Raw genomic sequence first — 241,244 nt, forward strand, 5'->3', positions numbered from 1 at the left:
AAATGGTGGTCTGTTGACATTTGCTAGCAACAAAAAAATTTAATCTTTAAATAATCATAAAGAAACTGAACTGTACAGAAACATATGATGTCAGTGTAAGTCTCGGTTCGTATACAGCAGGTCCTTTGTTCAAATGACCTTCATTAAAGTAATGTAGTGCAAGATGGTTAAGCATGAGGGACGTCAGACTGATGCTATAAAACGGTTCTATATCCATGTGTCAGACGTCTTAGCTTCTGGACGATTGCATTAGCCTTCTGGTGGTCTGCCAACTATTTCATTTGTCTTTCTAGGCCGTCGGCGAGGGAAACCTTTTGGTCCTTTTATATCCTACCGTTCTGAACTCACTGCCATTCGATACCATATTCTCTTGCCAAGCACTTCATTTTGTCAGTACGGAAGTTCTATTCAAGTGGACCAAATCCCGACACTGTTAGGATCTGACCACGCTCAAACATGCTTAGTCCGACCAACCGAAGCCCTTATTTAGCATCCTGGCTTCTGAAGAGCCAGACAACGACTTTCCACCTTAAAAAGAAGTGAGGTGGCAATAATGTTGTCGCATTACAAGCACCAGTCAGCTCCCGGTGGACTGTGCACTGAAACGATCGCCAAAGTGGAAATTAGCTGTTGTAGCTCAATGCCTTTGCTCTTGCCTCAAGGCTGTACTGCAAACCAAGTCCCCCGCACTATTCTTTGTTTGTTTTTCATTGCGCTTATCTTATCGTACCTCCTAGGGCTGGAGTGCTTTTCAAGTGGAGTTAAGGACTCTTCAGTAATGTCGGCCCTAAATGTCATAGCAACTAGGATGATACAAATGCTTGTCATTGATGTGGATGTCACACCAGTGTTAATAACGACATGCCGGAGATGTTGATGTCGATAATGAGGTATTGGCTAATGAAATCTCCGCTGTGCTGTTGACCATGGAATGCCAATTCAGATTTTGAACACATGGACGTAAACATACCATGCAGTGGATTTTGTAGATGTTTGTGTAGGGTTGTTTGCTGTGTGTTTTTTCTGTGGTGTTGTGTCCGTGATGATTCAGTTAAGTTCTGGGACATGTCTGTTTATACGTGTTTACTTTTTCCCCCTAACTTGGATCCAGGGGAACTAACGTTACATGGACATATATGAGAAGTGTTTTGAGAGTAATGAAGCGTCCCGTTATCTGTGAATAATAATGTCACATCCAGGGCTAATTACATGCAACACTGCCTCATTGACCACACCAACTCAGCACTGCCAAGGGGTGAACGTCACCTTGTCATCCGTTCCCCTCCCTTCTTCAATCTGCCATCGTCACTGCATAAATTATTAGATGGCCTGGCCTTGAATTACTTTTCCTCTGCCTCCCCTTCCTGTTTTTGGTTGATCTGCTCCTGAATGATAAACCATTTGAAAGGTTGAACCGTTTCTCAATCTCTGTAGCTTATTATCCATCTCTCGCTTCATCTATTTTGGTCTCCGCATAAATCTGTCTTGCTCGCCGGTTGGTCCGTCGTTCCGTTTAAAATCTCCCTCTCTATACACTGTTCGTCGGTCACCTTTCACGCTCCGCTCTGGAGAAGTCGGCTTCCCTCCGTTCGTCCCGCACTCCTCTTCATCCCTCCATCCTGCACATGTCCCCTGCCCCTGGGCCATGCTTTCCGCCTGTGCTCCACTCGTTTATTTATGGGAATATGCTGATGGGGCTCACCCAGGTATAAAAAGAACCCCTGAGAACGAGGTTGAGAGACAGGGAGAGGATGAAAGAGGGAGCATGTGGAAGTAAAACTATGAGAGGTGGGAGCACTGAAGGGTTCACCCTATTAATCATTGATCTGTCCTAAAAAGAAAGCAACCATTTATCATGGACTGTGAAAAAAAGAAAAACAACGGGTGAGGTAGAGAGAGAATGTGGGAGAGTAGGGAGAGAGAATGAGAGAGTGAGGAAAAGTGTGAAAGTGTATCACAAAGTTGGCAGAACATAACTGGGTCAGTTGAAAATAAAAGTGGTTGAGTTAGTACTGAGTTTGACTTCAAGGTCGAAAAACGCATGCAGCTTGAGATCATCCACAACTTGAGACTAATTTAATCTATGGATAAATGAAAAGAGATCAAGGGATTCAGGGGTAAAACTCAATCCCCAAGCTGCCACGCTCAGCACTTCAAATGGATCCCTCGCTGTGTAGGCCTCACTCAAAATGTAAAGCTAATCTTCTCCGTTAATTAACACAACACGGGACTGTAATGATAATGGCACGGTGTGCCACAGGGATCTTTATCAACGCTAAAGTTTCTGCGAAAGAGAACCGTCATGAAAAGAGAAAAAAAAATACACAATGAAATTCTCCTTAAGGGAATGCGTCTGTCAATCTGTCATGTGGCATTTTATTCCACCGTTTCTTTTCTACACCGCTGGCTTTGCTGTCAGAGAATGTAACTGAATGGAGGACTCGCACGATGACAGAAAAACAGAGAGGAAAAAGTAATATGTCTGGTTGTCTCTTTGCTTGTTCCTCCTCTAGTCAGAGTTAAGGATAAGTCACTAGAAGGGTTAATGGAATCTGTCTCCTGTCAATGGAGGAGCAGCAGGGGAGAGATGGTGAAGGGGAAAGCGACAGAGGGTAAGGAAGGAGAAAAAACAACGAAAAAAGGCTTGAGGGACTCAGGAAGGGGACACCAAGACCGGTGCGCAAAGTAGACGATCCATCGACAGAACAACACCACTCGCGAGGCAGCAAGCGATCCGTCCCCCAGGCAAAGCAGCAAAGTGGAACACAACACAGCAACAGAGAATCACTCAGATGCTAAGGCCAACATACCAGAAGAACTGCCAAGAGACTGTCGAAAACACGAACACCAAAGCGATATATAAAACGTCTGGAAAATAACATGCTGGCTTTATAATCAGACATCATTGCAGTTGGCCTGACCTATTTTTGTCCCTCTGTAATTTCCAAAATTGCTTTAGTGTTGCATACTTTAGCCAAAATCATGTTTTACTGTTCCTTCACAATCTAAATAACAGAAGGAAGTGCAGAGGCTGTTCAACCAAAAACAGTTCTACAAAGCTCTATTAACCTCGATCAGCCTGCAGAGTTACATGGGTACGAGATAAAACACAGCCTACAGTTGAACTCGGAATTCAAACAAACATCACTTCGATGGTTCCAGAAAACCCATGGAACACAAAACCACGTTGACAGTGCTCGAAATAATTAAACCAAAGAAATTGACGAAATCTGCGACTGAAAATCTGACACCTGTCTTCCCTTTTATTTCTCACAGGAGCGGGAAATGGTTTGCATTCTGACAAGACAAGTCAAACTACACTCGCAAAGGACAAGCCGAAGGACATGCAGTGTAACGTCCTCTACCCCAGTGGAGCCAAACTTGAAAATACTCGCTTTCGATGCCATAAAAAATGTAAATAGAGGTGAACTTTATCTATTGTCGCTATGGTAATGTAGTGCTGAGAGGCTGAGAAACGTATGTGCTGTATTTTCTAATCGAAGGGCCACTGCCTCTTTGTACTGAGGTAATGGGAGTAGATTATCTCACCATGCAGTGGGAGAATTTGCTTCTTCGGATTGCTCTCTCTCTCTCCCTCTCACGTTCCAACTTTCAGTGTTGGAACTCGGTTTTTCCTTCTTTCACTACTCTCTTCTTTCTGTTAGTCACAAGGTAACCGAGACAAACCCCCACTACAATGGCTAGTCGTACAATAAGGGAGTTAATAATATGTATGCTTATGTAGGTATTTGTTCATACTTTTCTGCAACACTAACAAGTAATTGTTCAATTAAATCTTACATGCAAAAAAAAAGAAATTAGTGCTTGGTAAACGGAGTCACAGACAATTAACATCTATTGTTTGGAGGTATATGAAAAATGACAACTAGCTATTCTTTAATGATGATCTGTTAATGTATTATAGCATCTGATAAACTACTTCATGGTTTACTACGAATTATTTGATGCATCATGACATATTTCAGTACAATAAGGTCTAGATCAGGATTCCAACATTTTCTAATTCAACAGTGTTTCATTAAAACCTTGCTTTTCTTAATTGCGTGATTAGAACCCTGCGTTTTCCAAGAGGTGTAAATAAACCCCAACCTTTTTGTTTGCAGTCGTTACGGTATCTTGAATAGTGTGTTTTTTCCAAATAAATCATGCACGGATGCCCTTAGCAGAGCAGAACACTGCTGACCTGTTCCTCCTCCCAAGCTATTCCTGCTCTTCCCCAAATGGAGGGGGATGTGGGATAAAAAGACACCTTCAGTCGCCAATCAGTATTAAAAAAATATTGTTTCAAGGAATGAATGAAAATCCATGGTAAAGCACCATGAGGACAGCGTGAAGTCTAATCGCCACAGTCATAATCAGTGGCAAGTACGGTGACTGACCAGCCAATCATGACCAAATAGCACTAATTTAACTCACTGGAAAGGGGCGCCAACCATATGGGCAACCCAGAAAACCCCATCATCAGCCTGTAATTAGGCTGAGTCAGAAAACAGTTGGTATAAACAGGACATTAGTCAGGAATAAATGATAGGCTACATATTGTGGGTCTGAATGCAGGTGTAAAGCACTTGACCGACTTGAATTGCTCGGTCGTGAAAAGAAAATGTGTATTCCACCATGATTCCCATTGGGGTTATACAGAAGGCTGTTTTGTTAGCAGTGGCTAACTGCTCCAGCAACGAAGCAGCAAGCCCTTTCTTGTATATCTCTCCCTTGCTGAGGGACGAGAAAAACCTCTGCTGGCCATCGGACACTATAAACAGTCTGGTGGAAAAGATGGGGTCCGACGCCATACAATCTGTTCATAACCTGACACAAAACTCTAAATTCTCTCCGGCTATCTGAGGAGAAAGATCAGCTGAACCCAATCTCACAGATCATCCTGGAAAAAGAGTCCCCCAGTTCCCCTGTGTTTCTGGTAGAGTAATTTAAATGTCATGTGTGTTTGTCTTCTAGTGTTTCCCAACCCTAGTTCTTGTTTATTTTGTTTCACTCTCGTCCAGTTCTTGTAGTCTTTGCTTTTAATCCTAGTAAAGTCTGCTATGGGCCTGCATCTCCCTCCCTACACCATGATGATAGGGCAATGTATATTAGCTTTCTTGGGCCCCTGGGAATTTACCTTGTCTCTCTCTAGATCAACACACATTTTCTCCAATGCATTAACTCAAGTGGTAACGTATTCAGTTATCCTTTCAATTTGGGTTGGGTATTGGAATTGATCCACCGATTCAATTCGGTTTCGATTCACAAGGTCCCGATTTTATTCCATTCCAATTAGATTTTGATTTAATTTGGATAAAGTGATAATTACAATACAATATAAAAAGGCAATGAACTGCACAGGGTAGATTACTAAAGTTGAATGTTAAACATTGATGATCAAGCCCAAAAAATGACATTGAACTCAATTAATATAATTAATAAAAAAGCACAGAGTACCTAATTCATAAACTACCATGAAATAACTACTATGAATTGTCTTTCAAAATAGCGCAACTCGTTCCAGAAAAGTGCATTAATAGCAATAAATAAAAATAATTCTTATTGCATATGAACACAGTCAGTGATTTTGTAGAACTTTGTTGCCAGCCGTTCAATATAACCTAACATTCTCTAAAATGAACAATAAAAGTGAACTGAGTCAGTTGCTCAAGTCAAGGCTTTTTAACAAAACACAGAGTTTTTCATATGTATATATATATATATATGTGGAAAAAAATAACAGACCACTGCAAAATTATCAGTTTCTCAGATTTTACTATTCATATGTATGTGTTGGAGTAAAATGAACAGTTTTGTTTTATTCTATAAACTACTGACAACATTACTCCCAAATTCCAAATAGAAATACTGTCATTTAGAGAATTTATTTGTAGAAAATACTGGTCAAAATAACCAAAATATTTTTCAGACCTCAAATAATGCAAAGAAAACAAATTCATATTCATTTTTCAACAACAAAATACTAATGTTTTATCTTAGGAAGAGTTCAGAAATCAATATTTGTTGGATAACCCTGATTTCTAATCACAGCTATCATGCGTGTTGGCATACTCTCCACCAGTCTGTCACATTGCTGTTGGGTGACTTTATGCCACCAGAGGTTTTCAAAGGGGTTCAAGTCTGGAGATTGGGCTGGCCATGACTGGGTCTTGATCTGGGTGTTCCTCCATCCACACCTTGATTGACCTGGCTGTGTGGCATGGAGCATTGTCAATGAGTTGAACACACTTGAACTAAACAATGAGTTCGAGGGTGCGTCATTACAATCAATAATCAATTAACTGCATGCATTATTGACCTGCAATTATCAGTTATTAACATGTATTAATAATTTTCTCAGCGAACTAAAACACCCGTTGGTCAGAACACTAAGCTGAAGGACCGCATATTCAACCAAGAGTGTTGTAAAACCTCTGCTGCAAACCGTTTAACTGGGCAATGCAGTTGAACGAGTCATTAAAAAGCACTGTGAGTTAGTAAAAAGTTAAAAACAACGAACCGTTCAGGAACAGCGCATCATTTGCGTCATCACTGGTGCCCGGGGAGCTGCCGAGATTGCCGGCTGTTGGAACCTTTCAAGGATCTCCAGCGCACTATTCCACCGGTTGACCACATCAATCAGGTCCAGCGACATCTACTCTGTAAGCGCGTGGCTGGTCGTGGTGCAACAGTGACACGAGGTTGCAGTGGTCCTCCTGTTGAAGCAGCAGTCTGCGTGAGGCAGCTCGGTCAGTGCCACAACACGTCATGGTGGAACAGGATTTGGACCCGTTTTAGATTCATTCCAAATAGTCATAGAATGAATGTAACAAATGAATTCAATATGTAAAGAGAGTATTACAATTACAGTACGAGTATCAAGGATAAAGTTATATCTGGTTATATCGTAAAACTCAAGTCGTGGGATGGTTAACTGAGCTAATGAAAACAAAACCAGTCCTGTAGAATAGCCCAAATGTCCCATTGTCTTATCAATCCCTGGGCTCTTCCTATGACACTGGGGTGTTATCTCAAGGATCACGCAAGCTAGAAACTACGTACATAGGTATACATGTCTATAATTAATAATGAAGAATCAATGAATATGTAAATAAACAAAGACTTTACATTTTTCGGTTCTTTCAGTCACAATGGCTGGTTCTTTCTCTTTAACTTCCCCGCTCATTTAACACCCCCAAAGATAAAATGAATAGCTTTATAAAATAGATTTCTGGATTTTAAGAATCTATTTCGGATTATCCAAACAAGAATCCCGATTAATTACATGTTTTGTTTTTTTATCCAGCACTACTTTCAACTCCAACGACTCGGTGTCTGTACATAACAAATGTGTTAGTGATGGCTTCCGTTTTAGCGTTTACCCAGCCAGAGCTGTATTGAAATTCTCAGCAAGTGCAGCTTTCTTGGCCCTGTTTGTCTTATCACTGGAAATCTTAACAGAAAAGATGCCTTATGAATTCTGAATAAATATTTTCTGCAAAATATGTGGAGTGCCTGGATATAGACCTTAATGGCCATATACAGCATCACAAACCCTAGAAGTGCCTTAGTGCTTTTATAGACTTGTTACATATTACAATGAAAAGTACTTTTTATGTCAAACCAGTGATATACAGGGTTATATCCCATGGCTGTTAGTCCATCAGCATTCAGGGTTCTGTCAGTATAATGTATCATTTACTGTATTCTGCGGTACGGAAGACTACTGTACAGTACTGAACGCTCCATTATTGTTGCAGACTACATTGTTCTTCAAGTCCCCAATTGTCCCGAAACAATTGCAAGAAATGGTCAGGCTTTTTGGGTAATTTCCAGGCTTCACCCCTGAGAGTACAGCAAAAATAGTAAATAAAAAAAAATAGTAAGGTATGAGATTATTAACCACAATGCAGTTTATTGTAGCTTACAGTCTACCTCTGACTGACTGATGCGGCCTGGTCCATTTCTATTTGTATATATATATTATTTTTTTAACTTTATGACCCTGTTGTTTTCAGTTTCTCAGCAGGCACCGTATGTGTCGTATTTGACTCAGGTATAGCAGACATTTAGCATCACAGATAGCGCTGCGGTCGATTATTAACCCCCCCCCCCCCCCCCCGCCATCCGAGTAACTCTGAGAAAGCCTGTGCCATCCGCGCATCAAAACATCCATTGTCACATCCTTCGTCCCCATCTGGTCTGGCTCTGCAGGGCTAACTGTGATGCAATATACAGCACGCACAAAAAGAGTCACTGGCTGCCACCTGCCCTCCGTCGAGGTCCTGCATGACCACGGGACAAGGATGCGTGCCAGCAAGACTGTCGTTGACCTCTCCCACTGCAGTCACCCGCTGTTTCAAAAAAAGTGCGCCCGGCGGTCGTTATGTGTCCGTTATGACCCCAAAACAAATCTAGCCACCTGAACAGTTTCTTCCATCTGACCCGTGGAGACTAATAAGAATATTTTCACCTCATCAAGCCTCCAATCTGCAGACTAAATGGCTGCCCTGTACACACACGGCTATGTTCTGCTGACTGCATCTAGAAATACTTTGCTGAAACAGTAACACTACGTACTTCATATTGATGTCCCATTGTCTTAAATGCTCGCCAGCTGTTGTACAGTAGATTATTATTCTCAATTTTATGTCTTTTGTATATTATGTCTGTATTGCTGCTTCATTGTTGCAGGAAATGCAGACAAAGTAATGTTTATGTTGAAACAGTATGAACAGGAGGAATGGTTTTTCATTAGCCACCACCAAGGTCTGATGTTAGTAAGTTGTTGTGGTGCACGCGGGCAAGCTAATAAACCGAACACAGAGAGAACTCACGCGTGGCCGTCTTCTTAGTATTACCATATGTCCCTAAAGAATACGTATAGACCTTACCATGTCCCTATACATTGTCTACCGCTAGCAGCAAAATGACAAGAGGTGGAATTCTGAAGTCTTTCAATGTACTTCATGATTATCTGTGATTCTGATTTTGATCTTCCATTAATGTTCATTAGCCTAGATAAAATAATTAAGGGTCATGTTGTCCTTGAGGGGAAGTTGCACATTCCTCACCTATTACTGTAAGAATTTCGTAGCGCATGCGATGTCTTGACATACTGCTGAACCTTTAACCTGCCTCACTACATTAAAGACTAAAACCTGAATGACCAATCAGTCCGCTAGTTCAACTTTCTGCTCATTTCATTTTTGCGGTCAGCCTCTTTGGCCTTGAGTTGTGTGAAGCTTTGCCATACAGAAATGGGATACAGTCAGACCAAGTCCATCGGTATGCAGAGCATATGGTCATCAACTGAAATTCTCTTACTCTAGTTGAGGCTGTTGAAGAGCTCCAGACTGCCCTTTAGTCACTTCAGCCCTCCCTGCATGGCCATAAACGATTAATGACTGAATGCACACACACAAAAATAAATCATTACCTACAGTTGTGCTCATACGTTTGCATACCCTGGCAGAAATTGTGACATTTTGGCATTGATTTTTAAAACAAACCTTTTATTTAAGGATAGTGATCATATGAAACCATTTATTGTCACATAGTTGTTTGGCTCCTTTTTAAATCATAATGATAACAGAAATCACCCAAATGGCCCTGATAAAAAGTTTACATACCCTTGAATGTTTGGCCATGTTACAGACACACAAGGTGACACACACAGGTTAAAATGGCAATTAAAGGTGAATTTCCCACACCTGTGGCTTTTTAAATTGCAATTAGTGTCTGTGTATGAATAGTAAATGGGTTTGTTAGCTCTCATGTGGATGCACTGAGCAGGCTAGATACTGAGCCATGGGGAGCAGAAAAGAACTGTCAAAAGACCTGTGTAACAAGGTAATGGAACTTTACAAAGAGGGAAAAGGATGTACAGTGGGGAGAACAAGTATTTGATACACTGCCGATTTTGCAGGTTTTCCCACTTACAAAGCATGTAGAAGTCTGTAATTTTTATCATAGGTTCTCTTCAACTGTGAGTGACGGAATCTAAAACAAAAATCCAGAAAATCACATTGTATGATTTTTAAGTAATTAATTTGCATTTTATTGCATGCCATAAGTATTTGATACATCAGAAAAACAGAACTTAATATTTGGTACAGAAATCTTTGTTTGCAATTACAGAGATCATACGTTTCCTGTATTTCTTGACATGGTTTGCACACATTGCAGCAGGGATTTTGGCCCACTCCTCCATACAGACTCTCTCCAGATCCAGATCCTTCAGCTGTCGCTGGGCAATACAGACATTCAGCTCCCTCCAAAGATTTTCTATTGGGTTCAGGTCTGGAGACTGGCTAGGCCTCTCCAGGACCTTGGGAGGCTTCTTACGGAGCAACTCCTTAGTTGCCCTGGCTGTGTGTTTTGGGTCGTTGTCATGCTGGAAGACCCAGCCATGACCCCTCTTCAATACTCTTACTGATGGAAGGAGGTTGTTGGCCAAGATCTCGCGATACATGGCCCCATCCATCCTCCCCTCAATACGGTGCAGTTGTCCTGTCCCCTTTGCAGAAAAGCATCCCCAAAGAATGATGTTTCCACCTCCATGCTTCACGGTTGGGATGGTGTTCTTGGGGTTGTACACATTCTTCTTCTTCCTCCAAACACGGCGAGTGGAGTTGAGACCAAAAGCTCTATTTTTGTCTCATCAGACCACATGACCTTCTCCCATTCCTCCTCTGGATCATCCAGATGGTCACTGGCAAACTTCAGACGGGCCTGGACATGCGCTGGCTTGACCAGGGGGACCTTGCATGCACTGCATGATTTTAATCCATGACAGCGTATTGTGTTACTAATGGTTTTCTTTGAGACTGTGGTCCCAGATCTCTTCAGGACATTGACCAACCAGGTCTTGCCGTGTAGTTCTGGGCTGATCCCTCACTTTCCTCATAATCATTGATGCCCCACGAGGTGAGATCTTGCATGGAGCCCCAGACCGAGGGAGATTGACCGTCATCTTGAACTTCTTCTATTTTCTAATAATTGCGCCAACAGTTGTTGCCTTCCTACCAAGCTGCTTGCCTATTGTCCTCTCTGGTCTTGGCCATTGTGGAGAGGTTGGAGTCTGTTTGATTGAATGTGTGGACAGGTGTCATTTATACAGATAACGAGTTCAAACAGGTGCAGTTAATACAGGTAATGAGTGGAGAACAGGAGGGTTTCTTAAAGAAAAACTAACAGGTCTGTGAGAGACAGAATTCTTACTGGTTGGTAGGTGATCAAATACTTATGTCATGTAATAAAATGCTAACTAATTATTTAAAAATCATACAATTTGTTTTTCTGGATTTTTGTTTTAGATTCTGTCTCTCACAGTTGAAGTGTACCTATGATAAAAAATGACAGACCTCTACATGCTTTGTAAGTAGGAAAACCTGCAAAATCGGGAGTGTATCTAATACTTGTTCTCCCCACTAGATATCCAAAGCCAGGCAAATGCCAGTGAGTACTGTTCAATCACTTATTAAGAAGTGGAAAATTCTGGGATCTCTTGAAACCAAACTAAGGTCAGGTAGACCAAGAAAGATTTCAGCCAAAACTGCCAGAAGAATTGTTCGGGACACAAAGAAAAACCCACAGGTAACCTCAGGAGAAATACAGGCTCCTCTGGAAAGACTGTGTGGTTGTTTGAAGGAGCACAATATGACGATACTAGAAAAAAGATGATCTGCATGGTCGAGTTGCCAGAAAGAAGCCTGGTCAGTACTGTTCAAGAAGTGGAAAATTCTGGGTTCTCTTGATACAAAGTCAAGGTCAGGTAGACCAAGAAAGATTTCAGTCAAAACTGCCAGAAGAATTGTTCAGGATACAAAGAAAAACCCACAGGTAACATCAGGAGAAATACAGGCTGCTGTGGAAAAAGCTGGTGTGGTTGTTTCAATTCTTGAACAAAAATGAGCTGTGGGCTCGAGTTGCCAGAAAGAAGCCTTTACTGCACCGATGCCACAAAAAAGCTTGGTTACAATATGCCCAGCAACACCTTGACATGCCTCACAGCTTCTGGTACCAAAATAGAGCTTTATGTTCACAACCATAAGCGCTATGTTTGGAGAGGAGTCAACAAGGACTATAGTGAACAGAATACCATCCCCACTATGAAGCATGGTGGTGGATCACTGATGTTTTGGTTCATGTAAGCTCTAAAGGCACAGGGGATCTTGTGAAAATTGATGGCAAAATGAATGCAGCATGTTATGAGAAAATACTGGCAGACAATTTGCATTCTTCTGCACAAAAGCTAAGCATGGGACTCTCTTGGAGGGTATGCAAACTTTTGAGCACAGCTGGAAGATGGACAAAGTATTGCTCATCACATAAACAATATCATTGCTATGGGTGGATCATGGTGGTTGGAGCATCATGCTATGGGGATGCTTCTCAGCATTAGGGTCTGGGAGGCTAGTCAGGATTGAGTGGAGGATGAATGGAACAAAATACAGGCAGCCACTGGAGTGGCTTTGGCACAAATCTGTGTATGTCTTTGAGTGACACTGCCAAAGGCCGGATTTTTGTGGGGAGACCTGAAGAACAAAGTTCTAAACTAAGTTTACTGACAGAGCTTGAAAGGATCTGAAAGGAAAAATGGAAGCTCCCCAAAGCTGGTGAGCAAAGCTGGTATAGACATTTTCAAGAAGCCTCAAAGCTGCGATTGCTGCCAAAGGCACTTCTACAAATTAGTGAATAAAGGTTCTGAATACTTATTAACTCAACTTCTAGAGACATCTGAAGGATGATCAAAAGGGCATGGGATGCATCTGAGCTCAATTGCAGTGTCATGGCAATGGTTCTGAATGTATATGTGCATCACAATATTTCAGTTTATTTTTAATAAGTTGGCACACATTTCTATCATATTTGTGATTATGGTGCATTGTATGTGGATTGATGGCAAAAGTCAATAATTAAGTCGATAACACAACACAGTTGGACAATATATAACACTTATTTATGGAATTACAGCCATGTGAATCGTCTTTTATTTGACTGATTAAGTTGACATCTGCAATGGCAAGCTCAGAAGCGCCTCTATCTATACAAAGACAATGCAAATGTTGGTAGTGTAAATAACATTTTTTCACTCGTCATGTCAGTCACTTCCCGTCATTTGATTAGGCCACGTCAGTTTACATAGTCTAGCCATTTAAACTTTGTAGTGATTATTACCGAATTACCAGAGCATCTGTTGAGGCACTTTGACTCTTTATATTTTTAGTCACACACGATGGCTAATGGCTAGGTCATGGTAAAACCGGGCAGCACTGAGCCAAATATGCACTGCCCTTTGCAGGACCCCCAAGGCACTGTTGCAACCAGGATGTTAAAAAAAAAACACACCTCTGCGTTTTTGTACACAAAGCTTCAACTGTACTAGCTGTTTAATCTACAGTATTGTCCCATATTGACTAATGTCCGGTAATATGATCATTTGTACTAATGAAAGACATTGCGAAGATGCAACTTGTTCAAACAGAGCAGCACATATTTTCCTCATGTGTGGAGAACTAAAATCAACACCATGCCTTGACAGTCTCTCCTGGTTGTGGAGAGATTAGCTGCGTCTCTTGTAGTCTTCTTGAGAAACATTTGTTGAATATTCTCGACCACTTGTATAATAAATTTGCATGCACTTTTAACCATACATGCCATTCGAGACATGCCACAATGAGTTTCTATACTGTACTAAAAAGAGTTTGAATGTATTGTTCAGTTATGTATAGAGCTGTGTCATTGTCGAATGCTCGAAGAAGATATGCTTTCAAAGGATAGATTATTTTCCTGTGAAGCTCTGCCTTTACTGAGCTGTAAATATAACTATGAATGTATGTGTGAATGAAAAAAAAAAAATTCTTACCAATGTATTATTCTTATTTTCTATGCATTTTAATTGAATGTAATTGTATTGGTAGTATGTTGTTTTCTCTGTAACTGTTCTGTGCTCTGTTTTGGATGTTTTGCGTGGACCCCAGGAAGAACTGAACTCTCTTTTTGCTTCTGGATTGTTCTCCATTCTGTCATGTTTCAGGTAACGTCCTTCCATAGAAATCGGTTGATTACCTGCTCTAGTCACCTCATGAACCTTTCCAGACTAACAGTCTTAAATATCAATCTGATACCTTGTGTTTAGCCCGCGGGAGCAATCAATACCCAGCGCCAGCCATTGTCCAGACTTCATTCTTCAAGCTCAATTGATTAAATTTCATCCACTGCACTGAACATGGGAAGGGAGACAAATGAATGTGCATGTCTATTATACTATACCCAGCGAACAAAATCATTTGAAAGATGTCTCATCAACGTCCTTTAAACCAGAAAGACGTATTTTCAATGTAGGCCATCTTCAATGGCTTGCATCAATCCATAATGAATCATATATTCTATACTATTCTCTTACCAACTGTCACTAGGGACTGGGGAATAAATTGATACAGATAAGTATCCTGATATTATCTTTGGCAAATTATGTATTGTTTTGACAACATTGCATAATTTTTGTCTGTCGTTTTCTCAAAAACGTTCCTTTATAGGTTGTCTTTTGTTTAGTAAATAAGGTGCATGTTTTTTGCAGGACTTCTATGACAGAATTAATTTCTTAAGGCATCTTCTTGTACCTCTGCAGGAAACCTATACTGAAAAATATGTTTGAAACAACAAATCCCAATAAAACCCAGTGTCAAATCTAAATACATTGAATCATGAGAATTGTGAGAATCCAAATAACAAAGTCCCATTTGACAAAATCCTGACCATATCATATTGTGAGGTCCCTGGAAGTTCACAGCATGATCCACAGGTCGTATTGCAGATCTTTGGAGACAAAATGGCCGTCGCCACTGATGAATGAACTTGAAAATGTCATAAGCTTTGCTATTGAATGTAATGAATCTACTGAATGGCATGCAATTGTGCCTAGTTGCCATTATTTGGAGTGCCATGCCCCCAGAGGAGATTTATGGAACTGAATCAAGCATTAAAGCAGGAATCAGAAGTTGAAACAATAACAAAGGGGTTCCCCTGCCACTGTTTCTGTAAAATGCTGAGAGATGGGACTAGAACAATTTAACCACACATTGGCAGACCTATGGATGTGAGGCCTTTCCATCCATGATATCAGAATTATAGTTGAACCATATTTTGAGGCCCTACAGTGTATTTACATGTGTTTTGTTTACAAAATCGGGAGGATTTCTTTTGTAGTTTTGGGTTCAAAAGGTCAACTAAGCTCATGAGTCATTCAGGAGTGCTGTTGTTCTAGAGTCAGCGGATGAATGTTGTTAATGTATCGGTCAAATAATGCATGATTACCACTTAAATACCGGCATTTTATTATAACGAGTATCCTAGCAGTGTCTGAGAAAAACATTATTTTAGAGAATGGAAATGGAATGGAAATGTAAGACTGATGTCATAAACTGGCTATCTGGGGAATCTGGGGTAGCAGTACTGAACATCACACTGGCGGCATTTTCTCTAGATTAATGTCGTGGGTAACTGGTGGGGGTGTTAAGGCATGCTGGTCAGCGGGTTAGATTTCTACCTGATATCACTTAAAAGATTTTTATAGGAAAGAAGAAGCAATGTGGACCAATAATTATAGAAAATTCTCAACGCATGATTCCACTTGGGTTATACCTGCAACACTGTTTGAACCTCGCCAACCTTTGCCGGAATCCCAAGGAACCACTTGGCCAGCTATTCTGGGAGGATTTCATTATGCCCGGAATGAAGTTCATAACTGAAAGGTAAATATTGATTTCTGTCCATCTAGTTCTGGCTTTGTCCATGCCATCCTAAAAGGTAAAATATGAACACATTAAAGATTACCTTAAAACCCCAGCATCTCTACTCCCTTCATCCTCCCATACCCTCCCTCACTCTCTTTTTCCCTTTAACAATAAAAAGTCCTCCCATATCATAAAACATTTAGAAAAGTGAGCTCAATGACTCCTTTGCCATTCACCTATGAACAGGACGCTCGGGAGCGTGTAAAGCCTCGGAGCATAACGTCTCACAACCGCCGGTCACGTGAAGAGGGTCGAGACTTGGGGCGGTGTGAGAGAACACTCTGGTGACGCCCCACGTCGACAGAAGGTGCCCGAGGCGGCCGTCTGAACACAGGCTGTCACATATACAGTGACACTGGCTCCAGTAGTGAAATCATATCACACTCAGCAACATGAACTACTCATCTTGTTTTACTGCTAGAGCGCGTTCAGAGCTCAGGTCCAGGGAACAGGATTCACACACCTTTTGACTGGATGAAAATGTCACAGTCTTTATTTCAGAGTTGCCTGGTCGATATTAAAAACAGCGTGTTCGAAGAAATCGGTACTGTACTTGTTCTGGCTGACTCTGGCTGTTTAGTCACGTGGGTTGTGTCTTCAGGCTGTACACTACTTTAGGAAAAATAAATTGGATATTGCCATTACAAACCCGTTACCAACGGTTACTACTAGAACATGTATTATATCTGAATATATAACAGATATTCACCCGAAAGAATTGAACGTTATGGTTGCATGCAATCAAGACGATATGAGCTGCTACATAAAATAGGTGCTTGTGAATGAATTTGAAAAAAGCAATTAGTAGATGTGCCTAGTAATCATTACTATGTAATGACAGGTTTATCAAGTAATTTTGACTTAAACGGTGTACCGCAAAATGAAGCGTGACCAAACAATATCTTTTAATACCTAGCCCTGAGGCACAGTAGCACATGAAGCATCAATCTTCCCCTCTCTAAAATTGACAATGCGTTCCATTGATTGGCCAGCCGGGTTTTCTCATCAGATGAAACATAAAAAGAGGACTATTATCTATCTGTAGATAACGTGTCCTCTGGCGATTATATAATCCAGGCAATACTTCATTAATTTCCTTACATTTCTCTTTAGCCTGTCATGCGATCAAAGAACCTTTCCGTATAAAATATGTGTTTTCCTGGTTACGGCTGTAACTCTTTTCATCTTTCGTCCTTTCTATGTACTGTTGAGTCAAATCGTTTAAAGTGTGTCCTCTTTAAGTATTTTTACACCTCTCTCCATAATGTTTTTAAAAATGTGTCTCGCTTTCTTTCTCTCTTGTTCTCAATTTCCCTCTCCCTTTATTTTTGTCCCTTTCTACATTGTCTTTCTCTCTCTCTCTCTCTCTCTCTCTCTGTCTTTCTGGGGGAAAGTATTAACTTTTGAAGCATCCCCGACACTGATTAATCCCAATTCAAAGCCAGCGTGGTGGCTGCGGGTTGAAATGTGTCTATCGGAATGTGCCGGCAAAGGGCAGTGGAATTTCACCCTCCCCATCTCTCTCCCCTTGCCCCCCCTCTCTCTTTTTGTCCCCCCATCCCTCCTACCTCTCGCTGTTCAGTTTAATCCCATCACCATGGAAGGACTGAGTGACTTGTGCGCGGTGTTGGTGCACAACTGACTGCATGAGAATTTAACTACATTCGTCACGACCGAGCCAGGGGTACGGAAAGGGGTGGAGAGAAAGAGCGCGGGAGGGTGAGAGTGGGAAAGCATATATAGAGTCGGAGCTGCTCTGCCTGCTCCTCAGTGCGTGTGAGAGAAGAGACGGAGGACGTGCGATAAGACAAGATGGAGCTCTGGAACAGATGAAGACTGTCACTGGGTATTGTCTGTCTGCCTGTGTGTGTTTAAGAATGACGGTCTGCCTCTGGGAGAACGTCTGTCTGTCTGCGCGTGTGGGCTTGTGAATGAATGTATCTGCGTGTGCATGTGTGAATGAACGAGAGTGTGCGCGCGAATACTTAGGAATCTGTTGGGCAGTTTAGTCCATGGCTGTGTGGATCTTATTGTCTCTGACTGTCTCTCTGTGCTATTGTGAAAACGGTGAGTGTCTCTGTGTTTGTCCTTAGTCAGTCTGTTTGTTTGCCAAGAAGCTGTAAGTCAGACAGTTTTCATCTGCGTGTAGTTCTGAGTGAGAGGGCGTGTGTGTGCATAATTTATGTGAGAGTGTGTAAACGCAAGACGGTACAGGTATGCGTAAAGCCTGTGTATGCGAAGGCCAGAGAGAGTTTTTTCTGTGGTGAAATGTAGGATTGTTATTGAATCATTTCTATCACTCACGGTCAATTCTGGATTGCACTGCTAGCTAAATTTAAGGCGAAACTGACAAAAATGTATATGGCGGTTTGTTTGCTCATGTTTTTATATATTTTTATATCAATATTTTTCAAGGATTCTATACATGATTTATTAGACAGGAAAGTGAGCACTGATTTAGGACAGGCTTTGCTGTCATAGTACTGGGTCAGATTCAAACCCATGCGGCATCAGTACATATACCCCGAATGTGTTTTTATGGATTTTGTGGAATTAATTTTGAGTGGACATCAATAATTGGTCCCCACAGAGATGGATAGCTTAACACAACTATGTGCATGTGTGCATAGATCTGTGTACATATAGGCTACGAACACATACAACCATATATATATATATATATATATATATATATATATATATATATATATATATATATATATATATATATATATATATATATATTACTGTTCAAAAGTTTAGGGTCACTTAGAAATGTCCTTGTTTTTGAAAGAAAAGCTAATTTGTGGTTCATTAAAATAACATCAGATTGATCAAGAATACAGTGTAACCATTGTTCATTTTGTAAAAGACTATTGCACCTGGAAACGGCTGATATTTAATGGAATATCTACACAGTACAGAGGCCCATTATCAGCCACTATCAGTCCTGTGTTCCAATGGCACGTTGGGTTTGCTAATCCAAGTTTATAATTTTAACAGGCTCTGTGAATATTAGAAAACCAGTTTTGCTATTCCATGTGCCAAATTGACAAGAAACTGAAGATCTTGTACAACATTGTGTACGACTCCCTTCACAGATCAGCGAAAAATAGCCCTAACCAGAACAGAGAGAGGAGTGGGAGGCCCCGGTGCACAACTGAGCAAGAGGACAAATACATTTGTGTCCAGTTTGAGAACAAATGCCTCACAGGTCCTTATATGTCTGCTTTATTAAATAGTACCAGCAAAACACCAGTATAGCAAGGATGCACTGTTCTGAAGATCTTATACAACGTTTCTTGTCGATTTGTCACTTCGAATAGATTTAATTTCTCAGAACAATTATAGTTTTAGAAGAAAGTTCTTCGTTTCTGACTATTTTGATTGTAATCAAAACCCACAATTGCTGATGCTCTAGATACTTAACTATTCTAAAAAGGCCAGTTGTATTGCTTCTTTAATCAGAACAACAGTTTTCAGCTGTGCTAACATAATTGCAAAAGGGTTATCTAGATATCACATAGACTTTTCAAATGAAATATTTGGATTAGCAAACACAGGACTGATGGTACTGTGTAGATATTCCATTGAAAGTCAGATGTTTCCAGCTACAATAGTAATTTACAACATTAACACATTAACAATATCTACACTATATTTCGGATCAATTTGATGTTATTTTAATGGACAACAAATGTGCTTTTCTTGGAAATGTCTAGGTATATATATATATATATATATATATATATATATATATAGAGAGAGAGAGAGAGAGAGAGAGAGAGAGAGAGAGAGAGAGAGAGAGAGAGAGAGAGAGAGAGAGAGAGAGAGAGAGAGAGAGAGAGAGAAATGGAAAGAGAGGGAGAGAGAGAGAGAGAGAGTAGGAGAGAGAGAGAATTGTGAGATCAGCAGTAATAATTCAGCAATAACAATTCAGACTGTGACAGGTTTTAAAGTGTAGCGAAAGAGGCGCTCCCATAATTATAAACCCTCAATAAGTAATCACATGTTTATCATTTCTACTCCAAATATTATCATGGATATTTCTCAGAAGTATATTGCTAAATATATAGGGTACAACCACCGTCTGGTCAGGAGAATAAGAGATTAATCACTGTTATGTAAATATTGCTCGGGCTAGTGAGAGGAGGAGGAGAGAGAGAGAGAGAGAGGCAGAGAGAGAGAGAAGTGGCCAGGTGCTGGAGAGGTAAAGAGAAATAGTGAGAAGTGGCCAGAGTAGTAGATAAAGAGCGAGTGCAACAGTGATAATGCTACAAACAGAGAGATAGAAAGAAGTCGAGAGACAGATGTGGTAGATCAATAGATGTTGAGAGAGAGAGGTGAAGGGATTATCTAGCACAGTAAATGTATGAATAACAGTAAATGTGAGAAAAGTGAGATTTCAAAGATTTCAATCTCACTTCACAACGCAATAATTTGACATTGAAGGGATACTCCTGGAATTTGAAGATGAAAACCTTAAAAATCTGACTCGGGAACAGGAAGTAAAAGACCTAATTCCCAAAACATCCCTTTATAAACATGTTTCATTAGAATTCAAGTCACAAACCAGAGTAATGAAGTGTCTTTCTTGAGGGCACAACTTATTATCGACTTAAGGGCTTGAACCAGCAACCTTTAGGCTATTGGCCCAAATGTCTTACGACTTGATCATGGGCTCAAATGCTTGAAGAGCATTCTGTACAGGAACAAAGTGAAGGACAGAGTTAGAGCAAGAGAACATGCAGAGTAAAAAAGCAAAGAAATAAGACAGTCCTCTAGATTATTCAGCAATTAAACACTTGAGTTTATGTGTTATGACACTTTTGTCGTGGCTTTGATGTTTGACAGACGTAGCCATGATAGAAATGTCATAATACATGGACTCAGGTCTACTATTGCTTTTTACGTGTGGTTTTTAACAGCTTTTAAAAGCTGGAATCATTCCCAAACCATCCATTTTTAAAGCAACACTGGCGGGCATGTGCACATTTAAGAGTTTGTCTGGTCGTTTGTTGTAATTCGTATTGACTGCCATGAAAAGCAGAAAAACACAGTTTTGGTTTCTAGGGACTGTTCATGGATCTGAAAACAGTGTCTAAAACATACCTACGGTCTATGCATAAGCACATTGAATGTGAGAGCAATTACTAGTTTCTCAAAACGAGCAGCTGGACCATTTGTAGATTAATTGGGAATTATTGTAACAATAACATTTGACAGTTTTAATTATTTCTATCCCCCACTAGACAATGCTATGTAAAAACGTCCCCTTTGCAAGTATTTTTAGCTGTTTTAGTTTCACACTTCAAATTTCAAACCGAAGAAACAGACAGCAACACTCTTTGCAATGAGTATTTTGCATGTTCTGCATTGTGTTTTAGCTCTCATTTACATATATTTCAAATATCCGTAACCAAAAGGCTTGTACATAATTTCACAGATTTCAGAAAAGCTGTCTCATTCTGACATGTTTGTATGGGCCAGGAGGTTGTTATTTATAACATGAGCATTGATTTGAGCGTTGACAAGGCACACAGCTACAATTTTGCCAAAGGCAATGCTAAAAGGATGGGGAAACATTAGTAGATATTACATTCATAAATTGCCTTGCTAGTTTATACAAATGGCAATTCTAATGGCAAATGGCAAATTAAAGGTAGCATGAGTAAGGTAGCATGTGCATCTGAAATGTAGGGATAGCAGCAATGAAGTCCACAAGGTAGACACATACCTGTAAGAACTGAGAACTTCCATTATCAGACTTTGCAAGGCAGTGTCAGAGTCCAGTAGTACAAAGAGAGTAGTGCGACAAGGTCCCTGAGAAGTGGGGGGGGTATGGTCAGTGCTGGGTCACAGGGTTCAACAGTGGTACAGTGGATGGAAAGAAACTGTTCCTGAGCCTGCTGGTGCGAGAACAAAGAGACCTGTACTACTTGACTTGGAAGACAGATGGGCCTTCTTCAGCCTCCTCAAAAAGTACAGGCACTGCTGCACGTTTTTGACCAGAGCTCAGGAGTTGAGGGTCCAGGAGAGGTCCTCGGAGATGTGGACACCCAGGAATTTGAAGCTGGACACCCACCTCAGCGCCATCCCTCTTCACCCACCTCAGGGCCATGCATGAGAACTGAGAGGTGACTGCAGCCTTCAGACTTCCTGTAATCCAAAAGCTCCTTGGTTTTCTTTGCCTTGAGGACCAGGTTGCTGTCAGCGCACCATGCCGCCAGGCACTTGACCTCCTCCCTGTAGGCTGCCTCGTCATTGTCACTGATCAGGCCTACCACTGTAATGTAATCTGGAAACTTGACAACGGTGTTGGAACTGTGTACAGGAGCGCGGTCGTGGGGGTGAAGAGGGAATACAGGAGGGGGCTCAGCACACAGCCTTGTGGAACACCAGTGTTCAGGATCAGGGTGGAGGAGGTGAAGTTGTCTGACCTGACAGACTGGGGTCTGTTGGTTAGGAAGTCCAAAGTTCAGTTGCAGAGACGGGGGATCCTAGGTCATGGAGTTTGTTGACCAGCCTAGAGGAGATGATCAAGTTGAATGCTGATCTATGAATAGCATTCTATGCTATGAATAGCATTCTCACATAGGGTTTGGTTTTGTCCATGTAGGTCAGGGCAGGTGTAAAGCTATGGAGATGGCATCCTCTGTAGACTTGTTCTCAGACTGGTAGGGATCCAGTGTTGGGGGGAGGCAGGACTTAAGGTGGGCCAGAACTAGGCTTTCGAAGCACTTCATGATCGTGGGGGTGAGTGTGACAGGTCGGAAGTCATCCAGGCTAGATGCAGTCGACTGCTTCGGCACTGGCACAATGGTTGCGGTCTTGAAGCACTTTGGGACAACCCCCTGGGCCAGACACTGGTTGAAAATGTCAATAAAGACTATGGCCAGCTCCCAGCATACAGCTCCGGACAGAATTAAGAGACTACTGCACATTTTTCTTTCCTTTCCAAAAAATTAGAAAAGGATGGTTTTTGAGCGAGGAACAGAAGGGTTCAATTTGCAGTAGTCTCTTCCTTTTAACCCTTCTGTTCCTCACTCAAAACCTTCCTTTTCATCTTTTTTGGAAAGGAAAGAAAAAGGTGCAGTGGTCTCTCAATTTCTTCCGGAGCTGTACACTCTGAGCACACACCGAGGGATGCCATCAGGACCAGCAGCCTTGCGTTCATTCACCCTGCTCAGTGTGGAAGACACATCTACAGTTGATAGGCTATGGGGGAGGTCGTCTGGTGGGAGCCCAGCTCTAATGGCTGTCTCTTTGTTGTCCCTGTCAAAGCGGGCGTAGAACCGGTTTAACTCGTCGGTGAAGGACGCAAAGACGCCCCGGGAGACACAATTCACATTGCCGTCTGGTAGTGCGGCATCGAGAACGTACACAAAGGTGGGGCCGGCGAGGAGGCCTCAGGGCTAGGCTAAAGCTAACCCCCACATAGGCCTTCTCTACCTTTTCCTCACTAACGTCCGGTCAGTGGTGAACAAAATGGACGATTGGTCATGATTTTCACAGAAACGTGGCTACACAACAGCATTCCCAGACAACGCAATTGAGCTTGATGGACGTGCATGATGTCTTCAGAGCTGACCGAAGACATAATTTAAGATGGACTGAGGCGAAGTGGACTGACAAATCAAAATTTGAAATTCTATATGGGAATCATGGGCGCTGCGTCCACCGGGCAAAAGTGGAGCGGGACCATCCGGCTTGTTATCAGTGCACAGTAACATTTCACATTCTAAACTGCAGCAATTTGTCTCTTCCGTTCCCAAACACTTACAGAGTGTTGTTAAAAGAAGAGGCGATGCAACATAGTGGTAAACAAGCCCCTGTCCCAACTGTTTTGAAACGTGTTGCTGGCATCAAATTCAAAATGAGCTTGTATTTTTCCAAAAATATCAAAATGTATCTGTTTCAACAGAGATATTTTGATATGTTGTCTTTGTAATATTTTCAATAATTATAGTGATAACTTATTTGCACCCCACTGCATTCTGTTTTTATTAGCATTTTAAACAGCGTCCTGTGTAAAATGCGAGGTTGTATGAAAAATCCCTTTCAATGAAAGTATGTGGTAGGTTTATTTATGTTTAGTGTATTTTGTTTTTTATGGATAGAATATGATTTAATATTCCTAATTGCAAGCACCCGTTTTATGAACATAATGACACTCTGTCTTCACCTTCTTTGCGTCCTCTTCTCTTGGTCTTTCTCTCTTTTTTCATCCCATCTTCAACCCCAACCACCACAACCACCACACACACAGTCCCAGCCTGCGGTCCACATGAGCGTATCAAAGCCCCCTCCGCCCCACTCCCACTTTGCCCCCCCGCCCGACTCTTCCACCTCCCACCTCTCCATCCCTCCCTCCTCCTCCACCCCGACCTCCCCGGCTTTGTCTCGGGCCGCCTCATCGTCTCCGAGACCCGTCCCGCCGCCCTCCCCCGTCAAGATCTCCATGCAGGAGCACTTTGCCATCAACGTGTGTCCGGGGCCCATCATGCCCATCCCGCAGATCTCCGACTTCTTCCCACGGTTCCACGACTTCCCGATGACACCACCCCCGCCCCGGGAGAAGAAGATCCTGAAAGAGCCGGATTTTGGATTGAACAATGGAAGCGAGAACTATGGCGAGAACAAAGAGAAGGAGAGGAAACTGGTCGAGGTGGACAGGGAGGACAAGGACGAAGGGGTGGATTCGGATGACGATGATGAGAGTGAGTGGGGGTGTGGGGGGGTGGGGGGGGGTGGTTAGGGACGAGCTGCAGTAGTTAGGGTCACGAAAGGAATAGCTTTGGGGTCGAGTTTGGTTTGTACGTACATTTGGTTTGTTCCTATGAGTGCATTTGGAAACCTGATGTTCCCACAAATATAGTGAAACTTGACAAAATAGACTCCTACAATGTTTTTGATAATGAATTTCCCCCCGCTAGGAAAAACTGGTTACGGGAAAAACTTGGGCGTGATGTTAAGAATGTACTTTTTTGTTTTTTTTCGGCATTACTGTTTAGGTTTGGGCGTTAGGGTTAGTTTATGCATACACCTAAGATTTAGGGTTTGGTTTTGGTCTAAGCAATGGGGAAATCAGATTTCTGGGTCAAGGGTGTCAGATCTCCACAAGGGTGGAAAGGCATATATGTACTAAATGCACAGTTTTGTTAAGACATTCATCCTCCAACACAGCCATCCTCAATTCTTAATGAATTCCGATGTTTACCAGAATTAAAGAGGTACATTGGAATTTAGAGATCTGGGGTATTTTCCTACTTACCCAGCGTAAGATGAAGTGACGGGTAACACTTTATGTCTTTGCGTTCAGCTTAAAGAAACTTGAAGTGCCAGATATCGTTAGCTTAGCGCAGTTGCTGGTTGTCTTTGAGTAATAGCTTGCAGAAGGCTAAGTCGACCAAATGTTGCTTCTCACAAAGACAACATCCAAATATTATTGCATAATTTCCCATATTTTTTACAATATTTTAACAGAATAGGCAGTACACAAGCAAAACATTTACAGTGAACTGTTTATATACTGTTTGAGGACCCAGGATGTAAAGGTTTTGAAATGGAGCGACGTTAAGGCTGACTATGGGCAAAGATTAATGTCTTTAAACTGTGTAACGGATCAATGCACCATCAGCATATTTGAGTTTCACTTACTCAAATAGTCCAGGCAGATCTGCACTGAAGGCAGAAATATTTGTGATTGGTTCGCTCCATGGAGAGGGCACAACTTCCATTTGAAACAGACTGAGACTTCCTTCATATCTGCTTAGAAGCTGAATACTGTAATTGGACATTTGACCAAGGTTAGAGCTTGTGCTTACCCTAAACTCTTACCCTAAACCCTTACCCAAACCGTCTGAAGTTCCTTTTCTTATCAACAGCTTCTTTCCTAAAAATAATCCTGTGAAAATGATGTACGTTAATACTGAAGGTATGGGCAGTGAAGTCAGTCTGCCCCTTTTTTGGATACTACATCATTGTCAGAAGTTTGGTGGTCATTTATGGACAGAAAATGGCACACCCGTTGTTTGTTTTCACACTCAGAAAGAGGCAAAATATATATTTTTTCAGCCACAATTGCCTTTGGGGTTATGCTTGTTAAAGCATTGAAATGTGTTAAACCAGAAATCCCCACATCGCGTTTACAATGAATATACACTCACCTAAAGGATTATTAGGAACACCATACTATTACTGTGTTTGACCCCCTTTCGCCTTCAGAACTGCCTTAATTCTACTAAGGTGCTGAAAGCATTCTTCAGAAATGTTGGCCCATATTGATAGGATAGCATCTTGCAGTTGATGGAGATTTGTGGGATGCACATCCAGGGCACAAAGCTCCCGTTCCACCACATCCCAAAGATGCTCTATTGGGTTGAGATCTGGTGACTGTGGGGGCCATTTCAGTACAGTCAACTCCTTGTCATGTTCAAGAAATCAATTAGAAATGATTCAAGCTTTGTGACATGGTGCATTATCCTGCTGGAAGTAGCCATCAGAGGATGGGTACATGGTGGTCATAAAGGGATGGACATGGTCAGAAACAATGCTCGGGTAGGCCGTGGCATTTAAACGATGCCCAATTGGCACTAAGGGGCCTAAAGTGTGCCAAGAAAACATCCCCCACACCATTACACCACCACCACCTGCCTGCACAGTGGTAACAAGGCATGGTGGATCCATGTTCTCATTCTGTTTACGCCAAATTCTGACTCTACCATCTGAATGTCTCAACAAAAATCGAGACTCATCAGACCAGGCAAAATTCTTCCAGTTTGCAACTGTCCAATTTTGGTGAGCTTGTGCAAATTGTAGCCTCTTTTTCCTATTTGTAGTGGAGATGAGTGGTACCCGGTGGGGTCTTCTGCTGTTGTAGCCCATCCGCCTCAAGGTTGTGTGTGTTGTGGCTTCACAAATGCTTTGCTGCATACCTCGGTTGTAATGAGTGGTTATTTCAGTCAAAGTTGCTCTTCTATCAGCTTGAATCAGTCGGCCCATTCTCCTCTAGCATCAACAAGGCATTTTCGCCCACAGGACTGCCGCATACTGGATGTTTTTCCCTTTTCACACCATTCTTTGTAAACCCTAGAAATGGTTGTGTGTGAAAATCCCAGTAACTGAGCAGATTGTGAAATATTCAGACCGGCCCGTCTGGCACCAACAACCATGCCACGCTCAAAATTGCTTAAATCACTTTTCTTACCCATTCTGACATTCATTTTGGAGTTCAGGAGATTGTCTTGACCAGGACCACACCCCTAAATGCATTGAAGCAACTGCCATGTGATTGGTTGATTAGATAATTGCATTAATGAGAAATTGAACAGGTGTTCCTAATAATCCTTTAGGTGAGTGTATTTCACTACCTTCTGGATGTGTTGTATTCTAGTCTAACTACAAACATTTAAAAATGTACATCCATAGGACAAAGCATGAATTTACCTTGACTTGTATTTTTGTATTTTTGTAGTTTGTCATTGTCATTGTTGATTTAACTCTGGGGGTTCAGATATGGCTATTATGTTCCAGTTATGTATTTATCCATGTATTTCTGTATCACAGTCCTTTTGTGCAGGTTTTCAGCTGGCAAAGTATTTGCATCCAAGAACATGCACATGAACTTGACAGTGTCCACTTATTCATGTCAATAAATGTTCATCCTAGATAACCAGTGAAAGTAAGATCGGGTTTCTACAATCCCAAGGTTTCTTCCTGAATCTAAAAGTACAAGTTTGTTTGTGTCAAAACTAGTTTCTTTGTAGATTTCTCAGTGTCAGCGACTCTGCAAGTGTTTGGCGGGGGGGGGGGGAGGGCGGGGGGGGGGGGGGAGGGCGGGCGGTAAATGTCAAGCCTCTTCACACCCGTCAATGTCGCTTGACTTGCAGTTTCTTGGACAGCGGGTCTGCTCATGCACACGCAAACAAGCAAACAGACACACTCCGGGATGATTTATTTCGCTGCGTCAGAGTAATGTGATTCGGTCCTCAGGCATCTTTTCTTTTCATTTGCGCTGAGTAATAAAACAAGACAGAGCAATTCATAAAAAGCCAACACGCCCTGGGTTTCATAAAAGAGTGTCGGAAGAATAAGCATCGGCCTATCCAGATGACGTACGGAGCTGGAGGCTGAGGTTACAGGTGTTTCTGTTGACGGCGGGTGAGAAGGCCGGGGCTGTGTGTGTGTGTGGCCGATTTTGCGTGCGTATGTGTGTATTCAGGTGCAATAGTTGCAACGGACAAAGCGACAGCCCCTAATAGATTTTTCGTATCGGATGGTTTCTTCACAGCTTACCTGGGCACGCTGGAGTTTACCCTGCTCTTCGATCACGAAAACAATTGCCTACATTGCACCATCCACAAGGCCAAGGTAAGCATCTCAACCCTATACAAAAACCTACTCATTCTAATTTCTGCCAAAGGCTGAGCTTGAAATCGAGAGCACACTTACATTCCAGGCCTTAGATTTGGTGCCCGTACAAAGCGTATATGAAGTGCGAAGTTCTTAAAGGGTGTGATATACTGCCGCTAGCTAGGGAAGTGTGGCTCCCAGTCTTTTCCAATGGCGTCGACAAGCGATATGTGCAGTTAGATGCTGAGGCGGACGATTCAGGCTTGGGAAGCGTTGGACCGTTTCAACTACGTGGAAATCACCAGCTGCGAAAGCTTGAGAAACCAGTCCCCGGGGTTGCTGTCAGTGTTTTATTGGAATGTCTTCTTTGTTGTGAAACCAAAGTTCAATCCCAAATCACTCTCCACTATTTCCCAGGAAACTAATTGTTCAATCCCAACCTAGCTGCCCCTGGAGAGCAATAATAACAACAAATTATTACACAGGACACTCCAGGGCTTGCTTGGCATTCACAGGAATACACTTCAGTTCCATTAATCAAAGTTCTGTTTGCCACATTATATTTTAGCAAACATTTATTTGTGAGGGTTGTTGGATTGTTGAAGAATCAACACTGAATCAACAGATCCTGTGGTCTAGTGGGACTGTGCCCCAGTTCACTTCTGCCCTCTGACTTTCAAGTTTGTCTCTCAGTTTGTCGCCATCTTTATCCGTTGCGTGCTTTTATAGATGTTTTTGTAACAGTGTTCTTTTGTAACAGATTAATTTAACATAGTAAATAAACTATTTACAAATGGCAGCTGGCTTTTGAATTAGTTAGGTTCAAGGCATCAAACTCGACTGAACATGCTGCCAAACAAACCCGCTCCTTTACAATTTCTCTACAATTGCTGGTGAATACTTGAACGTAAAAATTGATAAAAAAGGGAAAATAAGAGCGTCAATTTGCAGCTTGTAGATTTATCCTTGGCTTATGCATCCTAATCCAGGCTTGCCTTGCCGTAGCCTTGTGGCGTCGAAAGCCACAAGCCGTACATTATTTGCGGAGACAGGCTTTACTGTAACTCGGGACGTCGAGCCAAACGTTGGAAACCATCCGCCAGCGTTAACACGGACTAGCTCTGGAATTCACAAACGGCCGAATTGGACGATGAAACCGGATGCCGGACAAGAGAGGAGATAATGCTCTTTGTCAGGCCCTGACCTCTTCGGGCTTACGGCCTCGGGTGTGGGACTGTGTGTCATGTGTGTGATAAAAGCTGAACCCTTGACCGTGTGTGCTCTCTCTCTCTCTGTCTCTCTGTCTCTCTGTCTCTCTGTCTCTCTGTCTCTCTGCGTGTGTGTTCGTGTGTCTTTCCCCAGGGTCTGAAGGCCATGGATTCCAATGGGCTGGCCGATCCATATGTGAAGCTTCACCTTTTGCCCGGGGCAAGCAAGGTCATTACAACCTTCCTGTTTCTCATCATCTTCCACGTTAGTGTAGCCCAGAAGGAATGTGTCATGCTTATGTCCGTGTCCATGTTTGTTTGTTTTCCGTGTGTTTGTGTGGGTGTGTTTCTTACAACTGAAACAGCTTGCCTCGCACTGAAGTGCTAAATATCTTACTGATGCCAGGGTAATATTTTGAATTGCTGGGAGAGTGGCCGCTGTAAATCCAAATCAAATCACGGAACGCTGCAACTCGCGATGGCACGCCACTTGAGATTGATTTAAGTGATCACCTAGTTTCACGTGTAGTTGCAATTTTTTTTATTTTGAATTGTAATTGCTTTTTTGCTGTTTATTAGACAGACAAACTATAATTAAAAACTGAAGAGTTAATTTAACTCTCCCTAAATAATATTTAGTTTACCGCAAAGTTTATTTCGGTAAACTAACTCTGCTGCCAGAGTTGAGATGAATGAGTGATAATTGGATGCAGTAATTATTCTAATGTGCTCTTTGTTGAATGATGCGTTAGACTCAGTTTTATAGAACCTACACACAGAGCTTCTGCTTAAGTTAAAATAGGATTTCTTCAATTTAGTTATCCGTTTGAATGTTGAGTAATTTATCATTCCCCTCTGCTCTGGGCATCTGACACGAATGAACAAAATGTGTTTATTTTTCTGAACCACTCCAAAAACACTAGTCGCCAGACCGTTTCAGTAACAAGAATCCAACTTCCCCTCACTATTGCGAATCCCATTGGAATCTGCTTCTTGGGACTTACTTTTGCACCTGCAACATGAATTAAGACTAACTGAAAGAGTTGGGAAGAAAATGTACAAAACAATCTAAGCCATTTTATCTGGGACAATGATTTCAGTAAGGTGCAAATCTGAGTGACATTGGATTTGTATCGAAAATCTATTTTACACTCTTGAGAAGCATAAGTTTAATTCATTTCTCAGTTTCTGTGCAAACATAAATGAAAACAATTGTAGGTTCAAAGTCATTTGATTTAGTTTCAGGCCCCTCCATATTTGATTTAGTTTCAGGCCCCTCCATATTTGATGTAGTTTCAGGCCCCTCCATATTTGATGTAGTTTCAGGCCCCTCCATATTTGATGTAGTTTCAGGCCCCTCCATATTTGATTTAGTTTCAGGCCCCTCCATATTTGATTTAGTTTCAGGCCCCTCCATATTTGATTTAGTTTCAGGCCCCTCCATATTTGATTTAGTTTCAGGCCCCTCCATATTTGATTTAGTTTCAGGCCCCTCCATATTTGATTTAGTTTCAGGCCCCTCCATATTTGATTTAGTTTCAGGCCCCTCCATATTTGATTCAGTGATGAGTTGTTTGGGAACGAACAGCTCTTTTTGGTTAACGCTGAGGAACAAATCGCACTGGAGTCGCACTTTAACTTCTCGATTTACCTACTTTTCTATCTCAAACAATCATTATTTGCAAATTCGTTACATAATTCATGTAGCGAATCAGCACTCCAGAAACAATATATTGCATGAAGAGTGCATATTTCTGTTCCAGTGTAATTTTCCAGTTGGGTAACATCAGGGAAAAATATCTAGCGGTAAGAGGTAACCCAGGTACAAGTGTATTTCCTTGCTCTGACATAATTTTGACTGCTTTTTGTCTTTACACTTGGGATTTGCCCTTGGAAAATAATTAAGAATGCAACAACCATATCTCTGACATTAAGAAATACAGTGATGGGTGACAACTCTACAATTCAACTAAAATATTAAATTAGCATTTTATTTCTTTGCAAGTTTAGCCAAAGCACTGAGGATGAGCCACTGCGCTAACCACACCTGGCTAACTAATGTGGCACATCATCACACCACATCAACTACTGACAGTGATTTGTTTGGGTATTTTGTTGTTTAATGTGGCATGCGCCCATGCACAGCAATGTTCGCTCTCGCTAACGACAAACGAACGACAGGTTTTTCATCATCATGTGACTGCTTGTCGTCGTCGTCGTCGGCGGGTGACATCTTGTATTGGTTTCAGCACAATAAGCTGCGGTAGCTATTCCCAGGTAGAGCCGGGCAGGTATTCGATGCGCTCTGTCTGCGCTCTCCTTCCGTCCCGCCCTCCGTCCCTATCTCTGTCACCATCTCCCACTATCTCCGGGTGACCTGCTACGACCTTGGAACTGCAACACAGCGTCGGGAGGCGAGGGGAGGTGGCGGGGTGGGGGGGTTGGGGGGGGTTAGGGGAGGACAGCAGCAGGTGGTTGTCATGGAAACAGCGCAGATTGTTACACAACTCACGTCAACAGGCCGGTGTAGATCGGGGTGGTTTGTGGCGGTGGGGGGGGGGGGTGGTGGGGGGGTTAGCGTCAACATGTGCGTAATTACCCACAAGCCCCGGTTTGGGTGAATATCGACCGTATGAGTCCACGGCGCTGGGAAGTGCAGAGCCTGTGAGTGTGAAACAGATGATGACAGGAGCGCAGGTGGGCAGCCAGGGAAGAACTCACCTATTCTTGCTTACTAAAAACACACACACACACACACACTTTGTGTCTCAGCCTCTCAATCTTACGCACACTCCCTCACACACACCCGCACGCCCGCACTTTAGCTCCCAGCCTCTCTTTGTCTTACACATTCTCACTCACATGGAGTGTGCACTCACACACAGTCCCATGTAGCTACGCGTCCTTCACACACCATCTACCCAACATAGAGGGGCCATAGCCGAATAACCAGAGCCAATAACGATTGTGGTACTAACATGAAGAGACGCACCTGGCTAAACACACCTCCACAAAAGCACGCACACACTTGCCCTCTAATGCACTAAACACATATCACACGCCATTACACATTCGCCCCATCCTACACAACACATCACACACCCCTGACAGGGAGGGGGCTGTGAAGGAGCAGAGACTGCTGAGTGAAAGAAAGCGAGAGAGAAAAGAGAGAGAGAGATAGGAGGAGGAGTCAGACAGAAAGGGAGAAACAGTCCGACCGTAATGAGAGGAGCAGGCAGACAGTGGTAAGAGAAAGGCAGAGACGGTGAGAGAGAGAAAGCCAGGGAGGGAAAGCGAGGGCGAGGGCGAGAGAGAGCGAGAGAGAGCGAGAGAGAAAGGGTGTCCTCGGTGCCTCTGCTGTCGGGTGGCTTTCTGGTCTCGGTGTTCTCAGATGCTCCCAGTCCGTTAGAGAGATTTCCGAGTCACAGTCACAGACGGATTTGCGGGTGTGCGTGCGTGAGAGAGAGCTGGGGGAACAGGAGAGAGAGGAACGGGGAAAGAGAGAATGAGAGAGAGAGAGTTTGTGTGTGTGAAGGTCCATATCGACGGACGGACAGACGGACGGTGGGGGGGGGGGGGGTGGATGGGGGGGTTGAAGCAGAGGGCTACGAATGAAATATTTAGGGAAACATGGAACTGCGTTGAGGGTGGGGGCCGTGGAGAAAATCAACGAGAGGGGAGCAAGGCAGGATGCTTTTTTTTAGGCAGACACCATGTGATGTTGAGGCCCAGGATGTACCCTGTGGATAGAGTAAAGGGTGAGAACTGGAGCGAGGTGGGCTGGCATGGAAGAGGGACAGACAGAGTGTCAAGGATGAGAGGGAGAAAGGGATAGGAGAAAAGAAGAGAGAGATTGGAATGGAAGAGAAGTTGAGAGAGGGTGAGGTGTAGGCTGGAAGAGAAGGGGAGAGGGTGAGGTGTAGACTGGAAGAGAGGGGGAGAGGGTGAGGTGTAGACTGGAAGAGAGGGGGAGAAGGTGAGGTGTAGACTGGAAGAGAGGGGGAGAGGGTGAGGTGTAGACTGGAAGAGAGGGAGAGAGGGTGAGGTGTAGACTGGAAGAGAGGGGGAGAGGGTGAGGTGTAGACTGGAAGAGAGGGGGAGAGGGTGAGGTGTAGACTGGAAGAGAGGGAGAAAGGGTGAGGTGTAGACTGGAAGAGAGGGGGAGAGGGTGAGGTGTAGACTGGAAGAGAGGGGGAGAGGGTGAGGTGTAGACTGTAAGAGAGGGGGAGAGGGTGAGGTGTAGACTGGAAGAGAGGGAGAAAGGGTGAGGTGTAGACTGGAAGAGAGGGATAGAGGGTGAGGTGTAGACTGGAAGAGAGGGGGAGAGGGTGAGGTGTAGACTGGAAGAGAGGGAGAAAGGGTGAGGTGTAGACTGGAAGAGAGGGATAGAGGGTGAGGTGTAGACTGGAAGAGAGGGATAGAGGGTGAGGTGTAGACTGGAAGAGAGGGGGAGAGGGTGAGGTGTAGACTGGAAGAGAGGGGGAAAGGGTGAGGTGTAGACTGGAAGAGAGGGGGAGAGGGTGAGGTGTAAACTGGAAGAGAGGGGGAGAGGGTGAGTTGTAGACTGGAAGAGAGGGGGAGGGGGTGAGTTGTAGACTGGAAGAGAGGGGGAGAGGGTGAGGTGTAGACTGGAAGAGAGGGGGGGGGGGGTGAGTTGTAGACTGGAAGCATAAAAGAGGACAGCGGAGAAGCATAGAGGAGAAGAGAGAAATTGGAGTGGCAGAGAAGAAGAGAGAGTGTGACGTGGAAAAACAGGAAAAGAGAAGGAGAAGCATGAGGGGACAGGAAACGAGGAAAGTGACGACAGAGAATATAAAGAAGGATGGGAGAGAGGAGGACAGATTTGGGACGGCAGGGGAGAGAGAGAGGAGGAATGCGGAGACAGGAAGATGGACTGAGAGTGATAGACAGACAGGAATGGCCGAAAAGAGAGGCTTTAGAGAGAGCAATAGGGAGATAGGAAAATGGAGAAGGAGGGGAGTGAGGAATAGAGGAATAGAGAGGAAAGTTACAAAGAATAACAGAGAGAAAGGTTTAGAGAGAGTGAGAGGGGTGGAGGGGGGTGGGGAGGGCTGGGGAGAGCGAGGTAATTAGCTCCGGAGCACAAGAATGCTCGGGGAGTCAGGATTTAGGATCGCGCTTCATCGCCTCAAGTCTTTGTCCACTCTCTTGGCGTGTTTGTGCAGTGTTTTGTGTGTGCGCACCCGCCTGTGTGTAAAACGTCTGTGTGTGTTTGGGTAGGATGCATCTGCGCGCTGGGGACAGTCAGGATGGAGAGAGTGAGAAAGCGTGCCCCGGTATCAATGCAAAAAATAGGCGTTGTGTAACCAAGAAAATAAATGAGAATATGTGAAAGTTAATCAACGTGTCCTGGAGGCGGTTTATAATGAGAAATGGGGGCTAGCGCCGGCTAGCACGCTAACCTCGCCATCTCAATCATTAATGAAGAGGAAATTAGACTGTGAAGCCGTAAAAAACGTTAGCGCTAGTACTTCCTTTAAATTAATGGGTTTTGATTTGCCATGTTAATTATGTTAGTGGGTACTAGCTGATTGGTGTGCTGTGTTAGCCTTAGCACACGCCCGCAGACACACCAGTTTTACTGTACTTGGATTATTGTTTGAGGGGGCGGGGGCAAAAAATCTCTTCCCTTTCCTAATCCTATTTTTTTTTCATCTGGAAATACACGTGTGTTTGTATCAATGTGTATATATGTGATGCCAAATCAACACTTCCCAGAGGCAGATTATTATGAAAGATGAGGCCTAGCGCCGGCTCCCCACCACCTCAATCACTCATGTAGGGGAAATGTGACTGTGAGGCGTTAGCAACCTTCCGTCTACGCCAGGCTTTGATTCTTCATGTTAGCTGCGTTAGCACGGGCTAATTGACTGAGGTTTTGTGTCAGAGGTGGCATATGTGACAGGTGACAGGTGGCAGAAGACAGACGGACAGGGGATGTGGGGAAGCCTCCTGACCTCCAGGTCTCCTCTATAAAGTAGGTGAGCAGATGTCTACCATTTCCTGAGGGGAATGAGATAAATGAAGTCCCCCCCCCTATCTATCTCTCTCTGTCGCACTCAGTCGCATTCACTCCCCTTTATCAGTCTCATTTCTCTCTCTTATCGGTCCGGCTTCATCCGTCTGCCTCTCACTGTGTCCTCCCCCTTGCTGTCTCGTTTCTTTCAGTCCATCGCTCCCTCGGCACTGGGCTTCTCTCTGTGTGTCGTTCTCCTCTTTATGTCCCTTCATCTCTCGATTTATCTCATCTCAATTGCCTCTCGCTCCATCCGGTGTGCCCCAAATACTTAATGCCTCTCTCTTTCCACCTGGTTTTCTCACTTCTCTTCTTACCCATCTCTCTTCTCTTCTTACCCATCTCTCTTCTCTTCTTACCCATCTCTCTTCTCTTCTTACCCATCTCTCTTCTCTTCCGTAATCATCTGTTATGCTCATCTCTTTCCATGTAGTTTCTGCCTAATACCTTACAACAGGTTTCTCTTATGCCCGCCTCTCTTCCTATCGGCGTCTTTCTTACTCTAGTCTTCCCACCTGTTTCTCAATTCAGTGTCAGTTTGAAAAGTTTTATTGGCATGGGAAACAAGTGAAACAAAAGCAAATCTACAAAGGAAACATTACGCACAAATTAAAAAAGGTCAATAGCATTTTGAATGTTGTACTGCAGGCATTGTACAGTGTGTGAGAATGAAATAGGGAATATGGTATGGTTTAGTTTCACAGTTACTCTGTGTGCTCCATTGGTTGCCTTTTCCTCATGGCAATGGGTCACAAATCATGCTGCTATGACTGTACGTGAAGGTATTTTGCCTGGCAGATATGTTAGCTTATTATTGTTTGTTTTGATTTCAAACTCTTAGTGGGTCTATATCATGTGAAGGATCTTTTTTATCATAGCCTACTTTGTGGTTAGGCTACCCAGAGTATTGCCGCTGGGGTTTATAACACTGCTGGATTTGCAAGTAGCGAATTCGGGCAGTTTTAGTTAGTCAGTTTTGTATGGCAAAAACCTAGCAGGTTCATTTGTTTTGCAGTTGTTTGCTCTTTCTCATTGCTATTTCACAGGCAATAGCATTTTGAAATGAATTTCCATTATTCATTCTATGCTTGATCATGACAGACTGAGAAAACACGTTATGCCACAAATGATGTTTTGCGTAGCTTTGTGCTCTCTGCTTTTTCTGTACTCTACTTATTTCTCTTGTATGAGGTTAATGGTGTATCTTCCACATGTTTTAAACATGTAGGCTATTGCAAATAGGGAACGGGCCATTTGGAATGTTACCTGAATAGTCGCTAATCGCTTTTTCACGGTTTTGTGAGTCCAGACTCCAACTGCTCCAGTCATGTTCAAATGAATAAAAACAAACGCTTTTGACATGAAGTACAGACGAGGGTCTCGTACCATCGCACGCTGTATTTATGAGTAATTCACCGCAGCGTTGTGCAGTAAAGGGCTATATATTGTATAACAACCTGTTTTCAGTAGGCATTGAATGTACTTCTTAATCACCACTTATCTTACATATTAATATAGTTTAGTGGAGCTATAAGCTAACCCAGTGTCCTTTGGTTTGGGAAAAGAAAAACAATGTTTGCTTTTGCATTTCACCAAACCCATAGAAATGTGCCGGGAGCTAACATTATGTCCTCCCGAGATGGATTTGAGGCTAATGCAAGGACATAAACATAAACATTTTCATCTGGCCAGCTGTCAATGCAGCAACCTTTTGCTGACTGGAAAGATGCCTTGACATCACTGCTTCAACATAAGAACGATCCTTTGGGGGCCTATGGCAGCACATTCTTCTGTCACAGGGGTCAGATATTCAAGTACTACGGTTATGGCAAGGTATCGTTCCAATTTGCTTGGATTTCTGGTAAATTCCTTCCAGCATATCAAATAAGTCACTATTTGTTTTCTCATTATTTGGTTGGGTCTGACCGTGTTGCTCTCCAGTGTCTCTGTGAAGTCTTTGTGAACAGAGCCCAGGTACCAGCTGGATTAAGGGACAGTTCTCTAGGTTAATCGCTCTAGTATTTTTACTAGACCTTCGTGCCTTGTCTCTCAGATAATTTACAGCCTTGTTAAAGGTACTCGTGGTGTTGATTTTTAGGCTGAGGTAAGTGTAGTTATTTGTTTGCTTTTGGGCAACAGTGTCTAGCTACAATTGACGCTTGTGGTCCTGGCATCTGAACATTTTGGGGAAAATTGTTATTTTCATTTGGTTTTACTGATTTTACTGACCAAACGTTGGGTTTCTTCCTTTGTGATGCTTTGCCAGGCCTTCACTGCAGTTGTCTTCAGTTGTTGTTTGTTTGTGGGTCTTTCTGCCTTTTGGTCTGGAGATTGGGCTTCATCAAGTGAAGTGCATGCTCAATCGGGTTGAGATCAGTTGATTGACCCGGCCATCACAGAATATTCCACCTATTTGCCTTAAAAATACTCCTGGGTTGCTTTCGCAGTATGACTTGCGTCATTGTCCATCTGAAAAGTGAAGCGCTGTCCAATCAATTTTGCTGAATTTGGCTGAATCTGAGCAGATAAATCCCTAAACACTTCAGAATTCATCTGTTTGCTTCTGTCTTCTGTCACATAATCAATAAACACTAGTGACCCAGTGCCATTGGAAGCCCATGCTTGCCCATGCCATCACACTGTCTCCACTGTGTTTTACAGATGATTTGGTATGCTTCGGATCTTGAGACGTTCCAAGCCTTCTTCATACATTTTTCTTCATATCATTCTGATACAGGTTGATCTTAGTTTCATCTGTCCAAAGAATGCTGTTCTAGAACTGGGCTGGCTTTTTTAGATGTTTTTTTGGCAAAGTCTAATCTGGCCTTTATTCTTATGGGCTTATGAATGGTTTGCACCTTGTGGTGAACCCTCTGAATTTGCTGTTGTGAAGTCTTCTCTTCATGGTAGACTTGGATAATTATATGCCTACCTCCTGGAGAGTGTTCTTCATTTGGCTGGATGTTGTGAAAGGATTTTTCTTTACCATGGGAAGGATCCTACGATCCTCCACCACGTTTTGTGTTGCTGAGCTCACTAGTTCGTTCTTTTTTACTCAGGTACCAAACTGTTGATTTGGCCACTCCTAATGTTCCTGCTATCTCTCTGATGGATTTGTTTTTTTTGCTGCTACTTTACACTTATGTATATTACTGCCATACTTGGGATATCTAAATGTTCATAATACTCCCCAGATTGCTGCTAGTTTACGGTATTCTTTTTTAAACTGCTGCTAGTGTACAGTGTTATGTATATTGTTGCTTTATTTTATTATTATTTTCTGTCTAGATATATTTTTGCTTATATACTCTTCTTCTTAACTCTCACTACGTAGTTGTCAGGCGCCATGTCATAAGAAGTTAATTGTGCAGGATGACGCTGTGTTGTTCGGTGCATTTGACAAATGAACTTTGAAAATGAACTTGAAACTGAACTGAAAGTAAACGTGGCCTGTTTCACTTGCACAGAGAGCTTGTTTGGACACATGTTGTGGTTTTACAACAACATCTTCCAAATGCGAATGCCACACCTAGAATAAACTCCAGACCTTTTACCTGCTTAATTGATGAAGAAATAACCCACACCTGTCCATGAAACAGCTTTTGAGTTAATTGTCCAATTACGTTTGGTCCCTCGAGAAATAGGGACCAAACGCTGCTGCTGTAGTTCCTACCTGGTTGCTGACAGAAGCACCAGATAATTTGTGATCAGTAGACATTTCTGAGTCCAGTAGGGTGAGGCTGGGAAATGCAGACTTTTCCAGTGATTTTGCCAATTCATTATGTTGAATAGAGTTGGGCTCATGCTGCATCCTTGTCTTTTGTGAATTAAGGTGACCAGACCTTGGTCTCACATTTTGGGAAAGATGCCAGAGCTAAGGATGATTTTGAAGAGATTAGGGATGGCTAATTTGAATTTGTGTCCTGTGAATATTCTCATCTCATTGACTACACCATCAACGCTGTGGGTGTCTCTCTCCCTCACTCTCTTCCTCCCAAGATGTATTACAAAAATTAGCGGAGTGAAGCAAAGTGCTTCTTTTCCTTCTCGCTCGTCTTGTTTAACATTTTAATGAAATCAGTGAATAAAAATTGTTTTCGGTGCTACGCACAGGTTTCAACGGGAATAAATGAGGACCTTTGAGGTGCAGAGTGGAGGAATTTCGTGGGCCCATCCGTATGGATGGAGGAGTTCTCACTCCCACCACTCAGCCACTTCATTATTTCCATGTCGAGGGCACCACTCCCACGGGGGGTGCAAACCCTCCGCCCACACTGACTCATCGCCGTCGGTGATCAGGCTGATGAGCGCCGCGTCATTCGGCAGACGGGGTTGAGGAACAGTCGCTCACCCTTGTCTCTTGGGACTGGCCCGTTCCAGGACCTGGTTCACCTGTCCCTGGGCCTCCTGCTTAATCATACCAAACAGCACTCTCACACGGGATTCCCTCTTGTCTAGGTAGGAAAGGGCAGTTTGCCTCTCACTGGTTATCTCGTAAGACAATTGTGTTGCCAAAGAGATATTTACTCATAATGGCTTATTAAATTTTTTGCAGACTCAGTAGCTGGAATAATGCTAGTAATTTGTTTACGATGTTCAATATTGATAATTTATTTACAATGTACAATATTGATGGTCTGCATTTCTAAATCCTTTTCCCTAAAATAAATATGCCCAGTGTGTGGATTATTGATAGGCACCTCTTGTTTCTCGGGATGGCTTTAGTGTGCTATACACATCATCCTCTGGACACTGCAGCTGCTTGAGTTGTGATTCGTCAATGAAAAACCAATAAAACGTGTTGTCTTCTGCGTTTCCAACGGTTACATGGGTTTCAGAGAACGAGCGCCGTGTTTGTCAGTGTGGGCTCACGCCGCGTCCGTGTTGTTTTTCATCATCCCTGTTTTGACTGTAACAGCAGGGTCATCATTTCCACATTCCCGAAGGATCCCCCAATCTTAATCAGCAAATTAGTTGAAATTCATTGAGGAACCTCTAATCCTCTCCTCTGCCCCTTTTCTAACCTTCATCACACACCCCTCTCTCATCCCTCTCTCATCCTTCTCTCTTCTCTGGTCCCCTGCAGGCAAACAAGCTCCGCACCAAAACACTGAAGAACACTCTGAACCCGGTGTGGAGCGAGACTCTGATGTACCACGGCATCACAGCCGCCGACATGACCACCAAAACCCTCAGGTATTGAACCGCCGAGACGCCCAAACTCCTGATTGTCCCGTCTGAATTCCAAAACATCTTGCCCACACTATCTGAGAGGACCCTCTGGCCTGTTCATTATCCGGGGGATGGAAAGAAAAAATGGCCATGCGCGCCGGCCAACTGTTCCATTAGCGGTCACCGTGGTAACCCACTCAGGTGTTGGCTCCAGTTTGGACTCTCCGCCCCCTCGTTCCCAGAGTGCCCTCGATAAAGAGCGGCGATGTGATTGAGGTTGAGCGCAGTAATGCTCAGGCCAAAATGCTGCGGCACTTATCTCGTTCTCACATGTTGTGTTTGTGTGTGTGTGCGTGCGTGCGTAAACACACACACATGCGCGGGCGCTAACTCCCCCCTGTAAAGCTAACAGTCAGGATTGTGTGTTCAACCTTTAGTATCCAGTCAAGGGCGAACGCTGTGCAGCGGAGCCATGCAGCTCAAAGTCACACAAATTGGGCAGAGAAGCACATCTCCTGCCTCAGACACACAAACACACACAGTGTCCAATAGATCAGCTCAGAATTCCTACAATTTACGTGTAGGAGTATAAATTGCGGACATTAAAAAAAAATCTATTGCATTTTTTGAATATCCAATCGGATTTAAACTAGGGTGAAAACATTTAACAAAACCATAAATACATTTTTCACCACATTTTCATCATTGATTAGAAGGATTTATATCCAGTAGTGTCAAACATTTTGAAGCTATTTATCTGGGCACCTAAAAAGCTGTTTATATAAGAAGTGTTAATACGCGAGTAAAAGCAGTGTATAACACCAGAATAACATTTTGAAGAAATTTGAAGTGACTGTGTAAGTTGAAGACCCAAAAAGCTGTCTGCAAGCTGTCTGCAACCAACAGTACTTAAAGGTCACTTTCTTGAGGGAAATCCAGTGAAGTGCTTGCTCAGCTTCTGGCAAAGTAATCTGGCATATACTTGCTTTGACTGTGAGAAGGCTAACGAGATTTGGCCTTGTAGGTGTGTTGAAGTTAAGAAACTATTCTTGCAGAAAGCAAAAAGCAGAGACTGCAGTACAGAAAAGGCCATAAAACATTGAGTGACAACCACTGGAGAGTCCTATGAGTCCAGATTTGAAATTGTAGGTTTTCAACGTTTAATTCTGCCATAAATCATAGCCAGTAGACTTTAGGGATCGATTATCAAACTTTTCTTTGATTATAACAGATGATGATGTACTTTATACACCGCTTGGATTGTATAAGAAAATATATCAATTGTTCAACCTCAATTTCTTTAGGGACAAATAAAGAACTGTGTTCCCCAAACCAATACAAACACGTTAAGCGATTTTGGGAACATCTAGACACAACACAGAGGATGCAATGAACCAAAACAGCTGAAAGGACTTTCACCATTTACCTATCAGCAGGGCCACAGACCAACCAGAGGCTTCTCAGAAACGGCACTATATCAAATTGTGTTCAGCACAACAACAAAAATACATAAAAAAGTGTGCCAATTTTGACGCCTCTTTGCCAAGTCTTTATTTATTTTTTGGAGCTTATCTACTCGACTACTCTCTCCATAGATAAGGATTCAGGAAAAAACCCTGAGAGCTTAGGGAACCGACCTGACCTGAAGCCAAGCAGACAGCCCCCCAAAAACAAGCCAGCACAGAGACAGGGGAGAGCCAGGAACCATCAGGGACTGAACAGGAGATAGACAGAGACAGAGGGACAGAGGGATGCCAAGAAAGAGGGGATGAAAGAGGGATGAGATGGAGGAGTGCCATGAAAAGGGCTGGGGGTGTGGAGTAGGGGAGACAGGCAGGGGTGGAAATATTAGGACAGAGGGGAAGGACAGAGAGACTGAATGATCCAGAGGAAATACAGTAAAATAAAGTAACTTTGGCCAAGACAGGGAGAGAAGAAGCCAAGAAAGAATGTAAAGTTAGGGGAGGTGTGAATAGAAAGGACAGAGGGTGAGGAAGAGCGAGAGAGTGAATGGAAGTGAAGAGAGCCATGGGAAAAAAAAAAAACGATGGACAGAAAGAATCAAGTGAGTGAAAGAAAGGAGAGAGACAAAAATGGAGTTAGAGGGAAAGAATTGCCTGGCTACCCGAACCCCGTGCACTGGCCAATCACAATGCCACTCCCGAGGATTCAAACCCACCATACGACTGCCTCCAGACATCCATAGGTTGGGTCAGAGCCAGAAGTGATGCACTTACTGTCGTTTAGCGGAGGCTGATATCCGGAGCTACAGATGCAGTTAGCGTGTTTGCCGTTCGTTTTGCCACTATGGTCGGTTCGAAATAGCCGGTCGAAGACGATTTGTGTTGCGCAACATTTTGACACCGCATTTTGACACCGCATTTTGACACCGCCTAAACGCTGGCATCCAAAGGAGTCTCTGACAGAAATGGGCAGAGAAGCGTAGAGCAGGGCAGGATCTCCGTTTGAGTCGCCAGGCAAGCAAAAGAGAGGGGTGAGCGTTTGGGGGGCCCCCCTGATCTTCTCTGGGAGGCTAACCGCTGTTAGTCCCAGCTGGGGGTGCTCGGGGGTGGGGGGGGGGGTGGCTATGTTAAACATTACCCCAGCCCTCTGCCTAGCAGAGCGGCCAGCCGCAGCCAGCACTCAGCCTCTCCCCATGGGGGCATCCGGAGGCGCCGGTTCTGTAGAACAGGATAACAACTGAACAGCAGGCCGTCCGCTTGGGGGACGACGAGGGGGAAATGGGAATTCGCCCCATCACAGGCAGCGGGTGTCGATTGGGAGTCGTAGCGTAGCCAATTACGCTGAAGAGGCTCGGGAATTGCGGAGTCGCGCAGGGGAACACAATTGCTAATGCGCGTTTAGTATCCATGAAGGACTTAAATTGTGTTTTATGACTTCGGCCACGAAGCATGAGCTGTAACTTTAATTCCGGTGATAAGTGCTGCCTTGGGTGTGCTTGTTAGTTAACGGCGGGGGGGTGTTAGTAAATGTCAGGGCCACCGAGGTGCACTAATTATGAGAAACAGTGTTGCTGGTATAAACAAACTGGATGACAAAGGGGGAGTCATTGAATGTGCCAGTGGGTAACATCGATGGGAACCCTGACTCGTTCCAAAGCTTCCCCACTTAAGGGTCCAAAGATCGGGGAGCCGCATGGCGATTTATCAAGCCTTTAGCCGAACCCGTAATCTTTCTACAAATGCCCGTCTAGATACTGATCTCGAGTCGGAGTTGCGTTTACCTCGCTAGCGGTTGTAGTTCCAGTTGCGCGCGTAACTCGGAAACGCCTAAGGGTGGGTTAGGATTAGGATTGAGGAAGGGGTAGCTGACCCCAGAGCATCCAACTGTCAGTCAAATGAGAGCTCCATAGCGTTGTAAAAAAAAAAAAAAAAAGTTGTGATGACTACTGTCGACTTCTTCTCAGAGCTGAGACGACGACTCTCCCTAACTCTCAGTAGACCCTCAAAGATAGCAACCTCAGCAATATGGACTGACCAGAGAAGCGAAAAAGAAAAGAGAAAAAAATATTAGAAAAGAAAGGGGACCTTTTGTAACTAACAGATATAAGGAAATGCCGCTTACATGTTTAGGGCCCTGTATCACAGTCCTGTATGTCTGTCCATACAAACCCCCAAAGAAATGTACATTTTCCTAATGCTGTTAGATGGTTATCCAAAATTACTGCATTTAAATATTTAACAGTTCGTCCTTAAAATAACATCATGCAATGTTTTTTGTGTGTGTCCTGTTATTCTAAATGTTTTCTGCCATGTACTATTTATTTGCATTGTTTTTGGAATTTAAAAATGGATTCATTATGTAAATTCCGTTTTACTCAAATCTCAACTGCAATGCAAATGATTCAGTAACAGCATCTCTGCCAGTGAAAGGCAGCAACAAAACAATCTATTAAAAAAAACGCTGTCATTAATTTACAACCATGATAACTGTATCATTTTTTTAATGTGGTTGACACTGCTTATTGGAAACTAGCTCATCTGCATTTCTCACCGAAAATAAATCATGTGAATGTGCCTGGCTAGCATTTAAAGCTTCACAACGTACCATTTCCCACCTCCAATCTAAGAATCATGAACAGACATAAATAGACTACGGAGGTGCAATGCAAGCATCCCAGCTAACGATGCCGGACGTAAAATGATTACGGATGTGTTAGAATACATCTGGTCGAATGCGTGAGAGCCTGCTGTATTCCTGCGGCCCAAATGCCACCCTACTCACTATGTAGGGCCCAGCTTCTGACGCCATGGTCGGGAGGAAAAATTATAAAGGTAACATTGTACCGTTTGGGATAATGGGTAATGTACATCTCTCACACTGATTAAGATGCAGAGCGTGGCTGAGGTGAAATTGTGCGAGTGAAGAGCCTTCTGGTCCCAACGCTCTCGCTCTCTCACACACACACACGCACGCACGCACGCACACACGCACTGTAGCCAACAGTAACAGTTGTTGGAAAGAGACAGACAGAGCATGTGGGTAAGAGAGTGAGGGAGAGAAACGTAGACAGATAAGGAGTGAGTTAGGGAGGGGAGGAGGGAGAAACATGCCACAGTATCAGCTTCGCCTTCAAACGATTCCACTGGTACAATCCATAGGGATTTACAAGATTGTGTTTGAGAGGGAATGAGGTGGACTATTTCATAGCGTTTACGGCGACCATTTACAATTATCAGCCCCCTGTAGCTGTCATGGTTTTACTTTGGTTATAACAATCCAAAAGGTAAAATAGAGGGTGCCTTTATTGGTCCTGTTTCGCGCATTTCAAAGTATGTATCCTGTACTGGGACAGGCTTTGTAATATTTTACCGCCTAGCAGTCTTTATTCACCGGTTTGTGTTTTTTCTTTACATTGTATATATGAAACATTTGGTTTGTTAAATGGGGTGTGTAATGGCAGCGTTTATGGTTTACTCCGCCTCGCTCCATCTCCTGCAAGCTGCTTCCCACACCCTGCTCTGCACCGTCACTCACCGCTACTTGCCTTTCACAATACGGTTCAGTCCGCATGGTTAGATAGAACTACGACAACGATGCTGGTTTCACGTTTGCTTGTCATAACGTGATTCTAAAAGCGCTCTATAATTGCACTGTTTGGTTTTGTAGGCCACCTTACTGCCCAAAACTCCTGGTTTGTAAATTCTGAGGATGTTGTGACTATTATGCATTGTTATCCCGCTAATGCTAATCGTGAGTTAGCTGTTTTGCGAGCGAAAATCACTGTCGTAGCAAACCCCTAGCTGGCACAGACTGATTCTAACACAATTACTGTGGTTTCACCTGTCACATCCTACTACAATGTAGTTTCCAACTGCTAAGAAGCCAACTTTGATTCTTAAAATCAAGCTTTTATATTTTGGCCATATCGCTCAGCCCTACCATACACAAGCATGTGGTGTGAAATGGTAATGTCATTTTTGCAGAACCAAACGAGTTCATTATAGAAGCACTGTTTCACTCTCCATTTAGTTTTTCTTTGTTTCTTCAACACTACCGCTCGAGTCAATTTCAAGTTTCTTCACAGCAGAGTGGTTCCAGAAAACAAGGACACGTCTGTCTGCTAACAGAGTGGAAAGGCAGACAGTGGCAGAACAACTTACAGACAGACAGACAGAAAGAAAGAACAGACGGCACAGTGTACAGCTAGATCAGCAGGGCTACCCTCTGTGTCTTACAGTATACAGATTTTTGCTGATAGACATGAAGCAAGCTAAGCTCACTCCCCACTGCTAGTCTTTGAGCAGATGTCTCTGTTTTCTCTCTGTGTGTACATGTCTGCACGCTTGTGCATGTGACTGTGCGTGAGTGTAGGCTGTGTGTGTGCGACATGGACAGACTCGGTCGCAACGAGTTCATCGGAGAGGTCCGAGTCGCCTTGAAGAAACTGAGCGAGGGCGAGAGCAAGAAATTCAAAATGGGTCTGGAGAGGATCGCACAGGTGCGTACGTAGCGGGTGTCTCTTAATGCGTGTGAATGCATGCCCATTGAATAGTGATGGTCTTAATGGTTTACAAAATGGATATTGAAGTTTTCTCCTGTCCCTCACTCAGAACAAAGACATCAACAAAGAAACCATGGAGCAGGGAGCCCCAGTGGCTGAAGAAGAGGTACCCAGACTCGCATTACTGTCATTTGTAGCAAAGATCATCATATCAGGTGACCCCACATGGGGTCGACACCCCTTGGTTGGGATCCTCTACACTAATAGTAGAAGTTACAGCTATTATATGATTACTACTAATCTTTACATTTAAAATAATTGTATTAACACCCTATTTGTCCCATATATTTGAAATTATCCTAATTGAAGCTGTTGTTTTTTTATGAAACTATTAAACAACAAAATATTCTCTCTTGCAACGCACAATGTGTTCAAGTGCATGAAGGGCACAGTCAATATGTTTGCGTTTCTGGCGGATGATTGTGTCCCCTCCTCCGTCCCCCCAGCGAGGTCGCATCCTGGTCTCGCTCTGCTACAGTCCGGAGAAGAGCTGTCTGCTTGTTGGCATCATCCGGTGCGCCCACCTCGCCGCCATGGACTCCAACGGATATTCGGATCCTTTCGTGAAAATGTAAGTGCAAACGCGCACGAACGCCGAATGATGCGCATGATGGAATGGCGGAGGGGAGGGAGGTAGGGACAGTTGTTGTTGTTGTTGTCCCTCACATTTTTCATTTCTCATTTTTATACCTCGCCACGATTACCTGCGGCGTTCTGTTGTTGGATGACAGTCAACGGTCGGCCCTGTGGTGCAGCCTGGCACGTATGGGACAGCAACAACACCTCTCCACGTCATTAGGCAAACCTAATAAAATGGAGGGGGAAATTGAGTTCCGACGAAAGCTTATTGGCTTTGGCGAACGTAGTTTACCGCCGCATGACAGCGTTTGTAATGATTTCAAACAGCATGTCTCCAGCACAAGTTTGTTCTAGTGCTTGATTAATGGTGCGCAGTGGCGCGTTGTAACCTTAGGCTACTTCTACTCCATCCAAAATGACAGGGGGGACTGAAGGCCATGAATACGTAAAATGTGTAATGAATAAATCATCAGCGGATATTACTTTCTGCAGACTGAACTGTCACTGGTCAATGTTTTCCAATCTGTTACTGCAATGCGTTCTGTTTTTGTAACAGTTGAGAAAATAGCACCTGATTCAACTAATCATCTACATGTACCCTGCAATCCTTTGATTGGTTGAATGAGGTGGGCTTGATGTGCCAGTTTGTTCAGTTATGAATCATCCCCTGTGAGCTCAATGGGTATCGTTTAGCTGAATATTCAGGCAAGAAGTGTGGGCGGCTCTGATGTTGCAGCTCTGATGTCATTTAAAAACCTTAAATACAAGCTATTTTGAGGTGCTGAAATCCATTGCTTTTGATAAAATAATGTGATGTCAGCGCTTCATCACTTATCAGGTAGTTCTTACGTTTTCCACCAGTTTGTTTGGGGGGGGGGGTAATTCTCATTCTCATTCATCTTATTTGTTTTACAACCTTCATAACAGAGCCCCCTCAGAAATCTAGCTTGGGAACTCCTGCACTCAAGCTCTTCTCAACTCCTGAGTTAGAAAGACATTCGAATAGACTGTTAGACTCTTCATGTATACGTGCTGAAACCAAAGAAAAATTATTTGGATGATTTTCTATACCTTTATGGTTTCATCACTTGTTTTCATTCTCGATAGCCTTTTCCTTTTAGCTTGTGTTGTTGTTGTCGATGATGATGATGATGACATTGTTTTTAAAGGCACGCTCTGTTTCATCCAATTGAAATAGGATTGCCGCTTCTGTTGTTTGTCAGCTCCGCTGGGGAAGGGTGAGACGGGAATGTTATTGGAGAGCGTTACAGTAGCAAATGGATACATCATAAGATATCTGTGACTGGCACTGAAGGCATTGCGCCAACAGCCGGGGAGCTGTTGTCAGTTGAAGGTCTATCAATGACTTGAGACAGCCTGATTCACGATGACTCATGAATAGACTAGACGCCTTCACATTCACGACTCTCGTAAATGATGCTTCTCCAACTTCCTCTTCTGGATGATTGAGGAAGTGCCAAAGTAAAGGAAACACTTGAGTGAATGAGCGTTCTGGTGGCACTGTCACAGCGCATGTTTTAGCACCAATCAGCCCCTCAGTAGTTTAACGGCGATGCATATAAGCCATTCTGAGTGGTCGCCTCTTGGAAAACAAATGGATTCTGATTGGAGGGGTCTCTTCAAGGATGACAGTGTCCCTATCCAGAGGGGGCATGAGTGATCGTTAAATTGCTTGCCGAGAATGGATGTTTTGTATACCACATATACCACAGCTTGCTCAGTCTCCAAGGGCCTCCTTTATCATGTGACCGTACGCACACACAAAACACGCAGCACTTTTCCCACAGATTTGCGCATTTCTCAGACCACCCGTGTGGAGAAAATGGCTGATGAGCTGTATCATAAACAAATGTTATTTTGGGGGGATTTTCCGTTCGGTCCGCCGAAATTACGGCCCCTACCCGAATGGTCCATCACGTGGCTGCCTTGCCTCGCCTCGTCACGCTGGAGCGACTCCTTTTTGGAGGTAGGAGATCCCCTGAAGCTCAGTCGTATTTGTTGCTGGTCGGCGAATCAGGCACATTCTCACATTAAAACTACTTGGTTGAGCGAGAAGCATGGTAAGAAGTGGAGCAGCTTGGCGAGAAGTGTGTCCAAGAAGACGTTCTGATCTTCAACTCTCCCACACCCATTGTGGACATGTTTTTGCAACAAAGTAAGTCTATAATTGTGAATTGCACCATTTTTTTATTTTTTTTTGGGGGACATTCTTTTAATAATAATGTATTGATAGAATAGAACGAATTGAATCACACCTCAATGTCTATTCATTGAAAGTTAATTAAGTTGGCCTAATGGTATTGAAGGAAATATCCTCTTTTTAACATAACTGGGGCCGTATTCACAAAACATCTTAAGGCTAAAAGTAGCTCCTAACTTGTTGATTTAGGAGGAAGTTGGTCTTTTAGTGCTGTTTATGAGTCCTCCTAGTGGTAAGATAAAATGTTTTGTGAATACGGACCCAGGTTTATTCCCACTACTTTTGTTATCAACATGAATCATTAATCGCTTATTCAGATGGTGGGCTATATGACAACTAACTCTAATGCACTGCCTTCCTTTATAGGATTCGGAGTTTATAACCTCATTCCATTTTAGAGTTTTTCCCAAGGCAGCTGTTCGAAACACATTGTCTGTAATAAACAAAATAGAAAGCTACATTTAGACTTTTTTACAGGAGTATGGGCTTTATTTACTGATTAAGTGCTTGAACTGACAGTCAATATACAACCAGTGTTTGCCGCTCAAAATTGGGGGCATGCATGTTCCATTTGAAAAGTCACAGCAAACGATTAAAATATTCCACCCACGTCACTAGAGAAAATCTATACTTTGATGCCACTGCTCTTTTACCTAGACAAAGGATAGGGCCACATTTCATCATTGGATCTCAACGTGTGCCAGAAATTACAGCTAAATGCACGCTTGGTTGATAAATATGGCCCGAGATCTCAATCTAATTAAATACTAAATGGGGATTCTGGAGCGCTGCCTTATCATTTCCGCCACCATCGAGAAACACCAGATGATACTATTTCTTGTGGAAAAACGGTGTTGCATCCATTCTGAGCCGACTCTAGCCTTTTGGGGGCCCTAAGCAAAAGTACATTTGGGGCCCCTTCCCCTAGCTGTCTCTAGCGGTCAGGGGCCCCCTACCAGTCTGGGCCCCTGACCAACCAAGTGACCGCTTTTGTCGCTTATGCCTAGAACCGGCCCTAAAGTTCCAGAAATGTGTAGAACATATGCCAAGGCTGTTTCTGACCTTTCTGGTTTGTGCACAATGTACATGTTTACCAATTAAATTTTAACTGTCACCTGTGTATAGGTAGTAAGAACTGTCTCTAACCCCCAAAAGATGAGAACAAAAGGGAATATTAATAAGAAAGTGTATCTATCAAACACTAGACATATTTGTATTCTCATTCATAACTTCTACTACTGTCCCAACTTTCCCATTGAAATTATTTAGCAGTGTGAAGTGAACTTCTTTCAGATAAGATAAAAAAGAGATGCAGGGAAGTGGCAAACAGATCGGATAGAGAAAGCTGTTTTTTTTGGTTGCCTATTCATTGCTTTGTTCCTGTACTTTAGAGCAAGAGCTGGGTTTCTTATCAGCCTCTCTTTTGATGTGTGGCGCGATAGAGTTCTGGTGCCAAAAGACTGCCCTTGTTTTTCTTTCTTTTCTGCTTTTCTCTCTTTTAATCGTTAATTAACTTTTTCTGTTTCTAACATGCGCTGTCTGTTGGGATGTGTTGCGTAGAACGTCAGAGCTGCATAAAAGGCAGTCTTTTTTTAGAGTAAAAAATCTTATTTTAGGCAGTGTCTTGCTTGTAGTTTCTCATCTCTTCTTGGCCTGACATACAGCGTCTGTTGTTTAGTATGCCAATGGCGTGCTCAAGGTGCTCTCCGGTTTTACACTCACATCTTATTTTAGGCCCTATTATTTCTCTCCTATTTTAGTTTCCGAGTTACATTCAAGGAACTTTTGTTTTTAAAGTGGAAGACGTCAATGTATTTTGCTCTGGCGTCCGTTGCGAGTTCTTATTACGCATGTCTCTGTCTGAGCTGCATTCGATTCTCTCTCCTCTTAGTTTCTCGAACCTTTTCTTTCAGTCTTTGGCATTCCATGACAGTTATTTGGGAACTTGGTGTACATGTCCGCTGTATAAATAAGTATACCGCTCTCTCTCACTGTACGTTAACAAATCCCTCTGAAATACACTGCCCATATTAAAGTTTTGCAGGGCTGTGTCTGAGCTGTGTTTTGCTGTCAGTTCTTTTCTTCTACAGCCACAAATCTCTCTCTTTGGTTGACTACCGCACCCCCTGTTGTTTTGTTAGTAGCAGAGTCGGAGCAGTGTGCTACACACCGTCACTCATCGTCCATAGGGGAGTTGTTCTTTTTGTTTGTTTGATTTGTGCTCAGTCGAGCTGGTCGGCAAAATCTGAAGCATCTGAGTGTTACGACAACGGCTGCTGTTTGTGTTGTCTCAGAGCAAGAGCTCCTGTCGAAAGATATATGGAAAATATATGTTCCGGAAAAAATATATGTTCAGTCAGTTTTAAAGCTTGGACGTTTTAGACTTATTGGCCTTCATCAGACATTCGATTCACTCTTTTCCATGACAATCTGTAACATTCACAATAAAAACTGCACTTGCTTGCAAACCGCGGCCTCAACCTGATGGCCATTTCTGAGGCTAATCTACAAATTACAGTCGGAGTAGTTATTTAGGAGGCAACGGTCAGGGGTTCGAAGGGATGAGGAGCAGGAAACGTGGAGTCGCGAAGGTAAACTGTCTTTTAATGACAAGAATGGCATAGCCCAACAATGCTCTTAATGGCGAGACAGTAACACACAAAGACCAGGGGAGCGGAGGGAACATATACAGTGGGGCAAAAAAGTATTTAGTCAGCCACCAATTGTGCAACTTCTCCCACTTAAAAAGATGAGAGAGGCCTGTAACTTTCATCATAGGCACACTTTGTAGGATTTTTATTGAATTTATTGGCAAGTTCCTCTGTAAAATAAGTATTTGGTCACCTACAAACAAGAAAGATTTCTGGCTCTCACAGACCTGTAACTTCTTCTTTAAGAGGCTCCTCTGTCCTCCACTCGTTACCTGTATTAATGGCACCTGTTTGAACTTGTTATCAGTATAAAAGACACCTGTCCACAACCTCAAACAGTCACACTGCAAACTCCACTATGGCCAAGACCAAAGAGCTGTCAAAGGACACCAGAAACAAAATTGTAGACCTGCACCAGGCTGTGAAGACTGAATCTGCAATAGGTAAGCAGCTTGGTGTGAAGAAATCAACTGTGGGAGCAATTATAAGAAAATGGAAGACATACAAGACCACTGATAATCTCCCTCGATCCAGGGCAGACATGTCCCCCTGCTTAAGCCAGTACATGTCCAGGCCTATCTGAGGTTTGCTAGAGAGCATTTGGATGGTCCAGAAGAGGATTGGGAGAATGTCATATGGTCAGATGAAACCAAAATATAACTTTATGGTAAAAACTCAACTCGTCGAGTTTGGAGGAGGAAGAATGCTGAGTTGCATCCAAAGAACACAATACCTACTGTGAAGCATGAGGGTGGAAACATCATGCTTTGGGGCTGTTTTTCTACAAAGGAACCAGGACGACTGATCCGTGTAAAGGAAAGAATGAATGGGGCCATGTATCGTGAGATTTTGAGTGAAAACCTACTTCCATCAGCAAGGGCATTTAAGATGAAACGTGGCTGGGTCTTTCAGCATGACAATGATCCCAAACACACCGCCCGGGCAACAAAGGAGTGGCTTCATAAGAAGCATTTCAAAGTCCTGGCATGGCCTAGCCAGTCACCAGATCTCAACCCCATAGAAAATCTTTGGAGGGAGTTGAAAGTCTGTGTTGCCCAGCGACAGCCCCAAAACATCACTGCTCTAGAGGAGATCTGCATGGAGGAATGGGCCAAAATACCAGCAGCTGTGTGTGAAAACCTTGTGAAGACTTACAGAAAATGTTTGACCTCTGTCATTGCCAACAAAGGGTATATAACAAAGTATTGAGATTAACTTTTGTCATTGACCAAATACTTATTTTCCACCATAATTTACCAATAAATTCATAAAAAATCCTACAATGTGATTTTCTGGATTTTTCCTCCTCATTTTGTCTCTCATAGTTGAAGTGTACGGTGACGAAGTGTATGATGACAATTACAGGCCTCTTGGTGGCTGACTAAATACTTTTTTGCCCCACTGTATATTGGAGGGAATGATTGTAAATGAGGCCCAGGTGCGCTAAACAAGACAACAGGTGAGATGTACAGATGAGATGGGCAGTGGTGTCAGAAGGCCGGTGACGTCGACCGCTGGAGCCTGCCCGCTGCAGTGGGAGGAGAGGCAGCAGAGGGCGCAGTCGTGACAGCAACGCAGATTTGAACGTCAGTCAGTCTTGCTCGGTTCAGTGATGAAACATGGTCAAAGTGCATTCCAAACCCCACCCTGTCTCCTAGTTCCCTTTATGAGCCCCCAATCAAAACCGGCACACAGTGCCCGAAAACTGGGCACGTTTGGGACGCGTGTGAGTTAAGAATCCGAAGGAGTCAGCATCGCAACACGGCGTCCATCTCTCTGACATTCACCCGAGTCCCAAATGACATCCCGTTCCATATGCCGTGCGCTACTTTGGACCAGGGCCCGGGTAGGGAAGTGGGGGCGCCGTTTGGGATGACGCAGGTGGAGTGTGATTCCCACCTGTCCGTCAGGCTTACACTCACCGTTGGCGGGAGCACCACCCCCGTCTCACCACCCCCCCCCCCACCATCTTGTCGTGTTTGTGGGTGAAAGGGTCTTTTCTGAGAAACCGAGATTACGGAAGCCAGGAAACTGACGTCTGCTACGCCCCCCTCACCCGCGACCCCCCCCCCCCCCCCACATCATCCCAGATCGCGTTTGGCCCGGTCAGTGGGATAGGGCGCCTCGACACACACCCGAAGAGCATGTGTGGGCTGGAGTACAGACATAGGTCAGCGTTGAAGTGTAAAGGCTTAGAGAGTGTGTGCGGCTGCGTTTGTACAGCTGTTTGTGTGTGTGTGTGTTTGTGGCTGTGCTTGCGTTCTGGTGTGATAAGAACACACACCTATGGGACAGTAGACACAGCCTCAAGCTGCTTCGTGAGCTGTCTGCAGTTACCGCGGACAAAAAGGCCCTGAGCTTCCTTCTGGAACAACGCCCTACACATTCTCTTCCTTCTGGAACAACGCCCTACACATTCTCTTCCTTCTGGAACAAAGCCCTACACATTCTCTTCCTTCTGGAACAACGCCCTACACATTCTCTTCCTTCTGGAACAACGCCCTACACATTCTCTTCCTTCGGGAACAACGCCCTACACATTCTCTTCCTTCTGGAACAACGCCCTACACATTCTCAGCCTAACTCATATGCTTCAGAGATTTAACGGAGCCAGTACTCGCAAACAAATGCTTAGAGCATCATTTTCCAGGTCCCATTATTTTCTAAATTAAATCCAAAATCCATTATTTTCCATATAAAACGATATCATAGCATGATACATTATATTGGCTTTATTTATTCAAACTACAGCTTGTTTTGTCTTGAAAAAGTAAAGTTGGGGAAAAGTTTGGCCTTTTATTCAAGTAATTGAACATTATTTTACATTACTGGAGAACTACAGTAATCATTTTCATATTGCACAAATTATAAGGATTGGGCTACTTTGACACTAACAAATGGATATACAGAGATTGATAAAAACAAAACAGTTTTGAATCCATCAATAATTTAGGCATGGGTGTTTAGGGACATGTTGTAGCCTACAAGATGAGAAAAATAAGTTACTGTCCTGAAAATGCTCCATGCTGTGATGCGCACTTTGGTTATATTATGTTCCTCGATCAACATAAGTACAGGTTGCTCAGAAGTGTTGGTAAACTAAAAAAAAATTGTTGTTGCTTTTTCCATCCATTTTTTCTTTTACAAAATTGTATTTTAAACTTAGTTTAAACAGTGGAGATATCAGAGCTGATGAACACCATTTGCAGCTGCCAGGGGTGTCCAACTCTAGTCTCTGAAAGCTATTGGGCTTTTATTTCAAACTATTGGGCTCTCAGCACTAACACGTCTGACATGAAGAGAATTACGACAGAAGTTTAGCAAAAAATGCCAAATCATGAGATCAAAATCAGAGCCAGAACCCCAAACCTAAGCTCTATAAGGGTAATCGACTGAGATATAAAAACTTGAGCCAAGGGGGAAGACAAATGACTTCTCAGAATCTGCGAGTCATGCACTTTATAACCTTCTCCTTAAAAATGTCCAAGGGCCCTTAAAAATGTTCAAGGGCCCTTCCACCAGAGCCAGAAAAAGATGAGTCGGAGTGACGTGGAGCTGTACAAAGGGAGGATTTCAGTTTGAAACTAGAACGTGGGGACCTTTTGAATGGCATAGCCGCCCTGCGACCCCGGATCGCAGCGCCACCACAGCCCAGGTTCAGAATCCTGTAGGGGCAGTGCATATTGGCGGTGGTGCATTCGGATTGTGCGAATGTCCCAATCAACGACTCTCCTTAGCCCTGGCTGGAGTTGGTTCAACGATATGAAGATCGTCGCAGCACATAGGACACCTCAAATTTTGGTCAAAAATGGGAGAAACTTGGATGAATAATTTAAAAAAAATAGTCATCCAGGATTGGTAGGCTGGAGAGCTTTGAATGGGAGAGGGCTGACTCAAGCCCCCCTGAAAACCATAGACATTAATCTATTTCATTATATGCAGGGGGACTTTATCCCTTTCCAAGAAATGACATTCCACACAATTGGCTCGTACAGTTTGATCACCTAACACTGTTTACAGTGGCCGAGGGGCTATTCCATCTCAAAGACCAACATAAACCTCTTCCTCCTTCGCTGCTGGTGGTTTGACTGCCATTTTAATAATCCTGTGAAAGGGACTCCGACAAGTACTAAAGGAGGGAATGAGCAGAGGCAGCTGGATACCCTGGGATGCCTACCGCTCCACTGAGATATCACAGCACCATCATTCAGGAGCTGTATCTGGCATTGACTGTGTAAAACCACCCGTTGGAATCGCCCGCAAATTGTAAAAAGCGGTGGCGTCTGACCCTGTTTCGGTGCTCGATTTTCCTCTCCGTGTTAAACAGATGAGGTGAGATATTTAGGCGGTTAACGAGTGCTTCAGTCCGGAAAACTACCAGATCCGAACTGTGCTGTATAGCACATGAAACAAGGGGGCGTCGGTTTCCCCACGCCCCCCAAATCGCAGCCTGTTGTCTTTAAGCTCAACTCAAATGAAAACTGTTTATGGAACAGGGAGCCGTTTGGGAATCTATTGGTTCCTCTCAGGCTGAGTAAGCAAGCTGTCGTCTTTGTCTTTGATGTGCGAGCTATAAATTGGGGCGGTTTGTTTGTCGTCTCGCCCTCCTTCCCACCATCCAATTGTAACTCTATTGTGCTCCCTCTCTTCTCTTTCTCTGTGAAATTGGCTGTTTTCCTTACCCTTTCACTCTAATTTGTTCACCTCCCTCTATTTCTCTCACTTATTCTGTCTTTCAGCGTCTGTCTCTGTGTCTCACCTCTTTCTCTCTCTTCTCTTTATTTGTCTCCTCTATCTTTCTCTCCTCACTCTCTCTCATCCTTCGTCCCTCTTTCTGTTTCTCTCTCTACCCTTTCTTTGCTCTCTTTTTCCATCCCTCCCTTATTTCCTCCCTCCCAGTCCTTCTCAATGTCTATCCATTTCTTTATATATATATTTTCCAATGAATTTGGCGGTTTTCTGTCTCTTTTTTTTTTCTTCTCTAACCCAATTTCATTCTTTTGCTGGACTGTCTGTTTGTTTCGCCACACATCCCTCTCTACCTCCTGTTCTGGGACCAACACGGTTTATTTCTTTCTCTCTGGGTTTGCTGGTTTGCCTGAGATCTTGTTCTTCTGTACAAACCCCAACCCTGGCAGGACATTAGTAAGGCAGGGTCTGTTATTGATGATGGGCTGAAGGTGGCTTGGGGTTGGGAGTTATATCTCTCCTCCTGCAAAAACATCTTGACTTCTTCGCCCAAATTTATCTTGCTCTACAAAAAAACAAAAGCCCACCGTCTCGCTCTTGGAACCACCTTTTGACTCTTCGAATCTCATCCCTGATTAGCATCTTTGGCTTTTTTCTTTCGCCCTTATCCCAGAAAACCATGGTTAAAAAATCTCACACACCTGGATAATTTTTCTAACATTGATTGTTCTTGTTCTTTTCTTCCTTCTTTCCTGTGAGGTTTATTGTCAAATGGCATATTGTATTTTTCTACAAGTCCTGTGGCAAATTGGAAGGGAAAGATGCATTTTTGCTCAATGTCAACTGTCTAATATGAATGCCCTCTTTCTCCTCCACTGCTTTCATATTCCTCTCTTTCTTTCTCTGTCTCTCTTCCACTCACTTTCCTTCAACCCTGTGACACTTCTCATCCACCCCTTCGCTTTTCCCGCCATATCTCTTTTTCATTCCTCCCTCGTTCTCTCAGTGTGCTGCAGCCTGATATGGGGAAAAAGTCCAAGTACAAAACCACAGTGAAAAAGAAAACTCTCAATCCTGAGTTTAACGAGGTACGTCCACACGCTCTGAGCGTCATATCTCCCTAATTCATAAACCAATACCTGGCAACCTTCCATAATTCTAATACCTGGCATCCTCTCCATAAACACCTGGCTCCCCATTTCTCTGACTCACATTTGGCAACCATATATTTTTGTATTTAATCAATATGACTTGAGGGTTGTGGTATATGGTGAATATACCATGGCTAAATTATGTCCTTATGTATGACACAATGCAGAGTGCCTGCATACAGCCATTACCATGATGTGCATAATTTCTATTATAAACTGGCAACCAACGCAATTTCAACAAAACATTTATTTGATCCCTAAAGTATAGAATCTGATATTACTCGACAGTCAACTAATTAGTATCCAGGACCCAAACAACCCTGTTTTTAGTCAAGTAATAGATATACTGTAATTCGTTTTTTGAAGTTGATTTGTTTGCCCTTCTATAGCCTTCTCATTCCCAACATACATTACTGTTAATACTGTGTGCCATTGTTTCGAAAAATTTCCTGTAATATTGCACAGCTACCTACCCCTAACATCAACATTAATGCATCTGTCAGTGCATTATTCACATTTGCTGAAGGCCGTCATCTGAGCAGGTTTCCCGCTAAGCTTGAATACTTTTCCCACTCTGTCTGTCTACGCCTCCTGCAGGAGTTCACGTACGAAGTTCCGCACGAACAGCTGGCGAAGAAGACACTGGAGATCTCCGTTTGGGACTACGACCTGGGGATGAGCAATGACTTCATTGGTGAGCGAAAGCGGGAGGGAGTGAGGAGGAGGCAGAGGGGAGGAGAAGGGAGTGAAGAAACGGCCGACAGAACGGCGGGGGTGATTAAGTGGGCGGACGGGGAAGAGGGGAACACGGGACACGGCGCTATGAGCAGAGATTTGGGAGGCAGGCGAGGGGAGTGAAAGGGAGAAAAAAGGAACCAGGGAGAACCAGAGAAGAGGGGAATTGGATAATTGGGCATGAGGAGACGAGGAAGGAGCGAAACGCGAGCGGGGCGAGGTGCCGGTTATCGAAGAGCAGTGAAAGCGATAAGGACGTGTGGTTTGGGATGGGGAAAGTATTGACGGACTGAATGAGTGGGGATGGGTGACAGAAAAAAACGATCAAAAGAGAGGCAGGGAAACGCGCGGGCGTGAGCGAGAGCGACAAGGAAGGAAAACGAGGGCGACAGAAATCCCCAATCCACATCGGGGTACAAGCTGCTTTTGGAGTCTCCGACTGGGCACTGCATGTAGTGTGCCCCAGGAGGTAATAGCTTACATTGGGGGGGGGGGGGGCATGGGGCGGGGGACCATGGGGCGGGGGCAGCTGGGGGGAGAATGGATTTCCTCCCAAGGGGCCTTGAGATCAAAGTGTTTCACTCTGTTTTCCTCTCCTTCTCTCCATCTGATGTTCTCCCTCACGCCTTCTCTATTTCACACACACACACACACACACACACACAACTCCCTCACATTCTGCTATCTCTCGCCCCCTTCATTCATTCTTATCTTTCCCTCCCTCTTGCTTGCCATTCCTTGCCCAAGCCGGCGCCCGGCGCCGAAATGAAGTCTGCGAGTTATAAACCGGGCGCCCGAAGGGAGACGGCAGGGGAAAAAAGGCCATCGCTCTCTGACACGCCGCCCGGGGCGTCCTCCACCGCCCCCCCGCCCCCCCCCCCCCGCGTCTGTTATCGTAACCGCTACTCTGCCACACGGGGCAACCCACATCTGTTAGCACTGCGGGAAAAGCTTTGGCAACATGGCGCGGGGCGGAGGGGGGAGCGGAGAGGAACGCGTGGGTGGAACCCACAGGGGACTGATGGAGCAGAGGATGAAACATTTGGGGTGTCAGACACTTCTCCGTAAGGTCAGGGAGAACGATCGAGTAGGGAGATAAAGAGAAGCTGGGGGAGGAAAAGTCAATCGAGGGCAGGGGGGGTGGATGGGAGGAACCGAAAGAGGGGGACGGAGAGAATGTACCCGGTGTCCCCCGCCGATTTGGTGGGCGGGCTGGACGGACAGCGGCGTGGGGGTGCAGAGGTGGGATGAGAGAGGGAGGGGTAATGAAAAGGGGGAGAAAAGAGAGGGAGGGCGGTGGACCTGGCGTAGCCCCTCCCATCACCTGTCCCATCTCATCCATCAGTGCCTGTCAATCACCCCTGCAGCTCGCCGACTGTCAGTCAACTACGCACACGCGCACACACACACACACAACTCCAGGCTTAGGAACGACGGTATTGATCTATTTGTTTGTGTGTGCCAGCGCGCGTGTGTGTGTGTGTGTGTGTGTGTGGTTTGCGGGCTGTGATGTTGGAGAAAGCAGACAGAAACTTATTAGTAGAGTCTACGTGATAAGCCTAGGCAAACCTGCTAAACGGTTATTGGGTGTGTGTTTCAGTGTGGAAATAGCAAGCGAGGGGCATTAGGTAGGCACGTGAGACGACTCTCCAAACCCGGTTAGTCTCTCCCAAACCTCACAGCTAAAGAGGGGGTGGGGTGTGTTGGCATGCGTGGGAACGTGTGTGGCGCGTCCCTCCGTAAACACACACGCCTGCTTGTCCGACGTTACGCTCAAGGGCCGCGTCCACGTTCGAACGCTGACGTCTCTGTGTTTGTTTTCTGCGAGCGCGAGTTGCATAAGAGAGCGGTATTGACCCGGCGCCTCCCACTCTGTGTCTCTGGGGTGACGTTTTAACGTCAGGGCGTAGCGGGGGCCAAATGAGCCGCTGAGTGTGTCGCCTACGGAGCTTTGATTGTTCCGGTGTCGCGGAAAGCGGTAAATACTGCATTTGAATCGTCCTGCTCCAGCAACTGCAATCACAGACAGAAATCACTCTCCGCGATCAATGCGTCACTGTTCATCCCTCTTAATATTCCCCTTTCTTTAATCTCACCACTTTATCTTGCTGTTCTCTCTCCTGTGTGTGTGTGTGTGTGTGTCAGTCTGTTTGTTGCTAATCTGTTCACGTGAAAAATATATTGATGACTCGCCTAGCAGAATGAAGGATAAAGATTTGATTAATCTCTTTCTGTCCACGTTCCCTTCCTCCCCTCATCTACCTCTCTCTCCATCTTCCTCTCTCTCTCTCCATCTTTCTGTCTCTCTTCTCTCCCTCCCCCACCTCCCTTCCTCTCCCCCTTTCTCCCCCTCTCAGGTGGAATTGAACTGGGCATAAATGCCAAGGGAGTGAGACTGAAACATTGGTTTGAGTGTCTCAAACACATTGGCAAGAAAGTGGAGTACTGGCACACTCTGACACAGCAAGGAGCCCCTCCTGATGCACCGTCACAGTGACTGACCCAGTGACTGACACAATGACTGACCCAGTGACTGACACAATGACTGACCCAGTGACTGACACAATGACTGACCCAGTGACTGACACAGTGACTGACCCAGTGACTGACACAGTGACTGACACAGTGACTGACACAATGACTGACCCAATGACTGACCCAGTGACTGACACAGTGACTGACCCAGTGACTGACACAGTGACTGACACAGTGACTGACACAGTGACTGACACAATGACTGACCCAGTGACTGACACAGTGACTGACACAATGACTGACCCAGTGACTGACACAGTGACTGACACAATGACTGACACAGTGACTGACACAATGACTGACCCAGTGACTGACCCAGTGACTGACACAGTGACTGACACAATGACTGACCCAGTGACTGACACAGTGACTGACACAATGACTGACCCAGTGACTGGCCCAGTGACTGACCCAGTGACTGGCCCAGTGACTGACACAGTGACTGACACAATGACTGACCCAGTGACTGGCCCAGTGACTGACCCAGTGACTGACACAGTGACTGACACAGTGACTGACACAGTGACTGGCCCAGTGACTGACACAGTGACTGACACACATCCATTATCGCAATGAATAAATGATAATGAAGAGAGTAATAATAGGGATGAAATGTGCAATAATGCTCAATTTAATAGTACATGATTATAATATTATGAAATTAATATAGAATTGTAATATATGTTCACGTTATGATGTAAAATTTTAATATATAACTAATTAATATTCCTATTATAATGTATAATATAATTATAATTCCAATATGAATAACAGAAGGTAATACATTCATTTTAGATTTTTAAGAAAATTCTCTGTAAAAATGGCCATATTCAAGTGTCTAATGTGAAAGTGCTCACAAATTCATCCTTAACCCTTGATATTTTGATATTTTAGTTATACAAATGTACTTACAAATGGTGTAGAAACTTTGACATGCACTTTTACTACAATACTAAATAAGTCTGTAAGTACGGTTTGGCCCAACAAAGTCTTGTTACATCGGGTTGTTCAAAAAAGCTGGGTAAGACTGCTGAACATCCAGTTGATGCTAATGCTAACTGTGTTAACAGTTGTAGCGTTATCTGCGCTAACAGTACTAACAATGCTATCAGTACTAATGGCGCTAACAATGTTAACTGTATGCTACCACAGCACTAAGAATGCTAACACTGCTAACAGCGCTAACACTGCTAACAGCCCTGACAGCGCTTAACACGCTCAGTGTTAACAATGCTAATTGAGCATCATGGATGTTAAAATTGTATTCACCTAGGTGCGTTAACAGCGTTAGCATGCGTTTACCCTCCTCTGAATCCAATTGTCTAGCCTACTAGACATTGAACCCACAAGACGTGGACAACTTGGATAAGTTATAGGTTTTTTATACTGGTGGTCGATGCTCTGATGCAAACTGGCACACCACAACGTTAAAGCACAAAAGGATCCGTCTGACTGAACTGTCTCTGTGTGCTTGTCCAATATCCATATCCTCCTGTGTGTGTGTATGTGTGTGTGTATGTGTGTGTGCGTGCGAGCACACACCTGTTTTTGTCTGACTGTGACTGTCTGTCACATTATGGCTTCTGGCATCCAGTCCACCTAGTCACATTTCCTGTGTTACAGTCGGCCCAGATCAGCCTCAGTCTGGAATATTTTCTTAACCCTGCCCTTTGACCTTTTTAGGGCACTGAAAGCTCCACAAAGATTTTCTTGGGGATGGCCTCAAATTAATTACAGCCATCCTACCCTTAGTCCGACTTTCAAAAAAAATATTGACATTTTAATTAGAATAGCAGTGGGCCGGTATTGCTCACAGTAGTAGACAACACCAACGATGTGGTGTTCAGGCACGGGCTCAAGCTCCGAGCGTCTTGTATGTTTTAAAAGGCCAGATCCAAGAGGATGTTATCAGGGAGTGTCTTTGTCTAAGATTTAGGGTTTGTTTAGAATACGGAGGCTGAAGACTACCCACGTTATCTGTTTTTATGAGATAGAGACTGCCCAGGAGAGCTTAAGAAACGACAGTGTGTGGCCAGACGGCGGTGGTGGACCGCAGATATCTCCCTGCGTTCTGTGATGGATTTCCCCAGAGGCAGAAGGGATTTGGCCATAATGGATTATACTCGATGTTGCAACAATCCCTCCCGGAAGCTGGACTGTGCAGACAATCATGGACTAATGTACGCGCGGGATCAAAGGACAGGGACACACTCAAACACCACGTCTGTGGTGTGTGTGTGTGTGTGTGTGTGTGTGTGCGCGCAGGTATAAAGAAGACATCGAAATCAACCCACGGATCCCTTCACCAGAGACAAGTGGGTAAATATCCAACAGTGGGCCGACACTGGTCCCATGTGGACACGTTTTACTGTGGGTCCAATGTTTCTCGCTTAAATCAGTGGTTCCCAACCTTTTCTGATCACTGTAACGTCTTCATTTCGCTCTGCCGGAGTTACTGAAGTCCACCCTCACGGCATTTTATCACTAACACTAAGGTCTCATGGCTCTTCTCAAGTACCACTTGTTGAGGTACTAATTCTTAGTACCTCTCGTTGGGAACCACTGAAGCGGACATTTTTCACGCTGTTGAGCTGAGCTACACTGCACTGGCCGGGTTAATCAGCTATTGTAGTTACTGGAACTAAAAAAACAGGAATGGAAAATTTCGGAGCCACCGCAGTATGGTTTGGGTTGGACCCTTGGGTTGAATCAGGCATCTCACAGTCCCGGGTACTGTGTTTTCCAAGGATATATATCTGGATTTATCGTATAGGATTGCATGCATGCGTTCAAGTCAGCATCTCTTGTTTCTTCTTTTTTTTTTACACATTTAAACCTTTCCAAATAGGCAAAATCCAGATCGATGTGTTGTGAAAAACCTGGCCCAGGAGTTTTTCTTCCGTTCTAATCGTTGTGTCGGATCTCTGTGTTCGTATTGCCGTACTTGGACAAAGGTCTGATTCTAGGGGTCATCGGGGATGGCAGATGTCAAGCGTTGGTGGACTGTGACGCAGACTCCAAATTGCATCGTCCAAAAGCCGGGGACTGAACTGAAAGGCAGAGACGGAGAATTTAATCTTGTCCCGAAACTTTGCAGCCCCCCTGGGCGGGCACACACGGGATGAAGACGGCGGTGGACCTCAGATTTGGCTGAGTTGTAACTCTCTATGCACACCATTGGCCACACTGGAAGCCACCACGTGTGTCAGCAGTGAAAATGATAATCAAACGATGAATGATAATCCGACGTCACTATGTGATATGTCATCAAAGATGTGTTCATTCCTTTCTGTGGAACGTCGTGGTCCGTGTAGGTTACGCACTTCCCTAGTCGGGCTGTTCCTTATCGCGGGAAGCCAGGTTTTGAACAAAAAGGGAGCCGTCTCCTCTCTTGTCAAGCGTAATCTGATGGTTTATTTTCACCTGGATTCTCTGTCTCCTTTTTACTTTTATTTTGTTGTTGTTCGAGTGAACTTGATTTTTTTTGTCATTGTGTGAAGGAAACTGTTATGTATCCTGACATTCTGATCATGAACTGCATGTGTAAAGATGATTGTCTTATATGCCTCTGATATTGTAATTATCATTGACCAATGGTGATTTCTTAACAGTGATATGCTCGTTGACATGATATCATCGATCAGTTGTGTTACAGCTGTCCTTGCTGTCGTGTACTCGTTTGTTTGTCAGTTATTGTTTGTGTAAGAAAAAAAGGAATAATTCAGGGTAACTTGCTCAGTTTTGTGCTTTACTCAGTCTGCCATTGCTTTGAAACCTTTACTGTCATAGATATTGACATTGTCTTCCTTTAATAATATATGGGGAATGGGAAGACAGGATGGACTGTGTGAGTGAATGAGGGGAAAGACTATTGTTGCGGCATCCCTGTGTACTGTCTATCTCTATGTGAAACGTATGTTGTGACTGCCATCCTGTGGTGGGTTTGTGTAACTACTTCGCAAAATAAACAACCTGTTTCGATGGCTTACTGTGTTTACAGTTGGATGGAATAATATGTTGTCGGCCATTTCAGTTGACAAACAAATAATTTTTCCAGACCAGGTGTAGAGATGTTGTCATCTTTTAATTATTTTGATAACCATGCCGTGTATATCAAGCCCTCCAAAGGATGTATTTTAAAACCCATTTTGACAGTCATTGAACATAAGTTGATACAGAATACAGCAATATCGTCAAAAGGGTCATTTAGCCCGTGGGTTAAAATTTCACAATACTGCTGAGCATTAGCCACCCCAATGTGGATAAGCGTTTGGTCTGTCCTTTGGATTAAATATCTAAATGAATTAATACGGTAAAAGATGTTGCCAGTTTTGTTTCCTCTGAGAAAGCGGCGTCTTCCCTAATGCTTCTGCCTCACCGTCGCTTCCATGTCACGGCTCGGTCACTCGGCCCACAAACAGAGGGGCTTGGGAACTGTCACTCCACACTATCAACAGGAAGGGCCTGAGGGCTGAAAAAATAGACAAGGAGCGGGAGAAGGAGAAGCTGGAGGCTGCCGCGGCCTCCACACCTTCCTCCGTCAGAGACAAGAAGGCCTTGTGGCGGGCTTCTGTCAGGACCAACTGCTGTTCGGCCGCGAGGCCACACAGGTTGGGGTCTTGGAACAGCTCGGTCAAACCTAGCGGGTGATATGGGTGCACGAGTAGAGGAGGGCGAGTTAGATATGAAGGAGAAAGTAGATAGATGAATAAAGGGGGGGAGAAGATAAGGTAGGTTCAACAATAAAAGGTTAGCTCATTCTAATACCCCACAACTCTGCGTCCCACTATTGAACAAGGGAAGAGCTTCTTTGGTTATGACTGAGCATGGCCGGCTCTAGCCTTTTGGGGGCCCTAATGCAACATTTTATCTGGGGCCCCTCCCCTAGCAGTGTCTATTGATTGGGGGGCCCTAAACGGCCACTTACGTTGTTTATGTCTAGAACCGGCCCTGTGAATGAGTGACTTTTTGTAGGTAAGGTTAGCTGAAATGCAGAGAGACGGACAGGCAGACTGACCTATATCGCTGAGCAGGCTGTTCATCTCAGTCTGGATGTCCAGTTTGATTTTGGGCAGACTGACCTCGACCATTTGGAGAGGCGCCTTCTTCATCTCATCTACCATACGGCTAACCGCCGTGTCCTTCATTTTGCCCTCCACCAGTTTTAGATCTTTGAGCTTGTTAGTGGGCGGGAGCAGGACGAAAAGGCTGCTATCACCCGAGAGAGGGAACATCGCCACCTACAAGTGAAAGGCAGGGTCAGGACGTTCCAGTATTCAATAGATTAGTATGGGCGTGTGTGACTTCATGTTTAGGTGATGGTGTTTTTTCCATGCTAACCTGGGCCATCAGAGCCGGGACGTATTGCATTGCCAGCTGGTATTTGTTACTGTAGAGGACGGGCGTTGATACTATATTACCATTCAGTTTTACAAATGGTGAGTGTTTCTTTTTGGTATCAAACTTTGTCTTCCACTGACCTGTAACAGGTATTTTAATTATCCACAAGCTTCATATCAGCTAAAATGCATCATTTAGTTAACCATAAAAAACATATTTCTCACACACACATACACACACAAGCATTATAAATACTCACTGTAAACTCACCATTAAAATACACAGCATTCAGGAGGACCAGTTCAGTGTTAGCGGGAACAGAGTCAACCAGATGTTCGATTTTATGGTTAGTTTGCTTTGCCACCCAACTGTTGATCATTTCCACATTTTTCTCACTGCTATTTGTTAATTTCACTGGATCCGCATCATAGAACTGCGTGGATTGGTTGGTAAATGACTCACTTAATTTAATGTCTGAGGGGGAGAGACATGCAAAGACTGAATGACAGACAGACAGTGAGAGGTGATGGAGAGTATCATAATTAAATAGAGATCAATTTATAGTTAAAATAAGTAAAAATTGTGCTCCAGCAGTACTATGGTTATAGTAGATCTGGGAGGCCATCTTCAGTGTGTCGCTAAGTTTCAGCTTCAGTTTCTTCATCTCAGTGTGAACACAGAAGAAGTCGTGAGACAGACAGAGAGCAGATTCTAACTTTCTCCTCGTCTCACCACGAGCGCCTTGGCAAGAGAGATTAGGAGAAACAGAATAGAAACAAAATGTTTCAGTCAGTGAGATTCTTTCCAGAATTAACTTTTAACTTTTCATCAATGGAGGTCTACAACAGGAGTATAATTGTGCGTCCATCCTGGGTTTTTCACAGCGGTTGGCATCGAACACTTGGTGTATTACCAGCCCCTACTGTGTTGGGAGTGTGGGCCAGCTTCAGGGAGGGTCAAATCAGTGTTCTTCACAAATGGTCAAACAGGGCCACATTGGTTAAAAAGACATAATTGTGAGGGCCACCAGAAGACAAAGGAATGCATCCCATAATGCAACGGTGGACACATCACAGACCAAACATACGGTCATCGTGGGCCACCTGCCATGCAATGAAGAGCACTGGTCTAAATCCTTCCTACCAACCCGAGGAATATGAACACATATTGTACCCTATGTCTGAACCCACCCCACACAAAATACTCTTTAAACTCCATTATTGTATTACTCCTGCTCTCAAATCTATTCCTCGTCTCGCTCTCTCCCGCTCAAATCACCCACTCTGTATCAACACATAATCTACAGTGGTTGGATGTCGTTTCCTCAAATTCCCTTTTAAAGAAAACCAACAAAACAATTTTTTCTTACCCAGTAACAAGTGGGTTAGTATTCCACTAATGCTGATTGGAGAGAAGAGCATGTTTTCTGTGGGTTTTGATTGGCTCAGCTTGGCATAAAGTTTCATGGAAAACTCGTTCAAGGATTCTTTTAGTATCACTTCCCACGACCGGCTGGTCTCGTCTTGGCACGAGTCCCAAGGGGTCACGAACTCACCACAGGAGAAAGGAGGGACTGTTGGCTTAGCTAAGAGAAGAATAAGGAATTAAATTAGACATGGAAATGAATATACAGGGAACCGCGCTTGAGCGTGTAGAAGAAGACAGTAGGGGCAACTTTTTAGGTACCTTCTACAAATAGCTCAATTGTATTGATGTTAATGCTGCCACTGCCTTCGTTCTCAGTTGTCTCACAGAAGTACATTCCAGCATCTTCCATGGTGACCCTGTTAAGTGTGATGGTCAAGTCGTTTTCTAGGGGCCCATACAGCCATTCTAACCTGCCTCGGTCCTCCAGTTGTCCAATCTCCATAGGATTTAACTGCTTTCGGGTGTCATTTATCATTTCTTTATCATGCTTGTACCACTTGGTTTCTTGGGTGGTTGAACGTTCGCAAGGTAAATTCACGTTGGAGCCTTCATAAACCCTCATGCTGTAGCTGCTGGACACTGGGAAGGGCAAAAAAACAAACAAGCAGATAGATGACACAACAGGGGAAAAGATTTAAAGACCAAACTTTAATATGCATGCAATATTTGTTCATCTGCAGACTTCATAAAAAAAATTTGCAGACCCACGTTTCACCAGTTTTTCCTTTGGGTCGCATTTAAAAAGGGTCACATTCATTGTGGGCTAAAACACAAATCAGCAGTTATATTCTAAGCTTGACACAGAAAATGCTGCTGAGAATAGATGAAGACCCGTTTTTCTCCATCATAGATCCTGAGATTCATTACTACGTATAAAAGTGTAGGCACACCAATAAATACAGATGGAAAAAGCGGATGCGTGATTTAGTTTAAACATAATTCTAACATTTTACAAGTGAGGCGTTAAAGCCAGAAGTGTCTATTTCAAAGTAGACAATAAACATGTCAGAGGCGGTTGTGACAGAAATAGGTGTTTCCTCACCATCAACCTGGACTATGTGTGTTTTTCGCAATTCAATATCATCCTGCTTGATCACACATTCATATTCCCCCCTGTCGGCAGCACTGACAGAAGGTAATTCCAAATAGAAGCCATCTTCAGAGAGCTCGAGTGGCATTTGGTGGTCGGGAACCAGTAATGCCTTGTATTTCCAGGTGATCTTGGCCCCGGCAAAACTGTTTTTATTTTGTCCAGGGAGGCATGGTAAAACCAGTATGGAGCCAGGTTCAACTTGCACGAACCCAATAGAGAACGAGGAAAGCTGGATGGAGAGACAGGGAGACAAATAACCCAACAGGATGGAGGAGGCTGTAACTTACAATGAGGCGTGTTTGCATTTGTCCTGAAAACCAGTTTAATATTACAATTCAATATGGGCAGGTTTCCCAGAACTAGATTAAGCCTACTCTCCTGAGCCTACGCTCAAAAAGTGCCTGATTTGGAGGAGTGCTGATCCAGCCTCAGGTCTGCGACGTCTAGTTCATATAATCGTATTTCGTTTGATCTGAACACTCAAACAGATCAGCACTTTGTGACTACGAGCCTGTGACTAAAAAGCCCTCTCAGATATTCGGCGATGAACATGCTTTTGGAGCGCAGGTGTGAGCCAAACCTGTCTCCAGGAAAGAGTGCATTTGTGTTTACCTCGAGGACGAGCAGGAGGGAGGAGCACGACAGGACTGAAAACCTCATCTAGTGGAGACGAAGGGGGGGTAAAGTGGGACGAGAAAACATAGTGGACAAGTGGACAGTGAATTCAGAAAATCAATGAGACACAAAAGCAAACCAGTTCTGATTGACACGCATTATTATTCTTACTTAGTCTGATTTGTAATTCGCCCATATTCTTCCTATTTAAGCACAATGAGATTATTAAATTCACTTAGCAATAATATTTACAGCAAGGAGCTAGACTAGACTAATTACTTTAATTATACCTTCAGTTATTGCCCATGAGATGGTTTTATTATGTGATGGTCAATGCTAGATATTTCAAAATGCATTAAAAAAATACTCACTGCAGGTCGCTTGCGAATAATACAGCTTCTGATACAACACACAAGTGATTATGTTGTTTCTCCACTGAAAAAAGGTACACGTCCTACTGCCGGAGACCTTGTGTGTCCGTCCTCACTTTCACCACAACCTTTCACCAAAAACTGCTTATTGTTTGTTTAAAGGTCTTGTGTATTTGCACTTTGTACGGGCCGATTTACCCAAAATCACATGGTTATTTGGAAATTTGGAAATGTTGGCCGTTTTTTCTGTTTGTTTTTTTTGTTTTTGTTTTAAATACCCGGTTATGACCCTCCCCTTGTACTGAATTTTTTTTTTTTTTAAACATTTACACACCCTAAACCTCATAAAAGTTACTCACAAAAAAATGATTATGACCAGAAATAGTGATAACTATAGCAACAGTGTTTATAGGTATCGACTTTTGTGAAATAGTCATAGAAACTCTGGCAATGTACTTCCAGGTCCTAAAAAAAATCAAGTGGTTGCGTGAAGAACCGTGGTAGTGAGAGGATGTGGGGGGCAGACACCGTCCCTTCTCCACGTCGCTTCCGTAGGAGTGTCCTGCCAGGTAGAAGGCCATCCCAGAAGGCCATCCCAGAAGGCCATCCCAGAGGACACAGACCCCGAGACGCCTGGCACTGACGGGTGGACTGAAGGCTCACGCAGTCAAATCCAGCGAATGCATCTGAGTGATCAGTCGACCTGGGCAGTGCGGAGAACCTCTGTGAGGGTGGTCTGGGTTGAAGCCTGACCGATTAGGGTCGAGATGGTCGTCTGAAGAGATATGACAGGAGGGCTGGTCAGAGACAGCACGCTCAAGCATTTTGGAATGGTGAGAGAGATGGAATATCAATCACTGAAGCTAAGAATATTGCTATTAATGCTGATCTACCATTGGGCATATGACATCACTCTTGGGAATGTTTAATCCATCTCTGCACACTGAACACTCAGCTACGTCATAGAAACTTCCCTATGAAACCAACCAGATCAGCTCCCTCTCTGGGAGTTTTGTAAACCGCACATTTGAACTACAAGTGTATTTTCCCCATCCTATCTCGACAAGTCCATGTGATTTTGTCTGGAGTGAGGTGCACCTGTCTCCCAGTTCTGTGGTAATGGCCGTGTAGGCCATCAGGTGCTGTTCCACGTTAGCAGTTTGTTTTGGAGAGAGGAACTTCAGTGGGAGCACAAGCAGCCCCAATCATTATTCTGACACCAGCAATAAGAGTAGCTTCTGATCTTAGGCAAGCCATTTTTCCAGAGTGTATGACTAATGTGACCACTTACAGTGGATATAAAAAGTCTACACAACCCTGATAAAATGCAGGTTTTTGTGATGTAAAAGAATGAGACAAAGATAAATCATGTCAGAACTTTTTCCACTTTTAATGTGACCTATAATGTGAACAATTCAATTGAAAAACAAACTGAAATATTTGAGGGGGACAAATTAAAAATAAAAACCTTCCAATAACCTGGTTGCGTAAGTGTGCACACCCTCTTATAACTGGGGATGTGTGTTCAGAATTAACCAATCACATTCAAACTCATATTAAATAAAATTCATTACACACCTGCCATCATTTAAAGTGACTCTGATTAATCACAAATAAAGTTCAGCAGTTCTAGAAGGACTTTCCAGAATTGTTTTTGTTACATCTCAGAGCAAAAGCCATGGTCTGCAGAGAGCTTCGAAAGCATCAGAGGGATCTCATTGTTGAAAGATATCAGTCAGGAGAAGGGTACAAAAGAATTTCCAAAGAATTAGATTTACCATGGAACACAGTGAAGACAGTCATCATCAAGTGGAGAAAATATGGCACAACAGAGACATTACCAAGAACTGGACATCCCTCTAAAATTGATGAAAAGACGAGAAGAAAACTGGTCAGGGTGGCTTCCAATAGGCCTACAACAACATTAAAGGAACTGCAGGAGTTTGTGGCAAGTACTGGCTGTGTGCTACATGTGACAATAATCTCCCGTATTCTTCATATGATTGGGCCATGGGGTAGGGTGGCAAGACTGAAGCCTTTTCTTACAAAGAAAAACATCCAAGCACCAGCTGAAGTTTGCAAAAACAAACATCAACTCCCCAAAAGCACGTGGGAAAATGTGTTATGGTCTGATGAAACCAAGGTTGAACATTTTGGCCATAATTCCAAAAGGTATGTTTGGTGCAAAAACAACACTGCACAGTGAAGCATGGTGGTGGCAGCATCATGCTTTGGGGCTGTTTTTCTTCAGCTGGAAACGGGGCCTTAGTCAAGGTGGAGGGAATTATGAAAAGTTCCAAATACCAGGCAATTTTGGCACAGAACCTTCAGGCGTCCGTTAGAAAGCTGAAGATGAAGTTCACCTTTCAGCCCGACAATGACCCAAAGCACACATCCAAATCCACAAAAGCATGGCTTCACCAGAACAAGATTAACGTTTTGGAATGGCCCAGCTAGAGCCCAGACCTGAATCCAATTGAACATCTGTGGGGTGATTTGAAGAGGGCTGCGCACAGGAGATGTCCTCGCCATCTGACAGATTTGCACCACTTTTGCAAAGAAGAGTGGGCAAATATTGCCATGTCAAGATGTACCATGCTAATAGACTCCTACCCAAAAACACTGAATGCTGTAATAAAATCAAAAGGTCCTTCAACAAAGTATTAGTTTCAGGGCGTGCACACTTATGCAACCGGGTTATTATGAGTTTTTCTATTTTCCCCCTCAAAGATTTCAGTTTGTTTTTCAATTGAATTGTTCACGTTATGGGTCACATGAAAGGTGGAAAAAGTTCTGACATGATTTATCTTTGTCTCATTCTTTTACAAGAACCTGGCATTTTAACAGGGGTTTGTAGACTTTTTATTTCAACTGTATATCTGTCTTCTTTGAGTTTGTAATGGCGGTTTCCAGTATGACTCATGCATAAAATTAAATGCCACTAATTGAATCTCTTAACTTTCAGTGTGTCGGTATCTCTCAGATCTTAACCAAATTCTGACACTGTACAGGTTGCAAGTTTTCGGCTTCCCAGTTCCTCATATCCCTTAAGCCCCTTTGACTAAATTCCAGTTTGCCACTCCGTAAGAGGCCTGCTGTACCGGATGGACCTGTGCTATTTTGTAGTCCTTAACCGAAAAGGGCATTCAGAGAATAAAGTAGCATCATTTCAAACACGTTTGCAATGTACTTTTTCTTTCGAAAAACATGTTACATGCTCATACAATGAATTATTCCCATCAGTCCTTGTTGTATATATCCCAGCTTTACATGATTTGGTAGACAATGTTAAAACATCACTATCCTCACAGCATATATAGCAATAATGCTTTTTCCTTCTGCGCCTCTCTGACATTCTATTTTCTATTCTGTTTAAAATAATATCCCACATTCTATTTTCTGTTCTATTTATTATAATATTCCACATTCTGTGTTCCTTTGTGTTAGCAGAGATTTGTATATAATCGTCATGAGGAGAATTATATACCGTCACTGTCAACCATATCTGCTGTTGTAGACCACCGTCATGAAGTCTGCCAGAAGTCCAAAATGGTTGAAGCATCTTTGACATTTCCTTTGTAATGAAGAGACTCAATTATTATTATTAATATTTATACATCTGCCCTAACATTTAGGAGTCATTGTTCCAGCAGGATTTCATAAGCCCATAGAAAGAGGTTTTACTATTTGATTGCATTAATTTATTAGCTTTTACTAAACTGTATTATTTTGCAGTGTTCAAGATTCCATTTATAGCTCAAATCTTTGTAATCTAGGTTTCTATGCACAAAGTGTGCTCTAGTCAGAAAGCAGGTAATCGTTTCAGAATTGTAACGAAATGTAATGTGTTATACCTCATTTCCATGGAAATATAGTTTGTATTATGTATGTTATTTATGTTTGTGTTGCTATTATGTGATTTACTGATTTCACAGGAAGATCACTTAAACAAGTGGAAGAATTTGAGAACATATTAGGCTATGAGGAAACAATGTATCGATCGACTAGTAATGCCTTTCTATTTGGGCGTTTTCGAATCCGAATACATTCATCCAGTCATTTGCAATCGAGCACCGGAATCATTATCAAAGCTTGAATCTCGAAGTTTTAGAAGTTTTTTTGCCGTATGTACACGCTTATCTGTAGACGTTATTGCAAATAAAATATTTTACTACTTCGTGTAATTAATAGTTATGTGAACCAGCACATGGAGAAGTGAAGTTAATATAATTGAAATCGCCTAAAGAGTAAGTACAATAATTTTAGTAACGTTAGCCGCTGGCGTTAGCTGTTCAGTGCTAACAATGACAACAATACTGCTAAAGCAGGTTGCTTGCTAGCTGTAAACGATTGCTTTTTCCAGTAACTCCTAAACTACTTAAGGTGATATTGTACATATTCAAACGTATGTCCTGTTATGTGTTATTATTATTTTAGCAATGAATATACTTTGTTATTTCTACAACTTAAAAATTTTCTAACTGAAAGTCGTTACTGACTATCTCGCTCGAAATAAACGTTTGCACATCTAAGTTGCTGATTAATAAGTTTAATGGAGGCTTCATGCTGTTTATTTAAGATTTTTTTTTCAAAAAAGTGAAAAGATGAACACCAAAGTTTACTTTCTTTTTAATCTAAGTAATATTCAAGCACAGAGACCTTCAGTGTGGTAATTTTTTAACCAACCACAGCAGGCTGTTTAGTGTTGCTTTATCTGCTAATACAAGACACAATCCAATTACTACATGAGGGTACTTTACCTGACCCATGTCTTCTAATATAGCTAGAACAGAGTCCTATGTTTATGTTCCCATACAGCCAACTTTGTACATAAAATGTTATGTCCGTTGTGTGCTGAATTTCCCATCTCAATCCACAGTGTCTATTAACCGACACAGTGGCAAGGTGTGAAAGGGGCAAAAGCTAGCAATGACGGCGCAGTTTAGCATCGATGACGCGTTTGTGCTGGAGGGAGAGGACGAAGGTGTGTCCGATGAAGAGAAGGAAAGCTGGAAGGCGAGAGAGAAAGACCGAGAGGGGGGAGAGATGACTTTCGGCACACTGTCCTTTGCCAAACCCCAGAGTCACCTGTCCTCGGCTGCTGCTGGCTCCCCCGACCACACCAGCAGTCTGAAGTATCAGGTATTGGTATTATACAGTGTTACATAGAAAAGCCTGTTCATAGTTTTCCAACCACAAGACTACGTACATCACTTCAGCTGTTATGTGTGGTGACCACTCTTTGTTCCCCTAAGAATCTGGAGAATGAAGACGTCTTAGGCAGCAGTGGCAACTCCTCTTTCAATAACTTCTTCAAAATCAGGTGCGTCTTTGTTAGCACACGCCGTTTTGTATGTTTTAGTCCGGTTGTACCTATGAGAAGTACGTCCTGAATCATAAACGGGGTTCTCCTCGTTTCCTGTGAAGTCCGTTAAGGTGATTATGTATGTCATTTCCACCCCTAGCGATCCGGCTACTTTATCTTACTGCAGCTCCCAGTGGTCCTTTAGCACCTTGAGTTCGGTCACCCAGCTGTCTGCACATTGCTGCGGGTAACTATCTACACACACAGTAATACATTTACCCTAGCCCCCTCGACTTTAAGAAATGTGTTTATTTTATTCCCCCATTGTCGACTTTAAGAAATGTGTTTATTTTATTCCCCCATTGTCTTCCCTCAGGTGGACCTCTCACCCTCTGGTGAAGAAGAACAGAAGAGTTGTTCTCGCTTCGTTTCTTCTCCTCATCACTGGAGTCGGTAAGTCACCCCATCCCCACGGAAACTACGTTACCCAGGATTCTCCTCACAATGTTTTTTCCCTCAATCCAATCCCAGGGGAACCCTTGGCTAATGCACATTTCTATGCAATTTATTTTCTTGTTTAAACTTGTCTTAAACTTAAACTTAATTTGAACAGTTTCCTTGCTGTCCACTGATTTTGTCCGTCACCGAGGTCATCTGAGACTAAATATCCACAGGGAAGTGTTGGACTAACTAATAGGTTTCAACTGTGCTGGTCCAAATATGGTCCTGCAGTTGAAAAAATTTTTACAAGTCTGATGTTCAGTTGTGGTGTGTATTGGTGTGCTACTTGGCTTGAACAGCCTATGCGCGTTCAGGTGATTCTGCCTGGAAATTGATTGGGAACCTGTAAGCTAGTTTCTCATACTTTTGGATCATAATTAAATGTGAAACTGTAATTGTATTCTTGTTATCACCCCAAGTCAGAAAAAAATTACATTACTTCATTTTTTTATTCCCTTAGCACTCATTTTCACAGGTGTCATAGTGCAGCTGAATCCAAATGCAGGTAAGAGACTCTGTGGACATGGGGTGTTGTCAACATCAGTGAAGATGTCGGTATTCTTTATTGGTGATCTTTGAACTTTTCCACAGGTGTCTCGAGTGCAATTTTCTTCATTCCTGGATTTCTTCTCTTCATTCCTGGGGGTATATAGCTCTTATCTTGACTTGGTTATGTGGTTCACATTTCACACCTTTCATTTGTTTCTTCTGTTTCCTTAATCCTACTGTCTAAGCTGTGCATGTGGATGGAAAATTGGGAGTGTAAGCTAAATAGTTCCGTAATGGTCTGTACAAAGACCTCACAGAATTCTCACTGCTGTACTAAGTGTAGATAATCGGTAAAAACATTGCAATAGCGTTGGGGTTTGTAACTTACATTATATGTACAAACATGTTTATTTTTGAAATTCTGACAACAGTGTGGTCATTTTCTTTTCTTGTAGTTTACCACGTGATCTACATCAGCTGTGCTGTTCGGGGAAGAAGAGGCTTTAAGTTTTTCTACCTGCCTTATTTTGAAAAATGACCAATCACACTACACCGCCTTTTTCCCACTGATTTCAGTTATAATACTTTTGTCATTTATGTTACAGAAAGATGTTGTCCCATGGACAGTTCCGTTCTTTTTACAACCGTTTTAAACTGCCTTTATATTAACCACTACTACTAATTTTAACTCAACCACTTTGTGCCTCGTTAAGTTTCTGTACATAATGTATGGATGAAAAGTCGTCTGATTTTCCCCTGTCAGTGTTTGTGAGTGAATAATGACTGTGAACTATAATAAACATTTTTTTTGTATATTACTTTCAGAATGTTTACATGAGTCAGTGTCCTAACAGCACTGGGGTTGAAATAATGCAATGCAAAGTACATGGGAAATTTCTGGAATGCTCATCTTTTCTATCAAGTGTTTAGTACCAAGATTTTCTATTACGGGCTTTTCTGATAGTGTTATATGCCCCTAAGACGATGACATCTGTCATTGTATATTATTTTAGGTTTTGTGTATTGTGTCAATATGTTGTCTAGCACCAGCTGTACCGTTACACAAAGTGCAATTCTATGTCTAAATGTTCTTAACGATTAAAAAGATGCTGATTCTTATGACTGGGTTGATGACCCTTAGGTAGGTTTACATCTCAGGGCAGTAATATCCTGTATGCAGCGTTTTGGCACATACGCATTTGAAAAGCATCAGATTTGGGTGTGTATGGATAACTGCATCAGTGTGAAAAGGAAGCGTAAGATAAAATGAAACAATGGGCAATCAATCACATTCAACGGATATGATACTTCTAATCACGGGTCTTCATTTGAAGTCGCTTACTAGGCGTCAATGGTGACGTCATTTGTGTCGATTTCTCTCGAGTTCTCCCGAAGATAAGCAATCGGAAGCTTTTTGACACTCACAGGGGAACAAGGATGGAGGAACTGGCAAACAAGCTTCTCGCAGAGGGAATTCATAAGAAATTGATCAGTCCTGGCAAAGGAGAGCTGTCATCGTTTCCAGATGGAACGAAGGTGAGCATTTAATCCACATCCATGTGTAAAGACCTTTTATGCGTATTGTTGGCTAAATTGGTTAGCGCTAGCTAGCTAACGAACGTTAGCTTGCTAGCTAGTTACATTAGCTTCCTTGGCCGAGTACTAGTTCAAGATTCAATATATGCTGAACTGATTTATAAAATTATCTGCTGTATGTTCAACTACATATCTACTGGCATAATTATTCACAGAAATCTCGGCTATCAAGTACATATTTTAGGGGAAACATTTTCTTGCTTGTACTGTAAGGCTACTGTACTGTACGTTTAGGATGGTCGGCTAAATGTTTTATGTCGTTTTTCCTATTGGTCCGCTGGTTCGTCCGTCAACTTGTAAACATTAGCTTGCTAGTAGTACTGTACTAGCTACTGTAGCTAGGCCTGACAATTAGCGTGAATTGGTGCATCCTATCCTGTTCATAAACATCTTGTCTCTTATTTGTCAAAGACAAATTATAAACCCGCTATATTACTCTAGCTCATTCTCTTTTAGCGCGTGTCTAACGTCTGTATATATTATATATATTTATGTTATATTTTAAAACGTGTATAATGTTCTCCATCCTTTTGCACCAGGTGATATTCCACTATCGGACTAGCCTGTGTGACGGTACAGTTCTGGATGATTCCAGGACCATGGGGGGCCGGTCCAAGCCCATGGAACTCATCCTGGGCAAGAAGTTCAAGCTTGCTGTTTGGGAGCAAATTGTCGCCACCATGAGGGAGGGAGAAGTGGCAGATTTCACTTGTGATGTCAGGGTGGGTCACTCAGGGTGACATGGTTGGCTTGGATGGGTTATACACTTATGTCTGCATAATTATGCTCGTACAATTAGTCCCATAAGCGGTCGACGGTTATGGCATTTTAATTGCTTTTCCCAGAGAACAACCTCGCTCTAATTGTACTCCCGAGCTCTTTACTTTTCTTAATGTATTGTCCCTGGGGGATCATAACGTGACCATTCACCTTGCCTCACCTCACAGCACACGGCCCTGTACCCGCTGGTGTCTCAGTCCCTGAGGAACATCAGTGCGGGGAAGGACCCCCTGGAGGGCCAGAGACACTGCTGTGGAATTGCTCAGATCCACTCCCACCACTCCCTGGGCCACTGTGATCTGGACCACCTACAGGCCAATCCTCAGCCCCTAGTCTTCACCCTGGAACTTCTGGAGGTGTGGGGTATTTCATTTAATGCAGTGGGGGGTAGCCATGTCCGGTCCTGCTGGGCTGAAACCATTCTGGCTTTCATCCTTTCCTTCTAATTAGAGACTACTGTCTCTAGTTGATTTCACTAGCTAGTACAAACAAACCCCTACCTACACCTGTTATAAAGGGTTTGAGCACTGACTTTGTGTTAAGTCTGGTTCCGCACAAGGTTTCTTCCAGTGAAGGAGGTTTCCTTACGGCCGCGCTACTGCATACGTATTTGTTATCCAGTCATTGCAATTCAGGTGGTGGATCAAAACAGAAAGGATGAAGCAGCATGGAGAGTCCAGACGTTCACCTTGATCATAATGCCAGACACGTTGCATGGAAGTGGGTTGCAGTAAAAGTAGTCAGATGCCAGATGTTGTAGCTTCCTGAACTTATTGCAGATTAATGATGCATGCTCAGTTATCTGGCAAGTAAACCATTTATAATGCGAGAATGTGCCTCCCGAAACCTCAAGTGTGTTTCCCCTTTGTCGCTCTGGTACTGCTGGTTCTTGGAGGGTTTTTGTTAAAAGCGCAACATAAATACATGTTCTCAACCCTTTTTAGAATCCGAGCAGCACACATGCCTCAGTCATTTTAGTGCGTGTTCATGAAATGATAATGTTATTGTCGGCTCGTTCAGGTTCTGGTCCCCGGCTCCTTCAGACTGGACATCTGGGCCATGTCGGACGAGGAGAAGCTGAAGGTGGTGCCGCAGATCCACGAGGAGGGAAACGCCCTGTACAAGAAGGGCAACATAAAGGAGGCGGCCGAGAAGTACCACAATGCCATCGCCTGTCTGAAGAACCTGCAGATGAAGGTAAACCTTAGGGCCAATGTGTTCATAATGGTTTAACTTACTATTCTAATGTCATGTTTCTAATGTCACATTCCACTTGTAATATATGTAATACGTGTACATTTTCTGCATTCTATTTGCCTTATTGCATGTTTAGTATTGCCATTTGTACTGCATTGCACATCTACACATTCCACTGGTAATATACAAATACTTGTAAATTTTCTGCCCTCCTGTATTTCCATTTCTGGTTAGACGCAAAGCATTTCGTTGTACTACACTTTCATTGTTCAATGCCAAAGTTTAATGTAATTTAATCTGGTTGTTCCAATTTATCTCCTCTGTATTTTTGCCTCATCCAATCAGGAGCGTCCGGGCGACGAGGGCTGGATCAAGCTCGACCTTATGATCACTCCCCTGTTGCTAAACTACTGCCAGTGTCAGCTGATCCAGGGTCAGTACTATGAGGTGCTGGACCACTGCTCTTCTCTCATCTTCAAATACGAGGGTGAGTCTCGAGAAGCTTCAGAACACGGAAACGCATAAGGCATATAATCAGCGTCTTCCCTTAAACGTGTGTGAATGTAACGCCAGTCGAAAACTCCCGTCTCTTTCCCCATTGACGTCCATCGATGGGCCTCTACCTTTCACCCCCCCGCCCCCACAGACAATGTGAAGGCGTACTTTAAGCGGGCCAAGGCCCACGCGGCCGTGTGGAACGAGGCAGAGGCCCGGGCTGACTTCGCCAAGGTGGTGCAGATGGACCCGTCGCTGGGGCCCTCGGTGGCCAAGGAGCTGAGGGGCATGGAGGAGAGGATCCGGGCCAAGGAGAAGGAGGAGAAGGGCCGCTACAAGAGCCTGTTCAGCTACGATGGCAACACCCCGGCCACCGCCACCACGGTATCACATCCACCTGTAAACGTGTCTGGCTGTGTGTAGTGTCGATTGTTTGGTGTGTAGTGTCGATTGATTGGTGTGTAGTGTCGATTGATTGGTGTGTAGTGTCGATTGATTGGTGTGTAGTGTCGATTGATTGGTGTGTATCGTCTTTGTGTTTTGGTGGGGTTTTCATGTCCCCTTGTAGTTTTTTGATTTGAAACGACAAACTTCGGCCAGTTTGTCGTTTCAAATCAAATTTGTTGTCAACCAAACTACTTGGTTAAATAACATTTTAAAGAAATAAAGCTGTGAGAAGCTGAGGACCTTTGAGTTAAAAGTTGATCTTAGGATCTAGGTCCATATTAGCATAGCATCTCAGGGTGTGTTCTGATCTCCAATCCATTCCTCGGCAAAAAAGACATGAAATTATCCACATTTGCACTTGTGAGCCTTCTTTGCCACCATTTCATGAATTATTAAGTGTTTAATAACTAATTAAGATATTTTTTATATTGTAAATGTCTAAAAAAGCCATGCATTTGTTTTTGTTTTTTAGGGATGAATTTAGATGTTTCTTTGTGATGAAGAAGAGAGGAGGAGCAGTTGTGGACATTGCTGACTAATGTTAAGTTCTATCCATACACCAAAACGATATTCCTTGTCCCTCCAGGCGAACATACACCTTCACCACAAGCCTCTCCTAGATCCACTTTGATCGTTCACACAGTGTCAGTACACCCTCGCAAATGTACGCTCCATGCCAACAGACTTTGGAAGTTCAGCTCTCGGGCCACAGCAGATGGCGACGACCTTCAAAGCGTACGCCGGATTGCTCCGGAAAAGCACATAACTACGTAGTTGTTCGTCTGCGTCGGACTAGGACATATACTCAGAGACAATCATAAGATTTGGGATATCAATGGACAGATACGAGAGCAGTCTGTACCGTTTTCCCATGAAAACCCATTTATTTACCCCATTAATGTGCTATATATATATATAAATGTATGACTATCCAATATATTTTATTTACTCGTATTATCTTCACGTGTATCTATCGTTTCAATATTACTATAACATTTCATTTGCATTGTCTTTAGTCCTGTATATTTGTAATAGACAGGTTTGCGCAACTAATCCCAAAGCCCACTTGCCTTTTGTTCAGTCGGACTTCGCTAATGATTTGCTAATTCATTGCTGTCAGTTGAGTGTAGTTGGGATGGATGCCATTATTTGACAGGGTCGGTCCATTTTGGCCACTGCCTCCTTGTTCTATGAACTGAAAGATGGTTGAAGCTCACCACAGCCTATTGGATGGCCGGAATGAGTAATGGGTCTATGCTTACGCCTATTCATTTGTTTTCAGATCAGAGAATACCTAAGGGCTTGTTATGGTAACAGAACTGTAGCAATGACTTACGGGAAAGCATTAGTTGAAAGGTCGAGTCTCTTCTGTAGGGCCCATTTCTGTAGTTCTGCAAATCAAGCAGCAGACTTGATTGCCTAACCAGCATTTTATACACAGTTCTACATTAGTGAAAATGGATCAAAGGGGTCATAATGAAGTGTCAACTGTGTTTGTTCCAGCCAGGTTAAAGCAGTCTGAATGCAGTATTTCCAATTGCTCCAGTTAGTGACTGCAGCATTCCGTCTAGTTTAACCAGCCCACTTACATCATGCCTTCAACAAAATGCCTACGGTGGGACATCAGGGTTTTGCAACCGCCTGGTGCTGTTACGTTGTGACTGAGAGGCCAAATAAAGACGTGCAACTCGGTCTGGTGTGATTGTAATGGTACCCATCTTGTGACACCCTGCTTAAACATGGAAGGCCCAAATCAGAGTGGTTTCTCCATAATATATAGACCGGTGCCAAAAGGAAAAACCTGAATAACTGAGTGAAGGAACACAACGAATCCAGATGCTTCCATACAGGTAATTATCAACATATGCTCTGGAGCATTTATAAAACTGCAGGTCTGGATTTTGGATCATGATAGTTAGAAGGGATCTATTGGGGCCTGGATGGCAGGAACGTCATTCCCAAAGACTGTTTAATGGCTGTGTCAGTAGGAACAGTGTCTAAAGTTCTGTCTGTATTTACATCAATGGGACATCAGTAAATAGGGATGGAAATTCTGGTCCAAAGCGAACATTTGATGACTGACGCTTGTGCATTACTGATATGTGAGGAAAAACAGAAGAGCAACTCTTTCCCAGGTGACTGGGAATGCCAGTGCAGTACATGATTAGACTTTGTCAGCAGGAACAGTCTGTCAAGTTTTACACAGAGATATAGTATACATTAGTACACATTAAAAACCTGTCTGTAAATACAAATAAGATCAAAAGTCTGGATTTTAATTGAAAAACATTTTCCTAACTTCATTTTTATTCAGGTTTTAAGTACAGAATTGCAAAAAATTTGGTTTACAAAATTGCCATACTAACCAACAGATCTGAGTTGTGAAGGAGAGGTAATTACAAGTTCATTACAATGACTATAGAATATGGTTCATTGGGTGGTGAAGGCTTGGGGAACATTTGGGTGGCAACTAGAGGGCAGTATGACAGCAGAAAATGTGTTTAGAACAAGGGGTGTATTTAAAATGATGTAAATGTTGCTTGTCAATGTGAAAAGTAAACCTTTGGTTGTAGAGTGGCATCAGTATAGCAGCTAAGAAAAAGACTTTCAACCACAAGATATATTTCTAGAAATACAAGCCATAATGAACTGTCAATCAGCAATAATTTACAAATTAAATGTCAATCTGAAATAATTTACAACACAATCAACTCAGCCCCACCACGAATCTGGACTACCAGTATATTAAACATTAATCACAATCCTTGTCAAAACAAATAAGTTACAGAAGGTTCTGAGCACGAACGGTCCTCAAAATCCCAAAATGTGTTAGAAAGTTCCACATTCTAAACACACCCCACGCATCAGCGATGTGACAGACTTTGGATATGATGGAGGTGGAAAGGAAACAGCAAAGTCGGGTGCAAATTTGAGGACAAACATAAAGCAGGTTAGAGGACACAGCCATACACATTCACCATTATGGAATATGAAGGCATTCACCGCCGCCGATAGAGGGTAAGAATCAACTTAATCCTTCCTTACCTGCTTTGACGCAACTCAAATCATTGAGAAGATTCAGCCAATGGAAGGTCTACTATTGTACTAGTGTACATGCTGTTTAGGTAAAAATTATAAATGTTTATGTTTGTTTTATTCTCAAAAGATGACGTTTAAAGACACTCCCGAATGACAACATTAAAGTGGCTGATGCTGTTAACAGGGACATCCATGCTAAAACTGCCTTTGGTACCGCTGCAGCCCTCTAACCTTCTCTATGAGGACAATGGACACAGGAGGTTGTAGACAAGGCCTATAACAGAGACTAGGGACAGATGGATGATGGGATTCTGCGAAGGGTTATGTGCGAGCGCTCCTCTCTGTCTCCGCTAGGCACTCCCTGACCAGCGCCCGTGCATGGATGATACCTGCAAGAGATCATCACTGTAAATTTTTGATTGGTTTCTTTCATGCTTAGAGAAAAACACTGTCTCCACACTCCACGACCTGAATGTGTAGTTCCAGGTTAACAATTATGAGAAAGAGCAGGCCAACATGTGTAAGATATTTGCTGCTCTTTCGGAATCCTCTGCCTTCTGTCAAAAGTAACAAAACATCACACTTGACACAAACTAGTGCCATGTGAGTAGAGGACCTGTAAATTGAAATGCCTTTGTTGTAAAAAGCCGGGGTGAAGTGTTTGTTGATGCACTCTAAATCTTTTATATAATTTCAGCCAGTAATTGTGAAAGCGGTGTGTTTTTTGCACTGTTCTTTTTTTGGTGCTGAAATGCCCAATTAGTATGATATATAACACCCTGAAAATATAAAATGTTTAGCAATTTGCATTTGTTAATACTCCAACATACACCTTTTGTGTGCATAAGATTCCAGAACGCATCTTCAAGTAATTGTCCTGAACTAGGAAAACCTTTCATAAAAACAAGTACAAATTAGTTACTTTGTGGTTTCTGCATTTCTCAGTTCTGTGGATGAAATGTGCTTTATTTGAATTGAACCTAACTTATTCATGGCGTCTTAGGATTTCAAAAAACAACAGATATCTAATTGCACTGGCTTTTTTTTTTTTAGCTATAACCGACTGAATGGCTGGTATCCTGTTGTTTTATTTGAAAACAGAACGCCTTGATGCATAACAGTCACCTTAATGCCAGGACTTCTGTGGTTGCTATACTCTGATGCTGCCATGTAATGCTGCTGATCAACGCTTTCACCTACTAGCACCTTATGTTAACGTCTTATCAATGTGCACATTCATGCGTTTCCCGTCTGCCTGCTGAATAAATGCGCTGTGTTGATAAATAAAAAAAAAAATTGCGATATGATAACAGCACTGACAAACACCCTACAATGTCAATGCTACGACCTTCGTCACACGCTTTTCAGGGGCGTGGGTGGCCTGGCGTTAGGCCGGTCCGTACCTCTCTTTAGCCTCTCCATGGCGCTCTTACTCCCGGCGTAGGTGGGGCGGATCTCTCGACTCATCTCCTCAATGACCGACAGCAGCTCGCTGTAGGTCGAACCCTGAGACACTTTCACCGGCTGTGCGCGAGGTAAAAGATAAGGTGTTTGTATGGCAAGCAGGAGATATGAAAGTGTAGAGAGAAAAAAATGTGCCATGTCCAACTGGTCGATGTCCATTAAGTCAATCTATAAACTGACAAGGAATTGTCATGTTTTGGATTTGTTGTGATATCTGGACCTACTGAGATTATCCAGATGGATCCCTAAACGATGTTTGAATGATATTGTATAATCCAATGCTTTGGCGTTGTTAGGGACACCTAGACCCTACACTATTATTATCCAGACAAACATCACAACCTTTGACTTAAAGTGACATGGACGTTATTTAAAGCAGCTGAGGACTAGAGGGCCAGACACTTCGGTGCTATACCTGAACGAAGCCCATCGAAGGCGGACCGAAATCGCTGAACGCCGGTCTGAAGCTGGAGGAGGAGGGAAGAGAAGGAGAGGGCACGCTGGAGCCTGGGGAGAGGGAAGAGAGGATTCAGACGCAATGAAGCGCCCTACGACTAGTTAACATCCCCTTGTGGCGGCGGCGGGCACAGAACAGTCGTGGGGCATCGGCAGTGCGGTCATTATCACAGGGCGAGGTTACATTAGGGTTGATAGAATATGACGGCCTTGGGGCGTTGCCGCGTGGCGTGCCCTGATTTTGAGTCGCAACATTTCCATGAGCTGTAAGAAATTCCCCGGGTTCTGGGAATCCTTAGCAGGCAATGCAGAATCCTTTAACCAGGATTTTGGGGAACATTTGAGAGTTCTTGAGATTTTGGGACCGTAGTTTGAAAATAAGTCCTGTAAAGTAAGCAAGTAAACATCTAGTTTGGTCCCTGGGAGGCAAAGACCATGACAAAGACAGGGCGAGGATACGCTGCTCATTGCAACACAGGTAGACGCAGAAAAGAGAAGGATGAATATGAGTGTGAAGACCTGAGACACAACAAACCTGGCGGAGTGTGGTTGGAGCCGGACGGCGCTGGAGCGATGGGTTTGTAGCTCATTGTGACGTCACTGCGGACCTCCCCGTACGACGATGCGCCGCTTCCGTCCGCCCCGTCGACCCGGTGCTTATACAGCTTTACTAGTGGTCCTGAGCTCCAGAGAGCTAGAGAGAGACAGGTCTGCAATGGTCAGTGTGGGATTGTCTCACTTTCAGATGACACAGGATCGTCTCACTTTAAGATGATTCTCTTGCTTTAAGATGATACAATGTGTTAAGTCCTTCTGCTAAATGACAAAAATGAAAAACTTTGAATTCAATAACTATTGAACATATAATTCAACTGCATTGTGATAGCCTGGTGGATAAGATTGGTGCTAAGAAACAGTGTAGTATACCAATAAGGGTAATGCTGTGTAACACAATAAGCAAACCAAGGTTTTCACATTTCCGAATTTCTCGAATATATACGTATTGTGCAAAGTTGCCTGCGGACAGTTATCAGGTTGTGTGACTCACCTGACCGTAGCCATACTCATGTACTGTACTACTACTGTTGGTAGTACTACAGCTAACGAATTAACGCCGGCTACTGCTGTGGTCACCGACATAACTAACCAAAGTAAGGATAGAACTGACAAACAAAAAGTTGCTCCTTCAGAAGAAGTAAAATTACTGGAAACAAATCGATTTACTGTAGCTGGCTAACGTTCTGGCTGACAAACTTAATTAACTGTAATGACTAACTATGTTAACAAGCTAGCGACTGTACTGTAATCTCTTACCGCTGGAAGCTAGCTAGCTAACGTCATTAGCTAACAGTTTGCAGACTGGTTTACATTGTATCAAACAACCGAGCGTTACTGGTAAATTGCAGCAAGCTCAGATTAAATTTGCATTGTAGATTATGGTAACCAAGCAGGTATCAATTAAAACATAATAGAAAACATGATTTAAGGGGAATGCTTTCGACATTTACCTTTCTAGGGGTAGATATGCAGATTCTTTACAAGACGAAAAGCACTTTCCTCTCTTCCGGTCTCCAGCAAAGGGGCGTGGTTGTTAATGTAAAAAAAAAAAGTCAAGTTGTCATTGGCTGTATGAGGAAGAAATAAATTCGACAAAACTGGGTTGATTTTGCAACCAAGTAGAGAGAATTTACCACATTCAAGTGACAAATATTATTGCTATAATTGCGCCAAAGCATCAAGGCATAAAAATCATAACCCCAATCAATAAAAGGCATAGCACGGAAGTGGTACAACATCAATAAATGAAAACAAATAGACTAATTACATAATTACGTAAATCTTAAAAAATCATTTTGTGTTTCGAGACAAAACGTGTCCCTGTAAATGTTTTACTACTGTATGTGGGGCGATATGTGCTCCTTGTGTTCAAAACTTTCAAACTTGGTATTTCAAGGGTAACTGATACATGATAGTGATCCTACTTATAAATTATGCATCATACACCGATCAGCCATAACATTATGACCGCCTGCCTAATATAGTGTAGGTCCCCCTTTTGCCTCCATAACAGCTCTGACCTGTTGAGGCATGGACTCCACTAGACCTCTGTAGGTGTGCTGTGGTATATGGCACCAAGATGTTAACAGCAGATCCTTTAAGTCCTGTAAGTTGCGAGGTAGGGCCTCCATCAATTGGACTTGTCTGTCCAGCACATGCCATAGATGCTCGTTAGGATTGAGATCTGGGGAATTTGGAGGCTATGTCAACCCCTTGAACTCATTGTTGTGTTCCTCAAACCATTCCTGAACCATTTTTGCTTTGTGGCAGGGCACATTATCCTCCTGAAAGAGGCTAATGCCATCAGGGAATACCGTTGCCATGAAAGGGTGCACATGGTCTGCAACAGTGTTTAGGTAGGTGGTACGTATCAAAAGTAACATCCACATGAATGGCAGGACCCATGTTTTCCCAGCAGAACATTGCTTAAAGCATCACACTGCCTCCGCCTTGACTCATTCCCATAGTGCATCCTGGTGCCATGTGTTCTCCAGGTAAGCGACACACATGCACCCAGCCATCCACGTGATGTAAAAGGAAACGTGATTCATCAGATGAGCCACTTCTTCCATTGCTCTGATGTCCAGTCCTGATGTCAACATGCCCATTGTAGGTGCTTTTGGCAGTGGACAAGGGTCAGCATGGGCACCCTGACTGGTCTGCTGCTACGCAGCCCCATACACAAAAAACGATACACTGTGTGTTCTGACACCTTTCTATCAGTACCAGCATTAACTTTTTCAGCAGTTTGAGCTACAGTAGCTTGTCTGTTGGATTGGACCACACGGGCCAGCCTTCGCTCCCCACGTGCATCAATGACCCTGTCGCCTGTTCACTGCTTTTGCTTCCTTGGACCACCTTTGATAGGTACTGACAACTGCAGACCGGGAACCCACCACAAGGGCTGTAGATGCTCTGTCCCAGTCATCTAGCCATCACAATTTGGCCCTTGTCAAAGTCGCTCAGCCCCTTACACTTGCCCATTTCCTGCTTCTAACACATCAACTTTGAGGACAGAATGTTAATTTGCTGCCTAATATATCCCACTCACTGACAAATGCCATGATAACGAGATTATCAAAGTTATTTACTTCACACTGGTCATAATGTTTTGGCTGATCTATGTATAAACAACACATTACACAACCAGTACAAAATGGGAGGTTTTAAACACTAGTTTATTATTAATATTTAACACAGACATCCTCATATAGCGTAAAATATCTATTGTCATCTAATGGGCGGAAAGCATTTTTCTTCATCCAGTCTTTAAAATATAAAGTTTTGTTTTCAATATATTAATTGTTTCAGATTGATGTGTTCTCTGTAGTGAAATTGTGTGTAACATTTTGGTGCAAGAAAGCTTTTGGCAGGGGGAAATCACATAACAAAAGAAAATCATCCTCAATGTTTGCAAACATTCCCCAGGAACACTTTTCCAGAAATAGTCTACATTCATTTGGTTAAACCTTCATTGCTTTATATAAAATGGAAAGGGTGTACGATCAAAAACTTAATCTGGACAAACTTTTTATTTGACTTCAATAATATATGCAACCAACTAGGGAAAGTTCACTTTGCATCCTTCTGTCAAATCTGGCTTTGCATTCATCTAACTTATTCCAGATATTACAAGTCTCACACATCTTGGGATTTCTAGTATTACTATAGCATGTATACTTATTATGCTGATATTAACCTGCAGATTTAATGGGAGTACTATGGGCTGCCACAAGGTGGCGGTGACGTTTAAGATCAGTTCACACTTCTTAAAAGGGATAGTTTGACCTAGATTTCTATTTGGGTGAAATTCCTCCTACCCTAGTGGTTCTTGAAGGCCAATCGAGTCATTTCACAACAAGCCATTATTCACTTCTGTCCCAGGCTGACATGAGCATTATCAGCCTCGTCCACATTCATGAAATTAAACTGTGTGTCCCGACCCACAAAAGCTGCACTAACATGGGAACAAGTGAGCCGGTTCCAGTGGCAGCCATACACGCTCAAAACATTGAATGCCCTCCACCTTATGTCACCTTAATATTTTTTTTCTCCAGAACCACAGGCCCTTTATGGTATATTTTAGTCCATTCTGTTTTTTAGGCTAACTACGTTTTTTGCAACTTGCTGTTCAGCCTCTATAATTTGGCTGGTGTCTTCTGTGAGTGGTAGTGGCTGACTGAGTCTCTATGTAATGTTGTTGTAGGCATAACCTGAGTACAAGTAGCCCACACGCGGTATTGTATATTCAAGTGGATTTGGGGGCACATGTGGTCCAGTGGTCTGAGACACTGCTTCCTGTGCACTTGTACTGTTGCAGTGTGGGATTGAATCCAACCAACTTCTCTTTCAGCCAATCCTTAATCACTATCCAGTCCAAAAAAGCCAGGAAGGAATTCAGTATATCTGATTATTCAAAGCACTTTTATGCATCCAATCTCCCACATGGTTATGAGAGCGGTATTAAACTGTGTTCACTTTATGATGGCATATAGTAAATACAACATTCCTGTTTTGAAAATGCACATGAATGCCTCTCCAGCTTGTGATTACAACGAGGGAACTGAGGTAGGATTTCTTAATCCCCATCTTTCTCACATGCGAGACACGTCACGCACTACTGAAAAGTTACAAAAACATTCCAGCGATTTTGGTCACTGGTTAGTCTGGTTTTTGCGTAACCTCTGAGCTCCAAGCACGTAAACTCTTGTGTGACTTCAAGTCACTGAAGTTTGAGAGAGGTAATTGAGAGAGTGTTGGATTTAATATGTAATAAATGTATTTCTATTGGGAGACTTGAGGCTTGTTTTATCTTTAGAAGATTTAAGGCAGTTACCTTTCCTGAATTTTATCTCTGTAGTTGTCACAGAGGTCTCAGAGGAGCCTTTTTATGCTAACTCCAGTTCCTGAGCAGCTGTATCATGTGCCGAGGTAATGCCCACATTTGTTGGTTTTATTCACGGTCAAAGATGCACTAATCCAAGATCTCACAAATATAATGCACATTTATTAGCTCTTGTACATTAGAGAGAGAGGCTGTCTCATAACAATCTCATAATCTGACGGGACCAGAGCTATATCTGACCCCCTACTTTACCCACAATGCTTAGGTTGTTAAGAATGTGATGATAATGTGGTCTACGTAACTTCAAGGACAGGAAAAAATATGCTTTAAATCTCCCTGTTGAAATTTGAGACGGCCATTGCATATTCATGAGACCACCACATTAGCTGTCTCATGAATATGCAATGAATGGAGATGGTTGACGTCAAAATAATGAGACACATCCACCAATCCAAAGAGAGGAATAGTTGAGAGCCTGAAAGCCCACTGTTCTTATCTCTAGATAAAGAGTCATTATACTAGGATGTCATCACACATTTCATCATTATCCAGTGTGTGTGCTTGTTTTTGTCTAATTATTCTGGTTCGGAATCAATGTGTAATATTCTGTACAACCCCCTTGTTGTATTTCCCCTGTGGTTAAATGTTTGCATGTACGTTGCCATCTATGTTTTATTTTGCTGAGTTTTTAGACTGGTTTTTTAAGGCAACATCATTTCTTCTAAAAGATAGATACTTCTGAGATCTTGGACAAGAGATAGAAGGAATGCAAAGAGGACCAAGAACAATGAAGTCACAAACATGTGGGTGTTTGTCAGTGTCAACTGTCTGTTTTTATTAGTTGAGTTGTCAGACTGTCACTACAAGACACATTATAGATACCGTATCAGCTGTCCTCCCCACATATGTGACCTTGGAGAACAGGAATAGAATGTATAATAGAATAGTGTAGTCTGTCTGATTAGAGCATAAATTATTTGGCAGATCGCAGTCTTTTGTTTTGACTGTCGCACTTCAAAGATTGTCAGAACTCACAACACCTGGAAAGGTGTGTAGTGTCAGGAGAAAATTCCACCTCCATATGATATAGCAAACTTTTGAGTGTGTAGTGTGACTGCAAAAACAAGACACTGGATCGCCATCTTTAGTCAATCAGTTAACATGTGAAAGTGAAAGAACCAAGGCATTAGGTTGGCCGTTGTCAACCTTTGTTCTTACTAGCTAGTGTATTTGCTTTTCTGCCCTATAATATATTTAGAACGCACAAGAAATATGTGGATTTGAAATATATCAGAGTGGTATGCAACCCTTGAATCATCAGAAGATTCCAGGACCTTAAGATTTTTTAAACAGTCGTGAAATTGAAAGATGCACTCAGGTAGGCTTTAACATTCCTTTAACTTATTATGTAACCTCTGTTAAATATACAATCTCTCGATTCAAATGGATTGCCTAGAACAAATTGAAGGGATACACATTCTTTATCATGTTAATTCTGTTTACAGGATATGCTAGTCCTATTTACCGCACCTCTTCAACTGTTTTGTGTATTGCATCTATCAAATGTTATATTGCCCCTTAAGGATTTGTTATATTAGTAGTTTTTTTTTTACAGAAATATTAAGAGTACATTGTGTTTTTCATTTTGTACACATGCTTTCTTTGGTTAGGAATGTATTCTCGTTTTTGTGTTCTGAATCTGTAAAAAAAGACTCCTGAATGTGAACCTTTGAGTTGTAGTGTCTCAGCTTTCCAAAGGTCAGATTTCATATGTTAACAGTTGACTTTATAATAACATGGATTGTAACATACCTAATTTACATAGTCATATCTTAGATAAAAGTCAGGACCAGATTTAACTCTCAATTTAGGTCTTCATATCTGTACAGCGAAAAAAGATTTATGCATTTATCCATTGCCATGTTGTTGATCTTTAATGCAGGGCTGTGTCTTCCGTGAGTGGTAGTGGCTGATTGAGTCTCTCATTCCTAATGAATCAAACCTAAACAAATCTAACTGCAAAGGTCTGTAATGTTTTAGGCGTAGAGCGCATTGGAGTACAATTGAAAGTAACCCACCACACGTGGTATTGTATATACAAGTGGATTTGGGGGCACAGCACATTTGTTTGCATGCTGATCAGTGAATGATTAGACCTGTTATGCGTTACATATTAGTCAGTGTGTGTGGTCCAGTGGTCTGAGCCACTGCTTCCAGTGCACTTATAGGGGTTCCAGTGCACTGGTTCTGATGCAGTGTGGGTTTGCATCCAATCTCCCACATGGTTTTGAGGGAGATTTGATGCAATCTCTGACCCCCTACTTTACCCACAATGCTTAGGTTGTTAAGAATGTTATGACAAAGTGGTCTACACGTAACTTTAAGGATAGTAAAATATACCCCTTAAATATCTCTGTTTAAATTTGAGACTGCCTTTGCATATTCATGAGGCTTCCTCAGTGTCTTACTGTCTATTGAATTGGGATATTTGATGTCAAAACACTCCCTCATATAATGAGACACATCCACAAATCCAAAGAGAGGAATAGTTGAGAGCCTGAAAGCCCACTCTTCTTATCTCTAGATAAAGAATCCTATTATACTCGGGTGGTCTCAAGCATTTCATCATTATCAAGTATCTGTGCGTGTTTTGGTCAATTTATTATGATGGTTCTGAATGCCAGACCTTGGACCTGGGATAGAACGGATAGCAAGAACAAATAATAGTGTTGTCTTTCTAATTAGAACATAACAGGTTTGGCGGAACACAGACATTGTTTTTACTGTCATGCTTCACGGATTGTTAGATCTCACAACACCGGGAAATGTGTGTAGTCTCAGGAGAAAATACCAGATCCATATGATATAGCAAACGTTTGAGTGTGTAGTGTGACTGCAAAAACAACACAGACTGAAACGCCATCTTTAGTCAATCAGTTACCGATGACCGTTTGAAAGTGAAAGGCATAAGGGAGTGTTGACCGCTGTAACCTTCGTTCTTACAAAGAATTGTATTTGCTTTCCTGCTGTTTATTATATTTCAAATGCAGAAGAAATGTGTGGATTTGAAATACAGTATCTCACAAAACTGAGTACACCCCTCACATTTCTTCATGTGACAACACTGAAGAAATGACACTTTGCTAAAATGTAAAGTAGTGAGAGTACAGCTTGTATAACAGTGTACATTTGCTGTCCCCTCAAAATAACACAACACACAGCCATTAATGTCTAAACCACTGGCAACAAAATTGAGTACACCCCTAAGTGAAAATGTCCAAATTGGGCCCAAAGTGTCAATATTTTGTGTGGCCATCATCATTTTCCAGCACTGCCTTAACCCTCTTGGGCATGGAGTTCACCATAGCTTCACAGGTTGACACTGGAGTCCTCTTCCACTCCTCCATGATGACATCATGGAGCTGGTGGATGTTAGAGACCTTGCGCTCCTCCACCTTTTGTTTGAGGATGCCCCACAGATGCTCAATAGGGTTTAGGTCTGGAGACATGCTTAGCCAGTCCATCACCTTTACCCTCAGCTTCTTTAGCAAGGCAGTGGTCGTCTTGGAGTTGTGTTTGGGGTCATTATCATGTTGGAATACTGCCCTGCGGCCCAGTCTCCAAATGGAGGGGATCATGCTCTGCTTCAGTATGTCACATTACATGTTGGCATTCATGGTTCCCTCAATAAATTGTAGCTCCCCAGTGCCGGCAGCACTCATGCAGCCCCAGACCATGACACTCCCACCACCATGGTTGACTGTAGGCAAGACTCACTTGTCTTTGTACTCCTCACCTGGTTGCCGCCACACACGCTTGACACCATCTGAACCAAATAAGTTTAGCTTGGTCTCATCAGACCACAGGACATGGTTCCAGTAATCCATGTCCTTAGTCTGCTTGTCTTCAGCAAACTGTTTGTGGGCTTTCTTGTGCATCATCTTTAGAAGAGTCTTCCTTCTGGGATGACAGCCATGCAGACCAATATGATGCAGTGTGCGGCATATGGTCTGAGCACTGACAGGCTGACCCCCCACAGCTTCAACCTCTGCAGCAATGCTGGCAGCACTCATACATCTATTTCCAAAAAGCCAACCTCTGGATATGACACTGAGCACATGAACTCAACTTCTTTGGTCGACCATGGCAAGGCCTGTTCTGAGTGGAACCTGTCCTGTTAAACCGCTGTATGGTCTTGGCAACCATGTTGCAGCTCAGTTTCAGGGTCTTGGCAATCTTCTTATAGCCTAGGCCATTTTTATGTAGAGCAACAATTATTTTTTTCAGATTCACAAGGAGAAGTGCTCACTAACACAAATTTAGACAGATTTGTGAACAATATTTAAGAGAAATAGGCCTTTTGTGTACATAGAAAAAGTCTTAGATCTTTGAGTTCAGCTCATGATAAATGGGGGCAAAAACAACGTGTTGTGTTTATAATTTTCTTCAGTGTAATTATCTAGAGCAATTTGAAGGGATACACATTGTTCAACTAGTGTTCATTTCAAGTTATGTTAGTGTTCATTTCAAGTTACTCCTATTTATCGCAAATTTTCACTGGTTTTGTCCATTGCATCTATCAAATGTTATAGGACAATATATCTTTTCTCAATATATTTTTCTTTTTGTTAACATGTTTAATTTGTATAGGCATGTATTCTCTTTTCTTTGTCCTGAATCTGTGAAAATGACTCCTGAATTTATACTTTTCAGTTGTAGTAAAAATGTAAAACCAATTCCTCAGCTTTCCAAAGTTCATCTTTCATCTGTTAATGTGTTTCATTAGGTTAACATTTGACTTAACATGGATTGTAGGTAACTAACCTAATTTACATAATCAGATCTTAGAGAAAAAGCAGGATCTGACTTAACTCTCAATTCAGTTCATTATATCTGTACAGCCAAAAATCATACATGCACTCCCTCATATTTTACAGGCTTAAAAATACCATGGTGATGTTGATCTTTTCTGCAGGGCTGTGTCTTACTCTCCTGTCAGTGGCTGTCCTCACTGTTCCCATCCCAGCTCAACCAGGTGAAAATGTTAACAATAATTTTACCTTTTTATGTCCTAGACTAGGCTTAACCTGTGTCTGTGAAACGGGCCATTATAAGTAAATATGTCGCTCTCTCTTCCTCTGTATTTTTCTACATCTCTCCTTCCATAGTCCCGGAGACATTCACCTTAACTGTCCCTGATGGTCCGATCTCATCCCAGTCAGGCTCCTCCGTCTCTCTACTTTGTCAAGTCTCACCGATATTCAACATCAAACCATTTGAGGTGAAGTGGTATCGGTCTGATGACATTAACAAACCCACCTTGTTGTACAAGGATCACAAGATCCAGGAGGCCCTCATGGACCCACGGTTCAGGGGCAGAGTGTCTCTAACTGGGGAACTGGAGAGGGGGGACGCGTCCCTGAGACTGGAGAGGGTCACTCTGGAAGATAGTGGGGAGTTTGTGTGCTACATTGCCAGTAACAAGTGGTATGAAAAGGCCCGTGTGGTACTGGCAGTGAGTGGTAAGTGGCTTCCAATAATAGTTTCGTGAAGTACAACAGTGTTTCCAAAATATTTGGGACGCTGTGTAAATAAAAATAAAAACAGAAAGCAATGATGTGTAAATAATTGAATCCCTATATTGAATAGATAATAGTACAAAGACAATATATCAAATGTTGGATAAACATATGCCAATTTTGAATTTAATGCCAGCAACATATTAAAAAAAAGTTTTAATGTGTACTATATTCTATTGAATATAGGGTTTAAATGATTTGCATATAATTGCAATCTGTTTTTATTTACATTTTACACTGCGCAGACTTTTTTGGTAACAGGGTTGCAATTGTCATCTCGAAAAGTCTTTGCATGGTGGGTGATTATCACAGAATTCAAAAGTCTCTGTTACATTTGCCATACAACTACCATTATTTCTGGACGTCCTGTCAGGTCAAATGACAATAATGCACCAATGACAATGAAAATATGGTTGCTCAAAAAAAGTGGTCCATTGGATCAACTTGCCTCAAGGTAGGGGTAAGTTGATACTAATCAAGGGGTATTTTTGAGCCATCTGGGGATAAATTTACCAATCCTTTTTTGACCAATCACTGCTAAAAAAAATGTAAGGAACACTGAAATCACGCATCAGGTCTTGATGATTAGATTAGATTCAACTTTATTATCATTGAGTACAAGTACAGTACAACCAAATGCATCTAACCAGAAGTGCAAATAGAGGAGGGCAGAAAATGTACAAGTATCAAGTATATGTATGTACAAGTGGAATGTATAGATGTGTAATTAATGCAAATGCATTACATATTGTGATGGTGCGAGTGTAACAAGTGCGTAATAGTGAGGCAAGAAACAGAACAGACGATAGAAACCAATTAGTCTTGCTTTATAGTCTTTTTTGAAATGGGTAAACAAAATGCACCAACATGGCTGTGGCAGACAAATAATAATCTCTGAGGTGTGGTGAGTGAACAACAGAATATAAAGACACTAAACAGTGACCGGAAACAGGTGTGTCCTCGAGGTGCGCTGCTGCCATCACTCTCCTGCTGGTGGTTGGTGTGGAAGGGGAGCCACTGAGCCACGCAGAGCAGTAGTTACACATATGGCAATTCTAAATGTGCAATGGCAACATTTACTAATGTACAGAACAATTATTTATTTAAGTATTAAGTATACTAATTGTTAAAAAAAGTATTAACAATTAAGTATAATGTACAGTATGTACATGTATGATACATAGTTGTGTGGGTACAAGTGGCAATTCTCAGTGGCATTCTGAATTTGCAATCCATGCAAATAATAGGAGTAGGGTAGCATGTACTACTGAAATGCAAGGATGGCAGCAATGATGTTCTTGAGGTAGACATGTACAAACCGGATTACAAAAAAGTTGGGACACTGTACAATTGTGAATAAAAAGAGAATGCAATGATGTGGAAGTGTCACATTTCAATATTTTATTCAGAATACAACATACACTCACCTAAAGGATTATTAGGAACACCTGTTCAATTTCTCATTAATGCAATTATCTAATCAACCAATCACATGGCAGTTGCTTCAATGCATTTACGGGTGTGGTCCTGGTCAAGACAATCTCCTGAACTCCAAACTGAATGTCCAAACCAGTATGCGGCAGTCCTGTGGGTGAAAATGCCTTGTTGATGCTAGAGGTCAGAGGAGAATGGGTCGACTGATTCAAGCTGATAGAAGAGCAACTTTGACTGAAATAACCACTTGTTACAACCGAGGTATGCAGCAAAGCATTTGTGAAGCCACAACACGCACAACCTTGAGGCCGATGGGCTACAACAGCAGAAGACCCCACCGGGTACCACTCATCTCCACTACAAATAGGAAAAAGAGGCTACAATTTGCACAAGCTCACCAAAATTGGACAGTTGGCTAGCTGAATAGCAGCAAGCCATGGCAAAGAGTTAGCGAGCTTCCTTGGCTAGCTGAAAAGCATCTTCAGTGTTTTCAACACTTATGAGCCCATCGTCTACGTAAAAATCCCTCATGACAAATCGTGAGCCTAGATGTCGTTATTCTCCTTAGCTAGATGTTTCAGCCCATAGTTTGCACATCCCAGAGAGGAAGCTACACTGAACAGATGCACTTTCATACAAAACTCGCTTGGCGGTGCATTCAAGTCTCCTTCCTTCCACCAAAGAAAGCGCAGGTAGTTGCGATCAGATTCGTCCACATGAAACTGATGTAACATCTTCTCAATGTCGCACATCAAAGCAACAGGGTATTTTCGGAAATGGATGAGAACTCCGCTTAAGTTGTTCAACATGTCAGGCCCAGAGAGGAGGTGATCATTTAAGCTGGTTCCTTTGTATCTGGGTGAGCAATTGAACACTACACAATACCTTTCATCCCGTTCCAATTTCCTTTTAAGGTGATGGAGGCGTGTCATGGCTGAGTCTTTGTTGTCAGGCAAACTGGGTCTGGTTTTGAAGGACAGAGGCATTTCATAATGGCCATGTATATTTTTCCTTATGCCCTCATCCAGTATGTTGAGGAATGTGATGTCATCTTGTGACACAATTTTGCAGTCATCACTGCCATCTTTAAAGTCAGACTCTAAAACGCGGATGACATCTGTAGGAGTTACTGGAGGTAGCTCTTTAACTGTGATTCTGTGACACAGATGACATGTGCTCAACACAGCTGGGGTTTGTAACGAGCGCCCTACAATACTCCATCCTAAATATTCATCTCCTCCTACAAGGACTTGCCTTGGTGCCATAGCTCTTGAGCAGTTGTAGCCGATCAAAAGGCCTACTACACAGTCCTTCAGTGGTTGGATTTCTTCTACTATTCATGCTAGATGACTCTATTGTTTAGCCATCTCACAAGTGGGAATGTGAGAGTGGTTAACAGGTATGCAGTCTTTTGCGTAGACGACCGGAAGATTGACTTGGATTGCGGAACTGTATCCTATGACACGAAGGCCAGAAAGACTCTCGCTTGTGAGAACTGTATCCTTACCATTAATAGTCAGCACCTTCAGTTTCACAGGATACTTGTCAGCATTAAGACCGTCACTCACTTCCTGGTCAATGAATGTAGTATCGCTTTGGGTGTCGAGTAATGCATAGACAAGTTTCTCAGCAGTTGGATAATTTTTAGATGAAACCCAGACTGGTATCACCATGGATATGCTGGATTTGCAGCAGCACCTTGATTTGTCTCTGGTTCTGATGTGGACCTTTCCGTGTCATAGTTGTCATCATGGAGGGCTGTAGGATGCTTTCCCTTATAGTGGTCGCAGAATTGACGATGACAGCATTCTCTCACGCTGTGGCCGGGTTTCAGGCATCCATAGCAGAGTTTTTTTCTCCTTTATGTAATTACTTCGCTCAACCAACACTATCTCAGTGAACTTGGAGCATGCGTTCAGCTGGTGTCTATTATCTTGACAAAGGATACATGGAGTCTTAACCTTCCTCAGTTCTGACTTGTGCTTGTCATTGTCTGTGACTGTTTGAGTGGTAAGAACACTGGCCTTGTTTTTCTTCATGTCTCTGTGGTTTCTCTTCTCAGTGCTAGTGTCTAATGGATGAAGAACATGAAAGGACGTAATTAGATTGCAAGCAATCTCAGCTTCAGTTGACGTGAATCCAGCGTAAAGCTGCCCAGTCTGGTAGTTTGTGAATGAGCTTCTGATTATTTTCACAGTAATTTAATATGTCAAGACCCTTAACATGAGGCATAGCATCTTGACAGGCATTCAGAAAATCTGAGAAGCGTCTGAGTCTTTCAGCATCCTTTGGTGAAATTCTTGGCCAGTTGATGAGCTTCCCTCTGAAGGCTCTCTGGATGGCGAATGGCTGGCCAAAGCGACGATTTTGCTTGGTCCAGGCGTGCTGGGCCACCAGCGTATTTTTTCAGGTAGTATAATTTTTCAGCTGGTGTGATTACCCTTTGGTCAATGAGTGAGGTAAATGTTGCCTTCCATTCAATGAATTGTATGGGATCGCCATTGAAGACAAATGGCTAAGATACAGGAAGCCTATTTAAGGTTATGTTGTCTTGAAAGATCTGAGCAAGAGAGGGAATGTCTGTATGACAGGGCGATGCAACTTGAGAGAAGGGCACTGCAGTTACAGGCACGTTCTTTGCTTCCATGTTCCTTTCCCTTTTGACATAGTTAGCATCTTTGCGTTCTGTCTCCTTATCATAGATCTTCAACTTGGCTTGAGCTGCTCGTATCTCTTTCACTGCCTGCAATTGCTCCAACTCACGCCTTTGTGCCTCTAGAGCCTTACGTTGTTGTTCCTCTAACTCTCCTATCAATTCCTTTTGCCTTTCTTCTCCTCTAGCAGCATTTGATAATTTGCTTCTTTTACTGCTAGTTCAGCTGCGGCATCCGAGCATTTTGCTGTCATGTCTGAAGATATGGAGGTGTGGTCAGACTGGCTATAGCTAACTGAGGAAGCGGCGGATCCATAGACAGACTTTGCATGGTCATGGCGGAGCAGTTCATGAAGGCGGTGTCTTTCTTTCTGCTCATTAAACTCGCCTTCCTCATCTATAGCTCTGTTGTAGGCAATGTTGGTGATTTCTGTGGTAACTAATTCACACGTATCAACTCTTCTTCTTATGTCGGTGGAGGGTGTGGTGAGATTTCGAATTTCACAATAGATATTCATTATATCCTCTTTATCTTTCTTAAGTTCTTCAATAAGAGGCCAGAGCTGGCTCTCTGGCATATAAGTCTTTAGTTGATCTCTCGCCTTGCGAGTGTGGAGCTTCCACTACTCGTACATGGAGAGCTGCCTTTTCTCTCCTTTCTTGGCCTCTTCATATTGAAGCGCACACATTTTCCCTGTAGGATTGCGTGTGCGTTCAGAGCGTCTAGTACCTTCAGGGGCGTTGTCATCCTTATTAGGCTTGCCTTGGAGATCAGTTAGACTTTGTTGTTTAGCTTCAGTTAGACTTTGTTGTTTAGCTTCATTTGTTTCCTTCAGACATCGTCTCTCTGATGTGTCCACCACCATGTGGGCTTCACTCTGTAAGTCTTGGACTTCATACTGATAACCAGCCATCTGCTCCTTTGCCTCCCTTTCATTACCTGACTATGACATTATTAAAACTCTAAAGTCAGCAGATATGATTATATCCGTGACCCGTCGTACACAACAACTGTATGGCCCAGACCATCACTGACCCACTGCCAAACCATTCATGCTGGAGGATGTTGCAGGCAGCATAACATTCAACACACCGTCTCTAGACTCTATCATGTCTGTCACATGTGCTCAGTGTGGACTGGCTCTCATCTGTGTAGAGAACGGGGCGCCAATGGCGGACCTGCCAATTCTGATGTTCTCTGGGGAATGCCAATCGAGCTGTATGGTGCTGGGTCCACTAGAAGATGTCGGGCCCCCATTCCCCCCTCTTTGGTCAGAAACATGCACACCAGTAGCCTGCTGGAGGTCATTTTGTAGGGCTCTGGCAGTGATCCTCCTGATCCTCCTCACACAAAGGAGAATATACCGGTCCTGCTGCTGGGTTGATGCCCTTCTACGGCCCTGTCCAGCTCTCCTCGTGTAATGGCCTGTCTCCTGGTATCTCCTCCATGCTCTTGAGACTGTACTGGGGGACACAGGAAACCTTCTTGCGACGGCACATGTGGATCTGCCATCCTGGAGCACCTGCACTGCCTGTGCAACCTGAATGGGCTGCAGGTATCGGCTCATTCTGCCAGTAGTGACAAGAACACTATCAAAACATAAAATTAGAGAAGAATCAGTCAGGACGGACAAGGAGAGAGCAATAAGTCTTTGGCCACCACTTGAAAAAACATTGCCTTTTGGGGGTTGTCTTGCTGTTGCCTCTCCAGTGCACCTTTTGTCACTTTCATATGCACCCAAACAGGTGACATTGATTCATAATCGCTTATACTTCCTAACTGGACAGATTAATATCCATGAAGTTTAATTGACTTGGTTTAAACTGTGATGATTACATGTTCTCTTAATTTCTTTGAGAAGTGTACTAAAAAAAGTGCCAAGCTTAGCAATACAGGTCAAGTTTTTTGCAAAACAATGTATGTCTTTAAACAGTGGAAATTCACTAACAGGTATAATATATTTTTTTTTATATCTGGATACATTTGCTTTGATTTCACAGTCATTAACCCTGACACGAAAAAGTTACTTTGACAATCAAAAACATTTACCTCACTCTCCCCGAAGCTTTGTTTCACCTAAATGTTCTCATAGTAATAGTTAGTCAAATCAAATGTATGTAATTAATTGGTGTCCTAATGAGTGATTGGTTTCACCTGCACTTTCTAATAGTAACAGGAAGTCAACCAGTAATCTCTGTAGCTGAAGCAAGAGGAGGAGGAAGTCAGGTGAATGTTACCTGTTCTTCAGAGGGCTGGTCACCACAACCTAGAGTCACCTGGAGAAACAAAGAGGGGACAGAGATCACTAATGGACAAGAAGTACAAAACACCACTGGTAATCACATTTACCATCTCATTACTGATGAGGTATACCTATTGTGTGAACATGCCTACACGGGAGATGTATTAGATCCATTTTAATTGAAAATATTAGATCAATTTTAATAATTAAATTATATTCTCTAAACAATTAAATAGATATGTGGCTTTTTGTATGGAAATAGGGTAAAGAAATCTGCCAAATCTCTTTGAGTGGTTGTTTTCGAGGATTCCTATGCACCTTCTCTCACTCTGTATCAGATTCTCAGGGGTTGGTGAGTGTCAGTAGTTGGCTGCTGTATTCTCCCTCTGAATCTGATTGGCTCTCCTGTATTGTCTTTCTGTCTGACGAGTGGAAGACAGAGGGCAGGATTCTGCCAGCTTTACCTGGTGGTGAGTGTCAGTTTTTTTTTCCATTAAAATTTCTGTGATTTCACTGTTATTATAAGTTGTAGTCGTGTGTCTTATAAGAGCATTAGTGTCATGTGACCCATGTTTACTGTCTGTTTGCAGGAGATTCCAAAAAAGGTTTCACTGTGAATCAGGTCCTGTTGGTTGTCCTGCCAGTATTGTTTCTGGTCATCATCATCTGTGCTCTGTGCTTCATCATTGTGTTCAAACGAAAAGGTATATGGAATTCACAAACAGTATTTTATGATGAATCATAACATGAATATAGTATGAAATAACAACCCTATAGAGAAATTAGTCCAAAAAAGTATTGTCTATAACATGTACAAAATATACATTTTAAGTGCTCTTCATTACATAAATACAGAAAACACAAAGGTAATCTATTTAATCTGATCTATGTGATAAATAAACTAAAACTGACGTGTTAAGATATAACAGAATGCATGGACATTATTTTGTGATGTGTTGTTTATTTTAGGTCAAATAGACCAAGGACTGAATGTAGCAGGTAATTGTTTATTTTGATAGAATATGGGATATTTATCTCTATACACTTAACTTATAATTTCATTGATCCTAAACATGTTATGACAATACAATGCAAGTTTAAGAGGTTCCCATTTGTCCTCAATACACCTTTTATAATACTCTTCCTTTATGTTTTTCAACAGAGACAAAAAGACTAATAAAAGGTAATGTTTGCTTTATTTACAAAAGGTGACCTTACCGACTTATTTTGATAATAATACTTCAGTAATATAAAATAATTATGATGGTAAAATCCAGTCTAATTCCTACAGAGAGTATAGGGCAGGAAAAAAAACTTTTTTTGAGAAATCAATAAAGAAAACGTGATTTATCAGACCAGGCCACCTTCTTCCATTGCTCCATGGTCCAGTTCTGATGCTCACGGGCCCCTTGTAGAAGCTTTCGGCAGTGGAGAGGAGTCAGCATGGGCACCCTGACTGGTCTGCGGCTACATACCCATACGCATCCAACTGTAATCAATCAATCAAATGTATTTACAAAGCCCTTTTTACATCAGCAGTTGTCACAAAGTGCTTTTACAAAACACCCAGACTGAATCTCAAGGAGCAAACAATAGTAGTGGTGTATTTCAGTGGCTAGGAAAAACTCCCTAAGAAGGCCAAAATTTAGGAAGAAACCTAGAGAGGACCCAGGCTCAGAGGGGTGACGAGTCCTCTTCTGGCTGTGCCGGGTGAACATATTAAATAAACTTCAATTAGTTCTGCACAATCACACCCCTCCAGGTGTCACTGTCGTTGCCCACGTGGGCCATGGTCCTCAGTCAGAAAAGGGTGGCTTGCCCACTTCAGGTTGGTGGAGAGTGCCTGCCTCAAGTGGAGGAGTTTAAGTATCTAGGGGTCTTGTTCACGAGTGAGGAAAGGATGGAACGGGAGATTGACAGACGGATCGGTGCAGCTTCTGCAGTAATGCGGTCGATGCATCGGTCTGTCGTGGTGAAGAAAGCCGCAAGGCGAAGCTCTCGATTTACCGGTCAATCTATGTTCCTACTCTCACCTATGGTCATGAGCTTTGAGTCATGACTGAAAGGACAAGATCCCATATACAGGGGGCCGAAATGAGATTTCTCCGCAAGGTTGCTGGGCGATCCCTTAGAGATAGGGTGAGAAGCTCGGTCACCCGGGAGGAGCTCAGAGTAGATCCGCTGCTCCTCCACATCGAGAGGGGTCAGCTGAGGTGGCTTGGACATCTGTTTCGGATGCCTCCGGAACGCCTTCCTGGGAAGGTGTTCCGGTCCCGTCCCACCGGGAGGAGACCCCGGGGAAGACCTAGGACACGCTGGAGGGACTATGTCTCCCGGCTGGCCTGGGAACGCCTCTGTGTCCCCCCGAAAGAGCTGGAGGAAGTGTCTGAGGAGAGGGAAGTCTGGGCATCCCTGCTTAGACTGCTGCCCCCGCGACCCGGCCCCGGATGAAGCGGAAGAAGATGAATGAATGAATGAATAGTCCTGCACACGGCTGCTAGAATCCTAACTAGAACAAAAAAATTGAAGACATTACTCCTGTCCTGGCGTCCCTACACTGGCTGCCTGTTAGGGTTAGGGCAGATTTTAAGGTTTTACTCTTAACCTATAAATCAATACATGGACTTGCTCCTACTTACCTTGCTGAAATGATCCAGCCATACATACCTACACGTAACCTACGATCGCAAGATGCAGGCCTTTTAATTGTACCTAGAATTTCTAAACAGACAGCTAACCCTTTTCTCATAGAGCTCCACTCCTGTGGAATGATCTGCCAATTAAGGTTAGAAATGCAAACTCAGTGCAAACTTTCAAGTGTCTACTAAAAACTCATCTCTACAGCACGGTTTATAATTAGGTGTAGCCTGGCCCGGGGGCGTGAAGGTGACCAGTAGGCTTGATACTGTCCACCCTTGCTGTCTTGCCAGGTGGGCTCTCGTCGCCACTGGGATACCCTCCCTCCAATGCCTTTCATGGGAAGAGTCACTGGCTTGTTGTTGACTCTCTGTTGCGCACATGTTTAATTGGGCTGTACGCTGCTAGCAATACATGGCCCTCATTCAGGGGGGTCGCGGTTGGTGGGTGTCCCTTTGGTTGATGCCTGGCATTGTGGGTGGATTGATTTCCTACCTGTTGGGCCCTGTCCCAGGCCCTGTCCCTGTTAACAAGAGGTTAAATATTATAACAATGCATTCTAAGAGCGTTTATTTGATTATCATATTTCAGTGAAATAAACTGATGATCAATAATATATAATGAAATGTTTGTGATCTGTTAGGTCACGCAAACAAAGTGCAGACATCTGCCAATCAAATGACAGCTGAAAATAAAGTTGATCCAGAAGGCAACGGATTGATGAAAAACATTTACTTATCCTTATAAATGTTTTATTTAGGTAGTGCAATTAACCTAATGTAACAGCAGTGTCGCCATGGTGTGTGAAAATAAAGGAGCCAAACGCAGGGAGGCGATAAACGTAGTCTTATATTTTCTTAATATAGACGGTCACGGACATCCAGCAGGACGTACTGACGATCCGCAGGACACTGAGGAGGCCCAGGATCGTTGCGCAACGCTCGCTGAATGTCCGCGTCCACGTGCCACACAACCGGCGCCACAATGCACGAGGCGGGCAGAATCAGTGTTTCATCTACCCGCCTTCCCCCCGCGTCGCACTACCAAGACAGTGTGTCTGCCTTGGCGTTTTTTGTACCCGGCACCTATGAAAGCTCCCTGTCACTGACGCCATAGTTCCGCTCTGCCTCACTGAGCTTCCGAAAGTAAAAAGCACAGGGGCGACGCTTAGGAAGGGTACCTGACAGTTGGGATAACACAGCACCTATCCCTACCTCCGAGGCATCCACCTCCACTATGAACAGCAGTGACTGATCGGGGTGAGCCAGAACCGGGGCAGAGGTGAACATAAGAGTGCGAAATGCCACGTATGCTGCGGCCCTTCAATAAGGAAGTAATAGGAGCTGCTACCTTGCCGAAGCCCCGTAAGAAATTGGCAAACCCAATAAATCGCTGCACCACCTTAACCATGGTAGGAACGGGCCAATTACGCACGGCTGACACACGATCAACCTCCATTTCCACCCCATCGGTGGAAATCCGAAACCCGAGGAAAGAGACGGCTCACAGGAAGAACGCGCACTTCTCTGCCCTAGCGTACAGGCCATGCTCCAACAACCGCTTCAGCACCCTGCGAACGAGAGACACATGCTCAGCACGCGTAGCGGAATACACAAGGATGTCGTCAATGTAAACCACAACTCCTGAGGTCCAGTTTCATGAAGAAGCGCGCCCCATGCATTGACTCGATGTATTGGGAAATCAGGGGGATGGGATATGAATACCGAACCGTCAGTTTATTTAACGCCCTGTAGTCAATGCATGGACGCAAACCCCCATCCTTCTTCCTTACGAAAAAGAAACTCGAGCCCTGCCCCTGCCGCAGGGATTCGGCCACGTAGGTCTTCATCGCTGCCGTTTCTGCCTGCAACAGGGGATACACATGACAATAAGGCGGCACAACATCTCCCTTTAGGTTTATAGCACAATCCCCGGGCCGATGTGGTGGCAAACGACTAGCCATGGTCTTAGAAAAGACCAGCGCTAAATCGGCATATTCCGGGGGAATGCGCACTGCAGAGACATTGTCTGGACTTTCCACCGAGGTCGCACCAACGGAAACACCTAGACACCTCTCCTGACACCCCTGAGACCACCCTGTCAATACTCTCTGCGACCAGGAAATCGTTGGGTTGTGTCCCGAAAACCACGAAAGACCCAGCACCACAGGGAAAGCAGGAGAGTGAATAACATGAAAATCAATCTGTTCTGTATGGGCTTGCTGTATAGTCATAGTGAGAGGCACCGTGACGTTCTCAACTAAACCAGTACCCAGTGGTTTGCTGTCTAAGCCCGTAATGGACCTAGGTCTAGACAACAGTACCAGCGGAATGCGCAGTCTCTGTGCGTAACCGCTGTCCATAAAATTCCCAGCTGTGCCTGAGTCTACGAGCGCCTTACACTGAGAATTAGCAGGAAAATCAGGAAAGGCCACTAAAAGTGTCATGTGATTCGCAGAGAGACCTGACAGTGTGTGTGGTCTACTCACCTCGGTGTAGGGGTGTCGGGCTTCCTTCTCTCAACCCTTTTCTGTTGGAAACAGTAGGAGGCAGAGTGTCCCTTCCTCCCACGAAAGGAGCACTTCCTAGACCACACCGTCTCCCTATGTGTGGCGCTTCCCACCTCCATGGGTTCAGGTCTGACGACGGGGTGTGCCGAAGGGGGCAGATCATTCCCGGTGCGTCCGCGGGTGGCTAGCAGGTTGTCCAGCCGGATTGCCATGTTGACGAGCTGGCCAAACATGGCGTCCCGGCATGCCAGCTCCCTACGGACGTCAGGTTGTAAGTGGCACCGGAAATGATCAATAAGTGCCCTCTCGTTCCAACCCGACCCCGCCGCCAGGGTCCTGAACTCCAGGGCGAAGGCCTGTACGCTCCTCGTTCCCTGCCTGAGGTGCACAAGACGTTCGCCCACCTCCCTGCTATCGGGCGGCTGATCGAAAACGGCCCGAAAGAGGCCGACGAACGCCACGTAATTGGCCAACTCCGGCCCGTTAGCAGACCAGACAGAGTTGGCCCAGTCCAACGCCTTGCCCCTCAGGCAGGAGACAAGGGCCGAGACCTTCTCCCTATCCCCCGGGTGAGGGTTGAGAGAGGCGAAATAAAGCCCCAGCTGCAGTAAAAATCCAGAGCAGTGTGCTGTGTCTCTGTGGAATCCCTGGGGAAGGCTCAGCTGTATGGTCCTCGTCTGTGGCGGTGGAGACGATGGCAAGGGCACCTCGGCCGGGTTGGTAGGTGGTGGCACCTGCTCGGTCTGTATTCTCGCCTCCAACCGCTGCATCGCCTGGACCATATTGGTCATGGCCTCCCCCAGGGACGCGATCATGTCCCCATGCTGTCGCAGCAAGTCGCCCTCTGCTGACTCCATTTTCAGGTGAGGTATTCTGTAACAACGGTGTCGTCGTGGTGTGTGAAAATAAAGGTGCCAAACGCAGGGAGGCGGTAAACGTAGTTTTGCGTTTTCTTAATGAAATGGCACGCAAATAAACCAGGCGCAAAATAAGCATGCACGTTACTCTCCAGGACAACACCCAACATAAAACAATACCTCACAAAGACACCCAGAAACACAGGAACTAATATAGGCAACCTAATGAGGGAATGGACACCAGGTGTGTGCAATAACAAGACATGACTAGAAGGCCGGCGATGACGTCTTCCACGCGTGTCCTCGTTACACCTAATATGTGTGATTCCTAAAAAGGATGGTAATTTTCAATACAAAAATAAGGTATTTTGAAATCTTTACTTTGAAAATCATAATTAAAATCAAACATTTATTACAATAATGTGTTCGGTCCAGAAAACAGTATAGAGAGCTACTGAACAAATCTTCTTGACAATAAATGCAATGCAATGTAACGACATACATGTGTTTGTTTTTTATGCCCAGAAAACCCAGTGCAGTCACCTGCAAACCAAACAACAACTGACAATAAGGATAAACTGGAAGGTAAAGTGATTGAGAGTAAACTTTTATTTGACATCAGAATAATATTGTTTGCAGGGAATCTATTTAACTTCATAGACATGAAATTAATAATGAGGACTTTTTTAATGCCTTAATTTGATAATCATACCACAGTAAAATATAAGACACCTGCAAATCAGATGACAGTTGATAATAAAGCTGATATGGAAGGTAAAGTGTGATGGTAATTCCATCGATTGACACTCTTAAAGGAGGAAGTACAGAGACAAAATGCTCTTGGCACAATTAACAGTATTTGCAAATAGAGAGATGCATCAAACGCTTACAGAATAATCATCTGAGGAGTCTCTGAAGTAGATACATGAACAGTCTGTATTTATTACAGTTAAAAGGGGTGTGGTAAGATGCAAGATCTGTCTTGTCAATAAAACACATTCCCTTTGTTCTGTCAATACCTAGGCTTCACACAAGGGACAAGCTGTCCTCCCCCACATGGGTAACCTCTTGAATTCTAAAGAGCTCTTACAGCATCCGGACAGACAATAGTTGCCCTGATGAGTTATACAGATGCGCAAATTAATGAGTAACCTTATAATCTGCCGATACCAGTCAATGACGCCCCCTAGGCAAATACCAAATCCCCCTCTCCTACATTCCTAAGAAACAAAGGACAGATACCCTTCTTGGTTTAAGCAGAGGAACATGGTCAGAGTACCTAGTGATGCTCTGATATTTATACAGACGTGTATCACAATCAAAGAAAATAGTTACATACCAGGCAATAGAAAATAAGACATTTCTCAAATGCACCTTAGTTTCAAATTTCCATAACAATACATCCTCTTGATACCAAATCAACCCTTGGTATCAATCCTTAAACAGTTCACTCATTAGGATGTAGACTGCAACAAAACAGTACTCTTTAACAACATGACCCTATTGATATCATTACCCTAATGATAAGAGAACAGAACAAATCTGAAATGTCTGGATCCTCATTTACATGCTTCTAGACCATTACCTTCGTGATAACTCAAAGATCACACATCTTCATTCCACATAACTCTAACATAGTACAGCAAAACCTTTTATGTTAAAAACATTGGTCAAAGGAGGTGATTTCATGGCACACATATACTGACAGTATGGGGTAAGTTGCATCAACACGTGGGTGTATAAATGCCAATTACTGAATACATCCTTCAATTTGTCACTGGTACAAAGTCCTCTCATGCCAATTGCTCGATTCACTGAAAAGTCCTCTCGTGGTTCCAATTTGGTGTACTTCCAAAGTCATCACAAATGTTCTGCTCCTCCAAACGTCAGACAGTTATGAACCATTATGGCAGACCATTGTAATGGAACGTAAAAGTCAGATGTATATTCCAAGGTGTTGTCCCTCATAGCTCAAATGTAGGTTGCCATGACACAGCTCTAGTTGTCTCCATTCTAGCTGCTTTATCAGCCAGGTCCGGAGAATCTGTGTGTTCTCCTTTGTGAATGCCAAGATGACCAGTTTCATCTAAGAACTCTATAGCTGCAGGCCGGGTCGGAAGTGATGGTTACGAGTACCAGAAAATTAACTTTTCCCTCAGTGACTTCAATTCATTGTGCCTAATCTTTAAACACTGAAGCCCTCCTGTAGTGTGGGTGGCGTCGACCCAAGATTCCTCTCTCAGCTACCTGGACAGCAGATTAAAGATGTACCTGGTAGGGACCCAATCAGCATGGCATGATGTCATGCAGTTGGTCTTTCTGCGCCCCAGTAAACGTTGTCCAGAACCTGAGCTTTTCTTAGATCCCCCCGTCGGTTGGAGGTTGCCTTCTCCATCTCATGGCAGAATCATCAGGACTAGAATTAGTCCAGCTCATAATCGTCCTTTAAGCCAAACTCAGTCTCTCTGGGCTCCAACCAGTCCTCTATCCCTGAATCGCTTTCAAGTGTCCTGTACCTGTCAGCAAATTCTCCTTTAGAAGATTAGTTGCAACTGCACAGTACACAATCAGAAATGTGTCCATTACGTTAGTTTGTTGCATCTTGTTAACGCATTAGAACCCAGTCCTACCTAACACTTAAACTTGAATATCTGTATATCCAATGTCTTTCTGCTTCCTTTGTCTAAATAGATTAGAACAGTTGTAAACAGTAACAGTATAGTGGAAACACTTAACCTTTCTGGTGCTTCTGTTCCACTAGTGTAGAAATTCCACTCTTTTCTATAGTTGGTTTAACAACCAACAATTAACCAAACTACACAATGAACAGAAGAACACAATTTTCAATTTCCTATTAGTTCCAATTACTCATCATCAGTTAAGATAGTTTGCTTACGTTGAAGTATCACTATCAAAGAGTAGGTCATGATCAATTCTCAGTTCATCATCTAACCAGATCTCAGTTGATACATCTGATTGTTTTGACTCTGAACTATAATTAAATTCGCCTTTGATTCACATAAATGATCAAAAACCTTATTGCAAATCAAGACATTTCACACCATCTTGAATGTCAGCTAACATAACCTTTATTTAGCCTAATTTCTCTACAAGATGAAACTCAGTGGCCCTCATTTATCAAAAGTGCGTACACCAAATTTCCAGCGTACACCTGGCGTACACCCAAAACCACGGTGACTTTGAGATTTATCAATATGGACGTTGGCGTACGGCACTCTCAAATCCTACGCCAGCTCAGGAGGTGGTGTACGCACGTTTTGAGTTAGTGCGGAAATGCGCAGAAAAAAAATCCTAACGCACTGACAAAGTCTTTATTTTTGTGCAACATGGACTTCAAGGTTTCATTTGTGTGACTTTACCAAAGCATTTGACTTATATGTATTCCTTCAGATGCGAGCCTGTGCGCTTTCCAGACGTTTCGGGGTTAGGCCCGGCAGTTGCGCATGGACTGGGTTCAGTAATAAAAGGCTTTAAATTACCAAAATATAATTCAGACTGACAAAATAATAAAAATGACATTCTTCTTCTTTTAAATAATAATAGAAATAATAATAATAACGACGAATATTACAAATTGTCATGCAATTATTAATGTGAATGAATGGTACTCCACATCACATCATCATCTTTTATTCCGCTTTTTAAACTGCCAAATGAAACAATTTTATTTATTTCTACCTCCCTGGTGATCGTCTCAATCTCCACGTCAGAGAAGTTTCTCTATTTTGCCGTCTTCCGTGTGTCCATGGCGTAAAATGAGGGCGTGGGAGAAGCGGAGACTTGAATATATAGGGGCGTGTTATTCTAATGACGATCGTTTTCAGCCGCGGCATTTATCAAGGGAAGGTATTGCGTACACCTGGATTTTAAAGGTACGCACAGCTTCATAAATCAGGCGGTGAGATTAGTGTAAGCAAAATCTTACGCCAACATATACGCCCGTTTCTACGCAAGAATGATAAATGAGGGCCAGTGTGAGTTTCTCCAAGTCTCTTTTTATTATCCTAGCACATCAAAGACACTCTGTAATCCTGTCATAAATCATGACCCCCCCCCCCCCCCCCTTCATGCCCTATCTCCCCAGAGCTCACCCTGGAGTGGGGGGGCTGGATTACTGACCTAAGGATAACGGACCCTAGTCTTTAAGAATAGATCCATTATCAATTAGGGACACATTGTTGTTATCTTGAGAAACAAACCAGCTAGGCAATAGCAAGCAAACCTTTTTGTCTCGGCATACACCCTAAAGAAACATCTGTTGACATTCCAATGATTGCCTACTAGGACAGAAATTAAGTACACAGTTATACATGTCTATTAAAATAATGAAGAGTCATTGAATATGTTGATAAACATGGAATTGACAATTCCGGTTCCTTCAAGTCAAAACCATAATAATGAACACCAGTGTAGCCGAATTAGAATACCCAATTTTGATAATGTCACCAGTAAGACTGTTTCTCTTCTAAAGCGTTCAAACAAGTCAAAAACCCATTTCAAACAACCCCCAACCTCACACTGGTATTTGTGTGAGTGAGTAGTGCACTACAGGGGGTCTGTACCTCTCTTTACAATTTAGACTATGTAAAACATCATACTTTCTCTGAGGCGTGTCAATGTGTTGTTGGGCATATTGTAACCAGGCTTTTTTGTGGCATTGGTGCAGTAAAGGCTTCTTTATGGTAACTCGACCATGTAACAAATTTTTGTTCAAGTATCGTCGTATTGAGCTCCTTGAAACAACCACACCGTTCTTTTCCAAAGCAGCCTGTAGTTCTCTGAGGGTTTCCTGTGGGTTTTTCTTTGTATCCTGAACAATTCTTCTGGCAGTTTTGGCTGAAATCTTTCTTGGTCTATCTGACCTTGGCTTGGTATCAAGAGATCCCTGAATTTTCCACTTCTTACTAAGTGATTGAATTGTACTGACTGGCATATGCATGGCTTTGGATATCTTTTTATATCCTTTTACATCTTTATAAAGTTACATTACTTTGTTATGCAGGTCTTTTGACAGTTATTTTCTGCTCTCCATGGCACAGTGTCTAGCCTGCTCAGTGCATAGACGTGAGAGCAAACAAACTCATTGAATATTTATACACAGACACTAATTGCAATTTGTGGGAAAGTCAACTTTATTTGCCATTTTCACGTGTGTCTCACCTTGTATGTCTGTAACAAGGCCAAACATTCAAGGGTATGTCAACTTTTGATCAGGGCTATTTGGGTGATTTCTGTTATCATTATGATTAAAAAGGTGCCAACTAACTGTGATAATAAATGGCTTCATATGATCACTACCCTTAAATAAAAAAATTTTTTTTGCATGATCAGTCATATTTTCAAAATCAATGTCAAATGTTCATAATTTCTGCTAGGGTATGCAAACTTATGAGCACAACTATAAATTAGGTCTGTGATGATGGAAAACAGGCGTGGGCAATAATGAACAAAAACAGGTGTCCGTGATGAAGTGAGGGAGGGAGGCTGGCAGCCCTGCCAGAACGTGACATAATCGAAGGAAAACATTTATTTGTCATTCAAGTAATATTATACAGGGAATCTATTTAACCAAATATATGTTAGGAATAAACATGAAAACATGAAAATATTAATGAGGCATTTTAACCACATAATTTAAAAATCATACTACAGTAAAAATAAATATTATTCACAATCACTTAGCAAGATAATGACATAAATTTGACATTTTTGGCCCAGGAAACACAGTGCAGTCACCTGCAAACCTGACAACAACTGACAATAAGGATAAACCAGAAGGTAAAATGATCAAGAGAAAACATGTATTTGTCCTTAGAGATATATAATTTACAGGTAGAGGGACATTCCTAAAGTCTATATTTAATTTACTACAGTAAAATTGTAAAATACAACAAATGTTCTTGACAATCAATGCAATGCAATATAACCACATACATGTGATTTCTTATGCCCAGGAAACCCAGTGCAGACACCTGCAAACCTGACAACAACTGACAATAAAGATAAACCAGAAGGTAAAATGATCGAGAGAAAAATGTATTTGTCCTTAGAGATATATTATTTACAGTTGGAGGGAAATATTCTTAAAGCCTTAATTTAATTTACTACAGTAAAATTGTAAAATACAACAAATGTTCTTGACAATCAATGCAATGCAATATAACCACATACATGTGATTTCTTATGCCCAGGAAACCCAGTGCAGTCACCTGCAAACCTGACAACAACTGACATTAAGGATAAACCAAAAGGTAAAATGATCGAGAGAAAACATGTATTTGACCTTAGAGATATATTATTTACAGCTAGAGGGACATTCCTAAAGTCTATATTTAATTTACTACAGTAAAATTGTAAAATACAACAAATGTTCTTGACAATCAATGCAATGCAATATAACCACATACATGTGATTTCTTATGCCCAGGAAACCCAGTGCAGTCACCTGCAAACCTGACAACAACTGACAATAAGGATAAACCAGAAGGTAAAATGATCGAGAGAAAACATGTATTTGTCCTTAGAGATATATAATTTACAGGTAGAGGAACATTCCTAAGGCCTTAATTTAATTTACTACAGTAGAATTGTAAAATACAACAAATGTTCTTGACAATCAATGCAATGCAATATAACCACATACATGTGATTTCTTATGCCCAGGAAACCCAGTGCAGTCACCTGCAAACCTGACAACAACTGACAATAAAGATAAACCAGAAGGTTAAAATGATCGAGAAAAAACATGTATTTGTCCTTAGAGATATATTATTTACAAGTATAGGGACATTGCAAAGGCCTCAATTTTATTTACTATAGTAAAATTGTAAAATACAACAAATGTTCTTGACAATCAATGCAATGCAATATAACCACATACATGTGATTTCTTATGCCCAGGAAACACAGTGCATTCACCTGCAAACCTGACAACAACTGACAATAAAGATAAACCAGAAGGTAAAATGATAGAGAGAAAACATGTATTTTTCCTTAGAGATATATTATTTACAGCTAGAGGGACATTCCTAAAGCCTTAATTTAATTTACTACAGTAAAATTGTAAAATACAACAAATGTTCTTGACAATCAATGCAATGCAATATAACCACATACATGTGATTTCTTATGCCCAGGAAACCCAGTGCAGTCACCTGCAAACCTGACAACAACTGACAATAAAGATAAACCAGAAGGTAAAATGATCGAGAGAAAACATGTATTTGTCTTTAGAGATATATTATTTACAAGTATAGGGACATTCCTAAGGCCTTAATTTAATTTACTACAGTAGAATTGTAAAATACAACAAATGTTCTTGACAATCAATGCAATGCAATATAACCACATGCATGTGATTTCTTATGCCCAGGAAACCCAGTGCAGTCACCTGCAAACCTGACAACAACTGACAATAAAGAGAAACCAGAAGGTTAAAATGATCGAGAAAAAACATGTATTTGTCCTTAGAGATATATTATTTACAAGTATAGGGACATTGCAAAGGCCTCAATTTTATTTACTATAGTAAAATTGTAAAATACAACAAATGTTCTTGACAATCAATGCAATGCAATATAACCACATACATGTGATTTCTTATGCCCAGGAAACACAGTGCATTCACCTGCAAACCTGACAACAACTGACAATAAAGATAAACCAGAAGGTAAAATGATCGAGAGAAAACATGTATTTGTCCTTAGAGATATATTATTTACAGCTAGAGGGACATTCCTAAAGTCTATATTTAATTTACTACAGTAAAATTGTAAAATACAACAAATGTTCTTGACAATCAATGCAATGCAATATAACCACATACATGTGATTTCTTATGCCCAGGAAACCCAGTGCAGTCACCTGCAAACCTGACAACAACTGACAATAAGGATAAACCAGAAGGTAAAATGATCGAGAGAAAACATGTATTTGTCCTTAGAGATATATAATTTACAGGTAGAGGAACATTCCTATGGCCTTAATTTAATTTACTACAGTAGAATTGTAAAATACAACAAATGTTCTTGACAATCAATGCAATGCAATATAACCACATACATGTGATTTCTTATGCCCAGAAAACCCAGTGCAGTCACCTGCAAACCTGACAACAACTGACAATAAAAATAAACCAGAAGGTAAAATGATTGAGAAAAAACATGTATTTGTCCTTAGAGATATATTATTTACAGCTAGAGGGACATTCCTAAAGTCTATATCTAATTTACTACATTAAAATTGTAAAATACAAAAAATGTTCTTGACAATCAATGCAATGCAATATAACCACATACATGTGATTTCTTATGCCCAGGAAACCCAGTGCAGTCACCTGCAAACCTGACAACAACTGACAATAAGGATAAACCAGAAGGTAAAATGATCGAGAGAAAACATGTATTTGTCCTTAGAGATATATAATTTACAGGTAGAGGAACATTCCTAAGGCCTTAATTTAATTTACTACAGTAGAATTGTAAAATACAACAAATGTTCTTGACAATCAATGCAATGCAATATAACCACATACATGTGATTTCTTATGCCCAGAAAACCCAGTGCAGTCACCTGCAAACCTGACAACAACTGACAATAAAAATAAACCAGAAGGTAAATTGATTGAGAAAAAACATGTATTTGTCCTTAGAGATATATTATTTACAGCTAGAGGGACATTCCTAAAGTCTATATCTAATTTACTACATTAAAATTGTAAAGTACAAAAAATGTTCTTGACAATCAATGCAATGCAATATAACCACATACATGTGATTTCTTATGCCCAGGAAACCCAGTGCAGTCACCTGCAAACCTGACAACAACTGACAATAAAGATAAACCAGAAGGTAAAATGATCGAGAGAAAACATGTATTTGTCCTTAGAGATATATTATTTACAGGTATAGGGACATTCCTAAGGCCTCAATTTTATTTACTATAGTAAAATTGTAAAATACAACATATGTTCTTGACAATCAATGCAATGCAATATAACCACATACATGTGATTTCTTATGCCCAGGAAACCCAGTGCAGTCACCTGCAAACCTGACAACAACTGACAATAAGGATAAACCAGAAGGTAAAATGATCGAGAGAAAACATGTATTTTTCCTTAGAGATATATTATTTACAGCTAGAGGAACATTCCTAAGGCCTCAATTATATTTACTATAGTAAAATACAACAAATGTTCTTGACAATCAATGCAATGCAATATAACCACATACATGTGATTTCTTATGCCCAGGAAACCCAGTGCAGTCACCTGCAAACCTGACAACAACTGACAATAAAGATAAACCAGAAGGTAAAATGATCGAGAGAAAACATGTATTTGTCCTTAGAGATATATTATTTACAGCTAGAGGGACATTCCTAAAGTCTATATCTAATTTACTACATTAAAATTGTAAAGTACAAAAAATGTTCTTGACAATCAATGCAATGCAATATAACCACATACATGTGATTTCTTATGCCCAGGAAACCCAGTGCAGTCACCTGCAAACCTGACAACAACTGACAATAAAGATAAACCAGAAGGTAAAATGATCGAGAGAAAACATGTATTTGTCCTTAGAGATATATTATTTACAGGTATAGGGACATTCCTAAGGCCTCAATTTTATTTACTATAGTAAAATTGTAAAATACAACATATGTTCTTGACAATCAATGCAATGCAATATAACCACATACATGTGATTTCTTATGCCCAGGAAACCCAGTGCAGTCACCTGCAAACCTGACAACAACTGACAATAAGGATAAACCAGAAGGTAAAATGATCGAGAGAAAACATGTATTTTTCCTTAGAGATATATTATTTACAGCTAGAGGAACATTCCTAAGGCCTCAATTATATTTACTATAGTAAAATACAACAAATGTTCTTGACAATCAATGCAATGCAATATAACCACATACATGTGATTTCTTATGCCCAGGAAACCCAGTGCAGTCACCTGCAAACCTGACAACAACTGACAATAAAGATAAACCAGAAGGTAAAATGATCGAGAGAAAACATGTATTTGTCCTTAGAGATATATTATTTACAGCTAGAGGGACATTCCTAAAGTCTATATCTAATTTACTACATTAAAATTGTAAAGTACAAAAAATGTTCTTGACAATCAATGCAATGCAATATAACCACATACATGTGATTTCTTATGCCCAGGAAACCCAGTGCAGTCACCTGCAAACCTGACAACAACTGACAATAAAGATAAACCAGAAGGTAAAATGATCGAGAGAAAACATGTATTTGTCCTTAGAGATATATTATTTACAGGTATAGGGACATTCCTAAGGCCTCAATTTTATTTACTATAGTAAAATTGTAAAATACAACATATGTTCTTGACAATCAATGCAATGCAATATAACCACATACATGTGATTTCTTATGCCCAGGAAACCCAGTGCAGTCACCTGCAAACCTGACAACAACTGACAATAAGGATAAACCAGAAGGTAAAATGATCGAGAGAAAACATGTATTTTTCCTTAGAGATATATTATTTACAGCTAGAGGAACATTCCTAAGGCCTCAATTATATTTACTATAGTAAAATACAACAAATGTTCTTGACAATCAATGCAATGCAATATAACCACATACATGTGATTTCTTATGCCCAGGAAACACAGTGCAGTCACCTGCAAACCTGACAACAACTGACAATAAAGATAAACCAGAAGGTAAAATGATCGAGAGAAAACATGTATTTGTCCTTAGAGATATATTATTTACAGCTAGAGGGACATTCCTAAAGTCTATATCTAATTTACTACATTAAAATTGTAAAGTACAAAAAATGTTCTTGACAATCAATGCAATGCAATATAACCACATACATGTGATTTCTTATGCCCAGGAAACCCAGTGCAGTCACCTGCAAACCTGACAACAACTGACAATAAAGATAAACCAGAAGGTAAAATGATCGAGAGAAAACATGTATTTGTCCTTAGAGATATATTATTTACAGGTATAGGGACATTCCTAAGGCCTCAATTTTATTTACTATAGTAAAATTGTAAAATACAACATATGTTCTTGACAATCAATGCAATGCAATATAACCACATACATGTGATTTCTTATGCCCAGGAAACCCAGTGCAGTCACCTGCAAACCTGACAACAACTGACAATAAGGATAAACCAGAAGGTAAAATGATCGAGAGAAAACATGTATTTTTCCTTAGAGATATATTATTTACAGCTAGAGGAACATTCCTAAGGCCTCAATTATATTTACTATAGTAAAATACAACAAATGTTCTTGACAATCAATGCAATGCAATATAACCACATACATGTGATTTCTTATGCCCAGGAAACACAGTGCAGTCACCTGCAAACCTGACAACAACTGAAAATAAGGATAAACCAGAAGGTAAAATGATCGAGGGAAAACCTTTATTTGACATCAGGATAATATTATTTACAGGGAATCAATTTAACCTAATTTGTGTGATGAATCAAAAAAACATGTAATTAATAATGAGGCATTTTTTATGCCTTAATTTGATAATCATACTAAAGTAAAATATAATTATTCATGACAACCAATTGCAAGATCATGACATAAATTTTATATTTTTGCCCTAAAAAACACAGTGCATACAGCTGCAAATCCGACGACAGCTGATAATGAAGCTAAATTGGAAGGTAAAATTATGGATGGAAAAATGTAATTATACTATGCAAAATATATTACCGGTAATGCTTGATTTCATTTCATTGAATGTTTAATGAATAAACATGAAAACGTGAAAATAATAATGAGGCATTTTTAATGCAGCAATTTGATCATCCTACTACAGTAAAAATAGTACATACTATAGTAAAATAGTACATTAGAATGATGATCTTAACAATCAATACAATGCAATATAATGACATTAATGGGATATTTTAGCCCCAGAAAACCCAGCGCAGACACCTGCCAATCTGACAACAGCTGACAATAAAGTTAAGCCAGAAGGTAAAATTATCTGTAACGCTGAAACATGGAGGCAGGACACAAGTGAAGTGAGAATGGAGGACATTTAATAAATGAATTAAATCAAAAACAGAAAACTGGATAAACTGAACTGGGAAAGGTAGGAACAAAATAAAACACAGGACAGAACAACGCTACCTAAGTGTTGTTAGATTCTATCCATTTTTGATTCATGAACACAATGAATGCAACCGGAAATCAGGGGAGAGCCATCTTTATTCAGCATGAGTCTATGATGTTGACCTTCCATTCTTACATGTTCTCCAATAATTACAAGGTTAACACAGTCCATTATCCTCCAACACATCCCCTCCAATATCTGTCTGTCTTCCATTCTCATATGTGTATTCTATATCCTAACCTTACATGGTCTGGTAGTGTCCCCTCTTGAGTTTCCTGGCTCCACAGCTTATCAGGTTGTGTGTGGCCCCTCAATAGTGGATACCAACTGCTTGCGATACGATACCTCATATACCACAAGATAGGGAACCACTCTTCTAACAAGAGAATAGCATTAAAATACATGCGTATCATCAGGTAAAGACAGGCTTCCTCACAATGGTATGTGCCAACCTATGGTCCATGGGTCTATTCATAGAGTCTATGACAGTCACATGGAAAATTCCTATCAGGAGGTATGGACATTGTGTTTGGGACCCATCAGCAATGGGGCTTCATGTTTCCTAACTAGAGTCCTTCGTATAGAAATAGTCAGTACTCTCATACACTGTGTCACGCCTAATTCAGTGACTTTTCATGCCCAATATCTATCAGGGTGGAACCAAAACAAAGACCAACAGGTTATAATGGGGAAGCAGGAACTAAAAGATGTGCTCAAAGTTTCCATTCCCTTAGAGAATTGATAATATATGTACCATTTGTGAAGAAAACATGAGTGAGTAGGCTAAACACATTATGGGATTCACATTCAAATGTAGAATTCAAATAAACAAGATGGCATTATTAAATATTATAACAATGCATTCTAAGAGCGTTTATTTTATTATCATATTTCAGTGAAATAAACGCACGATCAATTAGGTCATTATGGAATGGTAAAATCATAAAACAAAACATGGCAACAAAGAAAAAAAATGAATTGACACCTATTCAAAAGTTTGCATACCCTTAGTCCTTAATACTATGTATTGCCCACTTTAGCATCAATGACAGCGTGCAGTCTTTTGTAATAGTTGTCTATGAGGTCCTCTTGCAGGTGGTATAGCTTCCCATTCATCTTGGCAAAATTGCAAATTGCAAAGTTTTTGGTTGTCTTGCATGAAACACACGCTTGATGATATTAAGGTCAGGAGACTATGATGGCCACTCCAGAACCTTCTCCATTTTCTGCTGTAACCACTGGAGGGTCAACGTGGCCTTGTGCTTAGTGTCATTGTTGTGCTGGAAAGTCCATGTGTGTCCCATTTGCGACTTTTGTGCTGAAGAATGCATATTGTCTGCCAGTATTTTCTGATAACATGCTGCATTCATCTTGCCATCAATATTCACAAGATACCCTGTGCCTTTAGAGCTCACACTCCCCCTTGTTGACCCTTCTCCAAACATAACGCTTATGGTTGTGACCATAAAGCTCTATTTTGGTCTTGTCACTCCAAATTACAGGGTGCCAGAAGCTGTGAGGTGTATCAAGGTGTTGTTGGACATATTGTAACCTGGCTTTTTTGTGGCTTTGGCACAGTAAAGGCTTCTTTCTGGCAACTAGACCATGCAGGTCTTATTTTTTAAGTATCGTCATATTGAGCTCCTTGAAACAACCACACCGTTTTTTTTTCCAGAGCAGCCTGTATTTCTCCTGAGGTTTCTTGTTGGTTTTTCTTCGTATCCTGAACAATTCTTCTGGCAGTTTCGGCTGAAATCTTTCTTGGTCTACCTGACCTTGGCTTAGTATCAAGAGATCCCCAAATGTTCCACTTCTTACTAAGTGATTGAACAGTACTGACTGGCATTTGTAAGGCTGTATATGTTATGAATAAACATGAAAACATGAAAATAATAATGAGGCATTTTAACGACATAATTTGATAATCATACTACAATAAGAATAAATATTCTTGACAATCACTAAGCAAGATGATGACTTAAATTTGACCTTTTTGGCCCAGGAAACACAGTGCAGACACCTGCACATCTGACAACAGCTGACAATCAAGTTGATCTTCAAGGTAAAGTGATCAGAGGAAAACATGTATTTGTCCTTAGAGATATATTATTTACAGGTAGAGGGACATTCCTAAGGCCTTAATTCAATTTACTATAGTAAAATTGTAAATAACAACAAATGTTCTTGACAATAAATGCAAAGCAATATAATGACATACATGTGATTTCTTAGGCCCAGAAAACCCAGTGCAGTCACCTGCAAACCTGACAACAACTGACAATAAGGATAAACTGGAAGGTAAAGTGATCGAGAGAAAACATTTATTTGACATCAGAATAATATTATTTGCAGGGAATCTATTTAACCTAATATGTGCTCTACCTGTAAAAATGTAAAACTGCTGTTTCCAGATCTCTACAGATGCTTTAAATGGGATTTAGATACGGACTGATTGCTGGCCATATCAGAACAGTCCAGTGATTTGTCTTGAATCATTCCTATTTTTATATATCGTGTTTGTTTTCATTGTCCTGCCTTTAATGGAAACCCAGCTTTCTGAGACTGGCATTACCCTGATATTCTTCTGGTTTCATGATGTCATGGAGAAATTTAAGGCACCCAGTACCAACAGCAAAGCAACCTCAAAACATCAATTAATCTCCTCCATGTTTGACTGAAACACGGGAAGGCGTTATATTCTTTGAAAGCCTAATTTTGCCTTTTCTGAATATAGAGTTGTGATTTACTGAAATGCTCTATATAATCTGTCCACTGAAGTTTGTCCCAAAAGGATTGTGGCATTTTCAGGTGTGTTTCAGCAAACTACTTTCTTATGTCTGTAACTCAGCAGTGGGTCTCTTACCATGCACAAGCATATATACAAGATGTGTCAGTTTTACCCTTCTTGATAACATTACGTACCATGGGAACAGCATAATCAAGGTTTGCCTTGAGATTGCTTATGATTGTGAGACCTCATCAAACAATTCTCTGGTTATCCATCTTTTCTCCATGCAAATTGCAGCATTACATTTCGGTTGAATTTGGACTTATGCACATACAACTGACCACAAGTGAATTCAGTTCCAAAGTAAAAGTAAAGAATCACCGTTTAGAAACTTAAACTACTTAACTAAAATAATATTGTCAGGGCAATTTCTTTGTGGAATAAGCTAAGTAGTAAATTATTCAGATTTTTGGCTGGAAACTAAATAAATATATGTGCGTATCTCTTTCTTTTAGGATTTTAACAGTCTTAGAAATGGTGTGTTATTTGAATAAAACTCAAGAGAGACAATACAACTGTAAAAGACTGCAGGTTTCCAGAAAGAGGTATTATGCACAGATAAAACAGAGATTTTTGTGAAGTAAAGTGTCAAGAAAAAGGGAACTAGCACACAATGGGACGGGTGTTATTTTCTGGGCATGTATGGATGCCACTGGAACTGGTTCACTAATGTTGATGAAACTGCTGACAGCAGCACCAGGATTAATTCTGAAGTGTACTGAGACATTTTGTCTTCTTAGATTAGGCCAGTTGCTCCTAGACTCCAGGTCTTTATCATATACTGTTATACTGTTAAAATACCCACAAATTATAGTTGACAGTCTGCACTGAACCCTATAGTAATTGTATCATAATAATATCAAAGTTCTGAAATACTGAGACAAAAAATAAAATGCCAATATGCAAATTCTTTGGATTTCACTAAGATTGTAGGTAAGATTTTCAAAGAATGCTTTTATTGAAACAAAGCATTATATGTTAATATGGAAGGTTAGGTTATAGGGGAAATATTCATTCAGCTTTAGAATAACATTTACAAGTTTTACAAATTTTATAGAAGCAATTCATGAAAATGAAAGTATTTGAAACAAAATATTATCAAATTTTAAATAATTTTAAATTCACTTAATGTGACGACTGCGACCTCTGCTGGTTCACCTCCCCCTGCAGCGGGCGGGCCCCAGCGGTCGACGTCACCTGCTTTCTGACACCACCGTCTCATCATACATTTCACCTGTGTCTCGTTTGTGCACCTGTTCCTCATCATCGCTGTTTCCCCCGGTATATATGTTCCCTCTGCTCCCCCTGTCTTTGTGTGTAATTGTCTCTTGCCATGTGAAGAGCTGTTCATCGCTTTGTGTTAAGCTCATGCTGATTTCTCTCGCTGGGATATAGATATATTAAACTATCATTCCATCACGCCTTCTCCGGTTCCTCCTTGCTCCTCTCAACCACCGAAGCCGTGACAGAATTACACACCTAAATAAAGACAGCAAGGATATGGAGCCTACGAGAGCCACAGGCGAGGTCGGTGTTGCGGAGGCGGTCCAGGTACATTCAACAATGCTGGCCAGCCTAGGCGCTGCAATGGACAATGTCTTAAAAGCGGTGCAGCGCCTAGAGCTGAGCCAGCAGACCCCCGCAGCACCGGCCGTTTCTCCGCCTGCCCCTGCCTCGCCGCCTAGCATGGGGGCACTACATCTCCCCTTACCCAGGGATTTCGACGGGGCGGCGGACCGCTGCCAGGGATTCCTTCTACAGCTGGACATCGCGCTCCAGGCGATGCACCCTGCGCCGACCGAGGCACAGAAGATCACCTCGCTCGTCTCCTGCCTGTCCGGAAAAGCCCTGGAGTGGGCCACCGCCGTCTGGAACACCGAGCAGCCCACCCAGGGCAGCTACGCCGAGTTCACCCGCCGCTTCCGAACCGTGTTCGACCATCCACACGAAGGAAGAGAGGCGGGTGAACGGCTGTTCCACCTACGGCAGGGGACGAGGTCGGCGCAGGAGTTCGCACTGGAGTTCCGGACCCTGGCAGCGGGATCAGGGTGGAACGAACGGGCTCAAATCGACCACTACCGTTGCAGCCTTCGCGAGGACGTCCGGAGGGAGCTGGCTTGTCGAGACGTGTCCCTCTCCTTCGATCAGCTGGTTGACATGTCCATCCGTCTCGACAACCTGCTGGCTGCCCGAGGACGTCCCGGAAGAGGCCCGTCCGTTCCACCCTGCCAACCTGACACCGCCGTCCCCATGGAATTGGGGACGGCTGCACTGCCGGGCAGATGTCGGGGAGGGCAGGTGCGGAGTGCCTCCAAGGGGCGACGAGGCCGTACTACTGCACCACACCGCACCTCCCTCCCTGAGTCGAGAGGCGACAGGCATGGCACTTCCGCGTCACCCCAGGTAGCACATGCACATTCGCCACTAACCTCTTCCCTCTCTATGTGCACTGTTCCTGTTAGGTTCCCCGGCTTTCCGCTGATTTCCCGGTGTAAGGCGCTGGTAGACTCAGGCGCAGCTGGGAATTTCATGGATAGGTCTTTTGCCCTGCGGTCACGCATACCCCTCCAGGTCCTCGCCACCCCCCTGCCCGTGAGAGCTTTAGACAGCCGGCCACTAGGGTCAGGTCTGGTCACGAGTTGCACTGTTCCCCTCCTCCTGATTTCCGACAGCCGACACAGCGAAACCATTTCATTTCACATCATCGACTCACCCACATTCCCAGTTGTTTTAGGTTTCCCCTGGTTGTCCCTACACGACCCCTTCATCTCCTGGTCTAGTCGACGTCTGTCGGGGTGGTCGCGGAAGTGCCAGGGTAGGTGTTTGGGTGTTTCCGTTGGCTCGACCTCGGTGGAAAGTCCAGACAGTGCGCCCGCCGTGCCCATTCCCCCCGAATACAGGGACTTGGCTACGGTTTTCTCCAAAGCCAAGGCTGCTGTGTTGCCACCACACCGGCTGGGGGATTGTGCGATAGACCTCGTTGATGGAGCCGCACTCCCGAAGGGTCACGTGTATCCACTGTCCCGCACCGAAACGGAGACTATGAACGCCTATGTTACGGAAGCGTTGGAACAGGGCTACATCAGGCCCTCCAAGTCACAGGTCTCCTCGAGTTTCTTTTTTGTGAAAAAGAAGGACGGTGGTTTGCGCCCGTGCATCGATTACCGGGCGCTGAACAAGATCACCATTCCGTTCCGCTACCCTCTCCCTTTGATCTCTGCGGAGGTGGAGAGGATGCACGGGGCCCTTTACGGTTTTTCACTAAATTAGACCTCAGGAGTGCCTATAACCTGGTGCGTATCCGGGAAGGAGACGAGTGGAAAACCGCTTTTAGTACCACGTCTGGCCATTACGAGTATTTAGTGATGCCGTACGGGTTGATGAATGCTCCTTCAGTCTTCCAGTCATTCGTCAACGACGTATTCCGGGACTTGTTGTGCGAAGGAGTGGTAGTGTATATTGATGACATCTTGATATTCACTGCCACCCGCGCCAAACATGTCTCGTTAGTGCGCAGAGTGCTGGCTCGACTGCTGGAGCATGACCTGTACGTGAAAGCCGAGAAGTGTCTGTTTTTCCAGTCGTCTGTGTCCTTCCTGGGATATCGCTTTTCCAGCACAGGTGTGGCTATGGAGGAGCCTCACATTGACGCCGTGCGTAATTGGCCGACCCCAACCACGGTTAAGGACGTGCAACGTTTCTTAGGCTTCTCTAATTACTATAGGAGGTTTATCCGGGGCTTTAGCCAGGTCGCGGCTCCGATCACCTCCCTTCTGAAGGGGGGGGCGACCCGGTTGCGGTGGACCGTGGACGCGGAGCGGGCGTTTGTGGAACTGAAACACCGTTTCACCACCGCTCCGGTCCTGGCCCATCCCGACCCGTCGCTCCAGTTCATCGTGGAGGTGGACGCGTCCGATTGTGGGCTCGGTGCCATCCTCTCCCAACGGACGGGGTGTCGTAACACGCTCCGTCCCTGTGCCTTCTTCTCCCAGAAGCTCAGTGCGGCGGAGCGGAACTACGACATTGGTGATCGTGAGCTGCTGGCCGTGGTTCGAGCTCTGTCGGCGTGGAGGCACTGGTTAGAGGGGGCTAAACACCCTTTCCTCGTCTGGACTGACCACCGGAACCTGGAGTACATGCGGGCAGCGAGGAGGCTGACCCCTCGCCAGGCAAGGTGGGCTATGTTCTTCACCCGGTTTGTGTTTACTCTCACCTACAGGCCGGGGAGTAAGAACGTCGGGGCTGACGCGCTGTCCCGCCAGCATGACACGGGGGAGAGGCCAGTGGATGATGCTCCCGTGCTCCCGGAGTCATGCATCGTGGCACCGGTGGTATGGGAACTGGACGCGGACATCGCCGGAGCGCAGCGCGACGAGCCCTCTCCGCCCACATGCCCTGAGGGCCGTACGTATGTGCCGGCGTCTGTCCGCGACCGCCTCATCTACTGGGCGCATACATCTCCCTCCTCCGGTCATCCTGGCATCGGGCCAACAGTGCGCGCCCTGGCCGGTAAGTACTGGTGGCCCACTTTAGCCAAGGACGTGAGGGTATACGTCTCTTCCTGCTCGGTGTGTGCCCAGAGTAAGGCACCCCGGCACCTACCTGTGGGCAAGTTGCACCCCTTGCCCATTCCACAACGACCATGGTCCCACATTTCTGTTGATTTCTTGACGGATCTCCCCCCTTCCCAGGGCCATACCACCATCCTGGTCGTTGTGGATCGGTTCTCGAAGTCCTGCCGCCTCTTGCCTCTGCCCGGCCTTCCTACTGCCCTGCAGACCGTGGAGGCCCTGTTCACACACGTCTTCCGGCACTATGGGGTGCCCGAGGACATCGTGTCTGACCGGGGTCCCCAATTCACGTCTAGGGTGTGGAAGGCATTTATGCAGCACCTGGGGATCTCGGTCAGCCTGACCTCGGGCTACCATCCCCAGTCCAACGGGCAGGTGGAACGGGTCAATCAAGAAGTGGGTAGGTTCCTCCGGTCCTACTGCCAGGACCGGCCGGGGGAGTGGGCAGAGTTTTTGCCGTGGGCAGAATATGCACTGAATTCTCTGCACCACTCCTCCACGGGCGTGACGCCTTTCCAGTGCGTCCTGGGCTACCAGCCGGTCCTGGCGCCGTGGACGCCGAGCCAGACCGGTACCCCTGCGGTGGACGACTGGTTCCGGCGGGCAGCGGGCACATGGGAGGCAGTACAATCCCGCCTCCGGCTCGCTGTCCGCCGTCAAAAGACCTATGCAGACCGCCACCGCGGGGAGGCCCCGGTGTATCGGCCGGGCGACCGGGTCTGGCTCTCGTCCAGGGACCTGCCCCTCCGCCTGCCCTGCCGGAAGCTGGCCCCGCGGTTTGTGGGGCCTTTTAAAGTCCTGAGGAGAGTCAACGAGGTAACATATCGGTTGCGCCTTCCCCCCGACTACCGTATTAACCCCTCGTTTCATGTGTCTCTCCTCAGGCCGGTGGTGGATGGTCCCCTCCAGGGGTGTGAGGTGCGGGAGGTGCCCCCTCCCCCTCTGGACATCGAGGGGGCCCCGGCGTACTCTGTCCGCTCCATCATCGACTCGAGGCGCCGGGCGGGGGGCCTCCAGTACCTCGTGGAGTGGGAGGGGTACGGCCCGGAGGAGCGGAGCTGGGTTCCGGTGAAGGACGTCCTGGCTCCCGTCCTTGTCCGCGACTTCCATCAGCGTCGGCCGGACCGCCCTGCTCCGCGCCCCCCGGGTCGGCCCCGAGGCCGGTGTCGTCGCGCGGCTGGGGCCGCGCGTCAGGGGGGGGGTACTGTGACGACTGCGACCTCTGCTGGTTCACCTCCCCCTGCAGCGGGCGGGCCCCAGCGGTCGACGTCACCTGCTTTCTGACACCACCGTCTCATCATACATTTCACCTGTGTCTCGTTTGTGCACCTGTTCCTCATCATCGCTGTTTCCCCCGGTATATATGTTCCCTCTGCTCCCCCTGTCTTTGTGTGTAATTGTCTCTTGCCATGTGAAGAGCTGTTCATCGCTTTGTGTTAAGCTCATGCTGATTTCTCTCGCTGGGATATAGATATATTAAACTATCATTCCATCACGCCTTCTCCGGTTCCTCCTTGCTCCTCTCAACCACCGAAGCCGTGACACTTAAATTAACAAGTACTCATTATCTCTTTATGCAGATTTGCTCCTGGGGAAAAAAGTAAAAGGTAAAATATTTTTCCATTTTATTTGAGTAATAATTTCTATTGTTACTATCAATTCATTTTTACTGTCAAAAATACTAATTCATCCAGAGTATGCATGAATTAATGAAATAATGTTCTCTTCCTTCAGAGGAACACATCACTATGGATCCAAAGACTGCTTCTCCTGCTGTTAGATTGACTCATGAAGGAAAGAGGGTTCAGTATGTCAAAGCAAAAGATAAACCAGACCTTCAACAGTCTATCCATGTATTGGGTAATAAGGGGTTTGACTCAGGGCAACACTATTGGAAAGTGAAGATCCAAGATGATGATAAGAAGGAAGAAAAACTAGCTTGGTATTTGGGTGTGACCAAAGAAAATGCACAATGTCCTTTAACCCCCCAAAATGGCTTCTGGATTTTATTTTATGAAAAAGAAGTAGGCCTACATGTTTATGTTGACAGTGTAAAAACACCAACAAGACAAACAACACCAACAACTGTGTGTGTGTTTCTAGACTGTGACAAACACACACTGTCTTTTTATGATGCTGATTCTGGGTCCCTTCTCTACACTTTTAATGATGTGAAAACAAGAGACACATTGTATCCTGTATTCAGCCCTGGAAAAAGAGATCCACAAGCATTAAAAATTATTGACACCACTGAACTGAAGAAGGATGTGTCTTCAGCATTTTAGCTTGAACTCTGTTGTATAGGATCATGTGAAAATCAAAGGTGTTACTATACAGTTTGTGTTATTAGTATGGTCCAAGTGATTCAGGGGACAATCCTCTCCGATGAGACATGCACGTGTTGTTCAACTAGTTAGATTTATACATTCCACATTTTCAGACACCAAAAGTAATTTAATGTTTGTATTGTATATATTTTTTCTACCTTTATTCTTGTGTTTTATTCAAATGCTAATATTTTCCCAGTTGTTAAATGACTATCTGCTATAAAGAATCATTGTTGAGATGTTGTATAAAGTAGTAGTTTGTGTGAAACTGTGGTCCAGAGACTAAACTCCTGTATCTATGTGTTTTATGTGGCTCCCATCAGATACCAGGATTTAATTCCCGTCTTCACCCTTCACTCTATGAATCCCACTTTCAATAAACAAGCCTTGCGTACCATACCATACCATCTTCTTCCGCTTATCCGGGGCCGGGTCGCGGGGGCAGCAGTCTAAGCAGGGATGCCCAGACTTCCCTCTCCCCACTTCCTCCAGCTCTTCCGGGGGGACACCGAGGCGTTCCCAGGCCAGCCGGGAGACATAGTCCCTCCAGCGTGTCCTAGTACTTCCCCGGGGTCTCCTCCCGGTGGGACGGGACCGGAACACCTTCCCAGGAAGGCGTTCCGGAGGCATCCGAAACAGATGCCCAAGCCTCCTCAGCTGACCCCTCTCGATGTGGAGGAGCAGCGGTGAACTTCTCACCCTATCTCTAAGGGATCACCCAGCCACCCTGCGGAGAAAGCTCATTTCGGCCGCCTGTATCCGGGATCTTGTCCTTTCGGTCATGACCCAAAGCTCATGACCATAGGTGAGAGTAGGAACGTAGATTGACTGGTAAATCGAGAGCTTCGCCTTGCGGCTCAGCTCTTTCTTCACCACGACAGACCGATACATCGACCGCATTACTGCAGAAGCTGCACCAATCCGTCTGTCAATCTCCCGTTCCTTCCTTCCCTAACTCGTGAACAGGACCCCTAGATACTTAAACTCCTCCACTTGAGGCAGGCACTCTCCACCAACCTGAAGTGGGCAAGCCACCCTTTTCCGACTGAGGACCATGGCCTCGGATTTTGAGGTACTGATTTTCATCCCCACCGCTTCACACTCGGCTGCAAACCGTCCAAGTGCATGCTGAAGGTCCTGGCTTGAAGGGGCCAACACGACAACATCATCCGCAAAGAGCAGAGACGAAATCGTGTGGTCCCCAAACCTGACACCCTCCGGCCCCTGGCTGCGCCTAGAAATTCTGTCCATAAAAATTACGAACAGAACCGGTGACAAAGGGCAGCCCTGCCGGAGTCCAACATGCACAGGGAACAAGTCTGACTTACTGCCGGCAATGCGGACCAAGCTCCAGCTTCGGTCGTACAGGGACCTGACAGCCCTTAGCAAGAGACCCAGGACCCCATATTCCCGAAGCACCCTCCACAGGATGCCACGAGGGACACAGTCGAATGCCTTCTCCAAATCCACAAAACACATGTGGATTGGTTGGGCAAACTCCCATGAACCCTCCATCACCCTGTAGAGGGTATAGAGCTGGTCCAGTGTTCCACGGCCCGGACGAAAACCACACTGTTCCTCCTGAATCTGAGGTTCTACTATCGGCCGTATTCTCCTCTCCAGAACCCTGGCATAGACTTTCCCGGGGAGGCTGAGAAGTGTGATCCCCCTATAGTTGGAACACACCCTCCGGTCCCCCTTCTTAAAAAGAGGGACCACCACCCCGGTCTGCCATCCCAGAGGCACTGTCCCCGACTGCCACACGATGTTGCACAGGCGTGTCAGCCAAGACAGCCCCACAACATCCAGAGACTTGAGGTACTCAGGGCGGATCTCATCCACCCCCGGTGCCTTGCCACCGAGGAGTTTCTTAACCACCTCTGTGACTTCAGCCCGGGTGATGGACGAGTCCACCTCTGAGCCCTCCTCCTCTGCTTCCTCAATGGAAGACGTGACGGCGGGATTGAGGAGATCCTCGAAGTACTCCTTCCACCGCCCGACGACATCCCCAGTTGAGGTCAACAGCTGCCCACCTCTACTGTAAACAGCGTTGGTAGGGCACTGTTTCCCTCTCCTGAGGCGCCGGATGGTTTGCCAGAATCTCTTTGAGGCCAGCCGATAGTCCTTCTCCATGGCCTCACCGAACTCCCGAGTTTTTGCCTCCACAACCACCCGGGCTGCAGTCCGCTTGACCTGTCGGTACCCGTCAGCTGCCTCAGGAGTCCCACAAGCCAACCAGGCCTGATAGGACTCCTTCTTCAGCTTGACGGCATCCCTTACTTCCGGTGTCCACCACCGGGTTCGGGGATTGCCGCCTCGACAGGCACCGGAGACCTTACGGCCACAGCTCCGAGCGGCCGCTTCGACAATGGCGGTGGAGAACATGGTCCACTCGGACTCAATATCTCCAGCCTCCCTCGGGATCCAGTCGAAGCTCTGCCGGAGGTGGGAGTTAAAGATCTCTCTGACAGGAGACTCTGCCAGACGTTCCCAGCAGACCCTTACAGTACGCTTGGAGGAGGAAGCTGGACAGACTCGGCAGGCCCAAGCCTTGCGTCTCCACTTTAATAATCTAGTAATAGATCAAAGGCAGGGTATTAGTAAATGCAGTTTGTGACAACTGGTGATGTAAAATAATGAATTTGGTTGATTGATCAAAGTGATGTGTTTTTTGTCACTGTCAAATGCAAATCTTTTACTTTTCAAATATATTTTTTTAAGATTGTTATTGGTGTTTATAGGCTAGCACTGTTTGTGCATCACATTGCATAAGCAATAGGGGGCTGGGACTTTTAGTATTTGTATTAGCGTGGTGTATGTGCATTGCATTGCAATTGTAGTATGGTGCTGGGACCTTTAGGTTGAGCTATTCTGATTGCAGCTGATATGTGAACTGTCAATCAAACAGGGAGATTCTGTTTCACTATATTGCCACAAAATTGGGCACATTTTTGTCTTCTAAATTGCATCACAGCAGCCATGGCACTGCTTTTAAAATGTACACTGATGAGCCAATCATTATGTCCACCTGCCTAATATGCTGTTGGTCCTCCGCATGCCGCCAGAACAGCACCGACCCGACTAGGAATGTACTCTACAAGACCCCTGAAGGTGTCCTGTGGTATCTGGCACCTAGACCTTAGCAGATCCTTCAAATCTTGTAAGATGCGTGGTGGAGATGCCATAGATTGGATTTGTACGTCCAGCAAAACCCAATCGGATTGAGATCTGGGGAATTTGAAGGGAAGGGCAACATCTTGAACTCTTCTTCATGTTCCCCAAACCATTCCCGAAAAATGTGTGCAGTTTGGCAGGGCACATTATCCTACTGAATGATGCCACTGTTATCAGGGAATACTGTTGCCATGAAGGGGTGTACCTGGCCTGCAACAATTCTAAGGTAGGTGGCACGTGTAAAATTGAAGCCACATGAATGCCCGGATCCAGAGTTTCCCAGCAGAACATTGCCTAGAGTATCATACTCCCTCCTCCAGCTTGGTGTCTTCCCAAAGTGCATCCTGGTGCCATCACTTCCCCAGGTAAATGGTGCACACATATGGCCATCCAAGTGATGTAAAAGAAAACGTGACTCATCGGACCAGGCGACCTTTTTCCACTACTCCAAGGTCCAGTTCTGATGGTTGCGTGCCCATTGTAGGTGCTTTTGACGGTGGACAGGGGTCATCATGCACACTCTGACCTGTCTGCGGCTACGCAGCCCCATACGCAGCAGGGTGCGATGCACTGTGTTGTGACACATTCCTCCTGTAACCACCATTAACAATTTTTGTGATTTGTGCCACAGTAGACCTACTTTTTTGGACCAGACAGGATAGCCTTCATTGCCCTTGCGGATCGATATCCCTCCATGGACCTCTGTCAGTTGGTACTCACCACTGCTCACCAGGAGCACCCCACAAGCCTTGTCGTTTCACAGAAGCTCTGACCCAGTTGTCAGGCCATAACAATTTGGGTCTTGTCAAAGTCACTTAGGTCTTTACTACAGTCGTGGCCACAAGTTTTGAGATTGACACAAATATTATTTTTCACAAAGTCTGTTGCTTCAGTGTCTAGATATTTTTGTCAGATGTGACTATGGTATACTGAAATATAATTACAAGCATTTCGTAGGTGTGAAAGGCTTTTATTGACAATTATATTTAGTTAATGCAAAGAGTCAATATTTACATTAGTGACCCTTCTTTTTCAAGACCTCTGCAATCCGCCCTGGCATGCTTTCATTTAACTTCTGGGCTACATCCTGACTGATGGCACGCCATTCTTGCATAATCAATGCTTGAAGTTTTTCAGAATTTGTGGGTTTTGTTTGTCCACCCGCCTCTTGAGGACTGATCACAAGTTTTCAATGGGATTAAGGTCTGGGGAGTTTCCTGGCCATGGACCCAAAATTTCGATATTTTGTTCCCCAAGCCACTTAGTTATCACTTTTGACTTATGGCAAGGTGCTCCATCATGCTGGAAAAGGCATTGTTCATCACCAAACTGTTATTGGATGGTTGGGAGAAGTTGCTTGGGAGAAGTTGCTCTTGGAGGATGTATTGATATTTTTTTTTATTCATGGCTGTGTTCTTAGGGAAAAGGGTGAGTGAGCCCACTCCCTTGGCTGAGAAGCAACCCAAGACATGAATGGTCTCAGGATGTCTTGTTGGTGCGCAGAATGCTTGTTAGACTGCTGGAGCATGACCTGTACGTGAAGGCCGAGAAGTGTCTGTTTTTCCAGTCGTCTGTGTCCTTCCTGGGGTATCGTTTCTCCAGCACAGGTGTGGCTATGGAGGAGCATCACATTGACGCTGTGCGTAATTGGCCGACCACGACCACGGTTAAGGACGTGCAACAATTCTTAGGCTTCTCAAATTACTACGGTTTTATCTGGGGCTTTAGCCAGGTTGTGGCTCCGATCATCTCCCTTCGGAAGGGTGGGGCGACCCGGTTGCGATGGGCCACGGAGCGGGCATTTGTGGAACTGAAACAAAGTTTCACCACCGCTCCGGTTCTTGCCCATCCATGAGTAAAATTTCACTGAGCCACTTGAATGGCAATAACACTATTTTAGGCAATGTCAGCTCTTGTAACAATTGTTTTTAACTTAACTTGCAGGAGGAGCCAGGGCGAAAGGGACAGAAGAGGGAGCCAGGACGGTCGGGAGAGGAGAGGAAAGCGCCGCTGCGGCCGGGACCAGAGAGGAAGGAGCCGCTGCGGCCGGGTCAGGAGAGGAGGGAGTATGGTCTTGTCTTGTCCTTGTATGGTCTTTCCTGTTCTTGTTTCGGTTTGATTGGTATATTCATTTCACCTGTGTTTAGCCCCCACCTGTTTCTGTTCTCCTTGTTTGTCTGTGTATTTAGTTTGGCCATTTTCTCCCTGTCAGTGTTGGTCATTGTGCTTATGTGCCTGTTATGTTTGTGTGCGCCTGTGCGCCTGTGCGCCTGAACCGTTGATCCCCTGAACTCTTGAGTATTTTTTGTAGTGCCCGGCACTCTGTTTGGTTTTATTTGTTTTGGTTAAATAAAAAGGGGAAACACCTCAACCTTCTGCGCCTGCCTCCGTCTCCTACTATACAACGTGACACAAGGGAGATTGACCATCATCTTGAACTTCTTCCATTTTCTAATAATTGCGCCAACAGTTGTTGCCTTCTCACCAAGCTGCTTGCCTATTGTCCTGTAGCCCATCCCAGCCTTGTGCAGGTCTACAATTTTATTTTTAACGAGTTCTTACAGGTGCAGTTAATACAGGCAATGAGTGAGGAACAGGAGGGCTTTTCAAAGAAAAACAGGTCTGTGAGAGCCGGAATTCTTACTGGTTGGTAGGTGATCAAATACTTATGTCATGCAATAAAATGCCAATTCATTATTTAAAAATCATACAATGGGCAGGAGAGGTCGCCGCGGGACGAGGCGACGGTTCCAGGGCAGGAGAGGGCGCCGTGGGGCCAGGGCAACTAAGGAGTGGCTCCATAAGAAGCATCTCAAGGTTCTGGAGTGGCCTAGCAAGTCTCCAGACCTGAACCCAATAGAAAATATTTGGAGGGAGCTAAAAGTCTGTATTGCCCAGCAACAGCCCCGAAACCTGAAGGATCTGGAGAAGGTCTGTATGGAGGAGTCGGCCAAAATCCCTGCTGCAGTGTGTGCAAACCTGGTCAAGAACTACAGGAAATGTATGATCTCTGTAATTGCAAACAAATGTTTCTAAGTCAATAGTGCCTACAACTTTTCTTTGAGAATGTCAAACTAACAACTGTTAGACAGAGAGTAGGCTACTAAGCTGGTAGCCAGCAGTTGGGGTAGAACTCCGCTGGCAGCCGTTCAAATGAACGAAACAACCGCTCAATTGAACAATAAAACTGACAGAGTCAGTCGTTCGCAAGTCTTTTTTAATTAGGCTAGGCTCAGTTAATGATTTAAAAAAAAATAAACTACAATAATTATTTTAGACCTACTATGTGTCCAATTATCTGTTACAAACATGTCTTTATTTTGCAATTGTTTTGATCTATTTTTCTTTGCGAAAGTAAAACTATTCCATGGTTGGGTAGAACTCCGATGCCAGTTGTTCAAATGAACGAAACAACCATTCAACTGAACGATAAAACTGACCGAGTCAATCGTTCACAAGTCTTTTTTACTTAGGCAAAGGCAATGGCTCCGTGCTTGTTTTCTTCTGATTTATTTTTATGACATCAGTAATCAACTAATTATATAAATGATTATAATCTGCATTCAATTATCAGTTATAAACATATCTTCATGATGTTCCTGTCTTGATCTATTTTTCTCTGTGAATGTACATACGTTGATCGGAGAACTGAGCTGGAGGACCGGGTATGCAGCATGTTGTGATCATGTTGTACAAATTCCGTTGTCAAACTTTCAAATGAACAATACAACTGAACAAATCACTAGGAAAAAGAACTTGCGAGTCCTGAGTCACTAAAAAGATTTGTTCAAAACAAACGAATCGTTCGTGAACTGCACATCACTAATAGCTGCAGGCCGAGTCGGAAGTAATGGTTACTACCACCAAAAAAATCACTTTTCCCTCTGCGACTTCAATTCACTATGCCAAATCTTTAAACACTGAAGCCCTCAAGTAGCGTGTGTGGCGTTGACCCCAGGTTCCTCTCTCAGCTACCTTGACAGCAGATGAGGAGCCGGCGGAGAGACAGGAGCCGGGAGAGCCGGCGGAGGGGCAGGAGCCGGGAGAGCTGGGTGAGCCGGCTGAGGGGCAGGAGCCCCTGGTTGGGTATGGACCCAACCAGCGTGATAGAGAATTCTCCTTGAGAAGATTAGTTTCAACTGCACAGTATATGATCATAAATGTCCATTACCTTAGTTTGTTTGCTTCTTGTTAATGCATTACAGTCCTACCAAACATTCAACAAGCTTGTATACCTGTATGTCCAATGTCTTTCTGCTTCTGTTGCCTAAATAAATTAGAACAGTTGTAAACAGTAACAGTATAGTGGAAACATTAACATTTCTGGTGCTTCTGTTCTGCCAGTGTAGCAAAATAACAATTTCACTTTTTGCTATGGTTGGTTTAATGACCAACAAACAATTGTAAACTACAAGAACAGAAGAACACAATTTCCTTTTACTGTTCCAATTACTCATCATCAGTTAAGAGAGTTTGGTTATGTTGAAGTGTCACTCTCAAAGACAGACAACGCTTGGAGGCCTATAGTTACCTGGGCAAATTGTTTAGTGCACTCTTCTGTGCAGAATCTAACATTTCAGTGATTGAGAAAGACAATATTTTGTTATCTACATACCCATCTGATTTAGATTATAATTTTGCCGATTAACTAATTCAGTTATTTATCTAAAGATAAAATATGGATTTTAGCCCGCAATCTTTGTTTAAAAATGTTGTTGTTGCTCTGCAGATATTTTTGACTGCGAGGGAGAACGTTCATTCTCACTTCTGTCCAGGGTAAAACATTTACTGAGGTCTAAGATTACTTAAAAACATCTGAAGGCAGTTTACTTACAAATAGTTCAAGGGGGGCCTTGAAGGCTCTATGCCCAGGGGGCCATTTCTTTCCTAATCCATCTATAACCATGAGACTGATTTTCTTTTAAGCAGTTGAAGGAGAGGCACTATGTATTCAGGTAGGCCTTTAAATTCCTTACTTATGTTTGACTTACTTTACAAATCCCTGTAGTACTTTTCAACTTGCTTTAATCCATTGTGTCTATTATAAATATTATATTGCACTTTGGGGATTTGTTAAATTTTTTGTTGTTAATAAAGTCAAAGTATTAAAGTATGTTTTGGTTACCAATTGGCTTGAAAATAAAACGGATCATAAGTAGCTAGCCTAATTTACAGAATAAATATGGTAGGATCTGCACTTTAAAAAAGTTTCATGGTGTTTCAGCAAATTATTATTTATTATCTTCTCTGAGCCCTGCCAGGCATGCAGTGGAGGGAGAAAGCTGGGACAGACACACACAAATGAAATGTTAGGTTTTAAAATGAAATACATTTACCCCAGGTCAGCACACAGACCCATTACAGCACCGATTCACTGACACGAAAGCATCTAAACACTCATATTAGATTAAGGTTGCCTGCATTAGGTTCACACTCCCATGTTAAAAGGCACTAAATGGCTGGCCAAATGAACAATATTCAAAATATATATATATATAATGTATTATGAAAATATGTTTTTATTTTCCATCAGAGACGTGAAAGCATGGCAATGGGGTGCAACTTCAAATACTCATAGGCTGGCCATGTATAATTATAAAACTCGATGGTGGTGATATGTTGCAGTCCAGGAAATCTAGGAAGAATAAGATTAGAGACAAGTTCAAATGAGATTCACTTGTTGGATGTGATAAATGCGCATCGTCCCTTTAATAAGGATAGCTTACACTTTATTTTGAGAGTCCCAATTTCGATCTATAGATGTTCTTTAGATACAAAGTTGGGGAATAACGGATTACAAAAAAACAGTAACTGTAAAAAAAATATTGTAATCGGATTACAGATACGGTTTTATCTGGGGCTTTAGCCTGGTTGTGGCTCCGATCATCTCCCTTCGGAAGGGTGGGGCGACCCGGTTGCGATGTATGATTACTTTTGGATTACTTCAATTGAAAAAGAATAACTGCGCGAAATAATTATGACATGTTGTATGTTTGAGTTTATTATTTAATGTTACAAAAACATCGTTATTTGAACCAAAATATGAATTGCCTGCCTCAGTTGTGTGTGTGATCATCATGCGCGCAAAGGTGGACGCGCATAACCAGTTTAGTGATGGAGGAAGCGCTAGTTAAAATGTCTCCGGTTTTGGTTGGTTGGATGGCTGTTTGTTGGTTATTTAGTTATCTATTCAACGCATAATTCTCAGAAACAATGATAGGAAATAGGCCTACCTGGTGTTATATCTGTTTTAAGTTTCAAGGTTTATTTGTCAAATGCACAGAACTACACAGCCAGGACGAGTTGCACCGAATAACTTTTACAGGAATTGTTTAATAGATTAGGCAACTATTTGTTAGATAGCTGTAACATGGCGCTGCTTTCAAAATAAAACATTCTTGAATTTACCACGACATTTGAGGAGAAAAGGTGTGTTTGGAAGCACTCTGCCAAAGAATGATTATTTGCATTTGACGCGGCCACATCAACTCCGTCCATACAGGTAGGCCATGTGATTCTGCTTGTTTTTCATCTCTGAAAATTGTGTTCACTGGTTATCATTGCCTGCTGACAACATTTACTTTAAGCTAAGAGTCCAGGTTTATAATCACAGTTAATTTCATTCATTTACATTGGTGGCCATAATAACCGCAGGGTATATCTTATTTCTATGCGGTTGTTCACGATTGCAAATGTGCATTCGGGTGCCGGCGGTTTCTGAACCATTTTGACAATGTCAATACCCTTTTCCAGTAATTGACATTTATTTTTCAACAATGTTTTGAAGCAATTAAAAACATGAATGAAACAAATAACAGAACAGACTTGAGCCTCATTAGATTTTGGGTTTTGTTCATATTAAAAGATTCTGGAAGTTAGGGTTAGTGGATAGTTTTACTTCAAATTAAAATGTATTTTCTCTGTAAATTCAAAGCACTTGAAAGACGAAAACTGACAACACACAACACGTCATGCTATTGATGACCTTTTTATCTTTCTGTCTGAAAGGTGGGATTTTAGCTGTCCTCATTATTTCCATCTCAAAACAAAACTGGTGAGAACTTTACCATGTAGTTCATTAAAATAGTTTCTAGATTAAACCATCTGAGAATCTCTCTCCAGTGTCCCATTTCTATCTTTCTCTTACCCATCCTCTAGATGACTTTTCTGTGTCAGCCCCTCATGGTCCAGTCACAGCATGGTCAAGTTCCTCTGTCACTCTGCCTTGTGAACTCTCACCTACCTTTGACGCGAAACCATTGGAGGTGTGCTGGTATCGGCCAGATAACTTCAACACACCTGCCTTGTTGTACAAAGACCCAAGATGACTCTGTGGACCCCTGGTACAGGGGCAGAGTGTCTTTGAGTGGGGAGCTGGAGGGGGGCACCTTGGAAGACAGAGGGGAGTATGTGTGTCGTGTCAACAGTGAACAGTGTATTGATAAAGCCAGTGTGTTCCTCATAGTGAATGGTCAGTGCCTGGGGACATTTACACTGAAAATGTCTTGTTTAATCTCTTTGTGGTTGTTACTTGCCTTCATACTCAACCCTTTCCTTGTCACTAGTATAGGTGGTGTCCAAGTTCTCTCTGTAGCTGATGGAAGAGGAGGAGGAGGTCAGATGAAGGTTACCTGTTCTTCAGAGGGCTGGTCACCACAACCTATACTCACCTGGAAAATTAAAAACAAACTTGTTGACCAACACCCATGTGTTGACTGCTGTTTTTAGCTGTACACATCTTCAGACACCAAAAACTATTTAATGTTTTCCTTTTTTAATTTATTCTTGTGTTTAAGTCAGATACAAGTATTTTTCCAATTGTTAAATGACTATAATCTGCTGATAAATCAACATAATTGAGTCTTTGAATAAAGTAATAGTTTGTTTGAACTGTGGTCTGTTGTGGACATTTCTCTAACCAATGTATTCTCACTGATGAAAGGACTGAGAGCCCCTTATTCAAATTAGAATGTGGGGGTTAAGGTATTTGCCTAGGGGGCATCATTGACTGGTATCAGCAGATGAAATGGTTACTCTTTATCTGCACATCTGTATAACTCATCAGGGCATCTATTGTCTGTCCAGATACTGTAAGAGCTCTTTAGAGTTCAATAGGTTACCCATGTGGGGGGAGGACAATGTTGCCCTTGTGTGAAGCCTAGGTAGTAATAGAACAAAGGGAATGTGTTTTATTGACATAGGACAGATGGGCAACAACTTACCACACCCTTTTTTCCCTGTAATAAATACAGATTGTTCATGTATTAAGTTAGAGACTGCTCAGATGATTATGTTTGTAAGCATTTGAAGTGTCTCTCTTATTTGCAAATAATTAATAAACTGTTAAATTGTGTCAAGATAATTTAATCTCTGTATTTCCTCATTAAAGAGTTCTGATCGATGGAATTGCCATCACAGGTCCATTTTAACATTCCTGTCACTGTATGTGCTTATGCAGGTCCATCCAGAGTCCTGGGTTCAATTCCCGTCTCCACACTTCACCCATGATCCCCACTTAAAATAAATAAGCCTGAAAAAAAGTAAGAAGAGAATCCACTCTGCTTAAAACATTCATAATCTAAGTGATGTCTATGAAGTATTTTATCGCTGTCGGGTGCAAACCTTCTACAACCATGTTTCCAAAAACATTGGGACAGTGCGTAAAATGCAAATAAAACGAAAATGCAGTGATGTGCAAATCATCAAATGCCTTTATTTAACTGAAAATAGTACAAAGACAACAAATCAAATCTTGAAAATTATAAATATTATTGTTTTTGGAACATTATATTGTGAATCAAAACCAATTTTTCTCTCTCCCTATGTATCAGATCCTCAGTGCTTGATGAGTGGCAATATCTGGTTGTAGGCAAGTAATGCTCACTTCGATGTTTTATGGTATCCTGTTGAACCTTGTCTCAGGACTACCTGGCGTGACAACTCAAGCTGTTCCAAAGTCCTCATGGTTATGTTTCAGATCATGTTGCAGCCAAATTATTCCTACTGTCACTTCCCACAGCCCACCTGGTTCTCCATGTCCTTGGCCACCTGGTTTTGCTGTTGATCTGGATTCTGCCTAAAGTCTCTGGAAAAAGCCCATCTGTATTTATTGACCTGCTGCTCATCTCAACATGAAAAAACACTGACATCATCCAAAAGGTCCTGTACTCTTATAACATTCACCTGGAACAGTCAGAATAGGACTGAATCCACTGTAGGTACCCTCCCACTACACCTAGATTTAGCAACGTTCTTGCTTAAGAAAGTGTTTTTCACTACACTGTTAACAAATTCAAGGTGTTTCAACAAATAATTAATCAGTAATGATTTCCACAGCTTTTTTTTTATTACTCAACGCTCCACCAATGCAAAGAAAGAAATAGGTGAGAGCTTGACGCCTGCTGTTCCATAATATAGACAACCAATCCCATTCTAAGGGTGGAGACAAGTATCGGATCATTATTCAGTATCTTCTCGTCAGTATTAGTTTAGAGGGTTCTGATTTTCTAAATTATAGAAAATAGGCTCACTACATCTGTGATCTTGGACAAAAGATATAAGGAATGCAAAGAGAACCAGAAACAATGTAGTATTTTTCACTACACGCAACACAGATAAGTGTTACCCATTAGACCATGTAAAAGTGAAAGCACAAGGATAGTGGTGGCAGCAATAACCTTCGTTGTAACTATTGTATTGACTTTGACATTGTATGGGAAATTTAAAATGCAAGATATTTATGTTAGAATGTTATGAACCAATTGGGTCGACAGAAAATTCCTACTGCATTGAGGGAGAGGCACTATGCAAACAGGTAGGCATTCAAATTCCTTTAACTTATGTTATAAATTATGTTAATAACTACCTGACTGTAGAACCTTTTCACTTGCTTTAATCTATTGGGTCTATTTCAAATGATTTGATATATTTATTGTAATGCAGTAATTTTTTTGGTTACCAATTGCCATGAACAAAAATGGATCGTAGGTAACTAATCAAATTAACATAATTATTAAGCTAGTATATCCACTTTAAAAAATGTCAAGGTGTTTCCACAAATTATTATTTAGCAACTATTTCCACAGCCTTTTCTGTTTGCTTAACTTTTTGGGTATAATTATTAAAATGTTTAGTTTGCCCCAATGTCCAATACAATTTAAATGACTTGTCTGATCATCTTGTCACATGTTCATTTAATTAGAAATAGTTAAATAATTCTATGTTAAGGGCACCAAAAAAAATCTCAATTAGACTTTTCATATAAAACTCAAAGCACCTGAAATACAACATATGACAACACACAACACGTCATGCCAATGATGACCTTTGTATCTTAACAACAGGGTCGTGTCTAAAGATGGTGATTCTAGCTGTCCTCAATATTTCCATCACAAAACAAAACTCTGGTGAGAACTTTACCATGTAGTTCATTAAAACAGTTTCCTATTAATTAGATTCAACCATCTGATAATTTCTCCCCATTGTCTAATTTATCTTTCTCTTACCCATCCTCTAGATGCCTTTTCTGTGTCAGCCCCTCATGTTTCAGTCACAGCATGGCCAGGTTCCTCTGTCATTCTGCCTTGTGAACTCTCACCTACCTTTGATGCAAAACCATTGAAGGTGTGCTGGTATCGGCATGATAACTTCTTCACCTACAAACCTGCCTTGTTTTACAAAGACCACAAGACCCAGGAGGACTTTGTGGATCCCCATTACAGGGGCAGAGTGTCTCTAATTGGGGAGCTGGAGAAGGGGAACTTGTCCCTGAGACTGGAGAGGGTCACCCCAGAGGACAGAGGGGAGTATGTGTGTTGTGTCAGCAGTGAACAGTGTATTGATAAAGCCAGGGTGTTCCTCACAATTAATGGTAAGTAGCTGGGGACATTGACACTGAAAACATGCTTTGTTTAATCTCTTTGTGGTTGTCACTTGCCTTCATACTCAACCCTTTCCTTGTCACTAGTATTAGGTGATATCCCAGACATTTCTCAAATGCACCTTAGTTAAAAATGTCCATAGCAGTTAAACCCCTTCAATGTATTTCCCCTGTCGTTAAATGGTGTCACAATCTTACTGCATGTTATGTAATCTGACTGTTGTTGAGTGTTCAGACTATAACTCCAAGGGCACAGCATAGTTGATTTCCTAAATTATTGATTTTGTATTGGGTCTATTTTAAATGTTTTATTTCCTTTTTAGGATTTGATATATCTATTGTTTTTATTACAGTCAAAGTAATGCAGTCATTTATTTGGTTATCAATTGGCATGAACAAAAATGGATCATAGGTAACTAACCAAATTAACATAATTATTAAGCTAGTATATCCATTTTAAAAAATGTCAAGGTGTTTCCACAAATTATTATTTAGCAACTATTTCCACAGCCTTTTATGTTTGCTTAACTTTTTGGGTTTAATTATTAAAATGTTTAGTTTGCCCCAATGTCCAATACAATTTAAATTACTTGTCTGATCATCTTGTCACATGTTCATTTAATTAGAAATAGTTAAATAATTCTATGTTAAGGGCACCAAAAAAAATCTCAATTAGACTTTTCATATAAAACTCAAAGCACCTGAAATACAACATATGACAACACACAACACGTCATGCCAATGATGACCTTTGTATCTTAACAACAGGGTCGTGTCTAAAGATGGTGATTCTAGCTGTCCTCAATATTTCCATCACAAAACAAAACTCTGGTGAGAACTTTACCATGTAGTTCATTAAAACAGTTTCCTATTAATTAGATTCAACCATCTGATAATTTCTCCCCATTGTCTAATTTATCTTTCTCTTACCCATCCTCTAGATGCCTTTTCTATGTCAGCCCCTCATGTTTCAGTCACAGCATGGCCAGGTTCCTCTGTCATTCTGCCTTGTGAACTCTCACCTACCTTTGATGCAAAACCATTGAAGGTGTGCTGGTATCGGCATGATAACTTCTTCACCTACAAACCTGCCTTGTTTTACAAAGACCACAAGACCCAGGAGGACTTTGTGGATCCCCATTACAGGGGCAGAGTGTCTCTAATTGGGGAGCTGGAGAAGGGGAACTTGTCCCTGAGACTGGAGAGGGTCACCCCAGAGGACAGAGGGGAGTATGTGTGTTGTGTCAGCAGTGAACAGTGTATTGATAAAGCCAGGGTGTTCCTCACAATTAATGGTAAGTAGCTGGGGACATTTACACTGAAAACACGCTTTGTTTAATCTCTTGGTGGTTGTCACTTGCCTTCATACTCAACCCTTTCCCTGTCACTAGTATTAGGTGATATCCCAGACATTTCTCAAATGCACCTTAGTTAAAAATGTCCATAGCAGTTAAACCCCTTCAATGTATTTCCCCTGTCGTTAAATGGTGTCACAATCTTACTGCATGTTATGTAATCTGACTGTTGTTGAGTGTTCAGACTATAACTCCAAGGGCACAGCATAGTTGATTTCCTAAATTATTGATTTTTCTATTGGGTCTATTTTAAATGTTTTATTTCCTTTTTAGGATTTGATATATCTATTGTTTTTATTACAGTCAAAGTAATGCAGTCATTTATTTGGTTATCAATTGGCATGAACAAAAATGGATCATAGGTAACTAACCAAATGAACATAATTATTAAGCTAGTATATCCACTTTAAAAAATGTCAAGGTGTTTCCACAAATTATTATTTAGCAACTATTTCCACAGCCTTTTCTGTTTGCTTAACTTTTTGGGTATAATTATTAAAATGTTTAGTTTGCCCCAATGTCCAATACAATTTAAATGACTTGTCTGATCATCTTGTCACATGTTCATTTAATTAGAAATAGTTAAATAATTCTATGTTAAGGGCACCAAAAAAAATCTCAATTAGACTTTTCATATAAAACTCAAAGCACCTGAAATACAACATATGACAACACACAACACGTCATGCCAATGATGACCTTTGTATCTTAACAACAGGGTCGTGTCTAAAGATGGTGATTCTAGCTGTCCTCAATATTTCCATCACAAAACAAAACTCTGGTGAGAACTTTACCATGTAGTTCATTAAAACAGTTTCCTATTAATTAGATTCAACCATCTGATAATTTCTCCCCATTGTCTAATTTATCTTTCTCTTACCCATCCTCTAGATGCCTTTTCTGTGTCAGCCCCTCATGTTTCAGTCACAGCATGGCCAGGTTCCTCTGTCATTCTGCCTTGTGAACTCTCACCTACCTTTGATGCAAAACCATTGAAGGTGTGCTGGTATCGGCATGATAACTTCTTCACCTACAAACCTGCCTTGTTTTACAAAGACCACAAGACCCAGGAGGACTTTGTGGATCCCCATTACAGGGGCAGTGTGTCTCTAATTGGGGAGCTGGAGAAGGGGAACTTGTCCCTGAGACTGGAGAGGGTCACCCCAGAGGACAGAGGGGAGTATGTGTGTTGTGTCAGCAGTGAACAGTGTATTGATAAAGCCAGGGTGTTCCTCACAATTAATGGTAAGTAGCTGGGGACATTGACACTGAAAACATGCTTTGTTTAATCTCTTTGTGGTTGTCACTTGCCTTCATACTCAACCCTTTCCCTGTCACTAGTATTAGGTGATATCCCATATAGATTCCCATATAGATATAGATTCTAAAACTACAGGACTGTGAGTGTTCCAAGTTTCTCACGGTTTCTTCCTTTCCTCCAGATTCTCAGGGTTTGGTGAGTGTCAATAGTTGGCTGCTGTTTTCTCCCTCTGAATCTGATTGGCTCTCCTGTACTGTCTCTCTGTCTGATGAGTGGAAGACAGAGGGCAGGATTCTGCCATCTTACTGTTATGGGTTTCAACAGAATTTCTGTGATTTTAATGCTATAATATGTTGTAGCCGTGTGTCTTATAAAAACATTAGTGTCATGTGACCCATGTTTACTGTCTGCTTGCAGGAGATTCCAAAGAATGTTTCTCTGTGAATCAGGTCCTGTTGGTTGTCCTGCCAGTATTGTCTCTGGCCATCATCTTCATGGTGATGTGCTTCATCATGTTCAAACAAAAAGGTATATGGAACTCCCAAACTGTAATTGATGATGAATCCTAACTTCTTTTGATCCCCTGCTGATATTGTACGTTTGCCCACTGACAAATACATTATCAGTCTATAAGTTTAATGGTAGGTTTATTTGAGCAGTGAGTGACAGAATAACAACAAAAAAATCCAGAATAACGCATGTCAAAAATGTTATAAATTGATTTGTATTTTAATGAGTGAAATAAGTATTCGACCCCTCTGGAAAACATGACTTAGTACTTGGTGACAAAACACAGAGCAATCACAGAGGTCAGACATTTCTTGTAGTTGGCCATCAGGTTTGCATACATCTCAGGAAGGATTTAGTCCCACTCCTCTTTGCAGATCTTCTCCAAGTTATTAAGCTTTCTAGGCTGACGTTTGGATTATGCTTTCGAGGCTGACGTTTGGCAACTCAAACCTTCAGCTCCCTCAACAGATTTTCTATAGGATTAAGGTCTGGAGACAGGCTAGGCCACTCCAGGACCTTAATGTGCTTCTTCTTGAGCCCCTCCTTTGTTGCCTTGGCCGTGTGTTTTGGGTCATTGTCATGCTGGAAGACCCATCCACGACTCATTTTCAATGCCCTGGCTGAGGGAAGATTTGACAGTACATGGCCTCGTCCATTGTCCATTTGATGCGGTTTAGTTGTCTTGTCCCCTTAGCAGAAAAACACCCCCAAAGCATAATCTTTCCACCCCAATGTTTGACGGTGGGGATGGTGTTCTTGGGGTCATGGGCAGCATTCCTCCTCCTCCAAAAACAGCGAGTTGAGTTGATTCCAAAGAGCTTGATTTTGGGGCTCCACAACATTTTCACCCAGTTCTCCTCTGAATCATTCAGATGTTCATTGGCAAACTTCAGACGGGCCTATACATGTGCTTTCTTGAGCAGGGGGACCTTGCAGGTGCTGTAGGATTTCAGTCCTTCACAGCGTAGTGTGTTACCAATTGTTTTCTTGGTGACTATGGTCCCAGCTGCCTTGAGATCATTGACAAAGATCTCCCCGTGTAGTTCTGGGCTGATTCCTCACCGCTCTTATGATCATTGCAACTCCACGAGGTGAGATCTTGCATGGAGCCCCAGACCAAGGGAGATAGACAGTTTTTTTTGTGGTTCTTCCATTTGCGAATAATCACACCAACTGTTGTCACCTTCTCACCAAGCTGCTTGGCGATGGTCTTGTAGCCCATTCCAGCTCTTTGGTCTTGGCCATGATGGAGAGTTTGGAATCTGATTGATTGATTGCTTCTGTGGACAGGTGTCTTTTATACAGGTAAGAAACTGAGATTAGGAGCACTCCCTTTAAGAGTGTGCTCCTAATCTCAGCTTGTTACCTGTATAAAAGACACCTGGGAGCCAGAAATCTTTCTGATTGAAATAAGTATTTCATCCCCTCTCACTCAGTTAAATGCATATCCATTTATAAAAATGTTGACATGGATTTTTCTATATATATACAATTTACTTAAATAAATTCTAAACATGATATAGCAATACAGTCAGCAAGTTTAAGAGGTTATCCTTATTCCTCAATACACCTTTTATAATTGTCTTCATCGATTTCTATCAACAAAGAGAAAAAGCCTAATAGAAGGTAATGTTTGCTATAATAAAAAAAGGCAGTCTTAAATGCTTTGGTAATATAAAATAATTTTGTCAATAAAAAGACATTGACTATTATACAGCTCCGGAAAATATTAAGAGACCACTGCACCTTTTTCTTTCCTTTCCAAAAAAGATTTTAAGTGAGGAACAGAAGGGTTAAAATTAAGAGACCATTGCAAATTGAACGCTTCTGTTCCTCACTCAAAACCTTCCTTTTCAACTTTTTTGGAAATGAAAGTAAAAGGTGCAGTGGTCTCTTTATTTTCTCCGGAGCTGTAGAAGGTGATCTGGAATGTAGTGATAGTTGGAAAACAGTTATTCATCCTAATAATAATATAATTCCAAGAAATCCATTTTAGCTGACGTATGTGATGAATATACAAAAAGTATGATATATAAGTAATGTCTATGCATAACAATTCATTTCATTTTGTAATTATTCTTTTTCTATCTATTTCAGTTAATAGTCAGGAAGGACGGAAGATGGAAGGTATATAATTCATTTTGGTCTATTAGTGAAATGCTAACAAGATAAATATGAAAAACCTATTTGAGAAATCAATCCCATTTATTTCATGAAGCCTTTTAACATCTGCACTTAGTTTTGTATGGCCCTGTATCTCTTTTCACATTTTACATGAACCTTTTGTGTTCAACAGAGACAAAATGTTTAACAGAAGGTAAGGTTGAATAATATTAATAACCCAATATTAAAGACTAAGTGTAACATTGAAGTGTAGGCAGGACACATGCGCAGGGAGAATAGAGGACAAGACAAGACAGAACAACCGTTACATGTGGCATGAGCCTAAGACCGACAAGTTGCAATAGGAAAGGAGGAATTTAAATTGGGACAGTGATTTGGGAAACAAATGAGGGCAATAAACAACAAAACAGATGTCCTTGATCCAAATGGGGGAAAGAGGGCGTTGGATTGCTGTGCCAGGAAACTAAGTTTAAAAATTATACTTTTAAATAACACTTGTGATAATTAAGTTGCAATATAATTATATATGTGATCAAGTAGATGCAAAATCATGGTGCAGATATTCACTGAACAGACACCAAGTTAAAAACCTATGTACCTTCAGAAAGTAATATTTACATATTTATCTATTTAACCTGATATACATTTTAAATATTATAATAAATATATTCTAAAAACATTAATTTGAAAATCATACTGAAGTAAAAATAATTAAATAATTGACAATCACTTGGGTGTAATGACATACTTGTGATATTTTTGGCCCAGAAAACAAAGCGCAGACACCTGCCAATCAGAACACAGATGATAATAAAGTTGATCCGGAGGGTAAAGTGATTCATGGAAAACATTTAGTTATGCTTAAAAAGGTATTATTTACTGGAAATGCAAATAACTTAATATGTGTGACATCTAAAAAGGACAGTAATGCTCAATAATAATAATAAGGCATTTTGTTTATTATTCTTACTTTGAAAATCCTCATTCACTAAAATCTAATATTTATTACAATAAATTGCAATTGATTTACACTGAACAAAATTATAAACACAACACTTTTCGCCCCCATTTATCATGAGCTGAACTCAAAGATCTAAGACTTTTTCTATATACACAAAAGGCCTATTTCTTTCAAATATTTTTCACAAATCTGTCTAAATCTGTGTTTGTGAGCACTTCTCCTTTGCCGAGATAATCCATCCACCTCACAGGTGTGGCATATCTAGATGCTGATTAGACAGCATGATTATTGCACAGGTTTGCCTTTGGCTGGCCACAATAAAAGGCCACTCTAAAAAAAGATATTCATGACAACCTATTGCAATAAAATGACATTATTGTGATCTATTATGCACATAAAACACAGTGAAACCTGAAAATAAAGTTGATCTGGAAGGTAACGTGTTAGAGGGAAAACATTTATTTTTCCTTCACAAAGTATTATTTACAAGTAATCTATTTAACCTAATATGTGTGTTGAATAAACATGAAGACAATAATGCATTTCTAATGCCTTAATTTGATAATCAATCAGTAAAATATAAATGTTCTTGAAAATCAATTGCAATATAATGACATAAATTAGATCTTTTGGCCCAGAAAACATGCATCTCCTTAGTTCCTAATACTGTGTATTGCCCCCTTTAGCATCAATGACAGCATGCAGTCTTTTGTAACAGTTGTCTATGAGGCCCCAAAATCTTGCAGGTGGTATAGCTGCCCATTTGACTTGGCAGAATGCCTCCAGGTCATGCAAAATCTTTGGTCGTCTTGCATGAACTGCACGTTTGAGATCTCCCCAGAGTGGCTTGATGATATTAAGGTCAGGAGACTGTGATGGCCAATCCAGAACCTTCACCTTTGTCTGCTGTAACCACTGGAGGGTCAAATTGGCCTTGTGCTTGGGGTCATTGTCATGCTGGACAAAAGAGTGCCCCATGCGCAGCTTTCGTGCTGAAGAATGCAAATTGTCTGCCAGTATTTCTTGAAAACATGCTGCATTCAGCTTGCCATCAATTTTCACAAGATTCCCTATGCCTTTAGAGCGCATCCCCCACCCAAAAAATCAGTGAGCCTCAACAATGCTTCAGACTGGTGATGGTATTCTGTTCACTATATGCCTTGTTGACCCCTATCCAAACATAGTGCTTATGGTTGTGACCATAAGGCTCTATTTTGGTCTTGTCACTCCAAATTACAGTGTGCCAGAAGCTGTGAGGGGTGTCAAGGTGTTGTTGGGCATATTATAACCAGGCTTTTATGTGGTTTTGGTGCAGTAAAGACTTCTTTCTGGCAACTCGAGCATGTAGCTCATGTTTGTTTATGTCTCGTTGTATTGTACTCCTTGAAACAACCACACATTCTTTTTCAAGAGCAGCTAGAGGTTACCTGAGGGTTTTTCTTCATATCCCGAACAATTCATCTGGCAGTTTTTGCTGAACAAACTCATTTACTATTTATACACAGACTCTAATTACAATTTAAAAAGCCACAGGTGTGGGAAATTCAATTTTAATAGCCCTTTTCATCTTGTGTGTTTGTAACAAGGCCAAACATTCAATGGTATGTAAACTTTTGATCAGGGCCATTTGGGTGATTTCTGTTATCTTTATGATTTAAAATCAGCCAAACAACAATGTGATGATGAATGGCTTCATATGATCACAATTCTCTCTTTTTGTTTGTCTTCATGCTAATTGCGGCATTACAATTTGATTGAATTTGGACTTGTCATATTGTATGAACATACAACTGACCACAAATGAATTCAGTTCCAATGTAAGAATTCAGTTCTTGAAGAAAAAGTAGAGCATCACTGTTTTGAAAAAATAATGTCTAACTACTTAACTTTAATAATATTGTCAGGGCCTTTTTATGATTTCTTTATGGAATAAGCTAAGCAGTAAATTATTCATATTTTAAGTTCAAGAGTGCCAATACTTTTGGCCACAACTGTAAAAGACTGCAGGTTTCCAGAAAGAGGTATTATGCACAGATAAGACAGAGATTTGTGTTGTACAATTAGTGTATAAGAGTGAGGTAAAATGTCAAGAAAAAAGGAACTAGCCTACATTGGGATGGGTGTTATTTTCTAAACATGTATTGATGCCACTGGAACTGGCTCACTTTATTGTTGATGAAACTGCTGCTATTAAAATACCCTGAATTTAAAGTTGACAGTCTGCACTGAACCCTAGAGTAATTGTGTGATAATAATATCAATGTTCTGAAATACTGAGCCAAAAAATAAAAAAAATATTCTTCGGATTTCACTGTAAGATTGTAGGTAAGATTTTCAAAGAATGCTTTTATTGAAAAAAGTATGATAGGTTAATATGGAAGGTTATGGGGGTCATATTCACTAGTTTTATACAAGCAATTCATGAAAATAAAAGTATTTGAAACTAAATCTTAGCAAATTGTAAATAATTTGAATTTAAATTAAAAAGTACTCATTATTTCTTTATTCAGATTTGCTCCTGGGTAAAAACGTAAAAGGTAAAATATTTTTCCATTTCAGTGATTATTTCTATTGTTACTATCATTTCATCTGTACTGTCAAAAATACTAATTCATCCAGAAAATGCATAAATTAATGAAATAATGTTCTCTTCCTTCAGAGGAACACATCACTACAGATGCAAAGACTGCTTCTCCTGCCATTAGATTGACTCATCAAGGAAAGAGGGTTCAGTATGTCAAAGCAAAAGATAAACCAGACCTTCAACAGTCTATCCATGTATTGGGTAATAAGGGGTTTGACTCAGGGCAACACTATTGGAAAGTGAAGATCAAAGATCATGACAAGGAAGAAAAACTAGCTTGGTATTTAGGTGTGACCAGAGAAAATGCACAATGTCCTTTAACCCCCCAAAATGGCTTCTGGATTTTATTTTATGAAAAAGAAGTAGGCCTACATGTTTATGTTGACAGTGTAAAAACACCAACAAGACAAACAACATCAACAACTGTGTGTGTGTTTCTAGACTGTGACAAACACACACTGTCTTTTTATGATGCTGATTCTGGGTCCCTTCTCTACACTTTTAATGATGTGAAAACAACAGACACATTGTATCCTGTATTCAGCCCTGGAAAAAGAGATCCACAAGCATTAAAAATTATTGACACCACTGAACTGAACAAGGATGTGTCTTCAGCATTTTAGCTTGAACTCTGTTGTATAGGATCATGTGAAAATCAAAGGTGTTACTATACAGTTTGTGTTATTAGTATGGTCCAAGTGATTCAGGGGACAATCCTCTCCGATGAGACATGCATTCCAGAAATACAGCAGAGTTCTGTTTAAGACAAGGATGTGTGGCTACAGAAAGTAATCAACAGTTGGGTGTAGGTCAACTAGTTTGTTTTATACATTCCACATTTTCAGACACCAAAAGTTATTTAATGTTTGTCTTTTTTCTACCTTTATTCTTGTTTTATTCAAACGAAAATATTTTCCCAGTTGTTAAATTATCTTATCTGCTTATAAAGCATCATTGTTGAGATGTTGAATAAAGTAATAGTTTGTGTGAAACTGTGGACCAGAGGCTAAACTCCTGTATCTATGTGTTTTATGTGGCTCCCAACAGATACCAGTGTTTAATTCCTGTCTTTACCCTTCACTCCATGAATCCCACATTCAATAAACAAGCCTTGAACAAAAATAAAGAAGTTTGAGTCTCCACTCTAATAATCTAGTAAAGGCAGGGTCTTAGTAAATGCACTTTGTGACAACTGTTGAATACATTTGGTTGATTGATCAAAGTGATGTGTTTTTTGTCACTGTCAAGTACAAACCTTTTACTTTTCAAATATATTTTTTAAAGATTTTTGTTGGTGTTTATGGGCTAGCCTGACATGCCATATCATTTAATACTTGCATTGTTTGTGCATCACATTGCATAAGCAATAGGGGGATTGGACTTAGTATTTGTATTTGCATGATATATGTGCATTGCATTGCAACTGTAGTACGGTGCGGGGAATTTATGTTGAGCTATTCTGATTTTGGGCATATTTTTGTCTTCTAAATTGCATCACAGCAGCCATGGCACTGCTTTTAAAATGTACACTGATGATTTAAAATGCCTAATATGCTGTTGGTCCTTTGCATGCCCCGAGACCAGCACCGACCCGACAAGGAATGTACTTTACAAAACCCCTGAAGGTGTCCTGTGGTATCTGTCACCTAGACTTTAGCAGCAGATCCCTTAAATCCTGTAAGATGCGTGGTGGAGATGCCGTAGATCGGACTTGTATGTCTAGCACATCCCACAGATGCTCAATTGGATTGAGATCTGGGGGATTTGAAGGGAAGGGCAACACCTTGAACTCTTCATCATGTTCTCCAAACCATTCCTGAATAATTTGTGCAGTGTGGCAGGGCACATTATCCTGCTGAATGATGCTACTGTCATCAGGGAATACTGTTGCCATGAAGGGGTGTAGATGGTCTGCAACAATTTTTAGGTAAGTGGCACGTGTCAAATTGAAGCCACATGAATGCCCGGATCCAGAGTTTCCCATCAGAACATTGCCCAGAGCATCATATTCCCTCCACTAGCTTGGTGTCTTCCCAAAGTGCATCCTGGTGCCATCACTTCCCCAGGTAAATGTTGCACACATATGGCCATCCAAGTGATGTAAAAGAAAACGTGACTCATCGGACCAGGCGACCTTCTTCCACTATTCCAAGGTCCAGTTCTGATGGTTGTGTGCCCATTGTAGGCGCTTTTGGCGGTGGACAGGGGTCATCATGCACACTCTGACCTGTCTGCGGCTACGCAGCCCCATACGCAGCAGGGTGCGATGCACTGTGTTGGGATACATTCCTCCTGTAACCACCATTAACATTTTCTGTGACTTGTGCCACAGTAGACCCTCTGTTTCGGGCCAGACAGGATCGCTTTCAATGCCCTTGCGCATCGATAAGCCTCCTTGGACCACTGTCGGTGAGTACTCACCACTGCTCACCAGGAGCACCCCACAAGCCTTGTCGTTTCACAGAAGCTCTGACACAGTTGTCAGGCCATAACAATTTGGGCCTTGTCAAAGTGTTGTGGACATTTCTTTATACAATGTATTCTCACTGAGTAAAGGACTGAGTCCCACTGTTAAGATAGGTAGAGGAATGTGGGGGATCTGGTATTTGCATAGGGGACATTTATTGTCTGTCCAGATGCAGATCAATGGGTTTTAGGACAAGATAGGAGAAGATACAACAGGGGGAGTAAGGTCAGTTGGCCCCTTTGGGTAAACACAACAGTAAACATTATGGCAGAAAGGATAAGGTGGGAGAAGATAGCATTTGACTTGTGTGATAGAACAAAGGGAATGTGTTTCATTGACATGAGACAGATGGCAGCATCTTACCACACCCCTTTTTCCTATGTGATATATACAGTTGAATGAGCTATCTTGAGTTAGAGACTATCCACTGTTATCTTGTAACCTGTATACTTTCTCCTTGCAAGTACAATTAAAACCGTTTATTGCGCAATTGATTTCTCCTGTCTTACCTACCATTTTCATAGAACTATTTGGATTTTAGAAATTGCCATCACATTTTGGGGGCACGTCCGGGATCCTAATCCTGATCGGTTCGAGTCCCTTTCCTAACAGGTTAACCGTGCACGGCCAGAGAAAGCTCTGGAATTCTAGTATCGTCCAGAAAAGGCTTATCCTTTGATGGGCTGAGAAAGAGTGCCTGACGGGAGCTGTGACTCGTGCCTGATCAGTACAGGTTTCCTGCGGAAATAGAATTTGGAGGTAAGAACGCAATACGGTTAAACCGCGGTTTAAAAACTTAAAGTTGGACTTTATAGTTTAAAATCTGCAGTAAAAGGTTGGACCTTTTATAATATCTCATTTGTGGGCTGACGAGCTTGACTTCGCTTTCTGGTTGGTTGAGATAACTAGATTTACTGGGTAAATCTGGGACATGGGGAAGTGCGACAGTAAATCTTTGCCAGTCTCTCGTGTTTACGCTGGACCGGCAAAAATTATCACTGACGTTTATGGTGTTTGGACATGTGAACAATGTTTCTTTGAGTGTTATTAGGTTTTTCCGGCGATTGGCGTTTTCATTCGGGGATGGATGCGCGGCCTGTCGGGTTGATTGGAGGTAGATGGACGTGGTAACGTATGTGTGGTTGTTTGGAAGGCGTAGGCTACGGTGTGTAGACAGTGTGGAGTGATGGAAGCTTTGGGAAAGTTTGTGTGGAGTATATTGATCTGTGTTGTAGTTTTTTTTGCTCAGGTTAGATGGCTCGTTCTCCTCTGATCGCCCGTCACCCCACCCTGCGGAGTTCAGCTGGACCGATAGGTGGGTCTCCTTGGAGGCCCGCTCGGGACACTGCATCGTTGGAGTCATAACGTGGCCAAGCTCTGTGGACCTTTTCGTTGTGAACGTGGAAATGCTGTGGGCCGCTGGAGGCCGTTTTCTGCTCCGCTTTGGAAGTGTTGAGCATGTCTACGCGTTTCAAGAAAAGTTCCAAAAGTGGGGAGTTGTACACACCAGGTGTACACACCCGTAATCTCTTTGGCCTTGCCGCGAGTGATTCAACGGGAACACGCAGGAACGCTGAACCGCCTGAGGGAGGGGTGCGGACGGTCAGACAGGGGACCAGAGGAGCATCAACCGGTGAGATTGTTCCTTAATACAGTTTTCATATGCTTTAGTAAACAATGTGGTTGTTTTTGTAAGTCAGATTTGATGGTTTTGTGGAAGTTGATAGATGGATTTGAGAAAGTATGGTGACTAGAAGTTTTTTTTTGGAGTATTGCAGTCAGGGCGGCTGTAGTTAGAAACATGTCGTTTTTGTTCCGTGTCCTGACACCAATTCCCGTGCAGCAGTTGGACTGCGTGATGGAGTATAGCGTGCTAATAGCGACTGTAGTTAGGCCTGACAACCATTCCTATGCAGCTAACCTATTGCGTTGCGATTAGTGCTGGATTATAAGCGGTTGGACTGCTTGAACATCTGCAATTTAGGTTGGACTTAAATATGCAATTGAGATTGGATCTCATACTTTCAGTGCCTGTAAGGGAGTATTGCTCCTGTAAATTGCCGCAATTGTTGGTCAGCTTATGGTTTGGATCAGTAGTTATGCTACAGAAGTTGTATATTCACGCGCCACTTGTGTTTGTTCTGTATGTGGTTATGGCCCGAGTCACGAGGATTTGTCATTGTCTGGTTGTGGTCGGTCTAGTAAATGCATTTGTCCATTTTGGTATTCCCTGTGCACGAGGGATCCGTTTGGCTGCATTGTATATACCTTGATAGAATATTTGATCTCTTTTACCGAGGTTGGTGTTAACTTGGAAGTTTTGTAATCGCAATGTTTTGTCTTGTTTGGTGTGCGTTTGGGTGAACGCTTACATTGCATTGTTAACATGGTTATTATGCGAGGCCTACTCTTTTGGCTTTTGCCTTTGTGCTGAAATTGTGAAATTGAATTTGCCTTACAGTGTTGTGCTGATGGCTGGCACATGTGGGAGTGTTAGCCTGCTAACTTAGGAGTTTAAGAAAAATAATGGCATAAATATAATTAGAGGGATAGCTTAGAAATTGGTATAATGATGATTCTGTGATTTGGTAAAATATGGTCTTGTGGTTTCGTAATGAGGGGTTAAAATAGTGTTTTCTCTCTCCTTGTATGGAGTGGGATGCAGACCATAGCGAAAGTTTTTAGTATTAAGATAACATGCTGTTTCCAATGAAGACTGGATTCAGCCAATATAGTCATAGCCTGCAAAAGAGGGTAAAATGAGTACGGCCCGTTTATTCCCCAAATAGACAAAGCCAGTTTATTCCCCGTTTAAATTAACCCGTAAAATTAGACATCCTATTTTAAATGCTAAATCGAGTTTGGTTAAATAATGTGGTTTCTCTTATTTGTATTTCCAATGATACCTGGGTTAATTCTTGTGTTTTCGGGCCTATGCCTGATGCCCGTTGCTGGCTTTATGAATTCTAGCCTGGTAAACTGACACATGGGGTTGATTGATGTGTCTGCGTTTAGAGTTCTAGCCTGGGGTATCATGGGGTTCGCTCACTGATTGTTCCTTGATTTTAGTGAAGTCATATGTCTGTTTTCTGTTGACTTGTTGTATAGATAATGATAAGCACATTTTTATAAACTGCGAAAATATTAGATAGGTTGGACACTAAATCTAGAATCTTCAGTTAACGAACGATGTAGGCTAAATTGATAGTATGTTCTGGGGACCATAAACAAACATTTGGCCTTGTTAAATGGCTCACCATATTTGTGTGGAGCTCAGAGCTTCAGGAACGGTGGGCAGGTCCACTGGGATGGCTTCCGCCTCCCTTAACATTACATCAAGGTAGCATGTTACTAAGGGTTAAATTCGAGTGTTCAGCCTGTTCTCAACCGTGGTAATTTTACCAACACAAGCATGTTCAGTTTTGGGATGATAAAACATTAAGTGAAAGCAGGGGGGATTGTATGAAATGATTATCTATAGTGGAAAAGAATTCAACTTAGAGTTCAAATGAAAAAGAGTTGAACTTAGAGTTCAAAGCAAATTAAATAGGTACTTAAAGAAGTTAAGTGAATAATGTAGTTTGTCAAATTGGGTTTTTGAAAAGTATGTTTTATGCGAAATCTAACATGGTTATGGTTGAGTAGAATACATCTTGCCATTTTGAAATTGTTTAGCTAAGCAATAACTAATTTGATGTGTGTGTTACTGTTAAGGTATTTGATATTTGATTAGAAGTAATCTCATGCATTATGGAATAAGTGGGTAAAAACGTGCAGGGAGCACATTTTGTTATTTCTTACATGTTTACTACATTTTGCCATGTTTTAATTGATATTGAGAAGATCATTCTGCATCAAGTTATATTTCTGGAAAACCAAGTTGGGAAGTCTTACATAGTCTAAAATTCGATAAAGAGAGGTACAGACCCACTGTACCACTCCACTCACTGACATAAAAAACAGTTTGAGATGGATTTGAACTTGTTTGGACTCTTTAGAAGAGAAACAGACATTATCAAAATTGGGTATTCTAATTTAAGTTCTGTCCTAGTAGGCAATCATTGGAAAGTTAATGGTTAACAGAGGTTTCTTTGAGGTGAATGATGAGGAAAAAAAGTTTGTTTTACTATTGTCAATGCCTGGGTTGTTTCTCAAGATAAAAACAGTGTCCCTTATTGATAAGGTGATTGATAAGGTGACCCTTCTTCAAGACCAGGGTCTGTTATCCTTAGGTTAGTAGACCACCCCCCACTCCAGGGAGAGCCCTGAGGTGATAAAGGCGTAAAAAGGGGGGTCATGATTTATGACAGGATTTCAGAGTGTCTTTGATGTGCTAGGATAATAAGAAGAGATTTGGAGACATTCACACTGAGTTTCCTCTTGTAGAGAAATTAGGCTAAATAACAGTTATGTTAGCTGACATTCAAGATGGTGTGAAATGTTTGATTTGAAATAAGGTATTTGATCCTTTATGTGAAACAATGATGAATTTGATTGTAGTTCCGATACAACACAATCAGATGTAAATCATATAGGTGAACTGAGAATTGTTCATGAACTGCTCTTAGAGAGTGGTACTTCGATGTAAGCAAACTATCTTAACTGATGAGTTTTTGGAACAGTAATGAGATATGTGAAATTGTGTTCTTCTGTTCTTTGTGTTGGTTGTTACACCAACTATAGAAAAGAGTGGAATTGTTAGTTTGCTACACTAGCAGAACAGAAGCACCAGAGATGTTAATGTTTCCACGATACTGTTATTGATTTCAACTGTTCTACTCTATTTGGAGAAAAGAAGTAGAGAGACATTGGAAATATAGGGTTTGAGTGTTTGAGAGTGTGTAGTTCTAATGTATCAGCGAGATGCAACAAGCTAACGTGATGGACATATGTGATGATGTACTGTGCAGTTGGAACTAATCTTCTCAAGGATAATTCACACATTCAGATACAGAACACTTGAAAGCGATTCGGCAACTTGCTGGAGCCCAGAGAGAGACTGAGCTTGGCTTAAAAGGACAACTGTGAGGTGGCTGAGGTGAGATGGATCTCACAGACACACAGACAGACTGTCCTACAGCTGAGAGAGGAGTCGACTCTGGCTCGCTGCACGTCTAGGGGCCGTACGTCTACATGATGCTGAGTTCCTGTGAGCTGGACTGACTCGAGTCCTGATGGTTCTGCAATGTGATGGAGAAGGCAACCTCCGACCGAGAGGATGGAGGCATAGGAAAGATCTACTGCACAACATCATGCTACGCTGATTGGGTCCATACCAGGTACATCTCATCTGCTGTCCAGGTAGCTGAGAGAGGAACCTGGGGTTGACGACACGCTACAGGAGGATTTCAGTGGTGAAAGGTTAGACGCAGTGAATTGAAGTCACTGAGGGAAAAGTGAATTTTCGGGTGCTCGTAACCAGTCACTTTCTACATGGCCTTTAGCTATAGAACCATTAGCTAAAACTGGTCATCTTGGAATTCACAAGGAAGAACACAGATTTTCCTGGCCTGGCTGATATAGCAGCTAGAATGGAGACAACAAGAGCTGTGTCTGCATTTGAGCTATGAAGGACAACACCTTGGAATATACATCTTACTTTTTTGTTCTGTTACATCGACCTGCCAAAGAAATGGTTCATAACTGACTGTCTGACGTTTGGAGGAGCAGAACATTTGTGATGACTTTGGAAGTACATCCAAATGGAACCATGGAGAAGACTTTTCAGTGAATCGAGCAATTGGCATGAGAGAACTTTGTAACAGTGATAAATTTAAGGATGCATTCAGTGATAGGTGTTTGTGATGATTCTAACATAAAAAAAAAAGGTTTTGTTGTACTATGTTATGGTTCTGTATGATGACAATGTGTGATCTTGGATTTTATACGGAAGGTAATCATCTAGAAGAATGTAAAGGAGGATCCAGACATTTCAGATTTGTTCAGTTCTCTAATCACTAAGGGTAATAATATTGACTGGGTCATGTTGTTAAAGAGTACTGTTTTGTTGCAGTCTACATCCTAATGAGTGTACTGTTTAAGGTTTGATACCAAGGTTTGACATGGTATCAAGAGGATGGATTGTTGTGGAAATTTCTTTATACAATGTATTCTCACTGAGTAAAGGACTGAGTCCCACTGTTAAGATAGGTAGAGGAATGTGGGGGATCTGGTATTTGCATAGGGGGCATCTATTGTCTGTCCAGATGCAGATCAATGGGTTTTAGGACAAGATAGGAGAAGATACAACAGGGGGAGTAAGGTCAGTTGGCCCCTTTGGGTAAACACAACAGTAAACATTATGGCAGGAAGGATAAGGTGGGGGAAGATAACATTTGACTTGTGTGATAGAACAAAGGGAATGTGTTTGATTGACATGAGACAGATGGCAGCATCTTACCACAACCCTTTTTCCTATGTGATATATACAGTTGAATGAGCTATCTTGAGTTAGAGACTATCCACTGTTACCTTGTAACCTGTATACTTTCTCCTTGCAAGTACAATTAAAACCGTTTATTGCGCAATTGATTTCTCCTGTCTTACCTACCATTTTCATAGAACTATTTGGATTTTAGAAATTGCCATCACACAAAGTCACTTAGGTCTTTACTACAGTTGTGGCCACAAGTTTTGAGATTGACACAAATATACATTTTTCACAAAGTCTGCTGCTTCAGTGTCTTTAGATATTTTTGTCAGGTGTTACTATAGTATACTGAAGTATAATTACAAGCATTTCATAAGTGTCAAAGGCTTTTTTTGTCAATTACATTAAGTTTATGCAAAGAGACAATTTTGCAGTATTGACCCTTTTTTTTCCAAGACCTCTGCAATCCGCCCTGGTATGCTGTCAATTAACTTCTGGGCTACATCCTGACTGATGGCACGCCATTCTTGCATAATCAATGCTTGGGGTTTGTCAGAATTTGTGGGTTTTGTTTGTCCACCCGCCTCTTGAGGACTGATCACAAGTTTTCAATGGGATTAAGGTCTGGGGAGTTTTCTGGCCGTGGACCCAACATTTTGATATTTTGTTCCCCAAGCCACTTAGTTTTCACTTTTGACTTATGGCAAGGTGCTCCATCATGCTGGAAAAGGCATTGTTCATCACCAAACTGTTCTTGAATGGTTGGGAGAAGTTGCACTCGGAGAATGTGTTGATACCATTCTTCATTCATGCTGTATTCTTAGGAAAAATTGTGAGTGAGCCCACTGCCTTGGCTGAGAAGCAACCTCACACTTGAATGGTCTCAGGATTCACGATTTTGTAGGTTTTCCTACTTACAAAGCATGTAGAGGTCTGCAATTTCTATCATAAGTACACTTCAACTGTGAGAAACAAAAATCCAGAAAAGCACATTGTATGATTTTTTTATAATTAATTTGCAATTTATTGCATGACATAAGTATTTGATCACCTACCAACCAGTAAGAATACCGGCTCTCACAGACCTGTTAGTTTTTCTTTAAGATGCCCTCCTGTTCCCCACTAATTACCTGTATTAACTGCACCTGTTTGAACTCGTTACCTGTATAAAAGACAACAGCCGGAATTCTTACTGGTTGGAAGGTGATCAAATACTTATGTCATGCAATAAAATGCAAATTAATTATTTATGTGATTAATTATAATGTGATTTTCTGGATTTTTGTTTTAGATTCCATGACTCACAGTTGAAGAGTACCTATGATAAAAAATTACAGACTTCTACATGCTTTGTAAGTGGGAAAACCTGCAGATTCGGCAGTGTATCAAATACTTGTTCTCCCCACTGTACCAACATCCTCACGTTCTTCTATGTTAACCCCTATCCCATTTTCAGTATCAGACTGGCAGGCACATGGTTGGACGGAGGTTGCAGCAGAAGTGATGATGCCAGATAAGGACTGTTATACCCCGTCAGCCATTCCTGACCAGCCGCCCCTCACCAGGTGTTCCCGGTTCCCTATTAGCACTGTGTACTTAGACCCCCGGTTGCGACCTTTGCCTGTTTTCCGGATTACGAGCCTGCCTGCCCTCCCCTGTACCTTCGACCATCTGACCGCCCGACAACGAACATCTTTCTGTCACTCCTGCTTTCAGTTCTCTACACCTACTGGAATAAAAAAAAAAAAAAAAAAGATTACATTCATTAACTTTTTCAACATTTCCACTTTTAAAAACATTCTTAGACACCAATAACTGCTTCACATGATGTGCCTGTTCATTGTAGTTTTAGTTTTGTCCTGTTGTTGTCTTTGCCTATTGTCTAATCATGTATGTGTCCTGCTGTATTGCTAATGTAGTTTAGTCATGTCTCTCTATGCAGTTGGTTGTAATGCAGTTTAGTGGGGTTTCTCTATGTGGTTGAATGTTATGTATCTTTGTTTCTACTGTGCTGTAGTCATGTGTCTTCTGTCTGTGTTGTCTCTCTTTTAATTTATTCCAGAAAACCCATTAGCTACAGGAGGAATGGGTATCACTGTTTCAGCCAATTCTGTGTGGTGTTTAAACAATTCTTCTGAATTAAAACTCAGGTACAGATATTAAAGTATTAAATAGTGTTTAAAATGTAACGTGTTTTATTTGAATGTTAGAAAGAGCCAGTGAAATGAGTAACTTTTCACTGAGCAACTTGAATGGCAATAATACTATTTTAGGCAATGACATCTCTTGGAACAATTGATTTTAACTTAAACTGACTTGAATGTATTATAAGACAGTTGTAATTGAAACTTGTGTTGATCTGTCTTTGTATTGGTCTAGTTAACTTGACACATTTGGTGTTGCATGATGGTTCAGCAGGCTATTCCAATAAACATTGCCCACAACATTTTTTCTTCCAGTTATAGAATTTTAGCCAATCTGATAAAAAGAAATTAAACTACACACTTGAACAAAACTGATATAAATTGTGATTTTTCAATATAGGATGTTTTTTCTTGTTTTAGAATACTTATGAAGTGGAAAGAGGTTGTGTACAGCATTTATCCATGACAATGTGTCTTAGTTGAAAGGTACCTTTAAAATGTGTTCTAGTTGCGGTTACATTTGTGTGGGCTGGGGGATCATTTTGCAGACAGCAGGGTTGTGTGTTTGTGTGTGTGTGTGTACAGTGATCATTAATGCAAAGAGACAAAACTAGTTTAGTTTAGCTCTATGACACACACTAGTAAAAATTAAGTATAATCAACAAGTTAAGAACATATTGTAACAAATCGCTTGAACCGTAAAAAAAAACACTCAGGATATGTTCGTAAATCCAAAGAGATGTTGTGCACATCACATGATCAAAAAGTGAGTGAGGTTATGGACTATGCTAGTGTAAAACAAGAAGAAACAGCGATTTAAAGAAATGCCAGTGGAAACGACGGAGCAGTAATAATCGCAAACAAGGCCAATGACATAAACTTCCAGGACATGCATTGAAGCAACTGCCATGTGACTGGTTGATTAGATAATTTCATTAATGAGAAATTGAACAGGTGTTCCTGTAACGAGGACGCGCGTGGAGGACGCGCGCCATCCCCCCCGACGTGGTATTCGGCGCGCGTCGTCGCCGGTCCTCTAGCCACGCCGCTCCTCCTCCCACGGCACTGTCATGTCTTGTTATTGCACACACCTGGTGTCCATTCCCTCATTAGGTTGCCTATATTAGTTCCTGTGTTTCTGGGTGTCTTTGTGTTCTATGTCTTTATATTGTGGAGAGAGGCACGTTCGTTTGAGCGTTTTATCGCCGTGTATAGCGTGCCTTTGTTGTATTATTATTATTTTTGAGAATACAGTTTTGTTTATCGCCTCCCTGCGTTTGGCTCCAAGTTCTTCGACACACTCCACTACACCCAGCCGTGACAGAATACCACACCACCATGGAGTCAGCGGGGAGTGACCTGCTCCACCACCATGGCAGCATGATTGCGTCCCTGGGGGAGGCCATGACCGAGATGGTCCAGGCTATGCGGCGGTTGGAGGCGAGGCTGCCACCTGAGCAGCAACCACCACCAACACTCAACCCGGCCGAAGTGCCCCTGCCATCGTCTCCACCGTCGCAGAGAAGGACCATTCAGCTGAGCCTTCCTCAGGGATTCAGCGGAGACGCAGCCCAGTGCTCTGGGTTTTTGCTCCAGTTGGAGCTATATTTCGCCTCCCTCAGCCCTCACCCGGGGGATAGGGAGAAGGTCTCGGCCCTTGTCTCCTGCCTGAGGGGCAAGGCGTTAGACTGGGCCAACTCCGTTTGGTCCACTAACGGGCCGGAGTTGGCCTATTACGGGGCGTTCGTCGGCCTCTTCCGGGCCGTGTTCGATCACCCGCCCGACGGCAGGGAGGTCGGCGAGCGTCTCGTGCACCTGAGGCAGGGGACAAGGAGCGTACAGGCCTTCGCCCTGGAGTTCAGGACCCTGGCGGCGGGGTCGGGCTGGAACGACAGGGCACTTATTGATCATTTCCGGTGCCACTTACGGTCCGACGTCCGTAGGGAGCTGGCTTGCCGGGACGCCATGTTGACCTTCGACCAGCTCGTCGACATGGCGATCCGGCTGGACAATCTGCTAGCCACCCGCGGACGCACCGGGAATGATCAGCCCCCTCCGGTACACCCCGTCGCCGGACCTGAACCCATGGAAGTGGGAGGCGCCGCACGAAGGGAGACGGTGCGTTCTAGGGAGTGTTCCTTTTGTGGGAGGAAGGGACACTCTGCCTCCCACTGTTTCCAGCGAGAGAGGGTCGAGCGGAGGAAGCCTGACACCACTACACCGAGTCAGGTGAGTAGACCACACACACTGTCAGGGCTCTCTGCGAAGCACATGACACTTTTGGTGGCCTTCCCTGATTTCCCTACTAACTCTCAGTGTAAGGCGCTCGTAGACTCAGGCGCAGCTGGGAATTTTATGGACAGCGGTTACGCACGGAAACTGCGCATTCCGCTGGTGCCATTGTCTCAACCTAGGTCCATTACGGGCTTAGACAGCAAACCACTAGGCACTGGTCTCGTTGAGCACGTCACAGTCCCTATCACGATGACCGTACAGCACGCCCATACCGAACAGATTGAGTTTCATGTTATTCACTCTCCTGCTTTCCCTGTGGTGCTGGGTCTTCCATGGTTGTCGGGACACAACCCAACTATTTCCTGGTCGCAGAGAGTGTTGACAGGGTGGTCTCAGGGGTGTCAGGAGAGGTGTCTAGGTGTTTCCGTTGGTGCGACCTCGGTGGAAAGTCCAGACAGTGTCTCCGCAGTGCACATTCCCCCGGAATATGCCGATTTAGCGCTGGTCTTTTCGAAGACCATGGCTAGTCGTTTGCCACCACATCGGTCCGGGGATTGTGCTATAGACCTAAAGGGAGATGCTGTGCCGCCTTATTGTCATGTGTATCCCCTGTCGCAGGCAGAAACCGCAGCGATGGAGACCTATGTGGCCGAATCCCTGCGGCAGGGGCAGATCCGCCGTTCCACCTCGCCCGCCTCCTCGAGTTTCTTTTTTGTGAGGAAGAAGGATGGGGGTTTGCGTCCGTGCATTGACTACAGGGCGTTAAACAAACTGACGATCCGGTACTGATATCCTATCCCCCTGATTTCCCAATATATTGAGTCAATGCATGGGGCGCGCTTCTTCACGAAACTGGACCTCCGGAGTGCGTACAATTTGGTGAGAATCTGAGAGGGAGACGAGTGGAAAACCGCCTTCAGCACCACCACGGGTCACTACGAATACCTGGTGATGCCGTATGGGTTGATGAATGCCCCGGCAGTGTTTCAGTCCTTTGTGAACGACGTGTTTAGGGACATGCTGGGTCGCGGAGTTGTGGTTTACATTGACGACATCCTCGTGTATTCCACTACGCGTGCTGAGCATGTGTCTCTCGTTCGCAGGGTGCTGAAGCGGCTGTTGGAGCATGGCCTGTACGCTAAAGCAGAGAAGTGCGCGTTTTTCCAGTGAGCCGTCTCCTTCCTCGGGTTTCGGATTTCCGCCGGTGGGGTGGAAATGGAGGTCGATCGCGTGTCAGCCGTGCGTAATTGGCCCGTTCCCACCACGGTTAAGGCGGTGCAGCGATTTATTGGGTTTGCCAATTTCTACCGTAGGTTTATACGGGGCTTCGGCAAGGTGGCAGCTCCTATTACTTCCTTGTTGAAGGGTGGGCCGAGCCGGATCACCTGGACGACCGAGGCAGACGTCGCATTTCGCACCCTTAAGAGAATGTTCACCTCTGCCCCGGTTCTGGCTCACCCCGATCCGTCACTGCCGTTCATAGTGGAGGTGGATGCCTCTGAGGTTGGGATAGGTGCTGTGTTGTCCCAACTATCAGGTACCCCTCCTAAGCGTCGCCCCTGTGCTTTTACTCGCGAAAGCTCAGTGAGGCAGAGCGCAACTATGGCGTCGGTGACAGGGAGCTGTTGGCTGTGTTTAATGCCTTGACTGTTTGGAGACATTGGCTCGAGGGAGCGAGACACCCGTTTGTAGTCTGGACCGACCACCGTAACCTGGAGTACATCCGGGCGGCGAGGAGACTGAACCCTCGCCAGGCCAGGTGGGCGTTGTTTTTTGCCCGGTTCGATTTCACTCTTTCATACGTTCCGGGTACAAAAAACGCCAAGGCAGACGCGCTGTCTCGGTTGTGCGACGCGGGTGAAAGGCGGGTAGATGATACACCGATTCTGCCCGCCTCGTGCATTGTGGCGCCGGTTGTGTGGGACGTGGACGCGGACATTCAGCGAGCGTTGCGTGGCGATCCTGGGCCTCCTGGGTGTCCTGCGGGTCGTCAGTATGTCCCGCTGGACGTCCGTGACCGTCTCATTTACTAGGCCCACACGTCCCCTTCCACGGGTCACCCAGGCATAGACCGTACTGTGCGCTGCCTTACCGATAAGTACTGGTGGCCTGGTCTGGCTAAGGATGTGAGGGCGTACGTGTCCTCCTGTTCGGTGTGCGCTCAGTGTAAGGCACCTAGACACCTTCCGGCGGGTAAGTTACATCCTTTGCCCGTTCCACAACGACCATGGTCTCACTTGTCCATTGATTTTCTGACCGATCTTCCCCCCTCACTAGGCAATACCACGGTCCTGGTTGTTGTGGATCGGTTTTCAAAGGCCTGCCGGTTCCTTCCCCTCCCTGGTCTCCCTACGGCTCTGCAGACCGCAGAGGCTCTATTCACCCATGTCTTCCGGCACTACGGGGTGCCGGAGGACATTGTTTCTGACCGGGGCCCTCAGTTCACGTCTCGGGTCTGGAAGGCCTTTATGGGCCGGTTGGGGGTCTCGGTCAGCCTCACCTCCGGGTTCCACCCCGAAGCTAATGGGCAGGTGGAGCGTGTGAACCAAGACCTGGGGAGGTTCCTGCGGTCCTATTGCCAGGACCGGCCGGGGGAGTGGGCGGAGTTCCTGCCCTGGGCAGAGTATGCTCAGAATTCACTCCGCCACTCCTCCACGTCCTTGACTCCCTTTCAGTGTGTCCTGGGGTACCAGCCGGTCTTGGTACCCTGGCAGAGCCAGCCTGAGTCTGGGGTTCCGGCGGTGGACGACTGGTTCCGGCGCGCCGAGGACACCTGGTCCGTGGCCCATCGACACATCCGGCGCGCCGGGGTTCGCCAGAAGTCCGCTGCTGACCGCCGGCGTAACGACACACCGGTCTACGCTGTGGGCGACCGGGTCTGGCTCTCGACCCGGAACCTCCCTCTCCGCCTGCCCTGCCGGAAGCTGGGCCCGCGGTTTGTAGGGCCGTTCAAAGTCCTGGGGAGAGTGAACGAGGTAACTTATAAATTACAACTTCCCCCTGATTACAGGATTAATGCCTCGTTCCATGTGTCTCTCCTCAGGCCGGTGGTGGCTGGTCCCCTCCAGCAGTCTGAGGTGCGGGAGGTCCCTCCGCCCCCTCTGGACATCGAGGGGGGCCCGGCGTACTCTGTCCGTTCCATCATCGACTCGAGGTGCCGGGGGAGGGGCCTGCAGTACCTGGTGGAGTGGGAGGGGTACGGCCCGGAGGAGCGTTGCTGGGTGCCGGCGGTGGACATTCTTGATCCTGAGCTCCTCACTGACTTCCATCGTCGGCGCCCTGATCGTCCTGCGCGGCGTCCTCCGGGTCGGCCTCGGGGCCGGCGGGGGCGCGCTGCGGGAGCCGCGCGTCAAGGGGGGGGTACTGTAACGAGGACGCGCGTGGAGGACGCGCGCCATCCCCCCCGACGTGGTATTCGGCGCGCGTCATCGCCGGTCCTCTAGCCACGCCGCTCCTCCTCCCACGGCACTGTCATGTCTTGTTATTGCACACACCTGGTGTCCATTCCCTCATTAGGTTGCCTATATTAGTTCCTGTGTTTCTGGGTGTCTTTGTGTGGTATTGTTCTATGTCTTTATATTGTGGAGAGAGGCACGTTCGTTTGAGCGTTTTATCGCCGTGTATAGCGTGCCTTTGTTGTATTATTATTATTTTTGAGAATACAGTTTTGTTTATCGCCTCCCTGCGTTTGGCTCCAAGTTCTTCGACACACTCCACTACACCCAGCCGTGACAGTTCCTAATATTCCTTTAGGTGAGTGTATATAACAGATGATACAAGTGGTCTAGATATTCCCTATAGGTTAAGCCTACTATTACTTGGATAGGTAGGAAGTGGAGGTGCAAGAATCATTGTGGATTGTGTCTAGTTTATCATAGGCAGCATAATATTAAGTTAGTCATCTCCCAATTCTTCACCCTTTTTCCAAAACAAACTGTACTCTTCCTTGCATTCATTTAGGAATATAATATGAAGTCCCTCCTGTCACTGCTTAAACACACATCTTTTTATACACAAGGAGGATGCAGGAACACACCTTGGAGAAGAAATGTGCTCTCTCAACCACATCTATGTCTAGCCCACTAGTTAAAGTCAAAAGTGACATATAAGCAGCATGGTAGCGCTAACATCTATTACATTTATATTTATTCATATCCTTCCCTAATGACACAAGTTTTATTAAGGGGGTTGGTGATCTACAGTATGGACTGAAATAACTGTAGTTATTTTGGGAGGGGAAAAACACCACTTCTTTATTTTATTATTTGCGCCATGCCAGACATTGTGCATCTATTTGGTATTCAATCTCTCAGAAAACTATCAGACAGGAGTGGGACAGCTAAATAAGGCTAGATTTGTAACAAAATGAGAGAGGGGGAACATGTGTGTCTGTCACGGCGGAGGTTGAGGAAGCAAGGAGGAACCGGAGAAGGCGCGGCGGATGAAGGTTTTTATATAGAACTGGAACAAAATATACAGCACGAGCGTCTTACATAGACGCATACATAAACACAGTGGCAGAGCACAATCACACACAAAGACAGGGGGAGCAGAGGGAACATATATACCGGGGGAAACAGTGATGATGAACAGGTGCACTAAACGAGACACAGGTGAAATGCATGATGAGACGGTGGTGTCAGAAAGCCGGTGACGTCGACCGCCGGGGCCCGCCCGCTGCAGGGGGAGGTGAACCAGCAGAGGTCGTAGTCGTCACAGTACCCCCCCCCTGACGCGCGGCCCCAGCCGCGCGACGGCACCGGCCTCGGGGCCGACCCGGGGGGCGCGGAGCAGGGCGATCCGGCCGACGCTGGTGGAATTCGCGGACAAGGACGGGAGCCAGGACATCCTTCACCGGAACCCAGCTCCGCTCCTCCGGGCCGTACCCCTCCCACTCCACGAGGTATTGGAGGCCCCCCGCCCGGCGCCTCGAGTCGATGATGGAGCGGACCGAGTACGCCGGGGCCCCCTCGATGTCCAGAGGGGGAGGGGGAACCTCCCGCACCTCACACCCCTGGAGGGGACCATCCACCACCGGCCTGAGGAGAGACACATGAAACGAGGGGTTAATACGGTAGTCGGGGGGAAGGCGTAACCGATATGTTACCTCGTTGACTCTCCTCAGGACTTTAAAAGGCCCCACAAACCGCGGGGCCAGCTTCCGGCAGGGCAGGCGGAGGGGCAGGTCCCTGGACGAGAGCCAGACCCGGTCGCCCGGCCGATACACCGGGGCCTCCCCGCGGTGGCGGTCTGCATTGGTCTTTTGACGGCGGACAGCGAGCCGGAGGCGGGATTGTACTGCCTCCCATGTGCCCGCTGCCCGCCGGAACCAGTCGTCCACCGCAGGGGTACCGGTCTGGCTCGGCGTCCACGGCGCCAGGACCGGCTGGTAGCCCAGGACGCACTGGAACGGTGTCACGCCCGTGGAGGAGTGGTGCAGAGAATTCAGTGCGTATTCTGCCCACGGCAGAAACTCTGCCCACTCCCCCGGCCGGTCCTGGCAGTAGGACCGGAGGAACCTACCCACTTCTTGGTTTACCCGTTCCACCTGCCCGTTGGACTGGGGATGGTAGCCCGAGGTCAGGCTGACCGAGATCCCCAGGTGCTGCATAAAGGCTTTCCACACCCTAGACGTGAATTGGGGACCCCGGTCAGACACGATGTCCTCGGGCACCCCATAGTGCCGGAAGACGTGTGTAAACAGGGCCTCCGCGGTCTGTAGGGCAGTAGGAAGGCCGGGCAGAGGCAAGAGGCGGCAGGACTTCGAGAACCGATCCACAACGACCAGGATGGTGGTATGGCCCTGGGAAGGGGGGAGATCAGTCAAAAAATCAACAGAAAGGTGGGACCATGGTCGTTGTGGAATGGGCAAGGGGTGCAACTTGCCCACAGGTAGGTGCCGGGGTGCCTTACTCTGGGCGCACACCGAGCAGGAAGAGACGTATACCCTCACGTCCTTGGCTAAAGTGGGCCACCAGTACTTACCGGCCAGGGCGCGCACTGTTGGCCCGATGCCAGGATGACCGGAGGAGGGAGATGTATGCGCCCAGTAGATGAGGCGGTCGCGGACAGACGCCGGCACATACGTACGGCCCTCAGGGCATGTGGGCGGAGAGGGCTCGTCGCGCTGCGCTCGGGCGATGTCCGCGTCCAGTTCCCATACCACCGGTGCCACGATGCATGACTCCGGGAGCACGGGAGCATCATCCACCGGCCTCTCCTCCGTGTCATGCTGGCGGGACAGCGCGTCAGCCCCGACGTTCTTACTCCCCGGCCTGTAGGTGAGAGTAAACACAAACCGGGTGAAGAACATAGCCCACCTTGCCTGGCGAGGGGTCAGCCTCCTCGCTGCCCGCATGTACTCCAGGTTCCGGTGGTCAGTCCAGACGAGGAAAGGGTGTTTAGCCCCCTCTAACCAGTGCCTCCACGCCGACAGAGCTCGAACCACGGCCAGCAGCTCACGATCACCTATGTCGTAGTTCCGCTCCGCCGCACTGAGCTTCTGGGAGAAGAAGGCACAGGGACGGAGCGTGTTACGACACCCCGTCCGTTGGGAGAGGATGGCACCGAGCCCACAATCGGACGCGTCCACCTCCACAATGAACTGGAGCGACGGGTCGGGATGGGCCAGGACCGGAGCGGTGGTGTAACGGTGTTTCAGTTCCACAAACGCCCGCTCCGCGTCCACGGTCCACCGCAACCGGGTCGCCCCCCCCTTCAGAAGGGAGGTGATCGGAGCCGCGACCTGGCTAAAGCCCCGGATAAACCTCCTGTAATAGTTAGAGAAGCCTAAGAAACGTTGCACGTCCTTAACCGTGGTTGGGGTCGGCCAATTACGCACGGCATCAATGTGAGGCTCCTCCATAGCCACACCTGCGCTGGAAAAGTGATATCCCAGGAAGGACACAGACGACTGGAAAAACAGACACTTCTCGGCTTTCACGTACAGGTCATGCTCCAGCAGTCGAGCCAGCACTCTGCGCACTAACGAGACATGTTTAGCGCGGGTGGCAGTGAATATCAGGATGTCATCAATATACACTACCACTCCTTCGCACAACAAGTCCCGGAATACGTCGTTTACGAAGGACTGGAAGACGGAAGGAGCATTCATCAACCCGTACGGCATCACTAAATACTCGTAATGGCCAGACGTGGTACTAAAAGCAGTTTTCCACTCGTCTCCTTCCCGGATACGCACCAGGTTATAGGCACTCCTGAGGTCTAATTTAGTGAAAAAGCGGGCCCCGTGCATCCTCTCCACCTCCGCAGAGATCAAAGGGAGAGGGTAGCGGAACGGAATGGTGATCTTGTTCAGCGCCCGGTAATCGATGCACGGGCGCAAACCACCGTCCTTCTTTTTCACAAAAAAGAAACTCGAGGAGACCTGTGACTTGGAGGGCCTAATGTATCCCTGTTCCAACGCTTCCGCAACGTAGGCGTTCATAGTCTCCGTTTCGGTGCGGGACAGTGGATACACGTGACCCTTCGGGAGTGCGGCTCCATCAATGAGGTCTATCGCACAATCCCCCAGCCGGTGTGGTGGCAACACAGCAGCCTTGGCCTTGGAGAAAACCGTAGCCAAGTCCCTGTATTCGGGGGGAATGGGCACGGCAGGCGCACTGTCTGGACTCTCCACCGAGGTCGAGCCAACGGAAACACCCAAACACCTACCCTGACACTTCCGCGACCACCCCGACAGACGTCGACTAGACCAAGAGATGACAGGGTCATGTAGGGACAACCAGGGGAAACCTAAAACGACGGGGAACGTGGGTGAGTCGATCACGTGAAATGAAATGGTTTCACTGTGTCGGTTGTCGGTGACCAGGAGGAGGGGAACAGTGCAACTAGTGACCAGCCCTGACCCTAGCGGCCGGCTGTCTAGAGCTCTCACGGGCAGGGGGGTGTCGAGGGCCTGGAGGGGTATGTGTGACCGTAGGGCAAAGGACCTATCCATGAAATTCCCGGCTGCGCCTGAGTCTACCAGCGCCTTACACCGGGCAAGCAGCGAAAATCCGGGGAACCTAACAGGGACAGTGCACATAGAGAGGGAAGAGGTTAGTGGCGAATGTGCATGTGCTACCTGGGGTGATGCGGAAGTGCCCTGCCTGTCGCCTCTTGATTCAGGGAGGGAGGTGCGGTGTGGTGCAGTAAGACGGCCTCGTTGCCTCCTGGAGGCACTCCGCACCTGTCCTCCCCGACGTCTGCCCGGCAGTGCAGCCGCTCCCAATTCCATGGGGACGGCGGTGTCGGGTTGGTATGGTTGATAGGGTGGAACGGACGGGCCTCTTCCGGGACGTCCTCGGGCAGCCAGCAGGTTGTCGAGACGGATGGACATGTCAACCAGCTGATCGAGGGAGAGGGACACGTCTCGACAAGCCAGCTCCCTCCGGACGTCCTCGCGAAGGCTACAGCGGTAGTGGTCGATCAGAGCCCGTTCGTTCCACCCCGATCCCGCTGCCAGGGTCCGGAACTCCAGTGCGAACTCCTGCTTTTCTTGATAGGTGTGTGATTCTGTCACGGCGGAGGTTGAGGAAGCAAGGAGGAACCGGAGAAGGCGCGGCGGATGAAGGTTTTTATATAGAACTGGAACAAAATATACAGCACGAGCGTCTTACATAGACGCATACATAAACACAGTGGCAGAGCACAATCACACACAAAGACAGGGGGAGCAGAGGGAACATATATACCGGGGGAAACAGTGATGATGAACAGGTGCACTAAACGAGACACAGGTGAAATGCATGATGAGACGGTGGTGTCAGAAAGCCGGTGACGTCGACCGCCGGGGCCCGCCCGCTGCAGGGGGAGGTGAACCAGCAGAGGTCGTAGTCGTCACAGTGTCGTGTCAACAGTGAACAGTGTATTGATAAAGCCAGTGTGTTCCTCACAATGAATGGTAAGTAGCTGGGGACATTTACACTGAAAACATGCTTTGTTTAATCTATTTGTGGTTGTTACTTGCCTTCATACTCAACCCTTCCCTTGTATTAGGTGATATCCCAGTTCTCTCTGTAGCTGATGGAAGAGGAGGAGGAGGTCAGGTGAATGTTACCTGTTCTTCAGAGGGCTGGTCACCACAACCTAAACTCACCTGGAGAAACAAACAGGGGACAGAAATCCCTAATGGACAAGAAGTACAACACACCACTGGTAATTGCATCTAACGTCTCACTTCTGATGAAGGATACCTGTTGTATGAACATGCCTATACGGGAGACGTGAAATAAATTAGATCAATTTCAATAATATTCTAAAATTTCCTGACATTTTAAATGTATGTCATACAATACATTATGAGGCTTTTTTTGTATCCTAAAAGTCATGCAAATAGGGAAGAAAATCTGCAGCTGTGGGTCTCTATATGAGTGGTTATCTTTTTTTGGATTTCCATGCACATTCTCTATCAGATTCTCAGGGGTTGGTGAGTGTCAGTAGTTGGCTCCTGTATTCTCCATCTGAATCTGATTGGCTCTCCTGTACAGTCTCTTTGTCTGATGAGTAGAAGGATTGGGGCAGTTTTACCTGGTGTTGAGTTTGATGGGTTTTGCCAATAGATTTTCTGTGATTTCACTACTATTATATCTTGTAGTCGTGTCTTATAAGACGCATTAGCATCATGTCACCCATGTTTATTGTCTGCTTGCAGGAGATTCCAAAGAAGGATTCACTGTGACTCCGGCCCTGTTAGTTGTCTTGCCAGTATTGTCTCTGGCCATCATCATCTGTGCTCTGCACTTCATCATGTTCAAATGAAAATGTATATGTAACTCAAAATCTGTATTTTTTGATGAATCATAACATGAATTTAGTATGAAATAACAACCCTATAGATAAATTGGTCATATAAAGTAGTTTTGTACAAATATATTTTTAGGGTCCAAGTGCTCTTCATTACATAAATCCAGAAAACACACAGGTAATCTAATTCATCTGATCTATGTGATAAATAAACTAAAATGGACATGAGCTAAAATAGAATGCATGGCCATTATTTTGATTTGTTGTTTATTTTAGATCAAATAGAGCTAGGTAATTGTTTATTTTGATAAAAAATGTGGATAGAATGCCATAATCTATTTCTTTCAATAGAGACAAAAAGCCTAATAGAAGGTAATGTTTGCCATAATTACAAAAGGCAATCTTAACGATTTACATTGATAAAAATGCTTTGGTAATATAAAATAATTATGACAGTCAATTCCAATCTAATTCGTGCAGAAAACAAACAGCAGACACTGACCAAACAGACAGCAACTGTTGAAGACGGTAATCTGGACATTTATGTGACAGTCGAAAAACCTTTATTTATCCTCAGAATAATATAATTTCCAAGAAATCTATTTCAGCTGACGTAGGTTTTATTTTTTTTTATTTTTTTATTTCTTTATTATTTATTAGGATCCCCATTAGCTGATGCAACAAATGCATCCGCTACTCTTCCTGGGGTCCACACATAACACAAATACAATAAATAAATAAATAACAATACACAATCATTCACTGAAACAACAAACTCTCATGAAATACAAATATACATATATACACTCACCTAAAGGATTATAAGGAACACCTGTTAAATTTCTCATTAATGCAATTATCTAATCAACAAATCACATGGCAGTTGCTTCAATGCATTTAGGGGTGCGGTCCTGGTCAAGACAATCGCCGGAACTCCAAACTGAATGTCAGAATGGGAAAGAAAGGTGATTTAAGCAATTTTGAGCATGGCATGCTGAGTATTTCACAATCTGCTCAGTTACTGGGATTTTTACGCACAATAATTTCTAGGGTTTACAAAGAATGGTGTGAAAAGGGAAAAACATCCAGTATGCGGCAGTCCTGTGGGCGAAAATGCCTTGTTGATGCTAGAGGTCAGAGGAGAATGGGCCGACTGATTCAAGCTGATAGAAGAGCAACTTTGACTGAAATAACCACTTGTTACAACTGAGGTATGCAGCAAAGCATTTGTGAAGCCACAACACGCACAACCTGGAGGCGGATGGGCTACAACAGCAGAAGACCCCACCGGGTACCACTCATCTCCACTACAAATAGGAAAAATAGGCTACAATTTGCACAAGCTCACCAAAATTGAACAGTTGAAGACTGGAAGAATGTTGCCTGGTCTGATGAGTCTGGATTTCTGTTGAGACATTCAGATGGTAGAGTCAGAATTTGGCGTAAACTGAATGAGAACATGGATTAATCATGCCTTGTTACCACTGTGCAGGCTGGTGGTGTAATGGTGTGGGGGATGTTTTCTTGGCACACTTCTGATGGCTACTTCCAGCAGGATAATGCACCATGTCACAAAGCTCGAATCATTTCAAATTGGTTTCTTGAACATGACAATGAGTTCACTGTACTGAAATGGCCCCTACAGTCACCAGATCTCAACCCAATAGAGCATCTTTGGGATGTGGTGGAACGGGAGCTTCTTGCCCTGGATGTGCATCCCACAAATCTCCATCAACTGCAAGATGCTATCCTATCAATATGGGCCAACATTTCTAAAGAATGCTTTCAGCACCTTGTTGAATCAATGCCACGTAGAATTAAGGCAGTTCTGAAGGCGAAAGGGGGTCAAACACAGTATTAGTATGGTGTTCCTAATAATCCTTTAGGTGAGTGTATAAATCACAATCAAAACCCTTGTAAATTATTTTCTATACAATTTTTGGCCCCGCCTTTTGAACCTTAATTTGTTCTAGATAAGCCCACCAAATTATGATCACTAAAATCGATCAAAATTGATACGGCTTTAGAACAGAGTTCAACTACATTAGTATAAATATGATCTATGATATGAGTCCTGTCTTATAATTACATTCCCTGGTTGGCTGGTTAATAACCTGAACCAGATTACAGGCCCCAGTTATAGTAAGAATTTTCTTTTTCAGTGAACATTTTGATGCAAGAAAATCTTTGTTAAGGTCTCCCAGGATCTAAATTTCCCTATTTTCATCACATGCTCACTCTAACATTTCTCCCAAATCATCAAGATACTAACTGCCAGACCCTGGTGGCCTATAACAGCATCCCATCAACATAGGCTTTAAATGGGGTAGGGGAACTTGTAACCATAACATTTCAACGTCACATGACATTTGATCTTCTCTGATTTTAATTGGAATGTGACTCTGAATGTACATGGCAACTCCTCCCCCATAAACATCTCTATCCCTTCTATAGATACTATTTTCCTGTCTCTCTACTATAGCATCATCAAATTTATTGTCTAAATGAGTTTCAGAAATAGCTAAAATATGAATATTATGAGTTATTAACATGTTACTTATGTCTGGAATTTTGTTCCTTAAACTACAAATATTTATATGAGCTATTTTTAAGCCTTTCTTGGGAAATGACATTAACATAGTTTCAATTTTTTTTTACACACGTTCAGTTTAAATATATGTAGTCCTATAGTCCATGTGAGTACTCACTCAAACCCACATTCTTAGCTGATCTTTCCATTTGGACCTGTCATCCTCTGAGAGGGAGAATGAACAATAAGTCTGTCATGGCGAATGTAGGCAATGTTTCCCTTTGCTCGTTCGGCCTTCATGACCGGAACTAATTCCTTTTGCTTAATTCTTACGGCTTCAGAATAGTCCTCATTAAAATAAATGTTCGTACCTCTCAGTATGTTTACCCTGGTCATCACAGATGCCTTGTCTTTCCATCTTAGAAACTTGACAATTATCGATCTGTGTCTATTTCCTGCTGTTGTAGGATCACCTTTGTAAAGATGAGGCTATTGATGATAAATACACTGATGAGTCAAAACATGATGACCACAAGCTTAATATGCGGTTGGTCCTCCGCGTGCCAAAACAGAGCCAAACCGCCACAGCTTGGACTATACAAGACCCCTGAAGGTGTCTTGTGGTATCTGACACCAAGACATTAGCAGCAGATCTTTCAAGTCCTTTAAATTGTGAGGTGGATCTTCCATGGATCAGACTTGTTGGTCCAGCACATCTGTGGGATGTGCTGGAGAGATCTGGGAATTTGGAGGCCAGGTCAACACGTTGAACTCTTCATTATGTTCCTCAAACCATTCCTGAACAATGTGTGCAGTGTGGCAGGGCGCTTTATCCTGCTGAAAAATTGCCCCTGCCATCAAGGAATACCATTGCAATGAAGGGGTGTACCTTGTCAGCACTGATGTTTAAATAGGTGGCATGGGTGAAATTAACGTGCATGTGAATGCCTGGAACCAGGGTTTCCCAGCAGAGCATTCCCCAGAGCATCCCACTCCCTCTACCAGATTGTTGTCTTCCCACAGTGCATCCTTGTTCCATCACTTCTCCAGGTTAATGGCAATAGTACATGGCCGTCAACATGATGTAAAAGAAAACAGGATTCATCCGACCATATGACCTTCTTCCAATGCTCCTAGGTCCAGTTCCAACACTTTCTTGCCCTTTGTAGGCACTTTTGATGGTGGACAGGGGTCATCCTAGGCACTCTGACTGGTTTGCGGCCACAATGTACTGTATGTTTTGACACATTCCTCCCATAACGATCATTCCAATTTTCTGTGTCTTGTGCCACAGTAGATTTTCTGTTGGTTCTGACCCGATAGGATAGCCTTTGTTGCCCTCGCACATCGATGATCCTTGGACACCCAACACCCTGGTTGGCGGTTTGTCACTCCTCGGACCACTGTCAGTAGGTACTCACCACTGCTGACCAGGAGCACCACACATGCCTTGCCATTTCAGAGATGCTCTGACAGTAGTAAATGTAGGGTATAAAGTGTCAGAATGGTGATTTATGCGGGGCTTCCAGATTGATGTGACAGGTGGGCGGGACATTCAGTTTGTAGGGTGTGACTTCCGGTGTGACGTTTGGACTTCCTGTATGATGTGTGTTAAGGCGGGACTTCTGAAGTGACGCATGCATGTCCGGTGACTTTGTAATTTATGATTACGTTGATGTGTCCGTGTTTGATGTTTTACAACGACGGATGAGCAACCCAGACTAGTGTTATAACAGGTGGTTATGTTTGATAATTAACAAATGGGCCTTAGGGTTCTGGAATTTTAAATTCCCAGGCAATAAATAAGTGGTTTGTCAGCGGTAAGATGTTTGGTGTTCAACAAAAGGGTGCCAGGGTCCAGCAATACTATAAACCCCCGGGATATATCTTCTGACAAGTGGTACAACAGATGTCCTACAACCGGTGGGTGTTAACCTTTCATGTTTTATGGGGTTATTGGCGTGGTCTGTGTATTTAACCCACGCAGACAACGGTGATGGTCATTCAGTGTTGTCTGAGTAAACTTACCTATACAATACAAAACATGGTGGACTGTGTGGCGGTCAATGTTTTGGGTGAAACACTGTTGAAGGCTAACAACTTAACCACAGCTCAGCGATTTGGTAAAAAAATACAAATGGACAGCAGAGATGCATTCAACATGGCAGCACCAAAGAAACTGATGTGGAGTTTAACACAAATCCATCAACTACACCAGGATATGTTGGCACGGGATTGGAAGTTGGACAACGGTCGGATCGGTGGATACAGTTTCAACCAAGAGATACCGGAGGTTGCATTTTATGAATTACCCAAAGGCCAAGAGTTTAAGGCTGGTGTGATTGATCAAGTGGTTTTTATGCCAGTTTATGGAACACCTTTTGAAAAGTGATTTATTTTTAGGCCAAAATAGGGCACATATGCGGTTGATGTACTGTTTAAAGTTGTAGAGAGGATGAAACAGTATGACTCTGTTAGATTGGAACTATTTCCGGAATATGTCAGCAGGTTAGATTGGGACTGCGACTGCGGACTGTTCCACTGACGTAAGACCCTGAAGCCCTGCCTTAAGTTAACACCTTCCTCAACACAGCATAAAAAAAAGAAATACCGCCTGTGACTATCAAGCAGTCGGAAGAATTTACGAAACGTCTCAAGAAACATGTCTACAACCAAGCAGAGATTGAAGAACCCAAGGCTGAGGACTGGCTGTGTGATTCCTGGGATGACAACGCTGAAGCCTTCTACGGAACCCCTGACCCCTACAGCTCGATTCCACCGGCATACCCAACAAGAAACTACCATTGGATTGACCGGATTGGTGATCAGCTAGGACCTCTTAATCTGTCATTGCTTTCAAATGCTGACAAGAGTTATCACAAAATGGACAAACACCTTGCACCAAAAGTGTTAAAGATCATCAAAGCATCAATGGGTATGATTCTGGAAAACGTTGTTGGGGCTATTCTCCACAAAGCATGCATCATATGTGAAGTGAACCACCCGAGCCAGAGAAGACATTCTTGTCTCAATCCGCCTGATTAGTTTTAACACAGTTTTATCACCGCGACTGAAACGTGTTGGTCAAGGCTTTGAACGTATCAGGCTTTCATGCACTGCTGACCAATGTTCACATGGCTGCTGAGAACTTTCTGCATGAGCTCAAGTTGGAGCTGAACATCACACAGAGACTAAGTGAGAACAGGAATTCATACATAGATACATTTAATGAGGGTGCTGTATTCGCGCAACGCAGTGGTGTCATGGTGCGACGAAAGCAAAGAGTTTGTTGTCTAAGAATGGGTATCTTCAGTTCTCGTGTTAACATGTATATAAAAACATCCTATGAGAAATCTGAATGTTTGTGTAACTTTTCAGAATTTCTTGGATGTGTAATTTCGAAAACTCAAAACCCTGTTAAACATTACTTATCATTATTGCCCGAATGATCTAAGATGTCTGAACAGGTTATGAAAAGTATTTACTACGACCCGGCAAACCCTGGTGCTTATGTGGGTAGAGAGGGTTTGAAGAGCGTACTTGGAGAAAACCTGGGAGATCCTCAAAAATGGCGAGGCCGATGACTGGCTGCTCGCCCAGGATACATACACGCTACACAGGCCTGTAGCTATACATTTTCAAAGAAATAGAGTTATTGTTCATGATATACATTCACACTTCCAGCTGAATTTGTTTGACATGAGTGCTTACAGTGTGGAAAACGATAACATGAAATTTATGTTAACATGCATAGATGTATTAAACAAATATGCATGAATTCGTGTGCGGGGAGAAATAAAGGCGCTATCGAGGTAAAGCAAGCATTTGAAGACATATTAAAAGAAGGAAGAACACCACAAAAAGTCCAAACAGACAAGGGGAAGGAGTTTTTTTATTCACATTTTGAAATGTTAATGACATAAAACATTTTGCTACAGGAAATTATGTCAAAGCGAGTATCGTTGAGAGATTTAATAAAACAATTAAATCACAAATGTGATCATCGCTATGTTGAGGTAATTCAAGGTTTAGTTCATGGATACAACCATAGCTACCATCGGTCTATTAAGATTAATCCTGCTGATGTTTGTGAGGAAAATGTTAGACTAGATCTCAAGAACATGTATGGTACAACAATGATGAGAAATCGTCATCAAAGCTACAAGTTCCGGGTTGGGGATAGTGTGAGACTCAAAGTTGAGAGGAGTGTTTAGAAAATGCTATGAAAAAGGGTACACAGATGAATATTTTACAATAACAGAATGCATTCCTCGGGTACCTCCTGTATATAGAATAAAATATTATGATGGTGATGTGATAGTTGGGACCTTTTATGAACAGGAATTACTGAAAATAATCATGGCTAAGGACAAAACTTTAAGTGGAAGCAGTTCTTGATGAGAAAGAAAGAAAATTAGTCTTGTGAAATGGCTTGGTTGGCCTGAGAAATTCAACAGCTGGATACCATCGGAACAAGTGCTTGACCTAGAAACCTAGATTTTCAGGATCACGTCATTTACATTGACTGCGATCAGCATGGGTGACAGTGGTTTCTACATAACGCTGCACAGTAACTCATCGAGATATGTCTACCCAAGCAGTACGAGTTCAAGCTATACCACAAAATTCGCCAAAGGTATAGATTTGAATGGTGATTGGGAAGTATCTTTGATAGAATTCCAATACCTGCATACGTGGAAGACTTTTACATGGAGTAAAAACGCATTTGAACTACATGACTCGAATAACGACAAAACTTGGAAAAATAACCTCAACACTGGTTATTACAATGGCATAGTAAAACTAGTGGCAGAGCTCAACAGTTATATAAAACCACATGGTGTATGGGCAGGGTATGATTAATTTAAAAATATAATTTTTCTAAAAGGCGATCCCCATTTTAGTTTGAAATTTAGTGCAAAACTGGAACAGATATTGGGCTTAAAACCAGGCGAGCGGTGGTATGCCCAACGGAATGGAACATTCCCCACAGATATTCTGGCAGGGTTTAAACACCCTATACATGTGGGTAACGTTACTCTTGGTAGTACATTTTTGATTAGCTGGACCTGTTGTCTGTGTATCCACATTGTTCTTAGCTAGCCTGTATGTCATATGCTGCCAGTTTTTTAAACTTATTTTCTAAACATTGCTTTCAGGTGATGACGTTTCCTGTAGTTTTGTTCCCGGAGGAGGAAGACTGAGGCAACAGTTCCACGCCAGGTATGTGAATTACATGTTGATCTCGTAATTGCTGCAATGTATACTTGGTTTCACCAACTTTTATGTTTATTTTTAGGATGGAGCAAGCGCAGTACTCCAAGGCACCAGAGAGGTACTCCACATCACCATGTAGAGGATGGCTACATAGGTAAATGTGGGTTCATTCATTTAAACCAGAGGCTTAACTTGTTATTAAAGCATGTTGCTTCCAATTTTATTTGTCAATTTCAGTTTATTTCTAAGGGCAAGAAGGCAGAGGTAGGGGGAAGTTTTAGCCCTGCACATGAAATGAACATTTTGGTGGACACTGCAATTTGAGTTCTGATTTTAAAATAACCAGATATTTAGGACTGAATAATTAACTGTCTGTCTTTACTTTCAGAACATTTGGAGAAGATCAAGTGGCTGGTTGACTGAAGAGAGGGTCGAGCTGAGGGCACAGCTGGCTCAACAATCAGGTAAAAACAAGACTATAGTTACGCTAGCATCTTGTCATAATGAAACTGCATTTGTCTGAACATGAGCCTTTTACTGAAATGCAATACTGTACAGCCTTTCTGAAATTACATGTATATGGCAGTTTTATGGCAGTTTTTTTTATTTCATTATTAAGTTATTGACATTTCATTGTGCTTTTTAGCTTCTGATAAACAAAGAATGTCAAGCCGAGGGCACAGCTGCCTCTACAATCAGGTAAAAACAAGATTATAGTTGCGCTAGCATGTTTTCTTAATGAAACATTTCATTTGTCTTGAATGTCATGCAATTCTCAAAATCATGTCAGACCATTTAAGTACAAATACTGTATTACAGGAGCCATAAGGAAGAATTTTTCTAACCGGGATGCCACTGACGAGGCTGTCCAGAACCAGGTCCCGAGGTACCAGAAAGAGGCAGCTGACTGTGCAGGTGGGAGATGTCGCGGCGGTACAAGGGACCTGCCGTGAATATGAATGACATCTCCAGCACAACCAATATTCTTTTTTAGATTTTTTTTTTTACTGCTGCTATGTACAGTGTTATATATTTATATATATATTGTTAGAGTTCGTCTGACCCAGAACGCAGAGAAATAACACTGACCACGTAAGGTAGGTGGTGAAACAGGGTGCTCAGAGAGTGCTGTGTAGGCAGGGTCAGGGCTGGGAAACTCCTGGCAGGTCCGAAGCTGGAGGAGAGCTGATGGTGAAGAGTCAGTGGTTACTGGACACGAGATGAACGAGTGGAGAGGAGTGTACTGATGGTGTTCGTAGGTGGAGGCGAAGGCTGGGTGGTGAGGCTGGAAACTAGTAGGCGCATGTAGATGTAGTGATTGTATAAGTTAGTGAACTGTTATAAGCTGTTGTAACCAATGTAGATGTATTGATTATATAAGTTAGTGAACTGTTATAAGCTGTTGTAACCAATGAAACAAAATATTAAATGTCTGTAATATGAACCGAAACTGAAGGAGCAAGTAGGAGAATAGGAAACCCTGTTTAAGCAGTTGCCGGGGAGAGAAAGATTTAGTATGTCTGTTTTGTGAGAAACAGGTCACAGGTCAGAGACACACACACATAGTCGGACAGACAAGACAGAAACCAGAAAGGGGGGCAAGGGGATACTTGCAGTTATCCTATAAGGAATAAAACTGGGATTGGGCCAATGGCACACACTTTGTAAGTTAACGCCTCTATCTTTTGGGCGTAGTAGAAGTATAAAAATGATGTTTTGAATGTTGATCCTTAGACATTGTGCGGCGACACGTGTCTCCAGAAGCTTCTGTAATAAATGGACGTATAACTACGGTAATTGCCCTGACTCCCTGTGTTTTATTCTCCTTTCCAACAAACCAACTCGGGGAAGTGTTATACTTCAACAATTTGGGGGCTCGTCCGGGATTGGAAAGAGGAGAAGGAATTCGATCTTGTCCAGACAACCTACGCGAGATTCACAGGTTCCGAGCCGGCTCATGATAAAGGTAAGCAGAGCCTGTTATATCTAAATCTGCATATTGGCTATGAACTAAATTTTGAACCTGTGGAAAACGTATTGGGAGACTGGTTTAAATTCAGGGGGTCAGGGTAACGGTCTGTGAGTTAGAGTCTCACTATAAGTCGGGTTAGAGGCCCGTTACCGGTGTGTGAGTTAGAGTCTCACTGTAAGTCGGGTTAGAGGCCCGCTACCGGTGTGTGAGTTAGAGTCTCACTGTAAGTCGGGTTAGAGGCCCGTTAATCGTTCTAGGGTTGACTACCCTACGCCACTTCCCGACGGGGACGGTGGAGAGTTGCGAGTTAGAGTCTCGGCAACCAGTCGGGTTAGAGGCCCGAGGACTTAGGGGCACCTCGAAGTATTTATTGTGTGTAAAGGTTCATCTGGGTTAGAGTCCCGGGGAGTTTTAGAATTCCCCAAATTCTGTATCTGGGTTAGAGTCCCGGGGAGTTTTAGAACTCCCCAAATTCTGTATCTGGGTTAGAGTCCCGGGGAGTTTTGGAACTCCCCAAATTCTGTATCTGGGTTAGAGTCCCGGGGAGGTTTAGAACTCCCCAAATTCTGTATCTGGGTTAGAGTCCCGGGGAGGTTTAGAACTCCCCAAATTTTGTATTGGGTTAGAGTCCCGGGGAGTTTTAGAACTCCCCAAATTCTGTATCTGGGTTAGAGTCCCGGGGAGTTTTGGAACTCCCCAAATTCTGTATCTGGGTTAGAGTCCCGGGGAGGTTTAGAACTCCCCAAATTCTGTATTGGGTTAGAGTCCCGGGGAGTTTTAGAACTCCCCAAATTCTGTATCTGGGTTAGAGTCCCGGGGAGTTTTAGAACTCCCCAAATTCTGTATCTGGGTTAGAGTCCCGGGGAGTTTTGGAACTCCCCAAATTCTGTATCTGGGTTAGAGTCCCGGGGAGGTTTAGAACTCCCCAAATTCTGTATCTGGGTTAGAGTCCCGGGGAGGTTTAGAACTCCCCAAATTTTGTATTGGGTTAGAGTCCCGGGGAGTTTTAGAACTCCCCAAATTATGTATCTGGGTTAGAGTCCCGGGGAGTTTTGGAACTCCCCAAATTCTGTATCTGGGTTAGAGTCCCGGGGAGGTTTAGAACTCCCCAAATTCTGTATTGGGTTAGAGTCCCGGGGAGTTTTAGAACTCCCCAAATTCTGTATCTGGGTTAGAGTCCCGGGGAGTTTTATAACTCCCCAAATTCTGTATTGGGTTAGAGTCCCGGGGAGTTTTAGAACTCCCCAAATTCTGTATCTGGGTTAGAGTCCCGGGGAGTTTTAGAACTCCCCAAATTCTGTATCTGGGTTAGAGTCCCGGGGAGTTTTGGAACTCCCCAAATTCTGTATCTGGGTTAGAGTCCCGGGGAGTTTTAGAACTCCCCAAATTCTGTATCTGGGTTAGAGTCCCGGGGAGTTTTATAACTCCCCAAATTCTGTATCTGGGTTAGAGTCCCGGGGAGGTTTAGAACTCCCCAAATTCTGTATTGGGTTAGAGTCCCGGGGAGTTTTAGAACTCCCCAAATTCTGTATCTGGGTTAGAGTCCCGGGGAGTTTTATAACTCCCCAAATTCTGTATTGGGTTAGAGTCCCGGGGAGTTTTAGAACTCCCCAAATTCTGTATCTGGGTTAGAGTCCCGGGGAGTTTTATAACTCCCCAAATTCTGTATCTGGGTTAGAGTCCCGGGGAGTTTTATAGTTCCCCAAATTCTGTATCTGGGTTAGAGTCCCGGGGAGGTTTAGAACTCCCCAAATTCTGTATCTGGGTTGGAGTCCCGGGGAGTTTTAGAGCTCCCCAAATTCTGTATAAGAGAACTGGGTTCAAGTCCCAAAAAGTGTTGGGTCAGGTACCCGTTAATCATTTGTTAATTATTCTGAGTCCCGGTAACGTAAGTCAGGTTGAAATGGACGGGGAGTGTGAGAGAAGTTGATGACGATGGGCGGTGTCCAGGCACGGGGAAGTGGAAACAATTGGGGATACAGGTGGCAAATGTAATGACTGTTGTAGGCAGGATGGACCCAATTCAGAAAGAAAAAGAAGGGATAGAAGAGAAATTGCGACAAGTGGTGAGTGAGGCAGGATTAAGGATGGAGGAAAGGAGACCATTACATGTTATTTTGTGGAATAAGGAGAAGGAGTGTTCCAAAAATCGAGATAGAGTTAGAGACAAGAAGGAAACAGCCAATTTGGTCAAGAGAGGGAGATATAGAGAAAAGGAGAAGGAATGGGAAAAGCACAGAAAAGAATGGTGTAAATTAGCAGTGTGGTGTCAGGGCGTAGACCATGTGAACAAAGAGAAAAAGGGACAGAAAATTAAGGAGAAAAAGGGAGGAGAGATAGAACCCCCAGCATATGAAGATGACCTGGTGGTGCATGGTACCGTGTACCATTACATCCAGCGTTATGTTTAGAGAGTGGGATATTGTCTTTAGACACACAGAACAGCAAGCCCATAACTCAATTCACAGGAAAGCAAGATAAGAGAAAATTAAGTAGGAAGGCGGAGTCAGAGAGCGAGACAGACACTGAGGGGGAGGTGAAACCGTTCAAGGCAAGGGCAGAGAAAGAGGAGCGAGAAGGGGAGACGACTAGGAAAGAATAAACAAGAGGAGATTACAGGGGCCATAAAGAAAAGATCAGGCCGTACTAAAGGCAGGTTAGGTGAGGACTCAAGGTTGGGGTCGGACGATAGTGACACAGTAAGAAGGACCAGAACTAGGCAGAAAAAAGGGAATTCACATAGAGGACGGGTGGTACTCACGGGCAAAGCAGTAGGGAGATGGACTGACTCAGACGAAGACCCCGACACAGACAGTAGTGGAGACGGGAGTAAGGGAGACGTAGACGTATACCCTCTGCCGCGTACGCCCCCACCAGAACATAAACTACACCGTGACACAGTAGAATCAATTCAAAAGACTCAAAATAAAATGTATACGCGGTCACAAGCAGGGGAAGCTGGTTGTGCTGGGTTTCAGCTGCCTCTCTTTAGAGTGGGAGGCGGAGAACCGCGATATAAACCATTGGAGCTGGGAGACGTACAGGCACTGGTAGATAAATTACCCCCGATGGGAGAGGGAGGTGGACTATGGTTGTCACAATTTGATAAACTCACAGCTGGTCAAATGTTGGCACTGGGGGACTGGAGGGCAGTAGTCGCCCGAGCCATGTCCGCCCAGGCTATGACTGAGATAGAAAAAGGGGCCGCCACTAGGCGGAGCCCTGACGACACTCCTTTCAGTCAGGTGGTCGGGCGCATAGCCACGGCCCTGAGGGAACGATTTCCCTTGCCCGCTGGGGCCCCGATGCCCAAGTTACCTTGGGAAAAAGAGCAACACCCTAGACAGTATCTAGAAGCATGTAAGGACACATGGGCCAAACACACAGGGCACCACCCGGGGAAGGGGGGTCTGCAGCAGGAGTGGTTTAGAAGGGCGGTCTTAGAGGGACTTCCAGAGAAAATAAAGGAGGCAATGATGGCAAATCCTGACTTGCCGGATAGTGAATCACACGTATGGGAAAGACACATAGTACATCATTTACAGAGGGCAAAAGATGAGGAGACAGAGAAAGACAAACAGATACAGGGACTGGAAGAGAACCTGTTGCGCTTACAGCTGGGGGAAGCCAAAGGGAGGCTCAATGAAGGGGAAAAGAAACACAGACAGATGGCAGCCCTAGGCTCAGGAGAACCTGACACACCCGATTTATACCCTGTTCCCACATGGGCACCCCAACCTCACGGTGGCCGGGGGGCATTCACCGCGCCCTATCGACCAGGGACTCCGAGGGGAGGTTATGGTAGGGGGAGGGGGCGGGGTAGAGGCAGAGGGGCTTCAGGAGCCCAAGTCCCATACGGAGCCTGCTTTACGTGTGGTGACCCGAACCACTGGTCCAGAAACTGCCCACAGAACACTGGAGGGGGCAGAGGATTCCCAAACCAAGGGGCAGCTCCAGTTCCCAACCCACACGCCGTCCCACCACCTAGCGCACCTGGACAATACCCACTCTCTTATGAGGGAGGGTGGGACCAGGTGTGACGGTCTACAGGGGGGGGAGGGGACAGCGGGGGAAGGGCAGATCCTATGCTGTCCCTGAATGTCGACGGGAAGGACTTCTCCTTTCTGGTTGACACAGGTGCCACGTTTTCCACCATCACCGCCCCTCCCGTCACAGGACTACTATCCTCCAAGACAGTGGAAGTTGTGGGGTTTGAAGGAGTGGGACAGACTTTGCCAGTGACATTTCCTTTTAAAACGATACTGGGTAAACAGGCCCTCAGCCATCCGTATGTGGTGTCAGCAAACACACCAGTGAACTTATTGGGGAGAGACTTGTTGATAAAACTGGGGGCTAATATCTTGTGTTCTCCAGATGGACTAACTGTCACGTTACCAGACGGGACATCGACTTCAAGTGGAGGCCGTGGGTCTCCCTCCTCGAGCCGTACTTTCCTCCGCCAGACCCCCCACATGTAACCCTATTTTATGATCGGCAGGGCGATGAGGTGTATAGAGAGGGGTTTGGGGATGTAGTGTGTGGGGACACGTGGCAGGTCGGGTCTAAATTCATATATGTAGGCCCTGAAGGGGTAGCGGCAGATGTACAGTTGACAGAGGAGCAGGATCAGTGGTACATGATGGCGGAGGAGTCCGTCCCACATGTGTCACTGGCACTGCATCCTAAACACCAAGCAAAAGACCTGGGGCCCATGGTTAAAAGGGCGGTCGAATGCACTGATTGGACACTCCCTCAGGCGCCAAACGTATGGTACTCACACAGCTGTAAGATGTAAAAATGGTACACCTGCATTGACCTGGCTAACGCTTTTTTCTGTCTCCCACCAGCAGAGGAACTTTGTGATATTTTTTCTTTCACACATAGGGGCGACAATGGCGGCCCCAACGGTGGCCGCCTGCATCCAAGCTACAATGACGGTCCTCACCAGACTGGCTGAGAAAGGGTTCAAGGTGTCAAAAGAAAAGCTACAGCTGGTAAGGACGCAGGTCTCCTTTCTGGGCAGAGTAATCTCGCAGAAGGGAGCAGGGCTTTCCCCAGCTCACCGCACAACCAGCCTCCACCATCCTAAACCCACTACGGTTCAGGAAATGTTATCATTCCTGGGGCTCACGGGGTACAGCCGCAATTACATCCCAAACTATTCAGGGCTCACAGAGCCACTTAGAGCGCTAGTTAAGGAGCAGGGAATGCGTAAACTTAAAGCCACTCTCAATTGGACTTGCCCGGCCGACAAGGACTTCATTTTGCTGAAACAACAACTAGCCACCGCAGCTGATCTGGCCATACCAGACTACACAACACCTTTTTTCTAGATTTTTCTGAAACAGGATTCATGAACGGGGTCCTGTTTCAGAAAAAGGGGGGAGAAGGCTCTGAGAGAGACGAGCTAGTGAGACATCAAAAGGGGGCTTCCCCACAAGAGAAAACAATTTGGCAACAGAGAGGAGCAACAGAGACGAGCGGGCTCTGGAGAGGGCCAGACGGTAGAGTAATACTTCCACCAGCCATGCGGGGAGATAAATTTGCAGAAGCCCACGGGTTGGGCCATGTAGGGCCAGCACAGATGTTGAGGAACCAATTACGGTAGACATGGTACGTAACTACACTAGGACATGCACCATCTGCACTCACCACAATCCAAAACCGACGATCAAACCTGAGATGGGGGCGTTCCCCATGACGACGAGACCTGGACAAGAGATAGTGATAGACTACACTGACATGGGGGAAACAGTACGGGGGTGCCGTAACATGTTAGTGTGTGTGGACATGTTCACAGGGTGGCCAGAAGCCTGGCCAGCAAGAAGGGAGGACAGTCAGACAGTGATCAAGTGTTTAGTGAACCAGTACATTCCCAGATACGGTTTCCCAGAGAAAATTAGGTCAGATAATGGGACTCACTTTAAGAACAGTGATTTACAGAAGGTAGAAAGATTATTGGGCCTAAAACATGCTTTTGGCACTGTGTACCATCCACAGTCCCAGGGAAAGGTAGAAAGGATGAAACAAAACTTAAAAAACAAGTTGGCTAAGATATGTGCACAGACTAAATTGAACTGGGTGGATGCACTGCCACTGGCACTCATGACGATTCAATGCTCGTTAATTCAGACCACTGGGTTCACCCCATACGAGCTGCTGACGGGGAGACAGTTTCCAGGACCAGCCGCGGGGCCTGCGGTCCCGGAAGGGGTAAAGTGGCCCAACGATCACAGAGTGTATTTTGATGAATTGCGAGCTCTCGTTTCAGAATTCACCAACAGAGTCGGAGAACGGAGGGACCTGCACCCGCTGGACCAGAACCTGCCCCAGGCGGAGTGGGTGTTGCTGAAGGTCATCAAGCGAAAGTGGTCGGAGCCAAGGTGGACGGGTCCTCATCAGGTGGTGGAGAGAACGAGTCATGCGGTCCGCCTGAGGGACAAAGGAGAGACGTGGTACCATTGGAGTCAGTGTACACCAGCGCAGGAGCCAGGAAGGTCGTTAACGGACCTCATCCAAACCGGGAAGGAGGAGCTTTCCCCAGCGTGGACGGAAGGAGGACCAACACCAGCCGGACCGGTGCCAGGAGCGGACCACAGGACACAGCAGGACCACGAGCGAGTGAAGGAGACAGAGGACGGCGCCAGGGGAATAGACTCTTAGGGGAAAGAACTGAAAAATACTGTAACTAAAGGGGGTATAGGACACCGAGTGGCTCATACCACTCGTACCAAGATGACAGGGTTACAGAGAAAGGTCTGGGGAGATGATAGTAGAATGAAGTAGTATATGGGAATTGGTAGAATAATGATATGTGTGTTGTGTGTTGATACAGGTTTCCCAGGTTGGCATCGGGTCTTCATTCCCCCAGCGAAGAGGTCAGCGACCCCACCTGAGGACACCTGTTTGAGGAAATTTGGGGGATTGAATTGGACTATGTCAAGGGGTCGCATACGAGCATTCTGGGATAGATAATCCGCTGGAGGAATGGCTGACCTCGATGTTCGGCCAGTGGAAAGGTTTGATAATGTCTGTTCTTTTATCGCTTTCTACATTTGGTGCTATAATGGTTACTTGTGGGTTTTGTTGTATCCCATGCATAAGAGGGCTTGCCATGAGAGTGATCTCTACAGCCATTGAGAAGGCTCCAGGACCGCCACCAGGGATGCTGATGCCTCTACTGGAGCAGCATGACCCGGGAGAACTGGAGCTTGGCGAATAGGGGTGATCTCTCTGGGGAGAGATCAAAAGGGGGAATTGTAGATGTAGTGATTGTATAAGTTAGTGAACTGTTATAAGCTGTTGTAACCAATGTAGATGTATTGATTATATAAGTTAGTGAACTGTTATAAGCTGTTGTAACCAATGAAACAAAATATTAAATGTCTGTAATATGAACCGAAACTGAAGGAGCAAGTAGGAGAATAGGAAACCCTGTTTAAGCAGTTGCCGGGGAGAGAAAGATTTAGTATGTCTGTTTTGTGAGAAACAGGTCACAGGTCAGAGACACACACACATAGTCGGACAGACAAGACAGAAACCAGAAAGGGGGGCAAGGGGATACTTGCAGTTATCCTATAAGGAATAAAACTGGGATTGGGCCAATGGCACACACTTTGTAAGTTAACGCCTCTATCTTTTGGGCGTAGTAGAAGTATAAAAATGATGTTTTGAATGTTGATCCTTAGACATTGTGCGGCGACACGTGTCTCCAGAAGCTTCTGTAATAAATGGACGTATAACTACGGTAATTGCCCTGACTCCCTGTGTTTTATTCTCCTTTCCAACAAACCAACTCGGGGAAGTGTTATACTTCAACACGCAGCAGAGGAAGCAGCAGGTCTCATGGGTAGTAGATAACGAACTGGCGCCAAAGAGGTGATTAGCCCGGGTTTAAATATTGCTGGAGTGAATCATGTGGATGAGCTGCAGCTGCGAAGATTGGCTGTGCAGTGAAGAGTCTGCCACGCCCCTTGACCCACTGAACACACCTCCAGCACTCCAGGTGGAAAAAAACAAACAGGGACGGAGGGGGAGCAACCCATAACATATATATGATTGCATTATCCTCTTAATATATTTATAGCTCTGTGAATGTTCTTAATTCTGAATAGTTGTAGTGTTATGCCACCATTCATAAGCTTATATCACTGATCTGATATTCAATAACTATTGATTGCTGCTAGGTCATACTTATGTATATTACTGCCATTCTAGCCCTTTTATATTTTGTATTGTACTATGTTTATTTTGTATTTTCAAATTCAAATACTGAACTTTTACTATCTGTTGCTGGATACGTTCTCTTGCACTATTTGATTTGGTAACATTTTTATTTCAATTCATTTGCACATGTTTGTTTTGTACGCTTGCTGTATAATGCATGTTTTTTTTGTATGCATCTTGCACTATTTGAAATAAATTGTTTAGATTTTATTCAGTTCATTGTCATTTGTGATATGACCAAAATTATTATAAAGGATTATTATAAATAAAACCTAATATTGGGGTGTGAGGCATCCCGCTGGGTTTATTGTATAAAAGCGGCTAGCCGCCGTCGGGCTGCTGGTGAGCCACTGATCAGGGTATTGATAGAAGGCATTGTCGTGAAAGCTGCCCACCGGCGGCCCGACTGCGACGCGCGCTATAAAAAAAAGCTGCTGCAGCCGGTGGCCCGCTTGCCGAACGCTTTACAGAAACGCTCGACGGCCGCAGTGACAAAAAGCTAGTGGGCCACCGGTGGGCCACTGGCGTGTTGCTTGCTGGGAAAGTGTTTGTTTCGCCAGCCATGAAACTTGGACACACGCTCAAGCGCTACTCTCAACCACAGCCAAGTACCTAATTGAAAGAGTGTGTATGAAGACATTTAGTTTACCGGCAGGGGGTCGAGTTTGCAACCAGGAAAACCTATTTTTAGGACCTCTGCCAAAATGTATGGTCGTTGGATTGGTGGACAGTGACAGTTTTACAGGAAGTTACTCAAAAAATCTATTTAATTTCAAACATTATAATTTGGATTTTATGGCTATGTATGTAGCCCTCCCGTGGGCTCACCACCCACAGGAGGGACCATAAGGGGCCGGTGCAGAGAGGATCGGGCGGCAGTCGAAGGCGGGGGCCTAGACAACCCGATCCCTGGACACGGAAACTAGCTCTAGGGACGTGGAACGTCACCTCGCTGGCGGGGAAGGAGCCTGAGATTGTGCGTGAGGTTGAGAGGTTCCGACTAGAAGTAGTCGGGATCACCTCTACGCACGGCTTGGGCTCTGGAACCACACTCCTTGAGAGAGGATGGACTCTTCACCACTCTGGAGTTGCCCAAGGTGAGAGGCGGCGGGCTGGTGTGGGTTTGCTTATAGCTCCCCAGCTCTGCCGCCATGTGTTGGAGTTTACCCCGGTGAACGAGAGGGTCGTTTCCCTGCGCCTACGGGTCGGGGATAGGTCTCTCACTGTTGTTTGTGTCTACGGGCCGAACCGCAGTGCAGAGTACCCGACCTTCTTGGAGTCTCTGGGAGGGGTGCTGGAAAGTGCTCCGACTGGGGACTCTATCGTTCTACTGGGGGACTTCAACGCCCACGTGGGCAACGACAGTGACACCTGGAGGGGCGTGATTGGGAGGAATGGCCCCCCTGATCTGAACCCGAGTGGTGTTCAGTTCTTGGACTTCTGTGCTAGTCACAGTTTGTCCATAACGAACACCATGTTCAAGCATAAGGGTGTCCATCAGTGCACGTGGCACCAGGACACCCTAGGCCGCAGGTCGATGATCGACTTTGTTGTCGTTTCATCTGACATGCGGCCACATGTCTTGGACACTCGGGTGAAGAGAGGGGCGGAGCTGTCAACTGATCACCACCTGGTTGTGAGTTGGATCCGATGGCGGGGGAGGAAGCTGGACAGACTCGGCAGGCCCAAGCGTACTGTAAGGGTCTGCTGGGAACGTCTGGCCGAGTCTCCTGTCAGAGAGATCTTTAACTCCCACCTCCGGCAGAGCTTCGACTGGATCCCGAGGGAGGTTGGAGATATTGAGTCCGAGTGGACCATGTTCTCCACCGCCATTGTCGAAGCGGCCGCTCAGAGCTGTGGCCGTAAGGTCTCCGGTGCCTGTCGAGGCGGCAATCCCCGAACCCGGTGGTGGACACCGGAAGTAAGGGATGCCGTCAAGCAGAAGAAGGAGTCCTATCAGGCCTGGTTGGCTTGTGGGACTCCTGAGGCAGCTGACGGGTACTGACAGGCCAAGCGGACTGCAGCCCGGGTGGTTGTGGAGGCAAAAACTCGGGCCTGGGAGGAGTTCGGTGAGGCCATGGAGAAGGACTATCGGCTGGCCTCGAAGAGATTCTGGCAAACCATCCGGCGCCTCAGGAGAGGGAAACAGTGCCCTACCAACGCTGTTTACAGTAGAGGTGGGCAGCTGTTGACCTCAACTGGGGATGTCGTCGGGCGGTGGAAGGAGTACTTCGAGGATCTCCTCAATCCCGCCGTCACGTCTTCCATTGAGGAAGCAGAGGATGAGGGCTCAGAGGTGGACTCGTCCATCACCCGGGCTGAAGTCACAGAGGTGGTTAAGAAACTCCTCGGTGGCAAGGCACCGGGGGTGGATGAGATCCGCCCTGAGTACCTCAAGTCTCTGGATGTTGTGGGGCTGTCTTGGTTGACACGCCTGTGCAACATCGCGTGGCAGTCGGGGAAAGTGCCTCTGGGATGGCAGACCGGGGTGGTGGTCCCTCTTTTTAAGAAGGGGGACCGGAGGGTGTGTTCCAACTATAGGGGGATCACACTTCTCAGCCTCCCCGGGAAAGTCTATGCCATGGTTCTGGAGAGGAGAATACGGCTGATAGTAGAACCTCGGATTCAGGAGGAACAGTGTGGTTTTTGTCCAGGCCGTGGAACACTGGACCAGCTCTATACCCTCTACAGGGTGATGGAGGGTTCATGGGAGTTTGCCCAACCAATCCACATGTGTTTTGTGGATTTGGAGAAGGCATTCGACTGTGTCCCTCGCGGCATCCTGTGGAGGGTGCTTCGGGAATATGGGGTCCTGGGTCCTTTGCTAAGGGCTGTCAGGTCCCTGTACGACCGAAGCAGGAGCTTGGTCCGCATTGCCGGCAGTAAGTCAGACTTGTTCCCTGTGCATGTTGGACTCCGGCAGGGCTGCCCTTTGTCACCGGTTCTGTTCGTAATTTTTATGGACAGAATTTCTAGGCGCAGCCAGGGGCCGGAGGGTGTCAGGTTTGGGGACCACACGATTTCGTCTCTGTTCTTTGCGGATGATGTTGTCGTGTTGGCCCCTTCAAGCCAGGACCTTCAGCATGCACTTGGACGGTTTGCAGCCGAGTGTGAAGCGGTGGGGATGAAAATCAGTACCTCCAAATCCGAGGCCATGGTCCTCAGTCGGAAAAGGGTGGCTTGCCCACTTCAGGTTGGTGGAGAGTGCCTGCCTCAAGTGGAGGAGTTTAAGTATCTAGGGGTCCTGTTCACGAGTGAGGGAAGGATGGAACGGATCGGTGCAGCTTCTGCAGTAATGCGGTCGATGTATCGGTCTGTCGTGGTGAAGAAAGAGCTGAGCCGCAAGGCGAAGCTCTCGATTTACCAGTCAATCTACGTTCCTACTCTCACCTATGGTCATGAGCTTTGGGTCATGACCGAAAGGACAAGATCCCGGATACAGGCGGCCGAAATGAGCTTTCTCCGCAGGGTGGCTGGGCGATCCCTTAGAGATAGGGTGAGAAGCTCGGTCACCCGGGAGGAGCTCAGAGTAGAGCTGCTGCTCCTCCACATCGAGAGGGGTCAGCTGAGGTGGCTTGGGCATCTGTTTCGGATGCCTCCGGAGCGCCTTCCTGGGAAGGTGTTCCGGTCCCGTCCCACCGGGAGGAGACCCCGGGGAAGACCTAGGACACGCTGGAGGGACTATGTCTCCCGGCTGGCCTGGGAACGCCTCGGTGTCCCCCCGGAAGAGCTGGAGGAAGTGTCTGGGGAGAGGGAAGTCTGGGCATCCCTGCTTAGACTGCTGCCCCCGCGACCCGGCCCCGGATAAGCGGAAGAAAGTGATGATGATGATGATGATGATGGCTATGTATGTAGATGGTCAGCAATTTCCTAGCAAACCATTCCAACCAAATTACACAACAGGGTCAGCAGTGCGTGAATTTTACCAACTGGCCTTAGCTTCAGGAAAACACCTAATGGACCAAGCCTTGGCTAGTGACAGGTCTGATGTCTTACACGGCTATGCCCTTTATGCATTCAACTGCGCGCCGGACTAACAATGTGGTCAGCACCTATCCTTGATCAAGTCAGGGAATGCACGACTTGAGATGAGGTTCAGACAACCACTACCCCACACAATTCATTTGGTTGTTTATCCTGAACCATACTGGAACCGTACTGGTTCAGACTCATTTGCGGCATGTGGTAAAAACTGCGACGATTCGTAAAATTATTATTTTTTTGGCATAGGCATGTCTTATATCGCCAGAAAGCTTGGAATCTCGTTAAACTAATTATAATATTCAATTTAAAAAAGCTATTACGACGACCAAACACGGTGCAATTGTTTCAGGACAGTCAACAAGAACAAAATACTTTACTGTAGGCACTCGGTTTCATTTTTCATGTATCACGGAAAATATTGTACTTACATTACTGAACCTCCACAGATTTCTTATCCCTCTGTTCCCAGAGAGGACGGGAAGCATATTTTTGCTTGGTAAAATCCGTTTTAATTTTCATAGTATCCATGCGTCACAGAATGAAAAATGACTCGATCAACATGCAACAAAACTATTCATGCTATCCAGACCATAAAACAAGTATTTTCCCCGTGACATTTGGTATGTCTGTAATGATTAGACACTCAGGAAGATAACTAGCCTTATTCCGAGATTCTACACAGCGAATTGGCTGCGCAATACCTCAGTAAACCCTAGTAGCGCGCCTCACGTTACGCACCAATAAGATGGACCAAGACAAACTTGAAGGACAATAACTTCCTCCAATGACGACCAATTAATTTGAAACATAGCTAGCTAGATAGCCAATGAGCTGGCCTTTCTTGTGATGTGGGAATGTGCACTGTGGGAAGAATGGGCTGGAATCTAGACGTGTGCTCAACCGGACACCCCTGCATCATTTCGAATTGAGAGAGCATCAGAGCGCGCTAGTATTTTCGTTACGCACATTGTTGCTAGTACTTAGTAGTTACTTCTTCTTGTTATTTCGATAATTTTAAACATTTCGAATTTGAACATGGCTCCTAAAAGTGGGGAAGCGAAATCCAAGACCAAGTACACAAACTTGGAGGAGATTTTTGAGGAGATTCAGCGAGAGAGTGACCGTAGACGAGGACTCTCTTAGTGAACAAAGTTTTGATTCTTTCGAGGAAGAATTGTTCTTGGAAGGAAAGGATCCCGTTTTAGATTGGTGAGTAAAATAAATTATTGTTCTTTATATGTATGTTCATATGTATGTGTGTACGTGTATATGCTTGTGTACACCTGAAAAATATTTTTATTTGGGTAGTAAGTGTAGTAATATGTATATATTACAAATATACAATTACAGTACAAATAAACACATACACAAATATATATTTCAGCTAAACTTTCATATTAAAAGTTATATAAATACAGATTGAAAGAACTGTTCTTTGTCCTGTGCTATATGTGAGCGTCTTGTTTTGTCTGGGGTTTTTTCTGTCCTGTTTTGGGCCCAGTTTTAAAAGAGATCTTAGTCTCAGTCTGCATGCCTTGTTTAAATAAAGTTTAAATTAGAATATATATATATATATATATATATATATATATATATATATATATATATATATATATATATATATATATATATATATATATATACACACACACATTTGTTATATGGCTATAACATGTTGTTGTCCCAATATATAATTGTAGTATTTGTCCCCATATGTAATTCTAGTCAAATCTAAATGTATTTTATTTTTTTAACAGTGGAAGCGACTCAGACTCGGATGATCTCTGGGAGCCGGCTGCAAAGAGACAACCACAATCAAGCAGTCCTGCCCTCACTACTTCAGGAGCATCTACATCTGCCATTGTTTCTGGCTCTACAACAAGCACACCTTTTGTCTCCAAAATCACTCCAGGTCCGAGGTCATCCACACCTACCCCCGTCCGGCCATCCAGAGGTGTGAAGAGACCAGCCCAGAGACAAAGACGGGCCAGTGCACCAGCTGACACCTCCACTGAGGGAGAGGACCGTTGGCACACAGTACTGGAGGAGGATGTGGAGCCACGTCCACCCACATTCAGGCCTAAAAGGCAGCCTGGACCTCAGCTGGACATGACTGGGACATACAGCCCCCTCCATCTGTTCCAGCTGTTTATTACTACCTCTGTTCTTGCGACGCTGGTGTCGAACACCAACAAGTATGGGACTAAAAAGCAAGCTGGAAAAAAAGAGGCATGGAAGACCATTTCCATCAATGACATGTACTCCTACATATCACTGGTCATTTACATGGGGATTGTGCTCCTCTAGCACTCCTGCCTCCTCTAGCACTCCTGCCCCAGGACCTGCCTCCAGTGGCACGCACATACCAAAGTATCTGGTTGCAGACCTGAATGTGCCTCAAGGCCAAAAGGGTACAGTTGGAAGGCGTCGTTGTACCCTGTGCCATAAAAAGTCACCTATTACCTGCACAACTTGTGGTGTCACCCTGTGCTTTACAACAGAAAGATACTTTTATGGTACTTGGCATCAGCAGCATAACATTATGTAGAGGGTTGACTTGGGTGATCTGGACACTCAATGTGTACAAAGTTTTTTTTTCACTTTTTGTTTGCTGTGGTTTGCTGTTTGCACTTTTGACATTAGATCAGTGTTGGCTTCTAACTTAGCCCTTATTGTAAATAGTTCACTTATTTTGGGGGGCATTGGATCAGCGTTCTCGTCGGGCCTCCTGTCAGTACCTTTATGAAGAGAAACTAATGATCCACCATGTATGACATTTCTGGGAGTGTGTAAACCTTATTTGTAATTACACTTGTATTTTTGAATAATCTCTGTTGTCATATGCTTGGAATTTAATCATTTATCCAATTTGGCCACTTGGGTAGATTTGGGGACACTCGGGAAGGACACTTGGGAGTCCTCTTACAGAATATTCTGCAGCTCTTTGGTCATTCAATGTAGCTGCCTAAAACTTTACCTACAGTCTCCTGCCTTCTAAGGGACAATACTTGAAGTGTCTCCAGCCTCCTATCTCAATGCATGGCCTTCCCACTGCATTTCAAACATGATGATAAAAAAATCTTCTGCCAAATCTATTGTGTTATACTTTCCTGCATTAATTTATAATTCCTGCAAACTACAGAGTGTCTCCTTTCAAATGGTACCAAATAAATGTTTCTACTATACTCAGCTCATGAGCTACAAGCATTTAGATTTGGGTACATCATTTTAGGCGGAAATTGACTTTTTTTGCACCTTGGCTAACAGGATCTTTGACTCCATTATCGAAGTGTCAAACCAGCGACAAGTCATGGTTGACTACTATTAGGAAAACGGTGTGGAAATGAATACCGCAGAGTTGACCAGTGTGGTGAACCAATTTTCATCTAGGACCCATTCCTATGGTGTGCTGGCAAGCGATCAACTACCTAGTGGACCAGCCCGAGATGTTGCATCAATGATGATTGTTAATACACACCCAAGCAATCACCCTGGGGAGCACTGGCTGGCTATTTACATAACGGATGATGGCATTGGAAGGTTTTATGACAGTTTTGGAAACCCCCCGGATTTTACATATTTTCCCAAGTCAATCAGTGCCTTTCTGCAAACCTGTGAGAATGTAGAATACAGTCCAAAACAAGTACAGAACATAGTTTCAACCACATGTGGACAACATTGTGTGTTCTTTCTCTATCTAATGACAAGAGGTCTGAGTTATAAAGATGCTATCTCCTTTTATATTCATGATTTACAAGAAAATGATGCCCTAGTCTCAAAGTTTGTAGCTAAGATTACCAGTACCAGAGTAAGCGTGATAAGCAAATATTTAATTGCATTCAGCATGCTCAATCTTGTGAATCGTTTAATTTGTGTCATGTTGAATAAATAGAAAAGTAAATCATGTGTATTTCAACTTTATTATTCAAAAATAAAACCATTTGTAAAACCACACCAATGTTTACATTTTTCATACAACAATTCAAGGTAAAACATACACTTTGACAATGAATCACAAATGATGAAAAAGCATTAAAAAAAACACATTAAAATGGAAGCCATTTTGTGGGGTCCTTGGTAGCGGTAACAAAGAAAGCTTTGGTTGCTGGTGGCTAAATCATCCATTGTGTAGCCAGACGTTTGTTTATACAAATAGATTTTACGTCTTACAAGCTCATTTGGAATAGTTGTAAAAGGCATGTTCAGACATGCCATGTCCTCTAAAAACACCCCCCACCCCAATGGCCTTCTATCGTCAGCAATTTTATTGGTTGCTGTCACATTTTTAACCAGATCCAACAGGTGTGAAACCCTGGATTATCTCTCCTTTGAAAATGAATTCACCATTTGAATTCCATGAAGTTAAATCATTACACTTGTGCATTCTATTAAGAATATATTCAACATTCCTCCTACGCATCGCAGGCACATTATCCAAAATTTGATGAACAAGGTTAACATTTCGGTCAACAGTTATCATTATCATTATCTATTTCTGGGATCTCCATATTCGAGCTCTGCTCCGTACTAGCTTGCTTAATTGAACGTTTTCAATGGGCTCAATTTGTCCCCTTTCATCTCCCCGTTACTCCCCAGGCTGTTGCTGCAAAAGAGAATACGTTCACAGTCAACTTGCCTGGTAAAATAACGGTAACATAAATACAAAATAAAACGTGAATGCACACGTTTCCACGTTACACCACCTACTTTTCTTCGCTCCTCCATTACACTCGTCCTGAAAGCACCCCCACAGAACAGCGTCCCCTGCTGTGTCTACAACCAGGTGCATTTGTTCTAGAACCCATTCCAGTGTTTATAGAAAATTGTGCAGATAATTACTTTCTTATCCATTATCTTACTTTATTCAAGTGTTGTTTTCAAATCTGCAACTTATCCAAGAGAATATTTCATATTTGCTGTACTGAATAAGCTTAGAGTATTATGATATAATTTGATGATTAAAATAATTATAACAAACTGTAGAGTTAGATGTGTGCGCATGTTAATAAACTGAAAATGAACAACACATTAATGTAATATTTTATTTATTGAAATTATATTATATTCATCTTGTGTCATATCCAATTACCATTTGACCTTGTAGGCAACTCCAGCAAGTGTGTCATGGTTGAAGATTGATCATATGCCTCCTCCAAGGATGCTTCACCAACTGTATGATTCTTATCACAGTGCTCCTGCACCACGGAAGCTGTTGGTTGATATACGCATGGGAAGCTACACATTCATCAACTATACAGCCATGACTGAATTCACATGTGCCAACATACACAAGCCACAAGGTACTGCTGTCCACGGCTAGTATGGGCACAGCATTGCCAGGGATGGACGGGTGAGTAGTTGGGCATGGGTACCTTGTCATATCGCTCTTTAGAGAATCCTTGTGTGTGGTTTGACAGTGTTTAAATTCAATCACCAAGTATCAACTCAAGGCTTCTGTGTTGAAAGAGCAGTGTGATAAGAAGTGATGGTGACACATGCTTGGAGGAAGCATGGGATCAATGTTCGGCCATCCCGCACCTACTGAGGGGTTTCTGATGATAAAAGGTCAAAGGGGAGTTAGATATGGCAAATTCAGAGAGGAGAAAAACCTACATAAAACATTTTCACAAAATTAGCTAAATGCTGGAGCCAGGAGGTGAAAGGCAGGATAAAGGCTCCCAACTGTCCTTCCATTTGGTCCCACTGAGTAAAAAACACAAGTAAATAAATACAGCAATTGTTTCAATCTGTTGTGTTCAGTCTCCAATACTACCTTTTGGTAATAAAATCTAAAAAGCTGTATTCATATTTCTTGCTCACCCTAAACATAACATCACAAAGCCACTGGAAGTTGTACATGTTTAGCAGACTGAACTATCCTTTGGCATATAGGTTGATTTATATAAATACAGTTGTGCTCATAAGTTTGCATACCCTGGCAGAAATTGTGAACATTTGGGATTGATGTTGAAAAAATGACTGATCATGCCATTTTATTAAATTTTATTTAAGGAGAATGATCATACGAAGCCATTTAGTACCACATAGTTGTTTGGCTCCTTTTTAAATCATATTGATAACAGAAATTGCCCCAAATGACCTGATCAAAAGTTTACATACCCTTGAATGTCACAAGGTGACACACACAGGTGAAAATTGCAATTAAAGATGAATTTCCCACACCTGCGACTTTTTAAATTGCTATTAGTGTCTGTGTATAAATAGTCAATGAGTTTGTTAGCTCTCACATTGATGCACTGAGCAGGCGAGATACTGAGCCATGAGGAGCAGAAAAAAACTGTCAAAAAACTTGCCTAACAACGTAATGGAACTTTATAAAGATGGAAAAGGATATAAAAAGATTTCCAAAGCCTTGCAAATGCCAGTCAGTACTGTTCAATCACTTATTAAGTGGAAAATTCAGGGATCTCTTGATACCAAGTCAAGGTCAGGTAGATCAACAAAGATTTTAGCCAAAACTGCCAGAGGAATTGTTTGGGATACAAAGGAAAAACCCACAGATAACCTCAGGAGAAAGATGTAACCAGTGGTTACAGCAGAAAAAGGTGAAGGTTCTGGAGTGGCCATCACAGTCTCCTGACCTTAATATCATCGAGCCATTCTGGGGAGATCTCAAACGTGCAGTTCATGCAAGATGACCAAAGACTTTGCATGGCCTGGAGACATTTTGCCAAGATGAATGGGCAGCAATACCACTTGCAAGAATCCGGGTACTCATAGACAACTATTACAATAGACTGAATGCTGTCTTTGATGCTAAAGTGAGCAATATACAGTATTAAGAACTAAGGGTATGTAGACTCTTGAACAGGGGTCAGTTAATTTTTTTCTTTCTTGCCATGTTTTGTTTTATGATTGTGCCATTTTGTTAGAACCTACATTTGAATGTGAATCCCATAAGAAACAAGTGTTTTGCCTGCTCACTCATGTTTTCTTTACAAATGGTACATACATTACCAATTCTCCAAGGGTATGCAAACGTTTGAGCACAACTGTATATACATATACAGGACTTCATGTCAACATCTCAATAGAATTATTGACAGAGACAAATTATTCCTGACCATAGATAGATCATTGTCTATTTTTGTCAACCCCCCCACCCTTGGTTTCCAAGTCCATTTCCTATCTAATCCTTGTCTTGTCATCAACAGTTCTAAGATCCAGGAAGTACAAAGATCAATCACATGCTTTCTTTGACCACGGCTATATTAATGATTTGTTCTTAAGCAGATATCCTCCCCTGATGTGAGCATATATTGAATATGGCAATGGTATGTTGTGTTAAGAAGTCTATTGCCAGAAGAAGTCATTTCTTGACACACACACATTTTTTGATTGCTTCCTTCTCAGCTGTGATACATACCAGTTAATTATCCGTAGCATTGGATTCAAAATTAAAACTAAATTCACACCACAGTTTCATCAAGTCTTTGGTTTAGCCTGTGAGTACACCCCTAAGTGAAAATGTCCAAATTGGGCCCAAAGTGTCAGTATTTTGAGTGGCCACCATTATTTTCCATCACTGCTTTAACCCTCTTGGGCATGGAGTTCACCGGGGCTTCACAGGTTGCCACTGGTGTCCTCTTACACTCCTCCATGATGACATCACGGAGCTGGTGGATGTTATAGCCCTTTTGCTCCTCCTCCTTCTGTTTGAGGATGACCCACAGATGCTCAATAGGGTTTAGGTCTGGAGACATGCTTGGCCAGTCCATCACCTTTACCTTCAGCTTCTGTAGCAAGGCAGTGGTCGTCTTGGAGCTTTGTTTGGGGTCGTTATCATGTTGGAATACTGCCCTACGGCCCAGTCTCCGAAGGGAGGGGATCATGCTCTGCTTCAGTATGTCACAGTACATGTTAGCATTCATAGTTCCTTCAATGAACTGTAGCTCCCCAGTGCCGGCAGCACTCAAGCAGCCCCAGACCATGACACTCCCAGCACCATGCTTGACTGTAGGCAAGATACAATTGTCTTTGTACTCCTCACCTGGTTGCCGCCACACACGCTTGACACCATCTGAATCTCATCAGACCACAGGACATGGTTCCAGTAATCCATGTCCTTTGTCTGCTTGCCTTAAGCAAACTGTTTGCGGGGTTTCATAGTCTTTAGAAGAGGCTTCCTTCTGGGACAACAGCCATGCAGACCAATTTGATGCAGTGTGTGGTGATTGGTCTGAGAACTGACAAGCTGACCCCCCACCCCTTCAACCTCTGCAGCAATGCTGGTAGCCTTCATACATTTATTTCCCAAAGACAACCTCTGGATATGACGCTGAGCATGAGCACTCAACTGCTTTGGTTGACCATGGCGAGGCCTGTTCTGAGTGGAACCTGTCCTGTTAAACTGCTGTATGGTCTTGGTCACCGTACTGCAGCTCAGTTTCAGGGTCTTCTTATAGCCTAGGCTTTCTTTATGTAGAGCAACAATAATTTTTTTCAGATGCTCAGAGAGTTCTTTGCCATGAGGTGCCATGTTGAACTTCCATTGACCAGTATCAGGGAGTGTGAGAGCGATAACACCAAATTTAACACACCTGCTTCCTTATTCACACCTGAGACCTTGTAACACTAACGAGTCACATAACACTGGGGAGGGAAAATGGCTAATTGGGCCCAATTTGGACATTTTCACTTAGGGGTGTACTCACTTTTATTGCCAGCGGTTTAGGCATGAATGGCTGTGTGTTGAGTTATTTTGTGTGGACAGCACATTTACGCTGTTATACAAGCTGTACACTAACTACTTTACATTGAAGAAAGTGTAATTTCTTCAGTGTTGTCAAATGAAAAGAATGTGATGAAATAATGTGGTCTACATGTTACTTTAAGGATAGTAAAATATATGCTTTAAATATCCCTGTTGAAATTTGAGACGGCCTTTGCCTATTCATGAGGCTTCCTCAGTGTCTTACTGTCTGTTGAATTGTGATGTTTGATGTCAAAACACTCCCTCATATAATGAGACACATCCACCAATCCAAAGAGAGAAATAGTTGAGAGCCTGATAGCACGCTGTTCTTATCTCTAGATATAGAATCCTCTTATACTCAGCTGGTCTCAGGCATTTCATCATTATCAAGTATCTGTGCGTGTTTTTGTCAATTTATTAGGATGGTTCTGAACTGATGTGTAATATTATTTACAATGTGCTTATTGTATTTTCCATGTGGTTAAATGGTGTTTTTTCTAAATGATAGAATTGTGTGTGTGTTCAGATCTGTGATCTTGGACAAAAGATAGAAGGAATTAAGAAAAAACAAGAATAATGTAGTCACCAACATGTTTGAGTTTGTGAATGTCAGCTGTCTGTTTTTATTAGTTGGGTTGTCGGACTGTCACTACAAGACACATTGTAGATTCCATATCAGGTGTCCCCTGTGTACATGACCTTGGACCTGGGATAGAAGGAACAGAAAGAATAATTAATAGTGTTGTCTTTCTAATTAGAACATAACAGGTTTGGTGGATCACAGAATTATTTTACTGTCGTGCTTCACGGATTGTTAGATCTCACAACACCAGGAAATGTGTGTAGTCTCTGGAGAAAATACCAGATCCATATGATATAGCAAACGTTTGAGTGTCTAGTTTGACTGGAAAAACAAGACAGATCTTTAGTCAATCAGTTACCGATGGCTGTGTGAAAGTGAAAGAACAAAGGCATTAAGGAGTGTTGACCGCTGTAACCTTCGTTCTTTCAAAATATTGTATTTGCTTTGCTGCCGTTTATCATATTTTAAATGCAGAAGAAATATGTGTATTTGAAATATATCAAAGTGTTATGAAAGCGTCAGAAGATTCCAGGTCCTTGAGATTTTTTGAAACTGTTCTAGAATTAAAAGAGATGCATTCAGGTAGGCTTACACATTCCTTTAACTTATTGTGTGACTTATGTTAAAACAACTAACTTAATTACCTAGAACAAATTGAAGGGATACACATTGTTCAACTAGTGTTCCTTTCATTTACGAGTTATGCTACTCCTATTTATCGCAACTCTTCACTTGTTTTGTCCATTGCATCTATCAAAAGTTATATTGCCCCTCATGGAATTGTTATAGTTGTTGTTTTCATTACAGTCAAGAGTACATTTTGTTTTTTTCAATATATTTTTAATTTTGTAAACATGGTTATTTTGTGTAGGCATGTATTCTCTTTTCTTTCTCCTGAATCTGTGAAAATATCTCCTGATTGGAAACATATCAGTTGTAGTAAAAGTGTAAAACCAATGTCTCAACTTTTCAAAGTTCAGCTTTCATCTGTTAATGTGTTTCATTAGGTTAACAGTTGACATAACATGGATTGTAGGTAACTAACCTAATTTACATAATAAGATCTTAGAGAAAACCAGGTCCTTACTTAACTCTCAATTCAGTTCATTATATATGTACAACAAAAAAAATACATGTACTACCTCTAATTTTACAGGCTTAAAAATACCATGGTGATGTTGATCTTTTATGCAGGGCTGGGTCTTACTCTCCTGTCAGTGGCAGTCCTCACTGTTCCCATCCCAGCTCAACCAGGTGAGAATGTTAACACTAAACAAATTACAACAATAGTTCTCCTCCACATTTTACCTTTAAAACTAGGCAACAGTTTTCCGGACACAGATTAAGGCTAGTCTGGAACACTGGAGGCAGACAGTTTGGGCTGGTTTAGCGGACAAAGATTAAGGCTTGTCTATGACTGAAAACTCAAGCCTAACTTAGTTTTCTTTTTTCCTAGACTAGGTTTAACCTCTGTCTGTGAAATGGGCCATTATAAGTAAATATGTTACTCTCTCTTCCTCTCTTCCTCTTTTTTTTTCTTCCATAGTCCCAGAGACATTCACCCTAAATGTCCCTGATGGCCCAATCTCGTCCAAGTCAGGCTCCTCCATCTCTCTACTCTGTCAAGTCTCACCGACATTCAACATCGAACCATTTGAGGTGAAGTGGTATCGGTTTGATGAAGTTAACAAACCCACCTTGTGGTACAAGGATCACAAGATCCAGGAAGCCATCATGGACCCGCGATTCAAGGGCAGAGTGTCTCTAACTGGGGGACTGGAGAGGGGGATTGCGTCCCTGAGACTGGAGAGGGTCACTCTGGAAGATAGTGGGGAGTTTGTGTGCTACATTAACAATAATAATTGGTATGAAAAGACCTGTGTGGTACTGGCAGTGAGTGGTAAGTGGCCTCCAATAATAGTTTTGTGAAGTACAACAGCGTTTCCAAAACATTTGGGACGCTGCATAAATTGAGATAAAAACAGAATGCAATAATGTGTAAAAAATGTAATCCCTATATTGAATAGATAATAGTACAATTATTTACATTTTACACTTTGTTGGTAACAGTGTTGTAACTGTCATCTCAAAGTCTTTGTATGGTTGGTGATTATCACAGAATTCTCTGTTACATTTGCCATACAATTACCATTATTTCTGGACATCCTGTCAGGTGAAATGACAATAATGCACCAATGACAATGGGGCTTGAAAATATGGTTGTTCAAAAAAAGTGGTTCATTGGCTCAACTTGCCTCTGGGTAGGGGTTAGTTGATACTAGTCAAGAGATATGTTCAGCCATCTGGTGGTAAATTCACCAATCCTTTTTTGACCAATCAATACTCAAAAAATTTAAAGGAACACTGAAATCACACATCAGGTCTGGATGATTAGATTAGATTCAACTTTATTGTCATTGAACAAGTATACGTACGGTACAACGAAATGCATCTAACCAGAAGTGCAAATAGAGAAGGGCAGAAAATGTACAAGTATTAAAACCTGTTAGGTCAAGGGCAAAAACTTTGTAAAAATAATAAATGAATGCAGTAAAGTATAACCCAATCGATTTGGCAGAAGATAAAACAAACCAAAAACGTATTTTTTGGTAAAAAACAAAATTCCTCATCGTGTTTGAATTGCAGTGGGGAAGGCCAAACATGGATTAGGAATCTGGAGGAACTTTCCACTTGATCCACTAGATGTCAGCAGGATCTGGGTACAGGTTCAGGCCATTTGATATACAATTCAGTGATCTACTTACTCATTTGTAAAGCAAGGCCAAAGTGTCCTTTACATATTGGCCACATTATGAATTTTCAAGTTTATACCTACACATAACATACAACAGTGCAAAGGTGATTAAAATAATGGTTACACACTCCCAGGAATGTTATACATGATGGAAAATGAACGTCCCTTCATAAAGGTCCTAACAGGAGGCGGATCCAATGATCTAAAACAGCGTTTCCACCGCAGGAACTATACCCAGGAACTAGGAACTTTTCCAGGAATTCGCTGTGTTTACACTGCAGGAACCAGGGACTAGAACCAGCAACCAGGAACTGCATTATACCCCCAAAACAGTCCCTGCTCCGGAGGTAGGACTCTCCAAGAGTAACAGAACTTTTGGGGTGGGGCTTGCAGTGCTGAAAAGTTCTGATTGGTCCATTAGTAGTAGCGTTTATTCACAGAAGTTTTCCACCGCCCTTTTTTAAATGTTCTCAGCGGAGTAAATGTACAGGAGTTATTAAAGGAGTTTATTTTGCTTACAAAAAATAAATAAAAGAACATATAAAGGAGAGGAAATCGAGCGACAGATGGACCGACGATGAAGTCCAGGCCTTATTGAGTGTTTATGCTGATGACCAAATCTAGCAAGAATTGGAAACGGCGATTCGTAATGATAACGTGTACATGAAAATATCCTACAAGTTTGGTGAGCTGAACATGATTCACATCGGGAAACAGTGCCAGGAGAAGCTTAAAATGTGAAAACAAGATTACAAGAAGATTGAGGATCACAATAAGAGAAATGGTTCTGAATGGCGGAGCAAATAGTTTGACTGTCTACATGCGTTGCTGGGTCACAGGTCGGCCTTCTATGGCGCTGCAGCAACGATTGACTCAGCTGCTGCTTTTTTGGAAGCCGTGGTGGAAGAGACAGAAACTGGATAACCAGTTGGTTTAAGGTAAATCACAATGTTTTACATGATGCATGTTAAATGCTATAAGGTTATGTTATTGAAAAGTCAGGATATTTGTATACAAGTCATGTTATTATTTGTCATGCTATTGTTCCTCTAGACAAAAACCAATGTTAGCTACGGGAACATCAATTTAGCCTAGCTAACGTCCCCCTATTATTGGCCACCCCCTATTTTTTTATAGTGGTGTATGGAGTTAAATACTTAAAAAATGTAATGTATGGAAATAGGTTATTATCAGTGATCTATCAGTGATCCTTCTTCATCAGAAGGCATAAGAGGTAGGTAAAACTTTCCAGTAAACACATAAGTAAAACTGTGATCAGGCATTTGTAACACAAATAAAGTGGGAATAAAACGCAATTGAACAAAATAGTAAGGTGGCTGATAACAGAGGACGGTGGCCGATAATGTGGGTCGTATTTTATAGCCACGTCGCTAACCAACTAGCTGAAAATAGTAATATTTCCACTGGAATTTCGGAAATGATCATTAATGACATGCTAGTTAACATTCGTATATATCTAATAATCACTAAACATTAAATACATGATCAAATGATTACTCAGTACAATATATTTTTCAAAACTGCTGGAATGTGTTGGTATATTTAAAATTTACTATGGTGTGTTTGTTTATTTTTCTTCTTAGAAAAGAGACAGACTTCCTTGAAGCGCTGAGGGACATGAACGACGCTAACCGGGCCGTCCTGCAGTGAGGACAGGAGCAGCAGGACCAGTATATACACTCACCTAAAGGATTATTAGGAACACCTGTTCAATTTCTCATTAATGCAATTATCTAATCAACCAGTCACATGGCAGTTGCTTCAATGCATTTAGGGGTGTGGTCCTGGTCAAGACAATCTCCTGAACTCCAAACTGAATGTCAGATTGGGAAAGAAAGGTGATTTAAGCAATTCTGAGCGTGGCATGGTTGTTGGTGCCAGACGGGCCAGTCTGAGTATTTCACAATCTGCTCAGTTACTGGGATTTTCACGCGCAACCATTTCTAGGGTTTACAAAGAATGGTGTGAAAAGGAAAAAACATCCAGTATGCAGCAGTCCTGTGGGCGAAAATGCCTTGTTGATGCTAGAGGTCAGAGGAGAATGGGCCGACTGATTCAAGCTGATAGAAGAGCAACTTTGACTGAAATAACCACTCGTTACAACCGAGGTATGCAGCAAAGCATTTGTGATGCCACAACACGCACAACCTTGAGGCCGATGGGCTACAACAGCAGAAGACCCCACCGGGTACCACTCATCTCCACTACAAATAGGAAAAAGAGGCTACAATTTGCACGAGCTCACCAAAATTGGACAGTTGAAGACTGGAAGAATGTTGCCTGGTCTGATGAGTCTCGATTTCTGTTGAGACATTCAGATGGTAGAGTCTGAATTTGACGTAAACAGAATGAGAACATGGATCCATCATGCCTTGTTACCACTGTGCAGGCTGGTGGTGGTGGTGTAATGGTGTGGGGGATGTTTTCTTGGCACACTTTAGGCCCCTTAGTGCCAATTGGGCATCATTTAAATGCCACAGCCTACCTGAGCATTGTTTCTGACCATGTCCATCCCTTTATGAACACCATGTACCCATCCTCTGATGGCTACTTCCAGCAGGATAATGCACCACGTCACAAAGCTCGAATCATTTCAAATTGGTTTCTTGAACAAGACAATGAGTTCACTGTACTGAAATGGCCCCCTCAGTCACCAGATCTCAACCCAATAGAGCATCTTTGGGATGTGGTGGAACGGGAGCTTCGTGCCCTGGATGTGCATCCCACAAATCTCCATCAACTGCAAGATGCTATCCTATCAATATGGGCCAACATTTCTAAAGAATGCTTTCAGCACCTTGTTGAATCAATGCCACGTAGAATTAAGGCAGTTCTGAAGGCGAAAGGGGGTCAAACACAGTATTAGTATGGTGTTCCTAATAATCCTTTAGGTGAGTGTACATCTGCTATGCTGAGGAAAGAGTCAGGTTGAGGAGAGCCACGTAAAGAGTGATAAGGAGAAGAGAGTTGGCATTCCTGGAGTCTCAGGCAGAAGAAACTGTGTTAGGTATATTAACCATGTACAGTGTTATGTATATTATTGCTTTATTTTCTTGCTATATTTGTATAATTTTCACTACGTAGTTGAAGTTGAAGTTGTGCTATGCCACCTTTCATAAGCATATTACACTCATGTATCTATAATATTCAATAATACTACCAATTGCTGCTAGTTTACTTATGTAACTGCCATATCTAAATGTTCAATAATACTACCCATATTGCTGCTGCTTTACAGTTCTCTCTGTTTTGCACCTACATTTTTGCAGATAAATAAATAGTTGTGGAACCAAATACATGTGTATAGTGGCTGTTTGTGTACATCTGAAAACAGAAGAACTTACACACACTGTCTCAATGCTAAAATATTTATTAAATCTCAATGTTTGCAGAAATTGTGTACAGTGACACACCGTAGTAATGCCAACTCCAAATGAGAAATGATCCTGTTGGTTGCAGGTTTCCACCGTACTTCACCTTTTTTGAATGGGTACACGACGGCGATGTCATGTCACCCCAGTTATGGTTGTAATCGGCGGCACAGGTACAGAAACGTGTCCTTAAATTCTTTATCCACTAGGCCTCGTTGTAAGTTGAAACCACGGTTTCCCACCATTTGTGTACCCAAACAGATGGAGAAACACAACGCATTCTATAGTACTTGCATATCTGAAACACACAAAAAGGTGCCAATAACAAGTCAATGTAGTTTACAGTAACATTATTCCCAATTGTGATTTACTAAAAAGTATATAGACCTACTATAAAAAATCTTACCATTCTCTTTTTTTGTACGCGATAACACGAATCCGTCTCATCTGTCTTCTCATGGTCAATCTCTGCGATAACTCATAAAATCTGTACACTTTATTTGTATTGCAACTCGACTAGCATTTCAGGGATTTTGAATCCGCTTTGCTTCTACTGCTCGTCTCTTCCACTGTTGACACAATAACTACATTTGCAAACCAATAAGCTTAATCTTCGCGGGTCATTAGACCGCAGTGGAAACGCACACCACAATGAGCTGAAGGAACCCTTTAGTTCCTTGAATAGCAGTTCCTGGGACTCAAAGTTCTAGGTACTTTTGGGTGGAAACGCGGCTTAACATCACATGTGTTGTTTGCTTCATATGTGGGGATCTAACATCATATGTGGTGTTTGCTTCATGTGTTATATCACCATGTATGACGTTAGATCATATGTGGTATCTATGCCTCCTTACACACATAGATAGTAAGCAAACAGTTGGCAGGATTAGAAAGGAAAAGAGTAGAAGGTAATAGGAGAAAGAAGGGGGAGACATGTCGACTTCTGGGAAAGCTCTGAAATGGCCAGCCAGATGATGGCGTCACAGTGAGGTGGGAGACCTCCTGAATCACTGTTGGGGATTCAGGGGGAAATATGGGGATGAATAAGAAACAGTCACATGTCGTTGCCAAATCACATAGACAATTGGTTACATATAAGGACATTATGAACTGAAATCTACTATAATGACATGACCCAATTGGCTGTAAAACACTTTTAGAAAATCGACATAGCCTAACATAGCCCAATATGCTAATGCTAAAATATTGTATGTCTTGGATAATCTATCTTATTGTACTCACCAAGTTGCTTGACTCACTGTCCATGATTTCTTCAAAATATCTAGTCCAAATTGGTCTCCTATGTTGCTTTTCTACTTAGGAGTTTGGGGTGGTGCACACTGTTGGTGTGTCCTGTGTTTGCGCCTAACGATGATCGTTCAACAATTGCCATAAAATGTGGCTTGTGTGCTCTCACAGCTTGTTTCAAATCCATTGGTCGTCATTTAAGGGAGATAAATGCTACCAAAGACAAAAGCTTGTACGTGATCGGTGCCAGACTACATGTCTTTGCTGACGTGGTGCGAAGGACAAACTATGTCTGGTTACTTGCTAGAGACTCTTCTTTTCAGAAATACCAATTATTACTATGTTAAAACCTAGTAAAGTTTTGAATATCATAAATAGTTTTGCTTCGAGTTGGATTTCGTTCTACAACACTGTAAAGAACATTAATCGTTTTCGATTATAAAAACAGATTTTATCAAACAAAACAATGCTTTGCTATATCTCTGGGACCATTAAGATAAGACATCAGAAGAAGACGGCTCATTGTAAGTACATAATTTACCATCAGACACCAAACTAGCGAACCTGGTGCCTTTGAAAAAATGTTGTGTGTATGTTGACTATACTCAAACACTTGGATAGGAGTTAGTCGCTGTAATAGCTACTTCAAATTGTATACTGCAGTTAGATTAACGGGATTCTAATCTTTCTGCACATATATAAAATGCTTATAACAAAAAAAAATACAATACTTCGTACAATTTGAGGCAGAAAAGTTAGGCGTCCCGGCGGCGGTACTTCCAAACATGCCCGTTCCCAAATTATATATAAGTGTATGCTCAAGTGACATGTATAGATGTGTAATTAATGCAAATGCATTACATATTGTGATGGTGCGAGTGCAACAGGTGTGTAATAGTGAGACAAGAAACAAAACGTCTTGCAATTAGTCTTGCTTTATGGTCTTTTTGAAATGGGTAAACAAAATGCACCAACATGGCCACGACAGACAAATAATAATCTGTGAGGTGTGGTGAGTGAACAACAGAATATAAACACACTAAACAGTGATTGGAAACAGGTGCTTCCTGCCATCACTCTCCTGTTGGTGGTTGGTACACCGTGAGGAAGGGGAGCCGCTGAGCCACGCAGAGCAGATGTTACACATATGGCAATTCTAAATGTGCAATGGAAACATTTACTAATGTACAGAACATTTATTTAGAAGTATTAAGTATAATGTACAGTATATGGGATAAATAGTTGTGTGGGTACAAGTGACAATTCTCAGTGGCATTCTGAATTTGCAATCGGGGCAAATTATCGGAGTAGGGTAGCATGTGCAACTGAAATGCAGGGATGGCAGCAATGAGGTTCCTGAGGTTGACATGTGCATGTAACAATAGAAAATACAAGTACAGTGACAGTTCTACATGTGCCATGAGGGCAAGTTTAAGGTGCAAGTCGGCATGTGCAAATGAAATACAGGAATAGCTGCAATGACACGTACCTGTAGACAACTCAAAACCTCCTTATCAGTCTTGTTAGGCAGTGACAGAGTCCAGTAGTACAAAGAGTGGGCATAGTTAATGATGGGTCACAGAGTTCAGCAGGGTTACAGTAGATGGGAAGAAACTGTTCCTGAGCCTGCTGGTGTAAGAACAGAGAAAAGACCCTCGGTGGCCCGTCGTAGACACCAAGTCGTCGGTATCGATGCGGGTCAAGCTCTTACAATAGCAAACCCCTAGCCAGACAATGGTGAAGCGTACTGATGTTTCCAGAAGCCTTTATTTACGTTCAGCCCTCAGCCTTGTTCTGAAAAAAATTTACTTTCTCTTTCCTCACACCTCTCTTCATGAAACACCGTAAGAGCTACAGGACAGAGAAATAACAAAATTAGCTCTTACAAATGTAAACATTACCCGAAGGCCACATTAACCGCACCTATGACCATTCGTAAACATTTCTGTGACGTTACCTGTATCAGTATTCACAATGCTGAAAAGCTAATGTTAGCATGACTTTGTATAGCAAAGAAATAACAACACATTTAAACACTTCACAGTGGAATAGTTTAAACTCCATATTTCTGAACATAAAAATTTAACAAATCAAACACACAATACCTTGTTCCCGATCCAGCTAGGTGCTTAATTATCCCTTTTGCGCTTTATATGATTTCATATGTGTTTTTCCTCCTTACTTCCGAGCGTGCGTCTCTACAAACTAGTCCCCCTTTTAGATGCAAGATTACCGTTCTGCTAAGAGGTGCCAAAATAAGGGACTCATAATATGAATGGAGGAAACTAACAAAAAAAATAATAATACACTTTCCTTTGAGTCAGTTACACTCCCACCAAACATGAGTGAATAATATAATGATACACAGTCTGCATAAGGCATCCTTCCCTGAGCCTGTATAAGAGCACAAACACTTATGCCAAAGTTTGAAATCTTTGTAACAATGTAATATTATGCGCTATGGGGAGAGGGAGCAGATTTAGCTAGTCTCCAACAACAGGACAAGCTTCTGGACAGGGTGCTCAACTTCGGATACCTTGTGGAGACGCTCCCCTTTCTTACCAAGCTTCCTGTCACCAAGTCGGATCTTAAGTGGAGTTCTCATCTGTTTCCGAAAATACCTTGTTGCTTTGATGCGCGACATTGAGAAGATGTCCCATCAGTTTTATGTGGACGAATCTGATCGCAACTACCTGCGATTTTTTTGGTGGAAGCAAGGAGACTTGAACACACCGCCCAGCGAGTTTCATATGAAAGTGCATCTGTTCGATGCAACTTCCTCTCCGGGATGTGCAAAGTATGGGCTGAAATATCTAGCTAAAGAGAATCGCAACATCTACACTCAAGACTCACGATTTGTCATGTGGGACTTTTATGCAGACGATAGGCTCATAAGTGTTGAAAACACTATAGATGCTATTCAGCTAGCCAAAGAAGCTCGCAAACTCTGCGCCATGAGTTTTCTCCAACAACACAAGTTTGTATCTAATGACAGAGATTTATTAGAGAGCATACCTCCCTCCGAACGAGCAACCAGCATGAAAGATATGGACCTTGCTTTTGATGATTTGCCACTTGAGAGAACTCTCAGTATTCAATGGGATGTGGAATCAGACCGCTTTTGGCTTAACGTAAGCCTCAAGGAGCAGCCTGCAACACGAAGCAGGATTTTATCTACAGTGGCTTTTCTGAACGATCCTCTTGGGTTTGTGGCGCCAGTCACAAGACCCTTTTCTCCACAAAGACGGTGTCCTCAGTGTGGGAGGGAGGCTGCGCAACTCCTCTCTTCCCAACTTCATCAAGCACCCTGCAATCATCCCCAAACATCATCACATCACAAGGATGATTATTGCTTATCACCACGAACAGATGAAACATCAAGGTAAGTGTCTTACCATTAATGAAATCAGGCGCAGCGCCTAATAGATTCGAAACAAGGACGAAAGGAGAACAAGAGGTACAGTCTTTTCACTTGTCTTAGCTCCCGTGCCATTCATATTGAGATGCTTGAAGACATGAACTCAGAGAAGCTCTAAAGGAAGGGGAAGTCTGGCTGTATTTCTTGCCGAGAAGCAGTGTGACTTCAGTATGAATGCACCCCATTCCAGCCATGCAGGAGGTGTGTGGGAAAGACAAATTAGGACAGTGAGAAGCATTCTAAGGTCTACACTTGCCCCTTCTTCTGGTAGACTAAATGACTCTTCGCTACGGGCCTTTATCTATGAAGCTATGGCTATAGTCAACAGTCGTCCTCTGACTGTTAACAACCTCAGTGACCCGCATAGCCTTGAACCACTCACCCCTAATCATCCTCTGACAATTAAATATGTCCAAGCCTTACCTCCTCCAGGTGAATTTGTCAGAGAAGATGTGTATGGTAAGAAAAGGTGGAGACATGTTCAATACCTCACAGAACAGTTTTGGAGTCGCTGGCGAAAGGAATACCTTGCTAACAACGCTGGCACGCTCCAAGAAGAAACTTACAAGTTGGAGATATTGTAATCATGAAAGGAGATGATGTGCACAGGAACGAGTGGAGATTGGGTAGAGTTGCAGAAGCCACCACGGACAAAGACAGACTTGTATGGAGAGTTAACGGGTATGCAGTCTTTTGTGTAGGCGACCGAAAGATTGACTTGGATTGCAGAACTGTATCCTCTAACACGAAGGCCAGAAAGACTCTTGCTTGTGAGAACTGTATCCTTACCACTCATAGTCAGCACCTTCAGTTCCACAGGATACTTGTCAGCATTAAGACCGTCACTCACTTGCTGGTCAATGAATGTAGTATCGCTTTGGGTGTTGAGTAGCGCATAGACAAGTTTCTCAGCTGTAGGATCATTTTTAGATGAAACCCAGACTGGTATCACCATGGATGTGCTAGATGCGCCTTTGCCTGCTACACTGAGCGACGTTGCAGCAGCACCTTGATTTGTCTCTGGTTCTGGTGTAGACCTTTCCCTTTTATAGTTGTCATCATGGAGGGCTGTAGGATGCTTTCCTTTACAGTGGTCACAGAAGTGACGATGACGGCATTCTCTCAAGCTTTGACCTGGTTTCAGGAATCCATAGCAGAGTTTCTTCTCCTTAATGTAATTACTTCGCTCAACCAACACCATCTCAGTGAACTTGGAGCATGCGTTCAGCTGGTGTCTATTATCTTGACAAAGGATACCTGGAGTCTTAACCTTCCTCAGTTCTGACTTGTGCTTGTCAATGTCAGTGACTGTTTGAGTGGTAAGAACACTGGCCTTGTTTTTCTTCATGTCTCTGAGGTTTCTCTTCTCAGTGCTAGTGTCTAATGGATGAAGAGCATGAAAGGACGTAATTGGATTGCAAGCAATCTCAACTTCAGTTCTCTTCACAGTCATTTAATGAGGCATGACATCTTGACAGGCATTCAGAAAATCTGAGAAGCATCTGAGTCCTTCAGCATCCTTTGGTGAAATTCTTGGCCAGTTGATGAGCTTCTCTATGAAGGCTCTCTGGATGGCGAATGGCTGGCCAATGTGACGATTTAGCTTGTTCCAGGCGTCTTGGTAGGCTTCATTGTCATTTCAGGAGAAGGTGCCATCTAAAACCTGGCATGCTGGGCCACCAACTTATTTTTTTAGGTAGTATAGTTTTTCAGCTGGTGTGATTACCCTTTGGTCAATAAGTAAATGTTGCCTTCCATTCAATGAATTGTATGGGATCGCCATTGAAGACAAATGGCTAAGGTACAGGAAGCTTATTAAAGGGTATGTTGTCTTGAAAGATTTGAGCAAGAGAGGGAATGTTTGTAAGACAGGGCGATGCAACTTATGAGAGGGGCACTGCAGTTACAGGAACGTTCTTTTCTTCCATGTTCCTTTCCCTTTTGACATAGTCAGCATCTTTGCGTTCTGGCTCCTTATCATAGATCTTCAACTTGGCTTGAGCTGCTCGTATCTCTTTCTCTGCCAGCAATCGCTCCAACTCATGCCTTTGTGCCTCTAGAGCCTTATGTTTTTGTTCCTCTAACTCTCTTATCAATTCCTTTTGCCTTTCTTCCTCTAGCAGCATCTGATAAGTTGCTTCTTTTACTGCTAGTTCAGCTGCTACATCCGGGCGTTTTGCTGTCATGTCCGAAGATATGGAGGCGTGGTCAGACTGGCTATGGCTAATCGAGGAAGCGGCGGATCCATAGACAGACTTTGCATGGTCATGGCGGAGCAGTTCATGAAGGCGGTGTCTTTCTTTCTGCTCATTAAACTCGCCTTCCTCATCTATAGCTCTGTTGTAGGCAATGTTGGTGATTTCTTTGGTCACAGATTCACACGTATCAACTCTTCTTCTTATGTCGGTGTAGGGTGTGGTGAGATTTCCAATTTCACAATAGATATTCATTATATCCTCTTTATCTTTCTTAAGTTCTTCAATAAGAGGCCAGAGCTGGCTCTCTGGCACATTAGTCTTTAGTTGATCTCTCGTCTTGCGAGTGTGGAGCTTCCACTTCTCGTACATGGAGAGCATGTCTTTTCTCTCCTTTCTTGGCCTCTTCATATTGAAGCGCACACATTTTCTCTGTAGAATTGCGTGTGCATTTAGAGCATCTAGTACCTTCAGGGGCGTTGTCATCCTTATTAGGCTTGCCTTGGAGATCAGTTAGACTTTATTGTTTAGCTTAATTTGTTTCCTTCAAACATCGTTTCTCTGATGTGTCTACCACCATGTGGGCTTCACTCTGTAAGTCTTGGACTTCATACTGATTACCAGCCATCTGCTCCTTTGCCTCTCTCTCATTACCTGACTGACATTATTAACCAAAATGTTTTAAACTCTAAAGTCAGATATGATTAAACCCTTGTAATGAACAGCATAAACATAGAATATCAAACCATCAGTTTGAAATGGCTAGCACATATGAATTTACATATAGACAATGAAATAACTGTAAATGTCGATTCCACAATAAACACAGTTATCAAGTTCTTAAATCCAAAGTGCAAGAAATGTCAACGGAGGTCGACTTAGAAGCGGACACATGGATATTTTTGGGAGACTTTGCATTTATAAACCTTTGTAGAAAGAGTCCATGTGGATGCATGCAGGCATGAGAATAGATGCAGCAAACAGTTTATTTGTTGCTCTCCTAGCTGATCAGGTGATTATAAAATGTTCAGTCCAAGAAGCCATTCATCCCTTGCTCGCCTTATTGCTGTACTGTAGACTGTATAATAATAGGTTAATACTCACAGTCCTTCATCAATGTCCGTAAGTGTAACTGTACTTGACCATTGCACCGGGTCTGTGTGTGACCGTCGTCAAAAGTAGGTCAAGCGCGAGGCGCGAGGATGCAGCTTGATAAGTCCACGCTGACACTTCGTGGCGACATAGTAATAACTGTAGCCGGCTCCGTTAAGACCCTCCGTGGCCCGTCGTAGACAACAACTGTATGGCCCAGACCATCACTGACCCACCGCCAAACCATTCGTGCTGGATGATGTTACAGGTAGCATAACATTCAACACACCGTCTCTAGACTCTTTCATGTCTGTCACATGTGCTCAGTGTGGACTGGCTCTTATCTGAGAGAGCAATAAGTCTTCTGCCACCACTTGAAAAAGCATTCCCTTTTGGGGGTTGTTTTGCTTTTGCCTCTCCAGTGCACCTTTTGTCACTTTAATTTGCACCCAAACAGGTGACATTGATTAATAATCTCTTATACTTCCTAACTGGACAAATTAATATCCCTGAAGTTTAATTGACTTGGTTTAAACTATGATCATTATGTGTTCTCTTAATTTCTTTGAGAAGTGTACTAAAAAAAGTGCCAAGCTTAGCAATACAGGTCAAATTTTAGCAAAACAATGTATGTCTTTAATCAGTGGAAATTCACTAACAGGTATAATATCTTTTTTTATATCTGGATACATTTGCTTTGATTTCACAGTCATTAACCCTGACACGAAAAAGTTACTTTGACAATCAAAAACATTTACCCCCACTCTCCCCGACGGTTTGTTTCACCTGCACTTTCCAATAGTAATAGGTAGTCAACCAGTAATCTCTGTAGCTGAAGCAAGAGGAGGAGGTCAGGTGAATGTTACCTGTTCTTCAGAGGGCTGGTCACCACAACCTAAAGTCACCTGGAGAAACAAAGAGGGGACCGAAATCACTAATGGACAAGAAGTACAAAACACCACTGGTAATCACATTTACCATCTCATTACTGATGAGGTATACCTATTGTGTGAACATGCCTACACGGGGGATGTATTAGATCCATTTTAATTGAAAATAGTAGATCAATTTTAATAATTAAATTATATTCTCTAAACAATTAAATAGATATGTGGCTTTTTGTATGGAAATAGGGTAAAAATTATCTGCCAAATCTCTTTGAGTGGTTGTCTTTGAGGATTCCAATACCCCTTCTCTCTCTCTGTATCAGATTCTCAGGGGTTGGTGAGTGTCAGTAGTTGGCTGCTGTTTTCTCCCTCTGAATCTGATTGGCTCTCCTGTATTGTCTTTCTGTCTGACGAGTGGAAGACAGAGGGCAGGATTCTGCCAGTTTTACCTGGTGGTGAGTGTCAGTTTTTTTTTCTATTTTAATTTCTGTGATTTCACTGCTATTAGATGTCGTAGTTGTGTGTCTTATAAGAGCATTAGTGTCATGTGACCCATGTTAACTGTCTGTTTGCAGGAGATTACAAAAAAGGTTTCACTGTGAATCAGGTCCTGTTGGTTGTCCTGCCAGTATTGTTTCTGGTCATCATCATCTGTGCTCTGTGCTTCATCATTGTGTTCAAACGAAAAGGTATATGGAACTCACAAACAGTATTTTATGATGAATCATAACATGAATATAGTATGAAATAACAACCCTATAGAGAAATTAGTTCAAAAAAGTATTGTCTATAACATGTACAAAATATACATTTTAAGTGCTCTTCATTACATAAATACAGAAAACACAAAGGTAATCTATTTAATCTGATCTATGTGATAAATAAACTAAAACTGACATGTGTTAAGATATAGCAGAATGCATGGACATTATTTTGTGATGTGTTGTTTATTTTAGGTCAAATAGACCAAGGATTGAATGTAGCAGGTAATTGTTTATTTTGATCAAATATGGGATATTTATCTCTATACACTTAACTTATAATTTCATTGATCCTAAACATGTTATGACAATACAATGCAAGTTTAAGAGGTTCCCATTTGTCCTCAATACACCTTTTATAATACTCTTCCTCTATGTCTTTCAACAGAGACAAAAAGACTAATAAAAGGTAATGTTTGCTATATTTAAAAATAATACTTCAGTAATATAAAATAATTATGATGGTAAAATCCAGTCTAATTCCTACAGAGAGTATAGAGCAGGAAAAAAACAATTTTTGAGAAATCAATAAAGAAAACGTGATTCATCAGACCAGGCCACCTTTTTCCATTGCTCCATGGTCCAGTTCTGATGCTCACGGGCCCCTTGTAGCAGCTTTTGGCAGTGGAGAGGAGTCAGCATGGGCACCCTGACTGGTCTGCGGCTACAAGGCCCCATGTGCATCCAACTGTAATCAATCAATCAATCAATCAAATGTATTTACAAAGCCCTTTTTACATCAGCAGTTGTCACAAAGTGCTTTTACAAAACACCCAGACTGAAATCTCAAGGAGCAAACAATAGTAGTGGTGAATTTCAGTGGGTAGGAAAAACTCCCTAAGAAGGCCGAAATTTAGGAAGAAACCTAGAGAGGACCCAGGCTCAGATGGGTGACCAGTCCTCTTCTGGCTGTGCCGGGTGAACATATTAAGAGTACAAATTGTAATAATTAATAAATGCATGTGGGCTGAGTCCAGAGTCTATTTAAACTTAGTCCAGCATGACCAGATGGACAAGGACAGGGACAACACAGGGGAGGGGGAGGTGTCAGCACAGTGGCAGCTGAAATCGTCAGGTATCGTCTTGATTTGCAACACAACCAGGAGGAATTTGGACACGGACAGCAACGGGTGTTTCAAGCCTGGTACTCTTCAGATGTGGGCTAAAAGCTCATGTCCTCCTAAGTTTAATACGGCAGGAGACAGGGAACATTTTGAAAATGCATTCCTTAGATCTACAGGGATTTACAGTGGAGAAGGAGAACTGACCCTACTACCCCAGTACAATAATATAGCAGAGTAAGACCTTGGGACTGAGACAAGGATGTCCGGTGACACTGTGGCCCTATCTGGGGGAGGCCCAGACAGGGCCCAACAGGCAGGAAATCAATCCACATTGCCAAGCATCAACCAAAGGGAGCCCCACCAACCGCAACCACCCTGAATGAGGGCCGAGAATTGCCAGCGGAGTACAGCCCAATTGCATTGTGTTTTGACACCTTTCTATCAGTACCAGCATTAACCTTTTCAGCAATTTGAGCTACAGTAGCTTGTCTGTTGGAACGGACCACACGGGCCAACTTTTGCTCCCCACGTGCATCAATGAGCCTTGGTTGCCCACGATTCTGTTCACCACTTTTCCTTCCTTGGACCACTTTTGATAGGTACTGACCACTGCAGACCAGGAACACCCCACAGGGGCTGCAGTTTTGGAGATGCTCTGACAAAGTCATTTAGTCATCACAATTTGGCCCTTGTCAAAGTCACTCAGATCCTTAAACTTGCCCATTTAGTCTGCTTCTAACACATCAACTTTGAGGACAGAATGTTCACTTGCTTCCTAATAAATCCCACCCACTGACAGGTGCCGTGATAAGAAGATTATCAGTGTTATTTACTTCACCTGTCAGTGGTCATAATGTTATGGCTAACTCGAGTATATACTAAACAGACAGCATCTGGTGAATTTGATCTGGAAGGTACAGAAACAAATCTGCTCTTCAAAAGTTTTATTTCCTGTTTAATCTAGGATAAATAAACAAGAGGTTAAATATTATAACAATGCATTCTAAGAGCGTTTATTTGATTATCATATTTCAGTGAAATAAACTGACGATCAATTATATATAATGAAATGTTTGTGATCTATTAGGTCACGCAAACAAAGTGCAGACATCTGCCAATCAAATGACAGCTGAAAATAAAGTTGATCCAGAAGGCAACGGATTGATGAAAAACATTTACTTATCCTTAGAAATGTTTTATTTTAGGTAGTGCAATTAACCTAATGTAACAGCGGTGTCGTCGTGGTGTGTGAAAATAAAGGAGCCAAACGCAGGGAGGCGATAAACGTAGTTTTGTATTTTCTTAATGAAATGGCACGCAAATAAACTTCCACGCACGTCCTCACAGCCAGCAGCTCCCTGTCACCGACGCCATAGTTGCGCTCTACCTCACTGAGCTTCCACAAGTAAAAAGCGCAGGGGCGACGCTTAGGAAGAGTACCTGACAGTTGGGATAGTACAGCACCTATCCCTACCTCCGAGGCATCCACCTCCACTAAGAACAGCAGTGACGGATTGGGGTGAGTCAGAACCGGGGCAGAGGTGAACATTCTCTTAAGAGTGCGAAATGCCACGTCTGCCTCGGCCGTCCAGGTGATCTGGCTCGGCCCACTCTTCAATAAGGAAGTAATAGGAGCTGCTACCTTGCCGAAGCCCCGTAAGAAATTGGCAAACCCAATAAATCGCTGCACCACCTTAACCGTGGTAGGAACGGGCCAATTACGCACGGCTGACACGCGATCAACCTCCATTTACACCCCATCGGCGGAAATCCGAAACCCGAGGAAAGAGACGGCTCGCTGGAAGAACGCGCACTTCTCTGCCCTAGCGTACAGGCCATGTTCCAACAACCCCTTCAGCACCCTGTGAACGAGAGACATGCTCAGCACGCGTAGCGGAATACACAAGGATGTCGTCAATGTTAACCACAACTCCTGAGGTCCAGTTTCGTGAAGAAGCGCGCCCCATGCATTGACTCGATGTATTGGGAAATCAGGGGGATGGGATATGAATACCGAACCGTCAGTTTATTTAACGCCCTGTAGTCAATGCATGGACGCAAACCCCCATCCTTCTTCCTTACGAAAAAGAAACTTGAGCCCTGCCCCTGCCGCAGGGATTCGGCCACATAGGTCTCCATCGCTGCTGTTTCTGCCTGCGACAGGGGATACACATGACAATAAGGCAGCACAACATCTCCCTTTAGGTATATAGCACAATCCCTGGGCCGATCCCTGGGCCAAACGACTAGCCATGGTCTTAGAAAAGACCAGCGCTAAATCTGCATATTCCGGAGGAATGCGCACTGCGGAGACATTGTCTGGACTTTCCACAGAGGTCGCACCAACGGAAACACCTAGACACCTCTCCTGACACCCCTGAGACCACCCTGTCAATACTCTCTGCGACCAGGAAATCGTTGGGTTGTGTCCCGAAAACCACGAAAGACCCAGCACCACAGGGAAAGCAGGAGAGTGAATAACATGAAAATCAATCTGTTCTGTATGGGCTTGCTGTATAGTCATAGTGAGAGGCACCGTGACGTTCTCAACTAAACCAGTACCCAGTGTTTTGCTGTCTAAGCCTGTAATGGACCTAGGTCTAGACAACGGCACCAGCGGAATGCGCAGTCTCTGTTCGTAACCGCTGTCCATAAAATTCCCAGCTGCGCCTGAGTCTACGAGCGCCTTACACTGAGAATTAGCAAGGAAATCAGGAAAGGCCACCAAAAGTGTCATGTGATTCGCAGAGAGACCTGACAGTGTGTGTGGTCTACTCACCTGACTCAGTGTAGGGGTGTCAGGCTTCCTTCTCTCAACACTTTTCTGTTGAAAGCAGTGGGAGGCAGAGTGTCCCTTCCTCCCACGAAAGGAGCACTGGTGGCACCGGAAATTATCTATAAGCGCCCTCTCGTTCCAGCCCGACCCCGCCGCCAGGGTCCTGAACTCCAGAGCGAAGGCCTGCACGCTCCTCGTTCCCTGCCTGAGGTGCACAAGATGCTCGCCGACCTCCCTGCCATCGGGCGGCTGATCGAAAACGGCCCGAAAGAGACAGACGAACGCCTCGTAATGGGCCAACTCCGCCCCGTTAGCGGACCAGACAGAGTTGGCCCAGTCCAACGCCTTGCCCCTCAGGCAGGAGACAAGTGCTGAGACCTTCTCCCTATCCCCCGGGTGAGGGTTGAGAGAGGCGAAATAAAGCCCCAGCTGCAGTATAAATCCAGAGCAGTGTGCTGTGTCTCTGTGGAATCCCTGGGGAAGGCTCAGCTGTATGGTCCTCGTCTGTGGCGGTGGAGACGATGGTAAGGGCACCTCGGCCGGGTTGGTAGGTGGTGGCACCTGCTCGGTCTGTATTCTCGCCTCCAACCGCTGCATCGCCTGGACCATATTGGTCATGGCCTCCCCCAGGGACGCGATCATGTCCCCATGCTGTCGCAGCAAGTCGCCCGCTGCTGACTCAATTTTCAGGTGAGGTATTCTGTAACAACGGTGTCGTCGTTACTTATCCTTAGACATTTTTTATTTTAGGTAGTGCAATTAACTTATTGTAACAACGGTGTCGTCGTGGTGTGTGAAAATAAAGGAGCCAAACGCAGGGAGGCGATAAACGTAGTTTTGTGTTTTCTTAATGAAATGGCACGCAAATAAACCAGGCGCAAAATAAGCATGCACGTTACTCTCCAGGACAACACCCAACATAGAACAATACCTCACAAAGACACCCAGAAACACAGGAACTAATATAGGCAACCTCACGCGCGTCCTCGTTACACCTAATATGTGTGATTCCTGAAAAGGATGGTAATTTTCAATACAATAATAAGGTATTTTGAAATCTTTACTGTGAAAATCATAATTAAAATCAAACATTTATTACAATAATGTGTTCGTCTATTGAACACACAGCATCTGGCGAGGTTAAATTCCTGAGGCCTTAATTTAATTTACTATAGTAAAATTGTACAATACAACAAATGTTCTTGACAATAAATGCAATGCAATGTAACGACATACATTTGTTTGTTTTTTATGCCCAGAAAACCCAGTGCAGTCACCTGCAAACCAGACAACATCTGACAATAAGGATAAACTGGAAGGTAAAGTGATCGAGAGAAAAAATGTATTTGACATCAGAATAATATTATTTGGGAATCTATTTAACCTAATATGTGTAATGAAAGACATGAAATTAATAATGAGGAATTTTTTAATGCCTTAATTTGATAATCATACCACAGTAAACTATAAGACACCTGCAAATCGGATGACAGCTGATAATAAAACTGATATGGAAGGTAAAGAGTAGGTCATGAACAATTCTCAGTTCATCATCTAACCAGATCTCAGTTGATACATCTGATTGTTTTGACTCGGAACTATAGTTAAATTCGCCTTTGATTCACATAAATGATCAAATACCTTTTTGCAAATCAAGACATTTCACACCATCTTGAATGTCAGCTAACATAACCTTTATTTAGCCTAATTTCTCTACAAAATGAAACTCAGTGTGAGTTTCTCCAAGTCTCTTCTTATTATCCTAGCACATCAAAGACACTTTGTAATCCTGTCATAAATCATGACCCCTCCCCCCCTTTATGCCCTATCTCCCCAGAGCTCACCCTGGAGTGGGGGGGCTGGATTACTGACCTAAGGATAACGGACCCTAGTCTTTAAGAATAGATCCATTATCAATTAGGGACACATTGGTGTTATCTTGAGAAACAAACCAGCTAGGCAATAGCAAGCAAACCTTTTTGTCTCAGCATACACCCTAAAGAAACATCTGTTGACATCCCAATGATCGCCTACAAGGACAGAAATTAAGTACACAGTTATACATGTCTATTAAAATAATGAAGAGTCATTGAATATGTTGATAAACATGGAATTGACAATTCCGGTTCCTTCAAGTCAAAACCATAATAATGAACACCAAGTATTCAGTGTAGCCGAATTAGAATACCCAATTTTGATAATGTCACCAGTAAGACTGTTACTCTTCTAAAGCGTTCAAACAAGTCAAAAACCCATTTCAAACAGCCCCCAACCTCACACTGGTATTTGTGTGAGTGAGTAGTGCACTACAGGGGGTCTGTACCTCTCTTTACAATTTAGACTATGTAAAACAACATACTTTCTCTGAGGCGTGTCAAGGTGTTGTTGGGCATATTGTAACCAGGCTTTTTTGTGGCATTGGTGCAGTAAAGGCAACTCGACCATGTAACTAATTTTTGTTCAAGTATCGTCGTATTGAGCTCCTTGAAACAACCACACCGTTCTTTTCCAAAGCAGCCTGTAGTTCTCCGAGGGTTTCCTGTGGGTTTTTCTTTGTATCCTGAACAATTCTTCTGGCAGTTTTGGCTGAAATCTTTCTTGGTCTATCTGATCTTGGCTTGGTATCAAGAGATCCCTGAATTTTCCAATTCTTACTAAGTGATTGAATTGTACTGACTGGCATATGCAAGGCTTTGGATATCTTTTTATGTCCTTTTACATCTTTATAAAGTTACATTACTTTGTTATGAAGGTCTTTTGACAGTTATTTTCTGCTCTCCATGGCACAGTGTCTAGCCTGCTCAGTGCATAGACGTGAGAGCAAACAAACTCATTGAATGTTTATACACAGACACTAATTGCAATTTGTGGGAAAGTCAACTTTATTTGCCATTTTCACGTGTGTCTCACCTTGTATGTCTGTAACAAGTTCAAACATTCAAGGGTATGTCAACTTTTGATCAGGGCTATTTGGGTGATTTCTGTTATCATTATGATTTAAAAAGGTGCCAACCAACTGTGATAATAAATGGCTTCATATGATCACTACCCTTAAATAAAAGACAGTTTTTTTTGCATGATCAGACATATTTTCTAAATCAATGTCAAATGTTCATTATTTCTGCTAGGGTATGCAAACTTATGAGCACAACTATAGATTAGGTCTGTGATGATGGAAAACAGGCGTGGGTAATAATGAACGAAAACAGGTGTCCGTGATGAAGTGAGGGAGGGAGGCTGGCAGCCCTGCCAGAACGTGACACAATCGAAGGAAAACATTTATTTGTCATTCAAATAATATTATTTACAGGGAATCTATTTAACCAAATATATGTTAGGAATAAACATGAAAACATGAAAATAATAATGAGGCATTTTAACAACATAATTTAAGAATCATACTACAGTAAAAATAAATATTATTGACAATCACTTAGCAAGATAAGGACATAAATTTGACCTTTTTGGCCCAGGAAACACAATGCAGACACCTGCAAATCCAACAACAGCTGAGAATCAAGTTGATCTTCAAGGTAAAGTGATCAAAGGAAAAAATGTATTTGTCCTTAGATATATATTATTTACAGGTAGAGGAACATTACTAAGGCCTTAATTTAATGTACAACAGTAAAATTGTAAAATACAACAAATGTTCTTGACAATCAATGCAATGCAATATAACCACATGCATGTGATTTCTTATGCCCAGAAAACCCAGTGCAGTCACCTGCAAACCTGACAACAACTGACAATAAGGATAAACCAGAAGGTAAAATGATCGAGAGAAAAATTTATTTGTCCTTAGAGATATATTATTTACAGGTAGAGGAACATTCTTAAGGCCTTAATTTAATTTACTACAGTAAAATTGTAGAATACAACAAATGTTCTTGACAATTAATGCAATGCAATATAACCACATGCATGTGATTTCTTATGCCCAGAAAACCCAGTGCAGTCACCTGCAAACCTGACAACAATTGACAATGAGGATAAACCAGAAGGTAAAATGATCGAGAGAAAACATTTATTTGATATCAGGATAATATTATTTACAGGGAATCTATTTAACCTAAAATGTGTGATGAATAAAAAAAACAGATAATTAATAATGAGGCATTTTTTTATGCCTTAATTTGATAATCATACCAAAGTAAAATATAATTATTCTTGACAACCAATTGCAAGATAATGGCATAAATTTGATATTTTTGGCCTAGAAAACACAGTGTATACAGCTGCAAATCCGACGACAGCTGATAATAAAGTTGAAATGGAAGGTAAAGTGATTGATGGAAAAATTTAATTTTACTATGCAAATTATTATTACCGGTAATGTTTGATTTCATTTCATTGAATGTTTGATGAATAAACATGAAAACGTGAAAATAATAATGAGGCATTTTTAATGCAGCAATTTGATCATCCTACTACAGTAAAAATAGTACATACTATAGTAAAATAGTACATTAGAAACTATGATCTTAACAATCAATACAATGCAATATAATGACATTAATGGGATATTTTAGCCCCAGAAAACCCAGCGCAGACACCTGCCAATCTGACAACAGCTGACAATAAAGTTAAGCCAGAAGGTAAAATTATCTGTAACACTGAAACATGGAGGCAGGACACAAGTGAAGGGAGAATGGAGGACATTTAATAAATGAATTAAATCATAAAAACATGAAAATAATAATGAGGCATTTTAATGACATAATTTGATAATCATACTACAATAAGAATAAATATTCTTGACAATCACTAAGCAAGATAATGACATAAATTTGACCTTTTTGGCCTAGGAAACACAGTGCAGACACCTGCAAATCCGACAACAGCTGACAATCAAGTTGATCTTCAAGGTAAAGTGATCAGAGGAAAACATGTATTTGTCCTTAGAGATATATTATTTACAGGTAGAGGGACATTCATAAGGCCTTAATTTAATTTACTATAGTAAAATTGTAAATTACAACAAATGTTCTTGACAATAAATGCAAAGCAATATAATGACATACATGTGATTTCTTAGGCCCAGAAAACCCAGTGCAGTCACCTGCAAACCTGACAACAACTGACAATGAGGATAAACTGGAAGGTAAAGTGATTGAGAGAAAACATTTATTTGACATCAGAATAATATTATTTGCAGGGAATCTATTTAACTTAATATGTGCTCTACCTGTAGAAATATAAAACTGCTGTTTCCAGATCTCTGCAGATGTTTTCAATGGGATTTAGATACGGACTGATTGCTGGCCATATCAGAACAGTCCAGTGATTTGTCTTGAATCATTCCTATTTTTATATATCGTGTTTGGTTTCATTGTCCTGCCGGAAGACCTTTAATGGAAACCCAGCTTTCTGAGACTGGCATTATCCTGATATTCTTCTGGTTTCATGATGTCATGGACAAATTTAAGGCACCCAGTACCACCAGCAAAGCAACCTCAAAACATCAATGAATCTCCTCCATGTTTGACTGAAACACGGGAAGGCGTTCTATTCTTTGAAAAAACATGAAAATAATAATGAGGCATTTTAATGACATAATTTGATAATCATACTACAGTAAAAATAAATATTATTGACAATCACTTTGCAAGATAATGACATAAATTTGACCTTTTTGGCCCAGGAAACACAATGCAGACACCTGCAAATCCAACAACAGCTGAGAATCAAGTTGATCTTCAAGGTAAAGTGATCAAAGGAAAAAAATTATTTGTCCTTAGATATATATTATTTACAGGTAGAGGAACATTACTAAGGCCTTAATTTAATGTACTACAGTAAAATTGTAGAATACAACAAATGTTCTTGAAAATCAATGCAATGCAATATAACCACATACATGTGATTTCTTAGGCCCAGAAAACCCAGTGCAGACACCTGCAAACCTGACAACAACTGACAATGAGGATAAACCAGAAGGTAAAATGATCGAGAGAAAACATGTATTTGTCCTTAGAGATATATTATTTACAGGTATAGGGACATTCCTAAGGCCTTAATTTAATTTACTACAGTAAAATTGTAAAATACAACAAACGTTCTTGACAATCAATGCAATGCAATATAACCACATGCATGTGATTCCTTATGCCCAGAAAACCCAGTGCAGTCACCTGCAAACCTGACAACAACTGACAATAAGGATAAACCAGAAGGTAAAATGATCGAGAGAAAACATGTATTTGTCCTTAGGAGATATATTATTTACAGGTAGAGGAACATTCTTAAGGCCTTAATTTAATTTACTACAGTAAAATTGTAGAATACAACAAATGTTCTTGACAATTAATGCAATGCAATATAACCACATACATGTGATTTCTTATGCCCAGAAAACCCAGTGCAGTCACATGCAAACCTGACAACAATTGACAATGAGGATAAACCAGAAGGTAAAATGATCGAGAGAAAACATTTATTTGATATCAGGATAATATTATTTACAGGGAATCTATTTAACCTAAAATGTGTGATGAATAAAAAACAGGTAATTAATAATGAGGCTTTTTTTATGCCTTAATTTGATAATCATACCAAAGTAAAATATAATTATTCTTGACAACCAATTGCAAGATAATGACATAAATTTGATATTTTTGGCCTAGAAAACATAGTGTATACAGCTGCAAATCCGACGACAGCTGATAATAAATTTGAAATGGAAGGTAAAGTGATTGATGGAAAAATGTAATTTTACTATGCAAATTATTATTACCGGTAATGTTTGATTTCATTTAATTGAATGTTTGATGAATAAACATGAAAACGTGAAAATAATAATGAGGCATTTTTAATGCAGCAATTTGATCATCCTACTACAGTAAAAATAGTACATACTATAGTAAAATAGTACATTAGAAACTATGATCTTAACAATCAATACAATGCAATATAATGACATTAATGGGATATTTTAGCCCCAGAAAACCCAGCGCAGACACCTGCCAATCTGACAACAGCTGACAATAAAGTTAAGCCAGAAGGTAAAATGATCTGTAACACTGAAACATGGAGGCAGGACACAAGTGAAGGGAGAATGGAGGACATTTAATAAATGAATTAAATCATAAAAACATGAAAATAATAATGAGGCATTTTAATGACATAATTTGATAATCATACTACAATAAGAATAAATATTCTGGACAATCACTAAGCAAGATAATGACATAAATTTGACCTTTTTGGCCCAGGAAACACAGTGCAGACACCTGCAAATCCGACAACAGCTGACAATCAAGTTGATCTTCAAGGTAAAGTGATCAGAGGAAAACATGTATTTGTCCTTAGAGATATATTATTTACAGGTAGAGGGACATTCATAAGGCCTTAATTTAATTTACTATAGTAAAATTGTAAATTACAACAAATGTTCTTGACAATAAATGCAAAGCAATATAATGACATACATGTGATTTCTTAGGCCCAGAAAACCCAGTGCAGTCACCTGCAAACCTGACAACAACTGACAATGAGGATAAACTGGAAGGTAAAGTGATTGAGAGAAAACATTTATTTGACATCAGAATAATATTATTTGCAGGGAATCTATTTAACCTAATATGTGCTCTACCTGTAGAAATGTAAAACTGCTGTTTCCAGATCTCTGCAGATGTTTTCAATGGGATTTAGATACGGACTGATTGCTGGCCATATCAGAACAGTCCAGTGATTTGTCTTGAATCATTCCTATTTTTATATATCGTGTTTGGTTTCATTGTCCTGCCGGAAGACCTTTAATGGAAACCCAGCTTTCTTAGACTGGCATTACCCTGATATTCTTCTGCTTTCATGATGTCATGGACAAATGTAAGGCACCCAGTACCAACAGCAAAGTAACCTCAAAAAATCAATGAATCTCCTCCATATTTGACTGAAACACGGGAAGGCATTCTATTCTTTGAAAGCCTAATTTAGCCTTTTCTGAATATAGAGTTGTGATTTACTGAAATGCTCTATATAATCTGTCCACTGAAGTTTGTCCCAAAAGGTTTGTGGCATTTTCAGGTGTGTTTCGGCAAACTACTTTCTTATGTCTGTAACTCAGCAGTGGGTCTCTTACCATGCACAAGCATATATACAAGATGTGTCAGTTTTTCCTTAAACTTCTTGATAACATTACGTACAATGGAAACAGCATAATCAAGGTTTGCCTTAAGATTGCTCATGATTGTGTGACCTCATCAAACAATTCTCTGGTTATCTGTCTTTTCTCCATGCTAATTGCAGCATTACATTTTGGTTGAATTTGGACTTATGCACATACAACTGACCACAAGTGAATTCAGTTCCAAAGTAAAAAAGCACCTTCTTGATGTAGAAGTAGAGAATCACCGTTTAGAAAAAAATATATTTCTAAATACTTAAACTACTTAACTAAAATAATATTGTCAGGGCAATTTCTTTGTGGAATAAGCAAAGTAGTAAATTATTCAGATTTTTGGGTGGAAACTAAATAAATATATGTGCGTATCTATTTCTTTTAGGATTTTAACAGTCTTAGAAATGGTGTGTTATTTGAATAAAGCTCAAGAGACAATACAACTGTAAAAGACTGCAGGTTTCCAGAAAGAGGTATTATGCACAGATAAAACAGAGATTTTTGTGAGGTAAAGTCTCAAGAAAAAGGGAACTAGCATACAATGGGACGGGTGTTATTTTCTGGGCATATATGGATGCCACTGGAACTGGTTCACCTTTTGTTGATGAAACTGCTGACAACAGCACCAGGATTAATTCTGAAGTGTACTGAGACATTTTGTCTGCTTAGATTTTGCCAGTTGCTCCTTGACTCCGGGTCTTTATCATATAATGTTATACTGTTAAAATACCCGCAAATTAAAGTTGACAGTCTGCACTGAACCCTATAGTAATTGTATCATAATAATATCAAAGTTCTGATATACTGAAACAAAAAATAAAATGCCAATATGCAAATTCTTTGGATTTCACTGTAAGATTGTAGGTAAGATTTTCGAAGAATGCTTTTATTGAAACAAAGCATGATATGTTAATATGGAAGGTTAGGTTATGGGGGAAATATTAATTCAGCTTTAGAATAACATTTGCAAGTTTTACTAATTTTGTAGAAGCAATTCATTAAAATAAAAGTATTTGAAACAAAATATTATCAAATTTGAAATAATTTGAAATTCACTTAAATTAACAAGTACTCATTATCTCTTTATGCAGATTTGCTCCTGGGGAAAAAAGTTAAAGGTAAAATATTTTTCCATTTTATTTGAGTTATTATTTCTATTGTTACTATCAATTCATTTGTACTATCTAAAATACTAATTCATCCAGAGTATGCATAAATTAATGAAATAATGTTCTCTTCCTTCAGAGGAACACATCACTACGGATGCAAAGACTGCTTCTCTTGCCATTAGATTGAGTCAAAAAGGAAAGAGGGTTCAGTATGTCAAAGCAAAAGATAAACCAGACCTTCAACAGTCTATCCATGTATTGGGTAATAAGGGGTTTGACTCAGGGCAACACTATTGGAAAGTGAAGATCCAAGATGATGATAGGAAGGAAGAAAAACTAGCATGGTATTTGGGTGTGACCAAAGAAAATGCACAATGTCCTTTAACCCCCCAAAATGGTTTCTGGGTTTTATTTTATGAAAAAGAAGTAGGCCTACATGTTTATGTTGACAGTGTAAAAACACCAACAAGACAAACAACACCAACAACTGTGTGTGTGTTTCTAGATTGTGACAAACACACACTGTCTTTTTATGATGCTGATTCTGGGTCCCTTCTCTACACTTTTAATGATGTGAAAACAACAGACACATTGTATCCTGTATTCAGCCCTGGAAAAAGAGATCCACAGCCATTAAAAATATATTGACACCACTGAACTGAACAAGGATGTGTCTTCAACATTGTAGCTTGAACTTGTATAGGATCATGTGAAAATAAAAGGTGTTACTATACAATTTGTGTTATTACTATGGTCTAAGTGATTCAGGGGACAATCCTGTCCGATGAGACATGCATTCCAGAACAGAGTTCTGCTTAAGACAAGGATGTGTGGCTACAGAAAGAAATCAACACTTGGGTGTTGTTCAACTAGTTTGATTTATACATTCCACATTTTCAGACACCAAAAGTAATTTAATGTTTGTATTGTATATATTTTTTCTACCTTGATTCTTGCGTTTTATTCAAATGCAAATATTTTCCCAGTTGTTAAATTACTATCTGCTATAAAGAATCATTGTTGAGATGTTGAATAAAGTAATATTTTGTGTGAAACTGTGCTCCAGAGACTAAACTCCTGTATATATGTGTTTTATGTGGCTCCACTCTAATAATCTAGTAATAGATCAAAGGCAGGGTCTTAGTAAATGCACTTTGTGACAACTGTTGAATGCATTTGGTTGATTGAGCAAAGTGATATGTTTTTTGTCACTGTCAAATGCTAATCTTTTACTTTTCAAATATATATTTTAAAGATTTTTGTTGGTGTTTATAGGCTAGCACTGTTTGTGCATCACATTGCATAAGCAATAAGGGGGTGGGACTTTTAGTATTTGTATTCGCGTGGTGTATGTGCATTGCATTGCAATTGCAGTATGGTGCTGGGACTTTTAGGTTGAGCTATTCTGATTGCAGCTGAGATGTGAACTGTCAATCAAGCAGGGAGATTCTGTTTCACTTTATTGCAACAAAATTGGGCACATTTTTGTCTTCTAAATTGCATCACAGCAGCCATGGCACTGCTTTTAAAATGTACACTGATGAGCCAATCATTATCTCCACCTGCCTAATAAGCTGTTGGTCCTCCGCATGCCCCCAGAACAGCACCGACCCGACAAGGAATGTACTCTACAAAACCCCTGAAGGTGTCCTGTGGTATCTGGCACTTAGACCTTAGCAGATCCTTCAAATCCTGTAAGATGCGTGGTGGAGATGCCATAGATTGGACTAGCATGTCCAGCAAAGCCCACAGCTGCTCAATCGGATTGAGATCTGGGGAATTTGAAGGGAAGGGCAACATCTTGAACTCTTCATCATGTTACCCAAACCATTCATGAAAAATGTGTACAGTTTGGCAGGGCACATTATCCTGATCCAGAGTTTCCCAGCAGAACATTGCCTAGAGCATCATACTCCCTCCTCCAGCTTGGTGTCTTCCCAAAGTGCATCCTGGCGCCATCACTTCCCCATCACTTCCCCCTGGCGCCATCACTTCCCCATCACTTCCCCATGGTGCACACGTATGGCCATCCAAGTGATGTAAAAGAAAACGTGACTCATCGGACCAGGCGACCTTCTTCCACTACTCCAAGGTCCAGTTCTGATGGTTGTGTGCCCATTGTAGGTGCTTTTGACGGTGGACAGGGGTCATCATGCACACTCTGACCTGTCTGCGGCTACGCAGCCCCATACGCAGCAGGGTGCGATGCACTGTGTTGTGACACATTCCTCCTGTAACCACCATTAACAATTTTTGTGACTTGTGCCACAGTAGACCTACTTTTTGGACCAGACAGGATAGCCTTCATTGCCCTTGCGGATCGATATCCCTCCATGGACCTCTGTCAGTAGGTACTCACCACTGCTCACCAGGAGCACCCCACAAGCCTTGTCGTTTCACAGAAGCTCTGACCCAGTTGTCTGGCCATAACAATTTGGCCCTTGTCAAAGTCACTTAGGTCTTTACTACAGTCGTGGCCAAAAGTTTTGAGAATGACACAAATATAATTTTTCACAAAGTCTGCTGCTTCAGTGTCTTTAGATATTTTTGTCAGATGTGACTATGGTATACTGAAATATAATTACAAGCATTTCATAGGTGTCAAAGGCTTTTATTGACAATTATATTAAGTTTATGCAAAGAGTCAATATTTACAGTATTGACCCTTCTTTTTCAAGACCTCTGCAATCCGCCCTGGCATGCTTTCAATTAACTTCTGGGCTACATCCTGACTGATAGGCCATTCTTGCATAATCAATGCTTGAAGTTTTTCAGAATTTCTGGGTTTTGTTTGTCCACCTGCCTCTTGAGGACTGATCACAAGTTTTCAATGGAATTAAGGTTGGGGAGTTTCCTGGCCGCGGACCCAAAATTTCGATATTTTGTTTCCCAAGCCACTTAGTTATCACTTTGGACTTATGGCAAGGTGCTCCATCATGCTGGAAAAGGCATTGTTCATCATCAAAGTGTTATTGGATGGTTGGGAGAAGTTGCTTGGGAGAAGATGCTCTTGGAGGATTTGTTGATAATTTTTTTTATTCATGACTGTGTTCTTAGGGAAAAGTGTGAGTGAGCCCACTCCCTTGGCTGAGAAGCAACCCCAAACATGAATGGTCTCAGGATGCTTTACTGTTGGCATGACACAGGACTGATGGTAGCGCTCACCTTTTCTTCTCCAGACAAGCTGTTTTCCGGATGCCCCAAACAATTGAAAAGGGGATTCATTCAGAGAAAATGACTTTACCCCAGTCCTCAGCAGTCCAATCCCTGTACCTTTTGCAGAATATCAGTCTGTCCCTGATGTTTTTCCTGGAGAGAAGTGGCTTCTTTACAGCCCTTCTTGAGACCAGGCCATCCTCCAAAAGTTTTCGCCTTACTGTGCGTACAGATGCACTCCTGAGAAAGCTCTGCTCTGGTGGTGCCCCGATCCCGCAGCTGAATCAACTTTAGGAGATGGTCTTTGTCCTTGCTGGACTTTCTTGTGTGCCCTTAACAAAAATGTAACCTTTCTCTTTGAAGTTCTTGATGATCTGATGAATGGTTGATTTAGGTGCAATCTTACTAGCAGCAAAATCCTTGCGTGTGAAGCCCTTTTTGTGCAAAGCAATTATGTCGGCATGTGTTCCCTTGCAGGTTACCACAGTTAACAAAGGAAGAACAATGATTGCACGCACCACCCTCCTTTTAAAGCTTCCAGTCTGTTATTCTAACTCAATTAGCATGATAGAGATATCTCCAGCATTGTCCTCATCAACTCTCTCACCTGTGTTAACGACAGAATCACTGACATGATGTCAGCTGGTCCTTTTGTGGCAGGGCTGAAATGCAGTGTTTTTTTTTTTTGGGATTAAGTTAACTTTCATGGCAAAGAGGGACTTTGCAATTAATCTGATCACTCTTCATAACATTTTAGAGTTTATGCAAATTGGCATCATAACTTTGTGACTTTGTCAGCAGACTTTTATATTTGTGGCATTCTCAAAACCATTGGCCACGACTGTCCTGTGAGCTACCATTTAAGGCAAAAATATCTTTACTGTAATGTCTATTTTTGTTCAAACGGTCTGTTTTGTTGTGCATGTCGTCTGCTTTGTCGTCTGTTTTGTTGTTACAATATGCATTTGGTATTGCATTTCCTGGAAGTTGTTGTTAAAATGGTCAATGTTGTTGTGCCTGTTGTCTGCTTTGTAATTATGTTTGTTATTGCATTTCCTGTAAGTTTATGTCATTGGCCTTGTTGACAACTTCGGATTAGCGGTTGTTTCCACAGGCATTTATTTAAACTGTTGTCAACTCTTGTTTTGTTACTCTTTGTTTTACACTGGCATAGTCCATCACCTCACTCACTTTTTGATCATGTGGTGGGCACTGCCCACACTGCCCACACTTTAAAACGATGTGTCACACTATACTCTTAACTTCGGTCGGATTATACAAAAAAAACTATTCTGCATAGTATTTCAATTAAAATAGGTGATAGGCAATAGGCAATATGAGAATTTATATTACACAAAAAACTAGCAAATCTTGCAAATTAGTCTCAAAAATCTTGTCAAAAGTAATAGATTGCATGAGCATTCACTCCCTTTAACATTGCTTACTTCACCCCCCCCCCACACATACACCACCCGCACTTTAAGTCACATCCAGTGAAAAATCCCTAAAGCAAACATCTTTCTGTCACTCCTCCACACACACCATCCTCTCTGTTAATCACATCCAGCTAACAATCCCTAAAATAAATATATTTCTGTCACTCCTGATTTCATTTCTCCACACCTAACGACTGGAATCAACTACAAAGAAACTGATAAAATCAATTAACTTTTTTTAACATTTCCACTTTTAAAAACATTCTAAGATGTCAATAACTGCTTCACATGATGTGCCTGTTCATTGTAATTTTATAGTATTGTCCTGTTGTTGTCTTTGGCTATTTTCTAAA

General features: G+C 43.0%; 7 protein-coding genes and 3 long non-coding RNA genes across 28 annotated transcripts; 8 read left to right on the forward strand and 2 right to left on the reverse strand.

The window, feature by feature from the left end:
* Nucleotides 1-17,409: 17,409 nt before the first annotated feature.
* doc2d (double C2-like domains, delta) lies at nt 17,410-61,198 on the forward strand. Of its 3 annotated transcripts, none has more exons than XM_010903889.4 (11): nt 17,410-17,649; nt 24,073-24,523; nt 28,096-28,175; nt 29,520-29,594; nt 40,489-40,598; nt 46,410-46,536; nt 46,649-46,705; nt 47,046-47,170; nt 57,746-57,827; nt 58,488-58,584; nt 60,983-61,198. In XM_010903889.4, the coding sequence occupies exons 2-11, from the start codon at nt 24,091-24,093 to the stop codon at nt 61,120-61,122; spliced, it is 1,326 nt and encodes a 441-aa protein (XP_010902191.1). In that variant the 5' UTR covers nt 17,410-17,649; nt 24,073-24,090; the 3' UTR covers nt 61,123-61,198. The 3 variants fall into 3 exon arrangements, with proteins under 3 accessions (XP_010902191.1, XP_010902192.1, XP_012986591.2); XM_010903890.4 differs by lacking the exon at nt 17,410-17,649 and adding an exon at nt 19,693-21,940; XM_013131137.3 differs by lacking the exon at nt 17,410-17,649 and having other exon boundaries at nt 23,696-24,523.
* Nucleotides 61,199-61,506: 308 nt separating this feature from the next.
* LOC117594096 lies at nt 61,507-65,640 on the forward strand. Its single transcript, XR_004575469.1, has 2 exons — nt 61,507-63,479; nt 64,115-65,640. It is a non-coding gene; the product is annotated as an uncharacterized LOC117594096 (long non-coding RNA).
* serping1 (serpin peptidase inhibitor, clade G (C1 inhibitor), member 1) lies at nt 65,226-70,099 on the reverse strand. The gene is made up of 10 exons (XM_010903888.5): nt 70,008-70,099; nt 69,634-69,681; nt 68,971-69,250; nt 68,187-68,507; nt 67,870-68,085; nt 67,098-67,241; nt 66,771-66,974; nt 66,501-66,640; nt 66,178-66,400; nt 65,226-65,799 (listed from the first exon to the last, which is right to left on the reverse strand). Exons 2-10 carry the CDS (start codon nt 69,679-69,681, stop codon nt 65,552-65,554), a joined length of 1,824 nt encoding a protein of 607 aa, XP_010902190.3. The 5' UTR covers nt 70,008-70,099; the 3' UTR covers nt 65,226-65,551.
* A 396-nt stretch (nt 70,100-70,495) lies between these two features.
* tmem134 (transmembrane protein 134) lies at nt 70,496-77,120 on the forward strand. 3 transcript variants are annotated; one of them, XM_034290936.1, is made up of 8 exons: nt 70,496-70,840; nt 74,887-75,149; nt 75,263-75,330; nt 75,473-75,559; nt 75,689-75,765; nt 76,274-76,318; nt 76,405-76,458; nt 76,758-77,120. In XM_034290936.1, the coding sequence occupies exons 2-8, from the start codon at nt 74,937-74,939 to the stop codon at nt 76,838-76,840; spliced, it is 627 nt and encodes a 208-aa protein (XP_034146827.1). In that variant the 5' UTR covers nt 70,496-70,840; nt 74,887-74,936; the 3' UTR covers nt 76,841-77,120. The 3 variants fall into 3 exon arrangements, with proteins under 3 accessions (XP_034146827.1, XP_010902189.1, XP_010902188.1); XM_010903886.4 differs by lacking the exon at nt 70,496-70,840 and adding an exon at nt 74,000-74,254; XM_010903887.5 differs by lacking the exons at nt 70,496-70,840; nt 76,405-76,458 and adding an exon at nt 73,998-74,254.
* A 550-nt stretch (nt 77,121-77,670) lies between these two features.
* Nucleotides 77,671-82,509, forward strand: aip (aryl hydrocarbon receptor interacting protein). Of its 3 annotated transcripts, none has more exons than XM_010903884.4 (7): nt 77,671-77,838; nt 78,438-78,620; nt 78,846-79,034; nt 79,699-79,875; nt 80,221-80,362; nt 80,522-80,769; nt 81,290-82,509. In XM_010903884.4, the coding sequence occupies exons 1-7, from the start codon at nt 77,740-77,742 to the stop codon at nt 81,293-81,295; spliced, it is 1,044 nt and encodes a 347-aa protein (XP_010902186.1). In that variant the 5' UTR covers nt 77,671-77,739; the 3' UTR covers nt 81,296-82,509. The 3 variants fall into 3 exon arrangements, with proteins under 3 accessions (XP_010902186.1, XP_010902184.1, XP_010902187.1); XM_010903882.4 differs by having other exon boundaries at nt 80,522-80,754; nt 81,404-82,509; XM_010903885.4 differs by having other exon boundaries at nt 77,673-77,838; nt 80,522-80,754.
* A 581-nt stretch (nt 82,510-83,090) lies between these two features.
* cdk2ap2 (cyclin-dependent kinase 2 associated protein 2) lies at nt 83,091-87,371 on the reverse strand. 3 transcript variants are annotated; one of them, XM_010903879.3, is made up of 5 exons: nt 87,285-87,371; nt 86,312-86,470; nt 85,736-85,827; nt 85,260-85,380; nt 83,091-84,245 (listed from the first exon to the last, which is right to left on the reverse strand). In XM_010903879.3, the coding sequence occupies exons 2-5, from the start codon at nt 86,364-86,366 to the stop codon at nt 84,178-84,180; spliced, it is 336 nt and encodes a 111-aa protein (XP_010902181.1). In that variant the 5' UTR covers nt 86,367-86,470; nt 87,285-87,371; the 3' UTR covers nt 83,091-84,177. The 3 variants fall into 3 exon arrangements, with proteins under 3 accessions (XP_010902181.1, XP_010902182.1, XP_010902183.1); XM_010903880.3 differs by having other exon boundaries at nt 86,312-86,486; nt 87,285-87,369; XM_010903881.5 differs by lacking the exon at nt 87,285-87,371 and adding an exon at nt 86,825-87,188.
* A 4,311-nt stretch (nt 87,372-91,682) lies between these two features.
* Nucleotides 91,683-237,306, forward strand: LOC105030177 (butyrophilin subfamily 3 member A1). 8 transcript variants are annotated; one of them, XM_034291112.1, is made up of 22 exons: nt 91,683-92,057; nt 95,655-95,714; nt 95,848-96,201; nt 102,517-102,681; nt 102,927-103,058; nt 103,179-103,292; nt 103,558-103,587; nt 103,751-103,771; nt 228,328-228,387; nt 230,778-230,837; nt 231,013-231,072; nt 231,289-231,348; nt 231,601-231,666; nt 231,877-231,936; nt 232,107-232,172; nt 232,713-232,772; nt 232,943-233,008; nt 233,185-233,244; nt 234,283-234,342; nt 234,513-234,578; nt 236,282-236,308; nt 236,436-237,300. In XM_034291112.1, exons 1-22 carry the CDS (start codon nt 92,048-92,050, stop codon nt 236,945-236,947), a joined length of 2,169 nt encoding a protein of 722 aa, XP_034147003.1. In that variant the 5' UTR covers nt 91,683-92,047; the 3' UTR covers nt 236,948-237,300. The 8 variants fall into 8 exon arrangements, with proteins under 8 accessions (XP_034147003.1, XP_034147006.1, XP_034147008.1 ...); XM_034291113.1 differs by lacking the exons at nt 91,683-92,057; nt 95,655-95,714; nt 95,848-96,201; ... (9 more) ...; nt 232,713-232,772; nt 232,943-233,008 and adding exons at nt 207,871-208,062; nt 208,675-208,734; nt 209,027-209,380; ... (3 more) ...; nt 223,424-223,453; nt 223,617-223,637 and having other exon boundaries at nt 236,436-237,305; XM_034291114.1 differs by lacking the exons at nt 91,683-92,057; nt 95,655-95,714; nt 95,848-96,201; ... (9 more) ...; nt 232,713-232,772; nt 232,943-233,008 and adding exons at nt 207,871-208,062; nt 208,675-208,734; nt 209,027-209,380; ... (3 more) ...; nt 223,424-223,453; nt 223,617-223,637 and having other exon boundaries at nt 233,194-233,244; nt 236,436-237,305.
* On the forward strand, nt 114,340-117,225 carry LOC117594124. 4 transcript variants are annotated; one of them, XR_004575504.1, is made up of 5 exons: nt 114,340-114,390; nt 115,049-115,099; nt 116,467-116,517; nt 116,930-116,989; nt 117,166-117,225. It is a non-coding gene; the product is annotated as an uncharacterized LOC117594124 (long non-coding RNA). The 4 variants fall into 4 exon arrangements; XR_004575506.1 differs by lacking the exons at nt 114,340-114,390; nt 115,049-115,099 and adding an exon at nt 115,753-115,808; XR_004575507.1 differs by lacking the exons at nt 114,340-114,390; nt 115,049-115,099 and adding an exon at nt 116,239-116,281.
* Nucleotides 143,082-144,557, forward strand: LOC117594123 (myelin-oligodendrocyte glycoprotein-like). The gene is made up of 3 exons (XM_034291121.1): nt 143,082-143,429; nt 143,959-144,021; nt 144,132-144,557. Exons 1-3 carry the CDS (start codon nt 143,420-143,422, stop codon nt 144,491-144,493), a joined length of 435 nt encoding a protein of 144 aa, XP_034147012.1. The 5' UTR covers nt 143,082-143,419; the 3' UTR covers nt 144,494-144,557.
* LOC117594125 lies at nt 145,457-154,400 on the forward strand. Its single transcript, XR_004575508.1, has 7 exons — nt 145,457-145,789; nt 146,568-146,630; nt 146,741-147,638; nt 149,718-149,747; nt 149,917-149,937; nt 153,216-153,242; nt 153,365-154,400. It is a non-coding gene; the product is annotated as an uncharacterized LOC117594125 (long non-coding RNA).
* Nucleotides 237,307-241,244: the final 3,938 nt, after the last annotated feature.

Source organism: Esox lucius, chromosome 25, assembly GCF_011004845.1.
Source record: "Esox lucius isolate fEsoLuc1 chromosome 25, fEsoLuc1.pri, whole genome shotgun sequence".
NCBI lineage: Eukaryota > Metazoa > Chordata > Actinopteri > Esociformes > Esocidae > Esox > Esox lucius.

Excerpts from the sequence above, each read along its gene's own strand:
- LOC105030177 (XM_034291112.1), top strand. Across the intron at positions 231,667-231,876 it reads CAATAAAGTTAAGCCAGAAG|GAAACACAGTGCAGACACCT; the intron begins GTAAAATTATCT and ends TTTTTGGCCTAG. Across the intron at positions 231,937-232,106 it reads CAATCAAGTTGATCTTCAAG|GCCCAGAAAACCCAGTGCAG; the intron begins GTAAAGTGATCA and ends GTGATTTCTTAG.
- tmem134 (XM_034290936.1), top strand. The coding sequence starts at position 74,937 with ATGACGGCGCAGTTTAGCATCGATGACGCGTTTGTGCTGGAGGGAGAG. Across the intron at positions 75,560-75,688 it reads CTGTCTGCACATTGCTGCGG|GTGGACCTCTCACCCTCTGG; the intron begins GTAACTATCTAC and ends GTCTTCCCTCAG. Across the intron at positions 76,319-76,404 it reads GCAGCTGAATCCAAATGCAG|GTGTCTCGAGTGCAATTTTC; the intron begins GTAAGAGACTCT and ends ACTTTTCCACAG.
- aip (XM_010903882.4), top strand. The coding sequence starts at position 77,740 with ATGGAGGAACTGGCAAACAAGCTTCTCGCAGAGGGAATTCATAAGAAA. Across the intron at positions 79,035-79,698 it reads TCACCCTGGAACTTCTGGAG|GTTCTGGTCCCCGGCTCCTT; the intron begins GTGTGGGGTATT and ends CGGCTCGTTCAG. Across the intron at positions 79,876-80,220 it reads TGAAGAACCTGCAGATGAAG|GAGCGTCCGGGCGACGAGGG; the intron begins GTAAACCTTAGG and ends TCATCCAATCAG.
- serping1 (XM_010903888.5), bottom strand. The coding sequence starts at position 69,681 with ATGAGGTTTTCAGTCCTGTCGTGCTCCTCCCTCCTGCTCGTCCTCGAG. Across the intron at positions 68,508-68,970 it reads ACACATAGTCCAGGTTGATG|TGTCCAGCAGCTACAGCATG; the intron begins GTGAGGAAACAC and ends TGCCCTTCCCAG. Across the intron at positions 67,242-67,869 it reads ACTAACCCACTTGTTACTGG|GCGCTCGTGGTGAGACGAGG; the intron begins GTAAGAAAAAAT and ends TCTCTTGCCAAG.
- cdk2ap2 (XM_010903879.3), bottom strand. The coding sequence starts at position 86,366 with ATGAGCTACAAACCCATCGCTCCAGCGCCGTCCGGCTCCAACCACACT. Across the intron at positions 85,828-86,311 it reads CTCCAACCACACTCCGCCAG|GCTCCAGCGTGCCCTCTCCT; the intron begins GTTTGTTGTGTC and ends CCCTCTCCCCAG. Across the intron at positions 85,381-85,735 it reads CTTCGATGGGCTTCGTTCAG|CCGGTGAAAGTGTCTCAGGG; the intron begins GTATAGCACCGA and ends CCTCGCGCACAG.
- LOC117594123 (XM_034291121.1), top strand. Across the intron at positions 144,022-144,131 it reads CATCACAAAACAAAACTCTG|ATGCCTTTTCTGTGTCAGCC; the intron begins GTGAGAACTTTA and ends CCCATCCTCTAG.
- doc2d (XM_013131137.3), top strand. The coding sequence starts at position 23,893 with ATGTTTAGTGTATTTTGTTTTTTATGGATAGAATATGATTTAATATTC. Across the intron at positions 46,537-46,648 it reads GTCTGGAGAGGATCGCACAG|AACAAAGACATCAACAAAGA; the intron begins GTGCGTACGTAG and ends TCCCTCACTCAG. Across the intron at positions 58,585-60,982 it reads GATGAGCAATGACTTCATTG|GTGGAATTGAACTGGGCATA; the intron begins GTGAGCGAAAGC and ends TCCCCCTCTCAG.